Source organism: Microtus oregoni, unplaced genomic scaffold, assembly GCF_018167655.1.
Source record: "Microtus oregoni isolate MIOR12 unplaced genomic scaffold, Mior012 000041F_ref0000270, whole genome shotgun sequence".
In the NCBI taxonomy this organism is placed as follows: Eukaryota; Metazoa; Chordata; class Mammalia; order Rodentia; family Cricetidae; genus Microtus; species Microtus oregoni.
In genome coordinates, this window is record NW_024543208.1 from 7,149,682 (window position 1) to 7,438,039 (window position 288,358).

The 288,358-nt window shown below is 37.6% G+C and overlaps 1 pseudogene; it reads left to right on the plus strand.

Moving 5' to 3' along the window:
• The first annotated feature begins 43,220 nt into the window (after positions 1–43,220).
• Positions 43,221–162,313, plus strand: LOC121433786 (annotated as a pseudogene).
• The last annotated feature ends 126,045 nt before the right edge of the window (positions 162,314–288,358 follow it).

Here is a 288,358-nt window from a genome sequence, read left to right on the forward strand (position 1 = left end):
GTAGAGGTAAAACTCAAATCCCATGCTTTTAACCAACAGAAAGCAGCTATCTTTTGTCAAAGTCCTGATATCTTTAGCATTTTAGGTGATGTTTTAAATCATAAATAGGGTAATTGTGAATCTTCTTTTTCTGGGTTGATCAGGGAGATGAGATATAGTTTCCAAAGCTGAGTATGAAAGGGTAGTCCATCCTTAAATGGATCCTAATGCTGCTAATTCCAGCAATAATTCTCTCTTTCCTACACCATTTCAATGCAAAAAATATATATCTATAATCTGTGCTGTGGTTTTGGCATTAGAATTTGCCTTGCCATAAAACAAATAAGTTAATACAGTGTGGGTTCTGATCCTAGTCGTCAAGAACCTCTAGCAACTCCTGAGTATTTCCCTGAATAAGCTTACTGTCTCCTATGCTGGGGATCAAGATCAATGACTATCAGCTCCAGCTGACTTGTATACTGCAGTCTCATGATACAGTCAGAGTTTTAAAATGACTTGTTACTTAGTATGTGTTACCAGACATTTCCTTCCCAATTGCCTGTTCCCAAATACATGGCAGCTGTTTCCCAAATTATCAGACAAAGGCTTATATTAACTACAAAGTCTTGGCCAATAGCTTAGGCTTACTAGCTAACTCTTATGCTCAAATTAACCCATAATTCTTATCTATGCTTAGCCATGTAGCTCTGTACTTTTTCTCAGTACAACATTCTTATCTTGCTTCTCTGCATTTTACAGTGACTCTCTGATTTTGCCCTTCTTCCTCCCATCCTTAGTTTAATCACCCCACATATACTTCCTTCCTGGCTACTGGCCAATTAGCATTTATTAAACCAATTAAAGTGATAAACCTTTACAGTGTACCAGAGGATTATCCACAGTTTCTTGATTCTTTCTCTCTTTGTTTTGTTTGTTTGTTTGCTTGTTTTGTTTTTGTCAATTTGATACAAACTAGGGTCATTTGAGAGCAAGGAACTTCTATTGAGAAAATTCCTCCTTCAGATTGCCATGTAGGCAATTTTGTGGAATTTTTCTTGATTAATAACTCATATTTGAGGTTCTGAGTACTACCCCTGGGTAAGATTATCCTGCATTGTATAAGAAAGCAGATCAACACACCATGCCACACAAGCCATTAAGCATTTTCCTTGATGGTTTCTGTCTCACTTCCTACTTTGAATTCCTTCCTTGTTTTCCCTCAGTGATGGAATGTGACCTGAGATTTATAAGATAAAATAAACCGTTTTCTCTTTAAGTTGGTTTTAGTCTATAAACCTACCTGCCTTGATCTTAGGCTTGAAAGTCATCTCAGAGTAAAGACAAACTAGATTTATTCCTGTTTGTGGTTAAATGTCAAGAATTGTGACATGCCCCATCTATAACCTTAACTAAATAGTTGTATACTGTCTGTTCCAGGAACTGGCAACCATGATCCCATTTCAAAAGGGTTATTATGATCACCTTTTGTTATGACTACATGCAGTTATAACTACCTGGTGATTACCACTTTGTAACAATCAATAATTTTGTTTCAGAAAGCTATTATGATCAACTTTTTATGCTAAAGTACTGCTTTACCTGTTTTCTTGTCAAATTCCTCATTTTGGAAACCTCTCCTCTTGAACAGTAAAAATCCCATCTCACCCATGTCCAGTGCACATCTCTTGAACCCTACCTTTAGGAAGAGTTAGCTCCTGAACACACAAAAAATCTCTTATTTTAATTAATTGCTTTCTTTAATTAATTTGGTCATGATTTGGGTTGGTGGTCTTTCCCCTCACATCTGTAAGATTAATAGGTATTGGTATTTTATCATAGCAATAGAAACCCTGACTAAAAGAGAAATAAATAAAAAATTCGTGGGATATTTGTTTCCTGAGCACTAATTAGTTTTAATAATAAAAACTCAAGCCAGATATAGGGATAAATGCTGAAAGATTAGAGAAGCGAAGCAACCAGTCACTAGTTCTTACCTTTACCAAATCCTCAGGCAGAATGGGTGATCCTTTCTCTAGGAACCCTCAGACTAAATGCCATCTTTACAAAAGCTCAGACTGATTCCTAAGCTCCTGTCTCCTCCATCCTAATATTCCTCTCTCCGCCTAGCCATTTCATTTTCCATTTCCACCTCCCTAATGTTGGGATTAAAGGTGTGAGCAACCACCACTTGGCTGTTTCTCTTTTAGATTGACTCAATCTTGTGTAGCCCAGGGTGGCCTTGAACTCACATAGGTCTGATGTGGGATTCCCCTCTGTATGCTGTGAATATGTTTTATTACTGTTAGTGAATAAAGAAACTGCTTTGGGCCTATTGCAGTGCAGAATAGAACAGGGCAGAAATTCTAAGCAGAGATAGAGGAAAAAAGAAGGTGGAGTCAAGGAGATGCCATGTAGCTGCTAAAGGAGACAGATACTAAAACTTTACCTGGTAAGTCACAGCCTTGTGGTGAAACACAGAATAATAAAAAGGGGTTAATTTAAGATATAAGAGCTAGCTAGCACTACACCTAAGTGATTGGCCAAACAGTGTTTAGTTAATATAGTTTCTGTGTGATTATTTTGGGTGTGAGTAGCTGGGAATGAACAATCTCTGCCTACAGAGGTCCATCTGCCTCTGTCTTCTGATTGCTGGGATTAAAGGTGTGTGTGACCACTGCCTGTTTTGTATGGCTAACTAGTGTGGTTAGCACTGCACTTTGATCTTCAGGCAAGCTTTATTTGTTAATGTATAAACAAAGTTATCATCACAGACATTCTTGTGACAGACCTGAAAATATTGTTTGTGCAAAGATTGTGGAAGCTTTTGGAACTTTCAGGTGGAAAAGTCACTGAAGTCTCAGAGCTTAATGGGCTTTTATGAGAACATGGATGACAGGAGTCATGAAAGAGACACCTTGATTTATGACATTTTCAAGGGAGTCAAAGTGTTTCAGGGAATTTTGCTTGATAGTTTGTATTATATATCTGTAATGTCTTGTCAGCTAGAGCTCAAGAATCAGCCATGATTAACTAGAAACTAGCACTACTAATATGAAAACTGTGGTTCTCTCAATGTAATAGATAATCTTGGTTGTCAACTTGACTGCCTATAGAATCAACTAAAACCCAAGATGCTAAGGATGTCTGTGATTTTTTTTTTTAAATTTGTTCATTTGAGATGGGACAACCCAACTGAAATCTGGGCTGAGTTTGTACTTATGAGTCAAGGGGACCTTCGAATGTCAAGTTGGCTGAAGCTATAGGAAAGCATTGAAATCATTCTTCTGGAAGGGTGATGCTGTAACTAGAAAGGATGACTGTTAACTGAGAGTCCCACAGGGGGTTATTGTGTAAACAATTACAAAATAGCCATAGACTAGACAATTGTGCACTGGGTATCGTTGGGGAGGACCATTTCTTCCATTGCTGAAGTTTTTGTCTGTCATTGGATTAGGTTTTTGACTGATTGGGCATGTATAGATGAAGAAAAATATCTGCAAAAGGACTCAGTAAAAGGGTAACAAAAAATGTCGAGTTGTTAGTGCCATCTGAAACTGTTGGCTTGCTGTTCTAGAGTATCATACAAAGAGAAATGGTGTGTCCTTTGGAGGTATTTGTATTTATTGGTTTGAAGAGGTGTGGGAGCTTACTTCTACAGTCTCAACCTGCAGAATGAAATGTTCCTGTAATGCCAACATTTTCCTTGGACAGGAAGAGACATCAGACAAAAAGTTCATTTGGGTGGACAGTCAATTTCTCTGCCTTTGTTTTTCAGACCATATGCTATGAAGGGGCACTGGTAAACACCTTGACCTTCTAGTGTGTACACTTCAGCATTCTGGGTAATAGAACCAAAATTCAGTCACACACAAGAAACAAATTGAAGAAGCACAAGAGAAGGTATTTAATTTGCCTCAAGGAGTGAGAATAAAGCACCTTTGGGGACATGCCAGAGAGGTAAAGAAATATTTGGAGACTTCTCCCTTAGCCCCTAGCTTTTTTCTGAATCATGACGTAATTAGAACCATTATCTGTAGTCCTCTATCGATGTCAAGACTTTCTCTATCATATAGCACGAATCATGAATAATATTTGGTATTTCTTTTTTTTAGGATTTTTTAAATTTATTTATTTATTAAAGATTTCTGTCTCTTCCCCGCCACCGCCTCCCATTTTCATCCCCTTCCCCCAATTAAGTCCCCGCCCTCCTCAGCCCTAAGAGCAATCAGGGTTCCCTGCTTTGTGGGAAGTCCAAAGAATCCCCACCTCCATCCAGGTTTAGTAAATTGAGCATCCAAACTGCCTAGGCTCCCACAAAGCCAGTACGTGCAGTAGGATCAGAAACCCATTGCCATTGTTCTTGAGTTCTCAGTAGTCCTCACTGTCCGCTATGTTCAGAGAGTCCAGTTTTATCACATGTTTTTTCAGACCCAGGTCAGCTGGCCTTGGTGAGTTCCTGATAGAACATCCTCATTGTCTCGGTGTGTGGGTGCACCCCTCGTGGTCCTGAGTTCCTTGCTTGTGTTCTCTCTCTTTCTGCTCCTGATTTGGACCTTGAGATTTCAGTCCTGTTCTCCAATGTGGGTCTCTGTCTCCTTTCATCGCTTGCTGAAGGTTAATATTCAGGAGGACGCCTATATGTTTTTCTTTGGGTTCTCCTTATTTAGCTTCTCTAGGATCACTAATTATAGGCTCAATGTCCTTGGTTTATGTCTAGAAACCAAATATGAGTGAGTTCATCCCATGTTCATCTTTTTTGTTCTGGCTTACCTCACTCAGGATAGTGTTTTCTATTTCCATCCATTTGCATGCAAAATTCAAGAAGTCCTTGATTTTTATTGCTGAGTAGTACTCTAATATGTATATATTCCATACTTTCTTCATCCATTCTTCCATTGAAGGGCATCTAGGTTGTTTCCAGGTTCTGGCTATCACAAACAATGCTGCAATGAACATCGTAGAGCATATACTTTTGTTGTATGATAAGGCCTCTCTTGGATATATTCCCAAGAGTGGTATTGCTGGGTCCAGGGGTAGGTTGATCCTGAATTTCCTGAGAAACCGCCATACTGCTTTCCAAAGTGGTTGCACAAGTTTGCATTCCCACCAGCAATGGATGAGTGTACCTCTTTCTCCACAACCTCTCCAAAAAAGGCTATCATTGGTGTTTTTTATTTTAGCCATTCTGACAGGTGTAAGATGGTATCTTAAAGTTGTCTTGATTTGCATTTCTCTGATCGCTAAGGAAGTCGAGCATGACCTTAAGTGTCTTTTGGCCATTTGAAGTTCTTCTGTTGAGAATTCTCTGTTCAGCTCAATGCCCCATTTTATAATTGGGTTGGTTAGCCTTTTACGGTCTAGTTTCCTGAGATCTTTATATATTTTGGAGATCAGACCTTTGTCAGTTGCGGGGTTGGTGAAGATCTTCTCCCAGTTAGTGGGTTGCCTTTGTGTCTTAGCGACAGTGTCCTTTGCTTTACAGAAGCTTCTCAGTCTCAGGAGGTCCCATTTATTCAATGAGGTCCTTAATGTCTGTGCAGCTGGGGTTATACGTAAGAAGTGGTCTCTTGTGCCCATGTGTTGTAGAGTACTTCCCACTTTCTCTTCTATCAGGTTCAGTGTGTTCGGACTGATATTGAGGTCTTTAATCCATTTGGACTTGAGTTTTGTGCATGGTGATAGATATGGATCTATTTTCATTCTTCTACAGGTTGACATCCAGTTTTGCCAGCATAATTTGTTGAAGATGCTCTCTTTTTTCCATTGTATACTTTTAGCTCCTTTATCGAAAATCAGGTGTTCATAGGTTTGTGGGTTAATGTCAGGGTCTTCTATTCGATTCCATTGGCCGACTTATCTGTTTTTATGCCAATACCAAGCTGTTTTCAATACTGTAGCTCTGTAGTAGAGTTTGAAGTCAGGGATGGTAATGCCTCCAGACGCTCCTTTGTTGTATAAGATTGTTTTGGCTATCCCCGGTTTTTTGTTTTTCCATATAAAGTTGATTATTGTCTTCTCCAGATCTGTGAAGAATTTTGATGGGATTTTGATGGGGATTGCATTGAATCTATAGATTGCTTTTGGTAGAATTGCCATTTTTACTATGTTGATCCTCCCAATCCAGGAGCAAGGAAGATTTTTCCATTTTCTGGTGTCCTCTTCAATTTCTTTCTTCAAAGACTTAAAGTTCTTGTCAAATAGATCTTTCACATCCTTGGTCAGAGTTACCCCAAGATATTTTATGCTATTTGTGGCTATCGTGAAAGGTGATGCTTCTCTAATTTCCGTCTCTGTTTCCTTATCCTTAGTGTATAGGAAGGCCACTGATTTTTTGGAGTTGATCTTGTATCCTGCCACATTACTAAAGGTGTTTATCAGTTGTAGGAGTTCTTTGGTAGAGTTTTTGGGGTCGCTTATGTATACTATCATATCATCTGCAAATAACGAGAGCTTAACTTCTTCTTTTCCGATACGAATCACCTTGATCCCTTTATGTTGTCTTATTGCTATTGCTAGAACTTCAAGCACTATATTGAAGAGGTATGGAGAGAGTGGACATCCTTGTCGTGTTCCTGAGTTTAGTGGGATGGCTTTGAGTTTTTCTCCATTTAATTTAATGTTAGCCGACGGCTTGCTGTAAATAGCTTTTATTATATTTAGGTATGACCCTTGTATCCCTAATCTCTCCAAGACTTTTATCTTAAAGGGGTGTTGAATTTTGTCAAATGCTTTTTCAGCATCTAATGAAATGATCATATGGTTTTTTCTTTCAGTTTATATGTATGATGGATTACATTGATAGATTTGCGTATGTTGAAACAGCCCTGCATCTCTGGTATGAAGCCTACTTGATCATAATGGATAATTTTTCTAATGTGTTCTTGGATTCAGTTTGCCAGTATTTTATTGAGAATTTTTGTGTTGATATTCATGAGTGAGATAGGCCTGTAATTTTCTTTCTTGGTTGGGTCTTTGTGTGGTTTTGGTATCAGGGTAACTGTAGCTTCATAAAAGGAATTTGGCAATGACTCTTCTGTTTCTATATTGTGAAATACATTAAGGAGTATAGGTATTAGCTCTTCTTGGAAGTTCTGGTAGAATTCTGCATTGAAACCATCTGGTCCTGGGATTTTTTTGGAAGGTAGATTTTTGATAATGGTTTCTAGTTCTTTACGACTAACAGGTCTATTTAGATCGTTCACCTGGTTTTGGTTTAGCTTTGGTATGTGACACTTATCTAAAAAAATGTCCATTTCTTTTGCATTTTCTAGTTTTGTTGCATACAGCCTTTTGTAGTAAGATCTAATGAGTCTATGTATTTCCTCTGTGTCTGTGGTTATGTCCCCCTTTTCATTTCTCATCTTATTTATTTGCGTGTTCTCTCTCTGCCGTTTGATTAGTTTGGATAGGAGTTTGTCGATCTTGTTGATTTTCTCCAAGAACCAACTTTTTGTTTCATTGATTCTTTGGACTGTTTTCTGCATTTCTATTTTGTTGATTTCCGCCCTCAGTTTGATTATGTCCAGTCTTCTACTCCTCCTGGGCGTGTCTGCTTCTTTTTTTTCTAAAGATTTCAGGTGTGCTGTTAAGTCTCCGATGTATGCTTTCTCTGTTTTTTTTAAGTGAGCACTTAGTGCTATGAACTTTCCTCTTAGCACTGCTTTCATAGTGTCCCATAGGTTTGAGTATGGTGTCCCCTTATTTTCATTAAATTCAAGGAAGACTTTAATATCTTCCTTGACCCAGGTGTGGTTCAGTAGTTGACTGTTCAGTTTCCATGAGTTTGTCGGCTTTCTGGAGGTAGGATTGTTGTTGAATTCTAACTTTAATCCGTGGTGATCTGATAAGACACAGGTGGACACTGATATTTTTTTGTATCTGTGGAGGTTTCCTTTGTTTCCGAGTATGTGGTCAATTTTTGAGAAGGTTCCATGAACTGCAGAGAAGAAGGTATATTCTTTCCTATTTGGGTGGAATGTTCTATAGATGTCTGTTAAGTCCATTTGCTTCATTACCTCCCGTAGTTCTCTTACTTCTGTATTAGGTTTCTGTCTGATTGACCTGTCCATTGGTAAGAGAGGTATATTGGTCTCCTACTACTAGTGTGTGTGTGTGGTTTGATGCCTGCCTTGAGTTTTAGTAATATTTCTTTTACATAAGTGGGTTCTTTTATATTAGGGTCATAAATATTCAGGATTGAGACATCATCCTGACGAATTTTTCCTGTTATGAGTATAAAGTGTCCATCTCGATCTCTTCTGATTGATTTTAGTTTGAGGTCAGTTTTGTTAGAAATTAATATGGCCACACCTGCTTTTTTCTTAGGTCCATTTGCTTGAAACACCTTTTCCCAACCTTTTACTCTGAGTAGATGCCTGTCTTTGTGGTTGAGATGTATTTCTTGCAAACAGCAGAATGTTGGATCCTGTTTTTGTTTCCAATCTCTTAGCCTGTGCCTTTTTATAGGTGAATTGAGACCATTAATATTAAGTGATATTAATGACCAGTGGTTGTTTACTCCGGTTATTCTTATTGTTTTTGGAAGTAGAATTTGTGTGTCTCCCTTCTTTGAGTTGTGCTAGTGAAGGGTCGCTAGATGCCTCATTTATTGTAGGCAGTGTTGGCAATCTTGGATTCCTTGGGTTGCAATTTTCCTTTTATTACTTTCTGTAGGGCTGGATTCGTGGCTACGTATTGTTTAAATTTGTTCTTATCCTGGAATGTCTTGTTTTCTCCATTGATAGTGAACGAAAGCTTGGCTGGGTACAGTAGTCTGGGCTTGCATCCATGGTCTCTTAGCTTCTGCAGTACTTCTATCCAGGACCTTCTGGCTTTCATTGTTTCCATAGAGAAATCAGGTGTGAGTCTGATTGGTTTACCTTTATAAGTTACTTGGCCTTTTTCCTTTGCAGCTCTTAGTATTTGTTCTTTAACCTGTATATTTTGTATTTTGATTATTATATGGCGACGGGATGTTTTTCTTTGATCCAGTCTTTTTGGTGTTCTGTATGCTTCTTGAATATTCAAAGGAATATCTTTCTTTATGTTGGGAAAGTTTTCTTCCATAATTTTGTTCAAAATATTTTCTGGGCCTTTGAGCTGTGACTCTTTTCCTTCTTCTATTCCTATTATTCTTAGGTTTGGTCTTTTTATTGTGTCCCATAATTCCTGAATGTTTTGTGATGAGAATTTGTTGACTTTGCAGTTTTCTTTGATCAGTGCGTTTATTTTCTCTATGGTGTCCTCAGAATCTGAGATTCTTTCTTCTATTTCTTGTATTCTATTGATTATGCTTGTTTCTGTAGGTTCTGCTCGTTGACCTAGATTTTCCATATCCAGCTGGTCCTTAGTTTGTGTTTTCTTCCTTTCTTCCATTTCAGTTTTCAATTCTTGAACTGTTTCCATTACCTGTTTGATCGTTCTTTCTTGGTTTCCCAGGGTATTATGTACGTATTTACTCATTTCTTCAAATTTTTGCTTATACTTCTCATCCATTTCTATAAGGGCATTTTTCACATGTTGTTTAAGGGACTCTATTGCTTTCATAAAGTCAGTTTTTTCCACTTCTTCTGTATTAGGGTGTTGAAGACCTTCTGTTGTAAGATCATTGGGTTCTGGTGTTTTCATGCTGTTTTTCATATTATTGGGTGAATTCTTGCCTTGGCGCCTGCCCATCTCCTCCTATCGATGCTATCTAAGGGGTCTGTTAATACTGGTTCGGGTTTCCCTGCTGGCCAGGGGCTCCTCTTACAAAATGCCCTAGCTCTGTTTCCTGGTTCCTGCAGGGGGCCAAGATCCCTCTCACCCTTCAGAAGGGTCTTCAGGAATAGGACCCGACTCCTCCTTTGCCAGGGACCTCCCCAACCGAAGGCCTACCTCTTTGATTTAATTTTAGTGGGGCGATCTGCTCTCTGTGTTGCGCGCGGTCACTGCAGCCTGCTTCTGCTGCCAAGACGGTTCCCGCCACCTGTGGTCTGTGTCCTCTGCTGCCACTCTGGTCCCAGTCGGTCCCAGCTGGTCCCCGTCGACTGCGGAGGGCGTCCTCCAGCCACCTCCGCCGTCCGGGTTCTGGCTGCCTCCGCTGTCTGGGTTCCGGCCGCCAATATTTGTTATTTCTATCTCAAAGGAAATTCTTTTTGATTCTAGGGACCTACACCACTTCAGAAGGCAGTCTGATCTGGGTTTGTCCATGATAGAATGTTAAGTCAGTACAGAAGTACTTCATTGTATGACTTAATTAAAACATGAAAAAGAAATTTCTATAAATATTGAATGACACTTGTTAGTCCCATATTGAAAATAGGGGGAGGAGTGCATTGGGGAATCAAAGATCTATTTTCCTTTCAGTTCTTTGTTTTTCTGTAACATGAATGGATCTAAGGAAATCAGTGCTTTTTTCTTTTAAGCATTGTAACATATTATATAAACTATCATTTTTTGGATAAACAGTATTTGATAAGGAAAGTTCTGTGGTCTGGAAGCTTGTGTAATGTCAAAACTCTTGTGTGGAAATCTTCAAATTAAGATTATCATCTTAATCTTCAAAATGATGGTATTTGGCAATAAAGTTCTTTAGGTGGTGATTAAGCTATGAGAGTGAGGGTCTTGCGAGTGGGAATAGAACCTATGTTGTTTAGTTTTTTGGTCAACTTGATATAGGCTAGGCTTGTATGAGGAGAGGGAACACAACTGAGAAAATGCCTCCATTAGACTGGGCTGCATGCAGGTAAATGAGCTATTTTCTCTGACACTGATTGATTCTGTATGGGCTGGCACACTAGACAGTACAGCTCCTAAGCTGCTGGGCCAGGATTTTATAAGAAAGGTAGCTGAGGCCATTAGGTAAGCTGCCAACACTCAGAGATACTCTATACCCAGGAAACTGCTAGCCATGCTGGCCTGGGAATCAGGTAGATGATCGTCACTCTTTTTCCTGTCTTCCATTCCCTAGTTTCATCCCATCTGTACCAGACCACTTACAGGGGCTTGACCTTCCTTTCTGACCCCATGCCTGGGGACTCTTCCTGTCTTAATTAAAGTTATTATTGCTATGATGAAGCATAATAACCAGAAGTAAATGAGAGCAAATGATTTATTTGGCGTACACTTCCACATCACTGTTCATCATTGAAGAAAGTCAGTACAGGAACCCAAACAGGGCAGGAACATAGGAATCATTTAGGGATGCTGTTTACTGGCTTGCTCTCCATTGCTTGCCCAACCCACTTTCTTATAGAACCCAGTACTACCAGCCCACAATGTGGGTACCATCCTCAATGTGCTAAGCATTCCACATCAAAAAGTAATTAATAAAATCACCTATAGGCATTCCTACAGCTCAGTTTACAGAGACATTTTAATTTTAATTGAGATACTCTTTTATCAGATGATTCTATCATGTATCAGTTACATTGACATAAAACTATCCAGGAAACCACTGAACCTCATCGGAAATCCAGGTTTCTTCTTCCTGTGGATTCTTTCAGCATCCCTAATCTATCATGTCAGTCCCCAAATGCCTAGAAACAAATTCTATCCAATTCCCCAGTACCACAACTAGCAGGATCTCAGAAACACTCCTTTCCAGCAAACCTATAGCTATCACATGTTCCAAAGATCCAGAGAGAGTAACAGAAACCAAGGAATAGAACATTCAATGAAAAAAGACAAGACCAGGTATCCACACCTATAATCACAATCATCACATCAACACAGATGTCTAGACGCTGTTTGGATGTTCACCTTACTAGACTTGGTAGGAGGTGGGAGGTCCTTGGACTTCCCACAGGGCAGGGAACCTGGTCTGCTCTTCAGGCTGATGAGAGAGGGGGAGTTGATTGGGGAAGAGGGAAGGATATGGGAGGTGGTGGCAGGGAAGAGACAGAAATCTTTAATAAATAAATAAATAAATTTAAAAAAAAGTATTATAGCCAACACACAATAAACTTCTTGAAAACAAAAAAAAAACAAAACAAAACAAAACAAAAAAAAACAAAAAAATAACATCCAGGAAAATATGTCTCCACTAAAGCCCAAAAACCTATTATAGTAGGTAATAGGCCCTGAGAAATTAATATAATTGAGGAAAAAGACAAAGAATTCAAAATTAATATTATGAATATGTTCAAGGACCTCAAGAAAGATATGAATAAACTCCTTAGTGAAATCTATGAAACCACAAAGAGTTGAATAAAATGATGAAAACAGTTCAAGAAATTAAAGTATAAATGGACACACTAAAGACAACACAAACAGGTAAAACTGGAAATGAAAAACTGAAGAAATAAAAAAACCACATAGATAGTAAACCTCACAAATCTCAAGTACAAGAAATGGAAAAGATTATCTAAAGTTTTGAAGATAATATACAACAAATGGTTACCTCTTTCCAATGTTCAGATATAAGACAACCCCAAATGTCTGTACCTTCCGGAAGTTCTCCGAGTAAATAAAAGAAAATACAGGGACTTGTTGACAAGATTAAAAATCATTGTTCTTATTGATTACTGGTGTCTAATGCAAGACATTGAATTATACTATTCAGAAGTATTTCTTTATGCATTTCTAAAAGGTATGTACTCAAGGGTAATAGAGTATGCTAGTATAACAACTTCCTCCTATACCTTGATTATTGAACTCAAACTCTCACACAAACTTGGCTAACACTGCAACACTGAGCCACACCTGAAGTCCTCATGGCATCTCTTTTCTCAGAAAGATTTTCTTTTAATGTACTGGAGACTCTCTTGCTCCATAAACATTTTTTTATCTTCTTCCCATTTCTTTTTTTTTCTTTTCTTTCCTTTCTTTTTTTAAATTTATTTTTTCTTGGAAAAAAAATTTCCGCCTCCTCGCATCCTCCCATTTCCCTCCCCTTCCTCCCACTCCACTCCTCCTCCCCCACGCCTTTCCCCCTCCCTCTCCAGACCGAAGAGCAGTCAGGTGGAAAGTCCAAGGTCCTCCCCACTCCATCTAGGTCTAGGAAGGTGAGCATCCAAACTGGCTAGGCTCCCACACAGCCAGAACATGAAGTAGAATCAAACCCCAGTGCCATTGTCTTTGGCTTCTCATCAGTCCTCATTGTTCAGAGAGTTCGGTTTTATCTCATGCTTTTTCAGTTCCAGACCAGCTGGCCTTGGTGAGCTCCCAATAGATCAGTCCCTCTGTCTCAGTGGGTGGGTGCACCCCTCACGGTCCTGACTTCCTTGCTCATGTTCTCCCTCCATCTGCTCCTCATTGGGACCTTGGGAGCTTATTCCGGTGCTCCAGTATGGGTCTCTGTCTCTATCTCCATCCATCGCCCGATGAAGGTTCTATGGTGATATGCAAGATATTCATCAGTGTGGTTATAGGATAGGGCCATTTCAGGTTCCTTATCCTCAGCTGCCCAAGGCACTAACTGGGGACATCCCCCTGAGCACCTGGGAGCCCCTCTAGGTTCAGGTCTCTTGCCCACCCTAAACTGGATCCCTTAATTAAGATATATGCTTCCCTGCTCCCATATCCATCCTTCCTTTATCCCAACCATCCCAATTCCCCAAGTTCCCCCCATCCTCCCCTTCTCACATTTCTCTCCCCATCTCCCCTTACCCCTATCCCACCCCACCCCAAGATCCCAATTTTTGCTTGGCAATCTTGTCTACTTCCCATATCCAGGAGGATAACTATATGTTTTTCTTTGGGTTCACCTTCTTATTTAGCTTCTTTAGGATCACAAATTATAGACTCAATAACATTTATTTATGGCTAGAAACCAATTATGAGTGAGTACATCCCATTCCCATTTCTTAAAAGCTGTCCTCTGTTCCCTGAGCACATTCTATTCATAATTGGAAAAAGTACGTGGACAGATGAATGAATAAATAAACTATCCATTGATTAATACAGAGAGATGTAAAATTTCAATGTGATTGTATATAGTAAAAGAAGGCCATCTCAAAGGATATAAATTCTAGAGCTATTAATATGTTGTTCTTGGTTATACACGAGTGTTTTCCAGATGCTTGACACAGAAAGAGCATGTGAAAGGAAGTCTGACGAATGATGAAACTGTTTTTTCTTTATAGCTGTGATTACTTAAAATTCACAGAACTGTAGCTCCCAAACTGAGTTCATTACATATTAAGTTTTCAAACAAATTAAAGAAAAGTAATATTAATTAAGTCAGTTTATGTAAAAAATCTTAGAGAAAGCTCTATAAATCCACTTTAAGAGACTTGTGTGACTTTCACAACAAAGACTACTACTGATCTAACAAATAAAAGAAAAAACTTTACTTTTGAACATAAATAAGTAACTCCTAAGCAAAACTGATTTTAAAAAAATCCACAAATTATAGGAAATGAATAAACCATTATACTGTGTCTTATCATGAATGGTTGCTCTAATAGCATCAGTACAGATAATTGTCAGTAACACAGAATCAGAATTATTATTCTGTTAAAGTGGGATAAACAATTCTATCAAGACTTCTGAGAACAAAATTTTGAAAATTCAGATACCATTTTTATTACACATTTTAAGTAAAATGGTTATTTAAGAATGTCAGTATCAGGTAATAAAGGCTATTATAAAAACATAGTTTATATAAGCATAACAATATCATACATGACATATAGTTATCCACATGATCATGTACTTAGATGAATGCAGATTATATGTGTATGTATATATATATATACATAAACACATATTTTAGAGAAGATAATTTTAATATATTATAGGATAAATAAATCCCAAAGAAAAAATATATCCTGTTCTTTCTGGTATCAAACCATTTTTTAAGGCAATAGTAACTGATTAAAACATTCTTGGTTTAAGATAAAGAAAAGATAATTGCGTACAACTGAAAGTCCAAATAAAGAAGATTCAAAAAAGAACCCCTCACATGCCATATGTCACAGTGAAAGTTTTATTGCTGTGAAGAGACACCATGACCATGGCAACTCTTATAAATGAAAACATTTAACTGAGTCTGGCTTATAGTTCAGTTCATTATCATCATGATAAGACACAGCATCCTGCAGGCAAACATGATGCTGGAGAAGAAGCTGAGAGTTCTATGATTTGATCTATAGGTAGCTGAAACAGACGGTGTACCAAACTGAATATAGCCTGAACATATATGACTTCACCCCCACAGTGACACGCTTTCATCAACAAGGCCACAACTACGTCAACAAGGCTTTACTTCCTAATAGTGTCACTCCCTATGGCCCAAGCATTCAAACACATGAGTCTACGGGAGCAATACCTATTCACACCACAACACTTAATACTGTATACACAAAGCAGTGTGTATTGAAAGATTCAAGAAAGAAACACATCCATTCAAGTGATAGCCATCTTTTAGAACAGAAATCTTAAATGGCAGAATAGTTTAGAAACACTTATTTCAAGGTTTTAAAGATCACAGGAACAAACTCAGAATACTATAGCTAATGAAACTACCGTAATTGAAATAGAAGACTTTACACGATACAAGCAAACTAATGGAATTTATATTACCTAAGACAGCTTTTTAGAGGATACTAAAAATAATTTTTTGAACTGAAGAGAATGATAAACACAGGAACTGTTAAAACTCCGTAGAAAATAATAAAGCAAACAAAGATAGGACAGTCACTTCCCCCCCACATCAAGACACACACACACACAACCAAATAATACCAATTAACACTTTCAAATATCAATTGTGAGTATATCTTCTCAATTTCCACAATCAAAAGTCATGGTAAATAATTGACATGTCTATATCACCTTTTCCTTCACGCTTCAAGGAACGTTGCTGAAGAAAGGGCAAAAAGATTGGATGAGTTATAATGCAGGATAAAGCAAGAAGGACTGGAACCAAATAGTGTCCACTGGATGTGACAGTACTGCTGTACTCATAAACCCATAGAAGATGTGGTTGCCTACAAAAGACAAGATGTTGACAAGAACAAGCCAGTCAACAGCTCTTCAACCTCGTCAAAGAAATATCTTTATGCAGTGGAAGACAGTTGACACAGAAAGTCATAACTGGTGAAAGTGCAGAGAATAAGTGACTGTGAAGTGATCAGCCACAAATTTGTTATTAAATTCAATATCATACCCCTTCCCCAAGGTTCAGCGGATATTATGTAAGTGTCAGGGAAGAAGATTATAAGACTCAGAGGTTAGGGAGGACTTTAGCAAAACAGTATCTTCCTGATATGGCAGGACCAATGCACTTATGAAGTAAAAGCACTATGGTTGACTGAACATGATACACAAAGATTAATTCAGGCAGCATTCTAGCATGGAGTGGAAAGGGATTTATGAATAGCAACCCCTAACTGATAAGCTATGGAGAGTTTATGACTTCTGGGAAAGGGATGATTAGTTTCCTCTAAAGGTGTCACCTCAAGTATGTCAACCATGTTCAAGAAGATGGACCCACACCTAGAAATTTATGGACAGCATAAATTGGAGTACATGAGTTATTAAATAAAAAAAGATTAAGACATGATATTGGGGGTTAGGGAATTGCTGGCAGTTCTGAGAGGAGTTGTTGGGAAGAGCTAAGGAATATGATCAAAATATATTCCATGAAATACTAAAAAAATTACTAAATTATTTTTTAGAAAAAGAAATATGAGATTTTTTGGATTGTAACTATAATTAATTTATTTAGTTAAGAAGAAACATGTTTTCAATAATAAAGCTATTTATCTTTAAGAAATCATATAAAGTTGGGAGAAAATATAGGACAAGTTTGAGGGAGAATATGCACAAATATCATCAAAATGTAATGTTTATGTGTATAAAAATCTCAAAAACTAAATAGAATTTCTCCCCTTTAAAGTTATAACAAGAAGATTAACTTAAAAAAGTAGGATCCATACATTTGCTTCCTCCAGTAAACACATATCATCATCAAAGATAGATACTAGGTTAGGGTGAAATTGTAGGAAAAGGTGTTTTTAAGCAGATAGAAATAAGATGCACATAGATATCACTGCTTTAATATATGACAAATTAGACTCTCCAAAATAAGTAAAAGATAAAATCAATTCATGCTGATTAAGGGAATAATTCATCAAGGGGACATTATGATCATAAATGTAGCCAGTTTCATAAAATAAATGCAACTATATATAACACCACAAATTAACTATAGCACAGTAAAAGTAGGTAACTTCAACAGATCCCCCACACAAAGATAAAGGCATTACTGGAAAAAATACATGCAGAAACATTGGAGACAAATGATACTATAGAGCAAAGAAAATCAATAGCCATTTGCAGAATACTCAAACACTGCAGAATAAATATTCTTTTCAGGAACCTATGAATCTTTCTCTAAAATATATCATGTGTTAGGATATAAATCAAATTTTAGCAAATACAGGATAATTGAAATAATTTTATGCTCCAGTGAATACATCTAGAAATTCACAATAAGTGAAATGACATAAAATTTATGAACTCATGGCAATTCAGCAATACACTATTAAGTGATGATATAGACTAAGTCATTGTAGATACCAAAAAGGAATATATTTAAATGATATAAAAATGTAAGCACAAAATATGAAAACCTATGAAATATAATAGCAACACTCCTAGGAGTGAAGTTTATAACCATGGATATACTAACAAACCGGACAGCACTCAGATAAAAAACTTAATCATGCTTCTTGGGGCTTTGAGAAAGAAAGGACAAGCCAAACCCCGACAAAGTAGATGAAGAGCCTAAGGAGATGACTCAGTGGGTAAAAGCACTAATTACACAAGCCTGACAACCTGAGTTTTAGTTTTTTGGGCTACAAAAATTAAGTCAGATGAGTTGGTACACATCTGTAATAGCAACAATCCTATAGAAAGATGGGAGGCAGAGACAAAAGAATCACCTGGAATTTAACAGGCTAGGTAGGGATGTGCTGTTTAGCTTTGTTTTGTTGTTGCTGCTGTTTTTTGTCACTTCAACACAAGTTGGAGTCATATGAGAAGAGCAAACCACAGCAATGAAAAGGCCTCCATCAGTTTGACTTGTAACCAAGTATGTGGGGGAACTTTCTTGATTACTGATATGATGTAGAAGGCCCCAGCCCACAGTGGATGTGGGCATTCCAGAGCAGATAGTTCAGGGATGTATAAGAAAGCAAACTGAATAAGCTGTGGGGAGCCAGACAGTAAGTAGCATTCCTCTATGGCCCCCACATCAGTTTCTTCATTCAGTTTCATGTCCTGAGTTCCTTTCCTGGATTCCCTTCATGATGGTTTGTAAAGGCTAGGCCAGATATCCATTCCAGGAAATGCCACAAAGGTTCTAACTCCAGATACTTGGATTCCAGTGAAAAACCATAAACATGAACAGAGAAGACAGCATACCTCCTCCCAAACTCAGCATCCTACTTTAAAATTCCCTAAGAAAGGCAATTTAGCTAAAGCACAAGACAAAGACTCAAAATTGGCAACTATAAATATGTTTCAGGATATTAAAGAGGATACGACAAATGTCTGAATGGGGACTGTGAGAATATAAGCAATTGAGTTAAATCATGAAAACAATTAAAGATATAAAAATAGAATTTAAAAAAGAAATAGAATTGTTAAGAAAATTATAAGATAGGAAACCAAAAACTCAGAAAGAAGTTTCACTAACATTCAATGAACTGGAAGGGAAAATTCAAAGACTTGAAGAGAAGGTAGAAGAAATGAATCAAACACTCAAAGAAAATGTTAAATGTATAACAATCTAGGCACAAACACCCATGAAATCTGGGATATTATGAAAAGTCAAAATCTACAAATAATAGTTGTAGAAGAAGAAGAAGAAACCCAGGTCAAAGGTGCAGAGAATACTTTTAACAAAATTAAAGAAGAAAAGTTCCTCAGTCTAAAGAAAGGAATGTGTATCAATGTACAGGAAGCATACGGAACACCAAAGGCAGGATCAGAAAAGCAAATCCTCATGACACATTGTAACCTAAATATTAAATGTGTAGAAAAAAGAGAGATTATTAAAATTGTAAAGAAAAAAGACTAAGTCACATATAAAACAGACCCATTCAAATAGCATCTTGACTTTTTTCAGTGGAGATTTTGAAAATCAAAGGACATGAACTCACCATGTATTCACCTTGAGCGGAAAATAATCATGTACTTTGCTGCCATCTTGACTAGGGGACTACAGCACATGCTTTATTAACCATGTAACTTAACCATCTTGTCTAATGATATCATAAAGAAGCTAAATGCCATGGTCCTTAACCACCATCTCAGTTAATGTCATCACATGGCAGAAGCTAAAATTGCTGTACCCGTAAAGCTTCATGATCTACTACATCTTCTGGAGAATCAGTGCACCCTATTTTTATCAGAAGAAGGGGGAGAAGGCATCAAACTGCTAAGGTGTTATTTTAATATTTTGTTTTAATTTTGATACAATTTTCAGAAGATACACTTACTGATTTCCAAGAAGAACCTTAACGTTTCCTCTGTTGCCTGCCTATAACTCTGTCAGTCATACTAACAAAGGGAGCCAACATTTTGATATTCCCAAATCCAGACCGAGAGACTAAAGGATAAATTGCCCAGTGCTAGACAAGTGGGTGCTGGTGAAGAGCTGCTACAGTAAGCTCTGCTGGGTTTCAATGCCTCTTAGTTCTAACTGTTATCTCCAGGCATATTTTCCTCTTACCGACGTAAGATGTTTTCCCTCCCCAGTACTCTATTGTTCCACATTTGTGTGCTTTTGTTTCTGCCCAATTTAATAACATGCTTGCCTTTAAGTTTACCACTTACAATGATGATTTATAAAAATAAAAATCTAACAAAAATGTTCAAAATTTATAGACATTTAGTGAGCAGTAGAGGAAGTAGTTCTTTGAGGCTTTGTAGGCATTCATGATTGTGCATGGATTGAGACTTTTCCAGAGATACAGCCACTGGGAAGTTGCACATGATTCTTTACTCAAATCTTCATTCCTGTTCCTGTCAGTTACCCTAAATAAGCTTGTCAGTTAAAAAGATAAAAATTAGTACTATTATGTGTAGGGAATAATTAAATACTTTTCTGAGATATGATTTTCAAATCATTACTTTGAGGAGGCATTATTTTAGATTTATATATATGGAATTTGTTATTCTGTAAAAAATGAGCAAACCAGCAAGCATTGGTAAGATCTAATTTTATAACCCAAGAGTCATGTGAACTCAGATGATTTTTATAACTTCTCTGATTCTCCTCCATTTCTTCTCAGAGAGAAGAAATAGTCATCCCAACTTTGTTATGTCTTAGGGCAGATTAAAAAAAGAAATGGATGCGATTTCCTGGTACAGCGCATTGCATCAAAAGAATACTAACTATAAAAAACAAAAGAGACAAATGTTTTTCTAGAAAACAAAGGAAGATTTTAAATTAGAAAGTTTAAAGTAAAACAGTTGAACACAGTGTCGGCAGTAAATAGATCCTTTTGGCACTATTTTCTGAACAATAAAGTGTAACTACTTAATAGTATTGCTTTGTATTTGGCATCATAATTAATGTCAAGCTGACTTACACCATATATACAAGGTTGCATGTTTATTTTATGTGACCACAATGCCATGTTATATCTAGTTTGAAAACTTGAGCATAAAGTCTATCTAGAGTTGGTAGTTGGCTTGGAATCAGTTCATTTTGGATTCAGGGGGATGACTGGATTAACATGAATTGTGAAAAATGTATTTCACCAGGTGTAGAGTTCCTTCTAGGAAACCCAGGACTAATATCCTCTGGCAACATAAATGAGTGGTTGCAGGTAAGCCCATTCCATTACTCACTGCCACCAGAATAAAAAAAGGCATATGTTGTGCACAATTTCTTGATGACACTTGATGGTGTAGTGTTCATATACCTCCTGAACTGTGAAGTATGGATGTACTGATTAGGCTTATCCTTACTTTTAACCTGTTGATAGTAATGAACCAGACCACAAGCAAGGATTCTGAAATAGGTGGTGGTAGGGGAGGGAAGTGAGAAAAGATACAAAGCTTTAGAAAGTTGAGACATAATATCCCAAGGGGAGAGGAAAGTCAGCATATGAGCATGCAGACATGACATATTTTATAAATCAAGAGCATTTTTTATTCATTCAACTTCATTCAACTTGTACTTATACACAAAAGCTTAGTCTTTATACAGACTTAGCTATAGGACAAAGATGTGAGACTAAAAAGAGAAAAAACCTTAAACTAGACTATTGGTACTGCTGGATAAAAGTTTTAAGTTGTCTTTGGAAACCACTTTTAGTCTTTAATAATTAATTGGACATTTTGGGAAGCCCATCATGACCAATCATTTTGCTTTTGCAAATGGAACGATAGATTGTAATTAGCTCACCACAAGCCATCCTCTAACACGGTGTTTATTCAAGCAGGGGTTATGTGGTCTGAGTCTGCCCACATTCACAAAGTCCAAGACCCTGAAAGCTCATCTTAGAGTCCAGGCTATGCTGAAATTTACCCTTCCATTTATAAACCACACATTCCTCCTTTCACTGTTCATTATTCCACCTTTTCTCCTACCTAACATGACTTCTTCATGTGGATATATGTCATGTAGCTAAACTCCAGACTTAAAAGGCTTTCAAGACTATTTATGTTCAACATAGTTTCCACAGTGAAACCACTCCTGGAATTTAACTGCTAATCTGTGTCTAATCTGCGGCTGACACACATAATAAGCCTATGCTCTTTCCAGTGCAATTCATCCTGTGACCTCAACAGATAGTCATGTCACCTTCATATAAACTGAGGCCATCAGGCAGAAATCCTTTCCTATCAAGGATTGGAGATAGGCTCTTGATTATATGTTGACAATAAGACTTGAACATCAGTCAAGAGTCTGACCTTAAGGCAGACCTCAAGTACAAGCCAAGGGTTATTTACAGCCTTCTAGCCTGGCAGGACTTCTGGGCAAAACCACAGACGTTCTCACATATTTCTGATTTTCTCCATCCAGCAGATGAGTCACATAGCTACAGCCACGATGACCTGCTCATATTTCCCTAGGACACAAGTTAATCAGGACAGTGACAGCAGAGTAGAGTCAACAGAGGGAAACACATTTGTCTGTCTCCCAAAGGGAATACGAACAGAGGCATAATAAGCCGACAGAGCTTGTGGTTGAGTCAGCTCCTCCTCAATTGACAGAGAGGAAGAGCTGTCTTATATCATATAGATATGACTTTATATGTTTAACTGACTAGGATAGTCAGGCTCAACATAAATTTTTTTTCTTGTTGTTTGGCTAACCTCCATCTAAAAAGAATTTTATCAGCTCAACTAGTTGATTTGTCCATGAATATGGAAACATGGATTCAGAGGAACAGAAATAAATGTAGTTGACAAATGTGAGGCTAGTATATGTTGCCAGAGATCATCAGTTTAAATTTTTATAAGAAATCCTACAAAAAAAGAAATCCTTTCCTCCCTTTCTGCTAAGCAGCTATTATGAGGACTTTTTCAAATATTGCCCATTGTAGAAGTACTTATTTCCCTAACTTGTGTCAGTATTATTTAGAATATTTAAAATTTGAACTTAGTCCTGACCAAGAAAACAATTAAGATTTTTAAATACCATGATTTCCAAAGAACATAGGTTATACATTTGAAGCAACTATGACCCTCATTTAGATAATTATCAAGTGCTGTTTTATAAATATGCTTAGGAAACACAAGTTTTTTTCAGTTGTTTAAGACATTTTTCTATTTAAAAATTGACTTAGAAACCTTGCCAAGCAAAATAGAAAAACAAGAGAACAAAATTATGCCTCACATAAAAGAAGCAATTGAATTTTCTAACCCTTAGCAATTTAACCACTCATTTTTTTAAACAAAAATGGAGTGTAGGGAGCAGGAGGTAGAAAGCTTGGTAATACTAATTATATTTCTTCACATCAACAAACCAAAGCACTAGTCATCAAATATATCTGATAATGAGCATTTTTTCACTGTGTCATGAAAGAGAAACTGATAATAGTATTGGCAGTTAATAACAAATTACATATGAAGGGCTATTTCAATAATTAAGCAAGAAATTGATTTCTTGCAGATGCCTTTTCACTTAAAAAATTGCTTCAGGTAAATTCCCTAATATAAATAAAGATGAAAAATTTCAGAAGATTTAACAACCTTGCATATATGCACACCAATGTAAGTACAGAGACTGCACAGTCTGCACTGTGAAACAGGACATGGAGATGAGCCTTACAACACTCAAATAAAGAAAGAGTAAGTCTGCATCTAACATACATATGATCAGACAGGAGGTGGGTGATAAGGAAGAGGAGAAAGAGAGGGAGAGATTGAGGAGCCTTTCCTAATTCCTGTATGAGTTTCATGCTAATATGTAGAGTCCCCATGTTTAAGATTTTAGATTACACAGATTAAATCTTTGAGGATGTTTATTTGGTCTTCTGGTTAAGACCAAGTGAAGGAACTACAATGAAGTTCTTATAGACAGAAAATTTACTTGCTGTCAACATATTCATCACTAATATGTATAAGCCCTTCATGCAAATGGAAGCTACAGAGGTGTGCACACAGATAACAAGGAATAATGATACTTGTTCTTTTTGAGAATCAGTGAACAGAACAGAAACAAAGAGAATTTCTGAGATGACTATAATGCTTGCTTTGTCTACAGTTTGACAGCAATCTGTTTTAGTCCTAAGCTGGAAGAGAAAGAAAGAGGCATAACTCATGTAGCATAATATTGATTGTTACGGTTGAATATTATGAATTGAATGTAAATGGGTCTTTACAAAAGAATTACCTAGACTCTGCTATTCTATTTAGGTTTCAAGAAAGGTGTTAAATGCTATTCTTATAGGGCCATTGTATTTTTTTATTGGGGGGATATTTGAGTTGAGCCTGGCTTCTTACATACACTAGCCATGTGTTCTGCCACTGGAGATACTCTTCTAAAGAGAGCTAAAAGGCCACCACATTTAGATAAACTGAGTGAACCTTGTGTTCTTGTTTTAGGTTGCTTGAAATACACCCTTGGGGCTGGATCATTTGAAGCACCAGAAATCTGTTGAAGCTAACCCACAGGTCTGAATGCCAGAAAGCCAATAACAGGGTTTGATTTTACTGGAGATACTTTCCTTGATTTATATATGGCTGCCATCTTTAGATGAGCACTCTCTTCATTATTGTTCAATATAGTGCTTGAAGTATTAGCTAGAGTAACAAGACAAGTGAACACAAATCCAAAGGAAGAAGTCAGAGTATCATGTAGTGACTTGACTAAGACTTGTCTCCAATAGGCTTGGTGTGGTATCTAGTTTTAGTTGTCAACTTGATTACATATGGAATTAATTAGAACCCAAGTGGCTGGGTTTACCTGTGAAGATTTTTTTCTTAAATAATTTTAAGTGAGAAGACCTATTTTTAATCTGATATTTTGGGATGGAAAGATACATCTTTAATTTAAGCCTTTTGAGGTGAGAAGACCCACCTTTAATCTGGGCTATACTTCTACTGGCAGCCTATATAAAGGATATGGAAGAAGGAAGCTTGCTGCTGTCTTTCCTGTTTGCTATCACTCTCACTGGAAAGAACATTCCTTGACTAAAGCCTTCTTCTTTGAGATTCTGGCATAAACTGTAGAGCAGCTGAGATGTCCTGTCTAGTGGACTGGATATTAGATTCTCAGATCTTCCAATGGTAGACATCCATTGTTGGACTAATTGGGTCATAACCTATAATAAATCTCAGCATTTAGATTTAGATAAAGGAGAGGCTAATAAATCTCCTTTCTTTCTGTCTATCTATCTATCTATCTATCTATCTATCATCTATCATCTGTCTTTTCTGTAAGTTCTGTTCTTCTAAATAATGTTGACTCATACACTTGAGTATTTAAACATCTGACTCCCAATTGCTCGTACTGTTAGGGGAGGGGCACAGCATGCAGTCTTGCTGATGGAAATATGTCCCTGGGAGTGATCTTTGAGAGCTTTCCCTCTATTTCTACTGTTTTCTGCTTCATGTTTGTCAATGTTATCTTTCAGATTCCTGCTTTGGCCACCATGCCTAACTGCTGTCATTCCCCACAACATGATAGATTCTTATTCCCTTGGAACTATCAGCCTAAACACATCCTTCTACAGGTTGCCTTATATATACTATTTTATAACAGCAAAGAAAAGTAAATAACACTTTCTTTTCAGATGTATGATTCTATACACAAAAGACCCCCAAATTCTTACATCTAAAACCATGTTTAACAAAGCATCAAAGTAAAAATAATCATAAAATTCAGTAGGCATCTAATATACAAACCAATAACATATCAGTAAGAAATAGGGAAAGCAGGCCTCAAAAATATCTTGGGATAAATCTAACTAAGGAAGCAAAAGACTTGGCTAATAAAAACTTTAGGAAATTACAGAAAGAAATTAAAGATACCAGAAGATCTCCATTGTTTATCAATTAGCCAGATTAATATTGTGAAAATTGAAATCCTCTAAAAAGTATTTAAAAGATTCAATGTAATCCTTACCAAAATGGCAACACAATTCTTCACAATAATTGAAAAACTAATCCTAAACTTTCTTTAGAAACACAAAAGGGATAGCATAAACAAATGTGGACAACAAAACCAACAATAACAACAGCAAAGAAAAAAGTAACAGGAAGAGTAGAAATCTACTGCAGGAAGCATCACCATCCAAGATTTCAAGTTATACTAGAAAACTCTAGAAATAAAAACAGCATGGTACTAGGATAAAAACAGACACATTTATCAGAAGAAAAGGATTGAGGATACACACATAAACCCACACAACACCTTTTTTAAATGGCAAATCGGATATCTACATGTAGGGAAAATGAAGCTAAGGTTTTTTTCTCCTACTCTGCACAAAACTCAATTTTCCAAATGATTCTAGGACAAAAGCCTTGTGCTCTAGTTAGATTTTGGTTTTTGTTTTTCTATGTTTCATTTTGTCAACTTTACATAAGCTGTAGTTTCTTTAGAAGATCAGCTTTATTTGAGAAAATACTCTAAACAAATTGACCTGTGTGCAAGCTCATAGGGCAGTCTCTTGATTAATGATTGATACCAGAGGGCTCAGTACACTGTGGGTGGTTACACTCCTTGGCAGATTATTCTGAAGTATACAGAGCAGGCTGAACAACCCACAAGAACAATCCAGAAAGCAGCATTCCGCATAGCCCTTGGTTCATTTTATCCTTCCAGCTTCCTGCCTTGAGTTCCTGTTCTGATTTTCTTCAATGATGAACTGTGGTGGGAAAGTGTAAGCAAAATAAGCCCTTTATTCCTCAAGTAGCTTTGTTCACGATATTTAATCACAGCAATAGAAACTAATTATGACAACTTGATATCCTGAATTTGATAGAAGGGAAAATAGGGAAGATGCAAAGAAAAAACTTTCTTTTTTTTTTTTACTCATTCTGTCCCTATTTGTATCTCTTTTTTTTATTATTTTATTGAGAAAAGAAAAAAAAAGTTTCAGCCTCCTCCCCGCCTCCCATTTCCCTCCCCCTCCTCCCACCCTTCTTCCCCTCCACCCACTCCTCTCCCCTGCCCTCTCCAGTCCAAAGAGCAATCAGGGTACCCTGCCCTGTGGAAAGTTCAAGGTCCTCCGCTCTCCGTCCATATCTAGGAAGGTGAACATCCAAACTGGCTAGGCTCCCACAAAGCCAGAACATGAAGTAGGATCAAAACCCCGTGCCATTGCCCTTGGCTTCTCATCAGCCCTCATTGCTTGCCATGTTCAGAGAGTCCTGTTTTATCCCATGCTTTTTCAGTCATAGACCAGCTGGCCTTGGTGAGCTCCCAATAGATCAGCTCCACTGTCTCAGTGGGTGGGTGCACCCCTTGTGGTCCTGACTTCCTTGCTCATCTTCTCCCTCCTTCTGCTCCTCATTGGGACCTTGGGAGTTCAGTCCAGTGCTCCAGTGTGGGTCTCTGTCTCTATCTCCAACCAGCACCAGATGAAGGTTCTATGGTGATATGCAAGATATTCGTCAGTATTGCTATAGGATAGGGTCATTTCAGGTTCCCTATCCTCAGCTGCCCAAGGCAATAACTGGGGACATTGCCTTGGGCTCCTGGGAGCCACTCTAGGTTCAAGTCTCTTGCCAACCCTAAGGTGGCTCCCTTAACTAAGAGTTGTGGTTCCGTGCTCCCCTATCCAACCTTCCTTTATCCCAATCATCCTGTTTCCACAAGTTCCCTCCATCCTCCCGTTCTCACTTTTCTCTCCCCATCTCCCCTTACCCCCATCGCACCCCACCCCTAAGATCCCAATTTTCTCCCTGGCAATTATTTCTACTTCCCATAGCCAAGAGGATAACTATATGTTTTTCCTTGGGTTCATCTTCTTATTTAGCTTATTTAGGTTCACCAATTGTAGACTCCATGACCCTTATTTAAGGCTAGAAACCAATTATAAGTGAGTACATCCCATGTTCATCTTTTTGGGTCTGGGTTACCTCACTCAGGATAGTGTTTTCTATTTCCATCCATTTGCATGCAAAATTCGAGAAGTCATTGTTTTTTACCACTAAGTAGTACTCTAATGTGTATATATTCCACACTTTCTACGTCCATTCTTCCATTGAAGGACATCTAGGTTGTTTCCAGGTTCTGGCTATTACATATAATACTGCTATGAACATAGTTGAACAAATGCTTTTGTCATATGATAGGGCATCTCTTGGGTATATTCCCAAGGGTGGTATTGCTGGGTCCAGGGGTAGGTTGATCCCAAATTTCCTGAGAAACCGAAACACTGATTTCCAAAGTGGTTGCACAAGATTGCATTCCCACCAGCAATGGATGAGGGTACCCCTTCCTCCACAGCCTCTCCAGCAAAGGCTATCAGTGGTGTTTTTGATTTTAGACATTCTGACAGGTGTAAGATGATATCTCAAAGTTGTTTTGATTTGCATTTCCCTGATTGCTAAGGAGGTTGAGCATGACCTTAAGTGTCTTTTGGCCATTTGAACTTCTTCTGTTGAGAATTCTCTGTTCAGTTCAGTGCCCCATTTTTTTTATTGGGTTAATTAGCATTTTAAAGTCTAGTTTCTTGAGTTCTCTATATATTTTGGAGATCAAACCTTTGTCTGTTGCAGGGTTGGTGAAGATCTTCTCCCAGTCAGTAGGTTGCCTTTTTGTTTTAGTGACAATGTCCTTTGCTATACAGAAGCCTCTCAGTTTCAGGAGGTCCCATTTATTCAATGTTGTCCTTAATGTCTGTGCTGCTGGGGTTATACCTAGGAAGAAATTTCGTGTGCCCATCTGTTGTAGGGTACTTCCCATTTTCTCATCTATCAGGTTCAGTGTGTTCAGATTGATATTGAGGTCTTTAATCCATTTGGACTTGAGTTTTGTGCATGGTGATAGATATGGGTCTACTTTCATTCTTCTACAGGTTGACATCCAGTTGTACCAGCACCATTTGTTGAAGATGCTTTCTTTCTTCCATTGTATACTTTTAGCTCCTTTATTGAAAATGAGGTGTTCATAGGTTTGTGGGTTAAAATCCGGGTCTTCTATATGATTCCATTAGTCAACTTCTCTGTTTTTATGCCAGTACCACACTGTTTTCATTACTGTAGCTCTGTAATAGAGTTTGAAGTCAGGGATGGTAATGCCTCCAGCAGATCCTTTATTGTATAGGATTGTTTCGGTTTTTTGTTTTTCCATATAAAGTTGATTATTGTCTTTTCAAAATCTGTGAAGAATTTTGATGGGATCTTGATGGGGATTGCATTGAATCTATAAATTGCCTTTGGTAGAATTGCCATTTTTACTATGTTTATCCTCCCGATCCAAGAGCAAGGGAGGTCCATCCATTTTCTGGTATCCTCTTCAATTTCTTTCTTCAATGCCTTAAAGTTCTTGTCAAATAGATCTTTCACTTCCTTGGTTAGAGTTACCCCAAGATATTTTATACTGTTTGTGGCAATCATGAAAGGTGAAGCTTCTCTGATTTCCCTCTTTGCTTCCATATCCTTTGTGCATAAGAGGGCGATTGATTCTTTGTAGTTGATCTTGTATCCTGCCACATTACTAAAGCTGTTTATCAGCTGTACAAGTTCTTTGGTGGAGTTTTGGGGGTCGCTTATGTACACTATCATATCATCTGCAAATAACAAAATTTTAACTTCTTCCTTTCCAATTCGAATCCCCTTGATCCCCATATGTTGTCTTATTGCTATTGGTAGAACTTCAAGCACTATATTGAAGAGGTTTGGTGAGAGTGGACAGCCTTGTCGTGTTCCTGAGTTTAGTGCGATGGCTTTGAGTTTCTCTCCTTTTAATTTGATGTTAGCTGTCGGCTTGCTGTATATAGCTTTTATTATATTTATGTATGACTCTTGTATCCCTAATCTCTACAAGACTTTTATCATAAAGGGATGTTGAATTTTGTCAAATGCTTTTTCAGCATCTAATGAAATGATATATGGTTTTTTCTTTCAGTTTATTTATTATGGATTACATTGATAGATTTTCGTATGTTGAACCATCCTTGCATCTCTGGGATGAAGCCTACTTGATCATAATGGATAATTTTTCTTATATGTTCTTATAAGGACGTAAACGAATGCAGACAGATTGTAAAAATATATATACAGCTTTAATGGAGAAATAGACTTACAGAACCACTGATCCCTGGGAGACCAGGAAAGCAGAAGCGAAGGCTGGGAGCACGCTCGCAAAATTTATAGACAAACATTAGCCCGAGGTGAACACGCCCACTTAGGGGCAGGACTTATCCCTACATCTCCCCTTTTTGTCTAAATAAGACAGAACTAAACCAAATACAACTATATACAATAATTACAAATAATAAATATAACAAACAATATTGAGAACAAAAGTTTTGCTAAACATTCTATCTCAAGGAGTCTATATAAAGTAGAGAATATCTACAAATATATAATCTTCAACTCCGTCAAAGATCTGAGAAGGGAATAAATATTACTTAACAAATGAGATATATCCAAAATGTGCAACAATTGACAGAGACAACTGACTACCTGGGCAATCACCCAAAGTCTAGTTTGCAATGTTGAGTTAACCAACTTTGGCTAAGGCCTAACATAACTGACATACCATTATTAAAGGCAAGGAACTTTTCAAAACTATTTTACCCTGTCTTGGCAGGATATGACAGTCCTGTTTTATCCATTGATGCATGCTCTGTATCTCTGTCAGTGGTTGAGGTATGGGCATTTCTTTGCCCAAAGGCCAGTTCTGCCAAAAAGAAAGGCTCCACGTGGAGTGTCTTTGGTGCTCAACATTCTCTCGGGAATAGAGTGGTGTTGCCAGGAGCAATTGTGTCTCACTATCACGAAACTCTGAGTTAGATTAAAGGACATTTTCTACAGCTCTGTGATGAGGTTGAAGATTATCTATCTAAACTGAGTATAATCTCTATATATCTAGAGAACCTGATTAGTCTGATTATAAATGACAAACTTAGATGACTATTTATCTATGTAATTCTCAATATCTATCTAACTTAAAGACTAAGAAAATAAACAGCTCTGTAACAAATGAGGACAATGACCTCCAAATATAAACACTGTACAAATATACATTGCAATATGGTAAATATATATCAATACACAAACATTATATAAGTATCTTAATCAGAGGTAAAAATGTACACTGCAATATGGTAAATATATACAATATATATTTATCAATACAATATATGTCAATACATAAAAAATGTTTTAAACAGAGATAGAAACATGCATGCATACAATAGTCAATATAATTTAACTTTGTATCAATATACAAGAATCAATACCAATATATTTGTCTAAAAGCAGTAACTCACAATTATAAATCTATTATCCCATCATTCCCTTTTTTTTCAAAATGATCCCTGAGCTTATAAAATTCCTCCCCCAAGCTCCCAACCCCTAAATGATGTCCCTAAAGCCAGGGGTAAATTTTACTGGGAGAGGGGACGTCGTCCTCTAGAATTACTTCCAGCTGTAAACTTTGTTAGAAATTAGTATGGTCACACCTGCTTGTTTCTTAGGTCCATTTGCTTGATCAACCTTTTCCCATCCCTTTACTCTGAGTAGGTGCCTGTCTTTGTGGTTAAGGTGTGTTTCTTGTAAACAGCAGAATGTTGGATCCTGTTTTCGTATCCAATCTCTTAGCCTGTGCCTTTTTATAGGTGAGTTGAGTCCATTGACATTAAGTGATATTAATGACCAGTGGTTGTTAACTCCGGTCACTTTTTTAGTAGTAGAGTTAGTGTGTTTCCCTTCTTTGATTTGCGGTGGTGAAGGTTCTCTAGATGTTTGAGTTATTGTGGTCATTGTTGGACTCCTTGGTTTGTGATTTTCCTTCTATTACTTTCTGTAAGGCTGAATTTGTGGCTACGTATTGTTTAAATTTGTTTTTATCCTGGAAAATTTTGTTTTCTCCATTTATAGTGAATGAAAGCTTGGCTGGGTATAGTAGTCTGGGCTTGCATCCATGGTCTCTTAGTTTCTGCAGTACATCTATCCAGGACCTTCTGGCTTTTATTGTTTCCATAGAGTAATCAGGTATAAGTCTGATAGGTTTACCTTTATAAGTAACTTGGTCTTTTTCCTTTGCAGCTCTTAATATTCTTTCTTTATTCTATATGTATTGTGTTTTGATTATTATATGGTGAGAAGATGGTTTTTTTTTTTTTTTTGGTCCAGTCTATTTGGTGTTCTGTATGCTTCTTGAACCTTCAAAGGAATATCTTTCTTTAGGTTTGGAAAGTTCTCTTCTATAATTTTATTAAATATATTTTCTGGACCTTTAAGCTTTACTTCCTCTCCTTTTTCTATCCCTATTATTCTTAGGTTTGGTCTTTTTATTGTGTCCCAGATCTCCTGAATGTTTTGTGATGAGAATTTGTTGGTTTTGCTGTTTTCTTTGATCAGTGTGTTTATTTTCTGTATGGTATCTTCAGTGTCTGAAATTCTTTCTTCTATCTCTTGTAATCTGTTGGTAGTACTTGTCTCTGTAGTTCCTGTTCGTTTACCCAGATTTTCCATCTCCATCCTACCCTAGGTTTGTGTTTTCTTCATTACTTCCATTTCATTCTTCAAATCTTGAACTGCTTCCCTTACCTGTTTGATTGCTTTTTCTTGTTTCTCTTTGTTTTCTTGGGTATCCTTGAGTTATTTATTCATTTCCTCTACCTTTTTGTTTGTGATCTTTAATTGTTTATGGCAGTTTTTCACCTCCTGTTTAAGGTCCTCTATTATTTTCATATAATTCACTTTTGAGTCAGTTTCTTCTAATTCTTCTAGAGTAGGGTGTACAATTCTTCTTGTTTCGGGATCCCTGGATTCTGGTGATGTCATGTTGCCTTTCAGGTTGTTGGAGGAATTCTTGCATTGGCGCCTTCCTATCTCTTCCTTCGAATGGAGCCAGGAGAGGCCTGGTGTCTTGGTTCAGTCTTTGCTGTGACTGACTCTGTGGGTGTATCTCTTCAGTGTAGAAGCAAGAACCGTCCCGTCCAGATGGAACTCCTCAGCACCATCCAGATGCAACTCCACAGCACCTCAAGAAAAATCTTTCTGAACAGTTCTTAACACCATGAAACTAAAAAGCTATGTACAGTAAATGAAAGCATCATTTGAGTGAAGAAGCAGTCTGTAGAATGGGAAGAAGATCATTATACCAGACAGAAGGCATGTATCTAGAATACATTAAAACACTAAAAACATTAAGAAACAAATAACCAAATTAAAAATAGGACTTAGCATTAAGCAAAGGGTTTACAAAAGATGAACTATAAATGACTGTGAAACATTTAAATGAATGTTCAATATTCTCAGCCATCAGATAAATGCAAATTAGAACTATTTTAAGATTTTTATCTTACTCTAGACAGAATGGCTATGATAAAGATCAATGACAACAAATGTTGCCATGGATGTAGGGAAAAAGATATAGTTATTCACTGCTGGTTGGACTGCAATATTATACAATTACTATGGATGTTTCTAAGAAAGCTAGAAGTAGATTTAGCACATAATAGACCTGGGCATATACCTAGTGAATACTATATTTTATGACAGAGATACCTGCTCTTCCATGTTTATTGTTGCTTTATTAACAATAAGTAGGGAAAGGAAACAGCCCAGATCTCCATCAACTAATGCTTTAATGAATGTGGTACATTTACATACTAGAATATTATCTAGCCATTAAGAAACAAGAAATTATGAAATTTGCATGTAAATGGATGAAACTGGAAATAATCATCTGGAGTGAGGTAACTCCAACTCAGAAAGACAACATCACATATTCTCTCTCATTTATGAATGTTAAGCTTTGATTCTTTAGATCTTGTATTTGATTTGGAATACCAACAGAGTTTAGAAAATTAATAATATTGTATGGATGAACGGGAGATCTTTCAAGGGAGGGGTATAAAATTTAGTGACATGAATAAGGAAGAAGAAATAATGAAATAAAGAGGATTACATAAGATAGTAATGGGAGGATATTGTAGAGGAGAGCATTCAGAGAGTGACAGCTAACACTAAAATCATTTGAAACACATACACACACTTGTTTATACAAATTTTTTCCTGAGGGACAGTGCCACAACTAGATACTACATACTAGCAAATGAAATTTGACAGTACTGTTAATGGGTTACCTCTTTCTTAGTTGTTATCCAGTGGAATCCCATAGACATCCAAACATTGTAGACTATTGTCATTGTTCTTCTTAATCTCTACAATTTGATGGTAAGATCCTATAGCAGAATATACTACATGTTTGAGTCATAAAATATGGGACATGTACTGACCTGGAAGCTTTATCCATAGTGACTAGCTTTTATAGTGCTGGAAGGTACTAAATATGTTACCAGAAGAGAATAGTAACCACCAGTCTCACCCAGATGAGAAGCGAACTCTGTGAGCTACCATCATGGCAGGCCTGGAAAGACGTGCCTAATGGAGCAACATTGGTAATGGATACTACAGGGTTTTGATTGGATTTACGGCCAATGTCAGATGAAACCCATACATGGAAAGAAACTTAGACTAGATAGATCACAGTCCTATTTTAGAACCTAGTTCTGTTAAACTGCAAACACACAAAATAATATGTCTCCTCTTGACTTTTTTCTGTATTCATAGGTTAGTTAGTTAATCTATCAGTTCTCATTAGAGAAGATTTTTTCTTTCAGTAGATGAAGAAGTAGATGTAGAGATCCACAACTGACGAAGGTGCAGAGAGTAAGAGACCATGAACTGCTTATCTCTAAATGTGTCTTATACCTCGCACTTGTCCTACTAGGCTCAGGGATCTTTGAGGAAGTGGGGGAGGAAATATTCTAAAACCAAAGGTGGTAGAAGACTAAAAGAAAATATTGTTTTCAGATTCAACCATGGAGTTCTAAATATAAACTCACAGCATTTGAGATAGTCTCAAAACTCCTGTGCATACTCAAGCCAGACAAATCTCAGAATGGAAGAAGGAAAGTAGCCATAAAGTATTGACCGTAGCTGAGGAACTGTGTGCATTTCATAGCAGATGGGAAAGGAAGAATCAATTTCTGTAAGGGTGTTAATACTTATAGATTGACCATGTTCTACTGCTGACCCCATATCCAAATTGGACTTGGGCCTTTTTTTCTTTTTTAATAAAAGAGAAAAAAAAGAAGTTAGTGTTGTATTTTCAATTAGATTCTTATTCCAAGATGGCCCTAGCTTGTATCAAGTAAATATAAAAAGTATAGCTAGCACACTTCTACAACCTTAAAAGAGAGACAGATCCACTACTGTTTGAACCTAAAAATTGAATAATGGTTAAGTTTCTTCTCTCTCTCCCACTTTAGAAGCCATCAGGAAAGGACCTCACACTGTTATTCTTGCCACTCCCACAGGTATATAATGACTCTTTATCCTTGGGTTGAAATTGTGGAGTTCTTTCTTCTGTTCCTTTGTTGTTTGCTGCCTAAATACAAGACGTTACATTCTCCAGCTATCTTCAATCTAATCTTAGATGCTTGTTTAAAAAATAAAGTTGGAGATACTCAATAGTTAATCTGTGGTCCTCATAGATTCCACAGGGAATCACGCACTGGTGGGAATAGTCTAATTCTATTATGAGCTGAAAACTCTCAAAAATAAAAAGGAAAAAGTTAAAATAAATAATAATTCCAAGTAAGTTGAGTAAGTATTTTCCCTGATTCCAGCCTTACTAAACAAATTGCTAATATGTTTCTGAGAGCAAATATTTTTGAGCCTTCCTATTAACTTTTTATAAACTTGGAAACATTGCCTTGAGGCATCACTCATTCAGTTCAGGTCTGTGGAACTGAGGACATGTGGCTACAGCCAACAGGTCAGGCTTTATCTCTTGGAGACATTCATCCTGGGTGCATAGAAATTAATACAATGAATTCCAATGTTATTTGCTTGATGCTATTCAAAGTTGTTATAGTTAATCAACTTTGATATAGTACTTTGTTACCTTAATTAATAAGTCCTGGGAGAGAAAACTCCTTCAGAAAGTCAATTTGACCGACAAAGACTTTAGTAGAATTGGTCTCCTTAGCATTGCTTTGTGCAGTCATGGAGGTAGTCACTGAAGACAATTCTGGAGTCATCCTCTAATCATAGAGGGTTTGGGAAGGAACAGGCCTCACTCCCAATACTGAACATGATAATGGGAGTGAGGCAGACGTCACTGCTGTATGGGGCTTCCACAGTGGGAGATGAAAGCCAATCAAAATGTTGCAAAACCCACTCCCTCCAGTGTATTGAGACTTCTGAGCACATAGACTACTTTACATAAGCCTCTTCCTAGTTTTCTGAGTTCTATTCAAAGTCACTCCCATAGAAGTAGAAAAAGACAAGATCTCCTGAGTAAATTGGGAGCATGGGGATCATGGGAGAGGTTGGAAGGGGAGGGGGAAGAAAGGAAGGGCCCAGAGAAAAATATATAGCTCAATGAAGACAATAAAAATCAATAAAAGAAAACAAATTCACTCCCACATATACACACATATATAAAAATTAGGTGGTATGATCTGTATATAAGAGAAAACTTATGGCATTTGTTTTTCTGAACTGGGCTTTACCTCAATATAATAACTTCCAATTCTGTGCATTTTCCTAAAGTCTTGTGAAGATGAGAATAATTCTGAAAGTATCACCACATCTGATGTTTTAGTTAGGGTTGCTATTGCTGTGATAAAACACCATGACTAAAAGCATCTTCAGAAGGAAAAGGTTTATTTTTCTTATATTCCCACATCACAGTTTATCATCTAAGAAAGCAGGGACAGAAACTCCAGCAGGGCAGGAATCTGGAGGCAAAAGCTGATGTATATCTGTGGAGAAATGCTGCTTACTGGCTTTCTCTAGAACCCTCACTCTTGCTACCTCAATCAGTATTATTGAGGGTTCCCTAGAGGAACAGACTGGACTAGATAGAATGATCCAATAGATTTCTCTTCAAATAGATATAGATATATTAAAGGCAGATCTATGAAACTGACTTTAGGCTGTGGTCTGAGTAGTCCAACATCCACTGTCTCTTGGCAAGAATGACAGAAATGTCATAGGTGTGTCATCTATGAGGCTGGATGCCTTGGATGATCTTCAGTTTCTGTTGGAATCCTGAACAAGCAGGCTCTAATACCAGTGAAGGACCTCAGCCACAGGATAGAAGAAATTACCAGTGAAAGTGAGGGCAAACAGGCAAAAAGCAAAAGCTTCTTTTTTCCATGTATGGTTATGTAAACCACCATGAGAAGGTATGGCCAATACCAGTTCAGGCCAAATGGTCAGTTGCAGAAATGAGGATTGTAATCAGTGTGGATGTTTCTGTAATTTTTTGTTAATAATGTGTTTGCTCATATATATTCAGCAGATATTTGTATTTTATTTCTTGTAAGTTTTTAATCGTGTAATGTGACATCAATTGAAATGATATCAATGGTTATTGTGTTCATGAGATACACCTATAATAAATTTCATAATTTATGCTTGTATGTGGTAGAGTTGAGCTTCTCATTGTACATAGGAAGGTTATTTTTGGCATGATTAGGACCTTGTTATTGTTTACATTTGGAAATTAATCACGGCACAAGGAAATATGAGTGTCAAATTGAGAAAGGGTGGACTTGTGATAGATAATCTTGGCTGTCAATTTGACCACATTTGTAATCAGCTAAAACCCAAGCTGTTGGGTACATTTATGGGACATTTTTTCTTGACCAGATCCTTTAAGATGGGAATACCCATCCTAGATCTGAGCCATACCTTCTTGTGGCAGCTCACATAAAAAGATACGGAAGAAGGGAGTTTTTGTTTTTGCCTGCTTGCCCTCAGTTTCGCTTGCAAGTTCATATATCCCGATGTTGAGGGATTCTTTCACTGATATCAATGCCTACTTTTTAAAGATTTCAATGGATACTGAAGACCAACAAAAACATCCAGTCTCATGGAATGAATAATTATCAGATGCTTGTCTTTCCATTGGTAGACAACCATTGTTGAGCAGCCAGACCTCACCTGTAAGCCACTCTAGTAAATCCCCATTTAACATATATGAGTTCATCCTATCTATTCTGTTTCTCTAGAGCGACCTGACTAATACCCCTGGTATCAGATTACTTTACACAGCCAAAGTGACAAAGACAGCATTGTACTGGCACAGAGAACAATAAACCAATTAATTAAATACACCCAGCTATAGAGGCCCTAATTTTTAGCAAAAGGTTTAAAAACACTTTGAAAGAAGGTCTTCAATATGTATTGTTGAGAAAGCTCAATTCAAATACAGAAGAAGGAAACTAGAAGCATCTCCCTAATGATGCACATTTCAAAGTGGACATAAAACCTGAGCTCTGAAACAGTTTTAGGAAGCACAGAGATAAAGCACTTCAAAATATTAGCACAGGGAAGGACTGTCTGAAAAGTATGCTAATGCCATTGGAAATCTCTCTCTCTCTCTCTCTCTCTCTCTCTCTCTGTCTCTCTCTCTCTCTCACACACACACATACACATACACACACAATGACAAATAAGAGTATATGAAGATGAAAATGCTTACACCACAAAGCAAAAAATTGTTAGGGTGAAGAGATTACCTAGATAATGTTATCAAATCTTTGCTAAATAAATATATATATATATATATATATATATATATATATATATATATATATCCAAGAGAAAAATAGTATCTAAGACATACAAAGAGCTTTAAAAATTATGCATAGAAAAGAATTATTCAATTTGTAAATGGGCTACTTTTTTCCAAAGGAAAAAATATTTGAAAAAGCTTCAACAGCCTCATACAAATTAAAGTTGGCTTTGATACAATTATATCAATTCAATGTCTATCATCAAACAAATGACAAGTGATGGAAATTTCTCTCTCTCTCACACACAATGAGAAATGAGAGTATACAAAAATGAAAAAGAAGAGCCCTCATACACGTTGTTGACATAGATGTGTATTGGTACAGTCATTGTGGAAATCTGTATGGAAGTTTTACTTACACACAAATATATAAAACAAAAACAAACACAAAAATTAGCAACAGGACTTATACATGATTCAGCCTTATCACTCTTGGACACGTTTCCATAGGATTATAAATAAATATATTGTAGAGATGTATGTACATCCTTGTTTATTGTTCACAATAGAAAAGAAGTAGATTATTCCTGCATTACATATCCATCATCAGGTAAATGTACTACATACACACAATGCAGAGTTTTTTGTTCAACATAGGGTTTCTCGGTGTAACAGTCATAACTGTCCTAGAACTCACTTTCTAGACCATGCTAGCCTCCAAACTTACAGAGATCTGCCTGCATCTGCCTTCCAAGTGCTGGGATTAAAGTCATAGACCATCATTGACTGACCACAATGCAGTTTTATTCAGTCAACAAGAAAAATAAAATCATATTTGCATGAAAATGTGTGGAATTAGATATAATCATATTTAAGTGAAATGAATCAGATTCAGAAAGAAAAATATTACATGTTTTCCATCACATACAAAATCTAGATTTGAGTGTGTGTATGTATGTGTATGATGGAACTAGAAAGGGTGTCATGAAAGGAGGTGGAAAGATCATTAGCTGGGGGCATCAGTTAAGTGAGTTACATGTGACATCAAAGCAGAAGGTAGCCCTATTAGGGAAGAAGAAAGTCACCAAAAGATGGGGGACAAGAGTTAGAATGGTGATAAGTAGAAAAAGTTATAATGTCAGGTTTGTACGGAATTATTATAATGAAACCTATTACTTATATGCTGACTTAAAAATAAAGAAAAATGGTAAAAATTAAAACCAGTTGTATCTGACATCAGAAAGAGGCAAAAAAAACATTTATTTTCTTCATCTTGGTATTTTTATTTTAAAGGCAAAACTAACACCTTTCCTAAAAAGAACAGAACATTTGATTTTGTACTTAGGAACTCTGTGGCCCTAGAGTAGTTATAAATAGTGTCCTGGATGTCCCCTTCACCACTTCAATGGGTGATGAAAGCTGCTTACAGTGTTGCATAAAGATTAAATGAGACACCATAAGAAAATGGCTCTGTAGTGGAAAAGTTCTTTCCTCATAAATGTTGATTAGTTTCTACCTGCCCCATTGACTGCTTAAGTGAACTGGACCCACCAGCTTAAAACAAAAGTGACGAGTCTGGCTGTCTCCTTTAGATCCTGTCTCCCCAACTGCTATGGTGTGAGTGTCTCTAAAACACAGGCTAAAATTTAATCCTTGTAAATTAATGGTAGGAAGTTAGGAAATGGGGTCAAGTGGGACTGTTATGAACTGATCTGAGCTCTGATTTTATGAATGAGTTCATTCATACATATGCTGAATGGGATTTTGGTTAAATTTTGGCATGTCTGAGGAGTGGGTCTTTAACAAAAGCCAGTTTGGCTGAGTCAGGTGCAGTTCCAACATCTCTATGTGATATTCTGTACCACCTCAGGACTCTACATCATCAGCAGAGGTGGCCTTTTTCCTTGGATAAGAATTGATGGGGGAGAGTCTTCTGGCTTGTGTTAATTTCATTGGTTAAATAATGAGACTGCCTTGGCCCTTTAATAGGACATAAAATTAGGTAGGCGGAATAAACAGAACAGAATGCAGGGAGAAAGAAGCTGAGTCAAGGAGTCGCCATGATTCTCCCCCTCCAGACAGACACAGGTTAAGCTCTTTCCTGGTAAGCCAGCTCGTGGGCTACACAGATTATTAGAAATAGGTTAGATCGATATGTAAGAGCTAGCCAATAAGAAACTGGAACTAATGGGCCAGGCAGTGTTTAAAAGAATACAGTGTCCCTGTAATTATTTCGGGGTATAAGCTAGCCATGTGGGCGGCTGGGTGCCAGGGATGCAGCCCCGTCGCTCCTATTACAACAGAGTGGCGCCCAGACGTGATGGACTAAATCCACGTAAAAACCTGAGAAGGCTTAAAAATAAGGAAAAAAGAGTTTAACGCAGATTTTTGCTGTTTGTGGGTGGCGTGCCACAGAGAGAAATTGTCCTGACTCAGCAGCAGGAAAAAACTGGCTGTTTTAAAATGCCGACTTTCTGGGATTGCCGCCATCGCGATCTCTGTCTGGCTCCTGCGGGAGACAGAGCTTTTGAATGGAGCATTTGGAGTAAAGTGCTACGGCTTGCTTGATGACAATGTGGACTGCTGTGTGCCTGGAACTATGTGTGGCTCAGGGGCACCAAATGGCTCTGAGGAACTGAGCTGGTCTCAAGCAGGAACTACCGTAATTACTGTGATAACAGCACAGTTAAAGTTTAGACTGGGCAGGACACAGGCGGTACCGTATTACCTGTACATGGTGCAACTTAAGTTTTTAAGAACTGCTTAACATTTTAAAAAATGCTCCTGGATAGTAAAAAAAATTACAGATTCACAATAAAACAGATTCAGACACTGTTGGAAGAATGTACGTAGGCTTGGGAGAGAGAAGAAAAAGAATATAAAGAATAAAGTTAATGTCTTAAAAAAAGGGTAAAGTCTTTAAAGAAACAGAGTACAGATAGTTAAGAGATTAAAAGAAATAAAGAAAAATAAGCCACGTAAAAATGGAAAATTCACAGAGAGTCTGGATTATGTACATTGTGTTTTCTTTAAAATTTTTGACTGTGAAGGACCTAAGTACAGAGAGACATTTCATTACATGGGCTGCCAAGCTAAACCAGAATGGATATAAGGGTATTACGATTTCAAAATTTGGGTCTAAGGATATGATGTTTGGAGAGGGTCTTCTTTTGTTTTCACAGAGGACCAGACCCTGTGAATTGATTCTATCCCTATATGGTATGATAGACCACGACCTCCCGAAAAGTTGCTGTGAACACCCTCAAAAAATTACTTCACTCAACTGCCAACTGAGATGAACCTGACACATAGGTTACACCCTAAACGATCTGATTAACAGCGCCCCCATTCAGCAGCAAGCAGTTTTGAGAGAAAAAACTGCGCCCATGTTCCCAAAATATTGTTTGTAAATGTTCTTTTACATTTAAAGGGGGAAATGATATAGGTATGAATAATTTGTATTGGTATGGATTTTAAGGTCAATTTTGTTATATGTTTATGTATTTCTTGATCTTGATTAAGGTATTGTGATTGTGTAGTTCATTTAAAAATGTACTGTATAATTAAGAAATAGAGGTTGTTAATGGATAATCATCAATAACAGTAAAGTTTGTAGTCATGTTAGATTTTTTAGATATATAGAGATATATTTCAGATAGGCATTCTTCATATCTCTCAAAGGCTGCAGAATACGGCATTTAAAATATTTTAATAACTTAGGACTTTTCATGAAAATGAGACATGTCTGCTCCTGGCGGCACCAATCTACTTCGAGAGGAAGATGGGCATCGAAGAGGATCCTTATGGAGTTTGATAGCCATTTGGGCAAGAAACTGCTCTTGCCTGGACTGTTGCATAAAATGGACACAGAGAACCCGCAGAGACTGCTGAACTTGCCTAAGGATGAGACTGTCTTTTGGGGTTCATGACTCATGAAAGAGTCTGCGAGACATTCTGCAGGACACAGCAGATAGTGACTGAACTGTCTTTGAAATTTCCTGCTTCGTGGAAATGTCTGCTAGATACTATGGGCCTGAAGGCTGAAGATGGATGCCCCAATGGTACAGAGGAACTTTGGGTGACTGTACAGGCAGCAAGATGTCTCTGTCATTTCTAGAGCTTTGGATTTCTTGTTTGCTTAGGTAATATTATATCCTTCTGGAGTCTTTGATAGAGGTGAAGAATGATTAGTTATAGTTATAGTTAGTTATGATAAAAGATAAAATAGATATAAATATTGTAACTGTAATTCTTGCTTGATAACTGTTTTGTTATATGTAATCTTACTATGTTAAAATGAAAGCCTTTCTTTTTTGTTTAAACAGAAAAAGGGGAAATGATGGGGGAGAGTCTTCTGGCTTGTGTTAATTCATTGGTTAAATAAAGAGACTGCCTTGGCCCTTTAATAGGACATAAAATTAGGTAGGCAGAGTAAACAGAACAGAATGCTAGGAGAAAGAAGCTGAGTCAAGGAGTCGCCATGATTCTCCCACTCTAGGCAGACGCAGGTTAAGATCATTCCTGGTAAGCCAGCTCGTGGGCTACACAGATTATTGGAAATGGGTTTGGTCAATATGTAAGAGCTAGCCAATAAGAGGCTGAAACTAATGGGCCAGGCAGTGTTTAAAAGAATACAGTTTCCATGTAATTATTTCTGGTGTAAAGCTAAAGCTAGCTGGGTGGCTGGACGCAGCCTCGCTGCTCCTATTACAACAAAGAATTGTGAACCAAAACAATTTTTCTTTACAGTGTATCTCTTCTGTGGCAGTATTTTATTAGCAATAGAAAGAGGACTCTTGCTGTGCTGTAATCAGTGATGGGTAGGGCCAACTTTGTGTAGCTCTGTCCTCACTGCTTTTGGTGGTAACAGGAACCACAGACATTAACACAAACTGTGGCTGTGGCAAGCCACTAACATAGACATGGCCTCTGGCAGCAGCTCAGGTCCCAGATAACACCATGCCCACGGTGGAAGCACAGGTTTTTTAAATCTGCATGGCCCCAGCAGAGGCTCAACCCTTGAACTCTAACCTGGTGCTAGATGGTGGCTCAGGTCCCGGATGTCTCTGTGCTTTTAGTGATGCTACAGTCCTTAAGCATTATTACAGACACCAGGTGTGTTTGGATCATGGACCCAGGCATGTTCCTTGGCAGCATCCTTAGCCTGAATGTCACCACGGCCCCAGTTGGTAGTGGAGGTCATTTAGATCAGCAGAGACACAATGGCAGCATGGTCCTCAATCCACTCATGGCCCCAGGTTGGTCCTAAGTCTTAGACATTCACCTGACCTTTGATGGCAACAGGAGCCTCGGACACCAGTGCTGGTCCTGTCTGTGGTTGGGCCATTGGACTCAGACATGGCCCTGGTCACAGCTCAGGCCCATATAACATTCCAGGTGGAAGCACAAGGTGCTCTGGTCTGTATGGTCCTGGAAGCAACACAGCCATTGGACACCTACAAGGCCACAGGTGGAGGCCCAGACTTTGGCCATCAGTGTGGCCTTTGGTGGCAATGTGGGCCATAGCCATGAGCATAGATTCAGGCTGCAGTAAAACAAAAGACCCAGACATGGTCCTTGGTAACGGTCGGTTGTTGTCATGGCCCTACTTGGCATTGCAGATTACCCAGATCACATGGTCCTAGTGGTGGTGTGGCCTCAAAATGCCAGTATGTCCCCAGGTGACAACAATATACCCTGGCTGTGGTAGTGCCTCAGATACAGACAAGGCCCTCGGCCACAGTTCGAGACTGGAAAACAATGTGGCCCCTGGTGGCTGCATGGGCCCCCATGTCTATGTGGCTCCAGTGGCAGCTTGACCCTGTAGCAGCATGGACTCAGGTATTGACCGATACGGCAGGCATTTGCACAGCTCTTGCTGACAACAAGGGGCATAGATGTCAACTCAGTGTTGTGGTCCAGCTGCCCTCACTCCCCCTGACTGACAGGGGAACTTCCTTGTGATCTGTAATTGACAAGGATGTTTGTGTTCTTTCTGGCGGGTGGGTCTGCACAGAAGGAATAGATGTATAAAAGGTTGCTGAGCAAAATAAAGGTTGCTGTTCTTCCACCTGAAAAGAAGCCTGCATGTCTCAATCCCTGTACCCCTGCCAGTCTTGGCTATCCAGGCTGCACTGGCAGCAGCAAGTTGAGGTTCCACTGAGATCTGGAAAGTGGGGATACGTGAACGGGGTCGTTCCAGCCACCGGCTAAATCGAGGAGTGTATTGGGGAAGGTAAAGTATTTTTATTTTTCATCCCCAGAGGTAATCTGAGGAACATCCTCCAAAAGATAAGCAAGTATAAAGAGGTGGGAGGGTGAATTGAAAGGCCTCAAAAAGTAAGTGAAACTCTTAAGGCAGCAAGGCACGGAATTAACAAGGAAGACAGCTAAAGATTTTGTACAGGAGGGGGTTTAAATGTTCCAGACTGGGAACAAGCCAAATCAGATTAAAATGAGTATGTGTTTTTTTATCCCCAGAGATGCTCTGAGGGGCGCCCTCTGGCAGACTGGCCAGTAGGGAAGCAATAAAGAGGAGGCAGGAGGGTGAATTGAAAGCCTCAAAAGATAGAATGTGTAGAGATATATGTTATTGTGTTGATTGTGTTGTCTTTTGTGTTCTGGACTAGAGAAAGACATTTGATTTTGGGAACTGCTAAGAAAGGTATTTTGACTTTAAAATACAGGCCTAAGGATTTGATGCTTTGGAAAAGAGGTTTTGCTTTTGTCTCCACAGAGGATGAGAACCTGTGGATTCATTGGACATTTTCACAGTCTAAATCACCGAGAACCCCTGAAATGTTGATGTAAAATACCCCCCAAGAATGCAGCACCCCCCTCAGCAGGAAGTAGCCAAACAGGTTGATGATGCCCAAACTCCCTAAAAGGTTGTTAAAGTGGGGCCCTTTCAATGGTTCCCAAGAGGAACAGCGAGCCTGCTTCCCTGAGTTCTGCTCCTCTCCATGCACCAGTTTGGATCCAGAGTGAGTGCAGCTGGGGACAGAAGGCAGCTGGAGCAGAGCTTTGCCACCACAGCTACTGCTGCCGGACTTGCTCCCTCACAGACTGTGCAAATGGCTGAGACTGTCAACCAGCAGGCAGAAAGAGTCAGCAATGCTTTGGACATATTCAATTGGGCATATTGACCTTGAACCAACAAGTAGATCTGGTTCAGGAGCAAGTGGACTATCTTTGGACTTTTCAACAGTTTATCATGTTATGTTACTCATGACATTGTATTGCTGCTTTTGCTACTGTTTTTTTTTTTATTTTTTTTTCTGCTTTTAGATATCACTGTTTTATTCAGCTAAACCTCAATATGGTCTCTCTCTATATTTTTTTTTAATTTTTTTATTTATTAAAGATTTCTGTCTCTTCCCCGTCACTAGCCTGGGTCTGAAAAAGCCTGCTTTTGCTACTGTTATGGAACTCAACAGTCATATGAGAGGGCTTTGGAATACTGCTTTTGTGAATTTTATCACCCAGTCAGTGCATGCTAGATGGTTGCAGTGCTGGTCTAGCTCATTGGTGCTGTCAGTCCTGGGGATACTTGGTTTAAGGCTATGTATCTGGACAGCCACGGATGGGCAATACTTTGGAGGCAGGATGCTACCTAAGACAAGGAATATTAAAGGGCTATTCCCCATAACAGGCAAGGAATTATAAAATAAAATGGGGGAGTTGTTGTGATCCAGCTACCCTCACTCCCCCTGACTGACAGGGGAACTTCCTTGTGATCTGTAATTGACAAGGATGTTTTTGTTCTTTCTGGTGGGTGGGTCTTCACAGAAGGAGTAGAGGTATTAAAGGTTGCTGGGCAAAATAAAGGTTGCTGTTCTTCCATCTGAAAAGAAGCCTCTGTGTCTCAATCCCGGCACCCCCCAGCAGTCTTGGCCATCCAGTCTGCACTAGCAGCAGAATCCGGGCACACACCCCCCTCCCCACCACCACCACCACCAGTCTCTGCTATCCATGCTGCACTGTCTGCAGCACTCAGAGCCCAGCTAAAGCAGGGCTACAGATCCGGATATTGCCAAGGGAAGTGATGAGGGTGACTAAACACAATAGCAAATGTCTAGAGAATATGTTAATTATGCTAAAACATTTCGTTAAAATATGCTGAAGATCAAAACAGTGTTACAGAATTATACTTAAATTGTCTAATAATATAAAATTTGGATAATTGTCAAGTTTGTGACATACTTCATTGTCTTGCCGTACTTTCCGCATTTGGTTCCTGAGTCAAATGTTAAGTGCGAAGGTAGACTCACTAAGGAATAGGACTCCAGTCACAGCTCATCCACTCTGAAAATGAGGATAAATTCAAGGCTAAGGTAAGTTCCTTGGGAGATAGAGACTTGCTGATGAGGGGTTAGAGATATGGCTCACTGGTTTAAAGAACTTCTACTTCTTGTAGAGGATGCAGTTCAGATCCCAGTACCCACAGGGCATCTCACAACTGACTAACTCCTTTTCTGATGCCTTCTTCTAGCCTCTGTGTGTAGTAGGCACACATGTGGTGTACATACATACATACATACATGGAGGAAAAATATTCCAACACATAAAACAAAAATGTACAACTCTTTACAAAGTTGCTGATGAGATTTTAAATAGGATCATTAGGAAAAAGCAGGAAATTTCTAAACCATAACCAGCTGAAGATTCTAGAATTCTGTGTACCTAGCAAGTCCTGAGTTTATCGGAACATGTCTTTTTCTTAGCTATGCAAAGAAATTTTTCCTTAGATGTATTCATTAAAGTTCAAAAATAAGTTGGATTATAAGATAATATATTTTCTCCTCTAGATCATGAATAAATATAAAAAGAAAGTAAAGAACAAGTTATGCAGTTTGATTTTTCTTATTGACTTAAAGAGGCTTATCTTTTACAATTTACATTAACATTTGATCTGAAAATGTTTAAACATTTAAAGACTAAATGATTCTGTTTTAAAATAATTTTGTCTTGTCATTAAGTTATTTAAAATCACTTAAGTAGGATTTCACTTTAATTTCAGCCCACAGAGAATCAATGGTAGCAAGAATTTCTATTCCACCACAAACATTAAGAAATATATACAAAATATTTGAAAAAAAATATTTTCAGACACAGACAACAGGCAGCTAAGGAAATTGACTCCCGAGGGAAAAGATACTTAAGAATTCTGCCCGACCTCCTGCCTGCATACTTTCTCCAGTCTAAGTTCATGGTAAGACACTCCTTAATTCTTCCAGAATTCAGGAAACAGAAATGAAAGAGTTAAACAAAGCGATGCTGCTAAATTTGCAGAGCAGAGTATGGCATGGCAAATGAAGGTGCTCCACAGAGAGAACAGCTCCATATACCTGAAAAGATGAGCATCCTAATCTTTGCCAAAGTTTGATCCTGTTTTATGTCAGTTATAATGCCACAAGGCCACAGGACAAACCTGTAGAAAGAACTAGAAGAACTAGAAAATTTCCAGAATCAAACAGTTCTCAGAGCTAAAGCAAAGCAGGCAACAGTTTGTATCACAGTCTTTGATACATGAATATGCGGGCCCAGAATAGAAGTTGTACCGGTGGAAGTGACCTACCCTATTTATGTACTACCATGGAACTCTCACTAACAAAGCTTAAAACTCCTTTCAAAGGTTAAAACAGATACCAATTTATGTGCACAGTGCAGCCTTCCTCAAAAGAATTCTGCAAAAGCTGATGCAATGCAGCATGATAAGTCACCACCATCTTTACACCCAGAGAAGACTTACTAGGGCTTGCAGAGAAAGAGTACATCTTTATCAAAAATCAGCCAAGAGAAGCAAACCCAGACATGATAAAGCTGATAAAACTGGAGACAATATTCATAAACTGACTTTGGATATTTAAAAAGTATCCAAGGAGTCTAAGATACATAAGCACGCACGCGCGCGCGCGCACGCACACACACACACACACACACACACACACACACACACACACATCTAAAATAAATACCAGATATTTAAACACACTCACACATTTAAATAAATACCAGCTATTTGAAGTCTTTTTAAAATTTGTTTGTGCACCTGGTAGATGTATATGATTGTTTGTGTGTGTATTCTGGTGTGTTAGCTTGTGTGTGCATGACTATTTAGAGGACAGAAGTCAATATTCATGTTGCCTCCTCTTTTAACTGCACCTTTACTTTTTTTTTTTTTTTTTTTTTATTTTTTATTTTAATTTATTTATTTATTAAGAATTTCTGCCTCGTCCCCACAACCGCTTCCCATTTCCCTCCCCCTCCCCGGATCAAGTCCCCCCCCCCCCCTCATCTGCTCGAAGAGCAATCAGGGTTCCCTGACCTGTGGGAAGCCCAAGGACTGCCCACCTCTATCCAGGTCTCCTAAGGTGAATAGGGGTTTTCACTGAAACTAGATCTTACTGTTTGTTTATTTGCTTAGGCCACTGAACCCCAGGCATCCTCCTGTCTCAGCTTCCTATAGGGACCATAAGCATGTGTCATCTCACAAGGTGTTTTACTTGTGTGCTGGGGATTCAAACATTAAGAGCTTTTCCATTGACCCAACTTCTCAGCTCTCAAGTCTTCATTATTATGATTCTAATAAAACATATGAAAACATCCATAACTTTGTAAATTAGACACCTTTGCTACATTCATGTCCTATAAAAATATCCTTTCAATTTCCTACCTAATGCCTTAAAGGAAACCCAATAAGGAGTCAGACAGTCAGTAGTGTGCTTTCTACAGCAGTCTCTGTTCATATGACTCTATTTTGTCTTAGTAAAGTGAAGGGGCCATGACAAAAGATAACAAATTGGGCACAGAGGGATCTGCTCCAGAGCTCTCCATTATACAGGCAATTAGCTGTCTTGTCTATTGAACTTGAAGTTTAAGTTATTTAAAATAAAATGGGATTGACTAAAACTAGCACTTCAATATTTAAAGTGAACATGTCTTGTGTGGACAGCATAGATATATATATTATCCACCAACACGCAGAGTTCTGCTGAACACCTCTGCCCTAGAGTCTGCAAAAAGAGAGTGCTCTTTGCAGTGCAGATTTCAACAGTTTAAACTTTCTGAATGAAACCCAGAGCTCTGCAGTGTGACTCATAATTATATTGAACACAGAGAATGTAGGCTAACAGAACAAGGTCCTTCCCCTAGGATTCTGGTTTTAATCCTGATGGATTTTTGTCTTTTTATTATTTCCACTTCTGTTTCTTCTGCTTTTCTTCATCAGCTGTACCCCACTTCACAATGGAACTATGTAAACCAGCACATCTGTTTATAGAAATCTTCAAACAGTAAAAAGACTCATTACCTTGAACACACTCAATCAGTGCCATTAAAAATCACAGTAAAATTCTCTAGTTTCCTGTCAAATTACTGAATGGTAACTTAAAAAATCTGGAGTTTTTCTTTTGTTTTAATCAATATGATAGACACCATTATTTTTCTTCTTGAAGTCTTAACTCCTTCACTTTCTTGTATGTGCCTTTTAGAAAATAGAATGATATCTGTGCTTAATATAAATCTGAATGGTGGTGTGATCAAGATGTGAGATCCACAGCTAGGATTCTTAAATCCAAATCAAAGCACTCCTAATTACTATGCTATGGAACTTCAGCAGGTCACTCAACTTCTTTGTGTACTAGTTTCCTCACCTATAGATGATGGAAATAATTGTGCTATTCTGTTGGGTTCCTTATTAGGAGTTTTGAAATAGATCCTTGTCATAGAAGGGTATTAACGACATTAGCATATTATGTGTCAGCTGCTATTTTTCATTGTATAAGAATTAAGGTAAAATGTTAGGGGTTCAGTAATGCTATTACATATTTAATATAGCAGACACTTGGAATTATTTGTAAGTGGAACATCTTTAGGATATATGTATATCAATATCTGAAGAATAACCTCATAGATGAAGTAGGTAGTAACATGGGTCATACCAATGCTGAAGCCTGAAGAATAATGGGCAACAGTCATCTTTTCTTGTGTGTAACATGAAAGCCATCCTCTTCCTCCATGTCATTTTTTATTTTTTATATGCTTGAAAATATTTTATAGAATTTTTCTAAACCTGGACCTGCATGTTTATATATTGGTACTTATATCATTTATGAACAGAAACTAGAGTAGATAGAAATAAATTTCAGCAGACTTACCTTGGATGATCACTTCTCCATGGTCCTAATATTACTAGACGATGTAGAAAAGAAAATATTGAATCACAAGATTGTGTATATTTTCTTTTCCCATGACTTCTATTGCAGAAGACTCTATAGTCTCAGTATTTGGCTAAGGTGTGCTTAAATGTCAAGTTGTTCCTATATTCCTCATATAAGGTTTGGGTTGACAAGGCAGCTTTGCTGAATATAAATAGAGTCTCATAAATGTCTGGGCCTTTTATTGGGAAATATGGGAACTCAGCTCTTTTCCAACATAGTTTATGTTCCATCAAATGTCCCCAGAATTTTTTAATGTGAAAGACTGAATAGAGAGGTATAGGAAGCTTAACCATCCATGTTTTAATTGGCTAAATTCAGCCACTTAGCTAATCCCAGAATTGGGGCCCACAACATATCATGAAAATATCATGAGATAGGGAGACTATTAATAAGAAATATTGATTTCACTTGTCTAACACACTTTCATAAACTGGTGACAACTATATTCTTAAATATATACTCTAGTAATTATAAACAGGGTCCAAAGAAATATGTGTAACCAAAATTGATAGCAACATTTGTTGTGGAATATTAATTTAAAATGTCCTACTTTTATTTATTCTTTGAACTATTTAATGATGCAAAGATGTGTTGCATTCTTTTATGTTACATTTGTTTTACTTTGTAAGGAGGCTGTGTTACTTTGCCTGCCTAAAGCACCTGATTGATCTAATAAAGAGCTAAATGGCCAAAAGCTAGGCAGGAAAAAGAATAGGTGGGTCTGGTATCCAGAGACAATAAATAGAAGGAGAAATCTAGGCTTGAGAAGAAGAGAGGAGGAGGAGTGAGAAAAGAAGGAGAGGGGTATGCCAGGGGCCAGTCGTACATCCACACAGCCAGCCAAGAAGTAAGAAAGAAATTGAGATTTATAGAATAAAGAAAGGTAAAAATCCCAGAAGCAAAATGTAGTTAAAGAGACATGGGCAATTTAACTTAGAAAGCTGACTGGAAACAAGTCAGTCTAAGGCTAAGTAAGAATAAGTCTCCATGTACTAATTTGGGAGCTGGGTGGTGGGTAACCAATAGAAAACAAACAAACAAAAAACTACTAAAAACATTATATACGATAGCCAGATTATTCACCAGTAGGTGAAGAACAAGCAGTTTTTTTTTGGATAGCATATTCGTTTAATAAAACAACAACATTAGCTTCTTCACTATGAACTGCAACCTTCCCGGCCATGGGCTTTTGTTTGAATTTCAGTACCAAACACAAGTTCCTTCCTGTGGATCAGGCCTCAGATCTATTCAGAGAATTGGCTTGTTACCCTCTGTTTCGTTTCTTAAGTATTACCAAATTGTAACCAGAGAACACAATGGTCTTAGGAAAATATAAATTTTCTGGCACAGGTTACAATATGGACCAACACTGATAAAAAGAAAGAAGCTGAAAACAAAAAGAAGAAATATTGTGTGGCTTCCATTGTATGAGACAAAATAATAGACAGAGAAATCTAAAAGGAATTCTGAGTCTGGGGTGGGAGGAAGGGAGCTTCTAGTCCATGACTACAGAGGTTGTGTCATATGATGAAACATTCTGGACACATAGGATTGTTACACCCATTTGGAATATACTGAACACCACTGAATTATAGACAAAAACATGGGAAACATGTAAACACTAAGCTATGTAAATAAAATTTAGATGGGGCTATTTGTGACCCTTCAACTCTACCAATGATTAGTGTTTAAAAGTGCACCCATGAGTTCCCGAGAAGAGGATAGGTATAGCTAAGAAGTAGGAACAATATTTTATGCCATAAGTGTTTGAGGGAATAATAGTTTAAACAATATCTTTCTTGAGATTACATTGGTTCTTCATACTTTTCTTCAGTATTGATGGCGATAAAACTGATAAAATAAAAATTGATGGTTTAATTTTATTTTTTTAATAAAACTTTTATATGTATGGGTGTCTTGTCTGAACATATGCTTGTCTGTACATAATATATGTGCCTGGTGGTTAGGGTTGCCAAAAGAGTGCAGAGGATACCCTGGAGCTGGAATCTGCCATATTGTATTTGAACCCAGGTCCTTTGGAAGAGCAGTAAGTGCCATTATCCACTGTGTAATCTCTCCTTCCTTTTCGAAGCTCCTTTGAATTGCCCTCAATATTTCCAGGTCCTCAGTCATAAAAGAAGGCATAGGAAATATTGGTGAAAGGTAAAAGAATTGATTTGAATTCTGCTTTCAGCTCCATATTTTCTCAAGTCCACAAGTCTTCTGCCCACAGTGCTAACAGCTGTAGCTATTTTTCCAGCTATTTCCTATACCATACATAAGTGTATTGTCTGTATATGCCATCAGCAATCATCTCTATGAGGAAAAAGTTTTTGTGATATTTGGGCATATATTTGTACACATATACATACACACAAGTACACACAAATACACATACACATGAATGCACATGCATATACATACATATTCAGGCATACACACATGTGCATACATGCATACAAACACTCATGCACCATTAGGCTCATACATGCACACACACACATGCACGTGCAAACAGATAAACATTTATGTAAACATATAAATGTATGCACATGTACTCATTGCATATGGTAGTTTCACTGCACAATAACTGCTCTGTAACAGCATAGGCAAACCACAGAGAAGACAAGTGTGCTCCACAGTAGTATGTAGAAGTTCCTTTGTAGTATTTAGAACTTCTAACACAGGAAAGACTGAAGGCTGGCATGAGTTTTCACTACTGAGCCTGATTTATGACTAAGAGAATTGACCCTCTGTGGTAGTGTCATTAATGATAACTGGTGGCAAGAAATCAATGCCATTTGTTTTATGTCTAGAGAGCAGTCTTTCTGAGTTCAAAAGAAGGGTGACAACATTTCTGGAGCATGCCTGGGTATATTCTCAGGAGCTGATCTGTTGTTTCCTAGTTAATTTGGAGTGATGGTTTTTCTAAAATAATGTTTACACATGTCCTGATTTATAAGTTCTTGGTTCTTAGAAAATAGAAGATATTTTTGTTATTTTTATGTCATTGGCTAGTAGTTTTGCTCTTTGAAAACCAGCAGTTTGTTTTTACTTTATCTTGTTCTATTAGAGTTATTTGAAGTTATTGCTTACCACATGATAGAGGTCTTCTGGACAGCTGCTCTCCCACTCTAATTTAGTCTTCCTTTCTGCTCCAAATCAACCAACCAAATCACAACAAAAACTGAAACAAAACCATAAACCAGACCGAAACAAAAACCCGAAGCAAATGAAACTTTTATTCTGTTCCCAGCATCTTAACTGACAACCCTGGCCTAGATTAAACTTTACCAACTGATTTGTCTTTATTTATAACTTTACATTTTTGTTCAATCATTATTTAAAGGAAAGGATGCTTAAAAGTCTTCTGTAGTACAGTTTTCCTACTTCTCAACTCTGAAATTTTAATTATCCATAGTTGATTAATTAAACCTTTTTCAGAATTTCTCCCTCTCAATTTTAAAAGCCATTCTTCCTGATTTAAGGATTAACTACTAACTAGTTAATACATGTTTGTAATTTCAATACAATTGTAATACTTAAAAATTAAAAATTCTGACATATTTCATTGCCTATAATCCTGTTTGTATTCATATATATCGAGAATATAATAAAATACACAATTAGAAATGATTATCATGGCGGAAGAAGATCCTTTACAATAAACACAGGCACCAAGTTCAGTAGGCACAGGGCAAAGGAGCATGCCTGAGAGCTTTATTTTCCTGTGGCTGCTGTCAAAGAAAGGTGTACAGGAAAGCAGGACATTTTCAAGTGGAAGAACGACCTCAGTGTGTTGGGGCTGTCGAGGTGCTCGTCACGGGCCTAGTCCCTGGCCTGGAGTGCCACATTATAAGGACATAAGTTAGTGTGAGAGAACTTTAATAAAGAAGATGGTGGGGCATGAGTTCTGGATTGGCAAGTTTGCGTATGAAAGACATCAGGAAAGCCGTCTCTCAAAGTCTTACACAGTAATGCCAATGCATCATGAATACAGAAATTAAGAAATTATCTAGGACCCTGGGCAGTGGAGAGGGTGCCTGAATTGGCCTTGTCCCCTAGTCAGACTGATGACTATCTTGAATATCACCATAAACCAGACCGAAACGAAAACATGAAGCAAATGAAACTTTTAGTCTGTTCCCAGCATCTTCTTCCGTCTTCTTCCGGCGACGCATGGAGATAGAGACAGAGACCCATATCGGAGCACTGGACTGAGCTCCCAAAAGCCAGTTGAAGAGCAGAAGAGGGAGAAGACGAGCAAGGAAGTAAGGACCACGAGGTCCACCCACTGAGATATTGTGCCTGAGGTAATGGGAGCTCAGCAAATCCAGCTGGACTGGGACTGAACGAGCATGGGATCAAACTGGAACCTCTAAATGTGGCTGAAAATTGGGGCAGACTGAGAAGCCAATGATAATGGCACTGGGATTTGTCTCTACTGCATATACGGACATTTTGTGATCCTAATCTGTTTGGATGCTCACCTTCCTTAGCTTGGATGTAGGGGGGAGGGCCTTGGACTTCCCACAGGGCAGGGTACCTTGCCTGCTCTCAGGACTGGAGGGGGAGAGGGAAGGTGTGTGGGGGAGCAGGATGGAAGTGGGAGGAGGGGAGGAAGTGGAAAATTTGATTGGTATTATTTATAAAGTAATAAAAAAGAAATTATCAACATACCTTATATTTTGACAGTTTATAATGCAGCTCAAAACCTGCTTAAGTTCACAATCTCTCTCTCTCTCTGTCTCTGTCTCTCTCTCTCTCTCTCTCTCTCTCTCTCTCTCCTGCTTTTCCATTTTTTCCCCTTTGTGGCAAAGTAGTTCTATGAACTGCAGGCCTGGATCTATCTTGCACTGTAGACCAGACCATTCTCAATTCACAATCTTCCATCTTAGCCTCTCCAGAATTTTGATTAGTATGCGAATCAAATGTCTAGAAATGATCATTCCTTTCCTAAAACAAGTCAACCTCAATTTCCTGCAGTAAACCACACTAGAATGGTCCATGCTTTACTTGTTCAGGGATGCACAGTTTTCCAGATGTTTGAAGAGTTGACATCATCTTTAAAAGCATGAGCACTTAGATAAGACTATTGGAATTTGCTAGAGGAGTGCGTATTAAGGCAAATTTGTTTATGATGACTTGACTTTCAGAAACAAGGAGGCAAGATTGGTTATCTAGAAAAGTATGATTACTCATGCAAGTAGTTGAACCATCGAACTACATTAGAAGTGTTCTGATAATATGTCCTTATCAAGTATACTATGCAAAGTCTGGGTCAGCTGAAAAAAAATAGAAGGTAACCACCAACAGGAAAAAGTAGGGTATTTCAGAGAAAAAAATCAATATATTTAGATTTATAACAAATAAGAAAATTAGAATGCAAGATCAAAAAGGATAAGAAAAATCACGATGAGACCAGATTTGTAGGATTGAAGATTCATAGAGCAGTCTTTTGTAATTGCCAGAGGCAAGCTATGTAGGTAAGATGGGAACTGAAGTTTCTACCATCCTGCACAGTGGTTTATTTAAATAGAGTGAAAACTCAGCTATATTTCTTCTAGCACCTCTGATGGTCAAATAGTTTGGACACAAATTGAATGCCTTATGCTATTCAATCACCACAAGTCTACAGAGCCTGCAGAGTAGATGTTACTATTGTCATTTTATCACTAAGGTTCTGAGAGACTATGGTTGCTAAACTGCAAAGCAGGAAGGTTAGAATTTCAATCTAGGTTAGCCTTTGACTTTTGTCCCTTCCCTTCCCTTCCTTTCCCCCCTCCCCTTCATTCACTTCCCCTCCCCCTTCCCTTCTCTCTCTTCCCCTTCTCTCCCCTTCACTTTGTTCACCTATAGTCCAAGCTGGCTGCAAACTTATAATCCTCTTGGCCCCTAGGATTATAGTTGACCATACCAAACTTGGACTCTCAAAGACCTTTCATACACCATAGCACTCAGTTCTTCCATGTTCCTTTCTTTCCTAGGACACTGGTGTATGGGAAAACTTTAGCACTGGCAGTTCATGGGATGCAACGCCATGACATTGCTTATCTACCAATTCACGCAAACTTTTTCTCCATTTTGTTAAAATGGTTCCTTTTTCCTACTGAAGATAAAAATATTCTGTGATTAGTTTCTCACGCTTTTTTTTCTTTTTGTCATTAAAACCACATAATGAAGACTTTGACCCATTAAATTTTTGTGGGCTATGTGGAGTTCCTGATGCACCATGTAATGTTTTTTTAATAATGGCAATGAACATTCCACATAAGATATTTTTAATCACTGTCATGAGCACAAACTACAAAATAATCAGTAATCTAAGGAGCTCAGAATGCACTTAGATTAGTTGGGTGAATATGAACTGATGTACTCATACACATGACCCTGGGACAAGACTGCATGGATGGAGATAGTCATGCAGAGTCCAGTCATTTCAGCATCCTTTTGTCCAGTGTGGTTTCTTGCAACATTAATCCAGATGCAGACTTCAAAAACTACAAGAAGAAGCTCTGCCCTGCCCTGCCCTCCCGTCTTGCCCTGCCCTGCCCTGCCCTACTCTGTCCTGCCCATAGGACTTTGCTCCTCTGTTCTTTCTTCTCACTGATCCCCCTTCAGAATCCCCATCAAGTTCTTCCATTCAGTTTTAGAGTGCTTTGTAAAGAAAGCATTATAAGGCTGGATTACAATGGCACTGAGATTTCCAACTCTCCAAATAGGACATTAGTTCATAGCTTGAATATTTCCAAATCTGATCAACATGCTGTTCTCAATACATTAAGCAAAGCAAGCAAAATTAGCCTGCTTTATGTCAGGTGCTTAGCACAAATCCCTTAATACTGTGCTTGAGTGCAGGAGCCATTAATAAATGAATAATGCCCTAAGACAGGCTTGATTAATTAAGTCATATGTGCATCCTTCTAATTAAAAATAGAACATTAGGCAGATGAGTGGAATTTCTGAGTACAAGGTTCAAAGCTTCTTTTGAATGCCTTGTCTTACTCTTAAAGATGAAAGGGACACTGCTGGTTATTGTAGCTGCCAACAACCAACTACAGCATGGCACAGAGCACCCAGAGCTCTGTGTCTTATTAAAAACAATTTGGTATTCATCTGCCAATTTGTAACTCAGTTCTCAATCAGGGGTCTGTCTGATTAAGTCAGGCAATTCAAATTTGAGGGGGCAGCTGGTGCTGTTATGCAAATAAACAGATGAGGAAGAAATAGGACAACATATCAACAAGCAGATGGGAAAAGCCAAGGCCTTCAAAGAGCTCTTGAATTTCTTTTCCTTTCTGATTCCCATCATAGTAGCCCCACAGATTTTAATTCAGAAAAATTAGATACACTATGACTTAGTTTAATAATCATCACTGAGAGGTTTTTAACAGTGAGCTCATATGGAAGATTTACAGGAAGAAAACTTTGATCAAGAATCTCAACATTAAATGGTCATGCACTATAGCAATTTTTTTCACAATTAATCAATTAGGTAATATCTGTCACTTTTGTTTCTTACCAAGCAATTACCAACAAAGTTGAGAAATTCCCCTCCTCTTTCTCTGGTGTGTGTGTGTGTGTGTGTGTGTGTGTGTGTGTGTGTGCAGGCCAGACAAGCACCACAAGTCTCATTTCTTAAGCATTGTCCATCATTTGTGTGTGTGTGTGTGTGTGTGTGTGTGTGAGAGAGAGAGAGAGAGAGAGAGAGAGAGAGAGAGAGAGAGAGAGAGAGAAAGAGAGAGCGTCTATCACTGGTCCTGGAGTTCACCATATAGACAAGAATGATAGCTGGCCAATGAGCCCCAGAGAATCACCTGTGTTCTATCTAGCACTGGAACTGCAAACTTGAGTCACCGTAACTAGCTAGTTTACATGGGTTCAGGAGTTGAAACTCAGGTGTCATGCTTTTGTAGCAAACAGTTTACTGAAAGAGTCAGCTCCCCAGCTCAAAATGCAGCATTTCTAATGGAGTTGGTAAAATGTCCCTATTTGTCAGTTAGAACAGGAAACAAAGTATAAAAAGGACAATGGAGACTGAATGAACCTTTTCCCACAACCATCATTAACACGTTTCCTTACTTGGTCACTGGCAAGCAGGTCTTACTAGTCCTTGGTCTTTGCTTCTGCTAATGGCTCCAGAATTGCTCTGCTGTCTGTAGTGCTCACAGAGTTTCTATTTGCCACAAGGCTTCTTGAATTTCAGTCATGGCAAAAACCTTCATACATGCCTTCATTAGTCATAGCCTTTCCTTGGCCAAACATTTCCTTTATCTTGTTTACTACACATGGATAGCATGTAAAGGCCAAGCTATGTAGATTTTCTAGGTGATAGGATGAGAATATTTGAGATATTATTTTTTAAAAATATGGTCCATCCGATAGGGGAAATACTAGGAGAACCCACCCTTGACTTGAAGGATTATGGAACTCAAGATCATGTTTCCTAATAGCAATCTATAAATCACAACACATTTAAAACTATTACTTCATACTGAACTATTTTTGACCCATTTCTGCAAGAATGGGTTTATTTTTTACTTTGTTAACATATGAGGTAGTTTTCATAGTTACGTATTATTAGCTTGCAATTGTGAATAGCGTGATATTGGCTTCTTTGCGCCAGCTACCATGCAATGTCTGATTATGTAAGGCAAGACACGGTACTTTCTGATTATGAGCTAATAAAAATTCACACCAAGCATGGCAATCTCTGAAAGGGTTGGATCACTGCAATGTAGCATCTATTTTCTCTTAGTAACAAAAATGTCAAAGACCGGGAAAAAAAAATTTCTATAAGTGGAAATGTTCTATCATTTAAAAATCCAAAAAGTCCAAAAAGATATTTGTGCCTACACAACTCCTGGTGTCCCACTGAGATCTTTTTAAATTATTTGTAATTTTGGAGATTACCTTACAAAGTTTCATCATGGTGTCTTGATATACATTCTTCGGTGCATGCTATTCTCATATGGTGTCCTCTCCTACTCGCCTCCCCTGGTAGCTCCCTACTCCTGCCTTTGGTTTTATTCTTTCCTCAGTTAGATGGCCCTTTCCTGCCATCTTTTCATATGCATTCTTATCCCTTAATGTCTATTTCCCTTCTCTCATTGTCTCCTTTCTAGTGTCATTAAACACACACATATGTATATAAGTACACACCACACACACACACACACACACACACACATATATAAATATAAATTTTAATCCTAAATTTTATATGTCAGAGAATAAAACAAATGAGGTATTTGTCTAAGTCTGGTTTATTTGCCTAGCATCTATTTTCCTGCAAATAACATGATTTCATTCTTTTTTCCAGCTGTATGAAATTCCATTTTGATATAAAGTTCATATCTATTCATTTGCTTTCAGAAATCTAGGTGATATCTATTTCCTGGTTATGGTGATTAGTGTAGCTATTAATATAATCATGAGATGCCCAAGAATCTCTGTGTAATATTGATTTAGAGTCATTCTGGCAGATAGCCAAAGTGGTTTAGTTGGTTCATATGGTTATTTTATATTTATTTCTCACAAAACTTCCGTAACTATTCATATCTCTACTACTGCTAGGAGGATTAGCTGGGGGTTATTATTGGGAATTCCTGGAATTTTCCCTGGCACTAGTCTTCTCTCTAATCCCATAAGGGCTCCCCTTTATCAAGATATCTCTTTGATTGCTCCCTCTCTCCATCCCTTGCTAAATGTGCCAACCATCCTGATCCCTCATGATCCCATCCTTATCCCCTCCCTTTTACCCGCCCCCATACCCCATCTCCAGTTTACCCAGGAAATCTCATCTTTTTCCCCTTCCTTAATGAAAGTTGGTCTGACTAGGGTGCGATGGAATCTCTGAGCTGTTTTATATTACATTTCTTAAATAGGATGTTGAGCACCTTTTCGTGTACTTATTGGCCATTTGTAGTTCTTTTATTAATAACAAAATATTTGGATCTTCAGTTTTATAATTGAATGATTTAAGTGCTTTGAGTGTTTACTTTTCACTGCAGTTTATTCATTTTAAATATTAATATTCTTTCTGATGCATTGTTGACAGATAAGTGAATTTAACCCTGCTTATTTCTTCTGCTGGTTAGTGTCATTTAATTTAGGTACTCACATTAGGGATCATACACTGTGGCACTCATGTTCTATAGGAAGTTCTTACTAACCCTATATCTTGAAATATTTTGTTTCTACTTTCTCCGAACAGTTTCAGAGTTTCAGGTCCAATATTTGGTGGAATTTTAGTTTATTTTTGTTCAGGATGGAGAATATGGATCTGATTTTATAGTTCCATATCTGGAAATCCAGTTTGTCAGCACCATATAGTAGTTAAAGAAGCTGTCTTTTCTCTAATTTATGTTTCTTTGATAGCTTTGTCAAAATAAGTTTGCTGTAGTTGCTTTGGGTATATTTTAGTCCTCTCTCTGTTTTATTGGTCTAAACATCTAGTTTTGGTTTGCTTTTGTTACTATGACTCTATAATTAAAAAGAAAGATTTTGTTGCGAATTCAGAGTCTTCTGTAGTTCTGAATGAATTTCAGGATTTTTTTCTACTATTGTGGTAAATTTAATTTAAGGTTTGATTGGCATTGTGTTGAATTTGTAGATTGCTTTCAGTAACACAGTCATTTTCACAAGATTAATTCTTCTAATTAGCAAAGGAGATGTCAATTCCTCTTCACTTTTTTTCCTTCAGTGTCTTAAATATTTTTTTTTTTTAGCAGTGTTTTACTTCCTTGCTTGCGGTTAGTAAGATCCATTGTAAAGCTACTGTGAATTTTTTGTGGTCCCCCCCACACACTCATTTCTTTCTCAGTAAGTCCTCTATTGTGTGTAGAAAACCTATTGACTTTCAGATGTTGGTTTTGTTTCTTTCCACTTTGCTGAAAGTGCCCTTTCTAATCTTGCTTCTAGTGCAGTCTTCAGGCTAGTCTTTCTAGCATAGGATCATTTTGTAATCATATAGGGGTGACTTTCTTCTCTCTTTTTTGTTTGTATAACTTTTATTTCTTCCTCTCTTTGCTCTAAGACATCAAACACTACATTGAATAAGAGCACAAAGAATGGATGACATCATCTCATTCCAGATGTTAGAAGAAATGTATTGTCTTTCCCTATTAGTGTACACTGACTATCAGTTTATTACATATGGCCTTTACTATGTTGAGGCATGTTCCTTCTAAGTCTCTTCAGAGCTTTGATCATGAAAGGACTTTTAAAGTGTGTCAAGGGTCATTTTCAGGCCAGTGGAGATGATTGTGTGATTTCTATTTGTGTCATAATACTAATACAGCTGACTAATTTGTGTATGTTTGAGTCAACCTTCCATTCCCAAGAGGAAAACAACTTATTCATAGCATATGATCACTTTATTGTGTTATTGAAAGCATTTTATTGAAAAAAATTTTGCATCTGTACTTATCATGAGAAACAGTCTATAATTCTCTTTCTTTATTGTCCCCTTGTCTGGTTTTGGTTTCAGGGTAATTCTGGCTTTTCAAATGAGCTTTATAGTGTTCTTTCATTTTCTTTTACATGGGGCATTTTAAGGTGCATTTGAATCAGTTCTTCAAATGTTTGCTACAATTCAGCAGTTAAATTCTCTGAGCCCTGGATTTTTTGTTAGAACTTTGATATTGTTGATTGTTATAGATTTGTTAGGTTATTTGTATTTTCTTGATTTGATTTTAGAAAATCATGTTCCTAGAAAAATTTCAAGATTTTTTCAGTTTCTATAATTTTTCAAAATATTCCTTACTGTTTTCCCTGTAATGTGTAACTTTCCACTTTTCATCTATAATTTAACTAATTTGTGTCTGCTGTTCTTGTTTCAATCAGTACGATTAGCAGTTTGTTAGTCTTTTGTTGCTGCTACAGTATCAACTCTGGCTGCTTCTATTTATTGTTGTTTTAGTTTTCATTTCATGAATTTCTTTTCTGGTATTTATCACTATCATTTGCTACTTTTGTGTCTGGATTGTTTTGTTTGTTTTGGTTTGTTTTGTCATTTTCAAGATAGGGTTTCTCTGTAGCTTTGGAGCCTCTCCTGGATCTAGATCTTGTAGACCAGGCTGGCCTCAAACTCACAGAATTCGGCCTGCCTCTCCCTCCCGAGTGCTGGTATTAAAGGCGTGCGCCACCACTGCCTGGCTTGTATTGTTCTATTTTAGGGCAATTTAAGGTATACCATTACATTATTTATTTGGAACTTATATGTTTATTTTAAAGTAAACACTTACTTCTACGCAGTTTCTATTACATATATTTGTGCTATGTTCTAAAGATTCTTTTGTTTTAATTTGATACTAGGATTTTAAAAATGTTTTCTATTGATTTCTTCAAGGAAATATTAGTCATTAAATGGATGTATTTTTCATTTTTATGTATTTCTGTATTTGCTGTAGTTTTTCATGCTGTTGATGGATAGTTTTATTGCACTATTTTCTGACAAGATAGAAGAAATTATTTCATTTATTTTGTGTTTGATAACACTTGATTCATGGCCTATAGTATGGTCTATAGGCTAAATAGGCTATGAAGAAGAACATGTACTTGTTTTCTTTGTGATGGAATAGTCTGTATGCTTCTGTTAAGTCAGTTATCCATATGGTGTCTTTGTTGATTTTTTTTTTGATTGGTATCCCAGGAATGAGAGTGGCTGTGCTAATGAGTTTGTTTTTGTTAACTTGTGACATACTAGAGTCATCTGCAAGGAGAGAAGTTTAATTGGGGGAAATACAACCACTAGACTAGACTGTAGTCAAGTCTATCTGGCACTTTCTTAATCGTTGTTTGAGGTTGGAAGGCCCTTCCCATGGTGTCAGTGCTATCCCTGGCATGTTGTCTTGGAAGGAATGGAAAAAGAAGCTAAACATGATCCTGGAAGTAAGACAATAATCAGCACTTATCCATCATCTCTGCTTGTTTTTGCCTTCATTTTCAGCTTTGGCTTCTTTGATGATGGGTTGTAACACATAAGCCAAATAAACCCTTTACTTCCCCAGTCGATTAGGCCAGTGTTTTATCACAGCAACAGGAAAACTGAAATAGTACAGTAGGTACTGATGTCAGCCATTATCAGGACCTATCTGATCTGTGGTATCTTTTAGTTCTTATTATATGAAGCCATAAATACTGATATACTACACACAGTGCTTATTATATGAAGCCATAAATACCAAAATACTTCACATACATATATACTATGTATTGTATCTTTTGAACAATTACTTTTATTGTTAATATGCAATGGTCTTTATCTAGTTCAAAGACTGAGTTCCACCAAGCTCTTGTACTCCTGAGCACTGTCATCTCCATACTGAGTTCTCCTATCACCTCAGCTGTTACTTTAGCTACCAAACAGCTTTTTAAATATTAATTTTCTCATTTCATATCTGGTTTTACTGATTAATCTGTGGTTGTCTTAATTACTATTTTTTGAGACAGAATATTAAGGAGTAGAAGTTAACTTTGAACTTGCTATGCTTTTAAGGATGGCCTTAATCACCTAGCCTGTACCTCCAAGTGCTGGGTTTTCAGATGTGTACCACTGTACCATATTTATTAACAATCCTTTCAGTCATTGAAGTGCTGGACTTTTTACTCATTGTGCCTAGTAATGTGTTTATCATGGATCCTGCTAAAATAGCACTTCCTAAATATGTTTTTGTGCCCTCAATTAAACCCAGAAATTTGTATAATTTCTACAAATAGTACTTTTCCCAGGTTTATAGGTCTTCACTTTCAAAATTCCAATTATAAGTACAGTCAGTTATCAGTGTTTCTTCTACATTTTTAAAATTTGTTTTCTGATAAGAACACATATTATACTTGATCTTAGCCAAAAGGCTGAAAATTGTCACTTAGTTCTTTCATCTAGATAGTTTCTTCTAATCATGGTTGGACTACATTCATCTCAGTCTATTATATTTGCTTTCAGCAGCAAGTCTATTATTAAAATTTGTTCTGTATGTTTTAATTCTAGACTTTCCATTTCCATATATATGTGTTTATATATATATATATGTGAATATGTATATTGGCATAATGTACATATAGATTTAGATAGTAAACACACACATATATATCAAGATGCTGCATGTATAGATAAATCTATATAAACACACATATATAGATCTAGTGTATTTATGTATATGTGTGTGTATCTAGAGCTAAATAGATATAGATATTTTCCTATTTTCTGTCCAAATTTTCTCTTTTCTTTTTTTTTTACTTAAACACAGAAAATATAATTTTAAAAAATATTTACTTGAAGGGGAGGGAAAATGCCTCAGGAGGCAAGGTATTTGCTGTGGAAGCAAAAGATTCAGTTTAATCCACAGCACCAAGGCTGGAAAGCATAAAACTGGACACCCCTGTGGTTCTAGAGCCAGGGAGGTAGATAGTTTGCTAGTCAGCCAGTCTAGTTAAATTATTGAGCTATGCAGATAAGGAAAGACTATGTTATAGTAAAAATGAGGCACATGATTAAGGAAGAGGCCTGATGCTGAACTCTGGCCTCTGCACAGGCACATCCATTTGCATTCACATACACATACATACCATGAACATGTACACACATACAGATATAGATATAGATGTACTCCTAAAAATCTACCTGACAATATTTTAGGTCTCTATGATTTGATTCGTTAAGGTATTTTCCTTTCTCATTATGCTTCCAGTTATTTTTGCTCTGTTTTATAAGCATTTAACTTTTTTGCACAATTGTTTGTAGAAATAATTTGAAGGACGTGATAATATCATCCACCAGAGAGAATTTAAATTTAATTTGGCATGTCGCCTTGAGAATTACCAATTGGGTTCATTCCATTCCAATTTCAGAAACAGAAAATAGCAGCTAGATGTAGCTCCAAAAATGTATGCCTTCCCAGTTTTCTTCATTCTTAACATTTAACTTTTTAGGACTCAACAAAAATGTGGTTGGGGAGCACCAACCCCCTTCCTTATAGTGACCCAGGACTTCAGTTTTTCCTGTCATTATTTACCACATAAAACACTTGCTTATTAGTTCTTTGAAAATTCAAATCATAAGTGAGCTGCTTAGCAATTCTCTATATCCTCTCCTGAAAGCAAATAGCCTTTGACACAAAGCAGGGTAAAACTCATTCCTGACCTCCAATTCTCTCAGATCCGAGCCTGGGTATTCTTCAATATTTAAGGACATTTACCCTATCTATACTCAGATGCCTTACAGTCTTATGTTCAATAGGTTATTAGTATTCTGGCCAAACTGCAGTTCTCCTTATTCAGAGAACCAGTCCATTAAATCCACTGCATCCTAAACCTTGAACTTATGACTCCATCAGAAATTATTCTCTAAGTGTTGCTGACCCTGCTGCAAATCAAGCAGACTTCAGCCAAAAGCTGATAGCATAGTCCAGGCTCTTTTTTTTTTCACAAACACTTGAAAATACATTACTTGAGGTGTCACATTGCAACACATTCCCTGCCAAAAGTAAATACTGATACAAATGAGTTCAGATTATAACATTTGTGCTAGTTGAAGAGTGCCCAGTTCATGTTCATGACTGTGAGTGAATCTTGCACAGTTACACGACATATACACTGGATCACATAAAGTCAAAGATTTTATAATTTTATATCTTCAAAATTCAACCAGGCAGCTCATATTTCCATATTTCTACACTATACCTTTTTTATGCTGTGTATATCCTAAATCACTGTCTTTTGGATCATTTTTTGAGCAATTTGCCAACCAACTCTTAATTCATGACTCCCATGAGTTCACTTTGACATCTAACCTCTTATATAGTTCTCTGAAGAACAAATAGTAAAAGCTCTGAGAGAGAAATTGGAATTCCACCTGAGGATCTGAGAAGCAAAGCAGTGAGCCACTGGATCTTACCTTGACCTCAATTGGAAATGGAGATCCTGCCTCCAAGAATCTCAGAATGAGACTGTGACTGAGAGCTGTCTCCTCCTGGTTTATAATTCTCTCTAGTTCTGGGACTAAAGGTGTGCACCACTACCACTTGGTTTCTATGGGAAGCTAGAGTGGCTCCTGGAATCAAAGGTGTTTGTTATTGTTGCCTGGACAATAAGGCTGGCTAGTGTGTCTGTTTTACTTTTCTGATTCTCAGGCAAGCTTTATTTATTGAAATACAAGTGAACTGCCACTACATTTCTCTGTTGAAACTCCATCATTTTGGGTAAATATCACCCACAGGAGTCCATCTAACATTAGGTAGTCCTACCATGGTCTGGCTTTCATGTGATCCTCTAGGGATAGGAGATACATATTTATGTTTAATTTTCAAATTGTGTTGTTCAGACAATTAATTCTGTGTTTGATTCAAAATTAAAATTTGCTTAAAATTATCTTACATTACAGAGAAACAGTTCTTATATGGTTTAGAAGCATAAACAAATATAAAAAAAAGAAATAAGTTGAGCCTGTGATGCACTCGGGAGACTGGGTATTTATCTACTTCCCGTATCCAGGAGGATAACTATATGTTTTTCTTTGGGTTCACCTTTTTATTAAGCTTCTTTAGGATGACCAATTATAGACTCAATGACCTTTATTTATGGCTAGAAACCAATTATGAGTGAGTACATTCCATGTTCATCTTTTTGGGCCTGGGTTACCTCACTCAGGATGGTGTTTTCTATTTCCATCCATTTGCATGCAAAATTCGAGAAGTCATTGTTTTTTACCACAGCATAGTACTCTAATGTGTATATAATCCACACTTTCTTCATCTATTCTTCCATTGAAGGGCATCTAGGTTGTTTCCATGTTCTGGCTATTATATATAATGCTGCTATGAACATAGTTGAACAAATGCTTTTGTCATATGATAGGGCATCTCTTGGGTATATTCCCAAGAGTGGTATTGCTGGGTCCTGGGGTAGGTTGATCCTGAATTTCCTGAGAAACCGCAACACTGATTTCCAAAGTGGTTGCACAAGTTTGTATTCCCAACAGCAATGGATGTCCCAGGTGCCCAGGGCAATGTCCCCAGTTAGTTCCTTGGCAGCTGAGGATAGGGAACCTGAAATGGCCCTATTCTATAGCCATACTGATGAATATCTTGCATATCACCATAGAACCTTCATCTGGTGATGGACGGAGATAGAGACAGAATCCCACATTGGAGCACCGGAACGAGCTCCCAAGGTCCCAATGAGGAGCAGAAGGAGGGAGAACATGAGCAAGGAAGTCAGGACCACGAGGGGTGCACCCACCCACTGAGACAGTGGGGCTGATTTATTGGCAGCTCACCAAGGCCAGCTGGAATGTGACTGAAAAAGCATGGCATAAAACTGGACTCTCTGAATATGGCGAACAATGAGGGCTGATGAGAAGCCAAGGACAATGGCACTGGGTTTTGATCCTACTTCATGTTCTGGCTTTGTGGGAGCCTAGCCAGTTTAGATGTTCACCTTCCTAGACCAGAATGGAGGGGGGAGGGCTTTGGACTTTCCACAGGGCAGGGAACCCTGACTGCTCTTCGGACTGGAGAGGGAGGGGGAGAGGAGTAGGGGTAGGGAGAGAGGAGTGGAAGGAGGGGGAGGGAAATGGGAGGCTGGGAGGAGGCGGAATTTTTTTTTTTCAATAAAAAATAAATAAAAAAAAGACTACACATTCAAGGCTTTCTACAAGGCATGCACACATACACATACATTAAAGAAAACTGAGCAAACATGTAAGTCAGAATTATAAGACCTTCAGAACATGTGAAAGATAAAGAGGAAGAAACCTGGAGATGGCAGAGATTTAGTCATCATGTAGAAAAAAAATAGAAAACGTGCCATTTCCAGTACAGATAAGATATATTTTTCTCAGTAATACATCGTTTTGATCCTTTAGTTATGTAATTCAAACTGAGGACTTCGGTTGAAAGTACAAAGAAGTCCTATTTTTTTTTCACTCTACTCTGGTTTTCCATAATTCAGTTTGGTAAGTAAGGAAATGAAAAGAAGGGGAGGAAAGGGAAGGTGTGGAAGAGGAGGACACAAGGCAAATCTCAACAGACAAAGAAAATTCAAATAACACTGTTCATACTATCAGAACACCATAGATTAAAATTGGATATCAACAATAGCAGAAAGCTTACAAACTCATGCAAGCTGAACAACGTACTATTTAATGAAAAATAGGTTAAGAAAGAAATTAAGAACTTCTATAATTTAATTAAAATATCAAAAAATGCCCAAACTTATGGTACACAATGATATCAGTTCTAAGAAGTAAGGTCATGGCACTAAGTATCTGAAAAAATTGGAGAGATCTCATATTGGTGATGTGGGATTTCCCTCTATATGATGTGATTACCATTGGTTAATAAAGGAACTGCTTTGGGCCTATAGCAGAGCTATAGGGGAACAGAGTTAGGCAAGAGAAACTAAAGTGAATGCTGGGAAAAAGAAAGGCAGAGTCAGAGAGAAGCCATGTAGCCCCACAAGAGACAGATGCCAAACTTTAGTCAGTAAGCCACAGCCACATGACGATACACAGATTAATAATAATGGGTTAAATTGATATGTAAAAGTTAGGTAATAAGAAGCTATAGCTAACTGACCAACCAGTGATTTAAATAATATAGTTTCTGTGTGATTATTTTAGGGCTAAGCGGCCAGGAAACAAACAAGCGGCCTCCTTCCTATATATTAATAATTTAATGGAATACCTGTAATCTCTTGAGCAAAAAGGAGTAATATCCAAAAGAAATAGATGGCAAGAAATAACCAAACTTATGGTTGAAATCAATAAAGTATAAACAAGCAAAAGAAAATAATAATAATAATAATAGTTGGTTCTTTTAAAACATCAATTAGATTTTCAAATCCTTATCCAACTGAACTAAAAGACATAGGAAGAAGAACTAAATAAACAAAAGTAGAAAAGAATGGGGGACATAGCAACAGCCACCATGGGAACCTAGAGAACCATAAGAACATACTGTAAAATTCTTTACTCCATCACATCAGAAAATCTAAAGGAAATAGATATTTTTTTGATATATGCCATTTATCAAATTTAAATCTAGATAAGATAAGCAATTTAAACAGACCTATGTCCCCTATTATAGTAGAAGCAGCAATTAAAAGTCTTTCAATCATAAAATCCCAAGGCCAGATGTTGTTAGTGAAGAATTCTACCAGACTTTCAAAGGAGAGTTAATGTCAATACTCCTCAAGTTATTTCACAAAATAGAAACAGAAAGAACATTGCCTAATTCATTTTACAAGGCCACAGCTACCTTGATCTCCAACCTACATAAAGATCTAAAACCCAAAAAATTACATAAGTTTACCTTCTTAACATAGATGTACAGTTATGAATTAGGGCATGGGGGATGACTCGGTGGTTAAAGTGCTTGTCACACAAAGGTAAAAATCTGAATTTGGATCCCTAGTACAAGCCTAAAGTTAGGTGTGGTAGACTTTGTAACCCAGTGCTCCTATAAATTTTTATACTTATATTTCCTCATATTAAAAATTCTGTAACAAGTATCTAAGCTAACTGAAATACAAACAAATATACCTTTTCTACCCTTGAAATGGAAACAAAATCATTACGAGAATGTCTGGCCCCTGGGAAAGAATGCAAGGCATATAGTACAAACGAAAATATAGTTCTGAAAAAAAATGTGGATGAGTACTGGAAGCACTTTGAAGAGTACAAGAAATGTGTACATAAAGTAGCACAAAATCAATTGATTAATCAAAGCAAAGAAAGTCAATAATTTATTCTTTGACAGTTTTGTAAATGTATATAATACATTCTGCTCACACATATACTCTACCCTTTCTTATCCACCTCCCATTCTCTCCAGCATCCCTTCTCCCACCAAGTTGCCATTCCACTTTCATGTTCTCTTGTTTTGTTTATTTTTGTTTACGATGTTTTGGGGTTAAGTCTGGGAGTCGATATGGCCATGGATATTGTTTCAGACATTTTAGTTTGCTGCTCAGATTCATTCTCCACCTTCTCTAACTTTCACAGACAACAGTAGCAAGGTCTCTTGTCCTCTGGTCTTCAGTAAGTAAATGGGAGGCAACACTGTTCAGGATGGGAAGAAAGAGATTTGGTGGTATTATTCCACTTGCCACTTCCTACTCTCCTTGGGTAGGTAACAGCCTTGATCTATTGCTGACGATGATAATTCATGTTAGTGCTTGCTGAACAGTGTTATTTTGTGGTGGCATCACAAGTCTGGCAACCATGATCTCTCTTTTCCCCTCCAGGCTTCCGTGTGATAAGGGATCTCTACTGTTAGTAGCCTTGGGCTGCTTTATCATAGATATCTGACACGTCTGTGAATCTACAGATAGCCGCTTTTCCTCAGATCAACCATTTAAATATCCTCCAGCCAAAACCTGGTAGTCTTGTATGAATAGAGTTCAAACTCTATACTCAATATTCAAGCCTGGAAATGTCACCTCAGTATCATACTAAACTACAAACAAATTTGCTGTCATCTTTCTGTAAGAGATATGATGGCAGTGTTTTCTTTGTCAACCACTTAGGTGGACTCACACAGTATTTTTAACGTTTATGAATTTCATTGATATATCTTTTGTTACAAAGATATAAAAAGCTAAATGGATACATATTTAAAAGATACTGGTGGTAGACTGGAAAGATGGTTCACTCACTGAGTACTGACTGAGATTTTTAGAGAACCCAGGTTCAGTTTCTACCCACACATGGCAGCTTACAACCATTTTTTTGTAACTCCAGTTCCAGGAGATTTGATTTCTTCTTCTGACCTCCATAGGAACCAGGTATTCACATGTAACAGAGACTTGTATCCTGGAACATCCCCATATACATGTATGTATATATACATATATATCTCTGCATACATACCTATACATGTGCATATGCATATATATGTGCAATAATACTCATGTATACATATATGTATATCCACAAACATGCATACAAAATGTACATATACATATGCTACTAAGGGGCTTGTAAGATGACTCAGTTGGTAGAAGCTCCTGCTGCCAAGCCTAATGAGATGAGTTTTGTGCCTTTGAATCACATGGTGGAGGGAGAGCACCAACTTCCAAGTTTTGTCCTATGCTCTGCACATAGTTGCTGTGGTATATATTTACTACTGCTTTCACAGATATTATAAAAAGAAAAGATATATTTTATATGAAAAGTTACTGCTAAGTGGGAAGCCCATGTTCAATGCCCTGTGTAAAACAAAATAAAAGTCAGTTTTTCTGCAGCTAAGTAATGTGTAAGCAGGAAGAATGAATGGATTCAATCTGAAAGGAAAAAAAAAACAAACTTGCTTCCTAAATGTTTTAGGGACAAAGTTATTAGATGATCTCTTCAAGGATTTTAAACACTTTCTATGTGTAAATATGCTGCATGATACATATCTGTTTGTGTTTCTGGAATGAATCTCTCTTTTTCATGAGAGAATCTGTAAAAGGATGAATGCTCTGATACAAAATCCACAGGGTTCTCAGGACAGAGGAGTAACTAAAGCAACGACAAAGCAGAGAGAGAAACACAATAGACTGGAAACAAACTTCCATAATGAAAGGTCCCTAAAGGGAAGAGGGGTTAAAGCAGCTGAACTCCTGTATCTATGGGCTAACAAATAGCTCTTCCTGTGCCTTAAATATTTAATATTAAGTCTGTGGGTTTATATAGCTCACAAAATGCCAGAAATTATTACCTCTACAGTTTGCATGGCAGCAATGTTCATATTCCTCCATTCCAGGGTCTAGGACAATAGGAATTCCTCCAGGTGCTAATGACAGATAACTTCCACATGGCATCAATAAGACACTGATTATGGAACCCCTCAGGTAGAACAATGTCATTAATATGATTAAATTATCTATACGGCTGGAAAGCTAAATCTTATTAGGTCTCCAGGATTTTATTTGGTTCTCTATATGGATATATAATATGACAAAAACCTCCTTGTCTTCACAATTTCCAACTGAAACAAAACAAATAATCAAACAAAAACAACTAAAAAAGTTTCAAATTTTGTTTCAAGATTGGTATATTAGTACCATCCGAGATCTACTTGTTTATTTGGCAGAAAGAAGGTGTGTGGAGTTTTCTAAGCTCATTGTGCTCTCTTGTGGTTGTGATCTTCTTACTGTGATTGAGTAGCAGGTTACTAAGGTTTAATAGGATTAAAGTTCTACCAGAGTTGCTTACAGACTAAACTTAGCAGAGCCATCTTCATTTCTCCTGAAGAAGAGAATTGGGAAATTGTCAACACTAAATAGACTACCCAATTATGGGTTTCTGGCAGTACCCTAAGCCATTTTCCTATCGTATTGGTCTATCAGACTGTGAGTTAGAGGGCTAAAGAAGTCTGCAGATTAGATTACACCTGCTGAAATTTGATTGAGTACTCAAACATATACTAATTATCCAAACTCTCTGTTCTTGTAATGATGTGTAAAATGTTTTATAACTCATAATTTTAAAATGGCACAGTTGACCATCCAGCATTTCCATTTTAAAGAGACACTGAGTGTTAACATATTTTATTAGAAGAAATACAAGACTTATAACAAGATGTGCATAAAGGAAATGAAAATACAAAGTCTGACTAGTTGTTTTAGGGAGGGTTCTAATCTGTCTTTTCCAAAAATAGTCAAGAAAATCCACCATTGTAGAATCTTCTGACTTGTATGGGGACGAGCAGTAGGCATGAAGCCCCACCCATAACTGGGGAGCTTTTGGGAAACTGATATTTGTTGGGTGAAGGTGAATCAGTTTTCTTTAAAGGCATGGCCCCAGCCACAGTGGAAGTAGCTCATCAAAGAGTATATGGACCTCACAAATTGGATTTTGTGTGTTACAAAAAAAAAAAAGGATACAAAGTTTTTTGGGTAGAAAAAGAAGAAGAAACTCCTTAGCAAAGTAGCAAAGTGCCTACAACACTTACAACAAGAGTGAGTTCTATTGACTGATAAACAGAACTCAGGGCAAGGGTCTAGCGAGGAAGGATTTGTAATAAGCACAAGGATTGATTCTATTGATGGAGTATGCAGAGTATATGGGGGCACTTTCATAAGATGGGTTCTATTCACTGAGAGACTAAGCTCAGGATAAGGGTCTAAATGTCCAGTATGTTAGAGGATTCATTCCAGTTCCCAACCAAAATTAAAACATAAGATGTACAAATTAGATTTTATAATCTAATGCTACAAAATTTCATCTTCTAATAGAGGAGCTAGGATTTCAAACAATTCTATCTTTTTGAAAATATATTCAGAAGACACCACAGAAACAAATTCAGTTCAAATACAGCCCCAACTTATATCTCAGTACCCAGAGTCAGCAACCAACTTACATACTCAAGTTTCTACATCAACTTCTTGGAGATAAGATTTGGGGTAAAATATCTCTGGAGAGTAAAGGACACCATTCTTAAAGCATTTGGCATGATATCTAATGGTCCAGGACTTTCTCAGCACTAAATGACTAACATGTTCTCTCCATACAAATTTTCTTAAGATCAAGAAATTAGTTAGCTAGCTGGGAGTGCTGGTGGTTGATAATCCTCAGTTGTTAACTCCTGGCAAGTATTGCCTCTACTAAGGAATACTCAAGATCACTTTCTTCCTGAGGCTGTCCATAGCTGATAAATAATTGCATGGTGTACAGGCTCTGGTATTTTTCACATACCAGGATGAATCTGAGTGGCTTCAAAGTGCTCCTTGGTTTGACTGGGGCTTCTGGTGAGCCTGACTTGACATTCAGATTTCCTTCTGCCTAGCTACACTTTTTTCTTTCTTTCTTTCTTTCTTTCTTTCTTTCTTTTTTTTTGCAAAGCAGCTGATTCCTTAGCCTTCGCCAATAATCCCATGTGCATAATTAAGTTCAAATTCTGCTTTCCACAAGTATAGTGTTGGATTGGTACTCTCCCAGGAATATCATATATGCCTCTTCAAACCTCTGGGTTAAATCAGAATTTTTAGAACTAAAGCCTCCCAGATGAAAATGTCAGAAGACAGAAACGAATATGTCTGATCTCAGAGAAAAGAAAATGAGAAGAATGGAAAAGTACTATTCAAATAAACAGTGAGCACACTATTTTCTTAGAAGACAAACTCTTTGGGGTTAGATGAAGTAAGAAGGACAGGGATGCTTAACCAGCTATTCCGTGGTAGGCGAGTAGGAGGAAAATGATGAATACTTAAAGCACTGTTAAGTTTCCATTTCCACTCAGATAACTGCTGTGGTCTCATACAAGTATTACCAGTTATTCTCAGTTATGATAGGACACACTGAAAGTAGAACCTAGAACTCTGATTGTCCTGAAGACTGTCATTGTTACCCTGAAGTACCAACAAGAGCATATATGATAGCATTCCCAGCCAAGCGAATTTAACAGCTGTTCTCCAATACTAGTATTCTAGTCAGAATTTCAATGGGCAGAATCAGGTCATGAATATTACTAACTTAGTGACTGCATGCTCACTGGTAGGAGGAGCAGAAGCTTAGGAAGATGAACATTCAGCCAAAGTCTACATTTTTGTCTTTTCACCAGAAATTTGGGTAAATGAATACTAATCCAAGTTACCTTACCTTGAGCAAAAATTCCAGAATTTTTATCCATCCGTACATTAATCACTGGCTAGAGGAAATACTTGGTAAGGGTTTTGGGTGGTAGAAAGTGTACCTCCCCCAAATTTCTATATGAGGCAATGCTAAGCCAGCAAAATACAACTCTGAAGTGTTAGTCTTCAGCTCTCATAACGGTAGCAGACTGATGTGGGATGCCCCTCTGTATGCTGTGAATGCCACTGGTTAATAAAAAGACTGCTTTGGACCTATAGCAGGGCAGAACTTAGCTAGGTGGGGAAAACTAAACTGAATGTTGGGAGAAGGAGGATGGGGTGAGAAGAAGCCAAGGAGCTGCTGCCAGAGACAGACAGGCTGAAACTTTGCTGGTAGGCCACGACCTCGTGATGATGCACAGATTAATGGAGATGGGTTAAATTACGATGCAAGATTTAGCCAATAAGAAGCTAGAGCTAATGGGTTAAGCAGTGATTTAAATCATATAGTTTCTGTGTGATTATTTCGGGGCTGAGTCGCTGGGAACCAATAAGCGGCCTTCTGCAACAGCAGGTCGTCATTCTGAGCCTAAAGGAAATCGTGGTGGAGGAACAGTAGTGATTCAGAAGTAAATGGTATGTACACAGGTGTTACATAGGTTAGAAATATCACCCGAAGACTGTTCCTGCCAGGAAGGAGATCTGGAAGGAGGTCTGTAGGTTCTAAAGGAGGAAGGTTCTATGGAAAAATTGAGAGCAAAGAGCAATCTTTTTGTCAAGGACTATTCTTTACTGCTCGACTGCATTTAAATATTCTCTTAAGATTTTTGGCCTAAAGGAAATAAGTTTCTTCTTGATTTAAATTTAATGAGTCATCAGGAACATGCTGTATTAGATAAACCAGACCATTCAGAAATAAGTCGAAAGTTTACAACCTGAGTTACAATATTTAATCTAAGTCAAATATTCAGCTAAAATGGACTAGCCCAATATCTGAATGAAAGGCCTGGAAAACTTTCTAATGCTTCTAAAAGGCACATAATTATCTATTAAAAATCCAATGGAAAGTGAAGGCCTTTTGCTGCTCTGGGCAAAATATTTCACAGCAAATTGTATCTGATTCCACTGTTGATATGAAGGAATTGAAATGAGTACTTCAATTATTTTGTAAATATTAACTGGGATTTGCAAGATAGTATAAATTGGGGGTCTAATATATACAAGATAGTACACTAAGCAAATAAGTAAGATATGTCTCTACTAGAGCTCATCATCAAAAAGGGAAATAACACAAATTCAAAAATATTAACTGTCATAAGTTCTGTGATTAAGGGCATGAACTTTAATTCTAGTACTTGGGAGACTTGAGACTAGAGGCATGTGAGTTCAAGAGCAGCCCAAACTATATAGCAAGACCCTGTTTCAAGAACAATAACATTTTCTAAACACAAGGCACAGTCACATAGACCTGACAAAGGTTAGGAAATAGATGAGTGGATTTAGAATATTGAAGAAGCTGAAAGGGTAGAATAAATGGCACAGAGAGAGGTGGGGCACTGTAAATCCCTGTCTCTGGCCTCCATCTTTGGAGGCCCTGCCCCTGTGCCTTTTGCACCTTTACATCTCCTGAGGAGGGTCAAGGTAGCCCGCCAAACATTGACCTTTCCCAGAGAAGGTCAGGATCACTCCCCCAGTCTATTGAAACTGCTTCTCGGTTCCCTTGGGGTCATCAGAGAGCGCAGGACTCCTATTAAACCTGGACATGTTTTAATTTGGCTTGTTTTGATGTGGCATGACTGGGATTTTTGTGTCAACAGAGAGATCGTGTTAGAAAATAGTTCTAACAGGCATATCTGTCAAATTTCCTCATTGCTATAAGAAGCTGCCACTGGTTTAACATTGTCAGAACACCATCCATCTAGTCTATTGGACAAATTAGATGCATGATGAAGTGATTAGAAAAAAGAGAGGGTAAAGTGCAGACAATGACCATGGTAGCCCAGCAAAAGATGCAAACAATGCTAATACAGTACTCATAGTGATTATGGGCAAACGTAGGGATACATATTTTCTGTCTAGTGTGACATGAGCAACAAAACAAAAATGATGCAGGGATAACTACCTGGCTTTTTAAAAGGTGCCTAAAATATGCATCAAAGAAATGCTACAAAATAAGGTGCTAAAAATGAGACATTAACATGTAAAAGAATGAAGCTAGATCCCTATTTTCGCACTATATGAAATTCAACTCCAGATCCATTAAAGTACTTAATGTAGTGTCTGAAATCCTAGAAGTGTTAGAACAAAAATTAAGGGAACAGTCTTTCTGAACAGGACGTCAGACACTGGAAATGTGGCCAGCAAATAACAAATATGCTTCATGGAATTTAAAAGCTTCTATACAACAAGTGAAATAATTGTTGAAATGAGGATAAAACCTACAGAATAAGTGAAAACTCTTTGCAATCTACACATGCACATCTGAAAGAGTTGTGTAGGTGGATGTGTGTAGATAGAGGTACATATATGTAATATTCAAAGAACTCAACAAGTCAACCGAGTCAATAAATAGGTCAGTGAAATGAGCACAGTTCTTAAAAGATCAAGTGCTAGTAGCCAATAAACATAAAAAAGTTCAATTTCACTGACTGTTAGAGAAATGCGAATTATGGCTGCATTAACATTTCCTATCTCCCTAGTCACAATGGCGATCCGTAAGCAAACAAATGAGAACAGATGCTGGAGAGGATGTAGACAAAAAGAATCGTATGTAATGCTGGCAAGAATGCCAACAAGTTTAGCCAATGTGTAATCAGTATGGAGATTCCTTCTAAAACTAAAATTAGACAGTAGTATGATCCAACTCTGCCACTCTTGTGTACCTACCTGTAGGCCTCCAAATCAACATATCACAATGATATTTGTGTATCAATATTCACTATAGCAAAATTATAAAACCAATGAAAAAATGGATCAAAACAATGTAATATGCATATAAATAGAAGCTCTGGCAGCCATAAAAATAACAAAATTTTGTAGATTTCAGGAAAATTCATATAACCAGATACTGATGTATTAGCACATTGAGTCAGTTCTGAAAGACAAATATCACATTTTCTCTTGTTTATTAGTCCTAGATTTTGTGTAGATACATAAAACCATATTTGTACATGTAGCATAAAACAGAATTGGAACTGCCTATAGGAACAAAGCAAATTGACGAGAGAGGGGAGGGTAAGAAAGAGAAGGACAGTCTATCATGGAAGGGACAGACCCAAAGTATATTATTCATGCATATAAAATTGTCTTTATGTAACCTAGCACCAGGTGTATAAGTTACCTCGATTCGGGAAATAACCAGGCCAGCTTAAAGATAAATAATTATATTTTCACTTAATATAAGGGGAAACTCACGCCACAAGAATGGGAAGTCCAAATTCTACTGTGTCCAGTGGGAATCACAGAGGCAGCATGAGCACCTGGTTCATCCCAGTTTTTCTTCCTGGATTCCAGGTAGCCACGCCTTAACTAGGTTCCACTTCTTAAAGAAGACTGGTTAAGAAAGCTTCCCCCCATCAATAGGTACAATAAAAAAATAGAACAGCAAAAAAAAGCACAAGTGGTTCAATTTATTCAATTTACTTTTGGAAAGTGGTTAATAAGTATTAAATGATGGGGGACATAGTTAAAAATTCATTTTGGGCAAGTTTAATGATTTACAAAAAAATACCTGTTGGGAGCATTTTGGACCAGTACATGAGTGCTTGTCCAGTGGTCTTAGAATGAGGCAAAAGCCCACAGGGACAGTCTCAGCAAGGACTAGTGAACTTCAGGACAGTGCAGAGTACTGTTGGGCCCATGTCGCTGGCATGCTCTCTTCTCTCTCATAATATTGATGATTCTCTTGTGATTTGGGTGTCATTTTGCCAATTGTGCAAGGGACAGATATGATCACTCATGGAAACCCCATTTTTTTCTCTAATGTTTTCCCCTAAAGTTCTTTGGGAGCTGATGCTTCTCAGGTTTTTTTTTTTTTTTTTTTTGTGTGTGTGTGTGTGTGTGTGTGTGTTGTGGGGGGATGCCAGCTGTCACTTCAGACCCTAATTCAGGGCTAACAGGGTCGGAAGCAGATCACCCCTATTTCTGTAAATATGTTTTGAGTGGGATTGTTCTTGAAAATTTGTGGTTATTTAATCACCTTTTAATTTTGTAAAGATAGGATGTACCTGGTTCAATATTTGGCCAAGCTAGCAAAATAGTGGTTTTGGTTTAAAGAAATTTTGTTGTAAAAGTTGGGGAAAAAACATTTGAAATACTTAATTTTGCTGGAGGTTAATGTTGGAGGATGGGAAACTTATTAGTAGATAAAAACATGCTTGTTTTTGATATATAAAGAAAGTCAACTGTTGCTATTCAGGGCCAGTCACTTGTGGGACACTCATCCGGTGATTGGGCAGTTTATTTCTTCATACCAAATCCCCTCCCAGTCTCAGTATCTGAAACCAGGCTGCAGTGGGACCATAGCAACACATATCTTGGTTTTAATTTAGAACTAGGTACCCATATAGAGATCAATGAAAAACAATTTTCATTTATCAGTATCATTTGGCAAACCAGTCAACTTTCAAAAATTGTTTCTTCATCAATTAAATTAAAATAATATCTATTAGTTTAATCTATAGATGTTTTGTAAAGCTCACAGTGGATGATGTATGAAAAAATATGTTTTATCAAACATCCACAGAAATACTAAATGTATGAAAGCATTGGGTGAATAATAGATTTCTCCAAAACCTGCACATCAATTATCTACATGTGAACCCATACCAACTATACTCACACATATCTGTCAGATGTCATCTTGACTATACCATCCCTTAGTCTTAGTTATGCCCATGAGAATTATTCTTGTGTGAGTCTATGATATATAATTACTTCTAAATTATTCCTGGTCATGTGATTTTATTTTTGCTAGCTACAGTTCACACATGTTTTTAAATTTTGTTTTGTTTTCTAAATTTCATTTGTTTATTTACCATCCAAGGTCCTGTAATGTACTAGACATTGTTTGGACTTGGTGAACAAATCAAAAATCTTTACTTCGTGGACTTTTTAGTCCCTTAAAACAGTGTTCCTTTTCCTGGCATAAAACCTGTGTCACTTGAGTAAAAGCTAGAATTTTTAGCTATAATTTGTCCTGTTTCCACAGTTCTACATAGTCTTTTTAGATTACAGTTTTAGAATTAGCATACAAAGCAATGGTTTATAAAAAATGGCATTTTTATAAATATGTGTCATTACATTTTGTTCCAACTCAGTTTTTCTGTCCTCCTCCATACCTTATGTGATGCATCTTGCTGGTGCCAACCCTCCCTTCAAATGTATCCCTTCTGCCTTCATGTCACATGTATTCTGCTACAGCCTCTGCATCTTCATCCCTTAAAATCCTTTCCTCAACTCTGATGATTTCCCTTCTAGTTTCGTGATCTGCATTCATTCATATATGTGTAATTTTAAATATACTTTTCACAAATAAACATGGTATATGTCTTTTTGTATTTTACTTCACCCTTAAAACAATGATTCTCATTCAATGCATTTTCCTGATTTAAAAAAAAACAATTTAATTTTTCTTTGTAACTGAGAAAATTCTACTGTGAATTAATTTCTGTGATGTATATGAACCACAGCTCCTTTATTCATCTGTGGATTAACACATAAGCTAGCTTCATTTCCTGTAGTGTATCTTTTTGTGTTGATTTTGTATCTGCTACTTTATTAAAAGTGTTTACTGGAGCTATACCTTTTTTGTGGCGTTCCTGTGATCTTTAAGTATAATATCATGACATCTGTAAATAGAGATAATTTAACTTCCTAAATTTTCATTTGTATCCCATTATTTCTTTCTCTTGTCTTATTGATCAAGTATTATTTTGCTGGGGAATAGTTTTTAAAGTCTTCCCAAGTGATTCTCTGGATTTTATTGATAACTTCTGTAAATCACAGTCCTATCTTCAGTTCATTAATTTATGAATTTAGATTTTCTTTTTTTGATCTGTTTTGAAAGAGGGCCATTAATCTTATGTTTTTTAAAAACCATACTTTAATTGAGCAACTCCTGATATTGTTCCTCCAGTCTTGGTTTCATCTTTATCACATCTTGTTCTCTACTATTTCTGGGTATGATTTGTTCTTACCTTTCTATGACCATCAGATGCAGTTCATTGATTATTTGAGATCTTGTTTTTTTAAATATAAGCATTCATAGCTATAACATTACTCTGAGAACCACTTTTCTGTTTCCCAACTGTTCCATCAAGGTGTGCTTTTCTTTTTATTTAATTCTAGTAAGTGTTTTCTTTCTTCTCCAGTTTCTTTAATAATTCCCTGATCTTTAAACTGTTCGCCTCCATAAATTTGTTACTGGCATTCAGTTTTACTCCACTATAATCTAAGACAATGTCCCAGTTTTTAAAAATGTATTAAGCCTTCTTTTTTGGTCTGGATGTTGCCTAATTTAGAGGGATGTTACAGGCTGAAAAGAATGCACATTCTGTATTGTTGGGTAGAATATTCTGTATTTATCTCTTTTTTTCTTTTTTTAATGAGAAAAAGAAAAAAAAAGTTTCCGCCTCCTCCAGCCTCCCATTTCCCTCCCCTCCTCCCACTCCTCTCCCCCTACCCTTACACCTCTCCCCCTCCCTCTCCAGTCCGAAGAGCAGTGTGGGTTCCCGGCCCTGTGGAAAGTCCAAGGTACTCTCCCCTCTGTCCATGTCTAGGAAGGTGAACATCCAAACTGGCTAGGCTCTGACAAAGCCAGAGCATGAAGTAGGATCAAAACCCCGTGCCATTGTCCTTGGCTTCTCATCAGCCCTCATTGTTCGCCATGTTCAGAGAGTCCAGCTTTATCCCATGCTTTTTCAGTCACAGTCCAGCTGGCCTTGGTGAGCTCCCAATAGATCAGCCCCACTGTCTCAGTGGGTGGGTGCACCACTCGTGGTCTTGACTTCCTTGCTCATGTTCTCCCTCCTTCTGCTCCTCATTGGGACCTTGGGAGCTCAGTCTGGTGCTCCAGTGTGGGTCTTTGTCTCTGTCTCCATCCATCACCAGATGAAGGGACACTGTCACTAAGACAAAAAGGCAACCTACTGACTGGGAGAAGATCTTCACCTACCCCGCAACAGACAAAGGTCTGATCTCCAAAATATATAGAGAACACAAGAAACTAGACTTTAAAATGCTAATTAACCCAATTAAAAAATGGGGCACTGAATTGAACAGAGAATTCTCAACAGAAGAAGTTCAAATGGCCAAAAGACACTTAAGGTCATGCTCAACCTCCTTAGTGATCAGGGAAATGCAAATCAAAACAACTTTGAGATATCATCTTACACCTGTCAGAATGGCTAAAATAAAAAACACCAATGATAGCCTTTGCTGGAGAGGTTGTGGATAAAGGGGTACACTCATCCATTGCTGGTGGGAATGCAAACTTGTGCAACCACTTTGGAAATCAGTGTGGCTGTTTCTCAGGAAATTTGGGATCAACCTACCTCTGGACCCAGCAATACCACTCTTGGGAATATACCCAAGAGATGCCCTATCATATGACAAAAGCATTTGTTCAACTATGTTCATAGCAGCATTATATGTAATAGCCAAAAAGTGAAAACAACGTAGATGTCCTTCAATGGAAGAATGGATGAAGAAAGTGTGGAATATATACGCATTAGAGTACGATGCTGCGGTAAAAAACAATGACTTCTCAAATTTTGCATGCAAATGGATGGAAATAGAAAACACTATCCTGAGTGAGGTAACCAAGACCCAAAAAGATGAACATGGAATGTACTCACTCATAATTGGTTTCTAGCCATAAATAAAGGTCACAGAGTCTATAATTGGTGATCCTAAAGAAGCTAAATAAGAAGGTGAACCCAAAGAAACACATATAGTTATCCTCCTGGCCATGGGAAATAGACAAAATTGTCGGGCAAAAAATTAGGATCTTGGGGTGGGGTGGGATGGGTGTAAGGGGAGATGGGGAGAGAAAAATATATTTATCTCTTAAAGACATTTTATCTCTGTCGTGGTTTAATCGTAAAGCTTCTTTCTTGACTTTTAGCTTAGTTGACCTTTCCAAAACTAAGACTGTATATCATTCTCACCCATTATTATTGTATCAGGACTGTAGAAGGAGCAGCGGGTCACTTCCCGCCGCCTGACTCCCATCCACCAGCTAGCTTTACCCAAAATAATTACACTGAAACTATATTCTTTTAAATACTGCCTGGCCCATTATCTTTAGCCTCTTCTTGGCTAACTCTCATATCTTGTTTAACCCATTTCTATTAATGTGTGTAGCACCACAAGTTGGTGGCTTACCAGGAAGATTCTAACCTGCGTCCATCTCGGAGAGGAGAGCTATGGCACCTGACTCACTTCCCTTCTTCACAGCATTCTGTTCTGTCTACTCAACCCACCTATGTTCTGACCTATCAGGCCAAGCAGTGTCTTTATTAATTAACCAATGAAAGCAACACATAGATAGAAGACCCACCTGCATCACAGGACACACCTGAATTTAATGTCCATTAGTGCTTGCTTTATGAAACATGAAGCCCCAACCTTCAGAGCATATATATTTACAGTTGTTTAATATTCATACTGAATTGTTCTCTTTATTAATATGAGTGGCCATATTAATTTCTGATATCTTTCTTTACAGGTGTCAGAATCCCCAGATCTGCTTGTTTGAACATCAATTTGTTGAACATCAGTTTCCTTGAAAGGCTATTTTCCATCCTTTGACTCAGTATGTGGCATCTTTAACATATAATATATCCTTGGGATCTAGATATTTATCTACTCAGACAGGCTTTATTTATTTACTGGAGAGTTGAGCACATTACATTGACATTTAAGGTTATTATTGTGAAACGTTTAATAAATTCCTGTAATTTAGTTTTTCTTATTGCTTGTATTATAATTTGTTACTTTCATTGTCCTCTTACTATTATGATGGATATTTACTTGGCTAAACATGATTGATTCCTTTCTAACTCTCTTTTGTTCATCTATTCCTCTCATTAAATGTATTCTTTTTCATTCATCATTCTCTTTAAACCGTGTTCCCTTTAGTATCCTCTATAGTGCTAGTTTGGTATGAAGGTCCCTACTTTAAAATTGTCTTGAAATGTTCTCAGTTCTTTTGTTTATTTGTTTTTTGAGACAGAGTTTCTCTGTAGCTTTGGAACCTGTCCTAGAACTAGGTCTTGTAGACCAGGCTAGCCTCAAACTCACAGAGATCTGCCTGCCTCTGCCTCCTGAGTGCTGGGATTAAAAGCATAAGCCAGCCGATCTCAACTCTCAATCAACTTTTAAAGATATCTTTGCTGATCAGAGTAATTTTTGTTGGCAGTTATTTGCTTTCAGTGTTGAAATGCATTGTTGCACACTTCTTACCTTTCAGGACTACTGATGAGAGATATAATTTTACATATCAATATTGGCAACTGAGTTGACCTTTTTCCTTTACAATTTCTAATACTGTTGTTTGCTTTGTATCTCACCATCTTTAAATATTGTGGAGGAAGTTTGTCTCTTATCATGTCGTTTACATGTGGTCTTAAATTTCTCTTTTGTGGATATGTCTCTTTGTCTAGATATAGAGAATTTTCTGCTATATCATTGACACATTATTTTGTGCTTTTTCAAAAAGATTTTTGTTACTTCTTATTGATGCTTAGTTTTTTTAAAAAATTTTATCTCATTATTACAGGTATGGTATTTATATTAATTTTTTTCTTTACTGTTCTTTAAATATAGTAGCCCTTGTCTTATTCTTTATTTCTGATATTCTTCTAGTTAGAAAATCATCTTTGAAGTTTCAATAACTTCTGAGGGGTTAGCCCTGTTCTCACAGTGCTCTATCAAGTATATCTGCTGGAGTCACAGCCAAGTTGACTGGTCTTCATGGGATCAGTCAGCTAGAGGTAACATTACTATTTTAAAATTCTAGAATTGGATCAGAAAGACAATAGAATTTCATCACTGGCTTCCTTAAATAACCACTAGATAAGTGATCAATGATAAAAAGCAAAACCTATTGCATCTTGTCATGGCATCAGGAAAATTTGTCCTCATGTCCATGTGTGTGATAGGTTTGGTCAGCAGGGACTCCTTCAAAAGCCAGTTGAAGACAACATGCATCATTGCAACTTTTGTTTGTAGAAATGGTGACATTTGAAAAACAATCATTTTTTAGTGGTTTTCGAGTGTACCTTTTACTTATATAAAAGTCAAAATATTGTCATTTATATTCTATATTTATCAAATGAAACTTTAATTTTTCTCCCTTCCCCCCTTCTTCTGAGGATCATCTTTATGATTGTCACAATAACCAATTACAGGGATTCATTATTGTGTGGGATTCTGGGTGTCATCTAAAATGTTAACCTGATTAAAACTTGAAACAGACAAGTTTCTAAATTAATGTTGACTTGAGGAAAAGGCAATAGGAAGGATGTCATAGTGATGGGATTCCCCCCAATTCTTTTATAATACCACTGCTAAGGTAATGCACATTTCCTTACCATCTTCTAAATGTTAATGATCCTCAAGTAATGGGCAGGATCTGCTTGCATTTGTTTTTTTGCTTCCACCTTTCCATCTTTGTAGACATGTAATGATAAATTTGGGACACCTTTACTAATTATAAATAAATGTGTACCTATAGTTTTATTTACACACAGAACAGTATTTTTCAAGATACCATGATGACCCCACATATTTGGAGATTGTGTGAGAGATGACTGTGAGTGTTAGATACATATAAAAACAGCTTTTTCTAAAACACTTTTCATGCTAACAATTTGAAGGGCTTTGATTAAGGATCAAACTGTATCACTGTGAAAATTAGAAAAAGTAGTTGCTCTTCAGCAGAATGTGTGAGGAATATAACTTTGAGCACTAAGCAGGAACTGTGTCCACATTTTCTCTTTGTTCAGTAGCTAAATAGAGTTTTGTGTATTTACCATATAGAACATGTACTCAAAGCAATAGTTGTTCCTATAATCATCTGCTGAAACATCTGGAAGACATCGCAAGACAGCAGTACCTTGGTAAAGTGCTTCATCACCCTTCAGAGACTGAGTCCCTTCTGAGGATACTCACATTTTGTTAGAACTAGGGACAGATCCTCTTACTTTAACCCAAGACAAACTTTTGATTTAAAATATAGGTACCAGAAATCACATTTCTTTGGGCCACTGAACATAATTCCTGGTTTTAAGTAAATGTATACAGGAAGCACACTATAATCACAAGGAAAGCATATATACAATAAACCAAAAGTGAATGACTCAGATAAAGCTGGCCAGTTGCCTGACGCTGACAATAGAGTTGGTTTCACAATAAAACAAACAAGCAAGCAAACAAACAAAAACCCCAAAACCAAAACAACAACCATAAAAGCCCCAAGTAACTGAAAATGATGTAGTTACATTATTGGATCCACGTCTACATTAAGGTAGTATTCTCAGTGCATACTTGATCAGTGCACCAAGCCAAGCAAACCCTTGTCAGAATGTTTATTTCTTTGCTTCTGATTCTCTCGGTCACATCTACAGTGAAACATCTCATTGCTGTCGACAGTTTTTCCTCTTTCTATATGTTATATCACTAGAAGAGGGTTGCAGGTAGTCCAAGACAGAAAAATGTCTTCAGAATCAGGTATGTTACCTCGACTGCCCTTTGGGTCAGTATTGAACTTTCTGCAGGAGAAATATTGCACTGTCATGATTTCCAGCAGGTACCATACTGTACCAAAATCAGTCATACACCATTCCATGAAAGATGCCCCAGAAGCATCCTTGTTAAGCACGGCTTCTGGCATGGCATTGTCAGGAACTGTTTCTGCTCATAATTAAAATCTTTTCTTGTGCTGCCTTCCTTATAGCTAAACATTTATGTAAGTCATGCTCCTTCTTCTCATAAATTTGTTATTATAAGTTTGGCAAGCAATAGTAATGTACTAAGAAGAAAGTCATGCTTTTAGAAATGATGGAAAATTAACACCTTGCAGTGAAAAATGTTTCAATTCATAAGGGTGTTTATATTAGTAGGACTGAGTATAAGAAAATTATTTTTTTAAAACCCAAACATTTCTCTAAATGATAAATGTCACTCCAGCTTCCTGTCAGGGTTTGTAAAAGACTGCATCGCTATGTATTTTCACTTTCTTCATATATATATATATATATATATATATATATATATATATATATTAAGAAATATATATATTCTACCAAGAAAAATTAAATGAGTAAAAAAGAAATTGGTGAGATCAGTGAACTGAGCAGAAGAAATAAAAAAAGAGTGCCAGAGAGTAGTTAGCCTAGTGATCTGGAAATCAGCTGTTTTCAGTAAACAGTCTGAGAGCTAAGAGCCGACTTGGGCCAATGTCCTGTCTGCTGCTGTTTTCACATTAATACTGCCACATCTGTGTAAAATGCTTTGCTTGTTTTTTTTTTGACACATATCCCAATTTTATTTCTCCAGATAGGAACACCTCACAGATAAAGATTTATTTCTATTTTACTTCCATTGCTGAGGCCTGAACTCAGGGTTTCAAATGCTGCATCACACACCTCTAACCTAGAAATAACTCTTCAATCTTCAATATGGCAAATCTTTTGAATTCTACTGAGTCCTTGACCAAGCTCATAAAAACCTTGCAAACTGGTTCAACAGAAAACAGGCTGCTATTTGAGAGGCTTGTCTGTTCTTCACAGAGCAAAGAAGACAAATGACACTGACATCCAGGGCTCATCCTAATACATGCTAGTATTTTCTCTCCCTGAGTTCACCTCCTCCATTCTAAACCTGGCCTCAATCATGAGCAAACTTTAATGGATTTTGTTTTTTAATCCATTCAACGAACGTGTGTTTTTTGGTTGGGTAGTTGAGGCCATTAATATTTAAGTTGTTATGAAAATGTATGCTGATTGCCATTATTGTTAATAATTATTGTTATTTTTACTATTTTCATTCTCAGCTCCTTGTTTTAGTAGTTATAGCTTCATTTGATTTTATTCTAGTCTTTTGACTGTACTTATTGCTCCTTCATCCAGAGGATTCTCTGTAGGGTTGTTTTGGTAGTCATGACTTCTTTAGCCTGTCTCATGGAAAGTTTTATAACTTTTATTATTTGTTGATATCTGTGTTTTAGACTGTAATTTCAATACACCCTTTGGTGGCAAGGATTTCATTTTGAAACAGTTACTAAATCTTGGGCATATTCATCATTGACTAACTTGACATCTTCCTCTTTGTACGTGTTTACTCAAATCTTTTTTTTTCTTTTTTTTTTATTAAGAAAAGAAGAAAAAAAACATAAACAAAAAACAAGTTTCCACCTCCTCCCAGCCTCCCATTTCCCTCCCCCTCCTCCCACCCTTCTCCCCCTCCTCCCACCCTTCTCCCCCTCCCCCCACTCCTCTCCCCCTCCCTCTCCAGTCCACAGAGCATAAATATGCCAACCTCCTGGACTTTGGTTGATATAAGGGTGAATTTTTATTCAGGATCACCAAAGACCATTCCATAAAGTTTCAGGCTGAAACTAGTGCAATTCAGTACATGTAACATTTCATTGCCTATCTTTAGTTCAAACAGTACAGAAACCATTGATGTAGCAGTCTTTCACACAAGGTACTGAAGTACTATCATGAGACTCTAACCCTTCAAACACCTGATTACCTTCTCTGGTCATGCCTCACTTCTTTGGTCCATAATAGTTAAAATTAAAGGAAATGTTGCACCTTCTAGAAACTGGTCATTCCCATACAACCATGTTCATAAGAATTGATCTTCGTATCCTATCTTTAAGTCTATAAATAGATCCATGTTACACAGAATCCACGATGACTCTTCCATAAAGCATTACTATTAAGTAGAGCAAGTTATAAGCAAACAATCCAGTAATTAAATTCTGTGGGGTGTGTGGGTGATAGAGTTAGTGGCTATGTGATATCCAGTCCATGTGGGGCTGCTCTAGTTACTACACTGCCCTTTCAATGAGTTATTAAAAAAAAACTTCATGTATATGCTATATAGTAATGTATTACAATAAAATCTCTCAGGTCTTATCAAATCAATTTTGACAGCTTTTCTTCAAGAAGCTTATTACACTAAGTTTTCAAATTAGTTATTGTTCACTTTGCCAGAATTGTAGTTCCTTGAATTTTGCCTGAGGCCACATTTTCTTTGCAATTTTTAATCTTAAGTTTCCTACCCCTTGGTTTCTCCCTGTTTTTAAGATTCAAAGAATTCAATTATGTCACCAGTTTTTTCAGAAAACAGATTTTAGATTTATTTGTAATATCATATATAGTGTGTTTCAAAACAATAGCTTTTTAAATTATTCAAAAATTATTTGTATCCTGTGATAAATGAAATGAAAGTTGGTAGTGAAACTATGTTAGGTCCAAATCTCAAACCCTAAAATGGAAGTACCTCTGACAATATCCTAAACCACAGTCTGGTTTCAGTTCAGGCTACACTCAAGACTTTTGTCAGTTAGATAAAATCTTAAACTCAGCATCCCTTACAAGTTTCTGTTTGCCAGGCAGAGCTGCATCCCTCATCTCTCTCTACCTCTGACAAATTGGTTGCCTGCCTCCCTATTAGAACATCCCTATAACACATATAAAAGCCCAAGGTTACCTTCCAGCCTATTCCTGTTTGTACACATCCCACAGCCACCTGCTCTCTCTGTAACTGGACAAACTTTCCCTATCTTTTGACTATCTCTTTGACTCCAGAGAGGTAGTGTTGGTGTCTTTGAAATAACCCAAATGCCTGTGACTATTCTCTCTACTACCTGAGAGATAGCCATGCACAAGTTTCATATTTCCAATAAGCCTTCCCACACACAGAGTAGCCAAATTTTGTAATTTCACTATGCCCTTGCTTACACTGCCTAGGGAAACAGTGGGTGCAATAGGCAGAGTGGAAAAGGGAAGGTAAATGGCTACAAGAGTAAACCTAACATACTTGCATGAATGCAATATTAATATTTATGTCAAATTACATTAGTCAAAAAATAACCCCTATAGCAATCAGATAATTAAAATTTTATTATTTTTCATGCTAAGTACATGGTTTTAAAAACAGTTAATAGACACAGAGATATTAAATGAAAAGATTTTTTTAAAAAGAATAATTTTTGCTAGGATCTGAAAACAGAGAGAGGGCTGAGTTTAAGTAATGTCAAAGACAGCCAGGCACTTCCTCCAGTAGTCAAATAAGAGAAGTAGTGATGAAAAGAAGGAAAGGCATTTATTTAGCACTGGGCAAAGGTCCCAAAGTCACCATTCTTTGCCAAGGATTTTACAGGAGCAGTGCCCACTTTAACTGTCTGGGTCAAACTATGTTCTGATTGATAATTAGCTCAGGTCAGGCTCTTCTACTTCTTGCTGGCTCCTTAAAGTCATTACCATTTCAGGACTATTTAGTATCAATGACGGCAATTACTCCTGTTTAGGTGGCATTGCTGTGATGAATAATCTGTCAGTAAGCTCACTGTTCTTGGAATCCAGAAAATACCTTAATGTTATGGCAGGGGCACTGTCAGTTTTAGATGAATACTCTTAAGTGAGTAGCATGTCATTTTGCATAGTGTAGCAAGCTCTAATGCAGAGTTGACAAATAAGACATGGAAAAATAAGTCAAAGGTGCCTGTGACCTTATGTTTAGGTATTAAATATATTATCTAAGGTCCCAGCAAGATTCTGCACTTTCAGTAAAAGTAACAACTATGTTCCTTTTACACTCAGTAGTTGAGGGATATGAAGTCTTCTTCCTATATGTATAAATTGTTACATGTGTTTCAGTGTATCTACCTTATTAATCATGCTTCAATCCATTTTTATCCTTCTAAAGTTTTTGAAGTAGCTCATTCTTATTCTTAAAATTCATCATCTAATATACATTTTTAAGACTGAAAAGAATAATATACATTTCACTTGGTTTAATTTATCCCAAACTACAAATGGGTAAAACAGAACAATTTCCCACAAGATAATGTACAAAATTCTAAAATGCTTATTGGTTCATCCATCACTTATAGAAATTTAAATGATAGTTCCAGACAGGCTAAACATGTACATGTTTTAAACTATATTTTTACAATCAATCACCTATACTTACCCACTGTCCCATTGGATATCTTTGTTTCTCATTTGTACATGTTCTGTTCTGTTTTTATTCTGTAAACATACCTTATAAAATAATATTTGTATATGTAATATACTTATTTGTCATCTTTACTATAAATATTACCTCTTAATTTCCAGACACCAATATTTTACCCTTGGTGTTTCCCTTGTGATTCAACTCAATGTAGTTAACTATTACTTTCAACTTTTCTTTATCTTGAGGAATTTTTTGGTGAACAGAAATTAGCTTCTGAAAGGCCAAATAGATGGTATTTTTTTTACTGAAGAATTTAGCTCATACTGAGGTTTAGACACTTGAGATTTTCCTTCATTTATAACTTAAGGTTACTTAGCTTTTCACTGTATTTTCCTCTTGTACTGTTCTTGCTGACTGATCTAAGCAATATTCATTCAATTTCTTATTTGAACTTGATAATTTACTTTTTCTAATCTATCTGTCTTTACTCTCTCTCTCCCTATGATTTGAGACCCACACATGTCCCTACACTACATAAAATCAATATACTATTGTGCCTACTTAGAGTGTAGTTCTGGCTCCGTAATACATTGTGCTCTCTCCTCAATATTATAGTTTTTAAAGAATACTTTTACTTTCCTTTCCCCCATCATTCCACTTTTTAATATTTGGAATTTCCTGAGTATATTCACAGTATCTAAAGGATTCTTAATACTTGTACCATATATTTGGTGGATTTATTATTGATATCAAAAGGCAGGGAGGACTGAGGAGAGCCCCCTGCTATTACCTTCTACCCTTATCATCATTTTCTGTTTAGGTTCCTTGCCTCTGCCATTCCTTAAACAATGTCTGATCACCCCTCCCTTCAGTAACAACCTCTGGGAAGTTCCAGGCAGAAGTTCCCTTACTTTTTCTTTTTTATTGATTTTTATTGAGCTCTACATTTTTTTGTAGTGGTAATGGTCTTAAGCCTTCATTTGAATTGTATATTGTGGTATTAAACAAGAATATAAAATCATAGATACAGGGGGACAGGCCAACATACAAAATAACACAGAAACAATTATATAAATGTCTTAGCTTGGGTTTATATTGCTATATTTTCTGCTTGTGGTTTACAGAAGTCAGAAGAAAGAGAATTCTGAGGAAGTCAGAATAGTTGAGGCTGTGAACAGAGGAACTTACAGCTCAAGGCAAGTTGTTCTCTGAAGAATTCATCTTGTTTTTCATACAACTTCAGATCTTTTGGGATTAGTTTCTGTTCTTTAGCATTTCTCTTATTTTTGAAATGGCCTTTAAACCTCTAAGCTTTTTAAAATCAGTTATTTCACCTATTATTTTCATATATGTTGTTGAATTCTAATAAAAGTGTGTTTTTCATTCATGATCTACTACCAAGGATATTTAATTTTGCAATGAGACCAACAAACCAGCCAGCCAACCGACCAAACAAATAAGAAGTTGAGAACAACAAATACCCCTATTTAAAAAATACTTGTAAATTACATTATCATAAATATAAAACATTAAAAATGTGGTGCATCAAATGGTTTTTCAACATGTACTTTATCATTGCTTGAATTTCTTTTTCAAATTTTAATGTTTTCTTACCCCTGAAAATTACAATCTTACATTTTAGCAGCCCAGATTTGTGTTTAGGTCAGATTTATGTGTCATAGCAGTAGTTCATCTGGTTCTTCCCACTGTATTTTAGAATTGCATATATTATTGGGAATACGAGGGTGTTCCAAAAACTGCCTGATCATCTCTTAATTAGTCAGAGTTATATTGCTGAGAAGAGACACAATGATTATGGCAACTCTTATAAAAGAAAACATTTAGCTGAAGCTTGCTTACAGTCTCAGAGGTTTAGTTCATTATTGTCACTTAGGGCATCATAGAGGTGTACAGGAAGACATGGTACTAGAGAAGCTGAGAGTTCTACATCTGGATCTGCAGGCAGGAAGGAGAAAAAGATACCTGGCTTGGGCTTTTGAAACCCTAAAGACTACACTCAGTGATAGACTCCATCTAAAAAGACCACACCCACCCCACCAAGGGAAGGCCACCCAATCCTTCTATGTGGTGTCACATCCTGATTATGGGTAGCCTTCTAATACAAACCACCACACCTCTTTGTGGGTCTTTTTATCTAAGTTAAGAGGGATGTCTAAGTAGGCTTGGACATCTTTATGTAGTTACTACCTACCCTGAAGTGTTTCTTCTAACACTCCACTGTGCTCTTTCTAAAAAGAACATGTGTCTCCTTCAATCCTGTGCTCCTAGAATTGCTAAACTGAAGGGAACAAGATTGCAATAAGGAAAAGTTACACAAAAATACAAAATTAAATATTAGGGTATTTGCAGGATAACTATGCTGAATTTTAGCCAATAAACAAACGTTCTGAATAGAATTATTTAAACAAAAATAAATAAATTATCTGAAATGTAATAAGAAGATATCCAGCAATCAGCTCAGAATAAACCAATGGAATATTGGTCAAACAAAAGAGAATACTTGAATATGTGAGTATCCCAAGGAGAGCTCATTAGCAACTACATCAGGAAGCAACATTGATGGCTAGGAACAAAGGTTCTGTGTTGGTACCTGTACAACACCAATCCCAATGAAAGTGGATCAATTTTGAGGCCCCGTGTTGGGTGTTAAACTATTAACTGCAAAGCACAACTCTCACCTCAAAAGAAAAACAGACCTAACTGATTCTGAGCCAAATATGAATGCTCATGAACCAGCAAAACAGATTAATGTTGTTCCCAAAGCATGCTCCAATGTAGGAAGTGTTTGGTGTAGTCTTGTTTGTAAACTTAAAGTATTTTAAAAGTTTTGCTTGTTAGTTGTAAGAATACTAAATTGAAAACAGAGATGGGGCAATGAATGTCTATTAAATGGTCAAAAACAGAAGTTCTTAACATGTGGGTTCTCAACCCAATAGGGGTTGTATATCAGATATCCTGCATATTAAATATTTGTGTGACATAACAATACCAAAATTATTAATTTTAGGGTTGAAGTTTCCTGCAATATGAGGAACTGTATTAAAGTGTCACACCATTAAAAAGGTTGATAACCACTAGCCTAAAAGCAGCCCAAGATAATTTGATTTTGGATCTACAACTTTCCAGTTCTTCTCATTTGGCAAATTCTAATCAACTAGCCCTATAGAATCATTAAGACAGATTTACTATTTTACTTTCTATTGGTATAATATACACAAAAAGCAACTTGGGACAGAAAGTTTAGGCTTACATGTCCTGATCACAGTCCATCATGAAGGGAAGTCAGGGCAGGAATCCAAACAGGAGAAAAACTTGGAGGCAGGGAGTGTGAAGAAATGATGCCAATATGTTCCTGAGCCTCAGTTTTCTTTTATGAGCCAGACCTACTTTCCCAGATGGGCCCACCCATTGTAGACTGACTGAGTTCACAGTGGACTGGCTGCCCTCACATCAATTATTTAAAAAAAAAATTACCCACAGACTTGCCCAAAGGGCAGTGGTTGAGGTTTCTTCTTCCATGATGATTCTAGCTATGCCAACTTGAGAAAAAGTTAACCAACACAAAGCCCTGTTGTTTTTCTGGGAACAATTCATATCTCCTTTCAAAAAATGCTAGATTGATTTTTTTCAACAAATGTGTTACTACAAAATAAGATAGAAGTGTCTTCCTTGCTAAAGCGCTAGTTTCAAAGTACAAAATAAGGACGGGTATAGAAACAGAGTAACTAAGAATTTGTTACTCAGCTCACTATCTGTAGAGGTTACCACTCATTTATTCTCTCTTCTGAAGGACAGACTGATGCATTTGCTTCAGTAAGAAGTACACCGGACTACAAAAAAGAAGAGTGAGAAGTTGCAAATATGGATAATTGAAAACTTGGAAATATGGGATAAATGCAAACTAGTTTTGACGGTGTCCCCAAATGCCTTTCAGTGGCACATTGGAGGAGGAGGCTGTTTGACTCAGATGAGGCCGTGCAATAGTCTTCTTCTGATTTAATATTCTTAATTGAATTAAGATTTTCTCTAAAAACATTTTAAAGAGTTATATCCAACCATAAAAGACCAGAAACAGGATGAGATCTGCTCCATGTCTGAAGACCCCCAGCTTTCAGACCGTATGTTGACTGCCCTGCTCGCTCAGGCCCTAACTAGAGGACTAGCTTGTCCAGTGCATTTTCATTTGTAAGTCACTCTATTTCCAAGCAAAAGGAACTGTTGTCCTTCTTGCTATCTATAGACACATAAAGAAGGCCAGGGATAGACTTCTGTTAAGTTTCATTTGGTGGAAAAGGTGTTGGCTAGCTTTGGAAGAGCACGAACGGACAAAAAATGAAATTCCTCCAAAATGACAACAATTTGTCTTCACCAGAGATGTTACAATAGATATTCTCAATCTCTCAAACTATTTAAATATATTCAGTTTCATCATAAGATGTTCTTATATGAGAGCTCATGATTGAAATGAAAATGAAATTTATGTCCTGAAAATTCTGACGCATGCATGGGCAGCCCATATATGGCAGTTCTGTTGAACTAGTCCTTATAGAGCTCATAATTAGGGAGCCCAAATTTGGGCTTCAGTATCTCTAATGTAATATTCTTCTCTCTCCATTCCCATAGCTGATATAATATTCTGAAACATGCATGCCTTCTAACATTTGCTATATTTTTATCTTTTAATACGGAGGTTTAAATGAATATAAAAAACCAGGTGACAACTTGTGTTTTGCCTTCTCTAGTGTCCTTTGCTTTTGTTTTTGATACATCTATCATGCATCATGTTGAAGGAAAGGCATCTGAGATATGGTTCTCAAATTATCTATCTTTAATTCTCAGAATGGCAATGGACTTTTACAGGCATCCTGATATTGATTGATATGCAGATTATTTTATAATTTGTTGGGGAAGAAAGGGAACACAGTGACCAGCAAGATTTCAGGCACAACAAAAACACTGAAGAGATTTTATTTTTTTTTGAAAACAGAACCACATTAGCCAAAGTAAACTGTAATATGCAATGATTGATTCAGATCTAAAGTAAAAGGTTCTTCTACTCGAAACTGAGAGCTATGGTGTCATGTGGCCTCTGGATTTCTGCCACTTGGAAAATCCCTTTCCTGTTTGTCTTCACTAGTTCATTGCATTGACAGACATAGATGAAATAGTCTGGCTTTCTTAATAACTTTCAAGAAGCTGCTGAGAAACCATCCAACATTGGGAGAACACCTTGTCTCTGTGAAACCTGTGCTAATAAGGGAGAGGCCTCAGTACCTGCCTGATGTGTTCATTCCCTCAGATGCCAAAGCACATGTGCATTGTACAACCTTCTTCCAGCAGCCTCATCAGGCCTTGCAAGCAACCTTGTATTCAGAATTTGGCTTCTCATGTTAGTTTCACCACAGGGAAGAATAAATTAAACAACTTTACAGCTGTTACATTCATCTCTGATGAACTGGAATTACAGGCCTTTGTTTTGGAGAAACAAGTGTCATCGTGGGGTGTTTAGAGAACCCAATTTCGGAGATTTTGACCTGAAAAACCAGTGATGATTCAGGCTGCTGTATCTGGAGCCTCACAGCAAGTGCCATCTCATTACTACTGAGGGGGCATGCCTCAAATCTGTAGGTTTACCTTAGACTCTCCTGAGTTCTATTGTCCTATTTTTCTAGTGCTGAGATTGCTATACTTAACTTGACTTTCGTTGATTTTGTTGGCATTTCCTAAAGTAATATTTATGGATAAGCTAAAAGGATTATGACTGATGTTGATAACGAAAGAAAGCTTACTTAGCTATCTAAAACAAGACTCATTTAACCTAGCCACCATGCACTTAAGCCCCACAGTTGAGCTGTTTTTCGTGGCAGATGTGTGTTGGTTTTGACCCTAAAGTGCTGGAGGTTGTGCATTTAACTTAAAATTTGATCCTTGAAGTTTTTTTTAATGTACTGAATGTTTACATTTTTAACAAATACAACTGTTAAAATCCCAGTCTCTAAAGAGGTAGTGTTAGGAGGTAGACTTTGGGAAGACAATGAGGTCATGATGGACTTAATAATGCTCATCTGAGCAGGAACAGGAACAAGTTCTCTCCATACTTTTTTCATATGAGGATACAGAATAAGAGTGATATCTGTAAATCAGAAGAAAGCTTTACCCAGTAAAGTTCTACTAGAGCTAGAACTTCCAAGATATTCCCACTTGCTGGACTGTAGTACATAAATGTGTGTTGTTTGGTAAGCTCAGTTTTGTAAGAATTTATTCCCAGAGGAAGAAATCTAACCCCTCCTTATAAGGCCTTAATGACAGACCATAGAACAATTCCACCATAGTTCACCGTGGTAAGCAGATGAGTTTATTGGACTGACTTACAGAGCATGCATGAGGAATTACTTGCTGGAGAATAGATGACCCTGAGACTGCTACACTAGAACGTCTTCGCTTGTCATGGATAGCGACTGCCTCGTGGTCACACAGATAGAGCTCCCCATTTGGCTGATCCTTCTCAGCCTGTTTACTCTAGTACACTCTAGCATTTCGCAAGATCAAGAGATGTACCAGAGAGTGGTCAGAATATCAACTCAAGTCCAGTAATCCTCCCTGCCTCTTTTTTCTAGCAGTGAATATTTATAGTCAACAGCCTTGAGAGATCTCTTGCAAGTAATTCAGATTATGATAGCGGCTCTTTTGCTTGCTAGAAAGGGCTCCACAGCATCAGTTTAAGGTACTCTGGATTTGTAAATCCTGTTTGTCTATTGAACCCAGGGTATTGATTTGTAGTCTTGAATTTGTTGCAGCCCTCTCTCCAGAATTGGAGTGGAGGTGTGTACAATCAAATGTGGCTCAGTTTATGGTATGTTGTATGATTTCCTGAGCTGATCAAGATAATACTGTTTCAGAATTCTTGGGGTTCCCAATTCCTACACTCCAGAACGGAGTCATCATACAATAGGGTGACAGGAAGAACCTATCCTCATGTGTTCTATATTTTGTCCAGCCTCACTTCTTGACATTATTTGCTGTGTCTCACTCCTACTGAAAATATTCATCTTCCCTTCATCTATAGTTGTCTAGAGACACCTCTAACCCATGCAAATGGCTGATAATTCCCACATTTGTTTGATTTTAGTATTTCCTAGGTCAGTAATATTACTTTACTCCGTATGAACTGAGTTTTTATAACCAATTTGCTTTTTAAAACAAAAGCTCAAAAAAGCTTCCACAAACTTCAGTACTCACAGAATCTGGATCTGCTCCAGGACACCAAAACCAGGTATGGGATTCAGTTGCTGTACTTCAACGTAGTCAAAGAACTTGAGTGTGTAGCTTTGCAGACCCACTAAGCTAAGTCTGGGAACTTGGCTGGGAAATGCAGAGTGTCACATAAATTCTGTTTCATGCATATTTTTACAATTCTTAATCACAATTTTATACATGTACATAATGCATATTGAGCAGTCTTAAAACTCTATCTCCTTGCCATCTATCTTTTCTACTTAGAAGTTCATTCAGATGTTGGTCCCATTTGAATGCTTTAAACTTTTTGAAAGTGTTTCTAATTCTAAAAAAAAAATGTTTCTTGAGTTTCATCTAAGTGATTTCTGTGATACATAGGGAGGGATGGAGCTGGCTAGGCTTGGGTAAAGGATTTACTTAATGGGGCTGGGTGGACCATGTGTGGTAATTACGCATGGCAAGATCAGAGGTGGAGAGGGTACTGGGTCTGCGCACCTGGACTTCCTCGGACAGTTGTGGTCCTCTGTACTGGAGAGGAGTGGGCCTGGGGCCAGGAGGCAGTGTGACTAGGGTGTTTTACTGGAGCTGTGGCTGAAAGGACCTCAAGGAGCAGCTGTAGCAAGGGCAAACATATGAAGAAGGATAGGGTCAGAATGATGCTGGGAGCAGCTTTAGGGGTGGCAGAATCAAAAGTGAGAGAGTGACCAGGCAGGCATGATTTGTCAGGTCCAAGGTTAGAGGGGTCACTTGGGACAGCTTTGGGGTGTGAGACAGGAGACAGAACTGAAAAGTGTCAGAATGGGGGAGGGCCACTCACAAGGCAGAAGGCCAGAGGGAGAGCACGGAGCAGCTGTGGGACATAGGATAAGAGGTGGTACAGGTTTGAGATTTTTTAAACATGTATTTTTCCTATTTTAAATTTGAATTCCTTAAAAGCAAGCACTATTTATTTTCTAGTTCTAACTACAGATCATCAGGGTATGTTGGAGAGTCCTAATAAGATGTGCAAAGCAAAGACCTTGAGTTAGGGCATGAACCCTGATAACCAGCTATATTATGTTGTCAGCCATGTTGCCCACTAGAACTACAATAAAGACCGCGAGGTTATTACATGTGTGCCCACACAGAACATCACAGTTTGTACTTCAGATGTCCCACATGCCATGTGTGGCCAGAAGCTATAGTGGCTAGTGACAGTTTAGAGAAAAGGCTTAAAAATAAACCCAATGACACACGGCTTGAGGCATGGCTCAGTGGGAAGGAGCACCGGCTGCTCTTCCAGAGAACCTCTCTTCCACTTTGCAGTTAGAACCATTTTCTGAGTTTGTTATCTTGCATGAGAAAGGGAAGAAAAGGCAAAATTGTCATTAGGAGTACCTTTCATTATTGTCTAGCTTATGCTATGGGTATGCACTTTTGGCTACAGTAAAACATACGCAGTTGCTTTAAGTGTGTGTTTGTTTTCTTGAAGGACACTTATTTTCTGGGCCAGAACATGGTGCATATGAACTTTCCTCTTCCTCCTCTTTCTCCTCTTTCTCCTCCTCCTGCCCCTCTCCTCCTCTTCTTCCTTCTTCTCCTCCTCCTCCTCTTCCTCCTCCTTCATCCCCTTCTACCTTTTCCTCTTTCTCTTTTTCTTTTCTTCTTCTTCTTCTTCTCCTCCTCCTTCTTCCTCTCCCTCTTTCTCTTCTTCTTCTCCTTCTCCTCTTCTTCCTCCTTCTTTTTCTTTTTTAATTCTTCTATTTCTTTTTTTAATGTAGGTGTTGAGGGTAAGGACGCAGGTATCAAGCAGACTCTAAGATCAGAAGGATAAATTTGTTTGGAACTCAGCTGTTAAGAAAGGAAGATAAATGAGTGTTAAATAATTAGGTGAGAAAAATGGCAGAGGAACGAGAGGCATTGCTAAAGGTCTTTTTCCTAAGTTGGCACACTTGAAAGAAGTTTGGGGTCCATGAGAGTAAAATTTAATGGTACTGATCAGACCATGAGGCAGGAAGCTTGTCTCATGAAGACAGGAATGAAGGAGCTGGTCACAGCCAAGAGAACTAGGTTTGCACTTCTTGCTCCCAGAGTCTCTGACGTGTCTTTCTCTCATCTTCCTTTCTCTCCCTTGCCCTCCCGTTACACTGTGATGAGAAACAAAATCAGCCCTCTGTCTCAGTGTGTGGGTTCTGAGGCATTCACTCTGTTAGACTGTTTATTTTATGTCTCTAGCTTGGCACTGAGGAGAGATTGAAAACCACCAGCCCCAGGAGCTCTTGATCTGCTCCTCATGAATGCCGCATTCATCACTTAGACGTAATATATTTATAATCAGGGTCAAGGTAACATGACCTTGTTTAATTCTAAATAGATCACAGGCAGCCAGACATGGGAGCTGCTGGCTTTAAATCAGATGCAAGACGTGTTAGCCATCAAGGACTTGCTTATAATTCCGTTGATCTCACTTTGATAGCTTTCTTTTCTTGCTGCTTTTATAAAGAAAAACGGGAAAAGGTGTTAGATGAAGTGGATGTTGTAGGGGCTTCTCTTACAGCCAGACTTCAGGGAAATCTAATGTTGTTCCTGTGCGCATTCTGTTGGAAAGCTGGGTGTAGTGGGGGGGGGGGTATGAGGATGACAGCCTTAGGTTTGGATCTTCCTACACAAGGTAATTAATTTCCAAGACCTCCCCCCACCTTTCTAGAAGCATTAATCACAAAAATTAAAACAAGAACCCCAGAAGCAAACAAAAAGAAGTCAGTTATTTATTGTCTTCCTGTGCAAGTGATGTTAGGAGAACCCACCAGGGATCTTTAGGGACAACTTTTTCTTTCCAGGTCTTTGCCTGAGGTTAGTCCTGTAAGTAAATATTCTTTTAGAATGACAACTCCAAACCCTTGGGTTCTTCTACCCATTCTTCCTTTCTTCTGCTTTAAATGTTTCTAACAAATAAAGCTGCAATCCCTTTCTATAACTAGAACTGTCCTTAAGAGTCAGAATGGTGGGGTCAGCTCAGCCTGCTGATTTACTTTTGCTGGTTTTGCAGTGGGGACCTGTGTGAGCACCGATGCTGTAAGGCACCTGGTTATTCACCAGCTTACAGCTGGATGCTCTCTTTCCCACCCACCCATCTATCCACTGTTTTCCCTGTTACAAAGTATTCTATCTCGGAGATGAAATGAGTCAGGGCTAAACTAATTAACTAACCAGCAGTGATCTACAGCTTCAGTACCTTGCATTCCTGAAGATTTATCCCATTTCAAATTCATTGCCATTTTCCCCCAGGGAAATAAAGATTGCTGCCTATTAAAGATGGGGACAGAAAAAGGCACCTTCACTGGAGACAGCCTGTACGAGAAAATAATACTGTAATCATTCCCTCCAATCAGCTGAAAAGGATTAAATCTTCTGCTCCTAAAGTAATGTTCCGATTGAGCCTTGGGGAAGAATAATTCATGATTAGGGAGAAGGCTGGCCTAGCAAATGTGAACATTATGTCCATTACTTAAACACACTTCCTGGGCTGACTGCTAATGTACCCAAGGGACTCACAGCTCCAGCAACTGATGGGCGCAATGAAACGGGCAGACAAGGACAAGAAGCATTATCATCTGCATTCAACAGCACTACACAGACTTTACCACTGCTAAATCACTGCCTTTGGTAAATAGCCCAGATAACTCATTTTAATAGAAGAATTCTTCTCTTCTTTATGTGTATTAAACAACAGACTGTTGTGAGCAGTGGCAGTGTATTGATTCCTGGGAAAGACCGTGTGAATACCAATTCTGTAATTTATGCTGTTTTGTGGCTCTGGCTCCTTTTGTTATGCATAGTGTATTAAACATTCAATAGCTCAATTTAATCTTTCTAGCCAAATTGCACAGCACATCTTGCCAGATAGTGGTTGTTTCATATACACAGCCCATCTGCTTCCTGTTCTATAATTCATTCAGTAGGCAAAGTTTCTGGCAGCCTCAGGATATATATATATATATATATATATATATATATATATATATATATCTCCATCCATATCCTTAGGGTACCAGAAATGCTTGGCACTCAATTAGTTTTCTGAGTTTCTAGTGCTGTGTGTGTATGAGCGGGGCGTGTGTTTCCACTTTTATGTGAATTAGAGATAGGAATAGTTGCTATGTTCAGGGTCCTCATCTGGACAACTTCTCATAAACTTGTGGGGTTTCACATGACCAAAAGAAAAGCAAAATAGTTAAAAATGAAAAACAATGATCCTTTTCTGCTGGGAAATTATCCACAGCAATAAAATGTTTTCTTTTGACCTTCCCTATCTAAATAGATTGATTTATATCTTGTGGGAGAAAAATAAATAAAACAAACTAAACAGTCGTATAAACTCTTGGCTCCTCTCTTTGGATGATCCACTAGGGAGTGGCTCTCTTTGGGTAATATTTATTTTCCCTCAATCTCTCCTTTCTTGGAGTCCTGCCCCATCTCTTAAGGCCATTGATAACTTTGTCCTTTCCACATCTCCATTTTCTATTTACTTTAAAAGAAGTCAGTGCCTAAATGTTACCCCAAAGAAAACTACATTTGCTAGTTCTTGATGTTTTCTGCAATTTCCTGTACAAATGCCTGATTTTTAAAGCATTTTATAGCCCTTATACCACTCTCAAGTGACATGGGCCACCCTGTATTTAGATGATCATTTTATATCTTTTTTGAGAAAGTGACCCAAGAACCCATCTTATAGGCTGAAATTACAGTCTCTTAGCACAAGTAAATCATTCATGCCAATGACCTCAGTTTGCAGTGTGTAACAGCCTGAACTTGGGAAATGCTTTAGAGCATGACCAAGCAGGCGATGCAAATAGTTCCACAGGGTTTCCAAGAGCATGGGGGAAGGTGACATACTCCTGTCTGAATCAGAGAACAGTACGTGATGTAGGGCTGAGGTTGTTGCTGACCTGCAGAGTATAGAGGCCTTGTGTTTCCAAACTTTGAGTTTTCTAAATAAACCAGGGATCTGGATTTGGAGCTTTATGTAATTGGTTTATGTTTTCTTTACTGCATGAAGTGATATTACATATCTTTAGTGGTTGCAGAGGCCAAACAAAACGTATCTACAAGGCTGACAGAACTAGTGTTACTGGTCTTCACTAAGAGTTTTTCAGCCCTTGGTTTTGTGAGCAACAGTCTGCACCTTGAGACCTGAGAGATAATGTAACTTCCATTCTCACTCCGCGTGGGTTGTAGGGGAAACGCCTGAGACTGACCCTTCGTGATCCTAACCAGGAATTCTACAGCTACTGTCTCTTGGACTCTGGGTAAAGACATCTACAAACTGGTGACATGCCAGGGACCTAAGTATGTTACCTTAAGTGGGAATAAGAATAGTAGGCAAATGGGCCATGTGAATGACTGGAGTCCTTTATACAAAGAACAAAAGAAGTAACATACTCTTGAGAAGTTTCAGTGTGGCATGGTTAGCCTTGAGAATATATTGGGGCCACATGTGAGAACACAGAGCCAAAAGGAGCTGGAAATGGATACAGGCTAACAGTCTGGAAATGGATACATTAGATCTGTATCCACAAGAAACTAAACGCTGCCAGCAACCAAATGAGTCTGGATATGAATTCTCCCAAATCTCATCATAAGAATTGATGTTGGCCAACATCTTGTCTCTAGCCTGTGAGAATCTGAGCACAGAACCCAGCTGAGCCCATGGAACTTCTGATTTACAGAACCACAGACTAACAGATGGGTGTCATTAGATCATGCTGATTGCTAGCTGGTAGTGACAGACAGGTTTGCCTCTCTCTCTGCAGCCAGGTCATCAGTGCTGAAGAGCAGCCTTGTCTGCTAATGCTCACCCTTTGTCGAGAGGCTTCTGACTCCCATTTTCTTATGGAGAATAGAGGAGCAGAATGTAGAAGGATATTAAGAAACCAAAGGTCTTACGTGTCTGTCCATTTCTTCTCCTTATATCTGTAGATACCTAGCTGGTACCTAATGGGCAACCATGTAAGAATTTAGGAAGGTCTTTACTATGCAATTTTTTTTATTAGTCTTTGGCTTGACCTGGTAACTCTTCTGTTTGACCACAGTAGTACTATAAGAAGTTCTTTGAAGACTCACTCTTGGTCACAAGAACTCCACCCATTTGCTGCTTTTCTTGTTGTGTCAGACACAGAAAAATTCCACGCTATGATGCATTTCAATAACTGTCAATAGAACAGCTAGCGATCCCTCTACTTTGTGGGTTAAAGTCAGGACCTAGTCAATACATTTTTTTTTTCTCCGTCCCCCTGCTTTTGCTTTAATTGAGGATCTTGAAGTTGGGAGAAGAGATGGAAGAAATAGTGAGGATAATAAAAACTGATAACAGGCGTGGTGTGGCTATGGCTTTGACGTTCTCAGGCACAGATTCTGTACCTGTTCTTTTCGTCAAATGGTAGATAGAGTGAATCTTTACATGTTTCCTCACTAGGCCTAAGAGAAAGCCAGCATTCTACATCTTGTTACAAACGGACATGTGGTGTGGTGGGACAAGACGAGGTGTTAGAAAGTTTCAGGGAAACAGAACTTATGTTTCATTCTGTGTACCTTGCAGCTTCAGAGATCAAGAACAGAGTGTGGGATAGAACAGAGCCCACTGGGATTCCACTCATGATGAGGATTTGCTGCATTCAATCTTTTCTCATACTGTCCCTAACCAATTTTCTCTCCCTGTTGTTTCCTTCTACATTGTCAGCATGGGCAGGTAGGATTCCAGTGAAACATGGTCTTGTTCTGATTGTACGAAATTCTGCTTAAGGGAGGTGGTGTCATATGCTTCTGTTTCTTACTGAATACCCGTGGACAGATGTAATGGAAAACATCCCATTCTAAAACCCCATTACATTCATCAGTTTTCTGGGCATTGAGACTAGAGGTCCAGAAGACACCAAAGGGGCAATTTTTTAATGATTGAATCTGGATTGGATGTCTCAGTTGTGCTGGCCTCTCATTCTACTTGTTGACATCTTCCTCCAGATGAAAGTGGTGAGATTTGATGCAGGTCTCTGGAGGGCACTGCGTTCCTAACTAGGGATCAACTGACATTTTGATGGCAATCTGTTCACTGAGGTCTTTTTGAGATGTCTCTAGGTATGTGTATAGACATACGTTTGCATATTTGTGCATGTATTTAGGGGCACATGTGTGTGTGTGTGTGTGTGTGTGTTTGTACATGTACATAGGTAGGATGTGTGTAGGATGTTGTTCACTGGTGCTTTCCATCTTGTGAGTACTGGGATTTGGTGATGTCTTGCCCAGGCAATTTTGTCTGATTGACACCCAGAGTTGCTTTCTTTTGCTGTTGCTCACTGCCACCCTTTGGGTCCTTTTACTCTGAGAGGCCTGTATAAGTTTTGCCAGGTTTAGGCCATGCCGCACAAAGTTGTCAGCAAAATTTACTGATGGGGAATGTGGGTTTAGAAGAATATTCAGCTTTAAATTAGCTAATCTTTTTTTTTTTGTGGGTGATGTCTACAGTGATCAAAACAGTAGCATCATGCTTCTGAGAGCCCATCAGATTTTCTGAGTGGCTGTGTGTGAGTGTTGTCCTCATGCAATTTGGGTATCTGCTCTGGTCAGCGAGAAATTTCATATATGTGTATATTTATAAATTCAAAGGTTCACTGATGAACATAATCTTACAGAAGCATTAAAAAGCATAAAATCTAGAATTTTCAGCTCAACCCCTCCCATATTACTTCTGGTAAGGATTCTCCAAGAATGTTTGGAGACTGGGGCTGAAAAGTTTTAGGGCAAAAATAAAAACGTCTCCTCTACCTTGTGGCTGTTCTCCTATTATTCCTCTTCCTGTTGCACGGGCCTGCAAATGAGATCCCTTCTCCACTGCTGTCTGCAACTGGAACCTGAGAGAGACCTTGGGGAGCTTTCCTTGCACAAATGAAGTCCTAAACTAATTTTTCATCTGGAAGAACACCACAGCATGCACACTGCCTTGGATTCTCTACCACAGGGCACAGGGAAAATGGCTTCTACAGTGATGTCCAGTGATGAAGTGAGGGGCCAGCCCCTTTATTTTTCAAGGGGTTCTCACAGTATGATATAAAGACATTAAGGGGATTAAAAATGGGAAAATGATGCCAACAAATCCCACAGTATAAAAGACATCATAATAACAGTGTTAATTAATCTGTAAGAGACCTGAAATGTATGTAGCACTCTCTTTAAAACAGGAAGCTAGTTTTGATGGATTAAATGGTACATGTATCGTAAAGGCATCAGCTCTAGGACACCATAAGTCCAAGACCTATGCCAAAACTTCAATAAAAGAAAACCCCCCTGCTCAGTGAGACTGCTGCACAAGTGAATGTGGACTCTTAAACTTCCACAGAGATGCCATTTGGGTGACAGCAAATGGCAGCAGTGGTCACAAGCATCTTTGTCTGACTCCCAGTTTGAGGCAGAACTAGTTATAGTGCAAGGTAGTACAAATTGCAAGCTACCATCCCAACTTCAGTTGTGGTCTGAAAGCATGCCATCTGGTGCTTGCACCAGGGTCTTCCTCCTTTGGGGAACACACACACTTTCACCCTTTAACCATTTGGTCTCTCAGTGAGAACAACCAGCTCTGCTCCACCCAGTTGGCACCTCTGAAAGTCTCTAGACAGATTCAATGATTAATGATGATTGATTTTTTTTCTTTGCCAGTTTAATCTTCACAGTTGAGCAGGACTGATGTCGATCCAGCTGTGCTTAATTAGCCCAGTGCTTAGAAATCAGACTTTAGACTCTAAAGTTTAGAGGCAGACTTGTACTGGAAAAAGTCTTATCCATTATTTATCCCGCTGAAGTAAACCCAGATCTGTTGTAGACACAAGTTTTTATTAGATCCAAGGAACGAGTTAGGAAAGACATGCATATAAGATGGACATGACATTCTCCCCAGGTTCAAATAAGCAACTTGTCTTTCAGATGATGGTTTAGCAAGGGAAACAGCTCAGGTGAACTCTGTGGCACAGCATTGACTACTTAAGCTCATGTCAGCTGGGAAGGTGACATCATTTTCCACATGCTTATTTATATTTATGGTTTTGGAGACTTTAACCTTCTTTGCTCTTGCCTTGAAATGAAAACTTCTTATCCTTGAAATTTTTCCATGTCTGGAGGCTGGAATGATGACTCTGTGGTTAAGAATGCTTATTGCCCTTGAAGAGGACCTGGATTTGGTTCCCAGCACTCATATCGGACAGCTCAAAATTGCCTGTAACTCATATTCCAAGGATAAGCTTCCTTTTGGGCACTTGCACACACATAATGTACACAAACTCACACAGGCACATACATATTAGTAAAAATAAATAAATCTTTTAAAAACAGATGGGGGAAAGCCCACCAGGAATTAACTTTATACAAAAAACTACAAGTAACTAAGTATTGCTTGAAGTGGAATAAATAGTCTTCTCTAGGGAAGAATATACCAATTGGTTATCCAATACCAAATAGTCAAATCTGAAACATATACATGAATGACATTATATAGATTTAACAGGTTATATTTAGGAATGTATATATATATATATATATATATATATATATATATATATATATATACACATATATGCATATAGTAAGAGTTGATGGGGAAAATGGCATAAATTTTTAAAGAGAGTAGGTGGGTGCATATGGGAGGGTTTGAAGGGAGGAAAGGAAAAAAAAACTATATAATATTCTCAAAAAAAGTTTTATGTTCCTAAAGCTGTTTATTTAGGATTCCAAATAAAGGATCTACTTTTCTCTTACCTCATTCATTCCAATGGGCCATCTTTAAGCATTAGGAACATTATATCCTGAATCAATCCTTTCTCTTGTGGTTGAAAGGCTTAACACTGACTTCTGCTTTATGAGTATGTGCCCACTAGTCATAGCTCGGACAGTATAACTTTATTTTATATTAACAATGTAAAACTATCTGAGGATCATCCTAGCTTTGTTTTAATCTTTAGGTAGCATCTGGCCTGAATTAAACGTGCACCAATGCTATGAAAAAGTCGTGGACTTATTAGTTCTTCTCTTGACATAGCAAATCTAGAGGATGTTCATTAGCCTGAAGTGGGCAGAGTTCCACACAGTCAGGGGTGCAAAAATAATTGAGTGATCAGGAAATTTTTGGCATGCTTCTGTGTGAGAGTCAGGAGAAGACTGAGCAAACCTTGTTAAATATCTTCTGGATATCAGTGATCTGTTGCTGAGGGAAACTTTGATATAGTTTCATGAAGAGAAGACCATTTTAAGAACATTGAGAAGGCAGTAGTTGAAGTGGCTTTAAGAAAAAGCCTAGAAGCCTGGAGATAGATCTGCAGACTTGCATTACCATCAGTATGAAGAGCAGCATTTTGCTGTCAAAACAGTATCGTATTTAAACAGACTACTATACTGCTCCAAATGCTACTAGTTGAAAGTTGCGTAAAATCAATTTCAGAAGGTAGGGAAAAATGAGAGTATGTTGACTCATTTTTCCTACTGTTGTGATCTAGCTGCCCTCACTCCCCCAGAGTGACAGCAGAACTTCCTTGTGGTCTGTAATTGACAAGGATGTTTGTGTTCTTTCTGGCTGGTAGTTTTCCACAGAAGCAGTAGAGGCATAAAAGGCTTTAGCTGGTGAAAAATAAAGGTTGCTGTTCTTCCACCTCAAAAGAAGTCTCTGTGTCTCAATCCTGGCACCCCCCACCAGTCTCGGCATCCAAGCTGCATTGGGTGCAACAAGTGGAGGTTCCACCAAGATCTGGAAAGTGGGGATTCATGAAAGGGGTTGCTCCATCTGCTGGCTAAATCAAGGAGCTTGTTGGGGAAGGTAATGTTTTTTTTTTTTTTCATCCCCAGAGATAATCTGAGGGACACCCTCCAAAGTATAAAGAAGAGGCAGGGGGGTGAATTGAAGGCCTGAAAAAGTAACTGAAACTCTTAAAGTAACAAGGCACAGAAGTAAAAAGGAAGATAGCCAAAGATTTTGTACAAACAATAGCTCAAGTTAGCCCCTGGGTTATTTTGGGAAGGCGTTTAAATGTTCCAGACTGGGAACAAGTCAAGTCAGATTAAAAGTAGTATGTGTTTCTTCATCCCCAGAGACACTCTGAGGGATAACCTCTGGAAGACTGGCCAGTAGGGAAGTAATAAAGAGGAGGCAGGAGGGTGAATTGAGGGCCTCAAAAAGATAGAATATGTACAGATGTATGTTGCTATGTTGATTGTGTTGTCTTTTGTGTTCTGGACTGGAGAAAGACATTTGATTCTGGGAACTGCTAACAAAGGTATTTTGACTTTAAAATATGTGTCTAAGGATTTGATGCTTTGGAAAAGAGTTTCTGCTTTTGTCTCCACAGAGGATGAAAACCTGTGGATTCATTGCAAATTTATGTGGTTTGATTCACCAAGACCCCCTGAAATGCTGATGGAAAATAGTCCCAAGAATGCAGCACCCCCCTCAAAAGGAAGAAGCCAGACAGGTTGACGATGCACAAATTCCCTAAAAGATTGTTAAAGTGGAACCCCTTCAATGGTTCTGGAGCAGGAGTGGCAAGCCTACTTCCCTGAGTTCTGCTCCACTCCATGCAGCAGTTTAGACCAAGAGAGAGTGCATCTGAGGCCAGAAGGCAGCTGGAGCAAAGCTTTGATAGGTGGCTTGGGTGAAAGGCATGTTGCCCTGGCCCAGTCAGTGCTCAGTGGTCTGGGGGATGCTGTGGCAATGTCAGGAGTATTGGCAAATATGGCAACAACTGCTGGACCATAGAAGACAATGATCTCCTTGTAAGGATTCCTTCTGCAATGCTTGTGCCAGTTAAAGATGAAGGGCCCATCCCTGTTGTTCTGTATTGGCAGAGGAGCTTTGTCTGCCACTGCAGATACTGCTGCTGGAATTGCTCTTTCCCAGACTGTGCAGATGGCTGAGACTGTCAACCAGCTGGCTGAAAGAGTCAGCAATGCTTTGAACATTCAAAATGATCATAATGGACATATTCAATTGGGCATATTGACCTTGAACCAACAAATGGCTCTGGTTCAGGAGCAAGTGGACTATCTTTGGACTTTTCAACAGTTAATCATGTTATGTGTGTTACTCCTGGCACTGTATTGCATGCTTCTGCTACTGTTATGGAACTCAACCATCATATGAGAGGGCTTTGCAATACTGCTTTTGTTAATTTTATTACCCAGTTAGTACGTGCTAGATGGTTGCAGTGCTGGTCTAGCTCATTGGCACTGTCAGCCTGGGGATACTTGGTTTAGGGCTATGTGTCTGAGTAGCCACAGACAGGCAATACTTTGGGGCCAGGGTGCCACCAAAGACAGGAAATATTAGAGGGCTATTCCCCATGACAGGAGAGGTATTTCACCCAAAGTAACAAGACAGTCACCATTTATTGTATGAAATAAAATGGGGGGAGTTGTTGTGATCTAGCTGCCCTCACTCCCCCTGACCAACAGTGGAACTTCTATGTGGTCTGTAATTGACAAGGATGTTTGTATTCTTTCTGACCGGTGTTTTTTCTCAGAAGCAGTAGAGGTATAAAAGGCTTTAGCTTGGGAAAAATAAAGGTTGCTGTTCTTCCACCTGAAAAGAAGCCTCTGTGTCTCAATCCTGGCACCCCCCCCACCAGTCTCTGCAGTCAGGCTGAGCTAGCAGCGTGGCATCCTACAGGGAAATAGTACAGATTATAGGATGAGAGTTATATCCCAGAACCTAGGGCCTCAAGAATTAGAGCCATGTACTTGAACTTTAGATGTCTTTTTCATTTTATTGGCAGAGTCCTTAAGGATAGTTCATTCATCCTTCTGTACATCAATCTGCCCATCCATCCATCCATCCATCCATCTTTTACTCATCATTTCTGTCTATAACTTATTTGTTCTACATATAGAATGTCTCCAAATGGTAAAATTTGTCAACTACAGTTGAATGAACTCCTTTGCTTCATCACACATATGACAAACCTATGAAGGGATGTTGCCTATCTCTCTGGGTCACCTGCTCCATCCCAAATTAGGAACAAAGTATTATTTGACTGGCCATACCTCATGTACCCATGTCTGGAGGCAAGAACAAAGTTTATAAACTAGCATTCAAAAGGTAAAATAGTTTGTTGTGAGCAGAAAAAAACTAGTTATTTTATCTCATATTAATTCCATCATAATATGACTACCAATTGATCTAAGAAAATACTTTTTGTTTTAAATAACAACTAAAATATTTTTAGTTACAACATTTTTTCTCATAGTGATTAGTTTTACTTTATTGCTGAAATAGATTTAGGTATAGTCTCTATAGCACACATATAGAAAGACATAATTAACTTGTCCTGTGTGGTATGTATGTGTGTGTGTTGGAAGGTCTAGGTTCAATTCAACTTCTTTATGATAGGCATACAAACAATAAAAATGGCCTATATAATGAAAAGTACTGGCTATTCCCAAACTCATTTCCAGTCTAATTGTAAAGTTGCCTGAAGGCTTGGGTTCTCTATATTTTCAAGTTTTGGATTAATTAGTCTGTTTCAGATTTCTAGGTAAGATGTCAAACTAGAAGCTGTTTCTGTACAACCCTGTGAAGGAGAAAAATCAAACTAAGAAAAAAGAAATTGTCTCTGTTCCAAAGAGACCAAGTAAGAAATAGCTTTGTAAATTTGCCAAGGTAGTGACAGGATACCTGAAAAACACAGAGAAAATGGTTAGTGAGCACAGAAAATAAGAAAGCTCTGTCTAGAACAGTTCCTGCTCTGTGGCTCCCTAGTAACTGGAGGGCAAGCTGAGCATAAGACAAAAAGATACTGCAGAAAGTACTAGGTAAACAGACAGACAGCCCAACATCCAAAACAAGCCCAAAGTCCTCACATGTTTTCAATCCAGGTGTAGGTTTGAACGTGAGTCTCTTCTGAGGCAGATTATTCAACAGAATGATGGGACTTCTCCTTCCTACTCTAAGACCCAGAGGACAGTGATTGGGTACCTTCTCTTGAAAACTGAGCTACCCCAGAGACCTGAGAATAGAAAACATATGCCACAGCACCCTCACACAGATATACATGTTGGCAAAGCACCAATGCACATAAAATAATAATAATAATAATAATAATAATAATAATAATAATAAATTATTTAAAAATACTTATGAAAGCTCAAACCAGTCAATATTTCAGCATGAATTGGAAGGGACCTTACAAGTCTCCACTGCTAGCTGAGGAGGTACTGACAGTTCCTTGTTGCCATGGGTGGAAATGTTTGTTTTCTTTAGGGGTATGGTGCCTGGCTGGTGGAATGTTCTCCAGTGGATGGCCTCACACTGTAAGTATATGGGTATCACTATTTAGACTCAGCAGGTCATAAAATCCTTTTAAGAGGACTTGAGGTTGGCATGAAGATATTGGGGGAATCTTAAAAGAATTGAAGTGGGGAGAGGGTTAAATATTTTCAAAATAAGTTGCATACATGAATAAAATTCTCAAGAAATAAAATCTAATATAGTCTCATATTGAAAGAGAGGGAGGGAGAAAGAGAGAGAGACACAGAGAGAGAGACACAGAGAGAGAACCACAGTATATAAGAGTTCTAAGATATGACAAGAGAAAACTATGTGGGCTAGATAAAGGAACTCAGATCCATAGCTTAATTTTAAGAAGGAACTGGACCTCAAAACTCCACAGGCATTCAGAATCCCAACAGAAATGACTAGATAAAAACCTCACCACGATATACTGTGGTCAAGATGTGAAATGTTTACATACAACAAAGAAGCAATATTAAAACCCCTAAAGGTAAACACCAACTCATTTACAAAGGCAAATTCTCAGAATAAGATATCTCTCAGTAGTTGTAGTAAATGCCTGAAGAGGTGAGAATGATATGTTTCAAACTAAATAATATATTTTAAGATTAGTGAATAAAATTAAAATTAATAAACATATCAGCGCATTTCGAGGGGAGCACAAACTACTGTAGCTTAGCAAGCAATGAAGAAGAAACTTAAAAGAACGCTATCCAAGAGGTAGAAGTGAGAAGTCTGACAGCAAAGAAAGAATAATCACATGAAAGGAGCAGATGATCAAAGGAGAGGTAGGAAAGAGTCTGCCATGTCCAGAATAGTAAATCACTAAACTCCTGATGTTAGTAAGGGGAAAAAGAAAGATAACTAAACAACCTAAACAATCAACTGAATTATAGGAATAACTAAACATTTTTACAGTAACTTTAAATGCATTTAATTTGACAACAAAGAGACACAAACAGGGTCACTAAAATTGCAAATCAAAATGTAGATTTACTATTTTTTGCCTGCAAGAATCACAAACATTTTTTAAAAATTATTTTATTAAATCTTCAAGAATTCTATGTATTTTTATCATAGTCTCCCTCCTCTAACTCCGCCCATCCCAGATCCATCCCCATTCTACCTTCCACACAGTTCTTGTTCTAAAGTAAGAAAACAAACAAAGAAAAAAAATCACAAATAAGAAACCAAATTGAGACCAGTTTGTACTGCCCAAATACTTTTGAGTATAAGGCTGTCTTTTCGACTGTGGTTGATTTACCAGGGTTCATGTCCTTAAAGAAATCAGCCTCTCAGGTCTAGAGAGATGGCTCAGCAGTTAAGAGCACTGGCTGCTCTTCTAGTGGACCCAAGTTCAATTCCCAGCATCCATATGGCTGCTCACAACTGTCTGTAACTCCAGTTCCAGAGCAGAATCTAATACCCTCACACAGACATACATGTAGGCAGTATACCAATCAATGTACATCAAATAAAACCCATTTATAAACAGAAAACAGAGTCTCTTCAAGTAGCTATCACAACTGGCTTCTAGCTAGGGTGGGGGCTGCTTCCCTCTCTGTGCTGGGGCTTTGCCTGGCTTGACCTTGCAGGGGTCTTGCTCACGCTGTCACAACCACTGTGAGTTCACAGGTGCAATTGCCTCGCTGTGTCCCCCAAACCGTTTCACTTATAGTTGTCTGCTGCTTCTGGCTCTTTCAATATTTCCAACCCATCTTCCAAAATGACCACTGAGCTTTGAGTGCATGGGTGCAATACAAATATTCTGTTGAAGTATGAGAATTATACACAGTCTCTTTATGCTCTGCACCTTGACCAATTGTGGATTTTTGTGTTAGGCACCATATACTGCTAACTAAACTATGGCTATAGGAATAAGTCTTAGGAATCAGTTTAAGACTATTTCCTGGGGCTAGAGAGATGGATCAGAGGTTAGGGACATTGGCTGTTCTTCCATAGGATTCTGGTTCCATTCCCAGCACCTACATGCCAGCTAACAATTGTCTATAACTCCAGTTCTGAGAGATCTGGCAACCTCACACAGACATACATGTAGGCAAAACACTAATACACATAAAATAAAAACGAATAAATTTTAAAACTATGTCTTTTTAGCAGAATAATAATGACAGGTTTTCCCCTAGGGCCTATGTATTACTGACTCACAGGTTCCTGCCTCTGACAATAGTGTCAGGTATGGGGTCTGTATTGTAGAACAGGCCTTATGTCCACCCAGAAAATGTTTGATGACATTTATAACACTCTGCACTAGCAGTCACATCCTGCCATGCCTATCATCATTCTAGCTACCATGGTTCAGAGCTGGAACTGAAGATTACAAATCTCCTGTGGTAGCACGTGTACCACCTTCCAACATTACATAAGGTAGCAACTGAAGATGAAGCTTCTTGTTCAGTACCAACTTGGTTTATCCATGTTCTATAACTCAAGTATGTGCTGTATTCAGCAACAGGGTTTATGTTCAATTTTTTTAGAGTAACCAAGAAAAGCAGCAATAACTTGTTATATTTAGGGGTGCATAGGATTCCACTAACAAATAATTCCCAAAGAAGTAAGTCATTCCTGCCACTGGGCTTTTTGTTTAGCTGTTATTTCTAGTAATTGTTTATTTGGTATTATTCATTAGTTAGGTAACTTCCTAAACTCTCTTTGCATACAGACATATATAGGAAGTTCCTATTGCATAAAACTTTATAAAAAAAATAGTGTTATTTCCCTCTGGTGTTCCCTTTTTTGTCCAGTCCTCCAATCCTGAAAGCGGAAGTCACAAACAATGCCACACCAGCTTGGAATTATGATTAATAGGGTGGTATTTATTTAGAGGGGAAAAAACTTACAGATCACTGTCCAACAGCCCTCTATGCAACCAGGAAGGGAGTCTAGTTGCCGACGGAGCAGGAAGTGAAGAGAGAGAGGAGAGGGAAGTGGCCACTCTTTTAAAGGGAGAGAGACCACGCCCCAATGGGCTGGTATCTCAGCTGCTATAGGTTGGAGGAGTGGGAGGACCTCCCGCAACACCTCCGCCTTTTGTTTAAATAAGAGAGTTCTAAACCTACTATGAAATTACATACAATAAGTACAAATATCCTATTCTAACTACCTTAGGTCTTGTATAATAAATAACTTGGCCAAGTCATGAGAGAAAAGTAACTACATCTATATAGTCTTCAACCCCATCAAAGATCTGAGAAGGGAAATAATGTTACCTGGGTAATTAGGAAGTTCAGTAAAACAACTTCCAAAACATGCAACAAATCACAGAGACAACTAGCTACCTGGGCAATCACCAAAGTCACGTTAGCAGCGTTGAAGCAACCAACTTTGGCTAAGGCCTAACATAACTGACATACCATTTTTAAAGGCAAGCGACTTTTCAAAACTATCTTACCCTGTCTTGGCAGGATATGACAGTCCTGTTTTATCCATTGATGCACGCTCTGTATCTCTGTCAGTGGTTGAGGTATGGGCATTCTTTGCCCAAAGGCCAGTTCTGCCAAATAGAAAGGCTCCAGCTGGAGTGTCTTTGGTGCTCAACATTCTCTCAGGAATAGAGTGGTGTTGCCAGGAGCAATTGTGTCTCACTACCACAAAACTCTGAGTTAGATTAAAGGCCATTTTCTACAGCTCTTTGAAGAAGTTGAAGATTATCTATCTATACTGAGTATAATCTCTATATATCTAAAGAACCTGATTAGTCTAATTATAAATGACAAACTTAGATGACTATTAATCTATATAATTCTCAATATCTATCTAACTTAAAGACTAAGAAAATAAACTACTGTGAAACAAATGAGGACAATGACCTCCAAATATAAACAATGTACACATATACATTGCAGTAGGTAAATATATATCAATACACAAACATTATATAAGTATCTTAATCAGAGGTAGAAATGTACACTGCAATATGGTAAATATATACAATATATATATATATATATATATATATATATATATCAATAGAATATATGCCAATACATAAAAAATGTTTTAAACAGAGGTAGAAACATGCATGTATACAATAGTCAATATAATTTAACTTTGTATCAATATACAAGAATCGATACCAATATATTTGTCTAAAAGCAGTAACTCACAATTACAAATCTATTATCCCATCATCCCTGTTTTTTTTTTCAAAATGATCCCTGAGCTTATAAAATTCCTCCCCCAACCCTCAATTGTATACTAATTATAATCAACCCCTAAATGATGTCCCTAAACCCAAGGGCAAACTTTACTGGGAGAGGGGACGTCGTCCTCTAGAATTACTTCCAGCTGTCATGGGGGCGACGTTCTCTCTGGGGGATCCTGTGAAAGTAAAATGATGGTTAAATTTCAAGATCAATGTCTTTTAAAATTGCCAATAGTCTCTGAGTATTTTGTGCAGGTCTGGCCAAAATGTTGTATAAGATGTGCACCACTTCACCTAGCCAAGTTGGAACTCTCTTGTGCAGCTGGTACCCAAAGCAGGTCTTGTAGTAGCGCTATCAGTTATCATGACGTCATATCAACCAGGTGGAGTTGTTGTTATGGGGCCCCATCTTCTTCCTGGAAACTTCAAATGTCACTTCAGGAAAAACTCATTATTCATTGTGAAAAACTTAAACATTAATCATATAGACATGTATATATATACATGTATATAGACATGTATATATATATTCACTGAAAGGCATGATAGATATATTCAATAAAAAGTATGATAGATATGATGAAAAACAAAGATGTTTTCTAAACTCATATTTCTTTCTGTCCCATATCATGGCTCTTGACATGGGACAGAAACTCCAGAACTCTGGGTTTTTCTCTTACTAACAGGCTTGGAATTGGAGAGGGACTGAGCCAGAGTCCAACTTCAAAACCAGCTTTATAAATTTAAAAATATGGTTTAATATATTTTACTTACACAACCCATTCAGTTTTCTTGATATTTCCTATTGGGCAGGTATTTTTCCATCTGTCAGTATCCAAACATCCAGGGTCCCTTGAATTTTTCAAAGATGAGTGTTTTCCTGTGGAGATAAGAACAGAACCCTGCCCCCATTCTCTATGTTTTTCTTACCACCTGTATAAATATCATCATTGTGGATGAGTTGCCATTTCTCCTTTCCAAGAGGTTTCTCCTCTTCAAATCGAAACTTTATTCATTTTGATGGTATCCACAATTTTTCTTCTCCTGTGGAAACAAGAGCAAAACCCCTTCCCCAACGTAGCACATCTCCTGCCTTCCATTGAGAGGTCAGCACATCTTTGAAATAAATCAGTTGATTTAGTTCAGCAGACTTTTCCATTATTCAATGTCTTTCTGCTGCTGTCGTTCCTTTCTCATTAGCGTTAAGAAAATTCAAGGTTAATAAAGCATTATGTAATCTATTTTTGGGGGTATTTTCAGTCCCTTTCTGTTTGTTCCGCATATCCTTTATAGTACAATTTGATCTTTATATAACTGCCTGACCTGTAGGATTATTTGGTATACCTGTAATGTATTTTATATTATAATAATCAAAAAAGTGTTTCATTTTCTTAGATACATATGCTGGACCATTATCTGTCTTTATTTGTGCAGGTATACCCATGATGGCCATAACTTCCAATAAATGTGTGATTACTGAATCAGCCTTTTTTGAGCTCAGGGCAGTAGCCCATTGAAAACCTGAATAAGTGTCTATGTTATGGTGCACATATTTTGATTTACCAAATTCCATAAAGTGGAACACATCCATCTGCTAGATTTCATTACTCTTAGTACCTTTTGGGTTACTCCCTGCAGGCAACGGTGTTTGATTATAGAAAGAACAAGTAGGACATCTCTTTATAATGTCCTTAGCTTGTTGCCAAGTAATGGAAAATTCTTTCTTTAGGCCTTTACTATTGACATGATGCTTCTTATGAAATTCTGAGGTCTGCAACACACTTCCAATCAATAATTGATCAATCTCAGCATTGCCTTGGGCTAGAGGACCAGGCAGACCTGTATGGGACTGGATGTGTGTTATGTACATTGGACAAAGCCTGTTCCTGATTATGTCTTGTACCTGGATAAACAATGAAGTCAACTCTGTGTCATCTGGTATAAATTCAGCGATTTCAATATGCAAGATAACTCTTTCTGCATATTGTGAATCTGTAACTATATTAAGAGGTTCTTTAAAATCCTTTAGCACCATAAGAATGGCATATAATTCTGCCTTCTGGACAGAATTATAAGGGCTTTGTTCCACCTTACTCAATTCATCTGACTTGTAACCTGCTTTCCCTGATTTATTTGCATCAGTATAGAACGTACAGGCTCCAGTTATTGGAGCATCATGTACAATTCTAGGAAGAATCCAAGAAGTTCTTTTTATGAGGTTAAGTCTACCACTTTTGGGATAGTTGCTATTAATTTCTCCCAAAAAATTAGCACAAGCTCTTTGCCACGGTTCATTGTCTTCCCATAACTTTTTTATTTCTTCAGTAGTAAAAGGCACTATAATTTCTGCTGGGTCTATACCTGCTAGTTGACAAAGTCTCAGCTTACCTTTTATAATTAATTCAGAGACTTTTTCCACATAAGTTTTTAATTTTTTACTTGGTTTATTAGGTATAAATATCCACTCTAAAATAACATCTTCCCTCTGCATTAGAATCCCTGTAGGAGAAATTCTGGAAGGCAATATGACTAAGATGCAGCTAAGATTTGGGTTCACCCTATCCACATGTGCCTCCTGTAATTTTTCCTCAATCATTGTCAGTTCCTTTTCTGCTTCAGCTGTCAGTTTTCTTGAACTATTCAAATCTTTATCATCATCTAAGGTTTTGTTTAAATGAATATTAGATCAGGTGTTATCCCAACAGCTGGTCGTAGACTGGAAATGTCTCCTAACAATCTTTGGAAGTCATTAAGAGTCTTTAACCAGTCTCTCCTAATTTGTGCCTTTTGCGTTTTAATTTTCTCTAACCTTATTCTGTAACCTAGGTAATTAATAGAATTTCCTCTTTGAATCTTTCAGGGGCAATTTGTAATCCCCACCTAGGCAAGACTCTCTTTACTTCTTCAAACATCCTTTCTAAAGTATCTTTATTTGAATCAGATAACAAGATGTCATCCATGTAATGATAAATGATGGACTTGGGGAATTGTTTACGAATTATTTCCAATGGCTTACTTATAAAATATTGGCATAATGTAGGACTATTGAGCATAACCTGTGGGAGGACAGTCCATTGATATCTCCTATTAGGCTGAGAATTATTATAAGTAGACACTGTGAAGACAAATTTTTCTCTATCCTTTTCTTGTAACGGTATAGTGAAAAAACAATCTTTCAAATCAATAACTATAAGAGGCCATCCTTTTGGTAACAGAGAAGGCAAAGGGATTCCAGATTGTAGTGGGCCCATAGGTTGAATTACTTTGTTGACAGCTCTTAGATCTGTCGCCATTCTCCATTTACCAGATTTCTTTTTTACAACAAACACAGGAGAATTCTAAGGGCTGGTTGATTCTTCAATATGGTGAGCATCTAGTTGCTCTTGCACCAGCTGTTCCAATGCCTGTAGTTTATCTTCAGCTAGAGGCCACTGTTTGATCCATACTGGCTTCTCAGTTAGCCATTTTAAAGGTAGGGCTGTTGGTACCTCTAAAGGTTTGGTATTTGCTATATGTTCTTGTACAGCCTGAATGGTTGGTGACCTTTTCCCATAACACCTCATCATATCCTTCCCAGAATTATGAGTTCCTGGAACTACAGGAATGTTAATCTGGGTATTCCATTGCTGTAGCAGGTCATGGCCCCATAAATTCATGGCAATATTGGCTATATATGGCCTTAGTCTTCCTATTTGCCCTTCGGGCCCCATGCATTCAACCCATCTTGTGCTTTGTTTTACACGAGATAGGGTTCCAATTCCCAGGAACTGAACATCTACCTCTTGAAGAGGCCAACTTGGATGCCAAGATTCTGGGGTAATGATACTTATATCCACATCTGTGTCTAATAAGCCTTCAATAAAAGTGCCATTTATACAGACTCTTAGCTTTGGTCTTTGATCATTAATAGAAGTCTGCCAAAATATAAGTTTACTCTGTCCTACTGGGTTTTTTGACTCATCCTCCACACGTAATTCTTCATTTAGACCAGTATTACTTTTTACAACAGAAATTGGAGCTTTTAATTTTCTTGTTGAGGCACGTTCTCCACTGTGACTGGGAATGACTGGGCCACTGTTGGCTTTGGGTCCTGTGAGAGGTCCCCCAAGGAGTTTCCAGATGATCTCAGATTGCCCCATCTGTCTGTTGTTGACCTACATTCGTTGGTCCAATGTCGGCCTTTACCGCATCTCCTACAAATACCTGAAGGCCGAGGTCTCCTATTTTTGTCATTCCCAGAAGAGATACTATTCCTAGAAATTCTTTGCCTGCAATCCCTTTGCAAATGTCCTAATTTACCACAATTAAAACACCTGGCAGTTTGATGTCTCCTCATTGCTTTGGAAATCGCTTCTCCTACCCAACATTCATCATTATAGCTAAACGTCTCAACATTCATCGTATGCTGAATCCATTCATCCATAGGTGCTGATCTAGACTTTAAAGGCCCAATTATCTTTTTGCATTCTATGTTTGCATTCTCAAAAGCTAGAGATTCAAGAAGTATTCGTCTAGCTTCTGGATCTGTTACCCCTATGTCCAGAGCCTTAATTAATCTTTGCAAAAAGTCAATGAAGTGTTCTCTCTGTCCCTGCCTAATTCTGGTATATGATTCAACCCTTTTTGCTGGATCTTGTATCCTATTCCAAGCATTTAAAGCTGCTTGGTGACATTGAAACAGTACTTCATCGTCATAAAGAGCTTGGACTTGTGGATCAGCATATTCTCCTGCACCAAGAATTTGATCTTGGGAAACCCCAACACCTTTTGCTCTTCCTTGCTGTTCCATATGTTTGGATTCTTCTCTGAAATAAATTCCAAACATCAAGGAAGGTCCATTATCTAAAACTGCAGACACTAACTGATGGAAATCATGGGGGGTAGCTCTAGCATTAGAAGCCCAAGTCCTTATCATTTCCTTTACATATGCATTGTGCAAGCCAAAATTAACAACAACTTGCTTAATTTCTTTCAGATCATTCATTGCTATTGGCATCCATCTAGCTTCTCTGACTCCCTTTGAGCCTTTAGAAGTTGATGCTTTGTCAGAATTAAGTATAGGGTATGTTGCTAGAACCCTGGGTAAGCCAGTTCTAATAGCTGGTAGAGGCATTGTATCCTTTCCTTGTGCCTCCTTACTCTGTTCACCAGCTGCAATAATTTGTCCAATCTTTTCAAATCTTTTATCATTGTCTCTCTTAAATCCTGAATCTCCTGACCTGTATATATTTTCAGTGATTTCACTGAGGTATCAATTTTTGGTCCCCATTCTGCACCTGTGATTCCAAAGCTTTAAATTTTTCCTTCAAAGATAACATGTCCTCCTTAAACTTTTCTTGTATATCATGTAGATTCCCATCTTGGAGGTACATTCTGTCTGTTACCTTATCAAAACTTTGTGATAAAGTCTGAAGGTCAAATTCAACAGCCTGAACCCTTTCAGGTAACTTTCTAATACCCTTGGATTGGAGTCAATTTTGTCTGTCATACTATTCACTTTTTCAGATAACCTCTGATTTTCAATAATTTTAATCCTGTCAATTAGTTGTTCATTATTAGTTCGTAAAGATTCTATCGTTCTTAGGAGTGCCATATTCTTCTGTTCATTATTAGTTTGTAAAGATTCTATCATTCTTAGGAGTGCCATATTCTTCTGTTCATTATTAGTACGTAAAGATTCAATCGTTCTTAGGAGTGCCATATTCTTCCTTAATGATAGTATATGGAAAAGAAAACTGAAACCTAGTAACAAGCAAATTAAGGTATCCCCATAATCATATAAACCTTGTATGATGTAATCCATTGTATTAGTAAATATAAATTTACTAATCCATTGTATTAGTGAAAACAAAGCAGTAAAATTTGCGTTAGAAACAAAAACTGCCATATTACCTATTACCCAGCAGGTGGCGCTGTTGCTGAGTGCGACGAAAACGGGGTCCTGTTTCTGTGCCTTAGTAGATGTTAAAAACTGGAAAATGCAAGTTTCTCAACAAAGTAAATGCAATTAAATCAATTCCAGAGACAGAACCAGAAACCCAGAATCCAGGGGTAGAGAAGAGCAACCTGGAAGCCGCTTATGCCTCCACGTGACAGCGTCACCCTGAGGGGTTGCAGCTTTTAGCAACCGCATGCTCTGGTTCACGCCACTTAAGAGCTGTGCTTGCAAGGGAGATTTACAAACGACTCAGAAAAGAGCAAACCACGCGGGCAGAGACTACGCAGGCCTGTGGAGTTTAAATCCACGTGGGGAGGCAGACGATAGGGTGCGTGGGGACTGGAAGTCAATCTGAGGTGTCTAAAGAGAAAATATAAAGAACTGCAGCAAGAAAAGCCAGTGCGTTATGATTTATATTAAGCTGCTGGCTCCACGCACAAGACACAGGCCACAAGGCCGCTGCCAACAAGGCCCAGGCCGCGGCTGAGGAAGGGAGGCTCGTGCCAAACCAAACTCGCGGCCGGCAGCCGAGCGGGGGAAGGAGAGGTCCTAACACCAAACGTTGGGTGCCAACTGAAGGCGTAAGTCACAAACAATGCCACACCAGTTTGGAATTATGATTAATAGGGTGGTATTTATTTAAAGGGGAAAAAACTTACAGATCACTGTCCAATAGCCCTCTACGCAACCAGGAAGGGAGTCTAGTCGCCGGCGGAGCAGGAAGTGAAGAGAGAGAGGAGAGGGAAGTGGCCGCTTTTTTAAAGGGAGAGAGACCAAGCCCGAATGGGCTGGTATCTCAGCAGCTATAGGCTGGAGGAGTGGGAGGACCTCCCGCAACAATACGCTACATCATTTAATCCTTCATAATGGAATAGGAATCCATTATATTTCCTTTCTCCTTTATGTATCTGTATTCTGAAAAGAAGAGTATCAGCTTAGGTGCCCCAAGACCAAGTTCTCAGCACAAAGATTTCTTTAAACCAGAGGGACAAAGGGTAGAAAATAAGAGACAAAGACAGGAAACAGAGACAAGGGAGGAGGAGAAGGGAACAAGGGAGAGTTTGAAGTGATATTTGCCTTTTGGGGATGGGGAAAAAGGACTGCTTTAAATATAGAAGAGATAGATGTGACCCATAGTAAAATGGCAGTTTATAAATATAAAAGGGGAAACAACGTGTTGGGATTATGTGTTTATTTTAACTGGGCATGTTATTTAATCAAGGCAAAAGAGGCTTTTGATTGCTAGACTTTAATACTTGGATACCTGGATATTGGTAGTCAGCCTCAGGAAGAGGAAGGAACCAAAAAAGGGAATAGACTTTGGTGACTAGTGATAATACAATGCTGTTTGTTTGTCTTTTTAGCAAGGCAGAGGGACTAGAGGAGAAGGGTGAGGGCTGCCAATGCTATGTTTGCCATATTTGATTTTGCTACAGTCCCTTCACATTCTGTCTGCCCTCCCTTTTATCCCTCCTTTCTTCCTAGACACTTTCTTCTTTCCTAGACACTAGAAGGATTCCAAACAAAACACTATAGTTGTTGCTTTTTGTTCTTTTGCTCTTTTGGGGGCCACACAAAACAGTTAACCAAAGAAATCAGACATGGAGGCTTATTCTTTCTTATGAATGCCTAGCATTAGCTTTGCTTATTTTTAGCCAGCTTTTCTTAAATTATCCTGTCTACCTTTTGCCTCTGGGCTTTAAGCTTGCTCTATTCTGTATACCTTTCTTTACTTCTTACTTTGTGGCTGCTGGTGGTGGTGTTGCTGGGTGACTGGCCCATGGCCTCCTCCTCCTTTTCTTGCTCTTTCATCTCTTTTCTCTCTTTCTTTTCCTTTTATTTATTCTCTGCCTGCCAGCTCTACTTATCCTTTTTCATACCTTGCCATTGACTGCTCAGCTCTTTGTTAGACCAATCAGGTGTTTTAGACAGGTAAAGTAACACAGCTTCACAAAGTAAAACAAATGTAACATAAAAGATGGCAATGCAGGCCGGGCGGTGGTGGCGCACGCCTTTAATCCCAGCACTTGGGAGGCAGAGGCAGGCGGATCTCTGTGAGTTCGAGACCAGCCTGGTCTACAAGAGCTAGTTCCAGGACAGGCTCCAAAACCACAGAGAAACCCTGTCTCGAAAAACCAAAAAAAAAAAGATGGCAATGCATTTTGCATCATTAAAAAATATACCATACCAAAACCAAATGTAACACATCTTCAAATAATATTCTACAACAAAACACACATATTTAAAGATTCAAATCAAACATCTACAAATGAGAGAAAAAAATGAGAAGTTTGTCTGGTTCTGGGTCACTTAACACAGAATAATTATTTCTAGTTCCATGGATTAGCCTATTAATTTCATAACTTTGTTTTTGTTAACAACTGAATATTATTCCAATGTGTAACTATACCACATTTTCATTATCTATTCATTAGTTGGTGAACATCAAAGTTGTTTCCATTTCTTGACTGTTGTAAATAAAGCATTTCTGTGTAAGAGTTTCCTCTGAGATTGAAACATTCTATCTTGTTCAGAAGCTCCTTAAAGAGGGAGGTAAACAACTCTAACTAGCTTCAGGTAGTTCCTGAAACTGACAAGTTTCACTATGCCCCTCCATCCATGAGTAAACAAGCCTAGTTGCTGAGAGTCATTCTCCAACAAGTCAAGCTACAAAGAAGACTTTCCCAACAATCTCAGAGGATCAAAGTTCCAAAGACACTGAGAACAGACCAGCTGTTTAAAAGAAGCAGAAACCAGTTTTGTGTTGGGGATTACTATTTTGAAGTGTGCTACTTTATGCTGTGGAACGTTTGTTTAATGATGTAAAGATCCATTGCTTTTGTTTATGCTGCATTTGTTTAACTCTGTGAAAATGTGATTATTTGCCTGTCTAAAACACTCTAATAAAGAGCTGAATGGCCAATAATGAGGCAGGAGCAAGGATAGGCCAGGCTGGCAGGCAGAGAGTATAAGTAGAAGGAGAATCAAGGAAGAAGTGGTATGTACTCACTCATAATTGGTTTCTAGCCATAAATAAGGGTCACAGAGTCTACAATTGGTGAACCTAAAGAAGCTGAGTAAGAAGGTGAACCCAAGGAAAAACATATAGTTATCCTCTTGGCTATGGGAAGTAAACAAAATTGCCGGGGAGAAAATTGGGATCTTGGGGGTGGGGTGGAATGGGGGTAAGGGAAGAAGGGAAGAGAAAAGGGAGAAGGGAAGGATGGGAGGAACTTGGGGAAAAAGGATGATTGGGATAAAGGAAGGTTGGATAGGGGAGCACGGAAGCACAATTCTAGTTAAGGGAGCCACCCTGGGGTTGGCAAGAGACTTGAACCTAGAGTGGCTCCCAGGAGCCCAAGGCGATGTCCCCAGTTAGTTCCTTGGGCAGCTGAGGATAGGGAACCTGAAATGACCCTATCCTATAACAATACTGACGAATATCTTGCATATCACCATAGAACCTTCATCTGGTGATGGATGGAGATAGAGACAGAGACTCACACTGGAGCACTGGACTGAGCTCCCAAAATCCCAATGAGGAGCAGAAGGAGGGAGAACATGAGCAGAGAAGTCGGGACGGCAAGGGGTGCACCCACCCACTGAGACAGTGGAGCTGATCTATTGGGAGCTCACCAAGGCCAGCTGGACTGTGACTGAAAAAGCTTGGGATAAAACTGGACTCTCTGAACATGGCGAACAATGAGGACTGATGAGAAGCCAAGGACAATGGCACGGGGTTTTGATCCTACTTAATGTGCTGGCGTTGTGGAAGCCTAGCCAGTTTGGATGTTCACCTTCCTAGATATGGATGGAGGGGGGAGGACCTAGGACTTACCACAGGGCAGGGAACCCTGACTGCTCTTTGGACTGGAGAGGGAGGGGGAGAGGAGTGGGGGGAGGGGGAGAAGGGTGGGAGGACGGGGAGAAGGGTGGGAGGAGGGGGGAGGGAAATGGGAGGCTGGGAGGAGGCGGAAACTTGTTTTTTTTCCTTTTCTCAATAATATATATTACGTTCTACAGCAGAAACCTAAACACCTTCATATAGAATCTCAAAATACAGTTAATTGTGTGTGTAATTTCAACTGTGGCCTGAGTGGTATAGTAAACTTGGATCTTTCAAATGCAATTGAATCTTCTATGTTATCTGTTTGGACAAATTTTCACTATGAAGTTTTCAATAGTTTCCAAATTTGGCTTTCCACATCTGTGTAGAAAGAAGGTTCATCGCTGTTTTCTGAATCCTTCAGTGCTCAGGAATCTCAATTTGATTTATACTTTTTTTTTTTTAAAAAAAAAATCCTTTCATAAGAGGAAAACAGAAACATCTTTCTAGACTACTTGCTTGTTTGAAAATATATTTCACTAATTACGTTAGAATTATAAAGTAATTTTCTCACTTCTTTATGATTTGATTTTAGAATATTCTTTAGGTTATTTATAAGATCTTCAAAGTTGAAAAATACTTGTGTTTGACTCCACTAAAATAAATAAAATGAGTTTAAAAAATAAAAGCTAAGAATTTTAAGTTCATTCTTCTACATATACATGTACAGTTTGATTAGCACCATTTGTTGGAAATGCTTTTTCTCCAGTATGTATTTTTAGGTTCTTTGTCAAAAATCAGGAATTTAATTTTTCTGGGTCCTCAATTCTAGTCCATCAATCAATGTATATTTTTCTGCCAATACCATGCTGTCTTATTACTACAGCTCTGTAGTATAACTTAAAATCAGGAATGCTGAATCTCTAGCTGTTTTTTTTTTGTTTGTTTGTTTGTTTGTTTTGTTTTTTCGAGACAGGGTTTTTCTGTAGCTTTGGTATCTGTCCCGGAACTAGTTCTTGTAGACCAGGCTGGCCTCGAATCCCAGAGATCCACCTGCCTCTGCCTCCTGAGTGTTGGGATTAAAGGCGTGCGCCACCACCCCAGCTCTCTAGCTTTTTTTTTTTTATCATTCAGAATTGTTTGTGTTATCCCTGGATTTTTGTGTTTCCATATTGAAATTTAAGATTTTGTTTTCAATTTCTGTGAATAATTACATTGGAAGTTTGATGGAGAAGAAACATTATTTAGTAAATAAGCTTACTGAATGATAATAAAAGGATGGAGGTTTTATCAGCTATATGAAAGCTGAATGCAAGCTTAAACAGCTATTCTGGTATTTGATAAAGTAGACTTCAGTCTAAAATCAGAAGAGATAAAAACATCAGTAGACATGAATGAAGGAGAGAATTCGACAATAAGATATAATTAGAAGTAATTGAATCAAATATTGAGGGTTTCAAATTTATTATCAAACACTAATTGGCATAAATGGTCACATTAATATGATACACTAATAATGAGCAGCTTTAATTTCCCACTGTGATCTCTAGACATGTCATCTGAAATAAATGTCAATGAAGAAATCTCAAAACAAATGCACATTCCTAGACCAAACAGACTGAATACATATGTACATGTTAGGTGTTAGATCCTTAGTTGCTGAATTCCTTCACTGCTAATGCAATAAGCCAAATCAAACTAAATTAATAAATCCAGATTCAATAAACAGTGCAATGCAAAGCAGAACACCCCTGGGTGACACTCAGGAAAGCAGGAATAGAGGACATGAGACACACATGGCAGATCTATGGGCAGGGTCTTAGATAGCCTATAGGAGTGTCCCAGTCATCTCTAAGGGAGGAGCCCCTATGGTAGGCTTTCTCAGAGCAGAGTCTGGAATGAAACTGTGCCAAGGAGCTGCCGCTTGGCATGATGAGGATGGGGGTCTAGAGAACCACTCCTTCAACTGGAGATTCCAAACAGTACATGCTATTCCACCCGATACACATGATATACATATTTCTTACAACACACCGTGGGACTATCTATTGACTGTGTTCTAGGCCACAAAAGCAAGGCTTAACAAATAAGAAATAATCTAAGTAAGTTCTTGTACTTCATTAGATAATGGGGGATTAGATCTAGAGTCAGTAACAAAAGTAAACAACAAGAGTCTATCGAAATTACATGCAGACTTGGCAACTGAACAACATACACTTGAAAGACCAATAGACAGTAGAAAAAAATCCGGAGGAAAAATTTTAAATCTTAAAATCAAACTAAATTGAAAGAACAACTTACCAATACCTTTGGGACACTTCTCAGGCAGTTGTAGGAACAAAATTTATAGGTAACCATTCTTAAATTAAGAAAGCAAGAAGAGCTAGTATGTAAAAAATCATAATGATGAGTTTAAATTCTTAGAAAAACAACAACAATCCAAGCTCATGAGCAACAGATGGTAAGAAACCATGAAGAACAGGGCAGACATTGAAATGGAATGTACAGTACACAGGATCATAGAATAAGTTCCTTGAAACAAACAAATGAAAAAAACATTATTGACAATCCCACGGCATACTAACCCTAAGGAACATCATTTAATTCAAACTAGTAAAATTAGAAATGAAGGGGCACAGTTACTACAAGGGTGCCATTTGAGCCACCCAGAAACAAGAAGGACAATAAACACTATAAGCCATGGGAGCTCTATGCTGTACTAAAGTGAGTGTGCTGTCCCTATGGCTATCTTCAGTGCCATTGTAAATCTTTGATTGGCAATGGTTTCCTCAGTATGTACAATGCTCATGGTGACACATACATATTATAGGCATGCCTATGTATTCTATCATACAATATCCACTGCATGGATGTCTTTTCTATGATGGAATCTTCTTTCAGTTGTTTTTCCTTACTGGCTTTTAAATTTTTTTCTTGTTTGTATTTCTTCATGTAAACATATACCACTTCTTATAGACACTTCCCATTTTTCAGAGAATAGTATATTCGGCAGAACTTTAATGTGAGAGACATTTGACAGGATATCTTATGAAAAGTTAGATGAAGTTATTAAAACTATAAATACTTTATATGATTCAAAATGACATTTGGTGGAACAATTCACCTTAGTAAATTTAGGCATTTCTTTGCATTGTGAGTTAGGGTATTGACAATACCATCAATGTCATCTCAATAACTGTAAGAGATTTGAACTTCAAGTTCCTTGAATACAATGTCTAGACATTCTGACCCTGGTCGTCTGGGGAGGACTAGGACTTCTCCATTTCTTAGCATCTGTTCGTCCATGTCCACTTTCAACAGTAAGAATTCAGAGCACTGAACAAATCTAAATAACTAATTGGCTCCTATGCCAAGTTGTATATCGGAGACACATTCATAATATTAAAAGTATAAATATCAGGATACTAGTTTGAAACTAGAGAGTCATAAGTCCTAAAGATACAGCTGTATCCACACCTCATGTTGATGGGATTTTTGACAGGAACCATACAGAAGTCTGCTGTTTCATTTTGTATGGTAATCCCAACACCCACTCCCTGGCTTTATACTGTGTACATTTGAATGGCAGGTTTATTCAGAGGAGTGCAATTTAGGAAAGGTGGGTGCTACTATGTGATGGCATACAATATGATTATAGATGTAGTTTTAACTTTCCATAATTTATTATTATATTTTGCTTTTTTTATTTGTGTATGTTTATATGTGGATATTTGCACCTGAGTATTCAGGTGCTTGTGGAGGTCAGAGGTGCTATCCCACTGGATCTGAAGTTACATGGGGTTGTGGGCCACTTGACAAGGGTGCTGGGAACCAAACCCATGTGTTAGTGCTTAACTGCTGAGCCTGTTTCTTCAATCCTAATTTCCAAAAATTATTGAAGATTTCCTAAAAGAAAAACATTGCAAAATGCATATTATTTAATTCTGTCAATGATATTATATACTACCATACTGACAAAACTTATTATTGAAATAGTTATCATGTTTGTAATTTTCTTTCCTCCTGTCTAAATTCTTACATGGAAAACAGGAAGTTGACTCTTGAGCTGACTATTCAAAATAGAGAAATTATATTTGCATAAAGTTCAGGTTCAGCTCTTATTTGGAACATCCTGAACACATACCCAGATGAGCTAATTAAGTCAGGTTTTCATTGAAATTGAAAAGAGATGTCAGTTTCCCAGTGAGTCAGTGTTCTTTGAAATGTCTGCTGCCCAACATGTCACAATGCAGAACAGTGGTTTGTCTTCTGCTGGTGTCAGGCCTAAGCAATCTACATATGCCAACTGGCCATGCAGATCCAGCCCTTCTGTGACCAATATAATGACCATATCTATACATGCTTGTATTTGAGAGCAGTAAGAGCATGGTTTTTGAGTGTTAATAAGCCATGCCTAATTTTTACATACAAGCTGAAGGTTAAGCACACTAGCATGTGGTGGGAGATTTCCATTTCTTGTGAAAATTTGCTTTCTATGGACACTCATGAGAAGCCCACGTAACTGATATGGAGGACAGCTAATGGACAGCTCTGATTAACAGATTATTAGCATACTTGTAATGGGGCAATCAGTGCCTTTTACCCAAATGTTGTAGAATACAGTCTGTTGTGTTTTATTTCCTATTACAAATGCTAGACTTTATACTATAGAAGGTAGTATGACCTGGCTCCATATGGCAATTTCTTTGTGGTGAATCAAACCTTGATTTCTCTTAAATGCTGTCATAATCACTATTGTGGTATATGCTAAACTAGTAAGCTGTGCAAATGCACAGTGCAGGAATGATTACAGAATGAATAAGTCTAACTCCAGGCAATAGGTACATGTCTCCATTTTTCCTGCACTCTCGCTTTCTCCTTGGCCAGGCTGGTTGTGGCTCCCTTTCTCCCTGGCCCCAGGCTATAGACAGAGACTGCACTTTGTTTCCTGGCCACCCAAACATGTATAATCACACAAAGCTATATTAATTGTAACACTGTTTGGCCAACAGCTCAGGCATATTTCTAGCTAGCTCTTACATCTTAAATTAACCCATTACTATTAATCTGTGTATTGCCATGATGCTGTGGCTTACCAGTAAGGTTCTGGCATCTTTCTCCTTTGCAGCTACATGACATCTCCTTGACTCTGCCTACTTTCTCTCTATATCTCTGTTTAGATTTCCTGCCAGACTTTACTCTGTGAAAACATTGGTCAAAAGAGCTTTACTCATCAACCAATAAAAGCAGCACATATTCAGAAGAACATCCCACATAATCTCCCCTTTTCTGTCTAAGGAAGGTTTTAACTTTAACTAGTAAAATTACATATATAGAACAGTTATTAAGCAAGAATTTATAGTTACACTATTTAGTCCATTTACATTTGACAAATTAAGGAAAATACTTTACCACATATCTTGTTTTTGTGAGTCTAAAGATTTATATCTAATTTATCTTTTATCATAGCTAAGGCAAACTATAATTATGACTATCTGGTTTTCAACTCCATCAAAGACCCCAAACGGATAAAATATTATATAAGGAAATAGAAAGTGATAGAAATGACAGAGACATCTCGCTGCCTGGACAGTCACCCAAAGTTCTTTTGTAGTGTTTGGGGATCCATTTTCAGCCGTTAGGCCTATAATATCTGGCAGACTTTTAAGTGAAACAGGAAATTTGAAGATCTGTTCTGCCTATACTGGCAAAATTCATCAGTTGCTTTCTTCTGTGTCCTGCAGAATGTTGGGCAGTTTCTTCTACAAAGCAGGAACCCTGAACGACCATCCTATCTTTTGGAAAGTTCAGCAATCACTTTTCTCTGGGACTACCATGTCCAGTTCATAATCATACCATCAAACAGTCTAGGCAAGAGCAATTTCTTGCCCAAATGACTAGCCTTCTCAAATGGCAAATTCCATAATCAGTTTCTTGGATGTCCATCAGACTCTCTGAAGTAATTGGTGCTGCCAGAAACAGACATGTGTCACTGTCAATAAAAATCTAAATACTTTAAACATTTTAAATGCCATACTCTGTAGGTCTTCGAAAGGTTAAAAGAATACCTATCCACCTGAAATATATCACTATACATCTGGAAAACCTAACTAACATGACTACAGTTTGACTATTATAGATTACTACCTATTGATCCATAATTTTTAATTGTACATTACATTATTAAATGAGCTAATAAATATGATACCTTAAAAAAGACTAGAAAATACATATAACAGAATAGACCTTAAATTTATATCAGTAAACAAAGTCCATAGCAATGTAAAGTATTCATTTCTATATCATAACCCCTTTTTAAACTCCACTTAAATGAAAACAAATACTTATAAATAATATGTGAAAATTTAGGCATAGTTTTTAAAACTGCTTCCTACTGATTGATGGCACTGTTAATCAGGTCTTTCATAGGGTATCCTGTGTGGCTGGTCCATCTTAGCCAACAGTTCTGAAACTATTGTGGATACTGGAACACCTGAGCCATTGCTTCAGGGGATCTGGTTTGATCCATATTAGCTGGTCAGTAATCCACAGCTTTCTTTTCTCTGTGGAAACAAAAGCAGAACCTGTTTTCCAAAGAAACATGTCCTTAAACTTAAATTTTGAATTCACAATACCATATATATATATATATATATATATATATATATATATATATATACACACACACACACACACACGTTGGTTTAGCTTAGCAGCCCATACAATGAAATGTCTCCCAGTAGTTACCTCGTTCACAGTCAAAAATTCAAAGGAAACACAATAATATACATAATCCAAATTTTTTGTATATTTTCCATCTTTACATGGCTTTTTAAAAACTCTATTTCTTTTAGTTTTATTTTTTATTTTTTGGTTTTCTTTTAAAGACAGAGTTTCTCTGTGTATCTTTGGCTGTCCTGGATCTTACTTTGTATACCAGGTTGTCCTTGATCTCACAGAGATGTGCCTCTGCTTCTCAAGTGTTGGGACTAAAGGCATATGCCACCATGCCCAGCTACTCTATTTCTTTTTTTAAAGGACTTTCTCTATCCATTTTCTTTTCTTTCCCAAGCCTACATTTATTTTTAAGTACACTGTAAAGTATATAGAGATTTTTTTTCCTTCTGAGTCTGTCTTTACTGTATATCTCTAGTTCTGAGCTCATGAGTTTGTAATCTGCTAAACAGCATGGCTAGGATTAAGGCTGCAGCTTTGGTGGCTGCCTCCATTACATTCCTTAGCTTTCTGAGAGTCTAGCTTTATGGCAGAGGTATTGTTTGCCACCACCAAGAAACCTGCCACTGGCTGCTCACAAACACCATTTAAGTGCTTGGTGGTAGAGCATCTTAAGTCCCAATGAGGAGCAGAAGGAGGGAGAACATGAGCAAAGAAGTCGGGACCACGAGGGATGCACCCACCCACTGAGACAGTAGAGCTGATCTATTGAGAGCTCACCAAGACCAGCTGGACTGTGACTGAAAAAGCATGGGATAAAACTGGACTCTCTGAACATGGCGAACAATGAGGGCTGATGAGATGCAAAGGACAATGGCAGGGGGGTTTGATCCTACGTAATGTGATGGCTTTGTGGGAGCCCAGCCAGTTTGGATGTTCACCTTCCTAGATATGGACGGAGGTGGGAGGTCCTAGGTCATACCACAGGGCAGAAAACCCTGACTGCTCTTTGGACTGGAGAGGGAGGGGGAAAGCAGTGGGGGGAGGGGAAGAAGGGTGGGAGGAGGGGGCGTAGGGGGGGAGGAGGGGGAGGGAAATGGGAGGCTGGGAGGAGGTGGAAACTTGTTTTTTTTTTCTCCTTTTCTCAGTAAAAAAAGGAAAAAAAAAGAGTTGCAAGGTTTTTGCCACTATCATTGAGTTGGGAAGCCTCTCTTAAAGGAGCTGTGCCTTTACTTGCCTCTAGCAAACAGAGTCCACCAAGAAAATGCTACTACCAAAAAAGCCACGCTTGACTCTGTTCTTTTCTGTTTAGAATTTTTGCCAAATGTTTGGGTGCCATTTTGTACACAGAAACAGCAGTTTTGTTTCCTGGCCACCCAGACATGAATAATCACACAAAAACTTTGTTAATTACAACACTGGCCAATGACTCGGGCATATATCTAACTAGTTTTTACATCTTTTTTTTTTTTTTTTTTTTTTTTTTTTTTTTTTGGTTTTTCGAGACAGGGTTTCTCTGTGGTTTTGGAGCTTGTCCTGGAACTAGCTCTTGTTTCTTAAATTAATAATCTGTGTATGTCTATAAGGCTGTGGCTTCCTGGTAAGGTTCTGACCTCTTTCTCCTTTCGCACATACTTGGCATCTCCTTGACTCTGCTTATACTTTCTCTTTATCTCTGTTTAAATTTCCCACCCGGCTTTACTCTGCTAAGTTTATTCATCAACTGATAAAAGCAACACATATATAGAAGGACATCCCATATCATCACCAGGCACAAGTATTTATTCTCATTGGTAGTAAATAAAAACTATGAATTAAGGTTCAACACCAAGATGATACCAACAAGCAACACTGAGTTCCCCTTCAGAAGCTTCTCAAGCTGTTTTCCTCCTTGCTGCATCTGCCCTTCTTCTGGTGTCTCCAGTCACAGTCACCTGTGTAGTGGTGACTGTCTGCAGTCAGGCTGGGGATCTTACATTGCTCTCTGCCTTGCAAGCCTCTGCTGTCTGCTTCTTCCTGCTGTGTTCCACATTCTTCCTAACTGTCTTGGTTCTTTTTCTTTTTCCTCTTTCCCAGGTTTCCAACAGAGGCTCTTGCAGGGTCAAAGGCATAATGTAATGGTTTACCTCCTATTTGATTTCAGTTCCATTCCTTAGGGGGATACAGCATTATTACAGTCCAGGCTTGTAGCATCACAGGCTAATGGATCAATTCAGCCTTCAAAGTATCCTATGGCCTGTCGATATGAAATTCTAGCAATTACTGAAGTGAGGAGGCTAGGACGCAGCTGAAAAACATTCCCTATTGATTGTCTCATTGCTCTAGCATATGATGAACTTGTTTAAGAAAATTGATTTGACAAATTGATTTTTTTTAAATCAGAGAATCTTGTGAATGCAATTTAAGTCACAATATTTCTTGCTTTGAAGAATGATTTTTTTTTTCTTTTTGTTCTTCTTTTTCCCTGTAAGTAACATTGATAAAGCAAATCAGCCACCAAGAGTCTAGAACTATGGGGCTCCCAAGCCATTCCACCTTCTGCCATTTAATAAAAGTTTTCTGTAGAAACTGAGGTTTAGTGGCAAATCTCCTCACCTCTGCATTTTCTGAACAACAAACCACTCCTAGGCTTTCTTCATCAATTTTCTATCTCTCTGATTCACCCTTCAACTTCAATTTGAGGATTTTAGTTAAAGCTCACACAACCTACTTTAGCAAATGAATTTTTACTTTTTACATGGGGTACTAAGACTTGGAAACTGAGAATCTATTGTTTTTCATTGTTTTTATTGAGCTATATATTTTTCTCTGCTCCTCTCCTTTCCTCTCCCCTCCCCTTCTATCCTCTCCCATGGTCCCCATGCTCCCAATTTTCTAAGAAAATCATATCCTTTTCTGCTTTCTATGTAGATTAGATCCATGTATGTTTCTCTTAGGGCCCTCATTGTTGTCTAGGTTCTCTGGGATTGTGAATTGTAGGCTGGTTTTTCTTTGCTTTACGTGTAAAAGCCACTTATGAATGAGTACATATGATAGTTGTCTCCCTGGGTCTATTTTACCTCATTCAAATTACAAAAATGTAATTTTTTTTAGATACATCCATTTGCCTGCAAATTTCAAAATGTCATTATATTTTTCCACTGTGTAGTAAGTACTCCATTGTGTAAATGTACCACATTTTCCTTTTCCATTCTTTGATAGAGGGGCATTTAGGCTATGACAAACAATGTGGCTATGAGCATAGTTGAGCACCTGTCTTTGTGGCACAATTGAACATCCTTTGGATATATACCCAAAAGTGGTATTACTGGGTCTTGAGGTAGGTTGTTTCTTAATTTTCTGAGAAATAGCCATAGTGACATCCAAAGTGGCTGTACTAATTTGCACTTCTACCAGCAAAGGAGGAGTGTTCCCTTTACTCAACATCCTCTCCAGCATAAGTTGTCATATTTGTTTTTGATATTGGTCATTCTTTCAGGAAAAATTGAGAATCTTAGTGATTGTCTGAGGCAGTTCTGTCACTTGACATGATCACCAACAACTTGAGCAATGTAGAGAGATTGCAGACAGAATCACTATCTGAGTGATGCATGTGCTTGGATACCTATTTTGTATCAATATTCTTGCCAAATTATTTTTGAAAATATATTTAAAATTTTAATTCTGCAAAAGTATGATACCATACAATAAGTCATTTCCCTATTTTGTATATTATTTATCAGCATAATGTTTTAATTGATTCTTTGTTACACCACGTTGTGTACCCCATCACACTCACTTCCCGCTCCTTCCATGTCTATCCCCCACCAATTTGGCCCCTCCAAAAATTTTTTAAAAGTAGGAAAAAGTCCAATTTGTGTTATGTATATATTCACTGGAGCATGTTCAAGCTTTCAGTGGTTTGTCCCTTAAATAGAACCGAGTCATTGCCCTCCCACACCCCATCAGAAGGCATCAGTGTAGACAGATATACTTCAGCATCCTTATATTTTTTAGATGTTTTAATTAGTATTATTATTGAAGTTAGTTCTTTGACAGTTTCACAGATATGATATAGTTTTAGCAGAAGCTGCTAGTTTGTTGCTGGCTGCCCAGACCCAAAGTAATCACTCAGTAATCACTATCTTGTTTGCAATACTGTTTGGCCAATAGCTTAAGCATATTTCTAGCTAGCTATTACATCTTAAATTAACCCATTTCTATTATTTTAGATTTTACCACGAGACTTGTAGCCTACCAGAAAGGTTCCAGCTGGTGGCCTGCGTCTTTCTCCTCTGGAGGCTACATGACGTCTTTTTGAATCCACCTACTCTCTCTTCCTCTATCTGCTTAGAAATTCTGCCTTGCCCTATTCTGCTAAGCCACTGGCAGAAGGAGCTTTATTCAACTAACGAATGAAAGCAATACATAGACAGAAGGACTTCCCACAACAATACAGTCTGTTTCCTCTCTCCCTCATACTTTTTTTCCTTCCTACCTACATACCCCTCTTCTTCTTTATCTGCCCCTTCCCAAGACTGGAAACTTTGGGTTTTATTTTTTGACCCACATAATTTAACCACAGCACCTGTCTGACCACTGATTTGGCACTAGTTTTTGAAGTCTGATGGGGTCACCCACAGGTAGGTACACAACCAGATCTTGCCAACATCTTAAATCTTCCTCTGCACCATTCCTAATAGCAGTTGTTCTCAACCTTCCTAATTATGTGACCCTTTAATAGGCTTCTCATGTTGTGGTGATCATCGATCATAAAACTATTCCATTGAAACATCATAACTGTAATTTTTCTACAGTTATGAATTATAATGTAAATATTTGTGGGTTTTGATGGTCTTGGGCCACCCCTATGAAAGGGTGACTTGACCCCAAAGGGATCAACTCACACATGAGAACCACTGTCTAGTAGGGTAACTCCTAATTTTTTTCTAATTTTACTTACATTAACTTATGAACTAGATCAGTGGATTCCAGAAATAAATGATGATAAGTTTCATGTCTGGAGTTTCCCAAACTGCATGCACACTTTGGGATATCATCTAAGAAATCTGAGATAGAATCAGCATGAAACTTAGGGAAATTTCAATTTTAAACATTCCCTGGTTAAATCCAATGACTAGTCTGCCTCTACTTTTGTACCTGTTGTAGGTAGAGCTCTTTAATCAGACAAAAGATAAACAAGAGAAAAATGAATGTATTACAACACAGTGTGTGTAGTAGCACAAAAAGTTCAATGATCTGAGAGTTGTGATTATAATATGGGTAGTATCTAGCATCCTAGCAAAGATTAGTAAGTCTATGGAGAAGCATGGGGCAAAGAGGAGGTAGTTAGGCTATTTGGCTAGCAAAATAAATTGAAATGAATGGAAAAGAATACATATTTTAGTAAGGGTTCTTCTGGTGCCTTCTGTGGACTGATAAGTGGGTACAGTAATTAAGAGCCTCTTTGAGACTTTCCTTAGATTTCACAGGGATATTACCTTAAAAGTAGAAATTTATATCGTGGAGGTGCTTTGAGGGATCAGTTGTTTTCCTCAATTGTTTTAGTTAAAAAATAATCTTTCTGCTAATGTAGTGTTTTGTGGAGGTATATCTCAATCTCTTGTAGCACTTTGAATTGGGATGTGTTTGCAAAATACAAGTAGTTGCTGAGATAAAACTGGTGGCTGTTCATGCTAAAACAAAGTAAGACAGAATACAGGGCAACTTCAAGCGAAGGATGTGCTGAGGGTACAGGAAATGCATCTGGCTCATTTCAGAATTAGATTCAGAAGAACAGCCTAGCATGGCTTCAAGCTTGCACCCCGGATGACAAAGAGATGGGGCCCAAGCCTATGAGGCTGTCTCAAACCAAAGGCCTTGCTCAACTGCTCTTCCGACTCTTGGACAAACCAGATCTACCCAGACCTCAAGAGCTTGTGTCTTCTGTCCTTTGTAACTTTTACAAGTCGCACAGAGAATGTTCTCCAGTGGTTAAAAACAAAGGAAATATGGGCTATCTATGCCAAACATATCGAGGAAGTCTGCCTACTGGGTGACTTCATTTCATTGTTTTAAGATCTGTTTCCATGAGTGAGATTGCTTTTACATGCTCAGTAAATTTGAATAAACTGAAAGATGGGAAAGGAATGCAAGCCATTTAGACTGGAAATGTACCATGGGCCTGGAAAATACTCTAAATTTTAGAGCAGTGGTCCTCAATCTTCCTAATGCCCTCTAACATAATTTCCCATGTTGTGATGACTCCCAAAGAAAAAAACTATTTTTATTACTACTTCATAACTGTAGTTTTACTGTTGTTATGAATCATAATGTAAATATTTTTGGAGATAGGTTTTTTTTTTTAAAGTGATTACAACCCACAGTTTGAGAACCACTGTTTATAGAGCAATGCAGTAAATTCCACTTTTAATCACTTAATTGTTCCTGTCCGTGTCCCCCCCCCCCCCCCCCCCCCCCCCCGGCTTCCTTGCAGAAGACTAGAGAGTTTATTTCAGCAGTCCAGAGTCTTCCCTGTACTTTGATGATTACCTGGGCGCTTTCCCAAGTTGCTTTCAGGGAACTTCCTTGCACTAGGAGTAGTTCTGCCCATCCCTGGCCTTCCTTATGGATTCTAAGTGGTACTTAATCCTAATCATGGTTCCAAAATGGAAACCTCCAGTTTATTAAGGTCTGGAGGTAACAAATTGAAATTTGGCCCAAATGTAAAATATTTCAATGTTCTGCATCTGTACGTGGGGATTTCTGAGCACACCAAAGCACAGCAGAGAAGGATGGAGATGCTGTTGTCAAATCTCCGATGAAAACAAAGGCCGCCTGTTTCAAGTTACTTCTCGGAGAGTATGTGGTTCTCTTTAATGCTCAGTTCTGCTTTCAACAAAATTGTTAATTATAGATCATAATAAGCTGTTAGGAGCAAAACACACACATAATTTGAAAGTGAAATGAGGCACAGTACATAGATAAAGCAATTGTTTGCTTAAGAGGTGATTAACAGCCACAAAACAAGCAAACTGCTACTTGAACCTGAGAGGAATGAGACCCATTTGGAATGGCTCCACTCATTGCTTGTTTGTTCATCACAGCCTAGTGCAAAGGTAACCGTCTACTGCTGTCAACAGTTTCTCTCTGTGCGATGAAGGCAGAGCCGGGTCTGTGCCATCTTAGAGCTAAGATGATATTAAAAGAATAGGTTGTCAGAAGGAATAAAGGAAGGGAAGCCTCTCGATTTCTCAGAGGAGCACAGCTGAGATTTAAACTGCTCTGAGCTGTGATAAATTATAAGGCTTTAAAACCACAGCAGTCACTGCTTGAACAAAACAGTTGCCTGGGGTAATTATGCCTTTTGGTTTCCTTTCCTTTCAAGTTATTTCCCTTTGTAAATGTTACACCCCGGCACTACATGTGCTGGGGCAGTGTTAATCTCCGCGTGGAAAGCTTTAAGAATAAGCAGGCTCAGAAGTATGTTTCAGACCAACTCAGATGTCAGCACTAAGATTTTGTCAAGATATCCGATGACAATAATTTTCTGAAGTGGGTGGGCCTCGGACTTTATCCTCAGCTTTCCAGTAGATGTTTGCTTGTGAGAGCAGGTTACTTGGTTCTGTGTTGCAGTTCCCAGAATGCCTAGAATAGACATCAGTTATGGGACTCTATAAATGGACATGGTACCAGGTTAGATTACACCACTCAAATAGGACTGAAACTAACAGGCATTCCATGATTTTGCCTTTATTTTGCTTACAGTGCCTTTGGATCTCAAAGTCTGCAGCTTGCTAAAGGCTTCTCTGCCTTGCTCAGAGCAAGGTAATGATAAACCAAGCATCCTGACACTGGTCTCTTCTCCCCCAGGGTCCTCCAATTCCTACTAGAAATTCTTGATCTGATATTGTGTCTTCCTGTGCTTTGGCTTGTAAAGTTCTGGAATTTATAACCTTGCTCAAGAGAGGAGTCCTTAAGGGACCTAAGCACCAGGCACCTTGTAACTTCCTCAGGTGATGTCATAGAGCATCCTGTTCCAAGGACTAAAGAGGAGTCTCCTGCTAGCTATAAACATTACAATAGACCAGGGGCTTTTAAAAACAAACTGCAGCTGGGTCTGATCATCTATAAGCCCAAAGCTAGGAGAGGATGTGAAGTCTGAGAGGGTTACATGGAGCTTTTAGAGAGGCTGAGGATCCTACACATGCAGTTTGACTTTCAAATTGATGGTGGTGGTGAGTTCAGTCTATGCTTTGTATGTAACTTAATCTACCAGATTCAAGACTGTGTACATACTACTAGACTTTGTGGATTTGTAAGTCAGGATGGACATTTTTATCATCCTTTGAAGTTTAACTCTTTGAAGTAGATGCCCCAGTGCCTTCTATCATCACGTAAGAAGCTGGCCTGGTTTGCATACAAGACTATTTCCTGTTTCTCTTTTCAGTTTCTTTCTATGGCTATTTTGAGTCAACTTTTGCTTCATCCTGCTTCTTCCTGTTCCTAATGAGCCACTCTGGGTGAAAGCTAGTCATATCTAAGGGCCTCTGGGAGCAGAATAAAAAATTGAAGGTCTGTCTTCACAAAAGTCCCAGGATGCTGACCATTTATATCTGATGACCACAAGGGTCCAATAAACAAGGCAAATCTGTCCTGCTTGCCCTCCCTCTATGGCTTTGGGGCCTCTGCCTTTGCATTTCCCTTGACAGTTAGCAGTGACACCAAAACTTGTCTTCATTACAACTCTGACTCATAATCTAATTAATGACAAGAAGAAATGAGATGTGGTCCCCAAGCACAGCTGTCTTTTGAAAACAAGTCCAGGCCTGTACAGAACAGTAATGGATGATGCTCAGGAGAGGATGACTCAGAATCTCTTTTGCTAGCCAAGGAGAGAGACCAAAAAGTATTATAGTCTGTTAGCTCAATCTCTCTCTCTCTCTCTCTCTCTCTCTGTGTGTGTGTGTGTGTGTGTGTGCGTGTGTGTGCGTGCGCGCGTGTGTGTTTATGCACGTGCACACATGTGTAGTTTGTCTCTGAACTGCGTCTCAGAGGAGGAGTGTCTTTAATTTATCTCCGACTTCTGAAAACACCTGCCACATCTACCCAGAATGTTTTAGATGTGATGCCAACATGCTGTCATCTTACTCATGATCTGAGTTTCATTGGGGTGACTCTCCTTGCTTGCATTGACAAGACATTTGTTCCCCTAGGCTTATACTTGACTGGTAAACTTGTGCTTTTTTTTTTTATAATACTGTCATGGGATTGTGGGTTAAATACCAGTAATGCATGCTCATTTTCCAACATTTATATAGAGATTATTACATTTTATAAATTGAGACATGTTCATCTCTTGGTCTGGAATCACCAACAAGACTGTCCATTAGACTGTCACAAACACTTGACCCAATACATAGAATTTAATAAACATGTTTATTGTGACTGAGTAGCTAGGAACTATCTTTTACTTTCTCTGTCTTAATTTTCTTTGGAGATAGGATCCTATACTGTATATTGCAGGTTGGCCTGAAACTAGCTCATGGCCTAGTAGTAACTAATGACTGTCTGGCAAGACGTTCCCACTGTTGCCATCCATGGATAGCATGTAAGTAACTGTAGTGGTTTGAAAGAAAATGGCTCCCATGGGCTCACAGGGAGTGGCACTATTAGGAGGAGTAATCTTGTTGCAGGAAATGTGTAACTGGGGGTGGACTGTGAGGTTTTAGAAACTCAAGTTAGGCCCAGTGTCTCACAGTCCCTTCCTGCTGCCTGTGGATCCAGATGTACAACTTCCAGCCTTCTCTCTGCTACAGTATCTGCTTGCATACCACCACACTTCCTTACATGATGATAATGGACTAAACCTCTGAACTGTAAGCCAGCCCCAATTAAATATTTTCTTTTATAAGAGTTTTTTGTGGTCACAGTGTCTCTTTACAGCAATAAAACCCAAATTAATACAATAACTAACCTCTGTTTGATTGTATTTAAGTCCTACTCCACAAGGTGAAACTCATACTTGGCACCATTATTTGGTCATAGGCCCTAGAGTCTCTGCATGATCCTAATCTTATTAAATTAAAATCAAAGAACTGGACAAAGACTTCATCATCTATTTGTGTGTTAGTGATTTTAATCTATTTATTATACACATGGGAGAGAAAGTAGAGTGAGTGGCAAAATATGACTCTACTGATTTGCTTAATCAATACATCATGTAAGAGACTATCTGGGTGGAAATAAGTGCTATACTTAAACTCATGACAATAATATAGGTGGAGAATCTGGGGTACTTGTTTTTGAAAGAATAGAATAGTGCTCTTGTAAAACAGCCGTTTGATCTGAGTAATTAGTTATGTAATTGAGTATGGATTACTCAGAAGATTTCATTGTTCGGGACTTCAGTCTGAGCATCAATAATGGAAACACTCCCTGTATCAAGGGCCTTGCTTTTCAATAATGGAAAAAATAAGTTTGTGCTTAAGAGCACATCAGTTGGGATGTTAATGGAATCTCAGGTTTTCTTGAGTCCATGGATAGTCAACTTGAGGAGATACTAGTGCCATAATTTCTCTGGTGAGCTGTGTACCTTTAATAAGAGGAACAGAAAATCTAAAATGTTACAGTGGTACATGGCAGGTAAAGATGACCCAGAGACTTTGGACCAGAAGGCAGGTCTGATTACTATCCCTCAGTGGGTTATGTCTTTCAATTTTTCAAGAAAAATTGTTGCAATGAAACAAAGTTTCATTGCTCACACTGGGTGTGAATTGGGAGCAGGACACTGAATGGTTTGGCAACCTTCTTTGAAAAGTTATAAAATTGTAGAGAAGAGGAAAACTGGCAGTGTGGGTGCAGGGTGATCATTTTTCCCCCTACATTATTCAGTGACTGATTCCTGAGATAAAGGACCAGGAGATCAGAAGATAAAGAAGAAAACAAAGTTGGTGCAAGACAGTTTGTACAAGAAGTATACCACCTTAAATACGGGGACTAGAGGAGGTATGTGACAGAGTATTCATACAATGTGACAAAGTCAGCTGGAGGAAAACACACCAGGTTTGTACAGGGATAAAAGGATATCTCAGGTGCATCACGGATTGACACAGCTGCCTTGAGATAGATGACTCCAGTCTCTTTAATCAAAAAGCCAAATTCTCAGGAACCAAATTTTTAACTCCTTTAAAGCCCTGGTCCCAGCTCCAGAGTAGACCTTGCCAAATATTCCCTAGACAATGACACAGAGCTGTCATTCTTTCATAGGAGACTCAGAGGAAGCCTTGGATCTGTCTAGCTCTCATCGATAGCAGGGAATTATTAGCACACGGATTCCAGTTAGTTGTCTTAATGTCATACTTCTGATTTTTCCTCTCTCTCTCTTTTTTTTTTTTTTTTTTTTTTTTTTTTTTTTTTTTACTTTGAATGTTTCTATTTGAACATCTGAGGGGATTTTTGAAAGTAGTGGAATCTTGCAAAAAAAATGGACATCTCTGTTATCTTCATTTTGTTATTAAATCTCATAAATTTGCATATGTGAGTTTGTATATTATACATGCATTAAAAGGTAAAGGGGTTTTGGTTGAAGCATGGTGATATTTGCATAGCCATGTAAATGCTCTTAGTGTCACTGAACTGTAAGATTTAAATCAGTTAATGTGTTAAATTTATTCCATTTTGGTTTTACATACTTATCTGAAAATCAAAATCAAATGACTAACAGGCACAGAGACAGTTCACATCCTGGCGGGAAGTTGGGTGGGCGGTAATTTTTAATGCTACTCAGAATGATGTGTAATTTGAATGAATGCTTTTTTTGGGGGGGGGGTTCATCTATACAAGAAATTCTAAACATGTAGTCAGGCATATTTTAGTAGAGAGGATGAGAATAATGTTAAGACCTTTATAACTACTATTATGTTGCTTTTTATAAAATTACATATGATTCTTTCAACAGGATAAGAGTTGTCTTTTTATTTTCTGCCAGTTTCATCATTGGATTTTAATGTTAAAGAAAAAAAATAGTGATAAATTTTAAGGAAATATGAATTTTATTCATTTAATTTGTATTATTTCTTCATTTCACAATGTAGAACTTATTCACATTTTCTACTTCTTACTTGCATGGACTTACCACTAAGAGCTGCTACATTTCAAGAAATATGTTTGCTAATTTCTCCTAGATTGCTACTTATCTTTTACATTAGTGTTGAATGGTCTAAATTGCTGAGAAATAAAAACATTTTAAGTGTAATTTTTTTCTTTTGTTCTTATGCTTAGGAATGTTTAATATAAAGTAAATAGACACCAGTTTTATGTTTCTTTGAATTCAGTTCTTAATGTACTCCACTTCGAGACATTTGATGATTTTTGGTAAAAAAAATTAAATATTTGAACATTTTACTCTAGTATTTTTTTGATGTTAGGACAGAGTGTTTTTTATGTAAGGCTAAAAATAAGCCTTTCAATTACACTGAGGCTAATTGCAAGTTTCATTTTTCATACACAGTTGGGTGTTATTAAAATGTCAGTATTGACCTAATATATACCAGTGCATTCCAAAATGTTGATAAAGTAATACAGTATAAGACATTTGAAATGATTTTAGATCCTATTTATTCAAATGTTTTTGTAATTATCTTGCTCTCCTAACTTCTTTTTCATAATTAAATTGATAATATTCTTTTATTTAAGTTACCCTGAGTTTATTTATGTTTTAGGAACCTATGGTGACTAAGTATATTTTAATAGCACATATGTAAATTTTACTAAGATATGCTCCTCTTTTGATCATGAAAACCTGAAATATAGTTGCTCATTCTCTAAGTAATAGGAGTTATCTTCCAAGTACTTCTGTAAGTTCTTATGGAATGATATATTTATACTCATTCACAAGTCTGATTAGAAAGTTTATGAACAGTGTTCTTGGTGCTTCTAAATCAAATGTTTATTTTGCCCTTTAGGATTTACACCTAAGTTGAATCAGGTGATACAGTACACATTCATTGTAGATGTTTTACAGTTAGTCAACTAATTAAGAATAGCATAATTAAAAAGTATTATTTTTCAACCTCTTAGAAATTTAAGCATTATGGTGTTAAAAATTATTGTTTGTGGAACACTTTAAGGAATAGCTATAAATGCTGATATCTAAATCTACTGGTAAATTTTAACATGACTTTCAAGCACACACACACAAACATTTCAATCTGCTTTGGCTTTTATCTCTATTACTAATTTTCTGAAATATGATTATGCTGTGGGATAACGGTCTTTTATCCTGTCACTTCTATTATTTTTAATAAAATGCTGATTGGCCAGTAGCCAGGCAAAAAAGTATGGGTGGGGCAACCAGGCAGGAAGTAGAGGTGGGACAATGAGAATTCTGGTAAGAGGGAAGTTTTAGTCTGCAGTCATCACCCAAACACAGAAGAAGCCAGACACAGAGCAAGCAAGATGTGACTGCCTTGATGAAAAAGGTACCAAGCCACGTGACTAACACAGACAAGAATTATGGGCTAATTTAAGATGTAATAAAGAATTAATTAATAAGAAACCTGAGCTACTAGGTCAATCAGTTTATCATTAATGCAAACATCTGTGCAATTTCTTTGAGACTGAATGGCTGTAGGACCTGGTGGAACAGAAACCTCAGTCAACAAATGACTGGTCATGTGGGGCTGACCAAATCCACTTAAAAGCTTGACAGATCTTGGGAAGTTATTCTAGTTAGAAAAGAATAGTTAAGCCCAGCTTTTTGATAGCAGCACTTTCTATGGTGGGCTCTGTTTGCTTGAGGCAAGCGCTCTCATTTAAGAGGGGCTTACTGACTCAGCTTTAGCTGCAAAACCTTGTAGTTCTTTTAATAGGTCCTGCCACAAAACAGTTGAATGGTGCTGATGAAAAACTGACCACATGCTTTATGGTGATGGCAGGGACTTTGAAATTCCAATCAGTTTGTAATTAATGTAGACCTCAGTGTATTTTATTGGGACTGAATGGCTACAGGACCAGGCGGGACCAAAAACTCAAGTCAACATGGCTTTGAGAAATCTTTAAAAAATATTGTAATCAGCAAAATTGAGAATGTAAGAGGTTTTATAGAATGAACATTTCATTTGTTCAATAGTTATGGTGTAATGAAAATAAAAAGGGAGGGGATTCTATAGGTTGCAAATGACAAAAACCACAACAACTAAATGGTTTGTAATCATTCTTCAAAGAAGATTCAACCCATTCCAAATAAAATCCTGATCAATACACACTGTAGGAAACTGGAAAAAAATTGAACATTAGAAAAATATTTGGTAATATTAAAGAGATATCACTGTTAGTTTTGAGTATTGCATTAAATATGTTTTAGGAAAGGATTCTTTTGCTGTCATAAAAAAAGACAACAAATGCTGGTAAACAATATCAGGCAAAAAGAACTGTCTGTTGGTGTGTTGAAAGAGATTTCTTTCCCACCCGGTCCTGCAACTGTTCAATCCCAAAGAAATACACAGAGGCCTATATTAATTATAAACTGGTTGGCTTAGTAGCTCAAGTAGCTCAAGCTTCTTATTAACTCTTTCTTACATCTTATTTTAGCCCATTATTCTTGTCTATGTTAGCCAAATGGCTTGATACCTTTCCAGTGAGGCATTCTCACCTTGTATTCTCTGCTGCTGGGTGACGACTACAGACTGAAACTTCTCTCTTTCCAGAATTCTCATTGCCTCACCTCTACTTCCTGACTGGTCACCCCACCCATACTTCCTGTCTGGCTACTGGCCAATCAGCATTTATTTAAAATACAAGTGACAGGGTGCAGATCATTGTGCCACAGCACTCCTCCCTTTCTTTTAATAAGGACTTTTAATTGAATCTCCTTTGTTTTGCTTTTCTATTGACCATTATCCATAATAACTTGTAATTAACAATCTAAACAAAGACAAACATCCATAATATATTTTTTTTTGGATGTGGGCATAGTTTTCCAGGCTACTTCCTGCTGATTGGGGATGCTGATAATCTTATGGGAACCTAAAGAAAATGTCAGATTGTGGGCAAGTCCTTATTGGAAAATTCTGTGAGGCTTGATCATCTCAGGCAGCAATCTTGAAACTGTTCTGGATGCAGAACTCAGAGGAAGCTCCAACAGAGGTCCTCTGAAATATTGGATCATCTGGACAATTGGAGATTCTTCAGGGGATCTTTCTTGATTAAACCTAACTTTTCTTAGCCCAGAATGAATTCAGAGCCTCTTATTTCGTGTGGAAACAAAAGTAAAATCTCTTCTCCAAAGTAACATAACTTTTGACTTAAATTTTGAAGTTAAGGCATTTTCAAAATATATATCTTGGATTAATCTAGAAGAATTTATAATCAAATATCTTTTAGCAGCTTTTGGTCCTTCATCAGCCATCAAACAATTTAAAGACAACATAATAACATACAGTATCCAGACTCTTTGTGTATTTTTCATCTTTATGTGGATTTATTTTAAACTTTATTTCTTTTATTTTTATTTTTTGCTTTTTTGTGTATATATTTGTGTGTCCTGGAACTCACTCTGTAGACTATGCTGTCCTTGAACTCACAGAGATCTGCCTGCCTCTGCCTTCCATGTGTTGCAATTAAAGGTGTGTGCCACCACACCCAACTACTCTCTTTATTAATTTTTTCTTTTAAGAACTTTCACATCTTTTTCTCCAAGCCTACATATATTTTTAAACACACAATAAATCATTTAGAGCTTTTCTTCATCTTTGAATCTATCTTTACTGTATCCCTCTTTTTCTGACCACATAAGTCTTTAATTTGCTAAGTGATATGGCTAGAATTAAAGTCGTGGTTTTGACAGCTGAATCCAGCCCATTCCTTAGCTTTTCTCTGAGAGTCTATACTCATGGCAGAGGTACTGGCCAGAGCCATGTTTATTGCCACAACTCTATGGCATTTCAAGTTCCCCAACACCACCAGAAAGCATGTGTTCAGCTTTTCATCAATATCATTTAAGTGTTTCATAGCACGACCTCTTAAAAATACTACAAGGTTTTGCAGCTAAAGCTGAGACAGGCATCCCCTCTTAAATGAGAGCACTTACCTCTATCAAGCAGAGTCCACCCAAGAAAGCGCTGTTATCAAGAAGATGTGCTTAACACTATCTTTTCTATCTAACGTCGCAAGTTCTCTCAGACTTTTAAGTGGATTTGGTCAGCTCCACATTGGGTGCCATTTTGTTGACTGAGGTTTCTGCTCTGCCTGGTTTCCATAGTTGTTAAGTCCCAATGAAATCACACAGAGGTCTACATTAATTATAAACTGATTGACCTAGTACCTAAGGCTTCTTATTAACTCTTATAACTTATTTTAGCCCATAATTTTTGTCTGTGTTAGCCACGTGACTTGGTACCTTTTTCATCGAAAAAGTCACATCTTTCTTGCTCCCTGTCTCGCTTCCTCTCTGTGTCTGGCTGATGATTGCATACTGACTCTTCCCAGAATTCTGCTGTTTTCATCGTTCCATCTCTACTTCCTCTACTTCTTGCCTGGTCACGCTGCCTATACTTTCTGCCTCGCTACTTGGCCAATCAGTGTTTATTTGAAATACTAGCGACAGGGTAAAATGATTGTCCCACAACATTGGTGGGGGTATAAACTGTGTAAACCTATTGAGATAGTGTATTTGTTTCTTAAGAAAACTAAGAACAGCTGAAGTCTACCATATAACACAGTTCTATCAGTCTTTGGCATGTGTCCAAAGGATTGCATCCTACTACAAGAAAGTTTGTTGCAACTCTATTCAATAGCCAGGAAGTAGAATCAGCCGAAAGCTCCATCAACAGATAAAAGAGGAACTAAAATGGTATAGATATACAATAATATTTTATTCAGCTCCAAGAAAAAATAATAGTACAAAATTTTAAGGGAAATTAATGCAACTGGAAAATACACTACGTGAGGTAATCCACACCCAGAAGGGCAAATATTCTTTCTCATGTGCACATCTTAAATTCTAGTTTATATGTAGTTTGTATATATATATATATATATATATATATATATATATATGAAAATTAGTATTGGTAGAAGCAAGGAAAATGAAAAAGGACTCATGGGGGTCTTTAAGGGAAAGAGATGGCAATGCCATGGAACTCATGTGATACAGTAATGGAAAGGGAAATGCTAGATCTCAAAAGGCATAAATAAGACTTGGCGACCAGGAAATTGATTAACCAAACCTAAAAATATTTGAAAACACCATAAGGAAGCCAATTACTGTACATGCTAATTAGAAATAAAATGAAAGATGCTTATTTTTTTAAAGAAACATTAAAATAATTATAGATGAAACAATGTGTCATCTGGGATTTGTTTCAAAACAATTCAGTTTAGAATGGAGGAAATAAGGACATATACAGAATAGAACTGGGTACACATTAATTATTGATAGGACTACAGGGATAAATTAGGTAGATCTAACATATGTGATAAACTCAAAAGATTGCTTTTAGCTGATGGTTTTAGAAGTTTTAGTTTGTGGTGATTTGGCCTTGTTGCTCTGAGCCTGTGGTGATGTGTACTTTATGATGTGCAGGAAGCAAATAGAAAAGCTAAGTAGCTCCTGATCCCCCTGAGAAAAAAATAGCCTCCAATGACCTTTTCCACATGGCCCCACTTCCTACCGGCACAACCATCTGATCAAAAACACAGCATTATGTTTTATTTTGATTACTTTTATGGAAAATTTCTCATGGAACTTAATCATTTAAAGCAATTTACAGTGTATATAGTACAGTGCATCAAATATGTTCAATTCTAGCTAATATTTGGTTTGATTTATCTGAAGTTCTTTTGATAATTATCTTTGTCAAAGTTTCTTTTCATATTTGGCAATAATTTACCTATCTTGATATCTTATCTTGTTTCCAATAGCCTTCTTCTCACACACACACATCATCACATGTAACACAGGAAAGCATTGCCATAATCTGTTATACAAGAGAGATAAGTGTTTTTTTTTTTAATTGAAGCACAAACAGGGTTTTTTTTTTTTACCCTACTGGGAGCATTCTTCTTTGTATTTATATACAATATTGAGAGTCATCTCCATAAATTATGTGACCAGTAGACAGAGGAGTCTGGTTCTTGGTTCTAAGTATCACTTCTAGATCCTCAAAACTATTTTTCATATTTAGGGCTTCATTGTCTTACATTAAAATTTTACTAATATGAGTTATTATATTGAAATACCTCTTGGCAAATGGGGACTTAGTAGCAATAGACACTAATATTCTCCAAGGTGTCATAATTAATGAGTTTCCTTTTTATTTAAAAATCTAAAGACATTTTTATTATTTAGCTCATTAATTTATAGTAGAAGAAAAATTTCTTCACTATATAATTAGTATAGAAGAATTATTAATACTTTGTATGAATATTCATGATTATATGATTATGCATATGTACAGTTAAATAAAACTGAGGTAATAAAATTTACAACTTAAACTTCCTCCTATGTAATTGCTAATGAGCACCATATCTCACAACACTTTTTTTTAGGTTTTTATATGTTGAGTTTCTTAAATTAATTTTAGCACACAAAATAATGGGTTTCATTATGAGATCTTCATGTGTATGCACATGTGCACATGCGTGTATGTATGTATGTGGTAATACAGTGTTCTCATTCAGTTTTCTCTGTAACTATTTTTTCTATAGCTTCATACTTCCTGCCCTGTTACTTGGTTTCTTTTACATCCACATTTTCCCCCTCAATTTTCTTATCACATTGATATGTTTATATCTTAAAATGCTTTTCCAGTCAATTTTAAGATTTTCTTATCACATTGAATAAGGATGTTTATTCCTTTAGAAGACCAGTTCTCCCATTCCGGAACCATTAATTGCTTATATCTTTCACCAGGAAATAGAGTCATATTGAGATTTTGTTGGTTCACCTTCCATGTCATTTATAGAACACATTGTCTTACAGCAGATGTTCTGGTCTTCTGACTTTATTATCTTTCCAGCCTCTCTTCGGCAAAATTCAGTGAGCAATTTGATTTCATAATCTGGTCCAAAGATTCCTAATAAAGCATCCCAAAGCTTTACAACTGCTACTCTAGTGATGATAATGGTCATATATCTTGATAATAGATTGAAAACCTTTGTAGGAAGTTCATTTGTGATTGTGATAAATATGTCACTTGATATTATTTCCAGCCAAAGGGCACTATTCCAAAAAAATACCATGGAAAATAGTAACATTTTTAAAAAGTGTATGTCCCAAGTAATGTTGGGAACCAAGATTTTCCTTAGATTTACCCCTTTCCATCCCATTTACCTTTTAAATTGTTTTTATTTGAACTGTACATTTTTTTCTCCACTGTCCTCTCTTCCTCCATTCTTCTCTTCCCTGTGAACCCCATGCTCCCAGTTTACTCAGGAGTTCTTGTCCTTTTCTCCTTCCCATGTAGACCCATTCATGTCTCTCTTAGGGTTCTCTTTGTTGTCTGTTTTTTCTGGGATTATGAATTGTTGGCTGGTTTTTCTTTGCTTTATGTCTTGAAGCCACTTATGATTGAGTGCATACTGTATTTGTCTTTCTAGGTCTGGGTTACTTCCCTCAATATGGTTTTTTTTTTTTTTAATTTTAGATCCATCCATTTGCCTGCAAATTTCAAGATGTCATTGTTTTCCATAGTACTTCATTGTGTAAATATACATTTTCTTTATCCATTCTTTGGTTTATGGACATATAGTTTGTTTCCAGGTTCTGGCTATTACAAATAATGTTGTTATGAACATAATTGAGCACATGTCCTCGTGATATGATTGAGCATCCATATAGTATTGCTGGGTCTTGAGGTAGATTGTTTTCTAATTTTCTGGGAAATCACCATATTGGTTTCCAAAGCACCTGTACCAGTTTGCATTCCAATCAGCAATGGAGGAGTGTTTCTCTTACCCCACATTCTCTCTAGTATAAGCTGTCATCAATGTTTTTGATCTTAGGTCATTCCGACAGGTGTAGATGGAATCTCAGAGCTGTTTTGATTTGTATTTCTCTAATGGCTAAGGAAGTTGAGCATTTCCTTAAGTGTCTTTTGGCCATTTGATTTAATTTGCTGTGAAGAAACATTTAATTGTGGTGGCTGCTTACAGTTTCAGAGGTTCAGTCCATTATCATCATGATGGGGAGCATGTGAGAGTGCAGTCAGATGTGGTGTTAGAGCTGAGAGGGTTTTATCTCTCAGGCAATGTGAAATGGACTGAAGACACTTGAGCATAGGCAACCTCAAAGCCCACACCCCACAGTGACACACTTCCTCTAATAAGGACATATCTATTCCAACAAAGCCGTATCTCCTAATAGTGCCACTCCCCATGAGATTACATTCAAACTACCAAAGTTTCTAATTTTTGCAGTGCCTTATATATCCTAGGAACTAATCCCTCTCTGAAATGTAGCTGGTAAAGATCTCTTCCACATTCTATGGACTGTCTATTTACTTATGTGTTGTTTGCTTTGCTGCACAGAAGCTTCCAGTTTCATGCAATCCCATTTGGCAATTCTTATTTTTTTTTTTTGTTTGTTTGTTTGTTTTAAAGCCTTGTAAATTCTTTTACTGTTAATTTCTCCCCTACTTCCACCACCCCAAATCATGTAGGGTCCAGATTTCATTTCCTAACCCTCCCCCCAAAAGGGGCTACCTCCCACCCAGGCAGCTGAGGGGTGGGGGAAGACTTGAGAATGGACCCACTTTTGGCTCGCCCTCCCCCAGCCTGGAGCCAAGAAGGCGCGGTGACAGAGGGATGGCTTAGATGGATGGCATGACAGAGTGGGATAAAGGGGAAGATGCCCCACTCTAGGCTGAGCGCTGCCTCTCCAGACCCCGTCCCTGTGTGTGGGAGAGTGATTGACCAGACCTGTCGTGTCTAGCAGAGGCAAAACCCTTTCTGGAGTAGCCCAATTAAAGTTATGGGTTTTCAGCAATGCCGTGCCTGGTGTTTTAAAGCTATTGCTGTGGACATGCTCCTAGCTCTGGTCTCCATCAAAATGGTACCCAGGGGTAGAAGGGAGAAGCAGCCCCTGCCTGCCTCTAACGATTACAGGCTGTGCCAGGAGAGCAGCCAGCCGGGGGCAGGAGCAGCCAGGTCCCAAGGATGGCTGGCCCACACATCATAGATGCTCTTGTTGGGTGGTACTCCCTGGAAGAGGGAATCTAGATCACAGTGCAGGTCCGGGGATCCTTGGGATTCGGTACCTACACTCCAGTAGGCTGGGCTGGTTGAAGACGGGCACTGGGGACAAGAGGTGGGAGGTAGTGTGGCCAAGGGCACTACTACATTGGGAGTGTAGATGGGCAAGTAAGAAGTGGGTAGCTGTCCCCACAGGGAAGCTCTGCACCCCCTGCTGGACATCCCCATGGGATCTTGGGAACCCTGAAGTAAGTGAACTGGCCAGGTGTCTCCCCCCAAGAGGAGGAAGAAGAGATACCTGCGTCATGACAAGCCCCCCTACACCTACTTGGCCATGATCGCTCTGGTAATTCAGGCAGCACCTTTCCGCAGGCTGAAGCTGGCCCAGATCATCCGTCAGGTCCAGGCAATGTTCCCCTTCTTCAGGGACGACTACGAAGGCTGGAAGGACTCCATCTGCCACAACCTTTCCTCTAACCGGTGCTTCCGGAAGGTGCCCAAGGACCCTGCAAAGCCCCAGGCCAAGGGCAACTTCTGGGCGGTGGATGTGAACCTGATCCCAGCAGAGGCGCTGCGCCTTCAGAACACTGCTCTGTGCCGGCGATGGCAGACCCGGGGCACACGCAGAGCTTTCGTCAAGGACCTGAGCCCCTTCGTGCTCCACTGCCGGCCTTACCGGCCGCCCAGTCCCCCACCACCATCCAGGGTCGGTTTCAGCATCCAGTCCCTGCTAGCGGACCCCGGCAGCCTGCACTAGCTGGACAGAGCAGTTCAGCTCAGGCAGGTACCAGCTCCAAGGGGGAAGAAGAGATGTGTACCATTTGGCAATTCTTAATATTACTTCCTGTGCCATTTAAGTTCTATGAAGAAATTATAGCCTATGTTTATATCTTACAATGCTTTCCCAGTCAATTTCAAAATTTCTTATTTTTCATTTGGATCTTAGATATCTTAAAAACATTTTTATTTTATTTTATGCAAAATGAGAATTATATATTTATAATTACTCAGCTTTTTCTTAGTTTAAGTACTTATATACATGTGGAAATCAGCTTTCACAACATGTCTTTTAAAGAGAATTTCCTTGAATGTATGTTTCTGATACCCTTATAAATATATAGGTGGATATTGGATTTTGGATTTATTTCTAAGCTTTACCTTCTGTTCCATGGATTATTCATGCCTTGTGATAGTTCCATGCTATTTGTTACTGTAGCTCTGTCACATACTTTGAAATTAGGTATTGTGATACCTAACTCAGGGCCCCTGGTGTCCATGTGTATTTTTGCCATTTTCTTTATTTCTTTGAATGATGTGGTTGATATTTTGAGGATGGTTATGTACAGTTTGTAAACCATTTTAGCGACAATAATTAATTTTTTTGCAATATTAATTTTGACAATCCGTGAGTATGGAAGGTCTTTTCATATTTTAGCATCTTCTTCAAATTCATTTTTTACTGTCTTTTTTCATTGTAAGTATTTTACTTACTTGGTCATATTTGCTCTTGGGTATTTCTTTTAAGTGTGTGTGTGTGTGTGTGTGTGTGTGTGTGTGTTAGGTTGTTGGATTTCCATGCCATGCATGTACAGGTACCCACAGAGACCAAAAGAGGTTGTCAGATTCCTTGGAGCTGCAGTTACCAGAAGTTGTATTAGGCTTGGTGTAGGTCCTGGGACCCAAACTTGGGTCCCCTTTGAGAGCAGAACATTTTCTTACCTATTGAGTCATCTCTCAAGCATGTTTTTGGATATATTGTCTATTTCTGCAAACATGTTAGTTAAGAAGAAAATACTCAAATTGCAAAGCATAAATGGCTTATAATGAAAGAGGATTGATTTTGAGTATTGATTGTTTATTAGCTTTATTGCACAGAGGTTTGCCTTGCATTGCGGGTAAGCATGAGATTAGATGTTGGAGTTAAACTAACCACAAACAAGCTTCATACTCTCCTTGTACCCCAGTGACTGATCCTCTACTCTACTGAAAGGTAGAGTTTTAATCACTAATTTAAAACAAAATACAAATCTCTTACTCAAACCTTCAAAGCATGGATATTTTTAGGCACTTTTTAAAAAAATATTTATTTATTTATTATGTATATGATATTCTGTGTGTATGCTTGCATGCCAGAAGAGGGCACCAGACCCCACTACAGATGGTTGTGAGCCACCATGTGGTTGCTGGGAATTGAACTCAGGATCTTTGGAAGTGCAGACAATGCTCTTAACCTCTGAGCCATCTCTCCAGCCCTTCGTAGGCATTTTTTTGAAGCTACTATGGATTCTATTTTCCCTGACGTCTTTCCTGGTAAATGTGTTACTATTAGTACAGACAAGTATACCAACCTTTTACAGGTTTGTTTCATGACATTCTACATTGCTGAACGTGTTTATTACATATAAGAGTGTTCTGAAAAAGTCTCTAGAGTCTTTAGTGTTTTTTAATTAGAAGATCAAAACCATTTTCAAGTAGAGATAATTAAACTTTCTCCTTTCTTATTTGTACCCACTTTCCTTCTTTTGTTATACAGTTTTAAGTAGGACTTCATCTCAATATTTAATAAGAGTAAATAGAGTGGGTGCCTTTTTTTGTTGTTCATATTCTTTTTTATTGGTTTTGTTTGTTTGTTTGGATTTTCAAGACAGGGTTTCTCTGTAGTTTTTGGTGCCTGTCCTGGAACTAACTCTTGTAGATCAGGCTGGCTTTGAACTCACAGAGATCAGCCTGCCTCTGCCTCCCAAGTGCGCACCACCACTGCTTATCTTAAAGGAAATGCCTTTATTTTTTCCTGTTTATTTTTATTGTATATTTAATTTTATTATAAGTATTAATATTCCCTGTTCCTATGTCATTGTCATGTGTAATCTTTATAATATTTAAGTTTGTTTCTTTTAATTTTGAACTTTATCAAAGGACTATTTTGTATTGATTTAGATGACTGTTAATTTCTTTTGTCCTCATGTTTATTTATGTATAGCATTAAACTTTTTGATATGGATGTGTTGTATTAACTTTTCATGTATGGAATGAAAACCTATTTGTTATGTATAACCATGATAATTTTTTTCTGAATATGGTTTCTCAGAAATTTCTTGAGAAATGTTACATTGATGTTCATCAGAGACTTTGAACTTCACTGGAATACATATTAACACCTCATTTTTCATTGCCAGTTTTGTTGAATTGATTACTTCTTCTTTCAGCTAGTTTGAATAAGAGTTTGACAATTATTTTCCCCAGTAAACAATTCTATGATTTATTGTATATGTTATTCTTTTGGCCTCCATTTTATTATTATTTATTTTAATTTAAAATGTACATGCCTGTGTGTTTGTGTGTGTGTGTGTGTGTGTGTGTGTGTGTGTGTGTGTGATTCTTTGAAGCTGTTGCTGCAGGTGGTTTGAGCTGCTCCGCATGTGTTCTGGGAAACTTATGTGGATGTTATGGAAGAGCAGGAAGAGCTCTCAGCTTGTCACTATCTTTCAGGCCTCTTGAAAATAGTTCCTGCTTCTCCTCCTACTACCAGAGAGCTGTGGTCTTGGAGGTCTGCTGGGTTTACTCTGTGTCACCAGTATCTTTTTCTTGCCACCCCATCCCCAACCGGTCACATTTATCTGTTGAACTCAGAAACTCTTCTTTCTTTTTTTCTTTGGAATAGTCTATTTTTTTCTCATTCTTATTCTCTTTTTTTACTGGCCCATAAGGGGGAGAGCCTCTGGCCTAGATTTTACTCAAAGTCCTTACCCTTCTAAATAATATTTTTTTTCATGATTGATTTCTTTCATTTTGAATGAGTAGTCCAGTTGATTTAATGAGTTTCCTATTTTTGGACATTTTGATTGTTTGGGGGCTATAGGCACTAATATAGTAATTATATTTCTAGATAAATTCTTTTGTTGTTCTACTTCTGAGAATTCACTTTAAAACTTCTGTATTAAAGATGCATATTTTAAAAAATGAATTCTGATATAATTAATTTATACTAAGCTCATTCAGCAATATTTCTGAGTCAATGAGAGGAGGACATGTCTGCTGGTATGCTTTGATAATATAATGGTCCTAGTTGTGAAATGCAGAACTGATGGACAGGAATGGAAATATGTATGTGGATAACTACCTCCTGACACATACACCAAGAATTTGACTTCCCAGGTTCCCCTAAACTCATAGTCAGTCAAAGTGACTGACTCCTTAGCTAAACTGATATTTCTCAGCCAAACATTCAACATTTGAAGTTTGGAAAAAAGTTTGCAACAATTCAAACTTAAGAGCAGATGATAAATGCTTGGCAAGTTGATTCTGACATCTTACCTTAGTTCTCCAACTCGTTAACTTCCCTTCACATGCCATGCTTTCTCTGTAGGGCAAATAAAAAATGCTTTAGGAACGAAAGTCCAATTCCATTATCTATGTGTGTGTTGCTTTTTTCCCCATAGCCATGGAAGCCACTTCCTAGCTTTTCTTTCTTTCTCTGAATTTCAAAACGGAAGACTAATTTTACCATCCAGCATGTTTCCACTGTAAAAACATTATCTCAAATCATTACCAGTGGAGACTGTGGGAACTGACTCTGTCCCTTACACCATGGTATGTCTGTGTGCCATGTACCACTAGGGGTTAGCTTCTGATTATCAACTGGACAGGGAGTGGTTCATTCCACATCCCTCTACTCTACAAGTCTGCTTTTTGGACAATGGTTCAGTCATCTAGTTGGTTAGAAATCAGAAACTAAGATAGGATTAAGAGTGCAAGAATTTCAATTGGGAGTTATATCTATAAAAGAGAAGCAGCTGGGTGGTGGAAGCGCACACCTTTAATCCCAACACTTGGGATTAAACACTTGGGAGGTAGAGGGAAGCAGATCTCTGTGAGTTTGAGGTCAGTCTCGTGAAAAAGAACTAGTTCCCAACAGGCACCAAAGCTACAGAAAAACCCTGTTTCGAAAAACCAAGAGACAGAGAGAGAGAAGGAAGAAATACCAGGGTCATAGACATTTACATGCTTTTCCAGAGGTCTCTGTCACAAGTTTTCAATAGCTGTGTTGAGTTCTGAAGGTGCAGACTGACCAAATCCCAAATTAAACTCAATGCTCAATGAACATGATAACCCCAGCCCCCATCAATCCTTGCTAACCTCTACGGTATCTGAGAGCTCTCATACTGTTTACCGTCCCCATCAGCTGTGCTTGGGAAATTCTTTACACATTTGTTAGCATTTGTTAATTTTTACAATAGCATTTATTTTATGAGTGGGAAGTGGTTTTAGTTTATGCTTTTCTAACTTTTAGTGATCTTAAAAGTGTCACAATTTTTTTTTTTGTTTGTTTTGTTTTCAGACAGTGTCTCATGTTGCCCAGGCTGGCTTGTAACTCACCAGCATGCTCAGTTTCAACTACATAGTTGATACTGGTTTAAACTCCTGATCCTCTTGCTTCCACCTCTCAAATACTGAACTTATAGGCATATAGAAAAATTATAGGCAGCACTATGCTTGACTGTGGTGGTTTGAATGAAAATGGTCCATTATGCTCATAAGGAGTGACACTATTAGAAAGTGTGGCCTTCTTGGAAGAAGTGTGTCACTGGGGATGGGCTTTGAGGTTTCAAAAGTTCAAGCCAGGCCTAGTAGCTCACTTTCTCTCCTTGATGCTTGTGGATCCAGATGTAAAACTCTCAGTTACCTTTCCAGTACCATGTTTGCCTGCATGCCGCCATGTTTCTGGCCATGATGGCAATGGACTAAACCTCTGAAATGTAAGCCAGTCCTGAGTAAATGCTTTTCTTTATAAGAGTTGCAGTGGTCATGGTGTCTCTTTACAGCAAAAGAAACCCTATCTATGACACTGACTTTTTGGTAACTTTTAAAAATTAATTAATTCCCATCCCATCAAACTTTCCCCTCCCTCATCTTCTCCCAGTCCTTGCCTCCAACCTCCCCTTCCCATTTACCTCTTTTCCTTTCATTTCAGAAAAGTGCAGTCCTCTCATGTATATTAGGCAGTCATAGCATATCAAGCTGCAGTAAGACTAGGCACCTCTTCTCCTATTAAGGCTGAACAAGGGAACCCAGTAGGAGGACAAGGTTCCAAAATTAGGTAGCAGAGTCAAAGACAGCCTCTGCTTTCTCTGAGGAATCCCATAGGAAGACCAAGCTACTCAACTGTTACATAGGTGTGGAAAGTCTACGTCAGGCCCATACAAGTTCTCTGGTTGGTGGTACAGTCTCTGTGAACCCCAATGTGCTTACTTATTTATATAACTGTTTTTAAGAGCTTTCTTTCCCTTTTTTCTTCTTCTTTTAATTTTTAGAGAAATTTTCTTTAAGTCTATTGCCCATTATTAACTCATCAGTAATATTTTATTTTATTGTTCTGAGAAAGGGTCTCATGCATCCTAAGCTAGTCTCAAGCTTGCTGTGTGCCTGAGAATGACCTTCAATTTCTGATCCTCCTGAGTACTGGGACAGCAGGAGTATTCCACCGTGACTTTTTATGTTACATTGGTGGTCATACTGGGAGGCATGCTCTGCATCAATTGGAATGAAGACATCCTTTATATATACTAGATAGTAATCCCACATTTATATGTTTACCATTTTCCTCCTTCCACTGTGTTACTTTCCTTTATGTTGATATTATCTTTTACATATGTAGATTTTAAATGTTGATGAAGTTCACTTTTTCTGTAGGTTTTTTTTTTTTTTGCTATTGTTGTGTTGTTGTTTGTACTTTTGTGACTTGGTCAGGAAATCATTCCAAAATACAATTATGAAGTTTTCCTCTGTTTCTCTTTTTTCTGAAGTCTTATGATTTTTATTTTAAATTGAGGTTCTTGATCCATTTTAAGTTCAGTTTTGTACATGGTATGAAGCTATTGGTCCTTTTGTATATGAATATCCTATTATCTAAGTACCATATCATGTAGAAACCATTCATCCTCTATTGAATTACAGTGCTATTATTTTTGATCACTTGCTCATGTATGCAAAGGTTATTTCTGGGTTTTCCCCTGTGTCTCAGTGTTTTTATATACAATGGTGTTCAGATATGTAGGAATATGGTTTTGTTTCAACATGCTTTCTTTAGGAAGCTATTCTTTTCTTTAATCACTGTTCATGGACAATAGCATAATACATTATCCCAAAATATGCCACATGGTCATGTTGATTATTGTAAACCAACACAACTGAGTAGAAACAGATTTTAAAAAACATATCCGTTTTCCCTATTTGCCTAAATTCTAAACATAAACTTATAGAGACAAATTCAATTCTCATTGTGAGGAAGAACCAGAGCTTAATTTCTATACAAAGTTCTAGACCCTTATTAGTCAAAGAGAGAGCATCAGAGATTGTACTGCAGCAAACCTAATTACTATTTCATAAGGGTTTCAATATTTTAAAGTCTTTATTTTATCTTGTCACATCTATAAAAATCTATCCTTCTTTTCTCACTCCATCCATCCATCCCTTCATCTTTCTTTTCCTTCCTCTCCCTCCATTCCTTCCTTCTGGTTATAAGACTTGAACTCAGGAGCCTTCTGCTGCAGCCTCCTAAATACTAAGATTACAGACATGTATTACACTTGAGATTTCTTATGCTATTATGAAAGTCCACATTCCTCATCTCTAAGTCTTTCTATACATATTTCTGATGAACATATTAATAAACTTATATTTTCACTTCTTACAATAATCTGCTTTTTATCATTCGTGATTGTAAGATTCTAACCAAATGAATCTAAGACTGGTGAAGGAGAAAGACTTCTTTCTTCCCTGGTATTCTTGATATAAATAATAATTCTCTGGTTTTTTCATGTATATTTGAAGGTCAAGAATGCTGCCAGGTACATCTCCATGAATAAACCTCTTCATTTTTTATTGGCATTCTGTTTCATTGAAAGACTTGGAGAAGATTGAGTGATCTGTGTCAACTCATCACTCTTATGCAAAAATTAAAGTAAGCTGTAAGTTAATGGACATTTTTGCATTGCCATGAAAATGGATGTAAGACCATGTAACCTCCTTAGATTAGCATCTGAAAGAGAGAATGCTTATTTTGAAGATATCTGCTGGGCTGTTGGAACAGATACATGCATTAACTCACTGTTGCTTTTAAGAGTGGTTTCCTTTTCTCATAGAAATGTCTCCATTCCTCATAGAAATGCCAACCACATGACAATGTCCTAGGGCACAACAGCCTGGACCATCATCAATATAAAGAAAAGTTAGGAAGCTTCTTTGAAGACATATATCACACAACAAGTACTCATGAAATCTGTCTGCTTACTTAATTTTCTCTGATTTCATGGGGACTTTGAAAAACTCAAGTTCTGTGTCCATGTTGTAAGGAGCTCTTGCCTTCCTGCTGGCTCCACAAATGAAGAACATGTTTTCTTCATGCCATATCTATTGTGTTAATTTTTTTTCTGCACAAAGATTATTTCTACACTTATTAACACAATTAACTATATTACCCCAAGAACTTTTAGTAATACAGAGGAACATAGGACTCACAATCTACCAGCTGATGGTCACTGCCTTTATGCTGCTCAACAACTAAGACTCAAAGAGAGGGATTAACTTCTGACATGAGCTCCATGCAGGATGAAAGGTGACCAACCAAGTGGACAGACAGACAAAAACAAACAAACAAACGAATGAACACAGTCAGTCTTATCTCTCACCAGCTTTGTTCCCTTCAAAGACAGTCATAAGAACATTTTACCTTTTCAATGTCATTATGTTTTAGGTGTGTTTGCAACAATTTTTTTGTGATTATTTGTATTTCATTCTATTTTAAGACAACATAGAACAAAACCCAAATGTGCTCATTATTCCAAAGAACTGAGGACAAAACCTGTGGTCATTTAAATTTTTTCATTCATTTTCATCTTATGCTAAAATTATTATTAGTTTTTATTTTTTTGGTATGCTGCTTTGAAATGTGTATTTGATATGTCTGAATGTGAGTGTTGGGGATGGATTTAAAGATCTGTTTAGTATGTAGTTGTAAATTGAGGTACTCATACCTGCTTAGAACTTACTAAAATTTTATCTTTGGGCCAATAGCATGTTTCTTAAAGCCTTAAATGTTCCTGTTTGTATAAAACAAAATTCACCGGGGATACAAGATAAAAGTTTCATCAAGCTGTGAAATTTAGCATTGAACACTCTGATGTTGATAAAATTTTTCTTGCAAAGCAAGTTCCAGGGAAATTAATTAAGATTTTATTTCATTAGTCCAATAGTCATGGGTAACAAAAATATTAAGACATAAAATGCTTTGTGTTAATTAAATGCCTCTAAGTAATATTCATTAAAATACTCTAATTAGACTAATTGCTGTGAATTTGCTTCCAGAGAAACTCTGAATATATAAATGTTAAATGTAGGTTTTTTACTAGGGCTGTGACAAATGGAAAATGATGGATATGTTTGTCAAAGATCTTCATGTTAAATTTTCCTTTCACATTAAAAATCACAAGACATACTGATGAGGTAAAAAGGTAGATTATTGAATCTACTTTTAAAATACAACTACTAGTTTTAAATGTTTTACATTGAATTGGGCTTTTGTATATTGTATATAAATTTTATGTATTGATACAAATTTTATATTAATTTTGTTAAAACATACTGAATTCTATTCATCTTCATCTCTATTGTACCTATACAGTTCATTTAACAATGTAATGCAAATTTCTAGTCTTTGAAAGTTATTACTGACTGTTTAGGATAATTAAATTAGGATGCAGGTTAGTAATTAGTCACCTATTATAATTGAACTTGTAGCCACGTGAGGTAGGTTTTCAAGGTCAAACAAATATATTTTAGAAAGGGCATCTTCAAACATTCCAGAGTTCTACAGAATATGGCATTTAATGCTTATATAAAGAAGCTCGAAAAAATCCCACACTAACGAATTAACAGAACATTTGAAAACATTAGAACAGAAAGAAGCATACTCGCCCAAGAGAACTAGATGACAATAAATGATCAAATTGAGAGCTGAAATCAACAAAATAGAAACAAAAAAAACCCCAAAAAATCAATAAAACGAAGAGTGTGTTCTTTGAGAAAATTAAAAAAAAATAGACAAACCTTTATTCAAACTAACCAAAAGGCAGATAGAAAACATACATATTAACAAAATCAGAAATAAAAAGTGGGACAAAACAACAGACACAGAGGAAACCCAGAGAATCATCAGGTCATATTTCGAAAACCTGTACTCCACAAAATTGGAAAACTTAAAGGAAATAGACCACTTTCTGGACAAATATCACTTACCAAAATTAAATCAAGACCAGATAAAAGAAATAGAAACAGTCTTCACAAGTCCCCCCCTCCCCCCCCAAAAAAAGCTCAGGACCAGATGATTTCAGCTCAGAATTCTATAAGATTTTCAAAGAAGTAGTAATACTAATACTCCTCAAATTTTTTCCACACTATAGAAACAGAAGGAACATTGCCAAATTCTTTTTATGAGGGCACAATTACCCTGATACTCAAACCACATAAAGATATTACTAATAAAGAGAAATACAGACCAATCTCACTCATAAACATTGACTTAAAAATACTAAATAAAATACTGGCAAATCGAATCCAAGAACACATCAGAATCATCATTCAACATGATCAAGTCAGCTTCATCCCAGAGATGCAGGGATGGAGGGATGGTTCAACATATAAAAATTTGTCAACATAATTCACCATATAAACAAATGGAAAAAAAATCATCTCATTAGATGCTGAAGAAGCTTTTGACAAAATACAATATCCCTTCATGATAAAGGTATCAGAGAGAACAAGGATACAAAGAACATAACTAACATAATAATGGCAATATACAACAAGCCTACAGCCAACATCAAACCAAATGGAGTGAAACTCACAGTGATCCCGCTGAAATTAAGAACAAGACAAGGTTGTCCACTCTGTCCTTATCTATTCAATATAGTTCTTGAGGTCGTAGCTAGAACAATAAGACAACAAAAGGAGATCAAGGAGGTACAAATCACAAAACAAGTCAAACACTATTTGCTGATGATGTGATCATTTACATAAGTGACCCCAAAAATTCTACCAAAGAACTTCTACAACTCATAAACACTTTCAGTAACGTAGCAGGATACAAGGCTAACTCAAATAAAGCAGTAGTCCTCCTGTACTCAGACGATAAAAGGGCTGAGAAAGAAATCAGAGAAATATCACCCTTCACAATAGCCACAAATAGCATAAAGTATCTCAGAGTAACTCTAACCAAACAAGTGGAAAACTTGTATGACAAGAACTTTAAGTCTTTGAAGAAAGAAACTGAAGAAGACACCAGAAATTGAAAAGATCTCCCATGGTCTTGGGTAGGTAGAATTAACATAGTAAAAATGGCAATCTTACCAAAAGCAATCTACAGATTCAATGCAATGCCCATCAAAATCCCCGCAAAATTCTTCACAGACCACAAAAAAATGGTACTCAACTTTATATGAAAAATCAAAAAACCCAGGATAGTCAAAACAATCCTGTACAAAACTGGAATTTCTGTAGGCATCACAATCCCTGACTTCAAACTCTACTATAGAGCTACAGTACTGAAAAGAGCCTGGTATTGGCGTAAGAACAGACAGGAGGACCAATGGAACTGAATAGAAGACCCGGATATTTTTTTTTTTGTGTGTGTGTGTGCCTTATCAAATAGTCACATTCATTAAAAATTGCTACCAATTCATCAGAAAAGACTTTCTGGACTGATAAACTGTTAAACCTCAAGAGTCATTCTCTCAAATAAAACTGGGGCCAGCGAGTGGCTCAGTGGGTAACAGAGCTTGTGTGCAGGCCTCAGCCTTAAGTTCAGTTCTTGATTCCACCAAGTATTAGGAGAGAATGGAGCCAGAGGTATTCCCTCTAACCTCCACACACTGTAATGCACACATATGTACAAAATAAATTATTCAAATAAAAATGTTGATTGATTAGAAAAGGAGTTCAAGGAAATCCCTGGATGCAGGAGACAAAAAATAAAATATGTCTTTAGAGCCTTCGGAGTTATACTAGACTCCTGCTACCTTGTTCTGGGGCTGCGATGAAAGAGGTTGGCTTCTCTTGGTGTTTGACGGGCAGGGGACGGTTTCCCTGGCAGTGATTCACAGGACGTGAGGTTTTCCACAGTGTGAGCCTCCACAGACAAGTTTAAGTCCTTCAGGGATGGTAAAAGCTCGGCACTGTGGCCACTGGAAATTACCCATGACTCTTATGCTGAGGTTAGTTCATTAAGAGGGAAACACATTGTTTTCAGTTTCTGTATCAAGGTGTTAACGGTGTTCCTCACTACCCAGATTTGATTTCCTTATGAGTTCCGTAGAAGACCCGGATATTAATCCACATACCTATGAACACCTAATTTTTGAGAAAGAAGCAAAAAATATCAAATGGAAAAAAAAGAAAGCATATTTAACTAATGGTGCTGGCATAACTGGATATCAACATGTAGGAGAATATAAATAGATCCATATCTATCACCATGCATAAAATTTGAGTCCAAATGGATCAAAGACCTCAAAATAAAGCTAGCCACACCGAACCTCATAGAAGAGAAAGTGGGAAGTACACTTGAACCCAATGGCACAGGAGACTACTTCCTAAATATAACCCCAGTAGCACAGAGAGAAACAATTAATCACTAAGAGAAACAATTAATAAATGTTACCTCCTGAAACTAAAAAGCTTCTGTAAAGCAAAGTCATGGTCAACCAGACAGAATGGCAGCCTACAGAATGGGACGAGATCTTCACCAACCCCATATCAGATAGAGGGTTAATCTCCAAAATATACAAAGAACTCAAGAAATTGGTCATGAAAAGAACAAATAGCCCAATGAAAAAAAAATGGAATACAGACCTAAACAAACAGAGAACTTTCAATAGATGAATCTAAAATGGATGAAAGACACTTAAGCAAATGCTCAGTATCCTTAGTCACAAGAGAAATGCAAATTAAAACAACTCTGGGATTCAATTTTACACCTGTAAGAATGGTCAAGATCAAAAGCACTGATGGTAACTTATGCTGGAGAAGATGTGGGGGTAAAGAGAACACTCGGCATTGCTTGTGGGAGTGCAAGCTGGTAGAGGCCCTTTGTATATCTGTATGGTGATTTTGCAGAAAGCTAGGGAACTACCTTCCTCAAGACCCAGCAATACCAGTTTTGGTATATATCCAAAGGATGTTCAATTGTACCACAAGGACATGTGTTCAACTATGTTTGCAGCAGCATTGTTTGTCATAGCCATAACCTGGAAACAACCAAAATGCCCTTCGACCAAAGACTGAATAAGGAAAATGTGGTACATTTACACAATGGAGTACTACACAGCAAAGAACAACCAATGACATCTTGAAATTTGCAGGAAAATGGGTGGAGTTAGAAAACATTATATAGAGCAAGGTAACCCAGACCCAGAAAGGCAATTATCATATGTACTCACTCATAAGTGGTTTTGAAACATAAAGAAAAGAAAACCAGCATATAAATTACAATCCCAGAGAACCTAGACAACAATGAAGACCCTAAGAGAAACATACATGGATCTAATCTACATGAGAAGTAGTAAAAGTCAAGATATCTTGAGTAAATTGGGAGTATGGGAACCATGGGAGAGGATTGAAGGGGAGGGGAGAGCCAGAGAAGGGAGCAGAGAAAAAAAAATTATAGCTCTATCAAATCAATAAAAATATGACATTTAAGATGTTTCATAACATACACCTTTTTATGACAATGATCCATGTCTGCTCCTGGCAGACGAATCTACTTCAGAGAAGATAATAGACATCAATGAAACCCTACATGGAGTTTACTTTCTTTGTTGCAAAAGTAAACTACACGGGGAGAAAATGCTCTTGCTTTGACTGCTGACATTCTGCTGCCCTAATTAGATAGCAGAAACCCAAATGACTGTCACAAAAGTGACTGTCAAATATTGTCAAGGCAAGGAGGGACAGCCTTTCAGAATGTCATGCTCCACAGAAAGTCTGTTGGATATATAGAGACTTGTAGGCAAAAGATAGCTGCCCCACTGTTGCAGAGGATGTTTAAGTGACTATCCAGGCAGCCAGTTGTTTCTGCCATTTCTCACATTTTTTGGAAGTTGCTTTCTTCCACTTCTTGCTTACTTGGTTAATATTATTTCCTTCTTGGGTCTCTGAGGAAGTTGAAGACTAGATAGTCATGATTTTCCATGTTTACCAGATGCAGAAAGCAAGTTATGATAGGAAGTAAATTAGGTACAAGACTCTTTGTATTCACCAAGATAGGATAGATATGGAGTATTTTCTCTGAATTTGTCAAATGCAAATGGACAAGACATTGTTGATGTTTTTATTGCCTGTATATATTATGTATAGTTATTATACTTACTGTATATAGTTTTCTTATATTAGTTATAGTGATATTTTATTTATACTTTAATAAATAAAGCTTGCCTGAATATCAGAGAATAAAACAGCTCCACTGATCAGCCTTACAGACCAAGCAGTGATGACACACACCTTTAATCTCAGTAGCCACACTAGTTTGCCATAGAAACTGGGTGGTAGTGGTGCACACCTTTAATCCCAGCCCTAGAGAGGAATATAAAATGGGAGGAGACAGCTTTCAGACACAGTCTCTTTCTTAGATTCCTGTAGGCAGTATCACCATTTCCGACTGAGGTAGAGCTAAGAGTCAGTGACTGGCTGTTTTGCTGTTCCGACCTTCAGGCTGAACCACAATATCCTTTTCTGGAATTTTATTAATTGTGCTACAGGATATGATTCTAGAAAACAAAATCTAATAAACTTACTCTGTATAAAATAAAATTATTTTTATTGTTATATTTATAGTAATTAACATCTTACATTTTTAAAGATAAATTTTAGCTGATAACATGAATATATAAAAGCATTGTCATTCTAACTGCTTTCAAATAAAGATTTTTCAAGATTCTTTATCTTGTCCCACTTAAACTAAATGGGGGAAGTTAGCTATTTTAAAGCTTAGCTTTTGGTCATGCCCAACCCACTTATCAATATTCAGATTACACTAGGAAAAAAAAATCAAGTTTTCTACCTTATCTATGTAGAGAATCACATCATTACAAGCACTGAATATTTGAGCTGGGGATTCCTTAATGCTGTACAAAATAATACAATAGACAGTCTAACTTAAAACCAGCAAAATTATTAATTTTATTGTTTTTAAATTTGTCTTTACACACAACTATATATCTGTTTATATCCTCCATGTGTGCTTATATTTTAACACAGATCACATGGGACTCAGGGGCTCATGGGTAAGTGGTCATGTGCATTAAAATTCAAGTTAGCCACAAACCCTTTTATTTTAGCCCAATTTAAAACAAAAAACAAAGAATGTATGCAATTTAGCAGTCTCAGATTGTTGCTTAGTGGGAAGTAGTTTCAACACTGTCTTCAGAAGTCCCTGCTGTTGGTAAAATAAAGTTGTTAAGGTACTATGACTTCTGCTTCAGGGTACAATCTTATCTTCATGACAATTGTGCCATGCTACTCTTAACAGTAAAGTAAAAGATAGTTAGCTTTTGGTTGCTTACATGGATGATCTTCTTAGACTCTACAGTCCCTGAAACCCAAGAATTGAGACAATGACTCATCCTTAGGCTTTGGGCTATCTTTGACTAATTGATATATTTATTTGCCAAAGTATACAGGTTATGCACATAATATAAAGGCAAAAATGTTAAAATCTTGACCCTGCTTTGGTTGCCTTAGAATGTAAATAATAAGAAAATGCTTTTAAAAAAAAAGATAAGTGCATTTTGTAAGATTTAGTCTAGGCCGGGCGGTGGTGGCGCACGCCTTTAATCCCAGCACTCGGGAGGCAGAGGCAGGTGGATCTCTGTGGGTTCGAGGCCAGCCTGGTCTACAGAGCTAGTTCCAGGACAGGAACCAAAAAGCTACGGAGAAACCCTGTCTCGAAAAATCCAAAAAAAAAAAAAAAAAGATTTGATCTTTAACATATTGTTAATTTGAATTCATTGTTAAAATATGACAGCCAAAACCATTAAAATAAGAAACATAGAAGTTATGGACATGATTTATGCTTCTTGTTAAAAAATAAAGCTTGGTCCCTGCTGATTAGATCAAAGATATGGTTACTCACCCTCATCAGATTGAAGTAACTCCAGAGTAGGGTTAAGCATACTCTCTTCTTTTGGGCTTAGTTCCCACTCACCAAAGGATACTGTGGGACTGACTGACCATTGTATACTGCTACGCTTTCTCGGCCCTCAGAGTATATATAGCTCAGGTGACTAAAGTGACACCTCTTTCCTAGGTCTCACATTTTTACACCATTTGATATCTACTGATTTGAGTCCCTGATGTATACTCATAATTGGCATAAATTCAAACCTTTAGTCTTATATATATATATATATATATATATATATATATATATAGAGAGAGAGAGAGAGAGAGAGAGAGAGAGAATAATTTCATTTTTGTACAATGTTAGTAGACAGGTTCAGTTGACTATTATAGAAAATGACCAATAATTGTCAATTCACAGCTCAATATCATCATCCACAGATTGATTAAAAATAACCCACCCACATCCATGTTTTTTTTTTTTTTTAAAGTTGGTATAACTGACTTCCTGGATCTTGAATCTCCATACTTGGAGGTCAAAGTCCATGTGGATATAAGACTTAAGAGAACAATATTCTGACCTTAACCTTCAGGTTAGCTAGGTCCCAAGGGTCACTTTTCCAAGTATTCTATAGCTCCAGGGAGTCACCTGACCTCTTGGTCAGATTGGTTGTGGGAACTGAAGATATCAGACTCTATCCAGTGTAAATCCTACAAAGAGGAGAGTTAACATGGAGAAAAAAAGTTCCTTAGTGATTCCAATGGAACTCTGCTGAGCATGAAGACCTCAACCTGCTTCAGCAGAAGACACAATGAGTAGAGGACACCAAAGAGAGCCATGAGGCTCCTCTCACAATCCGGAGAATTCCTAAAAAGCCTCAACTTAATCCTTTGTTTCAGTTTGGTTTTGGCTTTTCAAGACAAAATTTCTCTACATGATCCAGAATATTCTGGAACTCACGCTATACACCTGGCTGACTTCAAACTCAGAGATCTGTGTGCCTCTGCCTCCTGAGTGCTAGGATTAAAGGCATGCACCATTACTGCCTGGCAATTATTCTTAATAGTAAACTAAAAAATAGTTAACTTTTGGCTACCAGTATGGCCTTAAATATTTAGCAGAAAATTATAGCAAAAAGGAAACAATGACAATAATGCAAAGTAACAAAAACAAAATCAGACCATACATTTTAAATCAAAACAGCTTCAAGTTTTATAAGCCTACACATGAGTTACTGAAAGTCATGCAAGACAACATCAGCCTTACCAGACATAACACAGAAATAAGATCCATTTAAAAGGCTACTGGTAGCTGTGGTTTTCTTTAAAATGTTTCTTTGCCACTTTTGGTACTCAATGGTTACAACTTTGCCCTCATTCTTTTTTAATCTATTTCACTATTTGATTCTTTTGAAAGTTGATTTTTATATATTGGCACATTTATTTATATAACTGTCAGTATTGTTATTTTTTAATAATTCAAAGGATCACACCTCTCAAAGCAACCTATATAGAATGACTGTCCTGAAGCAAGAATGATCATGACTTCCTGGCTCTTACCCCAAGATCATCAATTTGCATAATTATGTTACTCTTACTTAAACCCTGTATTTAAATATATACATATAATATATTTATTCTTAAATATATAAACATATATACTTATTTTAATGTATATGTATGCATGCGTATGTGTGTGTATGTATGTATATGTACACATTTGTATAAGTGCCTATGGAAACCAGAAGAGGAGTCAGATCCTCTGGTCCTGAATTACAGGTTGTTTTGAGCCAGATGTAGGTACCAAAAACTAAACTGAGTTCCTCTGAAAGGATTGTTAATACTCAACATAAAAGAGTTATAGATTAGTTGTTCATCACCTTCTTATTCCTCTGGAAAAATTTTAGGGCCACAAATGTCTGTGGTGGAATTGTTTTAGTGAATAGAGATTGATGTGAGAGATACCAAAATGATCATATGGAAGAGTCCAGTTAGCAGAGAAAGACTGGAAACCCTTCCCCACTTGCGCTACATATAGGAAGCAGGACGCTCAGGAGAAAAGCTGCAGTATACAAAGGTGGAGAGGCAGGTGTTGTGTAAATGACTTATAAAGAGTTATGATCCTCATGGTACAGGGTTTCCCTCCCTGATAGCCCTCTCGTTAGCTATGATTATTTTCCCCTTTCTCAATAAACCATGTCTATTTCTATTCCTAATCATGTGCTTCTAATGGAATTTATTGTACTGAAACAAAACAAACAAAACAAAACAAAAAGCAACAAAAAACCACAACCAAAAATCTTCAATTGCTGTCTAGGGACTTATCCACACCTATAACATTAGTCTTGGTAAAAGCTAGAGGATGTTTCTTTAATTGGAAACAAGCCTTTTCAAATGCGTCACCTGGGACATTTCTATCAACTGTGTCATCCTGTAAAAGGAAGCTCACTATTGAGAGTGTGATTTGTTTTCCACTTAGTCATTCGTTCATTCCAGGCCACAATGAATAAAAGTCTCCTACACACACTTCTCTTTTCTCTTTACCATTTTCTCTCCCTTCTCTCTTTTTCCATGATTCTGGGGATCACAGGGCCTTGAATACGTTTATCAAGCACTCTATCACTGAGCTATATTTTTAGGCCCATAATTTCTCAAATGTAAAATCTTGGAAATCCAATTCTATCATAAATTTCTGAGAATCTCCTAAATTTGGTTTAGTAAGCTCTTCACATTAATTATCTATGGATTTGATAATTCCTAAAATTAAAAACTCACACATGCGCACATGCAAACACACACACACACACACACACACACACACAGTCAGCAATTATGGTCACATTCACCGTCACCATTATTAACAACCTGTGTTCCATGCAGCAGGCTGCTTCTCAAAGGACAAATTAGTGCTATTGTCCACATTATGCTAACCCTGCTTTTCTAAAAAGGAATCATGTCCTTAAATGATGCTTCTTCTTGCTTTGTTCTTTGTAGGACAGTATAACTCTAGGTTGAGATTCAGCAGCTTACAGTATGTGTAGCAGAGCCCAGCCTTTTGAGCAGTAGTGCAAGCTGAGTGATGCCAGGAACCCTGGGAACAGGTTGGAATCACTATTAGCCCAGATTCTTTAGCCACAATGAACTGGAAATTACTGGTGGTTCAAGTACAATAGCCCAGCCGTCACAAGCAATTAAGGAGCAGTGGTGTAATTGACCTGATTGCACTATTCAGGGCAGCTGAGCAGTCTCCCCAGGGCCAGGTCTCCCTTGTGAGCAGAACAGATGGCCATCTGCAGGATTACAATAACAAGGGCAACTGAATAGTCAAGTGGCCAGTGAGGGTAACCAAGGGGACAGGACAGACAGAGCTCTTCTGGATGGATGGGCAGCCCATGCTAAGCTGGCTATACAATATGTCCTTGTCTGTGGAACTCTTCTTCCCTCCAAGCAACGTTCCTTCCCATGCAAATTACAAGGATGATTGATGTGTTGTTTCAAGAGTCCTATCTGTAAGCATGGCTGTGACTTCTGGTAACACAGCAATAAGAGACTGAGATGATATCTAGGGATGCATGTTCTTAAGGGTGGAACACACCAACACAGGCAAGTAGATGCAAGTCTCTCTTTTCGAAATGTGGTCACAGCTCTTACCATATCATAAATAAAAGAAAGATTGCTCAGTTAAGATTCATTGAGCAGAGGTTACCGGCTCAACACTCTCATCACTGAAATAATGTGTCTGTGCCCTGGTGCACCTCCAAACACCCAAATAATGGTTCACAGCAAACATCAGCATATATGCCACATTATGAAATTAACTTTCAGAATAGAAAATTCACAGGTCTTTTTCAAAATTTAAAATACTCTATCCTATTCTTCTCTGCCTGGTTCTTGCTTTTTTTTTTCATGTTATAACTATTACTGGATCTGATAACCTGTTTCTGGGATATGATCAGTGCATATAAATAGGCATGTATATACTGATTATTAATGAAAACTGTATCTGGGAAGACAGTCATAATTGGTTGGTATTGAGCTCACTAACTTAAAAACAATTGCATACTGTAAATGATAAGTTTCCCTTATTTGATTAGTTTTCTTTTTTAATGGATATTTTGACTACTGGAACACTTCAGTAAACATTCTTGTCAAAAATAAGCTTCAGAAGTCTCAGTTTATCTCTAGGGGAAGTGCTGCTGTATGAATATGTATGTTATTTTTTGAGAAAGCTATCCCAATGTTTTTAGAGAAATTTTTCATAATAGCTCAACCCATTTCATACTTTATTTTAGTTATCAAAGAAGTTTCAGCTTTCAAAAATCTTGGTCAGTGTGGAAAGTAAAAATGACATTTTTCTACTTTATTATTCATTTTTCTTTTGAGTGTGTTAGGAAGGAAAACTTTCCCTCTGTCCTTTTAGGATCAGTGGCTGAAGCTACATATTACATGGACTAAGGACAATGATCAGGAGAAAATGCATACAATTTTTGCTGACATTAATATTTTACATATGCTGAATCTTGTACAGAAAAGAAGAATTTGCCAGATGTAGTAATCATATATTTCAGTGTTGGAGTAGAACCCAGAGGCCTGTGCAGGCTACACAAGCAATCAACTGTATCTCAAGCATCCTTTTTGTCTGAGTCTACATAACTGGAATATGTCACCACACCAGGATGGTTTATAAACCACTGAAACAAAGCCATAAATTGTGGACAAGTTTTCAAACAAAGGCTTGAACCTCTGTAGTGATCTCCTGTGAAACAATGATTAGGAAATACATGGGGAAGCTAATGGATACAAGGGTGATTTTAGCAAAGTCTGTACCACCTATAGGAGGTTTAATTCTTTGTGCCCAAAAAGAAGAACGCTTTCCTTTTTATGGTGCAGGAAGGAACATTTCTTACAAGAAATACATGCAATCATTTTAGATGGGTGGGCAAGTGGTAAGGGAGAATTGTTTGTATTCTGTCAACCATGTTTTAAATAAATGCTGATTGGCCAAGCAGGAAGTATAGGTGGGAAAACCAAACAGAGAGTAGAAATGATGCAAGGAGAACAGGAGAATTCTGGGAAAAAGGAAGCTGATTCCTCCCACTCCTGCCTAGACTACCAAAGCAGCAGGTTGTGATCTGCCCCACTGAAAATGGTACTGAGCCACATGGCTAACATAGATCAGAAAAATCAAGATGTGAGAGTTAGCCAGTGAGAGGCTAGAGCTAATGAGCCAATCAGCTTTATAATTTATGGAGACCTATGTGTGATTTTCTTTGGGGCTAAACAATTGTGGGGTACCGGGCAGGACAGAAACCCCAAAGAACAAGCCAGCCCTCATGTTACAGGCAAGCAAAGAACAATGCTCCATATATCTGTCGCATTCACCTGAAAACAGTTCAAATGCAAAATCATGTATTTGGGCAGCATGATTTGATTCCATTTAGGGATCCAAGGAATTCTGATTTCTTAAAAGCTAATTTTTATGTCTTAACTATTTCAAATCTTTGTATATATTCTCATTCTGTTTTCAAACATAACGATAACCATTCCATGTAGGTTAAGAACATTAAAAACTAGAACATGGTGTATTAACTATTTGTCTTAAGTTGCTGTTTTTTTTTTTCATTTAATTCATGGTGGGCTTTGCCAGTGGGAATTAAATAATATTTTGATTAGTCAAAACTATCTCATTCTAATTTTAGTTTGATTTACATCTTACCTAGGATGGTCTTTTTCTAAAATTATGGAGAAAAAGTTCTTCCTTATATCTGTATGATATTTCTGTGCATAACTGATATTTAGATTCTTGATCTCTCTGGATTTTTTGTGGGGGAGTAAATAAAAGATACAAATGCAGGTGGGCATACAGTAATTTACTGAATAATTAATCTTTTGTATTAAATGAGATAATATTTTTTCCATTCTAGATTATGGCTAGATTTCAGTACCATCTGGAGATATTAATTAGATTTAGTGCTGTCCATATGTGTTTGAATACAGGGCATCTACTGGAACATGGAAACCTATTAGAGACTATTAGTGGCCACACCTTCAAAGAAGAAGCTATCCACTTCCCATAATTCTTCAGTAAGGGATGGTGTGTGGAGAGTACCTCCACCATGAATGCAGAATTTTTGCTGTTTCCATGTTGTATAGCTCTTATGCAGGTAACCATAGCTTCTCTGAGTTGATGAATATAAAGCAATGCCATGTCTAGGCAAATATCAGGCAGAGCTCAGGGAATCTCATCAAAGAGGAAGAGGGAAAATGTGAAAGCAAGGGATTTGAGGATGGCATGAGAATAAGACCCACAAAATCAACTAAGCAGGGCTCATAAGATATCACAGAGCCTGAGGTAAGAGTCATGGGTCCCTCAGGAGTCTGAACTATGTCCTTTCTATATATTTTTTTGACTGTGTAACTTGGTGTTCTTATGGGACTCCTAACAGTAGGAGCAAAACTCTTTTGCCTGATCTTGTGACCATTTTCCTCCTTCTAGATTGTGTGATCCAGCCAGTAAGTGCCAATGAAGGTGACCCTGAGTAGATTACTCACTCCCTTAGTAAATGTACCTGATAGGAATCACTGGCATAATTGGTAGATTGCTAGTATTATGACTTCAAAGGTAATTTCTATTGAGTGTTGGTTAGGATTTTTTTTTCCAAAGTGACCCAAACTGAATCATTTGAGGAGAGGCAGTCTCAACTGAGAAATGCCTTCATCAGATATGCCTATAAACAAAGCTATAGGGCATTTCCTTGATTAATGGTTGATGTGGGAAGAAGGAGCCCCCTCTAAGCAGGTGGTACTAGAATATATAACCAAGGTAGATTACTAGGAACCTGGAGAGCAGCCTGAAAGCAGCACTCTTCTGTGTCTGTGCTTTGGTTCTGGTCATGTTTTATTACAGTTGTCTAACATACAGTAGGCTGGGAGTCAGGTCAGAGTAGGTAGCAAAGACAACATTTGATTAATCATTTGTCAACAAATGGAATTTAAAAAGAATATTGAAAAGTGCTAATAACTCAAGCTAAAGGTATACAACCAAAATATTAGGAAAATCTTGGAAAATTTTCCAGAAAGAGAAATATAATTTGCCAAGGACACAAATTTAGCAAAATGGGAGCAACTAGTTCAACATGATGACAGTATCTGTGCATTGAATGCTGGGAAAGAACTAAGAAGAGGATTCCAAGCATTTCCAGAACAGGAAGCAGAGAACAGAATAAAGTATGCATATTTCAACATTCTATTGTATAGTAATAAATATATGTAATATTTAATTTGTCAATCATAAAAGACTGAAAAATGTCAGTAAAATGCTAAAAAAAAAAACAACAAATTGGCAATGAAAAGAGAGTCAAACAAAACCCCAAAATTGTGTGTAGGTGACCCACATTTCTTTCTTAATAATTATATAAGAAGTAAAAATTTTGAATAACAAACATTAAGAAATGCTGTCAGATATTTTGTTGAACTAAAGGACACAAATTTCCAAATTGAAAGTACTCATTGAGTGCCTCACATGCTAAATGAAAACTAACCTAAAATGAATTGATTTTACTCTTCTCATGAAGCATGCATTGGTAAAAATTACTTTGGGGAGCAATTGGGAAATATTAAAGATTTTTCTATTTGAACATCCAACAATGTTATTTCTAAGTACATAAAAACAGAGACAATGACCCACTATAAAAGAAAGCTTACAGCAATTTAAACTAGATCATGAGTTTTCAGGAGGTATAAATTGGAAGCTACCAAAATTTCATCAGTAAATTGATGTCTAACATAGATATTTTGAGATGTGAGAAATATTTAACATATCTCAAATAACCTGTTCAAGCTTAGACAGCTAGCATTTACCATAAAAAGCAAAAGGAAACAGGATAGCCATGGAATAACTAGGACTGTAAAAGAAGGAAGAAGGGTAAAGAAAGTTATTAAAGTGAGAAAAGGACTCCTAGGATGGTAGTTATGCAGAGGGTGAAGAGCATGATCAGTCTGCATCATGGTAGGAAGATGGGGACCTACAGGAGTGCATGGTTAAGGAGGGAAAATGAGAAGGTGGGATACTAGCAGAGAGGGAAAGGAGAAGGAAGAAAGCAAGGAGAATGGAAGGAAAAAAAGAGAGAATTCAAATGGAAAAAGCAAATTAAAAAAAACAGGTAGTTAATAACCTAATTATGTCAAATGATATATTCAAAGCGATGTAGTAAAGGAGATCAAAACATTGTTTATGTGCTGATAATTATATATATAGTGAATATTTATTTTGACAAAAGTAAATTTAATTATCGTCATAGAGAAGAGGGGACAGGAGTGTGGGTATATGAGTTTGTACATATAACATATTAGGTAATGAATAATGCTTTGAGTTTGTACAAACCAAGGTACAGTCTATCAGTCATTAATTATCAATACAGCTATGAACATCAAGTGAAAACTAATGATTTGATATTGGTATCACTAGGAATAAGAACAAAATTAGGAGGGAATCATCAAAGATGTTCTAAAGCAGGAGAGCTAGCTTCTACTGACCACCGAGAGAGAAGGCTGGCTGTAAGGCTTCTAAAGAAGTATATATAACACATGCATCATGAGCACATTCAGTTATATTTCTTGAAATCTGAGAATTTGTTGAAGTCATCGTCACCAAAATCTATAAAATCCATGTAACAATTCCATGCCTTATCCCCACTCATTTCCACTAGGTTTTGAGTAATGTGTAACATTCTTTGATATCCTCATGCTTCAACAGTGAATAAACAAAGTGCCCCCACAGAGGTGTGATTGTTAGTAACTGCAAGTCAGTGGACAGCAGATAAATCCAGGTTCAGAGGCTTTGTCTGCTCAGCAAGTTCTTTGCTTCCTGACTTCAAGTTTCTCTAACAAAACCCCTTATCCACATTGTTTTAACTTCCCTAGGACACTGGGAGCGCATCCCTTACCTGAGTTCTTTTGAGCACTGCCAATATATTATCCAGGTCTAATGGGAGAATTTGAATAGGGGAAAATGTATCTTTTATCTTTTTGTCCCTTTTCTTTCAGTCTTCAAAAATTCCCTTCACATAATTTTTTTTTCTAATAATGGATCACTTTTGAAAACTTCATTATTTCTGTTAATACACTTGCTATTAATGCAACAATAAAGCACACTGTGCCTCTCTCCAATGCTCTAATCCATGGATCATGGTGCTTTTCAAACATTAATTAAAAATCCTCTCATCATTCCTGTGAGTTCCTAGGGCACAGAGTGAGGTGAAATCATATCTGCTTTGACAGTAATTATGTTCTCCCTTGGCCTGAAAACTAGGTAAACAGCTTTTCTTTCCCCATTGACAAACAAGACTGCTCTTCCCCATGATTATAGCAGATGTTTCTGAGTAAGAGAAATACAACTTCCACTGGGCTCCAAGAGAAGCCCGAAGCAAAAGCCAGACATAGCTGGGGAGCTTTTGCTTACAAACCTGGCCAGTCAGCAGAAGCACATTAGGGATAATATAAATGCCCAGAGACCTGGGCCTGTACATGCTCTTCCCAGAGGCACTGATTTAGAACACAGTGAGTAAGACCCAAGGATCTGTACTTTCAAACAGTTTGAACAATTTGGTTTGAGAGTAATTATTTTATAGTTATGTTTTAATTATTGGTTTCTACATTGATTATAAAATAACAAACAGGCCAAAGTTCATTTTGAACATTTATGTATAAGCAGAGGAAATAACTAAGGTCCTTTCTTTGCCTTTTCCTTCTTCCTTCTTAATAGATTAGACAGAATAGCATCCAGACCACAGTCCCAAGAGGGTATATTAGCTTCTTTTTTATCTCGTATACCTGGAGATCTTGTTAATGACACAGATTGCTGGAATTGTATTTTTTTCATATGATACCATTTCTCTCAGGGAAATTAAAATTAGTCCTATCTTAATGGGAAGATGATAAAGCGTCATGTCATACAAAGGTTCATATGACTCTGAGCTGATGAGCATCCTGTCTGTCACAGTTTGCTTTCAAATAGTGTGATATACACCATGACCAAAACCAAATTGGAGAACAAAAGTTTCATTTTGTTTATATATCTAGATCACAGTGCATCACTGTAGGTGGTCAAGGCAGGAACTCAAGCAGGGCAGGAACCTGGAGGCAGAAACTCTTGCAGAAACCATGGAAGAGTGCTTCCTACTGCCTCTCTCCTCATGGTTTTCTTTGCCTGTCTTTTTCTAGCACCAAACACCACCTACCTAAGGATTACACTGTCCCCTGGACTCTCCCAAATGAATCATCAGTCAAGAAACATCACTAAGTTTGTTTGATAAATCCTCAAGTAATTTTATAATTTTATGTTTACATGAACTCATATACAACACACACACACACACACACACATCTTAAAGAAAGTTATGTCACCATAAATTATTTAGACTAATGAAAATTCTAGTACTAGACATGAGGACTCTTCTTTATATTGCTTGTTCAGGGTAGTCCAAGTAACTGCCCAAACAATAGAGACTATTACAATTGCCCTTGGTTTCCTCTCTGAGATAGGAGGTAAGTCCTGATTGCTTTTAGGACACAGGACTCATATTACTAAAACTGCATCTAGCTTGAAAGTCTTCTTCCTTCCTACAGTCAAGCTTCCATGGTACCAGAAAAGAAAGTGTTATGGAAACTGCCAAGGGAGAGAAAGAGCCAATAGTCCTACATAGCTATGAAGTCTATGAGCCACAAAAATGATCAGCATAGCCAGATATCTCTAAAGGTTCTGTAAGTGGCAGACACATGTTGGTGCTAACCAACAGCTGTTTGATTGGACATAAGGCCCACCCAACAGGAAGAAAGCCATGACTTTACTAGAAACCTGGTCAACTTTTCAGTCATTGAGAGGATGAATCTTAGAAGATAATCAACTTCCTTCCCTTTGCCAGACCAACATAATTCCTAACTACATTTTAAATCTTATTCTTATATACACAGATAAAAATGTCTACCAGTTATCATCAAAGAAGCTTCTCTTTACAGCAAATGGATGCCATCACAGAAAACCACAACTAATGCCATGTAGAGATCAAAAGATCATGGAGAATCCAGTCACAGTGGATACATGCACATCACAACTCCTACGTGTACTCTCAAGGAACATCTCAGGAAGAGTGGAGAGAGTGTAAGAGCCAGAATACCATGAAGTCTACTGTGAAACATTCACTAATAGAAATGAGCGTACAAATAAAATCTGCACAATGGCAATAGCAAAGATATACTAATGCAGAAGTAAAATCTCACAAGGTCACATTCCTGGACCAGAGAGTACAGGTAACTGACGACTACTGATAGATTTACCATCTCCCAAGAACAAGCTTCCTAATTGGTTATTCAATACAAACTGATCAGTACTGAAATCATAACACACAAATAACAAAAAACATGGACTCAGCAGGTCGTATCTACACACTTTGGCATACCTATACATATTTACAAAGGAGATAAAACAGGAGTTGGAGGGAGAGCATTTGGGAGGGGCTGAGAGAAAAAAGGAAAGAGGAAAAGTAATGTAATTTTAATGTAATATGTAATTAAAGGAAAAAATAAATTGTCCTAGAAACTTGCCTAAAAGCAATCCAATAGAGACATTTGTCTCAGTTGAGGCTCTTTGTTTCCAGATGACTCTAGCTTGTGTCAAGCAGCACTAGAACATTTTGTCAGTACTGTGACTAACATGAGCATGAAAGCAATACCAGTCTCTATATTTGTCATCCCAGGAATCACAAGTCTCCTGAGCTAGAAAACAACTCAGAAAAGGTTTTCACAACTTCCTTATTTCACAGATGTAAGGAAATCAAGCACAGTGGATCACATCTTTCTCTAGGAGTGAAGACAGATCCAAAACACGTCTCTCATTATAGAGGCTGGGTTTTATGGGCACTGGATAGACACAGTCTGTCTAGTGTGCATCTGCCAACTTGTATAAGACAGATGTCTTGGCAGTTTACATGTCCAGAATGTTGGAACTGGAAGGGTTCTCAAAAGGTTACTTAGCATGAATCTCATAGTGTGCAACTGAGAATCAGAAACTCAGTGGTGTGAAGATCTGGCCACATATCACAAAAAGTTAGAACAGACCAAGACATAAAATCCAGATCTTCTGCCACAGCCCTTCTGATACCATCTCTGAATATTCTGCTGTTATTTGGGAATATTCTAATGTCTGTACAGATGGATGGCTACAGATAAAAGTAGACTTGAGAGGCAGCTGTAGTAGGATGTTTCTGATGTTAGAGACACATAATTCACTTTTAGTTGAGCAACTTCATTCTGATATTTCCTCTGAGACCAGCAAACCAGATGGGTGATTGCCTGGAGTGTGGAGGAAAGGGTAGAGAGTGTGGTTCATTGATTACCCAAGGAGGTTTGGCACATTTTCATTTCCAGCCATCCAGAATGTGAAGGACTAAACTCCAGTGGTCTGATCCTGTCAAAACAGTTTCATTTAGCAGAGCCATGCCTCTGAGCAAAGCTGTGCTCTATATTTCGTTAGACACAAACTCACAGATATAAAATATGGTTGGAAAAAACTGGAAAAACAGTTGTTAAGAAAGGAAAGCATAATCGTTACATTTGTGGTGACACCTTTAGATGTCTTTCCATCTTCTTTGCCTTCTAGATACATGTTTTGTTAGTGCCTCTGACACTTTAGGTAGTCTGGACTCTTTCCATGCAGTAAGTGATGTACACCTGGCCCTGTCTTGAGGGAGCTGACACACACAAAAACAAATAAAGACAAAGAAGACAGTAAATTCCAAAATCACGAGTTCATTAAGAATTGGTACATGATTTTATTCTATGTCTTTGTTTTCTATTGACACCTCAGTACTATTTCCAGTTTAAAAAATCTGTCATGATATGAGCATTTGTGTAATCTATAACACAAAGTGTCTTTTGTCTTTCTTTTTTCCTTTTCTTTTTTCGATTTTTTTGTGACAGGGTTTCTCTGTGTAGCTTTGGAGACTGCCCTGGAACTTACTCTGTAGACCAGGCTTGTCTCAAATTCATTCTGCCTCTGCCTCCTGGGATCAAAGTTACATACCACCACCACCTGACCACAAAGTTTCTTAATAGCAGTGTAGACTCACCTCTGATTACAGCTGGTGCCTTAGAAATGGGTTTGTAATTATATATAATTAGTACTGCCCACTATATTATGTGGCCAATATATCTACTTCTCTCTATAGTAGAATGTGAATTTTGCTTAACTAGGAAGCTGTTAGACATATAAATCTCATATGTAAGCAAAGACTGTACTTTTATTCCCTGCTGCCCAGACCCAAATAATCACACAGAAACTATATGGGTTATAACACTGTTTGGTCAATAGCTTAGGTGTATTCCTAGGTAACTATCTTTTACATGTTAAATTAACCCATTTCTACTAATCTGTGCATCACCATGAAGCTGTGGCTTACCAGTAAGATTCTGGTGTCTTTTTCCTTCTGTGGCTACACGGCATATGCCTGACTCTGCCTTCTTTCCTCCTCTATCTCTGCTTGGATTTTCTGCCTCGTTATATTCTACCTTGCCATAGGTAAAAGCAGCTTCTTTATTAACCAATGGTAATAAAACATATTGACAGAATACAGAGGGATTATACATCATGGCAGGGAAGTAGATAGTTTAAAAACTCTCAACTAATGGACAATTTCAAAAACAAATGTCAATTGCCAAATTATATGTTTAAAATATCAATTTCCTAAGCTCTCTCAGTGTCTGGTAGAACAGATAATTTTATTGTCCACTTCATTAAAAAATTAAAAGATTAAAAAATTCTGAGGGTTTAAATGAAATATGTATACCCCCCAAAGATGAAGTGATCAGGAAAGACCAAACTTTGAAGGTGTGTTTTTTATGGACTGTAGTCCTGTATTGAATTAAGTGGGATAAAAGATAAAGCCAGCTGAACACTGCTATTTCTTTTGTGTGTGGTTTTTGATAGGCTGACATGGCAGCTTAACCACCACAGAGCCAGTCCTTGCTTTGCCTGTCCAGCCATGATGACCAAAATCCCTACAAACCTTCAGCACGAATGAACCTGTTCTGCCTTATTCCTTATTGCATCTTTGGTTACAGCAAGGAGAAAAGAAACCAAGGCATATTGAAAATTGGCACTAAGACATGGAGTCATTATGGTGATAAATCTGATTGACAATGTGATTTATACATCTTTGGAAACAGTTTCTTAGATAAATAAAAAAGATCTGTGGGCTAGAAAAACTCTGGAACACTGGGGAGGCAGAAGCAGGTGGGTTTCTGTAAGTTCAAGGCCAGCCTGGTCTAAGAGAACCAGGACAGGATCCAAAGCTACAGAGAAACCCTGTATTGAAAAAAAAACCAACCAACCAACCAACTAAATAAATAAATAAATAAATAAATAAATAAATAAAAGAACCCTTAATCGTCCATTATCACAGGAGTTCAGCTGACCAAAATTCTAGTAGAAGTGTGTACAGTATGGAGTTTCTGAGACCTAGACAGGTACAGGGATTCTTTTGAAAAATAAACTCAAGGACATTTGTATTAATTTCTGGCACATCACTTGGCTCTCTTCTTCCTGTGCCTTGAAGAGAGGACTGGTGATCAATTTAAAAGTCATCAATTTAATGGTTACAATTTCAAATAAATGCTAATATTCAGGCTATAGCACGATTACTGCTTTTGACACTTACTCGGATTTATAGTATAAGTGAGCTCAAAAACTGAAAAATATAGTGAGGAATGCTATGTTGATGTGGGAGTGTCATATATCAATCTGTTGATTTCATTGGCTAGGCAATAAAAAACTGCTTGGCCCTCATAGGTTAAAACATAGGTGGGTGGAGTAAATAGAACAGAATGCTGGGAGAAAGAAGCTGAGTCAGTGAGTCGCCATGATTCTCCCACTCCAGGCAGACGCAGGTTATGATCTTTCCTGGTAAGCCAGCTTGTGGGCTACACAGAATATTAGAAATTAGATCAATATATAAGAGCTAGCCAATAAGAAACTGGAACTAATGGGTGAGGCAGTGTTTAAAAGAATACAGTTTCCGTGTAATTATTTCGGGTAAAGCTAGCCGTGTGGGCGGCCGGGTGCCGGGGACGCAGGCCTGACGCTCCTATTTCAACACTATGTGAACCTGATGACAGTTGCGATGAGACATATACAGTATGATAAAGAAAGGAGACTGAACTTAGTTAAAGTTGAGGACAGAGCAAATACAAAATAAGTGGCTCTAATTCTTAAAGGGATTTGCACCATTATGAACAAACGTTGAATTTTGCCAATTGGGCAATGGGAAAAGTGTGGTGATGGTCAAGATATGTAGGGTATAATGATGTCAGTTTATTGGAAAAGAAAACATCTGTAAAGATAGAACCTTTGTTTGAAAATGACAACTTAGGAAAATATCTTCTCACATTTTTGCCCACAGCAGTTCAGTGGTTGCTCCAACAATGGGCCAAGAGGGCCAGAGTATGTCTCAAGCTAACAGCAAAACTTGGCACATTCCACATGGTGCTTGGTTTGTAGACACACAAGAAGATAGAGTTTAATAGTCAAGCAGGGTTTAACCGAATTCCAGAAAGCTGCAATGTGTCAGTGGTCAGATTACTGCGTGGAATATGAGAGGGCTGTGACTAAAGATGTAAAGATAAACCCGAGGCTTCTATAGAGATCCCAGGGTATTAAAAATTCTAGAAAGGAGGGATGTTGGGGAAAGAAAGGTAGGTAATGAATGGAACTAGTCCCAAACAAAGGGTCATTTTGCTCTAGGCAGTAAAACTGGAGGACCGGTGCTATCCAAGCCCATTGGAACCCAGTCCATGCCATCATGGACTCCAGATGATAATGAAAAGCTAAAGCATCTGGTGTTAGCCTTCCTGGATGGGGGCTTTGCTTTTCTCCTTTCTTTTCTTCTGTGCCCAATTGTCCTTTTAGAAATGTGAATATTTACTTTGACATTGTGTATTAGAAGTCCTTATGACTTTTCTTTTTAACTGTGTTCACAGTTTTGAATTCTTAACATTCTTGTGACTCTTAGAGTTTGATTTAAATGCACTTTGCATTAGGAAATTTTCATGTTCCCTTTGAGAAGCAGATTGTTGAACATTAAATGTTAAAGTGTTGTATTTGGATGTGTTAACAAGGGTTGGACTTAGGTGGTTCATTTTGATTGGCAGTTTCGTTTTTTAAAAAATTGTGTATGCTATTAACAAGTCATTCTTAGAATGTATGTGTGAAACCATTTCTGAGAAGGACTAACTGAGAGGGAAAGGATCCAGCTGGGTAGGGGTGGCCCCTGAGGAGAACAAGCCAGGCACTCAGGCTGACTTCTTGTTGGAGATGCAAACAAGCTGCTTTTCCACTGTGCTAGCAGACCTGCCTGCTGCCCTGCTGCTCTGCCACAATGAAGCACCTGCCTTCAAGCCGTGGGCAAAAATCAGTATCTTCTCCCTCAAGATGCTTCATGTCACACATTTGGCCAAAGTAAGGAGAAGAGAAAGAAGACCACTTTGTGTGGACATGTGGTGGCTTGAGAATTCAGGACTTCTGTAGCATTTCCAGGTTTAACAAGTTAGATAGAGTTTATATTAAAAAAAAAAAGGCAAACCTAAGTACTCAAATATTTCCTTTTAATATTTGGAAAGACATTCTTGGAAAATATTTGGTTTTTATCTGAAATTCCAATTTAACTGAGGATCTTTAATTTTATCTGGCAAACATTTCTGTGGACTGCAAGGAGAGCTGAGAGTTAACTCAATGGTCAGCACAGGTAGGAAGTATGATGGGCATAACTGGATTTTAACTACTTCACAAAGACTCTGACCACTGCCAGAAAGTGGATTTATTATCCAGTAACCATCTCATGTGCCAGGTCCAGGGCTACTGAGAAATTTCTATTCAATGAAGTAAAGGAAGGCACAGCCAATCAGGGGAAGGTCTTCTGATTGTCAGAACTCTTGAGGACAGCCACAGCTCTGATTTCATATGCAACACTTTTGTCTTTTCTGCAGCTGTTGTTTACTTTTAGTGACAGCAAATCAAGCAATGTCATGACAGCTTAAATAACATGTGCATGCTGTATAGTGTTATTGGCTTGAATTGTTTAGCAATCATTCTTTGATTAAATACAAAACATTTCACAAGATTTTAATAATAAAATAAAAGGAAATAAGTCCCTTTTGAACAAATCTCACTAGCTCCAAAATTTTGTATACTTTTAAAATAAATATATTTTTTAAAAATTGCATGTGTGAGAAAAATTTTGCATTTTTATCTTCAAGGATTTCAATGGACCATTATTAAGGATCCCGAAAAAGAATCAGAAACAGAAACTTTAATCAAACATCAAGCTTAAAAATATTTAATTGATACAATTCGATTCAAAACGCCTAATTAAATGTTTTGAAGATTATTTGTGGATACACGCTAACCCATATTGAGCATTGTCATGAAATTACTCCTTCTGAATGTACTCAGGTGGAATTTGCTGGGCAGAACAAATCACAACTATGGAAGGGAGGATGTGGGAGGTTAGGAAGAGAAGGAAACATTAATCTTGATGTGATTACCACTTCTGCCAACTGCACAAGGCATTTCTTACTGTTCATCTCTGATGCATTTTCCCCACTGCAGAGTAGTTCTCTGAGAGAGCTGTGTGATCTCAGTTATGCAAAGATTTTTCTCAAAGATGAAGCAAGAAACACCATTTTCTGTATTTATACATATGTATTATGATATTTATATCAGTTTTGCTTTAAAGTTATTTGATATAAAGAAAATGCAATGGAAGTGTTTTCACCACATTCCTGTAAGGACCTCTAAATCTCCTGCATCTCATTTCACAGTTTATTTAACATTCTATATGAACATAATCATCCACTAAGAATCTCAGTGTCCTGTTTAGAAAAGGAGTGGAAATAGCTTAAGTTCTGTCTCTTTGCTATTTGGTAAAGAGGAAGATATTAGACACAGAGAAATCTACATATGAGGTTATTACAGAGAAAGTGGGTTCTTCTTTATGGATTCTTAGTCTCTTTAATTAAAAAACTTAAATATAACTCAGAACAATACTCAAGGACCATTTTGTTAGAGTTTGAAACAAAAATAATAGTGGAGTGAAGCACAGTCAATAAAAACTCAGAGATAGAAATTGGGGTTCAACCTTAAAAGCAAAGCACTTTTAATCCACTGTCTCTTACCTCAACCTCAGTAAATGGCAATCCTGCTTCCAGGAAATCAGTATGAGAATGAATGATGTCTCCTCCCATTATCTATTCCTCTCTAGTTCTGGGATGAAAGGCAAGCACATCCTGGTTCTAAGGCAAACTAGTGTGGCTCCTGGAATTAAAGGTATACGTTATTGATGCTTGGTTTATAAGGCTGTCCAGTATGGCTCTTTTACTTTTCTAATCCTCAGGCAAGTTTTATTTATTAAAATACAAGTGAAATGCCAGTACAGTGCAGACAAGTTGTACATCTCCACAGAAGCCAGTAAAGGGGAGACTGAGAAGAAAAAGATAGAAAACCATGATGTTCTTTAGAGTTGGGGTATGTATTGACAGTGCAACCTGGGAGAATCGACCTGATAAATAAAGTCAGCTAAAGTCTCGAGAAATAGCCAGTGTTCCTCAGAACATCAGAAAATGTCTACTTTGAAGATTAAGAAGAATCCTATGAGTAAAGTGTACAATCCCAAGGACAAGTCTCACATGGAAAAAACATATTTTGCCATAGAGGCATCTAAACAAGTGACAATAGCCAGTTTCAATGAATAATCTGCAGGAAGCCCATTCCTATCTATTCCACCTTGGAGGAGCACAAAAACAATCCAGGCCAATTCTATGTTTTGAAGAAACTTAGGTCACAAAACTCTCAGTTTTTTAGAGTTTTCTTAAAAATTACTCAGAATTTTGCTCATATGACTCCATTCTTGTACCATCTTTCAGTAAGGGTTCAAGAAAGTTAGTATGCTCAGAGAGTATATGAGTGAAAGAGAATAAAAGGGAACTTCAGAGAAGAGAGAGAGAGCCCAAAGTGTCAGGGCAAGCATGCCTAGGGTTTTGATCAGTATCCACCCCCCAATAGCTATAAGACAAAGAACAAGTAATATTTCTTACATTAGATCCCTGATGTAGGAGGGTCTTCTATCTATCTGTTGTGTTGTAATAAGGAGCGGTGGGGATGCGTCCCCAGCCGCCTGCTAGCTTCTGCCCCGAAATAACAACACACAAACTGTATTCATTTAAACACTGCTTGGCCCATTTCTATCTAGCCTCCTCTAGGCTAATTCTCACATATTAATTTAGCCCATTTCTAATCATCTGTGTAGCGCCCCTAGGTGCGCTTACCGGGAAGATTCTAGCCTATGTCCATCCTGGGTCGGAGCTTCATCACGTGAGTCTGGCCTGGCGAGGGGAGCATGGCATCTCTCCTGAGGCGTCTGCTCCCGAGAGGAGAGCTATCAAGTCTCTGAGCTCACTTCCTCTTCCTCCCAGCATTCTGTTCTGTTTACTCCACCCACCTATGTTCTAAGCTATGAGCCCAAGCAGTTTGTTTATTACTTAGCCAATAAAATCAACAGATTGATATATGACACTCCCACATCACTGTTGTTTCATTGGTTAATAAAGAAACTGCCTTGGCCTTTTGATAGGGCAGAGTTTAGATAAGTTGAGTAAACCAAACAGAATGGTAGGAGAAAGAGAACAGAGTCAGGCAGACACCATGAAGATCCAGCTCAAGATGGACATAGGTTAGAATCTTCCTGGTAAGCCACCACCTTGTGCTGCTACAGACATTAATAGAAATGGGTTAATCAAGATGTGAGAGTAGTGTTTAAATGAATACAATTTGTGTGTTGTTATTTCGGGTATAAAGCTAACCATGTGGGAGCCGGGCGGGATGAAAAGCAGGCCTGCTACCAACATCACTACAGATCCCAGAAAAGCAGACAAACTTAGTGTCACTGATGGCAGGTTCTCTAAACTGTTACACTAAGTAAGGGATTCTGGGAGAGAGAGTATATTATCTCATCTAAGGGACAGTTATCACTCCTATGGTGTCAATATTTCTTCATGTGAACCAGCTTTTCTGAGAGGTTGTCTCCTGGCCAGGTGACCATTTGGATTATGATATGAAATGCTCTAATATTTGTGGCAGATAAGAATATCATGTCTCAACTATGGAAAGGTTTGCATACCACATGTACTAAATCAGAATTCCCATTGTAAAGCTTGAGTTTTTAATGCTTAAATTTGAAAAACGCTGATTTGGTTTGCTAATAAAGCTTTGTACAGGTTGGTGTTCACTGCCTGGTTTTATATATTTCTTGTCTGAGCAGATCAGGCTGTCCTTGCTTGTAGTATGAGGGTGAGCGGCGGGCTGCATCCTGCTGCTTAGCTAGCTTAACCCCCAAAATAACCACACAGAAACTGTATTACTGAAATTACTGCCTGCCCGATTATACCTACCCTCTTCTTGGCTAACTCTCACATCTTGATCTAACCAATTTTTAATAGTCTATGCAGCACCATGAGGTCGTGGATTACCAGGAAAGATTCTAACCAGTGTCAGTCTCAGGCAGGAGCTTCATGACATCTGCCACACTGCCTTCTTCTTCTTCCCTGAATTCAGTTTTCTTTTCCATGCCTACCTAAGCTCTTCCCTATCAAAAGGCCAAGGCCGTTTCTTTATTCAACCAATGAAAGCAACACAAATACAGAAGGACCTCCTACATCATTTATCCTTTTCTGTTTAAAAATGAAAGGAAGGCTTTAACTTTAACATAGTAAAATTGCATATAACAAAACAGTTATCAAGCAAAAATTACAGTTACAATATTTATATCTATTTTTTCTTTTATTATAACAGAAAAAACTATAACTATTTTTTTCTTTTTGCTTTTTCGAGACAGGGTTTCTCTGTGGTTTTGGAGCCTGTCCTGGAACTAGCTCTTATAGACCAGGCTGGTCTCGAACTCACAGAGATCCACCTGCCTCTGCCTCCCAAGTGCTGGGATTAAAGGCGTGTGCCACCACCGCCCGGCTATTTATCTATTCTTCAACTCCATCAAAGACTCCACAAGGATATAATATTACCTAAGTAAAATACACAGAGAATCTGGATAGTGTATGTTATTAGGCTCTCTTTGAATTATTTGAATGCTGAAGAAGGAGCAACAACTGCTAAAAGATATTTGCTTATAAATGCTGCTGAATTAATCCATTTTAGATATTTTAAAATACCTTGGCTTCAAAACTGAAGTCAAAATCTATGTTACTTTGGAGAAGAAAATTTGCTTTTGTTCCCACAGGAAATGAGAGAAAAACCAGGTTTGATCAAGGAAGACCACCTGAGAAATCTTTGGTAGGAATGGATGGCCCAGATGTCAGAATTCTACATCCAGAACAGATTCAAGATTGCTGCCTGAGATGATCAAGCCTCACAGGACACTCCAGTCAGGACTTGATCATAAATCTAAATTTTCTTTAGGTCCCCATAAGATTATCAGTACCCCCAACCAACTGGAAGTAGCCTGGAATACTACACCCACATTCCCCCAAAATGGACTATATATTTTCGTTTGTTTAAAAAATAGGGGGAAGTGTTGTGGGATAATCATCTATATTCTTTAAATTATGTTTTAAATAAACACTGATTGGCTGATAGCCAGGCAGGAAGTATAGGCAGGCAAACCTAACAGGAAGTAGAGATGGGGCAATAAGAACAGGAGCATTCTGGGAAGAAGAAAGCTCTTTCTAAAGTCCTGCCCAGATCATAGAAGAAGCAGGATGTGATCTGCCCTGCTGAAAAAGGCACTGAGCCATGTGGATAAAATAGATAAAGATAATGGGTTAATATACCTTGTAAGAGCTAATACAAAGCCTGAGCTAATGGGCCAATCAGTTTATTACCTACGTAGACCTGTGTGTGATTTTCTTTGGAATTTATTGCTGTGGGAATTGGGCAGGACAGAAACCCCAACAAGCCAGCCCTCATGTTACACTTGTTCATATATAGAACACTGGTGAATAGCTGGAGATCCTGCACTTGATAATATCCCTTTTTATCACACAGATGTTAAAATCTATCTTCTTCTAGATTTTCTCAAAGCATCCTGATCTTCATGGCTGTTTGGCTTTCTCTTTTATGGAGGAATCCTAAAACTTATATTCTTGCAGCTGTCTTTACTTTGTGCACATGTGTGTACATGTGCATGAGTGTTTGTGTTTTATATTTCTGGTTTACAACAACACCTACCTATGTACAGGCATGGAGTTCAGAGGCAGTCGTTGGGCATCCTGCTCTATAACTCTCAGACTCTTTGGTTTGAGACAGATTTCTAACTAGATCTTGATTTTGAATCCATGTTTCATATATTAGAGATGGAAGTGATCACATCTGGCTTTAACATGGGTACAGAGAATCCAGACTCTGATCTTCATGTTCATGTCACATCACAAATAATTTTATTGAGGGAACCATGCATATTTTTGTTATTAAATTATATACAAGTACACCTTATGCATCTTAAACTAGGCTGTATTCTCCTTATATAACTGAAACTTATCTTGACACCAGGATCTCTTAGCCTTCTGTTGACTACTGTAAATATAAGTATACCACACCATGTTAATAAGTTTTATTTTATTTTTTCTTTCTTTTTTAAAGTACATTGTTTTTCAAGACAGGGTTTCTCAGTAGCTATGTATTAAGCCAATCCTGGAACTCACTCTGTAGATGAGACTGGCCTCAAACTCACAGAGATCCCCCTGTCTCTGTCTCCCAAGTTCTGGTTTTAAAGGCATGGACAAAAAGCACCTGGCTATGGGTTGGAGAGATCGCTTAGCTGTCAAGGGCTAGGCTCAAAACCAAAAATATGCCTTTAATTAAAATGGAATTATATCATTTTTTCTTTTACCTTTCCTCTGTCCAGGCCCTCCTAGATACCCTCCCTTAAACCCCTTTTGCCTTTTGTATCTTGAATTGATAGCTTCTTTTTCTTTGATTATTATTACATATACATATATATTCGTATGAACAAATGTATATTAATATAACTTGCTGAGTTCATTTTTGTTGTTTCTCTGCACAATATTTTAGGAATCATCACTCAGCAATGAACAAGCAATAATAGGCTTATCTTTGGGAGTGGCTAATAATTCTTCTCTCAGAGTCATTAGTTGCCTATAGTTCTTTGCCTAGTGGTGGGACACTAAAAAACATTTTCCTTATCCATGTCAATGTGTCCATTGATATTGTCATCTTTCTGGCATTGTTAATACAGACATTTCCCAGAAAGACTATTTCAAGCAGGCTCCCTGATATTCTGACTTTTATAATTCTTCCAACCCTTCTTCTGCAATGTTCCCTGAGCCATAGTTGCAGGAATTGTGATGTAGATGCATCTGCTGGAACTAGTCTTCAAAGAATCTACTGATATCATTTTGTTCAGTTGTCTTCTGTGATGGTCTCAATTGGATGCAATGATAGACTTCGCTGATGGGTATAAGTAGCTACACTTATCTGTGAGTACAAGAATAAAATTTAGAATTAATAAGAAATTATGCTAGTCTATTAAGTTGCTAGACATTTTTTTTTCTAACGTCCATTGCCCTACTAGTCTCTGAAAAGTGTACCAGACATGGGTTCCCTTCTGTATGGTGGGTTTCAAGTCCAATTAAATACTGTTGGTTTCCACTGAAGTATGAGTGGCATTTACTGCACCTTTGTATATATCTTGCCATGCTGGTAATTGATGTGGCACAGACACTGAAGCTGAATAGGGCTGTTTAATTATCAGCTTACATAGCTTTCTAAAACCAGAAAGCTAGAGTATAGGAAAGAGATATTTTGGGTCAGATCCAGCTTGAATCATCCAGGCTCTGTGCCCTAAATACAATGTCTTCAGCAATAGAGTCCCACCTTCACACACTGAGATACAACAAAGGGAAGTATTGGTAATCTGCATTGTTTTGGGAGTCACTCCAACTACTCTGACCAACCATCCAAAGGAGGGTTTCTTGTAACTGGTACTTGTGTTTGTGTTAGACTATGGGTTTTGTTGGAAATATTGTCAACCCAAGTGGCTTAACTTACTTTAAGATATTTGTACTCAAATGCACTCATATGTATGTATTCACAAACACTTATATGCATTGTGTATAATTTTGGATAAATATAAAATAACATAATTCTTTAAACAAATAACCTTGGTATTATTTTTCTGTGCTAGCTAGGCTTTATAGTTCTAAAAATTTTTTATGTAGGCATCTAGAGGAGAAAATCAGCAACATTATTCCACAACTTTGGACCTTACATGCTCTAGTATCAACTTGTTATATAAGTGGTGCTTATTTGTATAATAACCACACAAATGTTATTGGGGCAAACAAACAATTTGTGTTTGGAGCTCAGGTTTCTTCAGCAGGAAGGAGTTCATGGTTGGTATTCTGAACCTGATCAAAAGTCTACCCATGACTGAGGCAGTATTAGGTGGAAAGAGTTGGTTGAAGGATGAATGTGCCCAGAATGCATTATGTACTTATATGAAGTTATCAACTAGATTAATGAGAAAAAAGTAAAGTCAGATTTTTTGAGGTCTCCTTTTTTTGAGGTCTCCTTCTTTTATTTCTTCAAAAAGTTTTTTATCATTAGGTATGCCTTGAAATTATTCTTGATAGATATAATGTACTTTATAAAATTAATGCTTTTATAGGACTGTTGAAAGTTAGGAATTAGAGAAGAAGAAATCGTCTGTAGATCTATGAATTAGGCTTCAGTATTCTATGAGCTTATGCTTATGGACTTGGAATTGGACAACTATTCAGTACTCCCCCAGCACAACTGTAGGATAGTATTATTAATTGTAGACTATAGATGGATGTTTTTCTTGCTCCTAGTCACTAAGCGCTAATAAAACCCTACATGGTTAGAATCATCTAAGTAATTTTTATACATTGTTAAGTGGTGTAGGAGGTCCTTCTGTATTTGTGTCATTTCATTGGTTGAATAAAAAAGTTGCCTTGGCCTTTTGATAGGGACGTCCTTAGATGGGTGGAGTAGATAGAACAAAATGCTGGGAAGTAGTGCAGTGTGGCAGACACCCATGGATATCCGGACTGAGACATACATAGGTTAGAATCTTGCTGGTAAGCCACAGTCACGTGGTGATACACAAATTTAATAGAAATGGGTTAATCAAGATGTGAGAGTTAGCCAATAGGAGGCTAGAGCTAATGGCCAGCAGTGATTTAAATGAATACAGTTCCTGCGTAATTATTTCAGGGGTTAAGCTAGCTGGGTGGCAGGACACAGCCCGCTCCCTTCATACTACAGTTAAGAACAGTTTTGGACCCAACTTGAGTATCTGTCATTAGAAGAATGGGTAAATAAAATGTAGTAATGTACATAGTGGAATTTTTCAGTCATAGAAATGATTGAGTTGTTGTTTCTATAAATATAGAATAGAATATAAAAATAAACAAGAAAGAAGGAGGAGGAAAAGGGGAGAGAGAGGGAGTCTTACTTTAGGTTTCTATTGCTATGAAGAGACCCAATGACTATGGAAACTCTTACAAAGAAAAGTATTTAATTGCGGCTAGCTTTCAGTTCAGAGATTTAGTCTATTATTAGCATGGGCAGAAGCATGGTGGCGCACAAGCTGACATGGTGCTGGGGAGAAGCTAAGAGTTGTAAATCTGGATCTATAAGCAACAAGAAGAGTGACACTGCACATGGATTGAGCATCTGAAACATGAAAGCCCATCCCCAGTGACACACTTCCTCCAACAAGGCTACATCTACTCCAATGAGGCCACACCTCCTAAAAGTGCTCATTTCTGTAAATCATATTTATTCAAATCACCACATACACGGAAAAATGGAGAATGTGGCAGGGATGTCTGCTCCATGACAGAAACAGAATCATGTAAGAAATTCTCCCATATTTCCTCTGAGAACCTGGTTGAGTTCCTAGAGTAAAAATATCAAAAGCAGAGTGAGCTTTACCAAATCATTCCCCACTGGATGTTTTTTTAACTCTGAGACTTACCAACACTCAGCTTATAGCTCTGCTCATGCTTTCCTTTCTGGCTCTGGTTCTCAAAGAAACTTCTCTATTGGTTGTTTTGTTTCCATTTGTCTATCTAATTTAGCCGGAGATACTTAGCTCTTTGAATTGATTTCTTTGAGACATATAGTTGACAGTTATTGACTTTTAACTTAAAAATTATTAATAATAGTGACTTCCAAACTCTTTGCATGTGGAATCAGCAATCTATATCTAAACTTTAAAAATCTTGTATACAAAGTATTTATTTACAACATTAAAACAACAATTGAGTACTTATCTTCACAGAACCAACAGATTACCTTATATATATATAGAAACCTCTTGTAGTCTTTGCCTGTTGGGAGGGGGATCAAGAGAGAGAGAGAGAGGAGAGAGAGAGAAATGGGAAGAGAAGAGAAGAGAGAGTGTGTATGTGTGAGAGAGAGATCATGTGAGAAAAGTTAGAATGGATTAGGGCCATGTTATTAGTGTATAAGACCTTAATAGGTGAAAAAATGTGAAAGTCATTCAGTACTGGTTAATTTCTGGAAAACTTTAGGTTCCTTTTTTCCTAGAATTTCCTTATACCCTAATTTTATTTAACAAATGGGACTCATATAGAAAGAAGTAACTTATTTTAGTATAATATCTATGCAAATTAGGCTCAAAAGTTTATAAAAGTTCTGGCACCCTCATTTATCTCCTGTTCATTATCTTATGTTTTGTACACCTACTAGATGAGTTCAAATAGATTTATTTTCATGTTTTTGTTCTTTTTATATTTGTCCAACTCAAGCAGTCTTCATTTCATGAATATTTAGAATAACCTTTATATATTAAATGCTTTTCTCAAAACAAAATCACAGAGGAATATTTTCTACTGAAAGTTTATGTTACATGTGTACCAATTTCTTCTGAGCTGAAGCATTTTCTCCTGGAGTGGTGAGGGAGGCACATAAGATTTAAACAGTTAGCAGAACTCACAAGTCTTAGGAAGCTTTAAACTTTTAAGAATTCCCACAACCATACCCAATTGAGATAAGCAGTAATTGTTGCTGGGTAGACACTCTCCAGCCAGATGATCTACCTTGAAATTGTGCAGAGAGCTCTCCGGGTGCAGTTTTCATAAATCATCACCCAAATGGTTTTCAGTGATGAAGCTTCTTTTGGAGCATTCATACTTCTGTAAGTCTATAGTCCTATACACCTTTAAGGAACCCCAGTAAATTCATTAGTAAGCTAAGCAGATGTGGGAAGAATAATTTCTTTGTTGGTCTGTCACCAATGCCCTTTCTGAGCTTACTAGATGTTTGTTTGAATCCTCCCAGGACAGAGCTTATTTGTTCAGAATTATTCGTAGTTCTGTGCTAAAGCAGAGAGATGCATGTCACCATCAAAATTAATTTTCTCCTTTACATGGAGAATGCATCAGTCATTGTTAATTCCAATGATGTTATTGAGTTTAAATTCAAGGAATAGCATTAATGTTATTTTGAATTTATTAACAAAAGAAATTTTGTTTTGAGGATATGCATGACTTATTCATATTTAATATAATTTTATTCTATAATTAAAGTTTGAATAACTACAGGCTTGCTAGAGGAAACAAATAAAAAAGGAAAAAGAACAGAAAGATAAAAACCACATTGGCATTTAGCTAAAATATTAAAAACAATTAGAAGTAATTATGGTTAGAGAATGTCTGAAGTAAAACAAAAATTGGATACTAGAAATCATTCATATTGTGTAACTCTCTGAACCCGACTTTCATTTGTACTAACATGACAGCATGTGGTAAACCAGAAGAGAACCAACCAGAGCTTCAGCCAAAGCTGTATTCCTTGGCCAGGTTCAACTGGAATAGGTGGCCTCTACTTATCTGAATAAACCAATGGAGGCATAGTAGTCTATTTAAGATTCTTTGAATATTAAATAATTAATGGAAGCAATTACTCCACTTATAGATCATAATTTTCATAATGATATACAAACAGATGAAAAAGTAGAGGGAAAGGGGAGAGATAAGAAGCCAATGAATTCTAGAGGAGTTTGTCTTTAGGCTGAAGGGTGGAAACACCTAAGTTGTTCTGATTTAATAGAGTAGGAAAACTATAATTTATGTTAAAATAATATTGCCATAAGTCAGAAAGTTACAACTTATAATTCTTTTTTGACCTCATGTTCAAGTAGAATTTATTAAACTTCACAATTATGATATCATAATTGTGATCTTTTAAAATAAAACTAAGAAATTAATGAAAATTGAAATGTTAATTAAATAACAGAAGAATATGAACAGCTATTCATATGTATCTCTGTTCATAGATTAGGGAACTATCCAGAAACAACTTCTGTTTATTGAAAGATGTGGTAACTTTCTAGAACTGACTGCTGTTCATAGAAAGATAAAATAACTCTACAGAAACAGCCTTTGTTCATATAGAGACTGGATAAATATCTGGAACTCACTTCAGTTCATAAACAGATAAGGAACTACTTAGAACTGACCTTTGTTTATACAGAGAACAGATAACTCTCCAGAACTTATTTGTATTCATAGAATGATCAGATTAATGTTCAGAAATAAACCAAAAAGAGGTCTTAGGGGCTTTCATAGTTGTACAAAAAACAGCACAAAGTTCTTTCCATATTTTAACTTATAAAATTGTTCTAGTCCAATGCTGTAAATATGAAAGTTACCAGTCACATAGTTACTAAGCTTAGAAAATGTATGTAGGCTGCATATAGATGTGCTATAAAAACGTAGTTTTTTGAAGACCAGATATGGAAAAATCGCTATAAAGGATTTCATAAAACTTTTACATTTCTTTAATGTTGAAATCACAACATGATAAATAAGCACAATAAACAACATGCATTGTGATAATTTATTCAATATTATATTTTACTTCTTAAATTGGTCACATCATTTCTACTGGCCATATGGTGTTGTATCACTTATTCAATCTTTGTTTTTCACTCCTAATATCTGGTATATGTTGTCATTTCTTGAAAAGTGTTTACTTTTAAGAAAACTATAAAATATGTGTTGTACTCTATTGTGGAAATTCTTTTGAGGAGATTAGCCTAGGGCATTATAAAATATGTCAGGCATAATGGCTGTTTTTAAGTGAAGACATTAAAAATTACAAATACAGGGAATTTTTTCTGCTCTTCTATCCTTGCCTGAAGCCCTGGTATAAGAATTCTGTCCAAAGGTATCCCTGCTTTTTACAAAAAAGAGAAAAGATTGACCTACTACTGGAAATTGGCACTAAGATAAATTTTTATATACAAATTGTGGTTGTTTGAACATAATTGCCTTTATAGGCTCATGGGGAATGGCACTACACTTAACAGGTATGGTCTTATTGGAGTAGAGGTGGCATTGCTAGAGGGAGTATGTTACTGGGGACCAAATTTGAGGTCAGAGATGCTCAAGCCAGGCCAACTGTGGCACTTTCTTCCTGCTGTCTGACAATCCAGGTGTAGAATTCTCAGCTATGTCTACAGCACTATGCCTGTAGACATACATGCCTGTATTCCACCATGATTCCTGTCACGATGACAATTGACTCAAACTCTGAACTGTAAGCTAAGCCCAATTAAATGCTTTCTTTGATAAGAGTTGCCATGGTCCTGATGTTTCTTCACAATAGGAAGAATAAGATGCAAACCTTACTGAAGTAACCTCAATATCTCATGAATTTTGTTAATAATTTCCATATATTTCTCCATATTGATCATAATGTATAAATTCCCAAGCCTTCTTTGTTAGGGTTTTACAGAATAAGGACATCTTGACAGTAGGGAGACAAAGAATTTGTCAATAATTACACCACACAATAAACATCACATAAGAGATTTTTTTTTTTTTTGGATAAACCCATAGTGACAGCTGCCTCTTCCTGGGAAGAGAGAAGGCAGTGGGCAGAATGGATGAGGTGGTGTTTCTCATGCAAAATAAGGCAGAGTTGGAAGTATTACTTGGCTCTTAAAGTTGAAACATTTCTTTTCTGTTAACTCTGAATCTCAGGGGTAGAGGTTTTAAAGTCTAAAAACTTGGGGCCAGCTGGCCTTGGTGAGCTCCCAATAGATCAGCCCCACTGTCTCAGTGGGTGGGTGCACCCCTCGTGGTCCCGACTTCTTTGCTCATGTTCTCCCTCCTTCTGCTCCTCATTGGGACCTTGGGAGCTCAGTCCAGTGCTCCAGTGTGGGTCTCTGTCTCTATCTCCATCCATCACCAGATGAAGGTTCTATGATGATATTCAAAAAGCATGGGATAAAACTGGACTCTCTGAGCATGGTGAACAATGAGGGCTGATGAGAAGCCAAGGACAATGGCACGAGGTTTTGAACCTACGTAATGTGCTGGCTTTGTGGGAGCCTAGCCAGTTTGGATGTTCACCTTCCTAGGAATGGACGGAGAGGGGAGGGCCTAGGACTTACCACAGGGCAGGGGACCCTGACTGTTCTTTGGACTGGAGAGGGAGGGGGAGAGTAGTGGGGGGAGGGGGAGAAGGGTGGGAGGAGGGGGAGGGAAATGGGAGGCTGGGAGGAGGTGGAAACTTGTCTTTTTTTTTCTTTTCTTTCTCCTTTTCTCAAAAAAAAAATGGATTCAAGAACAATTGCAGTGGGTTTTTGATCCTAATGCACGTACTGGCTTTGTGGGAGCCTAGGCAGTTTGAATGCTCACCTTACGAGACCTGGATAGAGGTGGGCAGTCCTTGGGCTTCCCACAGGTCAGGGAACCCTGATTGCTCTTCGAGCAGATGAGGGGGGGGGACTTGAACGGGGGAGGGAAATGGGAAGCGGTTGTGGGGACGAGGCAGAAATCCTTAATAAATAAATAAATCAGAAAAAAAAAATGGAAAAAAAAAACTTGGGGCCAAGCCAGGGACAAGGTTGTTTTTTTTTCCCCCCACTGGCCATTTTACCCTTTATTCATCCTTTTTTGTTACTATTTATAACCCAGCTTAAGAGATTGATAGGAATCATGTTGGTTGGACTGCTTCATAACACTGCTGTGGGAACTTTTTCAGCCAATACCCTTTAAGATACCAGCCCACTTGGGTGTGGTCTCTTATACTGTAAATGCAGCTTCAAAGCTTGCAAGTGCTCTCTCTTTCTCTCCTGTTGGATTTTTTTCCTGTTCTCCACTTTTGCAGATGACTATGGTCTGTGAGTCTACCCCTAATAAAGAACATTTTATTATACTCAATTCTGAGCTAGTGTAGGACTAATTTATAGCATCTTTCTACATCTGGCAACCCATGTGAATCCCAACTCCATGCATACTGGGACCAGCCCAGAAAGTTCCAGTTAGCAGCCCATAAAGGTTTCCTATCCTTCCCACCTGGCTTGATTTCACTTACTAAGTGTTTTCCCCCCCAAACCCAGCTGAAGTGGAGTTACCCCTTTGGTGGGCCTGCCACACAGAAATTTGGTAATATCCTGGGCTCATACACACTTCCCCTGCCCTGCTGCTTTTTCTGTTGGTCAGTGACTTTTGGAGATTCTGGTTTGTGTTCCTGATTCACAATCTTTGAGTTCCTTGATATTCTGGCCAGAAAAATACACCACCAACAAAACAAACAAACAAACACCTCTCTCCATGTATGGAATTGATTTAATTCCTCTTAATTTGTCAAGCAAAGCATATTTCTCAGTATTTAAACAGGCCCCAATGTCGAACTGAGCAGGACTCTTCATGCTGCCTTTGGTCACATCTCCCCACCATGCAGCCACAAACATGACACCAGCTGACCAATAAAGATTATTAAACCAACAACAATTTACTGAAATCTCATAACAGAGGTAAATTTATTTGATTAATAAATAAACAAATAAATTTGAAAGTTATATAATGGCAGAAAATATCAACATCCAAGAATTTAATAACCTTTTTGTTTATTTGAAGAACAGTATTCTACAAGGTTTATATGGTTTTTCTGATAGATCCATTTATTTGATATTGGGACTTAGGCTTGTTTTACATATTATATCCTTAAAAATATTTTTGATAACAGAGCCAAGAATGAGGCACTTTTAGAAATGATACGGTGTTTACAGACTAATAATGAACAGTTAGCTGATGGGATTAATAACATAGAAAATCAAACATTCGCTGAAAAATATTTATGGCATTGAAAAGGATAACATTAATTTGACAGACAAAATTCAATCCATGTCAAAGGGTGCTGAAAAAGTATCTGACAGAATTCATACTGTTGAATTTATCAATTAAAATCTGTTGAAAGGTCATGAAAAGTTAGCAGTAGAAGTCTACAGGAAGGAAATCTGCATACCACACAAGTAATATCCAAGAATAAGAAGTTACCTTGTAATCATATATACAGAATGAGGACCAGAGATTATGTTCATCAATTAAATCATTATAAATATTCACAGGACAGAAGAATCAGGCTTTATAAAAGACAGTGGTAAAATGATTTGAAACTACGGAGGAAATGATCAGGTCTAATGATCAGGTAAGTCAAATATGGTCCAGTCCATTCCCAGTCATGGAGGATATGTCTCAGCAGGAAAATTAAATAATACAGTGCCTCCTATAAAAATCTATACTGTTCTGGATGATGAATTAAACATGGAAGATGAATCCAAAATTCCAATAAATAAAAGGAAATATATATTTTGGCAGACTTCTGTAAATGTTCAAATACCAAGGATAAGAGTACATATAAATAACATTGTCATTGAGGGATTACTGGACACAGGTGCAGATTTGACTATCATTATTCCAGAATCTTGGCATCCAAATTAGCCTCTTTAAGAGGCAGATGTTCACCTTCTAGGAATTGGAACTCTATCTCAAGTGAAACAAAGCATGAGCTAGATTAAATGCATAGGACTAGAAGGATAGAGACAAAGGCTGAGGTCATATGTGGCTAATATCACAGTGAATTTATGGACTCATGACCTGCTGCAGCAATGAAATACCCAGATTACCATCTCTGCAGTCCCAGAAACTCGTCTTTCTGAGAATGATATTATAAGGTACTATAACAGAAGGTCATCAGTTAGTCAAGCTGCACAAGAAAATAGAAAAAAAAAGCTAGCAAACCTTCAGAGGTACCAATGGTCCTACCTTTAAAATGGTTAACTGAGGAACAAATATTTGTTAAGCTATGGACTTTAACAGAAGAGAAACTGCAGGCTTTAGAACAGCTGGTATAGAAGCAACTAGATGCTCACCATATTGAAGAATCAGCCAGTTCTAGGAATTCTCCTGTATTTGTTGTTAAAAAGAATTCTGGAAAATGGAGTATGATAACAGATCTAAGAGCTATCAACAAAATAATTCAACTTATGAGCCCTCTGCAATCTGAAATTCCTTTGCCTTCCCTATTACCTAAAGGATGGCCTCTTATAGTTATTGATTTAAAAGATTGTTTCTTCACTATACTGTTAAAAGAAAATGATAGATCTGCATAGTGGTGGCTCATGTCTTTAATCCCAGTACTCAGGAGGCAGAGGCAGGTGGATCTCTTGAGTTTGAGGCCAGTTTTGTCTACAAGAGCTAGTCCAAGACAGGCTCCAATGCTACAGAGAAACCCTGTCTCAAAAAAACCAAAAAAAGAAAGAAAGAATAATAGAGAAAATTTGTGTTCACAGTACCTACTTATAATAATTCTCAGCCTACTAGGAGATATCAATGGACCATCCTCCTATGGGGAATGCTCAATAGTCCCACCCTGAGCCAATATTTGTAAGTCAGCCATTGGAAATAATATATAGACAATTTTCTAAATTTATCATTTATCATTACATGGATGACATTTTGCCATCTGATTAAAATGTAAATACTTTAGAAAGAATGTTTGAAGAAGTAAGATATTTTGCCTAAATGGGGATTACAAATAGCTCCGGAAAAAATACAAAGAGGAGATTCTATCAATTACATAGAATATTAAATAGTTTTACAGAAAATTAGCACTCAGAAAACTTAAATTAGGAGAGATTGATTTCGGACTCTTAATGACTTTCAATGATTGCTAGGAGACATTTCCTATCTATTACTACCCACTGTTGGTATAATTCCTGATCTAATAATTTATTTAAACAAAATGTTAGATGGTGACAAAGACTTAAATAGTCTCAGAAAATTAACAGCTAAAGCTGAGAGAGAATTAATTTTTGTTAAAGAGAAATGACGGAAGGCACATGTGGATCAGGTGGATCCATATCTCAACTGCCTTCTACTCATATTGACTTCCAGAATTTCCCCTACAGGAATTTTAATGTATAGGGAAGATATTATCTTAGAATGTATTTTTAACCAAATAAACAAAGTAAAAAAAAGTTAAAAACTTATATGGAAAGGGTCTCTGAATTAATTAGAAAAGAAAATTTGAGACTTCATTAACTAGCAGGAATAGACCCAGCAGAGATTATAGTGCCTTTTATTACTGAGGAAATTAAAAAAAAATTATGGGAGGACAATGAACCCTGACAAAGAGCTTGAGATAATTTTTAGGAGAGATTAATAGCCATTATCCCAAAAGCAATAGAATTAATCTTACAAATAGAACTACATGGATCTTTTTCCAGCATTGTACATGATACCCCAATAACTGGATGTAAAAATCTCTCTCTCTCTCTCTCTCTCTCTCTCTCTCTCTCTTTCTCTCTCTCTCTCTCCTTGTCTCTCAGCTGCTGGATTCAGTTTCTGTTCTCTATTCATGCAGAGGACTGCAATCTGTGAGCTAAATAAAGAACCCTTTATTGTATTCAATTCTGAGTTACAGTTGGACTAATTTATAGTGTTCATCCACACATCACCTTTCAACAATTCCATGATCACAGCCATTTGAAGCAGTTTAAAGTCCACAGTTGATTTCTGGATGGTGTTTGCCAGTTGAGTGGAAATCTGCTGAAGCAGATATTGGCTATGGACAAAAATTAAAATTTAGGTCCATAGTCCTAGTAGTTTGGGGAGAGGAGAAGTTCCAAGACCGGAGGAAAGATATATAGCCTCAGGAATACACAACTGGGGAAAATTAAGCTGTATTTATCTGGTGTTCATTTGACCTGGGAGATGTGGATTCAAGTCTTATGAAACTTTCAATTCCCTGAAGTTTGCATGAAATTTTGCTCATAGAGGAGCTAAAATGTTTAGATATATTAGCATTACCACTGTTTGTAATCTGTACTAAATAAACAATGCAGGAAAATCAGCTAAGAGATATCACATCTTCAAGTCATAGCAGAAATGTTAGGTTAAAAATCACAAATATTTTTCCTCTATCCAGAGAGCTAGACACATAGTTTAGAGAGAGATGGTTTTATTGTGATGAGAAGCACCTTTATGTCAATATTTAGAATATAAACAAAGGAAATTTAAAATCTTGAGCTTGTAGATAATAGGATTCAGTGCTTTAGCAGTTTATCAGAACCAGACTGATCAATATTAAAACTCTGACCCTTCAAAATAGAGGGGAGAAAATATAAAACATAAAAATGTTTTTTAATTTCATTTTATTACTTTTTTGTACTTTTACAACTTGCATTTATGTGCCTTAAAACACTAGTTTTCATATCCTATGACATAAATTTCTTAGACCCTTGCAACTTACTTAAGTTTTCATATTTTTTAATTAACAATTTGCCAGAGATATGAATTGGTGTTACTTAGAACAATAATTGCAAAGTAACTTACTTTATATCCTTAGTCTTGTAGCTCTTTACAATTAATGACTTCTGGTGGGGGATGGCGAAGAACTCGGTTTCTTTAAGGGGCTGGCAACTGGGAGTTTAACCATGCTCCAGTGAGTATATGGTCATAACAAACTGGACTTGGTATAGTTCTCTTTTGGAGGGGAGGTGAGGGAGCACAAGGTTGGGAGAGTGTACCTGAGAGGAATGGGAAGAGAATGTGATAGGACATATTTTATGAAATACCCAAATAATTTAAAAATACTGTATTGTGGAAAAATGATGCAAAATCAACTATGCCCCAAGAAACCACTGATGACTCTCAAAATATTGTATAACTGTGGCAAGTCCCTTTTCCCCTTGTTCTGGGAGGTCATGGAGATCTCATTACTCATTGGTTGGACTCTAACAAGTGTCCAGTCTACAAAAATGTGGGTTAACACGGAGAACAAATTCCCTAATGTGTCAAAACAAGATTATGGTGGTTTGAGAAAGAATGGCCGACATAGATTCATATATCTGAATGCTTTGCATTAGGGAGTGTCATTATTTGAAAAGGATTAGGAGGCATGACCTATTTGGATGAAATGCATCTCTGGGGGTGGGCTTTGAAATTTCAAAACTCCACACTGGGCTCAGAGTTCTTCTATTTTTGCTTCCTGTGGATCTGGTTGTAGAACCTTCTGCTGCCTTCATAGCACCATATTTGCCTGCATGCCACATTGCTCTTCATCATTATGATAACAGACTAAACCATTGAAACTATAGGCTAGTCCCAAATAAATGCTTTCTTTTCAAAAAGTTTTCATTACCATGGTGTTTCTTTGAGGCAATAGAACATATTACTTAGACAAAAACATTACTTATCTTCTTATAAATAGAACAATTGTTAGAAGGAAGAAGGAAACAGAGCAGTAGTGATCAAGTGAAAGAGAGAGAAAGAAAGAGAGAGAAAACCCAAGTGGTCCCTGAGAACTAGACTCTCAACTGTAAAAATCCTTCATGTAAAAACAAAAAAAAGGAAGAAAAAAAGAAGGAAGGAAGGAAAGAGAGGAAGGAAGGAAGGAAGAAAGAAAGAAAGAAAGGAAGGAAGGAAAGGTAAAGAAAATGGCTAATTTTAGACATCTGAATGCTCTTAAATCTAACAAGAAAATATAACCAAAGATTTAAATGATTAGTATGATACATTAACAGTCCAAAGGATCACATTTCCTAGGTTTTAGACTTAAATTCATATGAGATATTAAATATTATTTCTCATTAATGATTTTCCTCTTGATAAAGAAAATGCTGCACAGATGTAGGTCTTTGGACTTGGCTCAATAAAACCCTGCAACATCTTATTTGTAACCAACAGAGACAGGTCCACTATTGTTTTAATCTAAAAATTATATGTACATAATCCCAATATGTAGATGCTCCTGAAAGATCATGAAGAGAATCTAACGAACCATGATCTGGACAATTAAAAAATAGCATCTAGCTTCTTGAATGTTCCCAGGACATTTAATGCTAATATTTCTTGCCTTTATTCTTTTCTCATGTCTCTTTTCAGGTTGCCAGTCGGTGACGTCTTTTCTTTCCTACATATGACTTTTATACAATAAAACTATGGATACACTTTTGGGATTTTTATATTTGTCCTTTGGAGGGATAATCTGACTACCACACCTAAAGCCTCTGTTCAGATGGAGGCAGCCAGATTGGTTGTTGTTCAAATTGCACAAAGACAGTTAGGGTTACTTTGTCAGAGGGAGAATCATGATGAGAGGAAGTAAAATCTGTCTGTGCAGTAAAGGGCCAACAACCCCAAAGTAAAGTAACCAGTTTTAAAGTCATTAAGCAGTACCCAAGTTAGTGATCTCTAATAAACAAAATAAACATGTCTGAGAACATAACTTTACCAATCATTTCTTATTTCTATTATAAAAATAAGAAAAAATAGGTCAAAATAAAACGAGTGGGGTATTGAACATTGCAAATTTAAAATGTGTCAGTGTTTGATGGAAGTAGATGTAATTCTCAGTGAGTTCTCAGAATGCTCATTGACCATTTTGGTATTAGTTTTACTCTTATGTTTCATTATTGAAAATCATTGCTCACAGATGTAGATGCTGCCAAAATCTGTGACATGAACAACCTATGATTGTGAAGTGAGATAATAATTTTAGTTTAATTTATAATATTGTTGTACTCTGAAACACTATAATAATAAGATGACTTTCACCTTGAAAATAAATTTTTAACTCATCTATATAAGTTAAACTTATTAAAAATACTAAATCCATAAGCTTTTAATTATTGTTTCTGGCATACCACCAGTAATTAATATTAACAATACACAAATGAAATTACTTTAACACATTTTACTTGTTTCATACAGATCTCTAGATTTAGCCATTGTTAATGGATGTGTCATCAGTTCCTTTAATAAAAATGTCAACTGGAGTTCTATTTGTACTATTAGAGCTGCCAAACTCAACCAATGCAAAGCATTTAAAATGAGAAATCCCATTCTCTAAAGTCCTATGTTGAGCCACCACAGAGAGGGACAGAAGTGTTTAGTGAAGCTCAAAACTGCATTTTGGTGTTGCTTTGCCCAGCAGCTCCTCCTCTGCCAACTCCCAACACTATTAAATTGCATACCAAATTGTTTATTTCCTTTTCTTCCCCACACACCCCTTTGGTTCACAACATACTAAAGGAACAGTGCTGCTCTGTACTTTAGGCATCTCCTTACTAATTAATGTTACATATTGAATTTTTGATCTACGATAGAGTCAGACATTTTAAAATTTAATAATTATAATCAATAGATCATATGGATCTACTTCCAAGAAAGGAAGCTTTTAAATATTCAGAAAATGTAGGCTCAGTAGGTAGACTTGAATAAATTAAGTTATGAGGACACAGCTTAAGGCATTATTTTTAAGTAGCTATCATTATTAGAAATTCATTTAGTTTCAATGGAACTCAATACTTTTGCCATGTAAAGGTGTCTAATATCCCAAGCCATCTTCAATGGGTTATATTTCTTCAAAGACACAGTAAATGAAAGTTTCTTTGGGTAGATCCTTGCCTGGCTTCTTTCTACCAAAACAAACTTCCATGATGTTAGGTAGTCTGCTGCCCTGGGGACAGTGCTAGTAAACAGTGGTTTTCAATTTATGAACATTTAGGTGCTTGGAAATAATTTGTCTTTGAAATTTTAAAAACGGATGTGCTTAGCATGCTGTTTAACAGTCCTACTGAAGGAGGAATAACTCTTAGACTGCATTAGTTTATTAATGCACTCTATCTGTTATGCATCCTTTGTCAGAAGTCACAGAGAGAACAAGCAGCCTTTAATAATATTAGATGGTTATCTGAGTGAATAATAACCCAATAATAAAATTTGTGTTTCTAAGGAATGGCTGGGATGTGAGGTTAGTAAGAAGAAATTTTGCTAAATGTCAGGGTGAAATGAGAGGCCGAAATTGGACTCGTTCTTGTTGAGGGAGGAAATTCCCTTGGTTTGCTTTTATAATTAAGTTAGTTTTTAAATTCAATAAAATTTCTAATTGGTAGACCTAATTTTGTTAGCCAACCTCCTTCATTTTACTGGAAGGAGGGAGATACGTGAAATCAATACATAGTTCATACCTATTATATTGTGGGCATCGCACCAGGAACTGCGGATAGTGTAATAATGAGTCTCTGAGGTTCTTCACTACAGTGCATATTACTTCTGCTGCATGGCCATCCAGTATTATTTGCGAAATAAGGTATTCCATCACATCATCACAATTTACTATTTAATTTTCAACTTGTCTTCTCTGTTTTCTTGGAAGCCTTGGTTCAGGACACAGTATTAGTTATTTTCCCTTTTGCTGTGATACAACAGCCTGCCAAAGGTAATTTAACAGATAAAATATTTGTGTTGGATCACAGTGTGTGGTTAGAATACACCATAGTAGAGGCGTTGTGGCTGTAGGAACTTGAAGCAGCTCATGGAGTCCAGAACCCAAGCCCAGTTAATGGTATTTCCCAGTTAGGTTTTCTCACTTCAATTAACCTATAAAGAAAGTCCCTCACAAATAGGCCAGAGGATACCTAATCTATATAACCCTATAGAGGCTTGTCTCCCAGATGATTTGAGATCTGGTCAGCCTAATGATCAATAATAATCATTACATTTAATGAGTTCTGCAAGCCATCAGTGAGAAAATGAAGAGGCCAGGTTCTGCTCAGTCTACTATGTCTGGATGCTCTTCTGTATCACAGCTTAGCTTTTTATAACACTCATATCTAAATTTGCAGTAATAATGTCTTGAAAAATGTGTACTTTTCAGGTGATTTCAACCTTGTAATTCCATTAGAAGTACCATGGTTATAAAGAAGAGTTAAAGGGACACAGGCAAGAAGAAAAGTGAAATTTAATTCCCTGAGATTGTAGCTTCTTAGTGCCAGAAGACTTAGAGAAAAATGGTAGAAAGGAATGGGGGTGCATGTATCTTAAAGGGACAATTGGAGGAATAGAAAGGACTCAATTTCCCTATAATGTACCTCAATTACAGTCCACTCAGTGAACTTTCTGCCTTAGGCCTTCTCACAAGAGAGGTTAAAGGGCAGAAAGGAGCTGTTCACTGTACACATATAGCATGCTTAAATGAGTGTAAGCTGTCATGTTTGGTTCATACTTAGAGAAATTACCAGCTCTTATTCTTACCTTCCAAAATAAGAGTAAGTCCACTTGTCCCTAACTATTAAAATATTCAAAATGCAGCTGAAGGTTTCTTTTTTCTGCAAAGGAGAAATTTCATTCTCATTCCTAAAACAATAAGAAAAGGGGAAATCCAGAAACAAAGCCATAGTTTTTACGGGCAGTAGCCACTGAGAGATAAGAAACAGAGCAGGTGAATGCTAGAATGGTCCAAGCTGGCTGTCTTGGGGATTTCTAGTTAGCAAGACAAGAAAAGGGCTTCAGGTGTAGGGGAATTTGTGTCAGTGAAGACAGCAAAGTTTAGAATGCTGGTGGCTTCAGAGTGAAAAATGTGGGTCAGCCCTGACCTCCCCATCACTGAAGCATCTGGCTGATAACTGACAGTCACAAATACATAGGTGTCATAGAGGCCAGGGAAAGAACCACGTGTATAGTGATATTTTATTTATGCTTTAATAAATAAAGCTTGCCTGAAGATCAGAGTGCAGAGGTAAGCCACTAGAGGCCAGGCAGTGATGGCACACATCTTTAATCTCAGGACTCAAGGCCACCTTGGGCTACAGGAGATTGAATCTGTCTAAAAAAGAAATTGAACTCACACACAATGCACAATGGCTTCTTTTTTAAGGCAACTTTGGGAAGGAAGCGCCGAAACTGGAAATCTCACATATGACTAATAGGTAACTGAGATGTTATGGTCACTAGGAAGACCTGGCAGTTTGTCATATGGTTGAATTATTGCTGTGACATTCTTCCGCCAGTTTGTTTCTGAGTACTTTCTGAGTTAAGGAAGGCAGTATCTGCAGTGGTTAACCATGATTGTTCAAATGACTGGGGAGAGAGATCCAGTCTCATCAGGCATGCCTCTTGGTATGTCTGTGAGGCTATGTCCATGGAGAATGAATTAAGGATGAAAACAGGACCTGGATGTTGATAGTGTGACACAATAGGCTGTGGGCACAAAATAAAAAGGAAGAAAGAGGGATGTGGTGGTTTGAAAGGAAATGGCCACCAAAGTGAGTGGCACTATTAGAAGGTGTGGCCTTTTGGAGGAAGTGTGTCACTGTGGAGGGGGATTTTGAGGTCTTTTTTATTCAAGTATCCCTGATTGTGAAACTGAGACCACTTGCTGATGCCTGCATAATGTAGGACTCTCTGCTACTTCTCCAGCAGCATGTCTGCCTACATACTACCATGTGCCATTATGATGATAGTGGAATTGACCATTGAACTTCAAACCATAATAATGAAATGTTTTCCTTTATAAGAGTTGCTGTGGACATGGTGTCTCTTCACAGCAATAGAAACCCTAAAGAAGACAAGGAATTGGGAGAATTTTGGCATATTCTCTTTGTTTCCTGGCTATCAATATTGGAGCAGCTCAGTTCAGCCATAGTTTCCTACCATAATAAAAAATAAACATTTGAAATTATGAGTCAAGATAAATTCTCTCTAGAGACTAGAGAGCTAGTGCTGTGGTTAAAAGCACATACTATTCTTCCTGAGGACCTGAGTTTTATTCCCAGAGTTCATATAGGGTGACTCATAACCACTTGAAACCCCAGCTTCAGGTGATGCAATCCATACTTCTCGTCTCTACCCAAACACATGTGCACTGATAAAAAACAAATTAAAAATATTTCCTCCAGGTTTTCTATTTTGGTGTGTTTATGGAGAGGGTGGCATTCTGTCACAGTTAGTTAAAAAAACTCACCAAAATAATATCCTAACAAAGGTTTATAAACAAGTGATCAAACCACATTTATTTATAAAAGCAACATAAATACACAATAGTAAATGAACAAACAGATTGTGGATTAATCATATAATGGAATATAACACAGTTTTAAAAAAGAATGGGTTACTGAGTTATGATTAATTCCAAGATCATTGGCTTTGGATTTCAAGTTGCATGATCATTTCCCCATTATCAATGTTGACCTGATTCTTTGGTTTGCATGTGTCATATTATGGTGTATTTTAGCACCCATAATTTTGTCATATAATCTTATAATAATTCTTGTCCTGTGTACGTATATGTGTGCGGTAGTTTGGATGGGAAATGCTCCCCTTCTGTTTCTGCATTTGGACAGTTGAGGGTACCATTTGGAGAAGTTATGGAAGTTTAAGATGTGGAGCTTTATTGGAAGAAGCATGCCATTGGGGATGAGCTTTCCAAATTTATAGATCTTTCCACATCCAGTTCCATCTTTTTATTTCTTAGAAGTCGTTGAGATATGATTGATCAGCTTCCTGTTCCTGTAACCATATGTTCCCTGTTATTATGTACATATAGCTTTCTGACATTATGATCAGAAAGTACACTCGCTCCAAAATTGCTTTTTGGTTAAGATATTTTATCAAAGAAACAGAAGTAACTTATACAGTGTGAACTCTATATCGCTCTTTCTCGGTCTATCTATCTATCTATCTATCTATCTATCATCTATCATCTATCCATCTATCTATCTATCATCTTTCAGCAATCTATCAAAATTTTAACCCATCATTTATCTGACTATCTATCACATATTGAATTTATTTTCTGTGTAATATGTCTTATAAAAATATCTATTCCCTTCCATTTCTTACACTACAACTAAGTACTTGTATTTCTATTGAGCCTGAGTATTTCTGGTGTGAGCTGTGCCATTACGTGTGTTTTCTTGTATTAAGGTGATTTATAGGAATTTGGATTAGGGTTTTGATTCTGTGACTTCTTAACTAGATGGCTCTGGATAAATCTTCTCACATACAAATTGAGAGTTATAGTGCCTTCCACATAAGATAGCTTTGATGGCTAACTGAAGTATTGTTTAGAATTGATAAAGAAGAGAGGGTCAAGAATGCTAAGTAAATATCTATAATCTTGATACTTTGTAATGTAAGGAACTGTAGATCACACATTTGAAGTCAGTTTATGCTCCATAAAAATATCTGCTGAGAAAGGGATAAGTAAGAAACAATAAAATGGAGAAATTTCTGAATTGTCAGAGATAGTTTGGTAGTTCACCCTTTCAAATCTCTCTTCTCCAACTTGTCTGACAAGCAGTTACCTGATTTTTCTATTTCAGTGATAGACACAATTCATATGGAGACGATTTCACTCTTGTAGACTATTTTACTGACTTGAAAATGTTTACATCCACTATGAGATAATTACAACAGATTGTATGAAAAACTGTCTGTATACAAACTTTAAGTACCTGATATAAGAAAAAAAAGGATATTTTGGCAAAGTTTTAATGAAAAATGTTTTTGATATCATGAGTTTCATATTTAATCAAGCCAACCTAGTGACTCACAGTTATATCACTGTGTCTGGTAGATATTAATGACCTGTAGTAGTAATACTAAAGGAGGGTAGGGGTCAGTCTTACCTATAATCTTTTCAAAAAAGAAGCCTCCTAGAAGCCTACCATATGCAAACATTTCTTTTTAAACAAACAGAAAAATAAATCCTGACTCTCAGTACTTTAAGAGTCCCCAAAAGCACTTTGAGTGAAAGAATCAGGGAGACTACTTTAGTGGGAGAACTCATGTAACAAAGACAGGGTAGTTTCTGAGAAGCTAGGTCACTGTGTGAGAATCTTGGATGTAGAGTACTGTCCTAGAGTGGAGGTTATTATGCTCTTATATTCAGTAGTCTACTTTAATTTTTATTGCAGTGATAAAGTACTCTGATTTAAAGCAATTATAGGAAGTTTATTTGGTTTGTACTTCCATGTCACAGTCCATCACTGATATCAATTAACCATCAGAACAATCCCCCACAGACATGTCCTCTGGCTAACCTGCTCTGAGCAATCTCTCCATCGAGACCCCCTCTCATCTGACTCTAGACTGTATCATGTTTGCAATTATGCTAAGTAGGAACCTGGTTTCTTTCAAAAAGGGAAGACAGATTCTGAAACATTCATGAGATTATCTTTTGGTTGCTTGCTTAGGGAAAATAAACACTTTCTAACATTTTATTTTTATTCATATGCATTCCATTTGACCTCTTCCTATCCCTAAGCCACACTTTAAGTCATTTGGTCTAGGTTATTTCTTGAATAGGAAACTTTCCTAATTAACTAAAGCCTTTACTCCAATTTCAAGTTCTTATTAGGGGTCATTGTGACAGTTTGAATCTGCTGTTTCTCCTTGCTCCACTAACAGTCAAGGGCCTGTTCCTAGAGGGAAGAACAATGTCCATGGACAGAGAATTGGAATGTAATGTTTTTTTGTTGTTGTTGTTTTTGTTTTTTTTACATAACCCATTAATCACTAACTGATTTGTGGTCAATTTTTGTTTTGTTTTGTTTTTCTAGACAGGTTTCTCTGTGTTGCTCTGGCTGTCCTGAAACTCACTCTGTAGACTAGGCTCAGAGAGATCCACCTGCCTCTGCCTCTTGAGTACAGGGATTTGTAGTTAATTTAATAAGAAAGCATTTCTATGTTATTCATGCATAGTTCATAGATGTGAATCAGGTGTTTGTAGACAGTAAACTTTTGTATTTGTCACAGGACACGACTTTTCTTAATCCTGTAGGATCCAATGATTCTTTTGTCTCTAGTTGGAACTGGTCTTGCACCACCATGCCCAGCTCACTGATCAATTCTGGATTAGTAATCTTTGAATGTGACTATATAACTAGCTGTAAATTATACTACAGACGTCTTTGATGTTGACTGACATATTTGTCCTTCTTCATAGGTTATCATGAATGTCAGTGGCATTTTTCTTGCCATAATTGAATAGTCCTGTGGTTGTAGGGTGTTAGTGCAGTAAGTTTTTACATCAGAAATAAAATGTGAAATAATGTGATGAATTCTGATTCTTTTCTTTTTTTCTTTCCTTCTTTCCTATCTCTCTATTTGTCTCTCTGTTTCAGTTACTGACTCTGTGTCTCTGTCTCTCTCTTTCTCTGTCTCTCTCTGTGTATGATGCACATATTAAGCTTTATATGTGATAGACAGAAACTTCTTCATGGAGCCGTGACTCAGAGCACATCTCAGAGTACTACCTACCTCCTTCTAAATCAGAGGTTGCTCTGACTTACTGGTAAACTGGTATCCTCCACAGCCTCTTCAAATATATTAACTGCAATTAGAATCTCTTTTCTCTGTCTTCTTGTAAAAATATGAAACTCTGGTTTTAATGTGTAAATAATAAGAAACAGAAGTGCTTGACTGTGTTGACTGTGGTCTTGTGGATAGCTTTTTCTGGTTCATTTGTTTCTTTCTGGGAGCCACAATACTGACTTAGACATTTCAGGACAGAGATGATTTCATGGACAGCAAGTGTCACATTCTATTTCATTTTGTAATTGTTTCTATACGTAGTTCATCAACCCAAGAGAAGAAAGTGATGGTGTGTTTGGACTACAGTAGGACAGTCAAAACAATCTGACTAAAAGGGGAGTGAAGTTATAATAAATGGTGGTTGATTTTATGTGTTCAAAATTCTGTTAGAACAGCTGAAAAAAAATAAAAGAAGCCAGACAGGTCCCAAAATTCTTTACATGTCAGAATTCCTTTAACTTTTCTGAAAGAACTGATAAAAATAAGATAAAGCTGCTTCATTGTTTCGCTTGAATGTAGACTTTACACTTATCACAGACAATGAAATCATTAGTTTGAATTTTATGCAAACTACATGTCATTTAAAGCTTGCTCTTGGGATTGTAATGAACTCCATTGTATTTAAGACATTTTATTGACTAGAAAGCCCAATTAGGCTGGTGAAACAATGTCAAGATCTGCCTCATAGGTCCTCTATGTTAATAGCCATCTTGGCTCCATTAAACTTGCTGGTATGCAAGGGTTATGACTGATATGAAGAGAGCAAGTACTATGTTCACAGTTCATGCAGAACTTTGCTTTTCTGACCAAGTATTTGCCATAGATCTTAAAAGTGGAACAGTTATCAGTGTATTTCTTGATAAAGCCATAGAACTCTAATAATTGACCAGAGATTTATTGGGTCACCTTGGATATGTGCCTTATTATTTGAAATAGAAACCCCTTTCAGTATAGATTTGGATTAACTAAAGTTTCTAATGAATGCTTTTGCTTTTACCCTGCACAGACATTGTAATGGATTAAATAAAATGCTGCCTGTTCCCAAGTGGCTGCAGTGAGCAGCGGGCCATGAGACCAAGGTGCAGGACCCCTAGTGGGGGCAGGCAGCAGATCCTGAGGGCAGCCAGTCCCAGGCAGGTACGACACAGTTTTCCAGGTGGCTGCAGTGAGCCATGAGGGGCAGTGAGTCCCATAAGGAGAGACAGATGGACACACCATGAAACCATGCCACAGGTCTCCGAAGGTGGCTGGTCCTGGGTAGGGAGCAATGTGGCAGGTAAGAGACAGAGACCTGAGTAGGCACACCATGCAGGGTGAGGTTGGATATTTATTTAGTAGGTAATGGAAGGGAAGGGGAGAGGGGGTAAGGCGGTAATGGGAAAGAAAAGAAAAGAAACAGAGAGAGAGACAGAGAGAGACAGATAGAAGGGGGAAGGGGAGAATAGAGCTAGGCAGAAGGGAGGAGAGATGGAAAAGAGGAGGGACTCAGGCTGGAAGTTGAAGATCAGCTTGCCTTGGTGGACAGGGGAGGGAGTAGACATGGCTTGTCTCTTAAAGGGCTGACCATTATATTCCCATCTCTTTTTACAATAAAAAGACGGGAGTTTAGGCACAACAGGTTTAAGGAATTGGGGTGGCAGATTCTCAAGACTGCTTCCTGTTTATTTGTGAGCATTGTCTTGTGGGGGGGGGGGACCGGAGACAGCTCGGTGCTGGTCACATGCTGGTATAGCTTGTCTGTTTGTTCCTGTTTGGTGTTTGTGGTATGGAGATGTCTGGTGTCTCTTACATCTGTTTAAGGTATTGACAGAACAAAGAACAAAGTTAAGTTAAAAAAAATTTTTTAGGACCATGGAATTGAGAGGGGTTTATCTAAACTGTTTAAGGCTGATCCTTCAATTGGCTCCCTGGAACTCACAAGAATTCTTTGAGTTTGTGAAAATAGAAGTTTCAGACATATACATTGTATAAATAGTAGCATATTTATGTTAGAATGATTGTGACAGATATTTTGCACAATGAAAAGTATTTTTAAGACTATAAAAGCTGGGCGGTGGGGGCCCACGCCTTTAATCCCAGCACTAGGGAGGCAGAGGCAGGCAGATCTCTGTGAGTTCAAGGCCAGCCAGGTCTACAAGAGCTAGTTCCAGGACAGGAACCAAAAGCTACAGAGAAACCCTGTCTTGAAAAATAAAAAAAAAAAGACTATGAAAGCCAACATGAGAAAGAAATTTGATAACTTGTACTTGAATGTAATGATCTGCTCTGTCCCTTTAAGAGACAAGCAATGCCCACTCCCTCCCCTGTCCACCAAGGCAAGCTGATCTTCAACTTCCAGCCTGAGTCCCTTCTCTTTTCAGTCTCTCCCCCAAAGTAGTAGTTTCTGCCTCTCTCCATTCTCCCTACTTCCCCCTTCCTCCCCTCTGTCTCGGTTTCTCTCTCGGTTTCTTTCTGCTCTTTCTGCTACTTCTCTTACCCTTTCTCCCCTTCCCTTTTATAACCCACTAAATAAATATCGAACTTCACTCTGCATGGTGTGCCTATCCATGTCTCTATCTTTTTGCCTGTCACGTGGCTCCCTGCCTGCAACTAGCTGCCTTTGGATTCCTATAGTGTGTTCTTGTGGTGTGCCCATCTGTCTATCTCTCTTGTGGGACTCGCTGCCCTCCCATGGCTCACTGTAGCCACTTAGAGAACTGTGCTGTCCCTTCCTGGGACTGGCTGCTCTCAGGACCCACTGTCTATTGCCATTGCATGGGGTCCTGCAGTGTTTCTGCCACTGCAGCCACTTGGGGATCTCCAGCATTTTTATTTAATTGATTACATTGGTGCTGTGAGCTTTGGAAGGTTCCACCCTGAGCCCTTTTCCCAGGGTTGGGATCTGGAACTGGGTATTTTTTGCATAATGGCCCCATGTTCCATATGTTTGATGACAAATTCGATGCACAACATCGGTTTCAATTCGTAAGTTTCCCTGATTCTGGTCAGCTTAACTGTTTTTATGAACCCAAGGATTTGACTGTCATCCTCCCAGAAATCTTCTAGTGTTCCTAGAAACAGGGGCACAGCTCCCAACCACAGTCTTTAAGGCTACAGTTGAGCTCTTCGCTGACATTCATCTCTGAATTGCTTCCCTTAGCTAAAATCATATTTAGACAGCCAGGAGTCAGTCCTCCCCTTACTGGGGGCCAGGGTCCCTCTGGTTCTTATTTTTCTTTTTCTCCCCCTATCCCATCACCATGAAAGCTCACTCGGAGCTGCCTCTGGCCTCTCTGGCTTCTGAGTCACCCCGACCTGATCCAATCAGGCTGTAGCACCCTCTCTGTAGGCAGAGTATATTCTCCTACAGGTCCTGTGGTGTTCACTGCCAATTTACACCCTGGCTATAGGGAGAGACATCCTGTTAAAGGCCTTGTGGTATCACTGTTTGGTGGTTTTCATGATTTCAGCTGTGGGTAGCAAGCCATCCATGTTTTTCAATCCAGCCTCCCCCTGGATGGATGCCTTTTAGAGGTTCTTAAACCCCAGGCCTTAATGTCCTACTTCTTCAGCTCCTACCCTCACTCTGCCAGTGTCTTATTAGCTCCACTTTTATGGGAGCTTTCTAACTACTATCAGCACCCAAGCAAATGGAAAGAGTTTCCTCAAACTGTCTCCGCCAGCTACTGCTGCCAATGAGATTGGTCAGATCCACGAGGCAGCTGTTTTCAACTCCAGGCTTTTGCTCCCCACCATGGCTTGTGGCATGGTGGCTCAGCAACAGTGCAGATTACACCTCTAGGTCCCTCCTATTATTAAGCTTAAAATCCCCACAGCTTAAAAATTGTGATTTTTCCATACAACATGTGACCACTACTATTTTGACTGAGGTCAGGAGACCTTACCAACATCTTAACTGAGGTCAGGTGACTTCATTGCCATCTTTACTGACTGACTTTCCCATACAACATGTGACCACTACCATTATTGACTGAGGTCAGGTGACCTTACCAACATCTTAACTGAGGTCAGGTAACTTCATTGCCATCGTTACTGACTGGCTTTCACGTACACATGCGACCACTTCCATTTTGATGGAGGTCAGGTGACCTTAGCAACATTTTAACTGAGGTCATAATACTTCATTGCCATCTCAACTGGGTGGCTTTTCCATAAAACATGTGACAGCTGCCATTTTGACTAAGGTCAGGTGATCTTATCACCATTTTAGCTGAGATCAGCTGACTTCACCTGGTTCCTCAGTGTTAACTCTGTTACATGGGTGACCTTACCACCATCTTAACTGAGGTCAGGTAACTTTGCCACCATCTTGGCTGAGAGCCAGGTCAGGTGACCAAGTTCTGTCATCTTTATTGAGATATACCCTGCCTGGTCCCCATTTACTTACGTTTTGTTTCTAAATTCCTATTGCTGACTCTGTTGCAAGTGTCTTTGGCCCACCAAGAGCATCTGTTCACACAAGTGTGTGTGTTCATGCATGTAACTTAAATATACCTATGTTTACTGTTAAATGTTATAACTGTCAGTTCATTACATCTCATTTCAGACTACAATAAATCTCATATTTTAAACTGGTATGTACTTTTCAGTCTTTTACGAAGATACTTTTTATTTAATCCAACCCTCATTTAAAATATATTAAGATGTTCTCTACTATTGCCAGATCTGCTGTTAACCTTCTGTTGCAAACAGCTTTTTCTTCTTTCTGTCTTTTTACAAACGTGAATATTACCTGTTAAGAGCCAGTACATTAAAGCTCAGATCCAGCTCTCTAGGCAGATTCTATCCTGTAGTTTTATCTGATAAACAGCCCTCAATTGCTCAGAGATCTGGGGAATACAGCATTTAAATATTTAATTATTAAAAAGCTTTTTATAAGAAAAAGAGACAGGTTGGCTCCTAGCAGCAGCACTCTACATCCTCCAAAGAAGACAGGAGACAAATGGGCACAGAACAATGTCCATTCACAATTTGCTTCAACTGCCAAGCACTAATCACTGGGAAAAACTGCCTTTAATATAAACTGAAGATCTCAAAATGTGGACAGAATCGTTGGAATTGAAAGCCTAACTGCTCAGGTCAAGGTAGGCTTGTCTTCCTGCAGATGTCTCAGTCCACAGGATCTTCTGGAGACTGGTAGGCCCTGCACTAAATAGCAAAATGCAAATATGACTTCAGCAACCATGGATGGCCCTGAGGAGTAGCTCTAGGTGCCAACCAATTAAGTTCTCTGTCATTTTTAATCAATAACTCAAGTAAAATTTTATCCTTCTTAAAGATCTCTGAATTTGTTTAACAGAGCTGAAAGGTTTAGTCAGTTTAAAAGGATAACCTCACCAAACAAATTTCAGTAAATTACAAATATAAGAACTGCAAGTTATAAAGGGTGAAGACAATTACAAGTTATCAAATTTCTCTCTCATGCTGTCTTTCATAGTCTTAAAAATACTTTTCATTGTGCAAAAGTATCTGTCACAGTCATTCTGACATAAATATGCTACTGTTTATACAATGTCTGAAACTTTTATTTTCACAAACCCAAAGAATTCTTGTGAGTTCTAGGGAGCCAAATTGAACTATCCACTTTAATCAGGTAAGATACATCCCTCTCAATTCCCTGGTTCTAAATTTGTTTTTTCCTAAACTTACCTTTGTCCTCTGTTCTGCCAATACCTTAAACAGGGGTAAGAGACACCAGACATTTCCATGCCACAATCATCAGGTAGGAACAAAAAGACCAGCTACATCATAATGTGACCAGCACCCAGCCTTCTCAGATTCCCCCCAAAAGAAGACACCCACCAATAATATTGATAATATGCTGCTCTAATTCCCATAAACTGTGGTGCCTAACCTCCCTCATTTTTATTATAAAAAAAAGATGGAAATGTAATGATCTGTTCTGTCCCTCTGTCCATTTAAGAGACAAGTCACTCCCACTCCCTCCCCCATCTGCTGAGGCAGGCAGATCTTCCTTCCTGCTTGTAACTTGAGTCTCTCATTTTTCTACCTCCCTCTCAGAGACACAGATTCTCTTTCTCTCTCTCTCTCTCTCTCTCTCTCTCTCTCTCTCTCTCTCCCTCTCTGATCTTCTTACCTTCTCCCTTCCCCTTCCATAAACCATTAAATAAATATCCAACCTCACTCTGCATGGTGTGGTCTTGGGCAGGGAGACACACAGTAGTGGGTAAGAGAAAGACCAGCCACCTCCTGAGACCTGTGGTGTGGTCTCATGGTATCCCCATCTGTCTGTCTCTCCTCATGGCCTGATGCAACCACTTGGAGAACTGTGCCATCCCTGCCTGGTACTGGATGCTCTCAGGACCTGCTTCCTACTACTGCTTGGGGGCCTGCAGCGTTTCTACCATTGCAGCTACTTGGGCATCTGCGGTATTTTTATTGATCCATTTCACTACCCCAAATGTCATATTTTTGTCAGCAAGGCTGTGCCTTCTAATGTCTTTCTTATCTGAGTGTTTGTGGGACATTTCTCATTCAAATCATTATAGGTTTTAAATACACCCCATACTGCAATTTGACTATAATGATTTACTTCTTACAGAGACATTGATAAAAATGACTTCAACTTATTTGTTATTCAGACAAGCTCTTCCTCTAGGAAGGAATAGAAAACTTATAAATCCCAGGCTAGTGTGGAGGTTACAGACTTTTTACTCTAGCACTCTGATGACAGGTGAATATCATCACAGATGACTCAACTGATCCCTGAAACATATAAGCACTCTTTTGCCTAGGATTATAACAGGATCCCATGGAGAGGATCCCTCCAGGAGAAATGTGCCTTCTCTATGCCCTTTTCTGAACATCAATGCAACCTTACCCTGTTAAACAGAATCACCTACAACTGGTACATCATTGAAGTCCCTTGAGAGGATGTCAAAGAAAGAGCAATATAATCCTTGACTTCAAGAACACCCTGTCCACTAGAAAATAGAGTGAGTGTTTGCAGATCAAAGAAGTGAATGTGGTTGCAAAGATATATACTCAGAGCTGTGAAGTGCAATGGGAATCACTACAATCCCTCTTCCAGAATGACTGCTTCAATCATCTCACAGGGTGACTACTGCAACAATCCTCACAGAACAAACACTTCAACCTATGCCTCAGGGTCACCACTTCAACCAACATCAAATGATGACCAATCTGACCTACACTACAGGGCTATCTATCACTTCAACCTTCATCATAGGATGACCATGACACTTCAAAAGTGACCTATCCAACCAATACCACAGCGCAACCACTCCATTCTTCTTTACAAAGTAACTACTGCAATCCAAATAACAGGTTCATTCTAACATACATCGTAGGGTGACCATTCTAATTCACCTCACAGAGTTGACCATTGTAACTCACCTGACCACTACAACCTACCACACAGATTGACCATTCCAAGTGCCCACACAGAGTTACCACTCCAACCTAGCTCATGGGACAACCACTCTATCCCACCTCACAGGATGACAACTCCAGTGTACCTCAAAGGGTGACATTTCCAACACACTTCACAGGGGATCCATTTCAACTCTGCTTCATCCACAGGTCTAGGAAGATGTTGGATTATAAGGAACTTTGGAGAAAGGTTTGGCTGTTACTCCAAGAATCACCTTTCTGAAAAGTATGATTTATCATTGTGACTTGGAAATCTAACTTAGGTCTCATTCTACATGGATACAGATGCTAGACCTGTCTGTCTTACTGATGGAGTAGTTATCTTACAGCAATTACAAGACAGAATAAACCATGTTCTTATGAATTGCTATGTAGCATCAGACAAATCTTCATTTCAGTGATGGCTCAGCATCTTTTAAAACTACATTACTTGGGTAAAAACTTCAGAAGTGTGTGAATTATAATTTTGCTAACACTGAAACAGTGTTTCAAAAGTGTTATAAAGTCTATAATTGCATGGCTAAATAAATAATGAAAAACTGTTTTAATTTTTTTAACTACTGCACTGACACAGCTTCACTGGATGTACTGGACATAAGTTAGAGTCATCAGAGGAAGGGGCCTCAGCTGAGGAAATGCTTCCATGAAATCCATCTGTAAAGTATTTTCTCATTTAGTTGTCAATAGGGGAAGGAAACAATCCACAGTGTATGGTGCCATCTCTGGGTCACTGGTCATGGGTTCTATAAGAATGTGGGCTGGGAAATACATGGGAAGTAACACCTTCCCATGGCTTCTGCATCAGCTCCTGCCTTCAGAATCCTGCTCTGTTTGAGTTCCTTTCCTGACTTCTGTCAGTGATGAATAACAATGCAGAAGTGCAAGCCAAATAAACCTTTTCCTCCCAAACTTGCTTTTGGGTTGTGGTGTTTGGTCGCATCAATAAAAACCCTAATGAAGACATTGGATAAGGACCTTCTTGTCCCAAATAACCAACTCCCAAAAAACACTGGGGACCCAAGCTACTGCAAAGGGATATTGAACCTTACATCAGAGTATATCATTACTAAAACCTCTGAGAGTAGGTTTTCAGGAGGACAAAGGGTATATTTGGTAAATAGCATGGTGCTTGTCTTTTGGGCTTCTGTGCTCATTTGTTTTTACAGAAATATGCTGGTAAGCTATTTCCTTCTCGATTTGTCATGTTTAATAGATCTTTGAAAACTGGTTCCTGTGAAGAATTCTGAGCAGAGTACCTTCCCATGTTGTTCTCAGAGGTTGTCCTCTAACCCAGTCCTACAAGGTTTGTTAGAATAGCAGTAACAGGCAGATGCCTAGGTGCCTAAGAGAGTCTGGAGGATTCTAAACACAAGGGAAGACTGCACAGAAACAGGTACTTCTGGAACTGGCTGATCTTCCAGCCGAAATCTTTCTACTTTTGGTTTGAATTCGACTATTGATCTACAATAAGAGGAGGAAGATTCTGTTCCTCCCCCTCTGTGGGCTCATAAAACCTTCAAAGCTGTATAATCAAACACTTGAATAACTTCTTAACACAGCTGTCAATCAGCAGACCACATACCTGTGCAGCCATTGGGACATGCTAAGTGGGAAGAATTGATACAGGTTTGTGAGCTGAATGGCAGGTCAATATCTTCCTAATATTTGAAAAGCAACAAGGAGTTTCCTAGTGTCAAGGTAAGTGGATATTCAAATTTGTGACCTCCCCGCAGCTTCAGGCTGTGCTCCAGAGAGCTAACCTTCTGGATTGGTGCAGTAATTAATGTCAAGAATCTTTTCACAGCTGATCTCATTTTCAACAGCACAGAGCCTGACAGGAGCGGGCATATGTCTAGAAATGATACTTCTCAGGGAACACTGATGAGTCTGAAACATAGTTTGTGCTATAAAGGAGCTCTGGGGCCCTCTAGAATAAGGAGCATAATGTTGTGTTTGGGATACTTGAGGGCTTTAAAATGGGAGGGAACACTAACAGGTCCTCTGGGGGTCATTTCCAATGCTTGGGGCCACTCAGAGAACTCAGGGGTCTCTTGTGTAACAATAGAGGGGATGCAAGTGCCTTTCCTTCCATTCATCAAGACAATATCTCAAACCAGATAGAAGATATTCAATCGACTCTATTGCTTAATATTCACAAACTTGGAATATATATCTATGTATATATATATATATATATATATATATATATATATATATATATAATGGTTTCTATTGCTGTGAAAAGACACCATGACCATGGCAACTCTTATAAAGCAAAACATTTCATTGAAATGATGGCTTAAGTCCATTTCATCATAATGAGGAGTATGGTAGTGTATAGGCAGCAGACATGATTCTGGCTACATCTTGCTCAGATGGCTACAGGAAGTGGATTATGACACTGGGCAGTTTCTTGAGTATATATGAAATGTCAAAGCTTACCTCCACAGTGACATACTTCCTCCAAAAAGACCATACATGCATGCTCCAACTAGGCCATACCTCCAATAATGCCACTTCCTTTGGGATCCATTTTCTTTTAAACCACCACCTTCCACTCCCTGGCCCTGAATGTGTTGCAGCCACTCCCTAAAGAAAAATGCATTTAATTCAATGTCCAAAGTCCCTGTTCAGTTGGAACCTCCAGCTTGCTCCTGCACTGTCTGCAAAACTCCCTTCTTGTTTAAATCCCACCTATTCAGAGAATTGTCAAACAAAAGGAAGACACCAAAAAGCACAGTTACCTATTCCTGGTGACTGCAGCCAGTTCCTTCCCTGAAGTTCCCAGCCTAATGTATTCAGCTTTTGACCATATGTGGGCACAAACCCAGCTTGTGGTGGACATGGGATTACCCTTCATCTACAACCTATATAATCTCTTTGATGTTTTTGGGCACAGCTTCTTTGGCCTTGATCTCTGGGATGTGAACTTGTCAAGGAGCTGCTTTGTTCAAGTAAACCTGTTGTTATACATTTTCTTTTTTTTAAATGGAAATAAATTCTGTTTTTTATTTATTAGATTTTTAAAAATACTAATCCAAATTCCCACTCCCTCCTCTCATTTCCTCCACACATCCTCCCACCCCACCCCATCTAATCTTCAGAGAGGGTAAGGCACATTGCCTTGTGGAAGGTCCATATCCCTCCCTACTATATCTAGGTTGAGCGAGGTATACATCCAAAGAGAGTAAGATTCCAAAAAAGTCAGTACATGCAGTAGGAGTAAATCCTGGTGCCACTGCCAGTGGTCCCTCAGTCTTCCCCAGCCATTTAATAGTCAACCCCATTCAGAGGAACTAGTTTGGTCCTATGCTTGCTTGTTTCTAGTCCTGCTGGAGTTGGTGAGCTCCCATTAGCTCAGACAAACTGTTTCAGTGGGTGAACCCATTATGGTCTTGACCCCCTTGCTCATATTCTCATTCCTTCCACTCTTCAACTGGACTTTGGGAGTTCAGTCCAGTGCTCCGATATAGGTCTCATCTTCATAGAAGGCTCTATGGTGATATTTAAGATAATCATAAGTATGACTACAGGGCAAGTCAAGATTGGGACCCCTCTCCTATATTGTCCAGGGTCCTAAGTGGGGTCATCCATTGGGTTCCTGGGAATTTCTCTAGAACCAGGTTTCTGCTAGCCTTATATTGGCTCCCTCAATCAAGATATCTCTCTCCTTGCTCTCATCTCTGTCCTTAACTCAATCTCAACCATCCCATTCCCTCAAGTTCTCCTCTACCCTCCCCCTATCTTCCTTTTCTCCTCCTACCCTCCCCTTCTCCCCCACTCCCATGCTATCAACCCTATCAGTCAATCCTGTCCATCTATATATTTCCAGGTAGGTCTATATATGTTTTTCTTTGGCTTCACCTTATTATGTAGCTTCTCTAGGATAATGAACTATAGGCTCAATGTCCTTTGTTTATAGCTAGTATCCACTTATGAGTGATTACATACCATATTCATCTGCTTTGAGTCTGGGTTACCTCACTCAGGATAGTGTTTTCTATTTCCATCCATTTGCAAGAAAAATTCCAGATGTCATTGTTTTTGTACTGCTGAGTAGTACTCTAATGTGTAAATGTGCCACATTTTCTTCATACATTCTTTGGTTGAGGGGCATCTAGGTTGTTTCCAGGTCATGGCAATTACAAATAATGTTGCTACAAACATAGATAAACAAATGCTTTTGTAGTATGATTAAGCAACCTTTGGGTATATGCCCAAGAGTGGTATTGCTGGATCCTGAGGTAGGTTGATCCCGAATTTTCTGAGAAACCTCCACACTGATTTCCAAAGTGGTTGTACAAGTTTGCATTCTCACCAGCAATGGATGAGTGTTCCCTTTATTCCGCATCCTCTCCAGCATAAGCTATCATTAGTGTTTTTGATCTTTGCCATTCTGACAGGTATCTCAGAGTAGTTTTGATATGTATTTCCCTGACAGCTAAGAATATTGAACATTTCCTTAAGTATCCATGACCATTTGAGATTCTTTTGTTGAGAATTGTCTGTTTAGTTCAGTACCCCTGTTTTTAACTGTGTTATTTAGACTTTTAATTTCTAATTTCTTGAGTTCATTATATATTTTGGAGATCAGTACTTTGTCTGATGTGGGGTTGGAGGAGATCTTTTCCCATTCAGTAGGCTGTCTTTTTGTCTTATTGACTGTGTACTTTGCTTTACAGAAGCATCTCAGTTTCAGGAGGTCCCATTTATTTATTGTTCCTCTCTGTGTCTGGTTTCCTATGTCCATGCATTGAAAACTACTTCCCATTTTCTCTTCATTGTGGTTAGATTTATATTGAGGTCTTTAATCCATTTGGACTTGAGTTTGATACATGGCAATAGATATAGATCTTTTTTCATTCTTCTACATGTTGACCTCCAATTATGCCAGCACCATTTGCTGGAGATAATTTCTTTTTTCCATTGTGTAATTTTAGCTTCTTTGTAAAAAATCAGGTGTTCATAGGTATGTGGATTAATATCCAGTTTTTTGATTTGATTCCATTGGTCAACCTCTATGTTTTTATGCCAATACCAAGCTGTTTTCATTACTGTAGCTCTGTAATAGAGCTTGATGTCAGGGATAGTATGCCTCCGGAAATTCCTTTATTGTACAGGGTTGTTTTGGCTATCCTGTTTTTTATATGAAGTTGATTGTTTTTCTTTCAAGGTCTGTGAAGAATTGTGTTGGGATTTTGATGGGGATTGCATTGAATCCATAGATTGCTTTTGGTAGGATTGCCATTTGTTGATTCTACCTATCCAAGAGCATGGGAGATCTTTTTGTTTTCTGGTATCCTCTTCAATATCTTTCTTCAAAGACTTAAAGTTCTTGTCAAATAGGTCTTTCACTTCTTTGGTTAGTGTTACCCCAAGATATTTTATGTTATTTGTGACTATTGTGAAAGGTGATGTTTCTCTGATTTCCCTCTCAGCTTCATCTTTTGTGTATAAGAGGGTTACTGAGTTTTTGTGAGTTGGTCTTGTATCCTGCCACATCACTGAAGGTATTTATCAGCTGTAGGAGTTCTCTGGTACTGTTTTGGGGTCATTTATATACACTATCATATCATCTGCAAATAACAAAAGTTTGACTTCTTTTCCAATTCGAATCCCCTTGATCTCCTTATGCTGTCTTATTGCTATTGCTAGAACTTCAAGCACTATATTGAAGAGTTATGGATAGAGTGGACAACCTTGTCTTGTTCCTGATTTTAGTGGGATGGCTTTAGTTTCTCTCCATTTAATTTGATGCTAGCTGTTGGTTTGCTGTATATTGCTTTTATTATATTTAGGAATGAACCTTCTATCCCTAATCTCTCCAAGACCTTTATTATAAAGGGGTGTTGAATTTTGTCACATGCTTTTTTATCATCTAATGAAATGATCATAAGCTTTTTTTCCTTCAGTTTATTTATATGATGGATTACATTGATAGATTTTTGTATGTTGAACCAGCCCTGCATCTCTGGGATGAAGGCTACTTGATCATAATATATAATTTTTTGGATGTGTTCTTAGGTTTGGTTTGCCAGTATTTTATTGAGAAATTTTGCATCGATGTTCATGAGTGAGATTGGTTTGTAATTCTCTTTCTTGGTTAAGTCTTTGTGTGGTTTTGTTATCAGGGTGACTGTAGCTTCATAAAAGGAGTTTGACAATGACTCTTCTATTTCTCTTTTGTGAAACACATTAAAGAAATATAGGTATTACCTGTTCTTGAAAGTTCTGGTAGAATTCTGCATTGAAACCATCTGGTCCAGGGCTTTTTTTGTTAGGGACGTTTCTGATAACAGCTTCTAATTTCTCACGATTTACTGGTATATTTAAATCACTTGGTCTTGATTTAATTTTGGTATATGGTGCTTATTTTAAAAAGTGTCCATTTCTTTCACATTTTCCAATTTTGTGGCATACATGCTTTTGTAGTAAGATCTAATGATTCTCTGAATTTCCTCTCTGTCTGTGGTTATGTCCCCCTTTTCATTTCTGATCTTGTTAATTTGTGTGTTCTCTCTCTGCCATTTGATTAGTTTGGATAGGGGTTTGTCAATCTTGTTGATTTTCTCCAGGAACCAGATTTTTGTTTCATTGATTCTTTGGATTGTTTTCTGTGTTTCTATTTTGTTGCCTTCAGCCCTCCATTTGATTATTTCCAGTCTTCTACTTCTCCTGGGTGAATCTGCTTCTTTTTTTTCTAGAGCTTTCAGGTGCCCTATTAAGTCTCTAATGTATGCTTTCTTTGTTTTCTTTATGTGTGCACTTAGTGTTATTGTCCCATAGGTTTGGGTATGATTTGTTGTTATTTTCATTGAATTCAAGGAAGACTTTAATTTCTTTCTTTATTTCTTCCTTGACCCAGGGGGGGGGTCAGTAGTTGACTGTTCAGTTTTTATGAGTTTGTAGACTTTCTGGAGTTAGAACTGTTGTTGAGTTCTAACTTTATTCAATGGTGATCCGATAGTACAAAGGTGGTTACTACAATTTCTTTGTATCTATGGATGTTTGCTTTGTTCCCAATTATGTGATCAATTTTCAAGTATGTTCCATGAGATGCCGAGAAGAAATTATATTCCTTTCTGTTTGGGTGGAATGTTTTATAGATGTCTGTTAAGTCCATTCGGTTCCTTACATCTGTTAGTTCTCTTATTTCTCTATTAAGTTTCTATCTGGTTGATCTGTCAATTGGTGATAGAGGAGTGTTGAAATCACCCACTATTAGAGTGATGTATGCTTTGAGTTCTAGTAATGTTTATTTTACATATGTGGGTCCTTTTATATTAGGGGCATAGATACTCAAGTTTGAGACTTCCTCCCAATAAATTGTTTCTGTTAAAAGTGTCCATCTCCTTCTCTTCTGATTGATTTTAATTTGAAATCAAAGATATTAGTATAGCCACACCCACTTGTTTCTTTAATCCATTTGATTGGAAAACCTTTTCTCAACCCTTTACTCTGAGGTAGTGCCTGTCTTTGAGTTTGAGGTATGTTTCTTGTAAACAGCAGAATGTTGGATCCTGCTTTTGTATCCATTCTCTTAACATGTGCCTTTTTATAGGTGAATTGAATCCATTGATTTTATGTGATATTAATGACCAATGGTTGTTAATTATGGTTATTTTTTCTGGTAGTAGAGTTTGTGTGTTTTCCTTCTTTGAGTTGTACTGGTGGAGGGTTGTAAGATGCTTGTGTTATTATGGGTGTTGTTGGCTTCCTTGATTTGTGATTTTCCTTCTAGTATTTTCTGTAAGGCTGGGTATTTGGCTATGTATTGTTTAAATCTGTTTTTGTCCTGGAATATCTTTTTTCTCCATTGATGGTGAATGCAAGCTTTGCTGGGTATAGTATTCTGGGTTTGCATTTGTGGTCTCTTAGTGTTTGTAGCACATCTATCCAGGACCTTCTGGTTTCATGGTTTCCATTGAGAAGTCAGGTGTAATTCTGATAGGTTTCCTTTTATATGTTACTTGACCCTTTTCTCTTGCAGCTCTTAATATTTGTTCTTTATTCTGTATGTTTTGTGTTTTGATTATTATATGGAGAGGGGATGCTTTTATTTTTGATCCAGTCTATTTGGTGTTCTGTATGCTTCTTGTACCTTCATCAGAATATCCTTCTTCAGGCTGGGAAAGTTTTCTTCTCTAATTTTGTTGAATATATTTTCTGGACCTTTGAGCTGTAATTCTTCTCCTTCTTCTACCCTATTATTCTCAGGTTTGGCCCTTTCACAGTGTCCTAGATTTCCTGGATGTTTTGTGTTAAGAATTTGTTTGATTTGTTTTGTTCTTTAATCAGTGAGTTTATTTCCTCTATAGTATCTTCAGTGTCTGAGATTCTTCTATCTCTTGTATTCTGTTGGTAATATTTGTCTCTGTAGTTCCTGTTATTTACCCAGATTTTCCATATCCAGCCTTCCCTCGGTTTGTGTTTTCTTCATTACCTCCATTTCATTTTTCAAGTCTTGAACTGTTTCCCTTACCTGTTTGATTGCTTTTTTTTTTTTTGGTTTTCTTGGGTATCTTTGATAGATTTATTTATTTTCTCTACCTTTTTGTTTGTAATTTCCATTTCTTTATGGCAGTTTTTCACGTCCTATTTAAGGTCCTCTATTATTTTCATAATGTTCCATTTAAGGTAGATTTCTTCTATTTCTTCTGGAGTAGGGTGTTCAATTCTTCTTGTTGCATGATCCCTGGATTGTGGTGATATCATGTTGCCTTTCAGGTTGTTGGAGGAATTCTGGCATTGGCGCCTGCCCATCTCTTCCTTCAAATGGAGCCAGGAGAGTCTTGGTGTCTTGGTCCAATCTTTGCAATGACCTACTCTCTGGGTGCATCTCCTCAGTGCAGGAGCAGGAATTGTTCCCATCTGGATGGAACTCCTCAGCACAGAAACAGGGATGCCTGGTAGTCCAAGGATCCTGCAGACAAAAGGGCAAATATGGGGGGAGGGCAGGGTCGAGTGGAAAACAGAAGACTCTGCAGCAGAAGCTGAAGGTGCCCTGTACTCCCTTGTGGGGACCTTCCTGCCTGCCTGGCCAGCACTCACCCCTCTGGGTGGATAGCCTTGGTGCAGGAGGAGGAACCTTGGGCCAAGGACCTTGCAGACAATAGGGCAGGCTTGGGGGTGACAGGGTCATGTGTAACAAAGAAGCCCTTGCAGCAGGAGCTGGGGGGTGTACTTTCCTCTGGGACAGTCCGCCCCGGGGATGGCACACACTCAACCATCTGGGTGGAACTCCTCAGCATAGAAACAGGGATGCCTGGTAGTCCAAGGACCCCGGAAGACAGAAGGGCGAACATGGGGGGAGGGAAGGGTTGAGTGGTACACAGAAGACCCTGTCTGGATGGAACTCCTCAGCACAGAAACAGGGATGCCTGGTAGTCCAAAGTCCCCATAGACCCCTTGTCTTGCTTTTGACTTTAGTGGAATTGCCTTGAGTTTCTCACCATTTAATTTGATGTTGACTGTCAACTTGCTGTATATTGCTTTTATTATGTTTAGATATGTTCCTTCTACCCCTTATCTCTCCAAGACCTTTATTAGGAAAGGGTGTTGGATTTTGTCAAATGCTTTTTCAGCATCTAATGAAATAATCATATGATTTTTTTCTCTCAGTTTATTTATTTGATGGATTACATTGATAGATTTTCATATTTTGAACCAGACCTGCATCTCTTGGATGAAACAGACTTGATCATGGTGAATGGTTTTTTAATGTGTTCTTGGATTTGGTTTGCCAGTATTTTATTGAGTATGTATGCATCCATGTTCATGAGTGAGATTGGTCTGTAATTTTCTTTCTTGATTGAGTCTTTGTGTGGTTTTTGTATCTAGGTAACTGTAGCCTCATAAAAAAGAGTTTGGCAATGCTCCTTCTGTTTCAATTATGTGGAAAACTTTTAGGAGTATAGGTATTAGCTTTTCTGGGAAGTTCTGATAGAATTTCTGCATTAAAACCATCCTGCCCTGGGCTTTTATTTGGTTGGGAGGTTTTTGATGATAGTTTCTATTTCCTTACAATTTATAGGTATATTTAAATTGCTCACCTGGTCTTGATTTAATTTTGGTACATGGCATTTATCTAAAAAAATTGTCCATTTCTTTTACATTTTCCGATTTTGTGGAGTACAGGTTTTTGTAGTATAACCTAATGATTCTCTGAATTTCCTCTGTGTCTGTGGTTATGTCCCCCTTTTCATTTCTGATCTTGTTAATTTGTGTGTTCTCTCTTTCAGTCTTTTGATTAGTTTGGATAAGGGTTTGTCTATCTTATTGATTTTCTCAAAGAACCAGATCTTTGTTTCATTGATTCTATGTATTGTGTTCTTTGTTTCTATTTTGTTGATTTCAGTCCTCAATTTGATTATTTCCAGTCTTCTACTCCTCCTGGATGAGTCTGCTTCTTTTTGTTCTAGAGCTTTCAGGTGTGCTGTTAAGTCACTAATTTTAGCTTTCTTCGTTTTCTTTATGTGGGCACTTAGTGCTATGAACTTTCTTCTTAGCACTGATTTCATGGTGTCCCATAGGTTTGGATATGTTGTGCTTTCATTTTTGTTGAATTCAAGGAAGCCTTTAATTTCTTTCTTTCTTTTTTCCTTGACCCAGGTGTGGTTCAGTAGTTCACTGTTCAATTTCCATGAGGTTGTAGGCTTTCTGAGAATAGTATTGTTTTTAAATTCTCACTTTTAGCCATGATGATCCATGGATTATACACAGAGGGTTACTCTAATTTTTTGTATCTGTGGAGGTTTGATTTGTTACTGAGTATGTGATCAATTTTACAGAAGGTTCCATGAAGTGCTGAGAAGAAGTTATATTCTTTTGTGTTTGGGTGGAATGTTCTGTAGTTGTCTGTTAAGTCCATTTGATTTATTACATCTGCTAGTTCTCTTATTTCTTTGTTAATTTTCTGTCTGGTTGATCTGTCCATTGGTGAAAGTGGAATGTTGAGGTCTCCTACTATTGGTGTGTGGGGTTTGATGTGCAATTTAGGTTTTAGTAATGTCTCTTTTACATATGTAGGTGCTCTTGTATAGGGCATAGATGTTCAGGATTGAGATTGCATCTTGATGAACTGTTCCTGTTATGAGTATAAAGTGTTCTTTTCCATCTCTTCTGACTGATTTTAGTTTGAAATCAATTTTGTTAGATATTAGGATAGCTATACCCACTTGTTTCTTAAGTCCATTTGATTGCACAAACTTTCCCAAACCTTTACTCTGAGGTAGTGTCTGTCTTTGTAATTAAAGTGCATTTCTTGTATATAGCTGAAGGCTGGATCCTGTTTTCATATCTATTATCTCAGTGTGTGTCTTTTTAGAGATGACTTGAGTCCACTGATGTTAAGTGATATTAATGACCAGTGTTTGTTAAATCTGTTTATTTTTTGGTATTAGCGTTTATGTGTTTTCCTTCTTTGGATTATGCTGGTGGGGGTTATCAGATGCCCGTGTTTTTGTGGGTGCAGTTAATGTCCTTGGGTTGGGGTTTTCTTTCTAGCACTTTATATGAGGCTGGGTTATGAGGCTTCTAGGACTTTATATGAGGCTTGTGGATATGTATTGTTTAAATCTGTTTTTGTCATGGAATATCTTGTTTTCTCCATTGATAGTAAATGAAAGCTTTGCTGCGTGCAGTAGTCTGGACTTGCATTTGTGGTCTCTTAGTGTCTGCAGCACATCTATCTAGGACCTTCTGTCTTTCGTGATTTTCACTGAGAAGTCAGGTGTAATTCTGATAGGTTTCCCTTTATATGTTACTTGACCTTTTTCCTTTCCAGCTTTTAATATTCTTTCTTTATTTTGTATGTTTTGGGTTTTGATTATTTTATGGCAAGGAGATTTTTTTTTACCCATTCTATTTGGTGTTCTGTAAGCTTCTTATACCTCATAGAGACATCCTTCTTTAGGTTGGGAAAGTTTTCTTCTATGATTTTGTTGAATATATTTTCTTTGAACTTGAGTCTTTTTCTCTCTTCTACACCTATTATTCTTAGGTTTTGTCTTTTCATGGTGTCCCAGATTTCCTGGATGTTTTGTGTTAAGAATTTGTTGGATATAATGTTTTCTTAAACCAATGAGTCTATTTCCTTTATAGTATCTTCAGTGCCTGAGATTCTTTCTTCTGTCTCTTGTTTTGTATTGGTTATCATTGTCTCTGTAGTTCCTGTTTGTTTACCCAAATATTCCATATCCAGACTTCCCTTCAATTGTGATTTCTTTATTACCTCTATTTCAGTATTCAAGTCTTAAAATGTTTCCTTTTTGATTGTTTTCTTTTCTTTGTTTTCTTAGGTTTCTTTGAGGAATTTATCAATTTCTTCCAAATTTTTTGTTTGTTGTCTCCTCCATTTCTTTAAGGGAGGTTTTCATTTCCTCTTTAAACGTCTCCATCATTTTCATAAAGTTACATTTAAAGTCGTTTTCTTCTACTTCTTCTGGGTTAGGATGATCTAGTCTTCCTGTTGTATGACCACTGGTTCTGGTGTTACCATGTTGCTTTTTAGGTTGTTAGAGGAATTCTTGTATTGGCACCTACCCATCTGTTCCTTCAGATGATGCCATTAGTGTGTTTGTGTTTTGGTCTTATCCTTGCTGTGGGTGTCTGAGTGTTTGGGAGTTTTCTTGGTTTGCTCTGTACTGCCAATGTCTGTCTCAGAAAGCATCTGAGGTCACTATATGCCTGATCTCTTGATCTTATCTCCTGGTTTTCTTTCTCTTAATCCCCTCAGTGTTGTAACAAGCTCTTTGTCCCTCTTCAGTCCCCTCAGTATTGGAGCAAACTGTGTTTCAGAGTTCTACCAAAGTTGCAGGAGGATAGGTGGGTTTTTTGTTTCAGTTTCATATGGCTTATTGTATCAGTGGAGAAACCTGGAGAACCTGCTCTGAAGCTGTTTTGTTCAAATAAACCTGTTATACTTTTTCATTTCAGCTTTATATGGCTTACTGTGTTGGCAAAGTAACCTATTATCGGGGGCAGAAAACTTTTTAGTCACCATAGTCTATAAAATCTCAAACATGTTTTAAATTTAAAGTTCAATGTCTCTTCTGAGATTCATGGACATTCTTAACTGTAATCCCCTATTAAAATCAAAATTAAAAAAAAAACAGATTTCATGCTTACAAAATATATTGGTACAAGATATGCATAACTATTCCAAAACATAGGGAAGGGAACATAGTGAGGAAATACTGTACCAAAGGAAGACCAAAATCCAGCTTGACAAACTCCAAACTGTGAATCTCCATGTCTGATGTTAAAGTGCTCTTTAGATCTCCAACTCCTTCAGCTTTGTTGACTGCAAAACATTTTTTCTCTTGGGCTGGTTCCAGTACCTGTTAACAGCTTTCATCATCAAATATCCCATGATTTGGGTATTTCTAACATCTTTGGGGCTCCAAGGCAATCCAGGTTTCAAATTCACAACTTCACAAAATGGATTCTTTAAACCTCCATTCAGGGACACGTCTGATACATTCCTGGCCTCAGCAGTTTTCCTTAGAATTGGAGGCAAATGAAAAGCAAATTCCATACTTCTTCTCTTCTGTCCTTAACTCTAAATCAGAACTATGTAGCCAGAACTGCTAAGTTCTTCTGCTTGCTGGGCTGGTAACATGGCACACTCATTAATTACATATTTACCAACTTTCTGTTTTTGATGGTTACCTTCACAGCCTAAGTTTATCTGTCTTTGAATGTGGTTTGTAGACTGGGCTGGCCTCAAACTCAGAGATGTGCCAGCCTCTGCCTTCTGTGTCCTGGGATTAAAAATGCACACCACTATATCCAGCTCTACACTTTTCTTTAATTTCTTTTCATGAGCTGGGAATATATCTGGATGGGATCTTGCTCTGAGGATCCTACTCCCTTCATTTTATTTCTTAATCTATCTTCTTGAGCACAGGATTTAGCTCTACTCTACTTCTCTGTGTCTCTTTTCTCAATACAAACATTTTGTATTTTTATTTTCTCAGGTTTCTCATTTTTATTATAAATCTTTATTAGAGTTACCAGTAATAACCACACCACAGAGTCTATACTAGGCTGTTTTAAATTTCCTCTGACAATGGAATTAATCCAAAACTCCTCACTTTAACCTCAGGCAAACTTTTTGGACAAGTACAAAAGCAGCCATGTTCTTCACCAAACTATCACAAGGTGTGTCTCTAGGCCACATACTAACATTCTTCTCTGAGATCTCTTGATTCCCCATAATGCATCAAATCACATTCAGTACCTCTGTCTTCCATGCTCCTAATATTATGGTCCATTAAGCAGTGTTTAAAGCCTCTCACTGTTTTCCTAACCCAAAGTACCAAATTTCAAATTCCTTCAAACCAAAACATGGTGAGGCCATACACATAAATACCCCAGTCCTTATTGCCAACTTCTGTCTTAGTTGGGGTTTCTGTTGCTATAAAGAGACACTGTGATCCAAGCAACCCTTATAAAGGCAAACATTTAACTGAGGTGATGGGTTATAATTACAGAGGTTCAATCCTTTATCATCATGGTGAAGAGTATGGCAGTGTACAGGAAGACATAGTGCTAGCTACATCTTGATCAGAAGGCAACAGGAAAAGGACTGTACAATGGATGGTATCTTAAGCATATAGGAGACCTCAAAGCCTGCCTCCACAGTGACACACTTCTTCCAACAAGGCCATGCTTACTCCAACAAAGCCACACCTCCTAATAGTGCCACTCCTTTTGGGGTCCATTTCCTTTCAAACCACTATATAATTAAATTAAATTCCACAACAATGTTTCCATCAAAAGCCATCACACATCTAAATTCACCAGACCTATAGACTGTGCAACTGAATGAATTTAAATGCAGTTATAGCAGCCTCCAGTCCTTCTTCATAAGCTTGAAGTTCTATTAAGAAAGCATTAACCTTGTCAAGTATTGAATGAAGCTTTATGTTTATATTTTTAGTTAACCAGAAAGAAAGGAAATAAAGAAGAGAGAGGGAGAGAGAGAGAGAGAGAGAGAGAGAGAGAGAAAGAGAGGAAAAAGGCAGATAGTGGTTCATTTTTAAACTGTTCAAACTGTACACAATTCTCTCTAACCTTTGATGGCCTCACATCTTAGTACTTCTTACTGAGGGAACAGAACTAATTCACCTTTACCTCTATTTCTTCTCCTCCTTCTCCTCCCTCTCCTTCTCCCTCTCCTTCCTCTTCCTCTTCCTCCTCCTCCTCCTCCTCCTCTTATTCTTCTTCATCATCATCATCATCATCATAGGGAGTGCTATAGACTTACTATCATTTATTGAATAGAAATTTCACTCATAATAGCAGCAATAAAAGATACAATATACATGAACTGTGACAATTAAGTGACACACAGAGAGAAGCAGAACTTCTTATGCTGAGATCACCTTTAGAAATCTTAAGTTTTATAGCATGAGATATTTAGTAAAAGCGTGAAGTATTTCTAATAGGGAAGGTGGTTAACCCTCAAAATAAAGGCTTATGAGAATTTTTTTCTTTATCTTGTTAGATGTCATCAGGTAATTATTAGAAAAGACAGAAGCAATTTAGAAGACTAAAAAGTAAAAATAGTAAGCTCCCTTACTTCTACCTCCCCCCACCCTCTGGGTTTTAGGATAGCTCTTACTTCAAGAATACTTTAGGTACCGGTCCAGATACTGTTCTTTGAGAACACAGATATGTAGCAATGTGACTATTTTCTGATATTACCACAAAGATACATATATAGACTTTACTCAGTCTCTAAATTGAGTAAGATTATAATTTTGTGCTTTAGTAAGTTTCTTAACAGCCTTATTGCCAACCACCCACACTAGTTTATATAGCACTAATCTCTTATTTTCAAATTTATATAATATTGTAAACAATACAAATTTAAATGGTTGTTTATGAACTGGGATTCACTGATCTGTGCAGGGTTACTCTTTTAGATAGTTTGAGAAAGAACCAAAATCTTTGCAGTGAGAAGCACCTGCCTGCAGTTGTGGGTTTAATATATGGTCAACTAAGTAACATTGGCAAATTATTTAAGATCTTGTAAATATAACTCCTTTCCTTTATAAAACATATACAGGCCGGGCGATGGTGGCGCACGCCTTTAATCCCAGCACTAGGGAGGCAGAGGCAGGCGGATTTCTGTGAGTTCGAGACCAGCCTGGTCTACAGAACTAGTTCCAGGACAGGTTCCAAAGCCACAGAGAAACCCTGTCTCGAAAAACCAAAAAAAAAAAAAAAAAAAAAAAAAAACAAACAAACAAAAAAAAAAACATATACAGCAACATTTAACTCTTTAGACTGTTTTTGTCATTAAATAGAACACCATTTCTATTGATCGGCTGAAGGACAAATTATAGATGTTCAACAGAACTTTAATTAAATAAAATTTGTATTTCAGGTGGAAACATGGTATTGATGATATTTGATCTTTTGGATGATTATTTTGCTTTTTAACTAACACAAAAATGTAATTTCTCATGATCTATCCTAATGCATATTATATACTAAGCTTTCCATCTATTCCCAGCAATGACTTATTTTTATAAAAGTCATATTTATTTTCAGTAACTTTTCATTGAGGAGATGGTGACTTTCAGTATTACTTAATACTTTTAGAATTTGTTTTTTATTACTGCCATGGAATATCTATGATCGTTGATGTATAAAAAGAATGGGTTCTTTCTGATGCTGACTTTAAGAGTGTTCAATCCATGGGCATTTAGAGCTTTTGTATATCAAGGTAGCAGAACATAGTAGGTCAGGCTGCTCACCTCTTGACCTCTGTAAAGCAAATGAGAAGCCAGAAGGGCTCAGGGATGCAATATCTTCTTTAACGGCACAACTCCAAACAATAAGACTTCTTTTTATTATCTCTGCTTCCATTGCCATCCAGTAGCTCCAGGGGATGGAGTGAAGCCTTCCACATGTGGATCTTTAAGGGACAGTCAGCATTCTAACTTAAATATAATATTACTTAAGTTAAACACTGAGTATAAGGTATAATTCTTTGTGGAAATAAAGACAGTTGAGATAATAATGAGAAGTGGCTGTCTAAGATATGAAGTCAACCTTGGCTTGAAGGTTAAACCTTCTAAAGGAAACAATGGAATATTCAAGAAAAAGTAAATTTTTAGAACTTATAATGTTAGTCATAGGAGACTTGTAAAAACTTTAGGTCAATCATTTCACATTAAAAACAGAAGAGTCCCATAGAATTTAAATTATTAGCCCAAAACTATGAGCTTACAAACACCACTAAACTTATTTTTATTTTTAAGCTTTAAGGAATAATGTCTAAGAAAATGCTACTTGGCATCACATGTCTATTCCTAGCATGTGGGAGGCAGAGGTAGGTGAATATCCAAGTTCAAAGTCAACCTGGTCTACATAGAGTGCTCCAGAACACCAGGGCTACATAGAGAGACTTTATCTCAAAAGACCAGATTCTCTCTCTCTCTCTCTGTCTCTCTCTGTCTCTGTCTCTCTCTCTCACACACACACACAATGCAACCTTTCAAATTAAACCTTTTGTAAAATGCAGAGAGCAAATAAGACTTGATCATAGTAGGGAAGGATTCAAGATAAATGAAAGAATTTTAAACAAAATATCTGTTTGTGGGCTATGCAAAGCAGTGCATAGTAAACACAATACAAGTTTCAGGAAGCCATGTGAATGATGGAGCAGAGAGGGAGTAATCAAGGGTGAGTAAGAGGCATGTGTGAGATACAAAACACCCAGGACAGAAGAGGCTAGAAGATTACAGGATAAATTGTAGTATACAAAAGCTAAGGCAAATCAAAGAAAATGAAGGGAAGATTGCACAAGAGGATTGATAATAAGATGTATTTCAAGTACATGAAAACAAGATGCCTGTACAGAAGGCAAGAGTCTCTCACAGGTGGCAGATGTAATTTATTGAGACAAGATGTAACATTTCTAAAACTAGATAATTAAATGACTCAGTTTTCCTAACTATTTAGGAGGGGACATACACATCTAGGGGGACAGATGAGAAAAACAAGGCTGTTATTAACATAACTAGAAAGGAAGTGAATTAAACATTTGGTAATGTATTTAAGGCTGACTAGAAACACGCTCAGCATAGGGAACTCTGAGAAGCTTTGTGATACCCAGTCTGCTGTTGAGCAACCCTTGACTCAGTTACATTAACTCTAAATTGAGGAGGTTGGATAAATTAACTTCTAGGGTAGTGCTAAGATATGAATGTATCCTGGGAACTAGCATTTTAACAAAACACTGCTGTGCTCAAAACCTTTAGGAAGGGCTTAATTTCTGAGGTCTCTGCCCTTATGTGTAGATTCAGGACACTCGTGAGGTTCTGTTACTTAGTAATGCTGTGAGGTGAATGCCCACCCACCGAAAACACAGACTATTTGCTGAAAACCCTTTGACACTGAATGAATGAGCAAGAACTTCTTTACCAGACATAGCCCTTAAGCTCTACAACTATTGGAACTTAATTTCTGTCACTTACAAATTACCAGTTTTTTAGTATTTTACAGCAGCAAAAGTGAATGGTGACAGACAATTCTACTTTAAGAATGGCTTGTGGACTTAAAAGTCCATGTGTTAGTATTTACTGACTTGTGTCAACAAAAGTACAAACTTTGACTGTTTGGAAATATTATAAGAACTTGATATTGCTCTGACACCGAAAAATGTAATATTTTATTATTAGAAGAGCTGATCTGCAATGGATTATAAATTTTCAAAAGAGGCCCTTTACTGAAAACAGCTGGAAAATCATTGGTATAAAGTACATTACATCCAAAAGTTATGTTTATCATAGCTTCATTTTGAACTATAGTGAAAGACTACTAGTTCAGCAACTTAAATAACAGAAAGTTATCGTTTTATAATTATGGAGGATGGAAATACATCAAAGTGCTCCCGGGGTTGATTTCCTCTGAGGCCACCTTCTTGCTCTGTACTTACAAGGATTTTATTTAGTGTAGTTATCCCTGGAGTCTGAGTTCTAATACATTCATGTCGAATTCTAGTCAGATTAGATTCCTACTGGCCTCCTTATACCTTATTTACCTTTTCCTAGAGTTCATATCCAAATATAGTTTGTAACATTCAGAAGTAGTAAGGGTTAAGACTTCAATACAGCTTTCAGTCCCTAAAAATAATATTGCTTTTCTCATGTGAAGCATCATTTTGCAACCACATGACCAACTGAATAATTTTTTTGTGAATTTTCCTCTAATATAAGGATTAGACAGAGAAACAGAGTTGGCTTTGAAATTGTATATTTTAGAAGAAACAGAGGCTATGTCCATTAAGTCTTACCAACATGAATGGCAAAACATAGCCTAAACAAGAAAAACACCAATACACATAATAACCTAGAAGAGGGAAATCTTAGCCCTTAAAATAATATTACTTTTCTCATGTGAAGCATCATTTTGCAACCACATGACCAGCTGAATATTTTTTTGTGAATTTTCCACTAATAATTCCACTGAATTTTCCACTGAATATTTTTTTGTGAATTTTCCACTAATATAAGGATTAGCCAGAGAAACAGGGTTGGCTTTGAAACTGTGTATTCTAGAAGAATCAGAGGCTATGTCCATTAAGTCTCACCAACATGAATAGCAATACATGGCCTGAACAAGAAAAGAGGCCAATACACAAAAATACCTAGAGGAGAAAAATCTTAGCCCTTAACCGTAAACAAAGAACTATAGGTACCTAAATAATGTTGAAATCAGTAGAAATAGTCTTTCTCAGGGAAGAACTAATGCCATATGATCAGCTCTGAAAGTGTGTGTGTGTGTGCCTGTGCACATGCGGGTATAATAATATACAGATTGAGTAGATTTTATTTATGTATTTAGGACTATATATGGTATACACATATCTATACAAATAGAAATATATATGATTTATAAATATATGTATATTTATCACATATATAAAGCAAAGGAATATACATATCTATATATAATTTTAACTACATATAATATAAAAGAAAACATGATTTTGAAAGAAAGCAAGAGGGTGGTCAATGGGAAAGTTTGAAGGGAGAAAAGGAAAAAAGAAATGATACATTCTAATCTCAAAAACAATCTAAAATAATTTTAAAAGAATTAGGAGTGCCATGTTTTTATGATTTTATTTAATTTTACCTTTCATCTAAATAGCCCCATGTGTCACACAAATCAGAATAAAAAAAATTTATTTGTTCAGATCTCAGAAAGATTTGCTCAAGTGAGCAGCAACCTGTCTGAGATACGACTCTGTCACCCTTCTGTGAGGATCATCAGCAAAGGAAACATAATCATCACAGCAATTCTCAGGAGCAGCTTAGACACACAGCAATCAGTATGCAAATTCTTACCTGTGCTCAACAAAAGATTTAATGATTTTCAGTTTTTTTCAATGGTTATTGACATGCAGGAGTTAAATGCATTCTGTTTTTCAAAGCCAGCATTCTTCTTCTTCTAATCTTTAGACATATGTAGGATGAATTCCTTTGACTTCTAAAAATAAATTACTTGGCCAAAGAGTCAAGTACTCATCTGTAAATTTTTCTGTTTCTACAACTGAGCTGCAAACGTGTAATATGCCTTCCTCAATAGAAGTATGAGAACTTTTTCCTATGTGTTATATCCAGATTTGACTATCACTATGCATTCTGTGTCTTAGAAGGTACACATGCTTACATTCTGTTGTGTGCAAGTTGTAATTTGGAGCTTTCTAGTCATTAGATCTTGAGTCTCTGAGCTGATGTTCAGTTTAGTGTAACATCCTTCCCAAAAGCACAAAGAATACTCTCCAAATTACTTTCATTTTGTAATCAGGAAAGGGAAGAAATTTAAAATAATAAAAATGTAGCAAATTTATTTTTGTTCTTCTTTTTCTTACTTTATCTTGTGCTTATAATCTTGCAATTTGTGTTATCATGCACTGTACTGAAAAAACTACAACTCAGATAAATATTCACTTTACTTTCCAAGTTCACCAAAGAGAACAGAAATTGAACCTGAAACATTTTCTTGAGTCAACACTTAGATGGCTTTGTGGCACTATTATAATGAAAAAAAAGTAGATTTTTAAAAAATTTATGCCCTTCAACAGAAGAATGGATGAAGAAAGTATGGAATATATACATATTAGAGTACTACTCAGCAGTAAAAAACAAGGGCTTCTTGAATTTTGCATGCAAATGGATGGAAATAGAAAACACTATCCTGAGTGAGGTAAGTCAGACCCAAAAAGAGGAGCATGGGATGTACTTACTCATATTTGGTTTCTAGCCATAAACAAAGAACATTGAGCCTATAGTTAGTGATCCTAGAGAAGCTAAATAAGGAGAACCCAAAGAAAAACATATAGGCATCCTCCTGTTTTTCAGGCGATGAAAGGAGACAGAGACAGAGACCCACATTGGAGCACCGGACAGAAATCTCAAGGTCCAAATCAGAAGCAGAAGGAGAGAGAGCACGAGCAAGGAACTCAGGACCGAATGGGGTGCACCCACACACTGAGACAATGGGGATGTTCTATTGGGAACCCACCAAGGCCAGCTGGCCTGGGTCTGAAAAAGCCTGGGATAAAACCGGACTCCCTGAACATAGCGGACAATGAGGACTACTGAGAACTCAAGAACAATGGCAATGGGTTTCTGATCCTACTGCACGTACTGGCTTTGTAGGAGCCTAGGCAGTTTGGATGCTCACCTTACTAGAACTGGATGGAGGTGGGGGTTCCTTGGACTTTTCACAGGGCAGGGAACCCTGATTGCTCTTTGGGCTGAGGAGGGAGGGGGACTTGATTGGGGGAGGGGGAGGGAAATGGGAGGCGGTGGCGGGGAAGAGACAGAAATCTTTAATAAATAAATAAATTAAAAAAATTATTTAATTTATTTTAATTCATAAAACAACTGTCAATTTTAAAATATTTTGCATTGGTATGGACTTTAGTTTATTGATACACATTTAAAGTCAATTTTATTATACTCTATGTATATTTCTACTCTTGTTTAAGGTAATATGTTTATATAGTGCAATAAAAATGCAATATACAAATAAAAATACAGACTAATAGATAGTAGAATAGGCAAACTTCCAGTCATGTTAGTTAGGTTTTCTATGTATACACGATATATTTCAGATAGGTAATATTTAGAGACTTCAAAGGTCTATAGATTATGACATTTGAAATGTTTTAATAACTTAGAATCCTTTTGACATGAGACATGTCTGCTCTTGTAAGCACCAATCTGCTCTTGAGAGAATAATGGGCATTGAAGAAACTGTTTCAAATTTCTTATTTTTATCGCAAAAACTAGTCATTTGGGCAAAGAAAATGCCCTCACCTTGATTACTGGCAGTAACTGTCCAAAATGGACAGTAGGATAAATGAAAACAATGGTCAAACTTTCCCAAGTTAGGGTAGGAAAGTCCTTTAAAAGTTCCTGATTCTGAAAAATGTCTGAGAAAAAGCTAGTATTATAGGCCAAAGATAGATGCCCCAACATTACAGAGTAGCCTTGGGTGACTGTACAAGCAAGACAGTCAGCTGTTTCTGTCATTTCTTATATCTTTTTGAAGTCGCTTGCTTATACTTTCTGTTTACTCAGGTATTTTCTTCTAAGGTCTTTTATGGGATTGAAGACTAGATAGTTATAATTATAGTTTTTCTTAGGATAAAAACGTAAGTTAGATATAAAACTTTAAACTCACTTATATAGTATACATAATTAAATATTTTTTTCTAATTTTGTCAAATAACGATAATTTTTACTTTATAGCTGTTTTGTTATATGGAATTTTACTATATTAAAGTTGAAACTTTCATTTTTGATTGGACAGAAAGGAGGAAATACTGTAGAATGATCTTTCGGTAAACTGTGAATATGTATTCCTCTCACTGGCTAATAATGAAAGCTGCTTGACCAATAATCAGACAGGATAAGGTTAGGTGAGACAATCAAGTTGAAACTCAGATGAAGAAGGGTGGAGTCAGAAAAGACAAAAGACAGCCACCAGAGAAGCAAGACATATCAGAACACAGTTAGTGATGAGACATATGGTAAAACATAGATTAATAGAAATGAGTTGGTTTAAAGGTAAGAACTAGTTAGTAATTGTTGTGATCTAGCTGCCCTCACTCCCCCTGTCTGACAGCAGTACTTCCTTGTGGTCTGTAATTGACAAGGATGTTTGTGTTCTTTCTGGCCAGTGGTTTTCCGCAGAAGCTTCCCAGTATAAAAAAGGCTTTAGCTCGAGGGTGGGGGTGGGGGGGGTGGGGGGGGTGGGGGGGTGGGTGTTGCTGACCTTACACCTGAAAAGAAGCCTCCATGTCTCAATCCCGACACCCCTTGCCAGTCTCGGCATTCAGGCAATGCCAGTAGCATGTTAAGTGGATGTCCCACCAAGATCTAGAGAGTGAGGATTCATGAATGGGTTGCTCCATCCACCGGCTAAATAGAGGAGCACATTGGGGAAGGTATGTGGTTTTTTTTATTGTTGTTGTTGAAATAATTTCTGCCTCCTCCCTGCTACCCATTTCCCTCCCCCTCCTCCCACTTCTCTCCCCCTCCCCTCATTCCTCTCCCCCTCTCCCCACTCCTCTCCCCCTTCCCCCACTCCATTCCCCCTCCTTCTCAAGTCTGCAGAGCAGTCCAGATTCCCTGCCCTGTGGGAAGTCCAAGGTCCTCCCCCCTCCATCAAGGTCCAGGAAGGTGAGCATCCAAACAGGCTAGGCTCCCACAAAGCCAGTTCATGCAGTAGGATCGAAACCTAGTTCCATTGTCCTTGGCTTCTCATCAGCCTTCATTGTCTGCATGTTCAGAGAGTCTGGTTTTATCCATGCTTATTCTGTCCCAGTCAGCTGGCCTTGGCAAGCTCTCAATAGATCAGCCCCACTGTCACAGTGGGTGGGTGCACCCCTAGCGGTCCTGACTTCCTTGCTCATGTTCTCCCTCCTTCTGCTCCTCATTTGGACCTTGGGAGCTCAGTCCAGTGCTCCAATGTGGGTCTCTGTCTCTATCTCCATCCATCGCCAGATGAAGGTTCTAAGGTGATATGCAAGATATTCATAGGTATGGCTATAGGATATGGTCATTTGAAGTTCCCTCTACTCAGTTACCCAAGGTACCAGCTGGGGACATCTCCCTGGACACCTGCAAGCCCCTCTAGAGTCAAGTCTCTTGCCAACCCTAAGATGTCTCCCTTAATTAGGATATAAACTTCCCTGCTCCAATATCTGCCCTTCCTTTATCCCATTCCCCCAAGCTCCCCCATCCTCCCCTTCTCACTTTTCTTACCCCATTTCCCCTTACCTCCATCCCACCCCACCCCCAAGTTCCCCGTTTTTGCCCGGCAATCTTGTCTACTTCCCATATCCAGGCAGAAGACTATATGTTTTTCTTTGGGTTCATCTTCTTATTTAGCTTCTCTAGGATCACTAATTATAGGCTCAATGTCCTTTATTTATGGCTAGAAACCAAATATGAGTGAGTACATCCCATGTTCCTCTTTTTGTGTCTGGCTTACCTCACTCAGGATAGTGTATTCTATTTCCATCCATTTGCTTGCAAAATTCACGATGTCATTGTTTTTTACCGAGAGTAGTACACTTTCTTCATCCAATCTTCCATTGAAGGGCATCTAGGTTGTTTCCAGGTTCTGACTATTACAAATAATGCTGCTATGAACATAGTTGAACAAATGCTTTTGTTATATGATAGGACATCTCTTGGGTATATTCCCAAGAGTGGTATTACTGGGTCTTGGGGTAGGTTGATCCTGAATTTCCTGAAAAATCACCACACTGATTTCCAAAGTGGTTGCACAAGTTTGCATTCCCACCAGCAATGGATGAGTGTACCCCTTACTCCAAAACCTCTCCAGCAAAGGCTATCATTGGTGTTTTTGATTTTAGCCATTCTGACAGGTGTAAGATGGTATCTCAAAGTTGCTTTAATTTGCATTTCCCTGATTGCTAAGGAGGTTGAGCATGACCTTAAGTGTCTTTTGGCCATTTGAACTTCTGTTGAGAATTCTCTGTTCAGTTCAGTGCCCCATTTTTAATTGGGTTAATTAGCATTTTAAAGTCTAGTTTCTTGAGTTCTTTATATATTATGGAGATCAGACCTTTGTCTGTTGCAGGGTTGGTGAAGATCTTCTCCCAGTCAGTGGGTTGCCTTTTTGTCTTAGTGACAGTGTCCTTTGCTTTACAGAAGCTTCTCCATTTCAGGAGGTCCCATTATTCAATGTTGCCCTTCATGTCTGTGATGCTGGGGTTATACGTAGGAAGTGATCGCCTGTGCCCATATGTTGTAGAGTATTTCCCATTTTCTCTTCTATCAGGTTCAGTGTGTTCAGGTTGATATTGAGGTCTTTGATCGATTTGTACTTGAGTTTTGTGCATGGTGATAGATATGGATCTATTTTCATTTTTCTACAGGTTGACATCCAGTTATGCCAGCACCATTTGTTGAAGATGCTTTCTTTCTTCCATTGTAAACTTTTAGCTCCTTTATCGAAAATCAGGTGTTCATACGATTGAGCGTTAAAATCCTGGTCTTCTATTCGATTCCATTGGTCGACTTCTCTGTTTTCAATACTGTAGCTCTGTAATAGAGTTTGAAGTCAGGGATGGTAATGCCTCCAGATGTTCCTTTATTGTATAAGGTTGTTTTGGCTATCCTGTGTTTTTTGTTTTTTATATAAAGTTGATTATTGTCCTCTCAAGATCTGTGAAGAATTTTTATGGGATCTTGATGGGGATTTCATTGAATCTATAGATTGCTTTTGGTAGAATTGCCATTTTTACTATGTTGATCCTCCCAATCCAAGATCAAGGGAGATTCTTCCATTTTCTGGTATCCTCCTCAATTTCTTACTTCAAAGACTTAAAGTTCTTTTCACATAGATCCTTTACTTCCTTGGTTAGAGTTACCCCAAGATATTTTATGCTATTTGAGGCTATCATGAAAGGTGATGCTTCTCTGATTTCCCTCTCTGCTTCCTTATCCTTTGTGTATAGGAGGGCAACTGATTTTTTGGAGTTGATCTTGTATCTTGCCACACTACTAAAGGTGTTTATCAGCTGTAGGAGTTCTTTGGTACAGTTTTTGGGGTCGCTTATGTACACTATCATTTCATCTGCAAAAAACGAAAGCTTAACTTCTTCCTTTCCAATTCGAATCCCTTTGATCCCCTTATGTTGTCTTATTGCTATTGCTAGAACTTCAAGCACTATATTGGAGAGGTATGGAGAGAGTGGACATCCTTGTCGTGTTCCTGATTTTAGTGGAATGGCTTTGAGTTTCTCTCTGTTTAAATTGATGTTATCTTTGGCTTGCTGTAAATAGCTTTTATTATATTTAGGTATGACCCTTGTATCCCTAATCTCCCCAAGACCTTTATAATAAAAGGATGTTGAATTTTGTCAAATGCTTTCTCAGCATCTAATGAAACAATCATATGTTTTTTTTTCTTTCAGTTTATTTATATGGTGGATTGCAAATGTTGAACCAGCCTTGCATCTCTGGATTGATCATAATGGATAATTTTTCTAATGTGTTCTTGGATTTGGTTTGCCAGTATTTTATTTCAGATTTTTGCATTGATGTTCATCAGTGAGATTGGCCTGTAATTCTCATTCTTGGTTGAGTCTTTGTGTGGTTTTGGTATCAGGGTAACTGTAGCTTCATAAAAGGAATTTGGCAATTACTTTTCTGTTTCTATACTGTGAAATACCTTAAGGAGTATAGGTATTAGCTCTTCTTGGAAGTTCTGGTAGAATTCTGCATTGATACCGTCTGGACCTGGGCTTTTTTGGTAGGGAGGTTTTTGATAACAGTTTCTAATTCTTCACGACTAACAGGTCTATTTAGATTGTTCACCTGGTCTTGGTTTAACTTTTGTATATGGTACTTATATTAAAAAAATGTTCATTTCTTTTGCATTTTCCAGTTGTGTGGCATACAGGCTTTTGTAGTAAGATCTAATGATTCTCTGAATTTCCTCTGTGTCTGTGGTTATGTCCCCTTTTCATTTCTGATCTTGTTAATTTGTGTGTTCTCTCTCTGCCGTTTGATTAGTTTTGATAGGGGTTTGTCAATCTTGTTGATTTTCTCCAAGAACCAACTTTTTGTTTCATTGATTCTTTGGATTGTTTTCTCTGATTCTATTTTGTTGATTTCAGCCTCAGTTTGATTATTTCCAGTCTTCTACTCCTCCTGGGTAAGCCTGCTTCTTTTTTTTTCTAGAGCTTTCAGGTGTGCTGTTAAGTCTCCAATGTGTGTTTTTTCCGTTTTCTTTATGTGGGCACTTAGTGCTATGAACTTTCCTCTTAGCACTGCTTTCATAGTGTCCCATAGGTTTGAGTATGTTGTCTCTTTATTTTCATTAAATTCAAGGAAGACTTTAATATCTTTCTTAATTTCTTCCTTGACCCAGGTTCAATAGTTGACTGTTCAGTTTCCATGAGTTTGTTGCCTTTCTGGGAGTAGCATTGTTGTTTTGTTTTTTTTTTTTTTCATCCCCAGAGATACTCCCAGGGACACCCTCCAGAAGACTAGCAAGTATAAAGAGGGGTCAGGAGGGTGAATTGGCAGCCTCAAAAAGATAAAATATGTACAGATGTATGTTCATGTGTTAATTGTGTTGTCTTTTGTGTTCTGGACTGGAGAAAGACATTTGATTCTGGGAACTGCTAAGAAAGGTATTTTGACTTTAAAATGTGAGCCTAAGGTTTTGATGCTTTGGAAAAGAGGTTCTGCTTTTGTCTCTACAGAGGATGAGAACCTGTGGATTCATTGCAAATGTATGTGGTTTGATTCACTGAGATCTCCTGAAATGTTGATGTAAAATACTCCCATGAATATAGCAGCCCAGCTCAGCGGGAAGTAGCCAGACAGGTTGATGATACCCAAATTCCATAAAAAAATTGTTAAAGTAGGGCCCCTTCAATGGTACCAGAGAATGAGTGGTGAGCCTGCTTCCCTGAGTTCTTCTCCACTCCATGCAGCAGTTTGGACCCAGAGAGAGTGCTTCTGAGGCCAGAAGGCAGCTGGAACAGAGCTTTGATAGGTGGCTGTGGCAAAAGGCATGTTACTCTGGCCCAGTTGGTGCCCAGCCTGAGGGACCCCATGGCAGTGTCAGGAGTATCTGCAAATATGGCAACAAGTAATGTACCATAGAATATCGGCAGAAGAGAGACCTTAGCATCACTGCAGCTGTCTATCTCTATGCCATATATATTTAGGACACAAAGAGGCCAGGAGAACATATCAGATTCCCTGGAAGCAACCATCCTCACAACTATACCATCAGCACTATCATCGGATTCCCAGGAAGTTGAGTTGCAGATGACACTGAGCCACTATGTGGGTATTCAGAACTGAACCCAGGTCCTCTGTAAGAGCCTGGTCTCTGTTAGAGCAACCGGGGCTCTGAACAAATAAACCATCTCTCAAGTTCTCACATAATTTAAAATGTAAGAAATAAATATTTAATAAAATATATCTACTTACTAATCTTTGTTATTTTTTTCTTTATGCCACTTTGGGGTTGAGACAGTTTTTATTTCATAACTCCTTAGTATGTAAATTTATATTGTTCATTTGATGAGATTGCTTATGTTTTCTAATGTAGTCATACATTTCCCCAATAGCAGAATATTTATTGTTTCCCTGAAATTTTGGGCAATTCTCACTTTATTCATCTTTAAATGATTTCTAATTTTCCTTTTGGTATATTTATTTATTTTTGATTCATTGACTAAGAATATATTGTTGTGCTTCTAAGATTACAGTTTCTGATTTATTTCTGTTAGTGGTTTCAAATTCATCACATGTTGAGAGGAAAAGTTGTTTTGTATGATATCTTATTTTTAGAGTTCATTAAAAATTAACATTGCCTAACTTGTGGCCTGGTTTGGAGAATGTTCCATGTTCACATAAGGATGATATGCAGCTACTGCTGTTCAGTTGTGACCTCAATATCTGTTAGTTTTAGTTGACCTGTATAATTCAAGTATTTTCTTTTGTTGCTCATCTTTTATGTGATTATTCTCTTTATTGAAATAAGAATGGATAAATAATATTTCCAATCATTGTTATGAAGTATATTTAATTTGATGCTCTGTTGTAAGATATAAAAGGTAATATTTGAAACCAATAATATAAAATACCCTTTTTGTTCTTGTAATCATTTTTTACTTAGAGTCTATTTTATCTGTTGTTAATAGGAGCTATTTTGGCCTCATTTGGTTACCTTTAACTGATGCTTTTAGAACTGAAAGAGACTTTTTTGTGAAGCTCCACAACTTCTGTTCTGAACGTCAGTCTTAGGATCATGGAAGCTCATTGGGTTCTGTAAACTTTGAAACTGGTCAATTTTGGATGTGTAATGTATTTATTTGAAAGGTTTATTTTTAGTAATCAAATTTATAAAATTAAAATAGAAAGTGTTTTATCGCCAGATGTAATTTGGTCATATGTCCATGTTTTAACCATTCTAACAATCTGTCTTTTGGTAAAAATTTAATTCATTCACATTTAACTTAACGATTGATAAAGAGAGATTTGCTTTGTTTTATCTTCTTTTTCTATATGCCTTACAGTTTTCTTTTTCTCATTCCTACAACTTTTTAGCAAATTTAATTTTTACCCATTTAATTTCAATAAAACTTAAAACGTTTTGTGTAAGAAATGCTTTCTCACTTCTTTCCATTATTGATGCCACAAACTTACATCTTTATAATTGTGTACCTACAACTGTGAACTAACAATTATTATTATAATGTACTAGTTTCCTAAATTTTTTGGGAAACAAGATATGGAACCAAAACCACTTTAGATTTAACATCTGGAAATAAAATAACATCAGCTGCTGTTATGCAGCATATTTTAGCTTTCATTTTTAATACCTGCTCCCAGAAGGAAAGAAGAGAAACATAGTGAGGGGCAAGCATCAATTCTTTGTGTTATTAGGATAATCAAAAATGAAGTCTCCTAAGACACTTAGATGAATGACCCGTGTAGGATCCAGTCCCTTTAGGAAAATGGGAGCTGAATATTCTGCACTTCTCAGAAGTCGTCTGATCCATATATCATCAGAGTAGTTTGACCACTATGTCTTGGTATCTTAGAAAACAGAAGTGACCCCAGAAAGATTTTGTTTGCAAAAGTTAATTTTTTTCTCCTTGCCCTTTTGGCAGGCTTCTTCTCCCTTTCCTTGGAGAGAGCCTGGTAGTTCATATACCAAGTAGAGTTTTACCTTTTGGTCTCAGCATAGCTATTGTGGTCCCATTTTTCTCATTAAGCCTCAATCATATCTCCTATATATTTCAGGCGGAGGGAAAGGCCAGCATCAGTAATGGGATACTTGAGCATCTATGGCTGCCCACCTGTTTCTCTGAACCTCAGAGATCAAAATACAGATATCTACAGTCTGTAGGAGAAGGTCTGTTGTGGTTTGAATCAGAATGTGTACCATATGCTTTAATACTTGGTGCCTAGTTGGTGAAAATTTTTAGGAAGGATTAGGAAGTAAGATCTTATAAGAGAAGTTTTGTCACTGGTGGTGGGCTTTGAGCTTTCAAAATCCTGTGCCATTCCATTTGTCTCTATCTTTGCCTCATGGCTGCTGTCTCAAATATAAAGTCTCAGATACTTATCCAGTGTCATGACTGCCTGCTACTGCCATGGTTCTTGTCATTATGGTCATAGATTATAGTATTCCCTGGAACCATGATACCCAAATTAAGTGATTTTTTTGTAAGCTTCTTTGGTCATGGGATTTTCTCACAGAAGTAGAGAAGTAACCAATATAGGCTCCTATTTTGGAACCTTGGCTCTAATAAATTCCAAGCAGAAAGTATGCTTCGGGAACATGTGCATAGGTCTATTCAAATTCCTTTTAACAAATAACATATAAATTAAGGTTTCCAGATGATATATTCATACATCCTGAACTTTAATCATTACTTACCTTTATCTACCTGTATGTTTATCACAGTCATTATATAACTGAAAACTTAAACTTCAGTCTATACAATTATTGGCAATTATTAATAATTTTGTTATTAGTATATTTAATTTTATCTTATGCTTCTTAGGACAGAAGATCTCATATGTATCATCAGGGCATTGTGCTCTTGGGACAGTATTTGCATCTAACCACCACAGCTGACTCTGAAACTGAAAAACAATAGTCATCCAATAGAAGTTGATGTGAAGCATGCTTTCAGGTAAACAAGCTGTTTACAAAGTGTTAGAACCCAGGGTGATGAGTGATTTTTGAGGAGATGCTTAAGGAGTTCTTGTTGTGATTATTCTTGACAACCTACTGAGAAGCAGCTGGGGATCAGCTGGTATAAATTCAAATTAGAGTGTAATAACTTTCAGATGTGAAATATCATCACCATAGTAACCATAAATAAAATAGTTATAGACTATAGAATAAAGGGTAATGGAAAAAAGAATTTAGCATTTTTGACATGAGAAAGCCAAAGCTTTTACTGAAGATTATCATTACAAAGAATTTGTACACTTTCTAACTCTGTTTTACATTCAGCTAATGAAATACTTAGAGACATAGTTTTTAGTTATTAAGTGCTGCACTTTGTAGTTTGCCTAAAAATTTAGCTACAAGCCAACTCTCAGGTGAATGTAAGATTTTTAATATAGACATGTTGATAGATGGATTCATTATTCCTGTTAGCTGTAACAGTCCACATCCCAGAATGTTGCCATTTTTCTATGTGCCCCAAATCCACCTGGTATTATTTTTCCCCTGATTAAAGTTCTTCCTATGAAATTGCCAACTTTTATCAGTTGCAATTTTCTTAAATATGATTTTTCACAGTATTATAGTAAAATTATTTCACCAGATATAGAGGTATTGAATAACAGTTTTTATTATTTTTTAGGAACTTAAAATGCACATTATGTCTTGGGTTTGTTGTATCTAATGATAAAACAGAGTTCTTATCACAGTCCTCTCTATATATAGTGACATTCTTCTGGAGATGCATTATGATTTCTTTCTCCAGTTTTGATTTTTAGAAAAGTAACTGTTCAAACTATGCTAATTCTCAAGATAGGCCTGTCTTCAGAGTGGATCCTTGGCTGGTTTTATGAAAATGTGTTTTGAACCATTAGAATATTCTTCCTGATAAGGATGTCTGTGATTATTTGAGGCTCTGAGTGACATACTATAGCTTTAGCTAACTTTATAAAGATGTATTAGTTATGCATGGATGAGCGGTTTGCAAAAATGATAGCCAAAACCCCATAGAAACTATGATTTTGATGAGGGTTTTTTTTTGGTTAACAGCTGTATATACATTGTAACCTCTTGGCTGGGAGAATTGGTATGTGTGGTATCTTTTTTGAAAACAAACACCTGATAAATATGTCTCATTTGTCATGGACTTTGTTATACATTTCCTTTTCCTTCTCTGATTTTAATCTGTATCATTTCACCACAATAAACTATAATTGTGACTATTACAGGTTTTCTAAGTCTCGTGATTCTCTTATGTCACTAGATCTCAGGACTGTCTTCAAAATTTAAACCATATTTTATGTCAAGTTGATATTTAGCTATAATGTCTCATTTACTGGAATATGAAGGAATGTTTTTTAGGGACAGAAACAATGTTGATGTGAGATGGACCATACTTGCTTGAATGGTTACTGAGTCATCTGTGATATTCTTCAGTCAGCTCTTAGAGAAACAATACACTTAAGTACTGAGTGTCTGTCTCACTGGATACTTAAGGAAATGCAAATCAAGAAGAATCGAGGCAAATAAAAATAAACATATTGCATTTAATCTGTAATTGTGAAGATGAAATTAAAAGATAGTGTTGGGACAGATGCAATCATTACACTTTGTACTTTGCCTTAGAGACACTGCCAACAAAAAAAAAAAAAAAAAAAAAAAAAACCTATTCTTAGATAATTGATTCCTTGTTTCTTTGATGACCAAATAGGTATTACAGTTAACAAAGACTGGAGAGAAATCAAGAACATGCTAAAATCATTATGTTGTAGTATATATAAATTCATGTACTTTGTGTATTTGCCTTCCTTAAAATGGAAATGAGTAGCAACAAGGTGACCAAGCAGGTAAAAATACATGCCACCAAGCCTGACAACCTAAGTTTTAAACTCCAAGACTTATGAGGTCAGAGAGAATAACTCTTACAAGTTGTCCTCTAACTTCCACAAATGCATTGTGGCGTGCATGTGCATATATACATGTTTACACACAAAATGCATAAAATATAGAATTATTTTTATAGCCAAATAGAGTATAAGTATGACTAACTTAGAACCAGACTCCTTGGTTTTTAGTCTTACAGAGTATATGACTATTTTCAGGAGAACTCAGGACACAAATTGCTACTGAGTCAACACTCAGGTGATTGTTCCCAAGCTGAAAGCTAGCCTGATTAGTCACCACTGTGAAGTCTAAGTGTGTGTGTCTCTTAAATGTCAATTGAAACTCCTAATACAGTGGCTGATTTATATGTGTGAGTTTTCTGTACTAAACTCCCAAGTCAAACTAGCACATTGTGCCAGGGGTCTTCAAACTTATCTTGAAGCTTGGTTATTTGCTAGACATACACATCACTAAAAAAGAGCTATTATAATCACAGTTAACTATTAAACTCAGAAGAGTGAATTGTGAACTCTAGGAACAGATACATCCAGGTGTTCTCCTCTATAGCATTATATGAGCACCTAAGCACCTACTCTTGCTCCGATGATTGTACTTCAAAACCCAAGGTAAAGGAGTAGATCATTCTTAATAGGTGGAGCATTCAAGGACTTGGAGTTCATCTCTCAGTACTAGTCATGGGCTGGAAAACCACTATTTTACAGAATCGATGAGCTCCAACTTACTTCCTTCCCAGTTTGCCTCCTTGCCATGTGGTCTTTACTTTCCTAGTAAAGCACTCCAATTCTTTTGGGTATTTATGTTTATATAAAAGATATACCATTATGGATACAAATATAACTAATAACTAAAAAACCAGTTTGTAATAGGAATAGATGTAAAGGATAATTCAACCATCTCTAAGGTTATTTCACAAAAACTTATTTTTCTTTTTTTCTAATAATTTGATTGCTTGTTCCTCCTGATCTACTATCATGTGTAACCCATAATAAAATTGTCTTAAAACCCCTTACTCAGCTATGCTTTCTAAACTCTTCACAGAACATTCATTTTTCATTAATGTTACATCCTAAGGAGGTTCCAATTTAATCTTTTAATGCATTTGACCTGCCTTTTCAATATTATCAGATTATTTATTGATATAAGGTACTGGAATTTTTACTATATTTATATGATACAATTTAGTTTCATCAAACAGTCATCCAGTCAGAATTACAGTGACATTTGCTATGCCTTCGCACTAGAACAGGGCCTCACCAACATACAACTTATTATGATGAGCAGATTTCATTGCAAGTGACCACAGATCAGTAACTTCTGTGTCTCAGATCAGTGGGGCCTAAAAGCACATGCTCACGGTCATACTCGTGGCTTGGGACTTTTTTCTATTGGGTAGTGTAATGCAACCAAGCAACTGTCTCTACCACAGGGAGCACTGAGATGATAATCAAAATAACTGCTTACTGCTGTTACACACAGGATATGTTTTATTAAGGTCCCATCTTAGAATAAAGGTGCTCATGGCCCACCATGGTCCATCAGTGCATCTTAAACATGTCCTGGGAAATTTTTATGAATTTGAAAATCTGCAGTCTTTAAATCAATGCTCCCCTTAGAGATAGTATTAAGAAAAATCAACTCATGACTATATAGCTTCCTTATCTATGAAAAAAGTGAACAGGACCTAAAAGGTTGGGATGTGAACTCCTTCTGAATTCTGAGTACTAACATCATCCATAAGTATTTATTTTATTCTAGCTATCTTAAGTCTTCAGTGAAATATCATTATTTCCAGGCCAATTTTCTTGTTTCATGTCTAAAAGAAAGTTTTCTCTAAAAAAAACCAAAAACCAAAAAAACCCCATTCATTGTATTTTATAAATTTCCTATCCTTCATTAAAATTGAACTTGTCTCACAATGCTTTTCTCGTCAGCTATATCCTTAAATTCCTTTCATGCATTGTTGGGCAATGCTTGGTTTAGCAACATGATATAGCTGCTGCTTGGTATTTATTTACCTGACTCAAACTAAGATACTTGTTGTATGAGAAAAATGTTTGACTCTTTATTCCAGGATTAGAAGCATGATCACCACACACATATTTCACTTCTGTCACATATGACATAAACTCTCTCACATTCTTTGTGTCGTTGCATAGTAGTTCCCAAGGAAGTGGGAACTGACTCATAATGACACTGTTTTGGTCTCATCATAAGTAGATTATTTTATCCTCTTTTGGCTAGTAATCTTCCACCCACAACAAAGGACATGTCTGTACATGCCATGGTGTAATGTGTTGAGTAGGCAGCTACTATGTCTGTCCATTCTAACCAAGGTTCTTTCTGAGCATTTGTTCATTGGGCTATAAAATTGTATAATATTGCCTGCTGAGAACTATGACTAGCCACTTATATTGGACTTTCTTCTTGAATGATATTCTTTGCAACTATAAAAATAAGTCAAAAGTAATTATCCAATTACTAAAATTTCTCTGTATAAATAATAAGTATAATTAATCATTACATATAAGGCCAAAACTATTGAGGAACAATACCCCTCAGGCTTGCAGCCTAATTTACTTTCTACCTTGTCATTAAAGGTGGGGGATGGGACACCAGAAGGAGAGTATTATCCTGGCTATAAGATTCAGCATTTTGAGTGTCTGATATAATTGTGATCAGTGTCTTTTTGTTGTTGTTTCTTTTAGCCTTTCTAGAGTTACAAATGCAATACTGAATTTGCCCCAAACATAATCCATTCTTCTGCTCTAAACTAGTTTCTTCTTCCCTACATTTTGGTTACGTTTGACTGTAGCTTTTCCATAGGTAGAAGAGACTGTAAGCTCAGTCACTCTTCTGGTTCAGACATCTATTTAATGGCTCAATTTCCCCTTGTTTACTCTTCCCTGTTTGATAACACTATGATTTCAAGTATCATATATTTCTTATCATACTCAAGACCTATAACAAGTCACTTATATTCAAATGATGAAAATCAGTTCTTGATTCAAATGATCTTATGGTAATATAGTCAACAGAAGCTGGAATCTTCCACAGGTACAGACAAACCATAGTTGACTTTTTCTACTGGAAACAAAGCTTTTACATTATTGCTTGCCAATTACAAATCTTTTATGTGTTCATTTTTGCAGTGCTCGAAAAGATTAATGCCTGGTAAAGACATTCATAGTAATTTCTTTGATTCAAGTGTCTGTAACCTGCCCTTAGTGTTCACTCGAAAAGTCCATGTCTTTGTCTACACAGGGATACATTACTCAGAATTGGTTGGTACCAGCACTCGTTTTTAGCATATCTTTGGCTTGAGTGTTAATTACTTTTATGCTATATATATTCAATGATTTTTTTTAAATTAACAACCCATGTGAGTTGTTCCCATTTTGTAGGTTCTTGTTAGTCTGCCCAATTATCACTGGCTAAAATGCAAATTACTGAGTCTAGTTCAGAAATGTGTTCACTGGCTAGACACAATAACCATCCTAATAACTGTCATGTAAAAGAGGTGTACCAGTTTCCACTCCCAGTTCAAGTATTTCAGTTTGTATCTAAACATTTACCTTCATTTCATCAGTCATGGTTTTGTATATTCTTCAAGTTCAGTACTCATGAGGATATACTGACGTCTTCATGGCATCACTGACATCATTAAAAATGTGAGGACATTGCTGGCATGGTTACAGTTCACAGTATAAGTATGAGCATCACATCATGAAACCATAGAAGTTTTACTTCCCAGGACCCTGATCATCTGCATATATGCATGTATATGGCTTTGAACCCCCAACCAGGGGTTAAAAGCAGAGTACAAAGGCTCCATTGTCAATCCTTATCCTGATTTACTTGTTGGGCCATGCTATTGTCAATCTGCATTCTGGTTTACTTGCTGGACCATTTCCTCCATGATTCAAGTTTAGGGTCTCATTGTTATCTTTGCTTGTCTGCAGTTAAATTTTTTCCACTGAGTGACAAATAGATCAGATTTGTTGGGTCTTTTGGTAGTGGAGAAACAAAAGAGGTTTTCATTCAGTCACATGGTATAGAAAACTGCTCCATAAAGACTTCCTTTACTTATCAACAACTACTATTTGTACATTCCACTTAATAAATGGTTTATTTAATAACCATTTTAAAGGATATCATTCTATTGTAATGAAGACTTTGATAACTGCCTTTGCCACTCTCTAATCTGTTATGAATCACTTCAACTTTCATATTATATTAAAGACATAGAAAAATACCCAAATAACAAATCTATTAGAACTTTCTCAATGGCAACGAAAGTTGATTGAGGTTGGATTTTCATTCAAAAGACATACCGTAAGTTACCTAAATAAGGTAAATACGTAGCTGTGGGTTTCTATCAATGTCCTGGTGAATTTCTCTGATTCTCTTAAGATTTAAGTTTATCAAGGTGGAGCAATTATTTCTAGAACTAGGGATCTAATCTGCAGCTTCCTGCATTGTACCACATCTTGTTCCCATTACTTAGTCCTTCTCACTAAGACTTTGACTATGTTGCATTTTCATGTTCTTGCTATGCTACATTACCACTGTCCTCCATTACATAACTACCTGAGAATAGAGTCTCTTTTCTGAATCTTGCTTTGTATCAGGTCTCATTAACTGAAACATGCAAATGTCAGCATGTCTGCTGGCCCATGGATGCCCAACCTCTGTGGATATCTGTGATATGATTTCTACATATCTGAGACAATTAGCCACCTTGGGCTGATTTCTTCTTCCTTAGCTTTGCAGACCATACTTCTCATTATAACAAGCTTAGATATTAGCCTTTTAAAAACATACACCCTCAGCCACTCACATCAGGTCTTAGAATTATATCATTTCCCAAGGCACGGCAACAATCTTTCAGTGTCACTCTGCCTCACTGACCATGCTAGTCAAAGAGGCACACTTTCTCTTTGTAAACTCTGTGTTACCCCCACCATATAGGTAGCATATTTTCCATCATGGTAATTTCTTTGGTGGATACATTACCTTTTCAACTAGCTTGTAATATTTTTGGAAAGATTTTGTTTATAATTTGTTTTTATTGGGGCCTACCCCAGTATTTTTCCATAATGAATACCAAGTAATGTTTTAAAACAAGTCCATAAATGACTGAAATGATTATATGCTTGCTTGCACAGCAAAATTTAATTGTGGACTTGAAATTATACTGACTTTACATCATATTCATTGGGGTACACAGAGCGACTTGGCCAAGAATATTAGGTTATATGTACAGAGAGAGCAGAATAGATCCCGAGTTGCTAAAATTGTGCTCCAGTTTATTATTTCAGCTCACTTTTCATCTCTAAAACAGATTTCAGAGTCTTTCTAAGAAATAAATTAAGAGTCACTTTTAAATTTTGGACAATTGAAATGGAACCAACTATTAAGGGTGATCTCAAGGGAAAAGTAAATGAAATTCAGTCTGAAGTTTCCTTTGCCTTATTTCATTTTCAGAAGCATTTGTATCCACATTTAGACATCAGTATGTACATAAAGAACAGCATGTTCTGCAAACTGAAAAATGAGTAGGAAATTCCAAATCACAGAGTAAGAAATATAAACTTATTTAAAGTAAAAACTGCCACTTTGGTTCCCAGTATAATAAATCACTCATGGTTTGTTTTTCAGCTAGCTAAGCAACAGTGCTCTATGTTTATAATTCTCTTTATTTTTATGGATTATCTCTTAAATGGATTAAGATAGCTTCTTTATTCTCATATCCTTCTTTGTTTACTGATTAAAGTTGCCTGAAGCTAGAAAATGTCAGAATTCATACTTTTCCACTCTACAGCATACTGAGCAAACAATGGTAATACATTTTAAATATACCATGATGCTTTTCTTCCAGATTGTTTGTTTACATGCCAGCTTACACATTTTTAAAGCTTATAAAGTTATAAGTTTTAGCACAGAAACTAATCCTTGCTAAATGCATAATTAAAAAGTGCCAAGAAGATTAATTCTTTCTTCTCAGGCATGTAAGGGTCACTGTGGTCTATGCCTTTTCAGTGTGGCTCTCTGAATATTACTGTGACTTTGTCTTTACCCACCAATGCTTCACACTTATTGTGATGACATTTTCCCTCTCTTATTTCTTAACCCCTTTCCGCTTATGCAAACCAAGCTTATTTTCTAGGCTCAAGTTCCATGACAATGTTTCTGAGCTATTTCCATTAAAGTTTGTGTTCAAGAATATAAGCTCTGATCCAATTTTAAAAACTGGGCTATAGAATTCTACTGGCTAGCTTTATGTAAGCTTGACACAAGCTAGAATCATCTGAAAGGAGGGAAATTCAATAGAGAACAGTGCCCCAATAGGACTGGCTGTAAAGCATTTTCTTAATTAGTGATTGATGGAGTGGACCCAACCAGTTGTGGGTGGTGCCATTTCTGAGGTGTTAGTCCTGGGTTCTATAAGAAAGCAAGTTGAGCAAGTCACAAAGAACAAACAGGGAGCAACCCCACACAGTCTGTGAATCATCTTCTGCTTCCAGCAATAGTAGCCCCAATACAGGAGGTGAATTAGAAAATTCTCAATACACAAATGGCTAATAAATATTTTTAAAGTGTTCAGATACACTTGCCATAAGGAAAATAAAAAATTAAGACTACTTTGAAATTTTATCATACCCATCAGAATTTCATGTGTGTGTGTGTGTGTGTGTGTGTGTGTGTGATATATATATATATATATATATATATATATATATATATATAGAGAGAGAGAGAGAGAGAGAGAGAGAGAGAGAGAGAAGAAATGCTGGTGAGGCTTTGGTAAGAGAGTAAACTGCAGTCATTGTAGAAATCAATATATAAGTATTTGGAAAAAAGAAACTGAAAATGTTAAGTCACTTATGGGCATATTTGACTACACAGACATTTTTAGTGGTTTTTTTTATCGATTTTATTGAGCTATACATTTTTCTCTGTGCCCATCCCTTCCTTTCCCCTCCCCTTCAATCCTCTCCCATGCTCTCCATGTTCCCAATTTACACCAGGAGATCTTGTCTTTTTCTACTCCCCATGTAGATTAGATCTGTGTATATCTTCATTGTTGTCTAGGTTCTCTGGGATTGTGAATTATAGGCTGGTTTTCTTTGCTTTATGTCTAAAAGTCAGTTATGAGTGAGTTGTCTGTCTGGGTCTGGGTTACCTCACTCAATATGAGGTTTTCTAGATCCATCATTTTGCCTGCAAATTTTAGATGTCATTTCATTTTCCTGCTGTGTAGTACTTCATTGTGTAAATGTACCACATTTTTCTAATTCATTCTTTGGTCGAGGACATTTAGGTTGTTTCCAGGTTCTAGCTATGACAAGCAATGTTGTTATAAACATAGTTGAGTACATGTCCTTGTGGTACAATTTCTTTTCTTTTCTTTTTTTTTTCTTTTTTTTCTTTTTTTTGGCTTTTCAAGACAGGGTTTCTCTGTAGCTTTGGAGCTTGTTCTGGAACTAGCTTTTCTAGACCAGGCTGGCCTCGACCTCACAGAGATCTGTTACCCTGTGCCTCCCGAGTGCTGGGATTAAAGGCATACGCCACCACTGCCTGGCTGGACTACAGAGATTCTTACACATCAATTCATGATAGAGAGAAAAGGGGGCATAGGTACACAGTCTGTGAGTTCTACATTTTGGGGTGACAGAAGTCTATTGTTGAGGACACAAAAAGAAAGACAGAACTATCCCAGGGCAGGGTGATAGGTGCCAGGAGCTTTTAAATTTAGGGCAGAAGCTTTGGACATGGGGAATGGGGAAATAAGTCCAGGGTTATGAAATCCTAAATTTGGTATGGAAGGCTAAAAAATGTGAGGATGAGAAATGAACTGACTTTGGTAGAACATTAAGAGCCACTCCAGAAGGCGGTGCAAAGGAGACCAGCTAGATAATGACTGCTAGTGTCAATAGTAGTGGAATCTCAACAGAAAGTTACAGATAGATGAAACAGCCTTCAGTACCAATACCATGGAGGAAAAAATGTCCCAACACTTTTGCAACCTAGACTTCTCAGTATTTTGCATCCGTCCACTAAAGAAGAAAGGTGACTTAGGCAAGAAGGTTTAACTAGATGTTCTAGTCCTTATTGTGGGATAATGCTCTTGTACACTATAAGATTTGTCTCTCATATTGATTTAATAAAATGTGCATTGGTCAGGAGCCAGGAAAGAAGTATAGGTGTGGTGGCAGACTAGGAGAATTCTGGGAAGAGGAAGGCAGATACAGTCACCAGCCAGATGCAGAGGAAGCAAAATGAAAATGCCTTACTGAGTAAAGCTACTAAGCCATGTGACTAGACATAGATTACGGGTTAGTTTGTGAGAGCTAGTTAGTAATAATTCTAGGCAATAAGTTAAACAGTTTATAATCAATATAATTCTCTGCATGTTTATTTGGAACTGAATGGCTGTGAGACAGGGTGGGACAGAAACTTCTATTTACAAATGGTCCCCAATGTTTGGCACCATTTGTAAACTACATTCAAGTAGAACCTAATAGAGCTTGGGAAGGAATTCTAGACACAAATGAGCAAGAGTCAAGCACAGCTTCTTGATAGCAGCATTTTCTCAGGTGGACTTGGTTGGCTACAGGCAAACAGAGAGCTGCCTCCTTTAAAAGATGTTTCTCGACTCAGTGTTAGTGACAAAAACTGCATGGCTCTTTTAAGTGGCCCTGCTGCAAAACACTTAGTGTTTATGATCAGCCTGCAGCATGCTTCTTGGTGGTAGCATGAACCTAGAAATTCCACAGAGTTGTGGCAATAAATGTTGCTCCTGCCAGTACCTCCATCAGGAAGCTAGACTCTCAGAAAGCCAAGGAATGGGGAGCAGCCAGCTGTCAAAGCTGATGCTTTGTTCCGAGTCATGAAGTTCTGCAGACTAAAGACTCAAGTGGTCAGAAGAAGATAGATATATACAGTAAAGACAGATTCAGATAAAAAAAAAAACTCTACATGATTTACAGTGTGTTAAAAAGATATTCTTAGGCTTGGGAGATAAAAGAAAAATAATAGAGAAAGTCCTTAAGAAAGAACTAGAGAAATAGAAAAAGCCATGTAAAGATAAAAAATAGACAGAATCTGTTATTGCATGTTATGTATTGTCTCTGAATTGTTTGACTGCTGAGGAAGGAACAACAGCTGCTAAAGGATATTTGATTATAAATGCTGCTGGATTAAACCAATCTATATATTTTAAAAATATCTTGACTTCAAAAGTTTAGACAAAAGTCATATTACTTTTGGAAAGAGGTTCTGCTTTTATTTCCACACAGAATGAAAGGCTGTGGATTATTTCTTAGTTAAGAAAAATCAGGTTTGGTCCAGGAAGACCCTTTGAAATACATGGCCCAGATAATTCAACATCTCAGAATACCTCTGTTGAAGTTTCTTCTGAGTTTGACATCCAGAACAGCTCCAAGGTGATCCAGCCTAACAGAATACTCCAGTCGGAATTTGACAATAATCCTGAATTTTCTCAGGGTCCCTCAAAGATTATCAATCAGGAGGAAGTAACCTATAAAATTACTTGTACATTCCCCCCAAAATGAATTATGGATATCTGTCCTTGTTTAGAGTGTTGGTTGCAAGTTGTTATGGATAATATTCAGGAAAAAAGCCCAATAACAATATCAAAGTGAATGAAAGAGTATCTGAGAGAAATGAAAAGAGAAATAGGCAAATGTAAAATTATTGTTGCTCTTCCAAATGCCTCAATAATTGAGTTAGTAAATAAAAAAATCTATGAAGATACAAAAAACTTGAATAGTATCACATACTAACTTCTAGTCAACATTTACTTAGAAATAACAAAAAGAAAATCAGAATATAGTTTTTCAAGTAGAACATTTATCAAAATACAATGTATTTTAAGCTATAAAAAGAACCTCATGAACAAAATGTATTTAAATCTTATGAAAATATATTCTTATATGATAACAGATATGAAATAGAAGCAAGTATATAGTCGCCAAATAGGTACATATTAAAAAATTCACTTAGAAAATAACAATGAATAAAATGAATTTTTTCAGAGAAATTAGGTATTTGAAACTATTAAAAATAAAAATGCAGGATGTTAAATGTTATGTATGTCACTACAACAGTTCTTAGAAGAAAAATTATAGCTACCATTAAAAACAACTTTCAAATACACAGTTTAGATATTCATTTAAAGAAACTAAGGTTGAAGATAAAACTAATCTCTACTAAGAAGAAGGAAGAAACAAAGAAAACAAGAATTTTCAAAAAATGATAAATTAAGGCTATGCATGTATGTCAGAGGAAGAACACTTGACCACCATGCAGAAGGCCCTTTGTTAGATTCCAGTGCCATAAATAAACACTCATAAAAAAGGCAAAATGGAAAATGGAATAATTAAGGAAGTTAATAGTTGGATCTTTGATCATAAAATAACAGCACAATTACTCTGTATCAGGAGAAAGGAAGGATGGTCAGTGAAGGTAGTACGGATGTCAAAAGGTTAAGGACATATCCTAAGCATTTTTTTATGTACAATACTTTAAAATTTCTTTTTTTTAAAAAATTTATTTATTTATTTATTTATTGGAGATTTCTGCCTCCTCCCCACCACCACATCCCATTCCAACCCTTCCCCAATAAAGTCCCTCTCCCTCATCAGTCCAAAGAGTAATCAGGACTCCCTGCCTTGTGGGAAGTCCAAGGACCACCCACCTCCATCCAGGTCTAGTAAGGTGAGCATCCAAACTGCCTAGGTTCCCACAAAGCCAGTATGTGCAGTAGGATCAAAACCCAGTGCCATTGTTCTTGAGTTCTCAGTAGTCCTCATTGTCTGTTATGTAAAGCGAGTCCGGTTTTATCCCAGGCATTTTCAGACCCAGTACAGCCAGACTTGGTGAGTTCCCGATAGAACATCCCCATTGTCTCAGTGTGTGGGTGCACCCCTGGTGGTCCTGAGTTCCTTGCTCGTGCTCTTTCTCCTTCTGCTCCTGATTTGGACCTTGGGATTTCAGTCCGGTGCTCCACTCTGGGTCTCTGTCTCTGTCTCCTTTCATCGCCTGATGAAGGATAATATCCAGGAGGATGACTATATGTTTTTCTTTGGGCTCACCTTATTTAGCTTCTCTAGGATCACGAATTATAGGCTCAATGTTCTTTATTTATGGCTAGAAACCAATTATGAGTGAGTACATCCCATGTTCCTCTTTTTGGGTCTGGCTTACCTCATTCAGGATAGTGTTTTCTATTTCTGTCCATTTGCATGCAAAGTTCAAGAAGTCATTGTTTTTTACTGCTGAGTAGTACTCTAATATATATATATTAGAAAGTATATATTCTATACTTTCTTCATCCACTCTTCCATTGAAGGGCATATCCAAGAAAGAGAATTACAGGCCTATCCCACTCATGAATATAGACGCAAAATTTCTCAATAAAATACTGGCAAACACATTAGAAAAATTATCCATTATGATCAAGTAGGCTTCATCCCAGAGATGCAGGGCTGGTTCAACATATGCAAATCTACCAATGTAATCTACCATATAAATAAACTGAAAGAAAAAAAAACATGATCATTTCATTAGATGCTGAAAAAGCATTTGACAAAATTAAACACCCCTTTATGATAAAGGTCTTGGAGAGATTAGGGATACAAGGGGCATACCTAAATATAATAAGAGCTATCTCTAGCAAGCCGACAGCTAACATTAAATTAAAAGGAGAAAAACTCAAAGCCATCCCACTAAAATCAGGAACACGACAAGGCTGTCCACTCTCTCCATACCTCTTCAATATAGTGTTTGAAGTTCTAGCAATAGCAATAAGACAACATAAGGGGATCAAGGGGATTCGTATTGGAAAGGAAGAAGTTAAGCTTTCGTTATTTGCAGATGATATGATAGTATACATAAGCGACCCGAAAAACTCTACCCAAGAACTCCTACAGCTGATAAACACCTTTGGTAATGTGGCAGGATACAAGAGCAACTCCGAAAAGTCGGTTGCATTCCTATACACTAAGGATAAGGAAGCAGCGAGGGAAATCAGAGAAGCATCACCTTTCAAGATAGCCAAAATTGCATAAAATATCTTGGGGTAACTCTGACCTAGGAAGGGAAAGATCTATTTGACAAGAACTTTACGTCTTTGAAGAAAGAAATAGAAGAGGACACCTGCAAATGGAAGGACCTCCCTTACTCTTGGATTGGGAGGATCAACATAGTAAAAATGGCAATTCTATCCTAAGCACTTTACATGAATAAACAGACAACATAATAATGTGAACAAATTGTCCAAAAGACACAAATAGCACGAGCTCACACAGAAATAGACAGTTCTGGTTCCACCAGAATTTTTGAATCTGTAGTCAAATACTTTCCAGAAAACAAAGCAAAGCAAAACAAAACCATTGTGTAGAGGGTGAAAGACTTTGCTCTGGTATTCACCAGGAAGTCATGATTGAATAATGCCATCCTACTCAAGGTGATCCATAAAAAGAAACAGAAAGATTTCTATCTTAGGTTTGAAATTATAATTATCTTTATATCAAATGCAGATAGACATCATGAGAAATAAAAATGAGACTGACATATTACACAAATGCACCCACAAAATTATTAACAAAGTATTAGCAAATACAATCCATTAATTTTTTAAAAGCATTTCTTATTTCAGGAAAAAAATTATCATTAGAGAAAACGAATTAATATAATTCACCATTTTCTCTGAAGAAGAAAATCCACATTATCATCTGAATAGATGCAGGAAAGCATCTGGCAATATTCAACAGACAATTACCATTCAAATACATCACAATGAGAGCAGTCACAGAGTGGTGTCAGTCCAAAACAGACACTATGAACAAAAATTTATAACAGCATCTTAGGAGCAGAGACTAAAGTATTTTTCCTGAAATTGGGACAATTTTCAACTTAACATCCTCTTATTTCTTTTAAAAAGTAATGCATTTACTAATTATATGGAACTTTCATATGTCCTATTTTGATCATATTCTCTTCTAACTTCTCTCCATAACTCTTTCCTACTGCAACTTCTTGTTCTAAATTTTTATATTTAATAAACTTTGACTCCAATTTGTACTGACCATATAGCCTGAGTGCAGATCAATCCACTAGAGTATTGACCTAACAGGAGTCACGCTTTTAAGAAATCTGACTTTCCTTCCATCAACTGCCCATGCTTCCTTAGCTAGAAGAAGCAGCTCATGAAACCTTTGCTACTCCATGATGTAATTTTGAGTGGACTGACTATATGCAAGTCTTATACAGACAACCATAGATGCTGAGTTCATGAGGGCAGTGGTTATGTCATATCCAGAAAACACTTTCACAGTTCTCCCCGATATTTGGCATATTGGCTGGTTCTGACTTTTTGTATTAACCACCATTTACAGTACAAAGAAACTTCAGTGATAAGGTTTGAAAGTTGCACTAATTTATGAATAGAGAGATACAAATTTGTAGAGCATACTGATGCTATATTCCATTAGATAAATAGTAACAGAGCGTTCACACTTGGGACCTGTGACTCCCTAATCATAATTTATTGGTCAGATTTATAGCACCTGGTACATGTTTTCTCCTGTATAGTAGGCCTTAAATCCAATTAGAAAGTGATTAGTAAGTCCATAATATTCATGCAGTTATTGTACCCAAATCCATATTTTACCATGCCAGTTATTCTTACAGTTCATGGAGTTAACACCTAGGTAAGACTGTTGATGACCTTTTTCTTCAAGTTGCTTGTATAAGACCTTAAATACTATTAGAACTACACAGAGTGGAGAAACTTCTTTGTCAGTAACAACTTGATTTCTCTAGGCTCTCTGACCAATGGATAATAAAAATGTGGTGTTTATACACAATTGAGTATTAGTCAAATATAAATAAAAATGGAATTTTGACATTTGACAGTAAATGGGTAGAACTGAAAAATATTATATTGAGCTTAGTTACCAAAGTCAGAAAGATAAATGCTTTATGTTCTCTTCCAGTGTTTCTTAGCCTAAAATGTACAGATGTGAGTATATAACTTGGAGCAACTGCAAAAACCAGGAAAGTAATTGGAACTATGGAATAATGGGTGGGGGTTTGAGAAAGAGAGAAGTGCTATTTATTTATAATAAATCCTACATATACATACATACATACATACACATGCATATACATATATACAAACATTTATACAGGTGTTTATATGTGTATATACAAATATACAATAAACTTCATATATATATATACATGTATTTTCTTTTTTACTAGAGTGGTTTACAGACTGTGGTCCAACTATTCTATAGTACAACAATAACTGTCTACCAATATAAAGTCTTAGAATCTAGTAGTTGTTCAGTCCATGAGGCTGGGTGTTTCTGCTAGTCTTCAGAATATGCCATAATCCCAAAGAAGTGTCATAGCCAGAACATATAAACAAACTAAATGCCCTTTGACCAAATAATGAATAAGGAAAATTTGATACATTTACACAATGAAGTACTATACAGCAGACAAAAATAATGACATCTTGAATTTTGCAGGCAAATGGATTGAGCTAGAAAACATCATTTTGAGTGAAGTAACCCAGACCCAGAAAGACAATTATCACATGTACTCATAAGTGGTTTTTAAACATAAAACAAAGAAAACCAACTCACAAATCACAATCCCAGAGAACCTAGAAAACAATGAGGACCCTAAGAGAGACTTACATAGATCTAATCTACATGGGAAGGAGAAAAAGATAAGATCTCCTTAGTAAATTGGGAGAATGGGGACCTTGGGAGAAGATTGAAGGGGAGGGGAGAAGCAGGAAGGAGAGCAGAGAAAAATGTAGATCTCAACAAAAATCAATTAAAAAAAGAAAATAAAGAAGTAGGCTTTAATGTCAAGAAAGAAATAAATTAGACATCCAGAGTGACAACAAACTGGGAAAGAGCAAAAGCTTTTTTCTTTAATGTTTTTTTTCTATAGGCTACCACCATAAGATGTGGACCAGGTTTAAGGTGTATATTCCTACCTCAAAAGATTCAAGATAAAGTTTAGTCTTCTCATATGAAATGACTTAACAAAAATCCCTCACAAATGTAGTTTCAGATGTAGTCAAGTTGATAACCAAGAACAGCCATCAAAAAGGGATGATACAGGTTATGATTGGGGAAATTGGAAGATCAAGAAAAGGACTTTAGTTGGGAGGGAAGAAGGAATGCTAGTAGAGAAGGTACAGAAGGAAAAGCAGGGAGGAGGGAGAAACTGTACTAAGGATGTTTGAAAGACCAAAGGAATATTATTTTTATTTTATTTGTATTACCGAAAGTACACACACACACACACACACACACACACACACACAAACAAACATACATATGCATGCATATATGTATGTGTACACACACAGGTTAAATGAAGTTATACCACTTGGTCTTACTATGCTACCCTCAATATCCAACAAATCTCCTAGTACTTGGCATGAAATTCCTCCATTTGGGTTATTAGCCAAGGTTTTCCAAAAGACTACAAAAACAACATGGACTATTGCTGTTGTCTTTAGTTGCCTTCCAGAAGCTGAAGGTAAACCTCTATTGCTGAAAACACCACATACTTTGGATACAGGTTCATAGAATCTGAACAGGATGCCCTCTCCCTGAAGACTAACTTATATAGTACCAGAAGCTCCTATACAAGCTTCAAGGAAGGGAAATAGCCAACATTCCTACCCACCTCTGAATCCTATGAACTACAATGACCAACATGGCAAGATATCCCTTAAAGTGCAAGAGTTGCAGTTATATTCTGATGGTAACCAATAGTAATTTTATCAGATATAAGGTCACTTCAACAAGAGGGAAATCATGTCTAGAACTGGAAACCTAGCCATCTTGCCAGGGCTAGTAAGGTCATGGATCTTACTATGCACAGACCCAGAGAAGCTAAGTAACAAAGAAGGCCCAATGTAGGGTGCAAGGATCTGGATGGGAAGGGGGAATAGAAGAGATATCATGGATGAACTTGGGGCAGGTAAGAATGGGAACATGAAGGATCAGTTTGGAATATGGAAGAAGGGGTGTACTGAAAGAGATGACTTTGGAAACAGGATACATTTCAGGGTCAGGAAGAAACCTGGTAGAAAGGAAACTCCCAGGAATCTACAAGGATAACCCAGGCTAAGTCTCTTAACAATAGTAGACAGACAGCCTGAACTGGCCATCTCCTGAGACTAAGCAAGACTTCCAGTGGACGGATTGGGACACCAACCCAGCCACACATTCTTTGACCTACATTCTTTCCTGCCTATGGAATGTGCTGGCGTAAGAGTAGCACAGAGGTTGTGGGAGTGGCCAACCACTGACTTGTCCAGCTTGAAACCCATGTTATGAAAATGAGCCTAGCCCTGATACTTCCTGGAGTGCTTGGACCTAGAGGCTGAGTGGTCCAGGGCCCAGGAAGGAACCAAACATGGTTGGAGAAGAAAATGTCAATATAACGATATCTAATGATATTCTTCTATACTCATAGATTGGTGACTACTCCAATTATCAGAGATCCTTCATCTATTAACTAATGGAAACAGATGTAGAGATCTACAGCCACACATTAGGCTGAGCTTGAGGAATACTGCTGAAGAGTGCGAAGAAGGATTGTATGAGCCAGAGGGGTCAAGGATATCACAAGAAACCCCACAGAAGTAACTAACCTAGAATCATAGGCACTCACAGAGTCTGTACTGACAGCCAAGGAGCCTGTATGGGACTCACCTAGGCACTCAACACCTATGTGGCAGTTGTATAACTTGGTCTACATGTGGAACTCCTAACAATGGGAGCAGGGCCTGTTCCTAATATTTTGTCTGGCTTTAGGAACCTATTCCTCATACTGGGTTTCACTGCCCAGACTTAATAAAAGGGTCGGTGCTGAGTGTTTCTGAAACTTGATATGCTATGCATTGTTAATACACATGGGAGACATCCCCATTTTTGAACAGAAACAGTAGGAGTGGATGGATAGTGGAGGGGAAGTGAAGCAAGGGAATGGGAGGAGAGTAGAGGAGGGAGGGGTGACTGAAGACAGAATGTAAAATAAACAAATTTAATAAAAATGAAAAATATAACAAAATGAAATTAATCTTGCCATATTTATACACACACACACACATAATCTTTATATTACATATTTAGAGTTATAGCAAACATCTGGTAGAATATTTAAAAAAATAAAAAATTTTGTAATAGCTAGAACCTGGAAACAACCTAGATGCCCTTCAATGGAAGAATGGAGGAAGAAAGTATGGAATATATACATATTAGAGTACTACTCAGAAGTAAAAAAACAAGGACTTCTTGAATTTTGCATGCAAATGGATGGAAATAGAAAACACTATCCTGAGTGAGGTAAACCAGACCCAAAAAGAGGAACATGGGATGTACTCAATCATATTTGGTTTCTAGCCATAAATAAAGGACATTGAGCCTATAATTAGTGATCCTAGAGAAGCTATATAAGAAGGAGAACCCAAAGAAAAACATATAGGCATCCTCCTGTTTTTCAGGCGATGAAAGGAGACAGAGACAGAGACCCACATTGGAGCACCGGACAGAAATCTCAAGGTCCAAATCAGGAGCAGAAGGAGAGAGAGCACGAGCAAAGAACTCAGGACCGCGAGGTGTGCACCCACATACTGAGACAATGGGGATGTTCTATTGGGAACTCACCAAGGCCAGCTGGCCTGGGTCTGAAAAAGCCTGGGATAAAACCGGACTCCCTGAACATAGTGGACAATGAGGACTACTGAGAACTCAAGAACAATGGCAATGGGTTTCTGATCCTACTGCACGTACTGGCTTTGTAGGAACCTAGGCAGTTTGGATGCTCACCTTACTAGAACTGGATGGAGGTGGGGGTTCCTTGGACTTTCCACAGGGCAGGGAACCCTGATTGCTCTTTGGGCTGAGGAGGGAGGGGGACTTGATTGGGGCAGAGGGAGGGAAATGGGAGGCTGTGGTGGGGAAGAGGCAGAAATCTTTAATAAATAAATAAATTAATTAAATTAAAAAATATTAATTGTAAATATTTGTGAATGATGTGGTAAGAAATGATTCTAACTCCTTTACATAAATACATCCTAAAATTCCATAGTAATCTACTAAAGTCTTCTAAACATTTATACAAATGTTTCAGAGATGGCCAATATATACATAAATTGATGTTGAATATTATTAGTAAGATGATTAGTAAAACTTTTCTTCCCAATAGTTTCAAACTGGGAAAAAATTTCAGTTTCTATCAATGGAAATACTTGGTTTTCCAATTTTTAAAGCCCAAAATATAGATATTACTTATTACAGAAGGAAATTGACTGACGTGTAACTACATGGATAAAGAGCAAAAACATTTTTTATGATCGAAGCCCATTGTCAAGGAGTTCATATGGATGATTCCATATATAGATAATCTTCAAATCAGCTAAAATACAATGTTATAACCAGTTGCTGGTTGCTAGGAACAAATTGTAAAGGAAAGACGCATTACAAAAAGTGGGGGCTGGGTAGGCAAAGAGGAAGGTTTTACTCTGGCATATAGTTGTGCTACCTGTTTATTAAAGCTCATTTGGTTATATGCATTTAATTATTGAATTGTGCGGCTTACAAGTTATACTTTAATAAAACTTGCAAAAATTACCTCCCTTACTCATTTCAAGAAGCAAAATGCAGTTTGTTATTGAATTTTCATTCTTTTTTTTTAATAACAGTGGTTTTGTTGAAATTCACTATTCACCAAATCTAAGAGGAATCAGATTAATAAACAGCACACTTACTTTTAGGATAGTGTGTGTACCTATTTGCAGAAAAAAGTGATGGGAAAAATAAATACTCATCTATCATACTCTAATTAATTGCTAAGTGGACTAATGTAATATGCAGAGCTCCACAGATGAGGAGAGCTCCTTTGGCTTAAAGTGCTCTCTTCAATGCCTTGTGAATGCCAGGTGTGGAAAGAAAGAATAACACAATTCATTAGCAAAGCTTTCAGACATTTTCGGGTCTTTGGCACTCTGAAGGAAAGGTCACTCTACCACTGAATCCAAAAGGTTAACAGTAATGTGTCTGAGGGGGTGGAAGAGGTTCTTTTATCAGCTAAGCAAGTCCCATTGTAAGTGATCAACATTTCTGCCAACAAATTTCTTCCTCCACAATGGTGTTTAACAGCTCAGATATTACAGTCGCCTGTGTATAAGGATTCCGTGGGTTTGGAGAGCAGAAATAACATTGTTTCATGTGATGTAATGTACATTCCTAATCTCTTCACTTTCTGTGTAAAAAGACGCCTTGTTACGCAAGGCAGGCTGGTAAAGCAAGGGGGACCCTGGGAACTTGGGCTGTGCTCTGCATAGTTCTAACGATTCTCAATTCCTACTTGTGACAACTTTCTAAAATCTAGCATGAGGGGATAGTAGTATCCCCCCTCAAAGTGAATATGAGATGGGTTAAAAGCCTAATTTAACAGAAATAGTGGCAACTGAGAATCATCTGACAATTGTTAACACTATGACTCAGAAAGCATCTCCTATAAATAATGATGTCATATAGGACACAGCCTGTGACAACTCATAAAGTCTAGACTAACATTGTGTCCCAGAAGGACCTTTGCTTACTTTAATATTCTTTCTGATAATTTCAAACTGGGAAACCATCTTGAAATTTATTTTTGTTTGTTTATTTTTTAGACAGATTCTCACTATATAGTTGTGGCTGTTTTAAACATGTTATATAAACCAGGTTGATCTTGAGCTCACAGAGATCATCCTGCCTTTTATTTTCAAGTTAGACTGCTGGGATTATACTCATGAGACATCATGCCAGGCCCAGTCTTATCTTTGAACTATTGTCTTACCAGAGAAGCCTGGCAGAATGGATTGTGTCAATAAGCAGAGAGATATACAAGGGAAATATATCTGCTGTTCCTTGTTGCCTTCCTTACATCAATAACAGATGCCATGGCTTTAGAAGTAAACTCCAGCAGACTCTTGAAGGAAGAAGCTCACTTGGATGAAATAAGGGGGTGAGTTTGTGGTCTGTCTCAAGATACCACATTTTCCATTTTTACAAGAAGTTGCAGGCTGGGCTGTGGTGGCGCTTGTCTTTAATCCCAGCACACGGGAGGCAGAGGCATGAGGATCTCTGTGAGTTTGAGGCCAGCCTGGTCTACACGAGCTAGTTCCAGGATAGGCATCAAAGCTACACACACACGCACACACACACACACACACACACACACACACAGAGAGAGAGAGACAGAGAGAGAGAGAGACAGAGAGAGACAGAGACAGAGAGACAGAGACAGAGACAGAGAGATTACCCCAACAAGAGAAATTAGGTAATCCAATGTGATGGAATAACCAGAGATCATATTGTGTCTTCTGGGCTTGTGCCGTTCCTATCATTAGCTGACTGCTGCTGCAAGTGCATGGGATTAAAAGGAAAGATGGCATAACTCATTATTTGGGGTTTCCTTTCAGTTTATCTATAAGTTGAGTATAGGATGTTGGTAGAATCTGTTAACATAAAGAAGAAATGTAACAGTTGAATTTGTTTATTCATTGGTTCTGCTATTCTGATAAAAATGAATACAAATGCATGCAGAGATACAAAATGAGAATGTGGACATAACTTCTCCCAGCTCAGCCTGTTCGGGTGCTGGGACCGAATAGGAAGCAGGAGGGCAACTGGGAGGGCGGTAGTTTCTTTGTCTCAATAGCCTGCCTGCAGCAAGCAAGGTACGCCCTTTGTGTATGAGCTACCCAAGCAGCACGGAGATCTGATCTAGGCACCAGGAGAGCAATCATTGGGGTGAGTGAGTTTCTGATCTGCAGCAGCAGCCCGGGACAGGAAACTCAGACGTTCCTCATCCCTCCTACACTTTCTGGTCTTCCTGCAGGGGCTATACTGCCCAATACCTCCTCTCTCTTCCTATCCCACCCAGTTTGCATCCAGAATCCTCCCCCCTTCTGTCTCCCTCCCCTCTTTGGCCACATAACATCTTCCAGCTCAGCCTGTTTGGGCACTGGGACCGAATGGGAAGCAGGAGGGCAACCGGGAGGGCGGTAGTTCCTTTGTCTCAATAGCCTGCCTGCAGCAAGCAAGGTAGGCCCTTTGTTTACGAGCTATCCAAGCAGCACGGAGATCCGATCTAGGCACCAGGAGAGCCATCACTGGGGAATGACATCACTGGGAAGGTACATCAGTGGGCAAAAAGACCTGATCCTGTAAAAGAAGATCCATAGGGGACCATTTGGAAGAAGAGATGGGCAGGCACCAATGCAAGAATTCACCCAACAATCTGAAAAACAACATGAAACCACCAGAACCCAGCGACCTCACAACAGGAGGACATGAACACCTTAATCAAGAAGAAGTAGAAAAAATTGACTTTATGAAAGTGATAGAGGCCCTTAAACAGCATATAAAAAACGCCCTTATAGAAATGGATTAGAAGTATAAAAGAAAGTTTGAAGAATTGAGTAAATCAGTGAATGATACCCTAGGAAACCAAGGAAAAACAATCAAGCAGATAATGGAAACAGTTCAAGACTTGAAAACTGAAATGGAGGGAAGGAAGAAAACATAAACAAAGGGCAGGCTGGACATGGAAAATCTAGGTAAATGAATAGAGACTACAGAAACAAGCATAACCAACCGAATACAAGAGATAGAAGAAAGGGTCTCAGACTCAGAAGATACCATAGAGAAAATAAATGCACTGATCAAAGAAAACAGCAAATCCAACAAACTCACATCACAAAACATTCAGGAAATCTGGGACACAATAAAAAGTCAAAACCTAAGAATAATAGGAGTAGAAGAAGGAGAAGAAGTGCAGGTCAAAGGTCCAGAAAATATATTTAATAAAATTATTGAAGAAAACTTTCCCAACCTAAAGAAAGATATACCTAGGAAGGTTCAAGAAGCATACAGAACACCGAATAGACTGGATAAAAAAAAAACAAAACCATCCCCTTGCCATATAATAATCAAAGCACAAAGAATACAGAATAAAGAAAGAATATTAAGAGCTGCAAAGAAAAAAGTCCAAGTTACTTATAAAGGTAAACCTATCAGACTTACACCTGACTTCTCTATGGAAACCATGAAAGCCAGAAGGTCCTGGATAGAGGTTCTCCAGAAACTAAGAGACCATGGATGCAAGCCGAGACTACTATACCCAGCCAAGCTTTCAATCACTATAAATGGAGAAAAAAAATTCCAGGATAAAAACATATTTAGACAATACGTAGCCAAAAATCCAGCCTTACAGAAAGTAATAGAAGGAAAATCACTAACCAAGGAGTCCAACAATGACCACAATAACTCAAACATCTAGAGACCCTTCACCAACACAACCCGAAGAAGGGAAACACACAAACTCTACTATTATAAACAATAAGAATAACCGGAGTAAACAACCACTAGTCATTAATATCACTTCATGTCAATGGACTCAACTCACCTATAAAAAGGCACAGGCTAAGAGATTGGATACGAAAACAGGATCCAACATTCTGCTCTTTACAAGACACACACCTCAACCACAAAGACAGGCACCTACTCAGAGTAAAGGGCGGAGAAAAGGCTTATCAAGCAAATGGTCCTAAGAAACAAGCAGGTGTGGCCATACTAATTTCTAACAATGTTGACTTCAAACTTAAATTAATGAGAAGAGATGGGAGAGAGATATTTTATCCTCATAACAGGAACAATTCATCAGGACAAAGTCTCAATCCTGGATATCTATGGCTCTAATACAAAAGCACTCACTTATGTAAAAGAAAGATTACTAAAACTCAAGGCAGTCATCAAATCACACACACTAATAGTAGGAGACTTCAACACTCCTCTCTCACCAATGGACAGGTCAATCAGACAGAAACCTAACAGAGAACTAAGAGAATTAATGGAGGTAATGAATCAAATGGACTTAACAGACATCTATAGAACATTCCACCCAAATAGGAAAGAATATACCTTCTTCTCTGCAGCTCATGGAACCTTCTTGAAAATTGACCACATACTCGGTAACAAAGCAAACTTCCACAGTTAAAAAAAATATTAGTAACCACCTGTGTCTTATCGGATCACAATGGATTAAAGTTAGAAATCAACAACAATGCTACCCCCAGAAAGCCTACGAACACATGGAAACTGAACAATCAACTGCTAAACCACACCTGGATCAAGGAAGAAATAAAGAAAGAAATTAAAGACTTCCTTGAATTTAATGAAAATAAAGAAACAACATACTCAAACTTATGGGACACTATTAAAGCAGTCCTAAGAGGAAAGTTCATGGCACTAAGTGCCCACATAAAGAAAACAGAGAAAGCACACGTTGGAGACTTAACAGCCCACCTGAAAGCTCTAGAAAAAACAGAAGCAGACTCACCCAGGAGGAGTAGAAGACTGGAAATAATCAAACTGAGGGCTGAAATCAACAAAATAGAATCACTGAAAACAATCCAAAGAATCAATGAAACAAAAAGCTGGTTCCTGGAGAAAATAAACAAGATTGATAAATCCCTATCCAAACTAATCAAATGGCAGAAAGAGAATATGTAAATTAACAAGATCAGAAATGAAAAGGGGGACATAACCACCGACACAGAGGAAATTCAGAGAATCATTAGATCTTACTACAAAAGCCGGTATGCCACAAAACTGAAAAATGTAAAAAAAAAATGGACACTTTTTTAGAGAAATACCATATACCAAAGTTAAGCCAGGATCAGGTGAACAATCTAAATAGACCTGTTAGTCGAGAAAAAATAGAAGCTGTTATCAAAAACCTCCCTACCAAAAAAAGCCCAGGAGCAGATGGTTTCAATGTGGAATTCTACCAGAACTTTCAAGAAGACTTAATTCCTATACTCCTTAATGTATTTCACAATATAGAAACACAAGAGTCATTGCCAAATTCCTTTTATGAAGCTACAGTTACTCTGAAACCAAAACAACACAATGACTCAACCAAGAAGGAGAATTACAAGTCAATCTCACTCATGAACATTGACGCAAAAATCCTCAATAAAATACTGGCAAACCGAATCCAAGAACACATTAGAAAAATTATCCATTATGATCAAGTAGCCTTCATCCCAGAGATGCAGGGCTGGTTCAACATACACAAATCTATCAATGTAATCCATCATATAAATAAGCTGAAAGAAAAAAATCATATGATCATTTCATTAGATGCTGAAAAAGCATTTGACAAAATTCAACATCCCTTTATGATAAAAGTCTTGGAGAGATTAGGGATACAAGGGATATATATAATAATAAAAGCTATTTGCAGCAAGCTGACAGCTAACATCAAATTAAACGGAGTGAAACTCAAAGTCATCCCACTAAAATCAGGAACACGACAAGGCTGTCCACTCTCTCCATACCTCTTCAATATAGTTCTTGAAGTTCTAGCCATAGCAATACGACAACATAAGTGGATCAAGGGGATTCAAATTCGAAAAGAAGAAGTTAAACTTTTGTTATTTGCAGATGATAAGATAGTGTACATATGCGACCCCAAAAACTGTACCAAAGAACTCTTACAGTTGATAAACACCTTTAGTAATGTGGCAGGATACAAAATCAACTCCAAAAATTCAGTTGCCCTCCTATACATAAAGGATATGGAAGCAGAGAAGGAAATCAGAGAAGCATCACCTTTCACGATAGCCACAAATAGCATAAAATATCTTAGGGTAACTCTTACCAAGGAAGTGAAAGATCTATTTGACAAGAACTTTAAGTCTTTGAAGAATGAAATTGAAGAGGATACCCGAAAATGGAAGGATCTCCCTTGCTCTTGGATTGGGAGGATCAACACAGTAAAAATGGAAATTCTACCAAAGGCAATTTATAGATTCAATGCAATCCCCATTAAGGTCCCATCAAAATTCTTCACAGATCTTGAGAGGATAATAATCAACTTTATATGGAAAAACAAAAAACCCAGGATACCCAAAACAATCTTATACAATAAAGGAATTTCTGGAGGCATTATCATCCCTGACTTCAAACTCTATTACAGAGCTACAGTAATGAAAACAGCATGGTATTGTCATAATAACAGAGAAGTCGACCAATGGAATCGTATAGAAGACCCGGATTTTAACCCACAAACCTATGAACACCCATTTTCGATAAAGGAGCTAAAAGTATACAAGGGAAGAAAGAAAGCATCTTCAACAAATGGTGCTGGCACAACTGGATGTCAACCTGTAGAAGAATGAAAATAGACCCATATATTTCACCAAGCACAAAACTCAAGTCCAAATGGATCAAAGACCTCAATATCAGTCTGAACACACTGAACCTAACAGAAGAGAAAGTGGGAAGAACCCTACAACATATGGGCACAGGAGATCGTTTCCTATGTATTACCCCAGCAGCACAGACATTAAGGGCAACATTGAATAAATGGGACCTATTGAAACTGAGAAGCTTCTGTAAAGCAAATAGGTTGCCTTTTGTCACTAAGACAAAAAGAAAACCCACTGACTGGGAGAAGATCTTCACCAACCCCACAACTGACAAAGGTCTGATCTCCAAAATATATAAAGAACTCAAGAAACTAGACTTTAAAATGCTAATTAACCCAATTAAAAAATGGGGCACTGAACTGAACAGAGAATTCTCAACAGAAGAACTTCAAATGGCCAAAAGACACTTAAGGTCATGCTCAACTTCCTTAGCGATCAGGGAAATGCAAATCAAAACAACTTTGAGATATCATCTTACACCTGTCAGAATGGCTAAAATAATAATAATAATAATAAAACGATAGCCTTTTCTGGAGAGGTTGTGGAGTAAGGGGTACACTCATCAGTTGGTGGTGGGAATGCAAACTTGTCCAACCACTATGGAAATCAGTGTGGTGGTTTCTCAGGAAATTTGGGATCAACCTGCCCCAGGACCCAGCAATACCACTCTTGGGAATATACCCAAGAGATGCCCTATCATATTACAAAAGCATTTGTTCAACTATGTTCATAGCAGCATTGTTTGTAATAGCCAGAACCTGGAAACAACCTAGATGTCCTTCAATGGAAGAATGGATGAAGAAAGTGTGGAATATATACACATTAGAGTACTACTCAGCGGTAGAAATCAGTGACTTCTCGAATTTTGCATGCAAATGGATGGAAATAGAAAACACTATCCTGAGTGAGGTGTCCCAGACCCCAAAAGATGAAGATGGGATGTACTCACTCATAATTGGTTTCTAGCCATAAATAAACGACATTGAGTCTATAGTTTGTAATCTTAAAGAAACTAAATGAGAAGGTGAACCCAAAGAATAACATATAGTTATCCTCCTGGATATGGGATGTAGACAAGATTGCTGAGCAAAAATTGTGATCTCTGGGGTAGGTGAGATAGTGTGAAGGGGAGATGGGGAGAGAAATGTGAGAAGGGGATGATGGGGGGAACTTGGGGAATTGGGATGGTTGGGATATTGTCAGGATTGTTATGGGAGCAGGGAAGCATATATCTTAATTAAGGGATTCAGCTTAGGGTGGGCAAGAGACCTGAACCTAGAGTGGCTCCCAGGTGCCCAGGGGGATGTCCCCAGTTAGTGCCTTGGGCAGCTGAGGATAAGGAACCTGAAATGGCCCTATCCTATAACCACACTGATGAATATCTTGCATATCACTATAGAACCTTCATCGGGTGATGGATGGAGATAGAGACAGAGACCCATATTGGAGCACCGAAATAAGCTCCCAAGGTCCCAAAGAGGAGCAGACGGAAGGAGAATGTGAGCAAGGAAGTCAGGACCGTGAGGGGTGCACCCACCCACTGAGACAGAGGGACTGATCTATTGGGAGCTCAGCAAGGCCAGCTGGAGTGGAACTGAAAAAGCATGGGATAAAACCGGACTCTCCTAACAATGAGGACTGATTTAGAAGCCAAAGACAATGGCACTGGGTTTTGATCCTACTTAATGTTCTGGCTTTGTTTGAGCCTAGCCAGTTTGGATGCTCACCTTCCTAGACCTAGATGGAGGGGGGAGGACCTTGGACTTTACACCTGACTGCTCTTTGGTCTGGTGAGGGAGGGGGAAAGTAGTGGGGGGGAGCGGGAGTGGAGTGGGAGGAAGGGGAGGGAATGGGAGGATGGGAGGAGGCGGAAATTGTTTTTTCCAAGAAAAAATAAATTAAAAAAATGTAACTAGCAATTTGTTAGTAACCGTAGAATCTAGATCTGCTTCAAGTTGCAAGATGCTGCTCTCAAAAATTGGATTTAACTTCTCCTCTATTTGGTAACTATCAAACTTAGATCCTAGACCAGGCATTGTTTGGGCACTTCCACAAGATCTGAGCCGCCATTGATTGCCCCAGCATATCTTTCTGGCATGACTTGGTCCTGCCTCAACTTGATATGCCAGACTTTGTTGACTCCACATGGGAGGCCTTACCCTCTTGGAGGGGTGGATAGAAATGGATGAAGAGGAGGGGAGAGTGGATGGAAGGCGGCCTTTGTTTAGTATGTAAAGTTAATAAAAAAATGTAAAACTCAAAAAAGGAAAGAATGGAAAAGAATACAAACATAATTGACCTTTCCTTTGAAAGAACATCTAATAAAATTTTTAGAAATTAAAACAAACAAACAAAAAAAACAAAATGAGAATGTGAAATGCTTATACATTTATGTAAAATTTTATTAAATTAATTAAAATATGGGCTGTGAAGGCAGATTTTTTAATTAATTAATTTATTTATTAATAAAATTATGGTGAAATTTTGACGGCTTTGGAATCCTACGGAGAGGAGGCATGGTTGGAACAAGTAAATATTGAGGATATGCCTGTGGGGCTTAAATACCTGTCTATACCAGGCTGAGACTTTCAGTTCCCTTTCTGCTCTTGTACCATGTCTGCTGTTTGTGGAACAGGACGCAGTTAGTCATTTGTGAACTAAAAGTGCAAGCAACTTATGTGGCAGGAGTCTTAACATATATTGCAGTCTTTTAGAAATAAAATAAAATTAATATTGTTTTGCATGCTAAATATTAGGTAGAACAGCTAAAATTTTATTTAATTAATTAAAAATATGGGTTGTACAGACAGATTTTTTAATTTATTTTTATACATATGAGAGTTTGCTGTGTGTGCAGAAGCCAGTGGAGGGCATCAGACTCTCGGAAACTGAAGTTACAAATGAATACACACCCCAGTGTGAGTGTTGGGAACCAAACGAAGTTATTCTAGAAGAGGAGCAAGCACTCTTAAATGCTGAGCCATTTCCAGCCACAAGCTGTCACTTTTTTAAGTAAGGCTATATTAACTCACTTGAGAAATCATGTAGCCTAGATAGAGATATATAGATCCAACAATTACAAAACACAACATTCACTCACTTGTGGAATGTGTTACCTCCAGGAGGGGTGAGGACACCTGGGAGAGACTGATGAGTTGTGTCAGGGAGGGAAGAGAAGGCAACAGATTTGACTTGTTGAGCTCGCGATGTTTCACCAGAGTCTGAGAGTGAAGCCTTTCTGCAGTCTGGAAATTGGTGAGAGGCCATCTTAGGCTGAGGTACATTTTATTTATATCACCAAATTATTTGCAATGGGTTTTGCTTTTAATATAGAATTTTTATTGTTAGTATTTATTTCCCTCATTTCTTCGATTTTTCTTTTTTTTTCCTTTTTTCTTTTTTTGGATTTTTGAGACAGGGTTTCAACCCATAGCTTTTTGGTTCCTATCCTGGAACTAGCTCTTGTAGACCAGGCTGGCCTCGAACTCACAGAGATCCGCCTACCTCTGCCTCCCGAGTGCTGGGATTAAAGGCGTGCAACCTTGGCACCATATTAGCAGCTTCCAGCATCAATGTGGTTTGTGATACAGTATTAGCTTTGTGTTTGTGTTTGTGCTACAGTAAGTGAGCATTTCTGGCTATCAGTTACTCTTTCTGTTTTGTTTTTAGTTCTTTTATCCCTATATAGAAACATGGGGTAAAATGTGTAACTCAATGTGTCTATAACATTATCTTATTCATCATATTTTTGGATATTTGGAAAAGTGTTTCTAATTTGGAGAAATAACCTGCCACACTTTTAATGCCATCAGTGACTGAAGATGTATGAGGTTGCCATGGTGGTAGTAGAGGAAAAGAGAAATCACTCACAAGGACATGGCCCTAGGAGCAACACCTCCAATGCAGTGGCAGGTTAACACATACAATTCAAGACCCAATTCACAGCTGGAATGCCTTGACATGTGATGTTATGATAACAGTCTGGTATGTTATGTTGCCTGGAAGCTTTATTTTGCAAGGACCCAAAAACACATTTAGAATTCTTCAAATCTGTCATCAGAGGTGTCTGTAGAAACTGCAAGGCTCTCGGGCTCTCTTAATCCTCTGGGATTCTGAGGGCATAAAGGTGGTCGCTTTATATAGAGCAACACAATTTTCATTTCTGCTACTTTCCCTATTGCCTGCCATGCCAGTGATGGCAGACGAACCAATCACAAACATAGATTATGAAAGGGAGACAGTAGAGGCACAGTGTCCCTGATGTTGTTTTCTCCAGCAAAATTATTTTAAATTGTCATAGAACAAGAATACATAATATCTGGAATTACAGGACAAAAATGAATCTATAAAAAGATGCCTGTACTGTTTTTGGTTAATAGAGATTTGAACAAGTAAGGTATTATTCAAAGAAATATGATTGAAGTGAAAAATAATGATTATGGACATACTTGAAGGGCAATATTTATTCTTTATGGCCAATAGACTTTTAATAACAAGTAAATTCAGAAGTCAAAAGTAAATATCACACTGAAAACTTGCTTGATTCAACTATTCATGGTGATTTTCAGGGGAAATTATAATTGATTACAGAAAACATATTCTGTGCATGTTGAAAGTACTCATAGCTTTTACATCCTGACTACAGGTTTTCCACCCTTCCCCTCCCCTCATTCTCTCATATACCTCCCCCCTTTCTATGCATTTATCCACCAATAAAAATGAAAAAATCTTGACAGAATTACAACTAGCACATATACATATGTAAATAAATATCAATATGGTTACAGTATAACATAAAAAGAGAACAAGAAAAGGTGAATAGTAGGGATGAGGAACAACTGACTGATGGTGATGGACACAAGTTATGAAAACTCATAGAAAGCTAAATATTCTTCTAGGTAATGACAATGTTATAAAGATACAATCTCCCAGCTTCAAATGAAGGGAAACATGGACACAAAATTATAGTTAAAGTTCTAAAAGGACAGAATCAAATTGGAGCCATATGAAGACTTAAGATGGCAAAGCTCATAAAATACAGGTTATCTAGGCAGAGGATGAGAGGTCTTCATTCTGAGCACAGAATGAGGTTACCCAGCTTTCTTCAAAGCTACAGACAGTTGTGCAAGGCCTGTAAACTTTGAAAAAAAACAGACCTAATGACGTATAGAACCACTAAAGTGTGTACATATAGGCAAGAGACATGGGCAAACATGCAGGAGCTTGTCAGCCCAGCACATGAGATAACATTGCAAGGAACAAAATAAGGAAAAGAATTAAACATTAAAACACCACGAACAGGGATAGTTAAACAGTAGACATTTGTTTTCACAGGATTCTCTAGGCTACAAGTTCAAGTCAGGATCTCTGCACCATACGCATTCTGTTCCTAGCCTGCAGGAGGTGCCTTTGGATTCTGTCCTCATAAGTAAGAGAGGAGACTTTCCCAGTGTCTCTTTTATTATTCTTGGAACTAGCCCCAGTATGAGAGCACCACGTTCATTTGAAGTTGTCTGCAAATTTTCCCCTTTCCAAATACTATCACACTGTGGGGCCAGGGACTCAGCATAGAAATTTTAAGGAAACACATTTTCAGTTCATAGAAAGTGGCTAAAAGGGAAGACTTATAAAGTTAAACATTCTGAGCCAGGAAAGAAACTGGGGAGAAAGACAATGATCATAGCCATGCTGAGGTGTCAGAGGCAGTGACTAGATCAAGCCTCTACCTTTAGGGTCTCTTCAACCACATAATTAACCATATAAGGAATGACACAAAAATATTAACTCAGATAAATACACAGCTTGTGTAGTGATATTTTCTTTGTGCTTTAACAAATAAATCTTGCCCAGGATCAGAGTGCAGAGCTATCCACACTAGTAAGTCATAGAGACCAGACAGTGTTGGCAAACACCTTTAATCCCAGTACTCAGGAACCAAAGACAGAAGAATCTCTGTGAGTTCAAGGCCACACTGGGTTACTTGAGATTGAATCAGTCTAAAAGAGAAACAGAGTCATGAGGTGGTGGCTCATACCTTTAATCCCAGACTAGGGAGGTGGAAATGGGAATATAAGGTGGGAGGAGACAAGAGCTGTGGATTCAGTCTGAGGTTTTCTAGAGACAGCATTCAGTCTTAGGATTCCTAGAGAAATGATCTTATCCCTTTGGTCTGAACATTCTGAGAGGTAAGAACTCTAATGGCTGACTGTTCTGCTTTTCTAATTTTTCTAATTTCACCCCCTAATTTCTACCTCTGTGTTTTTATTGTTGAGACCAATTAGAAATTAATAGAAATAGGTTGGGTTTCCTAGGAATCTGTACTCCTTTCTGTTTTTGGATATGGAAATGGTCTTCAC